Here is a 288,358-nt window from a genome sequence, read left to right on the forward strand (position 1 = left end):
ATTTTCCTTAGTTTTATTGTATGTTAGTCTTTTAAAATATATGTTTGACTTTTATTGCAAATTGGTAAAACAACCAACCAACCTATGGATATTGGGTAATATACTGAAAATAAACAAAAAGGAGGTGCAGCTCAAGTAATGGACTGCAAAGTGTACATATGATAGATGAGGTCAACAGCAATGGAACTATCGCATACGCCAAGGTTGATTATGTTAGATAACTTGGAAAGGGGGCTGCAGGGCTTTAAAAAGGGTTGAAGGAAGAAATACAAATTTGAAGGCTGCGGTGGTACAGTAATTAGAGTTTCCGATCCAGTCTGAAGAACAAATCCCCAAGGCTTGTTCATTTCTTAAATCATACCTCCAATCCAGGAAAGCTAAAATGTCCACAGAATGCCAGTCAGTCTCAGCTAGATAAATGAAGCTATTTTTCACCGTTTTTTTTTTCTCTCCTAGTACGTTTTAGCTCAACATAAATGATAAATAAACAATGAACAATACAGTAACTTATGAACTGCACACATTGACATGGTTTCTATTTTAGGACAGCGGGCAAATATCCAAAAATGCTCCTCTCCCTTTCTCTGGTTTCATCCCTGCTCATTCATGTCTTATCCTCCCAGTACAGGAGGCCTGTTACATGGCAAGCCAAGTTAATAGCTAATGGACTGAAGAATTGTGGCTTGGAAGGGCCAAAGGTGGAAGTTCAGACCCAAATAGCCAGTAAAACGAACCATCAAAGGAAAGGGAGGAGCTGGAAAGAATCTATTCTACTGCTAGGCCACTTTCCAGACAGGAGTGCATTAAAGGAAAGGAAGAGATCAACAACATGAGCAAAGCCAACAAAGCTTCCCAAAGCATCTTGTCCCTTGCTCAAACAGGGCCCAAATCGCCTCCTTGGCCCATAAGTTGCTTACTGGCTTTGCAGGTAAGTAGAGTTACTGGGAGATGGCAGTCCAATGGAGAAGAATCAGAATTCTCTTGTGATGAGTAGTGACAGGCAATAAATAGTTTCTGGTGAGTAGGGGAGTGATTTCAGCATGTTGGTTGTCCAACATTAATCCTGGCATGCATGTGTGTCATGTTAGTAGGGCAAAACCCATGGGGTGCTATTGAACCGATGAGCTACACTTTGATGTGTCACTCTAGGGGTGGGACAGGAGTTAGGGGTCTGATTGAAGATATTGGCCAGCCACTCTGGAAATAGATAGAGAGGCCTTCTAGATATACTCGGCTATCTTCTGAACAAGGATCCAAGCTTTGTAAAGGGTGGGCAAGTGCTCTACTTTAGCTCATTGTTCTTTCTCTCTAGCATCTCCTGGTCCAGGTATCTTTTCTCTGTGTGTTTCATTTTCTCTTCATTGCCATACTGCCCAAGGAGCAACTGAAGGACACGACAGCTTGGGATGGGCTTCTAGCACACAGCCTCTTTGCCTGTGGCATCTCCACAGCCATTCAGTGCAGTCTGGGTACCAGGTAAGTTGGTTTTAATCCCTTCTCCCACATATTCCCACAGTCTTCCCTGGAGTCCATTTGGTTTAGTTATGGATGAAAGCCAAGGTGGTCCAGTGACAATGCTGAACAATGAACGAGGACACTCAAAGTGATGTCTACCCTCAGCCAAGGAATCTCACTGGATGATTTGGGGCTAGTCACTACCCACATTCAGAGGCTGGTTGTTGGAATAAAATTGGAGGAGGGGGGTGTTTTATACTGTCTTAGAGGAAAAGCAGCTTATCCACACCATAGTTACATCCTATCCTATCCTGACTATTGCAATGCCTTCTAACCTTATATACTGCCCTTAAAAATGGTCTGCAAGTTCTAGTTGGTACAAAATGAGCAGCTAGGCTGCTAAATAATATAAGGTTCATATTAAACTTGTACTGAAGGTTCTGCACTGGCTGCCCATTGCTTAATGAGTCCAAGTTTAGGTGTTGTTACTGACCTTTAAAGCCCTAAACAGCTTAGAGCAGGGTTTCTTAACCAGGGTTAAGGCCTGAAAATATTTCAAGAATTCCTCCAGGGTCAAAAAGTTGAGAAAGACTGGCTTAGAGATTATCTAAGGAACTGTCTGGCTGTTACAAGCTGCAGAAGTGCCCTTTTGAAGATCCCCTGTTGTCATAGGCTCAAGATATGGAAGAGGGCCTTCTCCAGTTTTGTCCACAGGCTATGGAACATACTCCCTTTAGAGTTGGGTGTGGCCCCACACTCACTCATTGTTTAGGAAATCTGTAAAGTTGCATAACTTTCTTTCTTTTTTATAAGTCTATTAAAAGTTTTAAAAAAGAAGATAAAAAACTAATACAAACTAATAAATAAACTAAAAAAGAGAATTTTTACAAAATGATGCATGTAAAAATGATATATGTCACCAGAGAAATTGTCTAGAATGTATACAGGCACTTCAAATACAAGTTGGAAATGTGAACAAGAAGAGACATTTTATCATGCTTGGTGGATGTGTAAATTTCAATCCTTTCAACCACATATTTTCCCATTGTTCCATATGTGTATTATAACAACCAATTTTTTTCACCCAAAGATGTATGACTTTCAACAAGTTTAGATGATTTTAGTATTGTATTATATTTTAAAATTTCATCTGTGATTTTAACATTTCCTATTGTATTTTTGTTTTAGATGTGTTAGGTGCCTTAAGTGCTTGCTGGAGCAGAAAAGTGGGGTAGATATCAAACAAATGAACAAATAGCAAATGTTTTTGCTCCCAACTGAAGCCTCTCAGATTACAATTATCAAAACTCAGCAACACAGCTTTTGCCATCATAAAGTAGAAAACATAATGAAGCAAAATTTCTGGAAGAGGTTTAACAGCTTCTGATAGATGAAGGACCCCCCCCCCCCGCCCAAAATCATTGAAAAATCTCAGCCCCATCTATACACTTGACATTCCCAGTCTACCTTCCATCCTTGTCCAACCTACTGTGATCCTTTTGGAATAAAAGATATTAAGTACAGCCCCCAGCTCCCCCAGCTAAGTTGTTTCACCTGGATGTAATCTTATGTTGGCCTAGGCAGAATATAGACGAGGCATTTTGTGTTTTTGGAAAGCTGACTTGGATATGGATAATAGCTCCTCTGTCAAGGTTGCCACCAGTCCTTCCAGCATGTTTTTTGCCTTTGTCACCCCTGCAGATTGCCACTGGTGCAGGCTCCGTCTTTTGAATTCCTTATCCCAGCCATGGTACTGACCCAGCAGATGGCTCCTGCTCATCAATCAAAAGAAAACAGTGAGTTATGGTCTACAGCACCCCACCACTCCTCCAAAAACTTACCACTAGACACGGCGCAGTATAATGACAGGCAAAGCTGTCAGGATTCATAATGCCACTTTCTTTGGATTTAGGAAAGGTTGTCATATACTGTGGAAACCTGGCTGTGATGGTGGATGTCTGGTTTCATATATCCATCCCTTAGCAGAACTAATGTAACCATCTAATATTATGTCAGGACAAAATGCACACCTTGCCTTGTCCAATCAGTAGAAAGGCCGTCTAAACCAGTCTTCTGTCTCCAACTGTGCTCCCTGCACAGGTAAAATGTGGAAGGTAACAGCTGTGTTTTGTCCTTACCTTCTGATGAATAATACACCACCTCTTTCCTTTCTAAATGACAAAGAGCTTTAATCAGAGGATTGTAATTAATATTTTCCACTAGTGCTCGGTTTCAGACCTTGTTCTGTTTTCCCCTACTTTTCCATCCTTTCACTTAGAGTCTTTTCTCCAGTGAATTCTATCAATTTCTTTCACAAGACACAGAATTCTGGAAGTTCTCCCCTTATATTATTTTTGTTTTGACTATTCAGTACAAATGTTCATGTCCTTCTCTTTTGTTCAGGCACTGAGGCTCTTGAAATATGTGCTGGGCCAGGCTGTGAGAACAGAAGAAACCAGGTTCAATTATTCCATGAGGTTGGTAGGTTTTGATCTGACTCTAGGATAAATAACACTCAGATAAGAGCACCAAACAATAGCACATTGGGCTCAAAAGAGAGAGGGAGGTGAATGGGAAAAAAATTCTGTTGCATGAACAGAAGTACACTTCATAAAATTTTCAGGGCTTTTAGTGCTTGGTAGTATCATGCACACATCAGTTGCTCACTTATTTTAACCTAGAACAATTGATGACAAACTACATACTGAAAAAAAAAACAGATGTTAAGCTAACATAAAGAAGTTTATTTCTATAGTTAATATCCAAAGAGCCTGTAAGTTTGGAGAAAAAAATGTAGATGATTAAAGACACCTACTGCTTTCAATAGTGTGTAAACTGTAACTCCTACATTAGTCTTTTGCAACAAAAACAACAGTCTTGTGGCAATATAAAGACTAATAATTTGATATAATGCTGAAGCTAAATCACAGTCCATTTAATGCACTGGGTAGTGCATGACTGTGATCCATGAAAGGTTATGAGATAATACATTGTTTAATTTTTGAGGGATTTCTTTGTTTTTCTACTTTTTTACCCCAACCTGAATCACTGTAGAGAGAATTCTTAAGAATGCTAATAAGCATTGCTCACTTCAGTTTGACATCTAGGAAAATTGCCTGAACCTTTAGGCCAATTCTGCTAGACATCATGCAGACCAGACTCTTAAGTCCCTTTTCGTGTCAGAGAGCAGTTTGGTAATAATGCCAAAGCCATAGCTTCTTGACAGCATAAAAAACCAAACGGTCATCATGTAATGGTTGAATGGTGAAGAAATGGCTAGACTTTTCTCTTGCCTAATTGGTAAGCTCACTGAAACCACCAGCTCCTCTCCCCCACAGGTTAACCTATTTTGTCAGCATGAGAGTAGAAAGATGGAGCAGCAACCATGAGGAGGCATTGCTATTTTTTTCCCCACCCTCACAACTTCCCTGTGAAGTGTGTTAGGCTGAGAGTGACTGGCCAAAGATCATTCAGTGAGGCTCAGAGTTGAGTGGAGATTTGAAGTTAGGTCTTCCTCAGTCCTAAACCAACACCCTAACTCTGCTTCCTCCATTAAGGCATACTCCCAGAATTCACCAGACAGTGTGGTCATTGCTAAGAATTTTGGGAGTTGAAGTTCACACATCTGGACAGTGGTCAAGTTGGGAAGGGGTGCTGTATCACTACATCGCTCTGGCTTGTATACAGTAATAAGTCTTATAGCTTTAACCATGCCTCATCTCTTTTTCCTCAGATCTCTGGCGCAGTAGTCGTCTCTGGTCTAGTACAGATGCTGTTGGGGGTGTCTGGAGCCTGTGGATGGATTGCCCATCATTGTGGCCCCATGGTCCTGGCCCCAAGCCTTTCTGTTATTGGACTTTCCGCTTACAAGCCTGCTGCTCTTCTTTGTTCTAAGAACTGGATAATTGCTGTGCTGTATGTTCTTCAACACTCTTTCTCTAACTCCTTTCAGAAGATCAGCCAGATATTAGATACCCTATTTCAGCCATTATCTGGCAACAAGAGGTTCTCTGAGAGGTGGGATGAGCCCTCCAGTTGATTGGTTTTCTCAGCAGAAGGCTCTAAGAGGCATTGGGCTTCCTAATTCTGAACTGAAATCCAGATGTTCTTGAAACACAATGATTTTCTCATTTTTGAAATCTTCATCTCTGAAATTTTGAATTCCACAAATGTTTTTGTGAGGAAATAGAAGATTTTATAGGTTTAACATCTGAGCTTCCCTTCCACTAATATAAGCGCAACTTGAATATATGCCACTACTCTCCCACTTACTTTCAAATACAAGATGTGCGAAATTCCACATTCTTGACTTTTTTGTGGTTGGCATTTCTCTGTGTGTTGACTCCCATTTTACTAATACCAGGATAGGGATTTCTAAGTATACATGCCTCCTTTCCCAGATTTCCTCCTTGTGAAAAAGGGAAAAAGTTGTGTGAGGATGTTCCTGTTTTCTGTCTTTCACTTCAACCAGAGAGACCAAGGCTTTTGTACGGGTGTATCTTGTAAGACCAGTATTTTACTGAATGCCACCTACCCTACATCTTTTTCAGGCTTATGTTGCTGTGTGTTTTGATATCCCAGCACCTGGCTTCCTGCCGACTGCCTCACTGCCAGTGGAGCCAAACAAAGGGACTTTCTATAACAGCTGGTGGCCCATCCCTGCACATGTTTTCGGTACCAATTCATGAGCTATTAGTTAAAAGTTTAAAACAATAGTCAATACAATAAAGCATAAGAAAAGGAGGTGACAACCTGGAGACCAACATCCCCAATATAATAATACATTTCACTAAGAAGACACATGCTCTCCTAACCCAGGGTGTGGGGAAACAGCTAGGTCTTCATGGTCCATTTAAGGGGCAGCAGGACTGGAACTACTTGAACCCCCAAGGGCATATTATTCCAGGTGCTGTGACAAAGAAGGCACATCCTAGGTCCCATCTGATTATGCTGTTTTAAAGATGGGACCTAGGTCATGTCCACTTTGCCAGATCTCACCAGGTGGGGAGAGACAATTGGAGACAGACATTCCCTCAGCCTCTTCCCTGTGAAGGGTTCTCCTCACCTTTACTCTATATTTTCTGCAGGTTCTGCTGCCATTCTCAAGTATCTGGCTTGTCTGTGGGATTCTTAGACCAGTTGCGATCCCTTGGGACAGTATGCATCCTTCCACACACCATCTTAACCTCAGCAACAGCACCCTGCAGTCCCCGTGGTTCAAAGTACCTTACCCAGGTAAGTGATGACCAAGCCAGACTCTGCTTTTCCCTTGTGCTAATGCTCAGATTTCAATTCCTTTCTCTGTTGCAGGTGACCAGGGCTGGCCAGTCCTTAGCACCCCTGCAGTCGGTATTGGTGCTGCCATGGGTGTTACTGCAAGTGTGAACTCCATAGGCTGCTACCTGCTGTGCAGCAAAGCCCTAAGGAATCTACACCCATCGCAGCATTCATGTAACAGAGGACTCTGTGTTGAGGGTCTGGGCAGTCTCCTGTCAGCTGTGCTGGGGAGCATGTCTGGAACTGCCTCCAGCATGTCAAACGCCTGCGCCAGCACCCTGACCCAGGTACCAGTATGGGCTGGGGTCATGGGATTGCTCAATGCAGATGTAGAGATCTCACATGGGAATCAATAGGTAGCTGTCCTGAAAGAATGGGCACATTAGCCCCAGTTTCAGAAACAGCCTACAACATCCTTCATTAGCATATGGAGGTATATTATAGTGACTACATTCATACAAGCTAAGCCTTCATACAGTTTACCTTTCTTTTGTGGCTTAGCATGTGTTTTATGATTCCACAGATGTGTGGTTTATAGGCCACAGTTCTCTGATAAGTGTTGTGTGAACCCACCCAACTGGAATTTATTTAATAAACCACAGCTTAACATCTTATGTGAACATAGACATTCAGCTAGACAATTTTATCTAGCATACTCTAGTTTACTCTGATAAGCGACAGCTTTCCTTAAGACTCAGCCCTGCTACTCAGGATCCCATTTTTACTAGACATTCCTGTGAAAGCATGAGCATGTGTTCTATTACAGGAATGTACAAATATTCCCTTTTTGTTCCCATGTTTACAGTTTTCTCCTAAGAATAAACATACAACAATTTATTCTTTCTGGCTTACCATGTGAATTGGGCTGTACATCCTGCTTACTTTATTGAATTAATCATATTTGATTAAATTATTATGATGCTCCAGTTATAATTCTTCTTTCCTTTGGGAAGTCAAGTCAACTTATTGTGGAGCCTATCTTCAGTTTTTAACTTCACCGTAACAAATTTGGGGTCCAGCTGAACTAAGAGTGACTCACACTCACCCAGGGAGCTTCACTATTGAGGAGCGATGAATCTGATCTTTCCAGTCTCAGTTCCACACACTAACCACTGTAGCGTACCATACTGGCTCCAGCCAATTGTATACCAAATCCATCTTATTTAATAAGCCATTCAGTCAGATGGAGGCTGCCCCCCTTTACATTTTGTGATGCTACTGTTTTTTTAGGAAGCTAAAGGGGAGCATGAGTTGGCTTGAGTTAGGGTAATCGTGGGATTTTGCACAATTTGAACACCAGGAGGAACATCTAAGCCCATCCAGATATCTGGGGGAATGGGAAATGCTGGAGAAATGCAAACTGGGCAGAGTGAAGCTTCCCACACAGAATAACATGGGCTCAAAAACCTATTTCCAAACTAATGTGATTCTCACGCAGCTGAATGGTTTTTCCTGTTTTCTTCATTTAATGGAGCCCTCTCCCTTACTCTGTGGGGTGTAGAGAGATCTGTGAGGAAATGTCCATGAGACCAACTTAGGAGGAGATGAGCTTTTACCCTGTTTCCCATATTCAGGCTACTTCATTCCGTTCAGTGTGGATTGGTGCATTGGCATGCATAGTGTTGGGCCTCTCTCCCCGGCTCATGGGACTTCTTACCACCATCCCGCTTGGAATTCATGGTAATAAATGCTTCCTGTATAGATTTCCTGTCCATTGGCTGGGATACCTTGGACTGCCACCTGCTTATTCACATCAGAGAGGTGAACTGGTGCCGCCTCTTTTTTAGCCTAAATCAAAATTAAAAGAAAAAGTAGGTAGTTCTGGAATTTTATCTCTACAGACAGGGACTCTGCATGGTCATTTTTAGCAGTGCTGGACTCTCAGAAAATGTCAGGGTGCACTTTGTGGGTGCTTCCTGACAAGGTTTTTTTCACACTGCCTTATTTATGGAATGTTATAGGGACAGGTGTATAAATACTGATTTCCATTTGTAACACCATTTGTAACATCCACTTATTCCATCTTTTTTCTTACCACAAAAAACATCTGTTAAGAAGGAAAAGATGGAAAAACTGCAGAATGCCTGTTGATTGGTGGCACCAGGAGATTGCCATCAAACATTAGTCTTTATTCTACTACCTTTCCTAAGATCAACTGAATTCCATTCTGCTCTTTTTTGGGGGGTGGGTATCTTTCTTTGATCTCCAATGCTATATTCAGGAGGAGTCCTTTGTGTAACATACAGTGTAGCTGTGGGTACCGGTGTCTCCTACTTCCAATACACAGACATTGATTCGGGCAGGAATATCTTCATTGTGGGCTTCACCATGTTCATGGGACTACTGGTTCCAAAGTGGCTGTCTGGTGCACCTGAATTCCTTACCACAGGTACTGGGTGGGGGTTTCTGCATGCTCAGAGCTATAAGACGTATTCTGCAAGGCAAATCAAAAAGCCATGAAGTTTTTACCAGATGTTTTATATTAATGACTACTTTCATCCCCAGCCAGCAAGTCTATTCTAATGTTGGGTGAGAGTAATAAGAATTATAATCAAAATACCTGAAGAGCACATAGAAACTCTGCATATGTGAACACATTCTGAGACTAAACTAGGATTAAGAAATAAAATCACTTTTAGTAACATTTTCACTGAAACATGTTACTTTCCCAAGCTAACATTTTTGTGCATGTGTGAATTGAGTCTTTTAGTTACAAGTAATTCTTTTTGAAGTTAATAATAATGGAAGAATTTAGAATCTTCAAACAATTAAATGTCCCCTGATCCAGACTTCTGAATTAAGCTATATTGAAGTTAAAGGGAAAAAGAAATAATTTTAGATAAATTGTTCAAGGTGTTATCTCTTCCATATAAAGCTTCCTAAGTATTAAGATGTGCAAATAAGACTTTATTCATATATTACTCATTCTGTGGAGATTTGGAACTTCCTGGCTGTGGGATCACTGTTTAGAAATTTTCTTTCTAGTCTGATTGCTAGACAAAACCTCTGTTTGAGCAAAAGTGAGTCAAGAAATATTTTTTTATTTTGCAACTCTTTACTTGCAGATTAAATTATTTAGGTGGCACTTTCTTTTAAATCTAAAGGATGCTTTATTTCCCTGGATTGCTGCAATTAGCAAATACAAGTCAATTTACTGTTATTCATTTCATTTCTCCTCTTATTAAATGGCATTTTAATATGGCAATTATCTTTAAGTGGTAAAAACTAGCCATTACATCATAGAAAATTTGTAAGAAATGTAAATAATAAATCTAGAAGGCCCTATATCTGGTCTTTTTAATACTCAATTAGATTCATCTCCTAAATAAATAAACAACTCTCAGGGATTATGAAGGGAAGGATACTAAATTATTTACTTAAAATATGTAGATCCTACTTCTCTACTTACAGAAACACTCAGTGAGGGTTGAACATTAGTTTAGTAATGTTTTGTAGAAATAACATTTGGACCCTTTGTAGATCCAATGAATTAAACCTTGGGGTTCAGTTGGATCAACTCTGGGAAATGTTGTGTATAAAGCACCAGGATATGACATTGTTAAATTAACAGTGATGCTCTTTCTACAGGCTGTATCCCATTAGACCTCTTTCTCCTTTCTTTGCTGATGGTTCCTTCTTTTATAACTGGATTCCTATCCTTCTTCTTAGAAAACACAGTCTCAGGTGAGGAGGCAGATTTGCTAATTTTGATGAGTTATTGTGACAGGTTTTCTACTGTTAATTATTCATAATTATATCTTATTACCAGAGGACAGTAATTACTACTACAAGAATATTTATATCTGTGGCTATTCTGGTAAGAGGTTTGGATTAGTCACATTGCTGAAAATTCTTTATACATTTCTTGATTTAGTGGCAATAACTGTTAGTTTTAAGTTTCTAATTTGTATTTTGATCATTATTCTGAAGGTTGTTTTCTCAAAGCTTTTTAGAGATGGGACATCATTACGTTGCTTTCTTTCAACAGACGGTTGGTCTTCTCAGTTGAGAAACCGTTTTTTTTAATTCTCTCCTAAAAATGTTAGCTAGGTCTTGTTATTAAATTTTTTAGGGAGCAAGTCAGAACACATTTTTTACCAGATCTCTGATATAGTTGATTCTTAGCTGCTTATGGATTTGTTTTATTTGCTTATTACAGTGCTCTCTGATTTACAGTATACAGTTTTAACACTGTAAACCACCTTGAGGGCCAAAAGATGCAATTTATATTATTTTACAGACAATGAAAAAGATGTGGAGCTATGAGACCAAAAGATGAAGTTTCCTTATAATTACAACTCATATTTATGGATATTTTGAACTGATGTGCCATTTTTTTTCAAGGTACTCTGCAAGAGCGTGGACTACTCAATCATCTGTCATCAGGAAATCTAGAAGCTGGAGGGAATTCACTTCTACACAGAAAGGAGGAGGGTTCTGCACAGAGATGTGAAGGACCTCTAATCCCACAAAGGCGCTTGCCATCATCATGGTGTAAAGGCTTTCCTTTTTGTCTTCTCTGTCCCCTAGAGGAAAACAAACAGGAGACTATGAATCATTATTCCTTGGACAAACTGTGCCATTTGGAAGGAGAAACCACAGATCTATTGGCGAAAAGGGGGACCGTGAAGTTGGAATCAGAAGTAGAGCTGGAGACAGAGGAGTCTAAAATTATGCAAGGGCATTTGGAGAACCATAAGCATGGTAGACCAATGGTTCATGAGATAATTCCTCTCTGTTGATTTAAAAAGAATCCTTTTCCATATAAAAATATTCTGCAAAGACTTTATAAGCTACTTTGAAATTTCAAGCATTTTGTTTTCAGACTACTTTGGAAAGAGAAACAATGTGACAACCTGCATTAAACGATTACTTTAAAATTCTTTCTTTAGCATTTCTTTCCCTGAGATTTTTGTTTGTTTCCCTGACAACTTGCATTAAGAGGTTTTATCTTATTTTTTCTGCTTTGGGGAATACAGTTACTCCACACGAAGGTGGGCAGTGTGCAAACTTAGAGTCCAATTATATTAAAATGCTTGTGTTGGGGGATGAATTTGATGAATCTTTTGTGTACTTCTATTTCATCTTTAAGTATATGAATCTTTAAGTACCAGTGGAAGAATGTGTATATCACTCAGAGATTGCCCTGTACCTACAGCAGGGGTGTCCTCCCAGTGCTGTCGGACTACATTCCAATCATCCTTGCTTGCTGAGGCTGAATGTGTCTCAGAGTCCAACAATTCTGAAGGTCCTACACACTGTTATTATATATATTGGGTTTTACAATAAAAACATAATTAATGATTTATTTTACGTATGTTAAAAGGTATAATATGTAGAAAGCATAACAGCACAAAACACAGCATCATTAACAATAGGACTATCAGATCTGGGCTGCTAAAATCTGAACAACCACTAAATGTCACCTAGAAGTTGTCTGAATTTTCCAGCCAAGAACTGGTAGCACAAGTTAACAGGGAGGAGGAAGGCTTTACAGTAAATTATTGACAGTTTCATTTTCGCGGCATTTTCTAATGGCCTCTAACATTGGGCTTTTCACATCAGGACCATTTTTTCAATCAGTGAGTCACTTATCAAGATTTACCTGGTCAATCACTCAGTTTATGGATTAACTGAGAAAGAATATAATATTTGTATTAGATTTAGATAGTAAAGTTGAAGCAGACAGCGGCTGTCTTTTTTTTTTTTTTTTTGCTATATGTTGCTCTCTTAAACCACTTATATTATAGCAAATTATAGCTTGCAGATAAATGATAGCGTTTTCTACTTTTGTTTCAAGATGAAAGCAGATCCTTGTCTTTTGGAGCGCTGGATTAGCAAAGGCTGCAATCTTCTTTGGATCTGAGCTTTATTATTATTTTACTACAGGCTTTCAGGTGCTATGTTCATGCCTCCTTTTATTGAACAGAGGAATGTATCCACTTTCGGTCGGAAGAGTCAGGGGAGACCGGTAGTAAGCAGCTTCAAGGCGCAACAGGAGCAAGAGGGCTGTTTCCGGCACCTCCTCCTCTCCCCGCTTCCCTCTGAGTAATCTCAGACACGCGACGAGCAGAGGGAGCCTGTATGTTTGCATTATAAGGCAGGACAGCCAGCACAAGCACGAAAATGCCACATTTGAAGCATTTTCCCCTGCCGTCCGCATCCCTAATTCTTTGACACAAAGAAACAAATAGTGCCCGCCTTGACCTGCCTTCACTCACCGGCGCCCCTTTCCACCTGACTACAATTTCCGGCATGCCTTGAGAGATGAGGACGGAATTGTGGGAATGGTAGTTTCTAGTTGCTGAAATCTTTGGTAAGGCTATATCCGGGATGAGTGCAGTATCGCCGTTGGAAAGCGCTGTTTAAAAAACCATCCTCGCGGCTGCAGTTCTTCTGTCTTTGCTGACAAAAAGCTGTGAGAGCAAAGCCGAGAGAGGCTGTTGTTGCTCCGTCTTTGGACCCTCCTTCCGTTACCTGACCGTGCCGGTAGGGTGCCTCCCCTTTCGCTCTCGTTCCAAGCCCGTTTCCCGTTTCATTCCCACTTGAGTTGCCCCTCTTGGCTCTTGCCTTTGAATAAACCTTTTCCCTCTTCGGGAAACATTTGAGAAACTTTAGAGACGAATTCGGTGCGAGTTATTCAGGTTGAGTCCAGCCTGAAACCATCTCAATATCTGCCAGAATATAATCTGGTTGTTCGCGGAATATCTCCAAATTTCCCCTAAAGGCTGTACTGTATCCGAATGCAGACTTCATAGCTAGAATATCTTTTTTCCCTGTCTTTCTCATCTTTTGCTTCCTTCATCTCCTTGTGTGGTGACAAGTTCTGGAGATCCTGAGTATTCTGAGTTGGTTTATAAAGTTACTGAGTTCAGAAGGATTTTGGAATTTTTAAAGGAAAGCAGTTACATAAATCAAATGTTTCTTTCTCTGTTTGCTTCCCGTTTTTAGTCATTAAAATCCAACGTAGCTCAGATTTTTTGTTGCTCATATAGTATTTTTGTTTTTTAGTTGCTGCCCCTTAATTCATTCTTGTAGAGTTATCCCTGGATGTATTCTCAAACTAATTTGATTGCAGATAATATGATTTAATTTGAGCGAACGAAGAACTAGTCAAATCCTCCTACGCTATCAAAATGTGAAATCCTAGGCATGTCATTTCTGAGTCAAATTGTATAGGATCAAGCTACAAATGATTTTATTTTTAAAATGTATGTTGCTGGGTAAGCTATTGCAAACAATGAAGACAGAAATAGCAGCACTCTGTTAGCCTTGCTGTTCTAGAGTCTCAATGTTTCTGCATTTTTGTCTCAAGCTTTAACCCTCCCTTCATTCACCACTTTTTTTTTACCTGCTTGGCAGCCTTTTATAATGTGTTATGCTTTGTTGTACATTTATAACATTATACTAGTAAAGGTAAAGGTTTCCCTTGACGTAAAGTCCAGTCGTGTCCGACTCTAGGGGGCGGTGCTCATCTCCGTTTCAAAGCCTTGGAGCCGGCGTTGTCCATAGGACACTTCTGGGTCATGTGGCCAGCATGACTCACGGAACGCCGTTACCTTCCCGCCGAAGCGGTACCAATTAATCTACTCACATTTGCATGTTTTCGAACTGCTTGGTGTGCAGGAGCTGGGACGAGCAACGGGAGCTCACCCCACCGCGCGGTTTCGAACCGCCGACCTTCCGATCGGCAGCTCAGCGGTTTAACTTGCAGCTTTTCATTAAAAGAATGTCAAAGTGATTTGCAGACAAAACGAATAAAATAAACATAAATACAGTAAAACATAAACACAGAAAACATGAAACAGTAAACACAAAAATGGTTACAGTAAAGCACTAAAATCAACAGTAGTTAGGTCAGATGATTTTAAAAGGTGAGATCTGGGGCAACCCCCGAAATTATTAATTTTCACCAAAAGTTTGTAAAAAGCTTTCATAGAGGGGACCTGCTAAATTTCCACTGGAAGTATGTAGTACCAGACAGTAAGGCATCAACACCAGAATATAACTATTGGGTAGGCTGGGGCCTATAGACTGTCCACTGCCATTTTACCTTAGAAAACAGGAACCTACCTGGAGGCAGTATTAATATTATATCTGGGCATTAGTTTGTGATCTCAATATAGTATCTTTTAATGCTGGGTGGCTTTGCATCTATTTACTCCAAGAACAGGAAAAAAGGCTGCAGGCAGGTCTGGAATAAGTCATGTTATATTTGAACTTACAATAAATTGAAAGCTTTTAATGAAATGTATCAGAATTCAGATTATGGTTTTTTAGAATGAAAACTCAGACTTCCGGCTTCAAATATAAAAAACGGAGAACGTGGCATCAGAATCTGAATTTTTAAAGCTACATTGTCCTATACTTTGGTGGGCTATGATAGGTTTTTGCAGAGCTTTGCAAATATCTTCAGTTTGCTTAGTGCATAGAAGAAAGACCTAAGGTATTTAAAGAAATGAAATTGAATGACATTATTGTTTACAGGATGGAGACTTCAGAGGATCCACAAATTAAACTCCTTCTGCAGCCTTGGGCTTCCGTTTGTTTTTCTGAGTCTATCACATTGATGGCTAAGGCTTGGTTTAGTGATACTAGCTATATCTTGCTCCTCTGTGACCTCGATAACATGTGGTATGAAAGTGCAAATACTGAAGTGATACGACAGAGGTCGAAGGTAAGTGAAAAACTAGAGTTATAAAATGAGCATACAGTGTATTTTATTTTCCCCCAGTTTTGTTCTTCCCAGATGTGTTAGAATATAACTTGAAAAATTCACAGCCAGTATGATGCTGGATAGCGAAATTTGTAATTTAAGACATCCCCGGGGGTGGGGGTAGGGAGCTGGAAAAAACTGATCAATCCACTTCAGCAGATACCCTGTTATCCTCTTTTCAAAGGAACATCTTAAGAAAAAGAATCTGCAGAGAGGGGATTCTGAATTACAAAAAGCAGATGTTGTGTAAACATGTGTTTCTCCAATTCACTAGGAAAAAGTCATCCAGGCCTCCATGTCTGAAATGAAAAATAAAATAAAATAAAAGTGATATTCCTGCAACAATGTAATATTCCTGCACCTTTCATTCAGGAATATGTCCAGTCTGTACAAATATAGTTTTTGAAAAGATTACTCTTAGATTGGGCAGAATAGAATTTTTTTTTAAAGGGAAACAATTGTGAGTTCTTGCAGAGATGTCTTTGGAGCTTCTGGACAGTTCAGGTGCTTTCTTACAGAACTAGGAAATGAGATCATCCTGTCTTCTTTGAAGAATATTATTATTGTTATTTCATCTTACGTAGGAGCTAAATAAACGGTTGACTGCTCCTGCAGCCTCCTTCCTGAACCGCCTGCGCAACCTAGTCTGCCCCCTTCTGGAAGGGAAAGAGAACAGCTCTGTCTCCTTCTCCTGTCAGCTCAGCTCCAGCACGCTGATGCTCGGTGTAAAGAGTGAACTTTCAGGACTGCCCTTCTACTGGGATTTTCACTGTGTGGCAGCACCTCTTGAGATGGTGAGTTGAAGAATGATCTTCTCAGTTGGGAGTAAAAGTCGGAAATTTCTGCAGTTTCTAGGGACATGATGATATTTGGCTGTTAGAAGATTTCTAGCTAAAATCTCCCTGGATTTGGGATTGTTGCATAGGCACAAACTAAACATGAGTGTTTTTAACAAGATGGTTTATAGACATTGGTAGAATATACTGAAGTCTCACTTTTCTATTTATATCTATTGCAGTCCCCCAGCATGCTGGCTGGGGAATTCTGGGGGTTGAAGTCCACACATCTTAAAGTTGCCAAAGTTGAGAAACACTGACCTATTGGTTCAACCCTGCCTATTGGAAGATGCTCTAATTCTGCTGGTAGTAGATGGCTTGTCTCCCTGTGGTTTACTGAATAGCCTACAATTGGCTGACTTCACATAACATGCAAAGTCAAGATAAAAGCAAACCTCGCTCTCTAAATGAGCCATTGTGACATTATAAGTAAGGCTACATTGGTTGTCAATTGTCAAAAGAGTGCTCTTTAGTGTAATACAGAACTTGTATTAAGTGTAAAAATGTGGGGATGTGCAAAACATTCCATGCACTAACTGCTCCATGAGTAAAGCAGCAGTTTCAGGTGCTCTGTAACCAGGCTGAAACATGCATGCTCCTGCAGGAGTGTTTAATATTGTGGGGGTGGCAGGTGGGGGGCAGTATGGAGGGTGGGAAAAGGCCAAGGCCTCAGCAGCAGTGATGGCTAAGGAGCAGTAGGGCAAGGAAAGCAATGGGATGATTGGGAGAGAGACGGCAGACCAGAATTCAAGAGCATCATCTACAGTATGCAGTGGCAGCTAAGGGGAAGTAGGGAAAAAGGGGTGCTGGGAAGATCCGTGGGAGAGCAAAGCAGGCTGGATGCTAAGGGTATTTGTAGTGTGTAGTGACTAAAGAGGACAGAAGGAAGATTCTCTACCAAGGCAACAATTGGATAAAAAAACTTGAGCCCAGGCCAAGAAAGTAGTTTGTAAAAACACCTCAGCCCCTCCCCAAATCCCCCCATTCTCATGAAGGTAAAAGAGAGAGAAAAGGTAGCACATTCAGACTTGCAAAGATTCTGTTACTGCAGCTGTTCTAATAAAAGTAGCTTTAGGTCTGCATGGTGTCTGTTTCGTAGTCTGCTCTCCCTGACAGGGCTGACAAATGACACATGGCTGTTAAGAGAAGGGGATTATACAGGCCATCCTGGGGAGGATGAGAGGGAAAGACAAGGTGGGCCAACCAGGATTTTGTTTCATCCAAAATACAGAACAACCAAAATGTTCTGGGTTTCAGTTCTGCTGAATTGCAGCCTACCCTGAATGATTTGGCTGAACATCCAAAAAACAATGTGTGTAGGGTATTTTTCAGGCTTGAAACAAACCATATTTTCTGTTTTGTACATACCCCTTGTAATGAAGGTTCAGGGCTTTATTTTTTATTCACATAATGCATTTCCAAACTGCCTTTCAAGATGATGTTCTCCAAAGGTGACCTACAACAAAATAAAAAAGTACATGAGCATCTGAATGGCAGTTTGGTAGTATAAGCTGGCTCCTGGCCTGACCAAATATGGATTGCATGGATTGCATATAGACCACAAGCAAGTATATAAATTGCATTTATATACTTGCTCGTGGTCACTCATGCCCTAGTCACTTCCTGGTTGGATTACTGCAATGCACTGTACACAGGGCTGCCCTTGAAGACCATCTGGAAGTTACAACTGGTACAGAATACAGTGGCACCTGCAGTTCGGGGCACCACATGATTCACCCATGTTATATTGCTGCTGTGTGAGCTGCAGTGGCTTCCAGGTTTTTTTCAGGTGCGATTCAAGGTGCTTGGTATCACCCTTAAAGCCCTGAATAGCACAGTCCCAGGTTAGCTGCAGGACCGCCTCTCACTGTGGGTTTCTGCCTGTTCCACTAGGTCTGATAGGGGGAGCCTGCTCCAGAACTTTTTCCTTAAATGTTGCCATCTAGCAGGACCTAGGCAGAGCTCCTCCTCAGTAGATGCCCCTGACCTTTGGAACATCCTCCCCCCTGAGATCTGGGAGGCCCCTACCCTCCTAGCCTTTCCAAAATCCTTGAAGACTTGGCTTTTCCCACAAGCATTGGGGAAGTGTGAGGCTGGAGCCCAGTAAAGTTGTTGGTGGATGCGTTTTTTTCATGTTTTTATTTTTGTTACTGCTTTTATTGTTGCTTGTGAGCTGCCCACGGTTGTGTGGCGTAACATGGGTGGCTATAGGAATCTTTTAAATACAACATACATACATACATACATACAGTACATACATGCAATATTTATTTATTTATTATTTTCTATCCTGCCTTTATTATTTTCATAAATAACTCAAGGTGGGGAACATCCCTCGTACTCCTTCCTCCTCCTATTTTCCCCACAACAGCAACCCTGTGAGGTGAGCTGGGCTGAGAGACTGACTAGCCCAAGGTCATCCAGCCGGCTTTCATGCCTAATGTGGGACTAGAACTCATAGACTCCTGGTTTCTAGCCCAGCACCTTAACCTGTAGACTAAACTGGCTCGATATGCTAACAAGCTAAATAAGTCTCATGATGCACATTTAGCTAAAGGTTGGTCTGAGCTCCTAAAAGAGTTGAAGATTGCTGACATATGAAAGAACCTGTGAACTGCCAGTGTTTCTAGATGGAATCACCACAAGCCATTTTTCCCAACTGCTGAATACCCTCCTCTGGTTTATGTTTTTTCCCCGTTTGCGCAACTCCATCAAGAGTGTGGCAAGCGGGTGATGTTTCAAACCAGCTCTGCTCCAGTAAGTGGATAAATACTGCACAGTCATGTTTGGTTAGAAGTTATAATTTTGCCATGGGTGCACCAGGGGGCACTCCATACTCAGGTAGTGTTCTTTTGCTGGCTCCCAAACATCTGGATGCTTGTGCTCTGAGTTCCACTGTTACATTCGTGTTGAAATAAGAGATATGCCTTCTTTTTAATGGTGAGATGTGGTGGCTTCTGTATAGAACAACTTTTTTTGGTTTTGAGATATAGCAAAACTCTGTGCTAGTGTTATTTTAAAAGAATTCTGGCCATGCTGGTTGGGGATAATAGGAGTTGCAATCTAAACAACTGGAGGGAACCAAATTGGAGGAGGCAGATCTAGGGTATTAAAGAAGGATATGCAACGGCTGGTGGTTTTTGCTTCCTAAGAAAGATACTTTTCCCCCCCTGTCATTCAGGATGAAATAGGACTTTTTGGGGAGAAGATTTATCTTGCCAGCACCACATACCATAATAGTATTTAAAATCTATGAGTGCACAGAGGAGACAGATCCATGGTACCGTCCTATTTTAAATGTGACGATCCCTTTTGATTTTAGCATCTCTCTTTCCTTGAGCTGTAGTGTTGGGTTTGATTAGTGTGCATTCTTTCTTCCTGTGTTCCCTTTTGGATGGTGCTGGAGACAGCAGAGACCGGATCTGAATTGCGACTTTAATTTTTGCAGGGAAAAAATTACTCTTCTCTCGGGGCAGGTAGGCTCTTCGGGAAGACAGCAAGAAAGCAGGAAGCACATGCTCTGGTCTGCAAAGAAGTAATCTTGAAACACTTTCAGACTTGCATGTTGCCTTTGCTGGTTCCTTACAGCAGCCCTGTCTGAAGATGCTGAAATGAAGCCTCAGTTATAAATGGCTGTAGGTGGTGCCTGGCCCTCTGCTATCGCTACTACTGCTTAACCTGTGCCCTTTCTTCTCTTTGGCAGATGTCCCGCCACCTTCTGCGGCCCCTAATGGCAATGAGTTTGGCCTTGCGCTTCCAGGTACAGGAGCTGGCATCTTTGCTGCTCCAGAAGGATGCGGAAATCGAAGACTACCAGGAGAGTGGAGCTACTCTCAGTCGAGGTGAGATGCTGCTTGGTCTCCACTGTGCTTTGCACACCCTTCTTTCTTCATCAGTGCTGGCCTGGAGGGTTCAACTCTTGGTCACTATCCAGCCTAGCCCTGCCCCACCTGCTTTTTTAAATTAAAGCTGCTCCGGGCTATTACCTGATCAGGTGTTTAGGGGACCAAAAGAGCTAGACAGTGACCAGTAGCTGAAGTGCTTAGGGACTACTCAAGGGGGTCTGTTATTTCCTTTGAATGTGCGTCTGCAGACCAAGAGGCTAGATCCAGTGCCTGGCTGTAGAGAAATTTGAATGGGGTCATCTTGTACTTTGACGTGTGAAGGCCTACTAAGAGTTTGGAGCAAATGGAATCTGCTTTTCCTTCATTTTCCCCATCACAAAGTTGTATTCAAGCTCATACATTTTTGCTTGAGATAGCAGCTAGGACAGACACCTCTCCTAACTCTTAGAATCCAGAGAATAGAAAGGTCCATGCCAGTAAGACAAGGATTGGGTTGTGGCTTTGATGGGTTTAGTTCTCTGAGACAGGACAGCCGTTCAAGAGCTCACTGCAACTCTACTCTCGAGCTACACAAATCACAAATTATTTATCAAATGTTCATCAAATGTTCCTACTTGTTCCCCTGCTCCTCCTCACCAAAGTGTGGGTAGATAATGGATGGAATGTGGTCTAAGAATTTTCATTTGGTATTCCATGTTGCTTGCCCACATATCTGACCACATGCCAGCACTGTTTGTTCCCACTGATTTTGGAGATATCACTGGGATTTTGGAAATATCTGCTACCTTTAGGGATCTGCAGTTATTCACAAGTGACTTTTTCCAACCCATCAATCTCTGTCAAAATGGGGGTTGAATTTTAGTCTTTGGGGTTCAGCACTGTGTATTTGTCCATGTATGTGACCTCCCATGTGTTGACATGGCCAGAAGGTTTATGCCAGGTGGGTTATACGTGCCTCTTATTGAGGACTGTGATCTCACGTTCATTGGGCTTGATGCATGATCAAAATGTTGGCTTATCCTTTTACAGAGTTTCAGATGTGGATGTGACAATTTGAGTTGTCTTTTAAATCTGAACTGGAGTGAAGAGCTTGCAGGCCTGGCTAGTCTGGCACTCTCTCACTCTGCTTATTTTGGTATTTCTGTTGCAGAACGTCTAAAGACAGAACCCTTTAAGGAAGAATCTTTCCTGCACACATTTGAGACCAAGGTAGAACTTTCCTTTTATTATTTAGCATTTGTGCAGTGGGGAAAGGCCTCTCCCAAGTTAATGTGACAAATTGCATCACTGGTGACTGTGGACTCTTAACTGGTATGCTGTACTGAACGTCTTGATGCGATACCTATTGGGCATCCTATTTGATCCAGTATTTTGTTTCTGTTCCCGTGCCAGATCATCAGATTGATCTCCCAATAAACATCACATACTGATGAGCATGGGTCTGGTTGGGCTATGGGAGTGGGAGGAGAGGACTTGGTTACGTTAAGGCAATGTGGTTTTAGTACAGGGTGGTTTAATGTTCATCTTTCTGAACTGCTGTGCAGTCGTGCTTTGAAGGCCAGAGTAAATGAGGCATTGTTGCATTATGCTGGGTTAGGGTTCAGTTAGCATGATGTGTGATTATATCATGGAGACTGAATTAGGTTGGAGTTTCAGTGATATATTAATCTTATGGTATAGTGTTGATTTATTAGGTAAATAATAAGGATAATATTTATTATTAATAATAATACATCTTAGGAACTGCCAGTGGTGTGTGAAGGAGCTAGAGATTCCATGAAATTCTCATAATCTGTACGAAGCTACAATTTCCAAGCTTCTTTGAGGGGAAATAATGGTGGTTAAGTTGATATTAAACCAAAACAATTTTGTATTGTATGTTGCTCAGTACAACAAATATTTAAGAAAATATTTCCCCTTATCTATCATTTTTACCATTAAAATTTCAGAGGGGTCCTGTAGAAATTTTCTACATTATCAATCATCTTGATAATGCCGATGTTAAAACCCTCAAGTGGCCGGAGCTGAGAATATTCCTTATTGCTTTTATGGAGCCTATTCTTTGCCAGCTCTGGATTGTTGTTGTTGTTATTATTTACACATCAACATGAAATCACAACTGCCAGTTCTTTAGCTGGTGTTGCTCTTCATTCGCGTCAAGTTCTTCCCAGGAACTGATGATGATGATTTCCTGCTCTTATGTCATTTGCCATTTTCCTTCATGGTAGTTACTCTTCACCTACTCTCCTATCCACACCTTCCTATCTCCATGATATTTCCTACCCGTTTGTTCAAATAACCAGCAAAGTCTATATTAATGTCAGCATATTTAGTGTGCCATGCATTTGCTGGAATCAGAGGACGTGGCCTTTCAATGCTGCTGGATTCTGGCTTTCTTTTCCATGTGGACTGTTGGTGTTTTGAAAGGGTCTGTTTAAACCCAGCCTCCATGTGTTGAAGTTAGGGGCTGCATGGTTATTTTCTTTGGAGCAGGTACATTAACACCCTTTTTAACTTCTCTGTTCTGAGATAAAAATACTGGTTTAAATTTGGGAGAGACTGTATGTAATACACATGATGTGTATGCCAGGGCTGGACGGATTGGTATTCATCCTTAAAAGAGTCCGTGCCTGTAGCCAAGGATCTTCCTGTGGAGATTTCTGGGTGTGAAAACCTGTATCTGAAACTGGGCCACACAAACCAGTTAAGGGTTCCCCTGGGAACTGGCTGTTCTTCTGTTCAGTGGAATTCCTTGAGCTCTTGGAATTGGTCCTGGGGCTAGTGTTGGAATCCCCACCCCTCCCTTTTGTTTGGGGGGGGGACTTCAACATCCATACCCCTGGAGCCAGAAATTCATGGCCCACCAAGTAATCTCAGGTGCAGCCCTTACAGGCAGACACACATTGGATCTTGCTTTCCTTTCAGAGCAGTTGAGCATTAATCTACAGTAGATAAGAAGGAGATTGTCATATTCCTTTGCCATAGACAGATCATTACCTGGTCTAGATGAATAGCCACCTGGTGACCCTGTAGGGCAAACAGACCAATTCAGATGGTCTGGCCCAGGGCCCCAGATGGATTCTAGCAGGTGCCTGGGGAGCTTCTCATTGATTTGCCAGACAGTTCCATCAAGGGCCTGGTTGATTGCCTGCAGCAAGAGCTACTAGGGCCCTTGATGAGATTGCACCCAAGCAGGGTGGCAGAAGAGACTCCTGGAGTATTGGTGGAGGAAAACAAAAGATGAATCTGACCAAGCATGGGTATGTGGCCATGTTTGGGCATACACTATGGCAATAAAGGAGGTGAAGCATCTCCATGTCTCCTGCCTTATTGTGTTGGAAAGCTGTTGCCCAGCAGCCCTATTTAGGATGGCAAACTCTCTTTTAGGGAGGAGCTGACAACAAGATCTCTCCCCCCACCAGCTGCTGTGATTAATTTGTGCAGCATTTTATCAACAGAGCTGTTAAATTTGCCAGTCTTGACTCCTTATGTGATGACATTGGACTCTGAGAAACTACAATTGGCCTAGAATGCAGTGGCCCAGGTTCTGACCAGCACTTGCGATCAGCAACATATCACACCTGTACTTCAGGCTCTACACTGGCTCTTGATTGGTTTCCAGACACAATTTAAGGTGCTGGTTTTAGTCTACAGAGCACTTCATGGCTTGGCTTCTAGGCATCTCCTGGACCACATTCTCCAGCCAGAATTATCCTGACCAACAAGATCATTGAAAGAGAAACTTCTGCTGATACTGCAATTCTGAGAAGTTTCAGGGGCTGTTGCTAGAAGGTGCTGCTTTTCTGTTGCAGCACTAACCCTCTAAAACAGTCTCCCCATTGACATCAGGTTCACCTTCTCCCTGATAACACTCAGGAAACAACTAAAAACGGAGTTGTGGGAATGTTTTAATGCTGTATTTGTTTGTGTCCCGTTACCATGGATGTTTTATTATTCTTGACTGAGGATATTTATGTATCTCCTTGAGTCAATTTGTTGTAATCAGCGGTATACAAGTCCAATACATAAATAAATAACTAAATAAATAAGCAAGCAGTATATATACCTGTCTGGTATGACTGTTAATTCTATCTTGCAGCCCTCAGAATTCTACCCTCTTAGCAATGTTCATGCTTATAACTCATGACTTACGAAGTGACGTGTCATCTCCTTATGCTCCTATCCTTATTGGTTGCAGTGATTTCATGTCTCTTTCTGATGTCATGTGCCATGGCTGAAGGCTGCTTGTTCCTTATAGGAAGAGTTGTAGCAAGTTATAGAGCAAGGGCTGTTAGCTTCCCCTTGAAATAAATTGTTTTGTTGATTTCATGTGTTAAGGTTCAGACTAATGTGGTTTGAACAATGCAGCATACATGTACTTAGGCACAAAGGGATCTTGAGAATGGGTTTAACTTTGGAAAACTGTTTGCGGATTGGGTTATGCCACTGATTATCACAGGATTACAGCTTCTACAGATCGCTCAGTTTCTGATTTGTTTAAAGTTCATACTTGCATATGTAGATTTTTAAATAAATGGACAGAAGGATGCCCATAAGAACATGCAAGCAGCACTGTGGGCTTAAGGATTAACATTCCTATTTCCATAGGGATCACCAGTGATACATGGTACAGCTATTTAGCAGTTGAGGCACCCTGAATTTAGTATATATAAGGGAGCACTAAGGGTATTTAAAAAATTTTTTTTAACTTATTAATTGTTCAAGATATAATTAAGGCACATAATGCAGAATATAAGACCAATAGAATACAAGTCTAAAAAAGAAACAGGAAAAGCTAAAACGGTGCAGGAATAAGCAAAAAGCATATCGGACCAGTGGCTTCTGACCTTTTCCAGCACAGGTATAGAAGTACATAAAAGTTCATCTCTTACTATTAATTAAACAGTTAGTAACATTAAGCCTCACTACCTGGTATGCAAGAACTTGGAGTGATTTTCTGTAATTGCTCTTATCTGGCAAGTTCTAAATAGTCCTTCCTGCTTTTTTTTTTTTTTTTAGGAGTGGCTTTCCAAGGCCAAATAGCTAATTTGCATAATTTTCTTTCAGACAACTGCCATTATACAGCTTGATATCCTTCTAGGACAGTACAATATTATCAACAAATCTGAAAGCAATTAATCAAATATGTGTAGTATGACCCTCCCACCCCCTTAGAAAAGGTAGTATGTAGCTCCTGGATTTACTGTTTGCCTAGTGGGGTTCAATCAACTTGGTGGTTCACAAATTACACAGAAGGTATCAGATTGCTAAGTTTTTTGAAAGTTCTTCTCAATAAGTTGTTCTAGTTGGTGGTAACCGGGTAATTGTTCTTGGTAGTTCAGTAGCTGTAAATCAGTGAAAAATAACATGTGTGTAAAACTTTCCTGTTTAATCACAGGCATCTCCAAGTAGGGCTGCTAAAGATTCCTGTCAGAAACCCTGGAGTGAAACTGCCTATTGATGGCCTGGTTCATGCAACATGCTTAAACTATAAAGTACTTTGTGTGGTTTTGTAATACTGTAGCACCTTGCAGAAGCCAAGTGTTGTGGTTTATAAATTTTTATGGCTTAGCATGTTGTATGAACCAAGCTCTACTGTGGCTTGTTCAAGAAACCATGTTTACAACAGCCATGATGTATAAACCCAGCCAGTGTCATACTCACTTAATGTACTATTTTTGAAAAACAGAAGATTGTAGACCTTTTCTTGACTTGAGCTAAGCTTTTGCCATAATTGCCCCTAGCATTCCAAAAATATATATAGAGTAAGAAGACTAGTTGGAAAACTTTGCTGAGAAAAGGAGGGTTAGTGAGTCAGCGCTAGATTTGTTGGCAGTGACAAGCTTTGAGAAAACTAAAGACAAACTGAAGATGATCTTGAGAACAGAAAAAATTTAGAGGGAACGAAGATCCTGGAGGAACAATCACTTTCAGAAGAGGGATGTGTGGATATGATTATATCTTCATATGTGTGAAATGTTAAATGCTATAGAAAAGAGAGATGGGACATCTGTCCTTTCTGAGCCCAGGTGAGATTCAAGAACATTTTAAAAAGGCCACTTGAGATTTTACTTTAAGAATTCCTGTTCAGTTTTCTAGGAGTAACAAGACAGCGAGAAAATGGCTTAGCGGAAGTGGGATATGTAATATCCAATGTATTTTTAAAAGGGAAGATAAATTTATAATTGTTTTCTTTGTAAGATTTTAACTGAAAGCTTCTAGCTTTTAACGGTTGTATGACCGCCTTCTCCTTCCTGGTGCTTTTAGATGACTATAGTCGTCATCCCCAATCAGCATAGGCCACACATTCTGGGAATTATGGGAATATTTCAGTACATTTAGAGGGCTATTGGGGAAAATTAATCTATGAGATGTCTGTACTAAGCTAGACAGCTGTGTGACTTTACTGAGTTGCTCTACAACTCAGAGATTTTCCGTGGACATTATGTTCTGTAGTGTTTATTAGTGGTCATAAGAATGGCATGAAGAGCTCTTGTGCTCATAAGATCTTGGGCTAAAAACTTAGTTAAGAGACAAAATAGCCACTTATTGCAAGTTGTTTAGAAATAACAGATTTAAATATTGCCTGTCTCCTGAGAAATTTGCCCAGAATATTTTTACCTACCATGGTCCTGACTTTGCTGCACATCTGCCCATCCTTGCACAGTTTTCTTCAGCAAACAGGATGTGGAAAGGTGAAAGGTCAGTCTGGGCTGGACCAGAAGGATGTACCATCAAAATAAACAATGCTGAAGAGGAAGATAAACAAACAGGCGGTTCCCCAATGTGTCTGTCACTCCAATAGCTGGGCAGTCTAAAAGCAAAGAGTGGGCCATCTATGAGAACGTGGGCTATCTACCACTGACGTCAGTAAGTTCTGGGTCAAAGGTACTGTTAGCACAGTTTGAAAGACTGCCTGAGAGGAGGGGGTTCCTTCTGCTTGGCTAGGGCTAGGGAGGTCTAGACAGGGGGTATATTTGCATGCCTTAGTAACTATATAGGGACTGTGGAGCAGGAACTAGAAGAGCTACTTTGGAATGTCCAGGTAGAGAATGTGACATTTTTGGCCTTGCGTCTTGATGGTTGAGAAATTTGGGAACTGTAATCTTAGCACATATGTGCAGGTGCTTGGGGAAAGTTTTTATTCAGGATAGGAATATAGGCTGAAATAAAATTCAGGACCTATCACTCTATTTTACGGAGTGTCACAATATAAACTGACTGAAGAATAAAAGTTCTGTAGACGATACTTTTTTGAAGAGGGACAAGGTTTTTTGAGAATTTATTTTATTTATTTTATAACCAATTATAATTCCAGGATGGTTAACTTGATATAAAATATACTTGAGACAGGCAAGCTTTTTGGTCTTGTGGGTGTATTTCAAAATTTGAAATAGAGAGTCCCTTGTTTGGGTGCTCAAAAAAATAAGTGGATGGTGTGGGAAATGTTTGATTCTTCTGAAAAAAGTTCTTCTGTTGGGCATGGCTCTTCACCAAGATTCTTGTTTTCTAGAGAGCAGTCTGGTGGAGATGTCTTCTATCTCCCTAGCTTCCTTGGTCATTTTGGGGGGCAGGTGAGAACACTTTCAAAGACAAAGACCACAAATACCCATCATTTAAATTTTTTAAGAATGCTAATGAGGCCTGGACGCATTCTTATGAATAGCGGTGATGCTAGAGGGTGATACTTTATTGTGTGGCCTGCCAACTTGTGCATCATGATTTCGATACATCACACATATGGGCATTCCTGCAGTTGCTGAAATATAGTCGGAAAATTTTACTGCCAAAATGAATGCATTTTCTAAACAGGATTTTCAAGGGCTCCATTTGACCCAAGAAAGACACTGAAGGGGAGACAATAAAGTGTGATATAGCAAAATTATCAGTCTTTGTGTTTAGGTGAGGGTCAGCTATTTGATTCTTGCTGCCATTCTAAAGGTTATAATACAGTTGTTCACTGCGGCTTTAGGCCACAACTATTGTTACTTTATTATTGTTTTGTGATGTTATATGATTATGTGTTTTCCTTGTAATGAACTGCCCAGAGTCTTTTTTATTGTAGTGGTTTACAAATACTGAATAATAAATAAAAATAAAATAAATGACTAAGGCAGGATCAATGCCAGGAAAATCTGCTCCCCAAAAGTTTATGTACCAACAGCAAGGTGCACCAGTGTCTAAAAAGAAGCCATTACCATGGTGTTGCCTTCCTGCCAACCTTCCTGCTGGATATGCTCGAATGTTTTTCCATGTTTCTGACAATAGTACTAGTGATAATCCTTGGAAACAACCACAGATTTTCATAAATTCGTTGATTCTGACCCTGCTCAACAGAAGAAGAAGAAATTACATGAGAGAAGGGTTGTAGAATTTAAAGTGAGATGCTCGGCTCTTCTATTACTCTGCTTCTAAGAAGATCCACCTAGCAACTTTGTTTTTTCCTGACATGAGGTCTGCTACTTTCAGAATGATAAAATGATTTGACTCCTCCATTGACTCCAGCTGCTCTGGAGCTTCTTCAGTGGAATCGTCACATTTCTAAGCAGATAGCCAATGTTCAGCTGGGCCATGCTCTGCTCCTTCTGACTACACAGTTTTTTCTGATCAGCGACATGGTCGATATACTATATTGTCTGAAATTACTCATGGGCCTCTTTGTTGTTACATTATAATAGACACTTAATGAAGTCTGCTGCCATCACTGCTACTTTTGATCTCATAAATGGAGGCATCCTTAGCATTCAAGCTGTCTTCACAATAGAGATCCCCTTACCAATTCAAAATGTCTGTCAGGATTCTTGTTCCATCTCAAATCATACCTATGTGCTCAGCCATTCTGCCTTCACCTGTACCTCAAACCTGCTAATGTTCCTTTATGTCATTGCCATCTCATCCTACTTTGGCAGAAGATTGTGATTCAGATTCAGCCTATCTGTTGTCCTTTTGTGGCCTTCATTAGATCATGCTTTTGTTGGTCCTCAATCTAATGCCTTCAGAGAACACTCAACACTGTGTTGAACAGATCTGCACATGACAGGGTTTTTAGGTCTTGATGCCTGATGTCCTGTTCTAGTAGATGATGGTCCTATTTTTCAAACAATGCAAAATACCCTTCTAGTATCTACACCATTGTTGCCTGCATTACTGTGTGTTCCCATAGAATCATGGCATTAGCATGCTTTGAGAGTGCCTATTCTAAGATATTTGGAGAATTGCTGTGGGGTGCATAGGAACAAACTGATCATTCATTCCTAGGTATCCTCATTCCAGTTCCATCATTATTGACTGCTCAAAGTGTTGTGTCACAACAGATCTATTTTGCGTCAGTTGACCAAGAGGACCTTAAGCTCAAGAGGGCTTTAAGCTGAATGGCATAGGATGCAAACTATATTCAAACACTGCCTTATCCTTTTACTATCTGTCTGTCTGTCTATAACCTGCCTTTATTATTTTTTATAAATAACTCAAGGTGGTGAACATACCTACTACTCCTTCCTCCTCCTCTTTTCCCCACAATAACAACCCAGTGAGATGAGATGAGGTGGGCTGAGAGAGAGTGACTGGCCCAAAGTCACCCAGCCGGCTTTCAGGGCTAAGGCAGAACTAGAACTCACGGTCTCCTGGTTTCTCGCCTAGCACCTTAACCACTAGACCAAACTATGCTTATATAGAGCATTTATGTGGAAAAGTTAGCTCTGATGCTTGCCTATCTATTTGATGAGGCAGAATGTGATGTATCCAGTAACATGGCAATAAATCAATATTGGTAAACATAGACAATCATGCATCTAGAATTATGGCACATCAAATAGCCATATTATGGCTAGTTAAACTAGATAGATAGTAAAACTAGCCATATATGTCTAGTTTTAGGGTTCTGGAGCATCAATAACTTTGTCTTTTCACAGTTATGTAAAGATGAGTGATGAGATGGATCATATATGTAAACTATCTATTTCATTCATCATGTGGGTCTTGGCCCATTTTGTCTGACTTACCCAGGATTTCAACATTTGAAGTGTGACACCTGTTTTTGTCAAAGATATTCCTCTAAAAGGCCAATTTAATCAAAAGCAACAGACACAATAACACTGCCCAATACAGTTTTATTCTGTTTCTGCCCATGAACCAGAAGAGGCCTTTCAGTTTTGCAGGAGATCTAGGTGTTTAAGAAAGAAATACTGTAGTTAGCATTGGTGGATTGATGTGCTCCCATTTAGTGTCTCCACTGCACTTTACTTTTCCATGTACAATGATTGTGGTGGCTCCGCTCAGACTTCTCAGATAAGGAATCTGCATCTTTCCTGTCTCAATGGTTGGCTTCTTGTGGCCTATCGCAAGACCAACTTTTATTGGACATAAAGATATAATTACATTTATCTCCTCTTGGTCTTTCTGTGTACCACAAGAAGCTGTATGTTCCTCCAGCTCAGTCTCTTGACTTTCTGAGTAAACAAGATCTTAGATACTGCTTTCTTGAAGGGACGTATAGAATTTCCATTTTTCAGCATTTACAGAGCCTCTTGGGTTACTTGGTTTTACTAAAACATATACTGTATGAGCTCTGCAATTTTGGATCATCTGTCACTTTCCCTCTCAATTGCCAGCCTGTGCTCTCCAGACCCATGTCCCTGGAAGGGTTTTTCTTTGCCTTTGATAGTGGACCTTTCCCAGGAATCTTAGATTGTTTCTTTCTCCACAACCTCTACCTTAATTCCAAACTATTGATGTGTTCTTTTGCAGATGGGGAGCATATTGTCAAAGTGGCCTCTTTTCAGTTATGGCGCACTAGGTTCACATCAATACACTACAGTATAACTTCAGGTAGTATGGAAAAGACTCTACCGTATATCTTCGAAACAGTTGTAGGAGGCAATACAGTTCCATTGCACTGGAGAATGCCATAGTAGGTTTTTTATTTTAATAAGCAAGATGGTACAGAATCTCAGACCTTACATAACTTAATGCTATAATTTTGGGAATGGTATATACTGTAGTCCAGGACATTTCCCTTGTTGCTACTTACTTAGCTAAATAAGAAGATAAATTGGAGGATCACCCTAGCTACATGATTAAAGGCCCATCAACAGCTGACAGCTGAATCTCAAACTACTCACAGCCTCACCTACCAGTAGGATCTTGACAGGAAATAAATTTGGGGGCAGCAAGGTAAGATTGTCTTCCTTTTGGAAAAGATTGTCCAAGACTGCCTGAGGTTGTGGGTGACGTCTTTCTTGGAAAAGGTTTTCTTGAACTGCTTAGCATAGCCTCACTTAACACCTGTCAGATCTTCGTCCACTGACTGTTCTTTCATTTTTTATGGGTCCTAAACAAATGCTCCTTGAGAGAAGTAGCTATTGTTTGACAGACAACAGTCTTTTTTTCTCAAGCAATTGTTCCAACAGTGGCCTGCAATTAGTTGCTGGCTCCATTTTCAGAAGGAGAGAGGGAGAAGTACTGTTCCTGTCATCCCCTTCATTCAGGGGGATGTCTTTGTTACCAACAAGTGATTGCACTTTGCACCTTGGAGAAGCATGAGAGCATGGGTTTCAGGGAAAACATGGCCATTTGAAGGTAAGAGGCAATAGCTGGATCACTTGCAGGCCAAATCACTGCAGAATTTCTCTTGGTTACCTCCTATATCTTTGGCTGAAGATGGAAAAAGTGTTTTCTGTAGGACTCAGGTATCTCAAGGCACTCTACTATGAGGTGAGGTAGTGGTAGTGTAGCCTAATGTTTACTGTGATGCTAAGCAGGCACAGTTTCAAAACTTTGCTCACCCAAGAATCTTGATGGAAAGCTCACTATCTTTCACTATCTAACCTGCTAGAGGGTTGTCATGAGAATAAAAACAGGAAGAACTCAAGGAGACCATATAAGTATGGTTGTCTTAAGTACTTTGGAGGAAGGTAGGATAATAATTGTATACTGTAGCCTGTACTGATTTTAATGGATTACTTGTTGTCCAAAAACTTTTCAGTAACGTAGAAGTTACCTCCTTATTTTCTGTGAAATACTGATGCATGGTCTCCAGTTTGGCTGAGATAAGTAGGATAAACAGTAGCATGCTTAGAACTTATCAAAAAATGGCAGGCCTTGTTCTAGCATAGGCAGTTTAATATCTTGCTTTCTTATGGTGGTTCGTTGCTGGTGATCTCAAGGAACCAACTGGCAGAACAGGATTGCTTATCCTTGACTGTAAATAGGTGGCTTTTTTGTCATTGTGACCTGTGAGAAGATTAAACTTGTTGATCTCCAGTTTCCTTGTTAAACTGGAGACTGGCTCCATCCCTGTTAACTTTTTGCAAGTCCCTCAAAACTTGGCTATGTCATCAGGCCTGGGGGCCCCAAGGGAATGGTGAGTTGTTGGGGAGGCTCCCTGTTGTTAATATCTGTTGCTCTCTCCTTGCCTTTTAATTATTACATTAATATTTTTGATTGTTGACTGTTTTAATATCATTGTTTTTAATTTTTTATTGTACGCCGCCCAGAGTCACATATTGTGAGATGTGCAGCTATATAAATATGATGAATAAGTAAATAAATAAAACTCTTCCAAGCTGTAAACAGAACCCCTATTATAGTAGTGTTGCCTCAGACTAGCTCCTATCTTTCCACCACCCTGCTCCCCCAGCAAAATCTGATGCCATTTTCGCTGGTCAGTCAATATACCACATATCGTGGGGGAAACCTGAAAAGCAGAGGCACTCATTTTCCAGAAAGTCTTGCTTCTTCATGTGGATGCTTTAACTCACATAGAAGAAATAAGTAAATATGTGGTATCGTTCAATCTACATCATACAATTTTGAATGTTTTCTCGATGATTACTTATCTGTATAATTCTCCCCTTTAAAAGTTTCTTCGAATGTGATAAGCATGTACCAAATATAGGGCGCTACTGCATGAGGGAGCATTTCAGTATGCAGCCTCAATTTCAATCAATGGTCATATGTGGCACAATTCAGGAAGAATTTTATTAGAGAAGGCAAAAGGTGCCTCTAACAATGTTGTTGTAACCTGCCTCTCAGATGAGTGTAGTGACAAATGTCCTAAGAGGCAGGTACATCTGCAGGATGCTTTAGAGAGGTCCTAGTCCACCTTCTATCACCAAAACAGCACCAAGATCTTTGGAGAAAGTAGTAGACCAGGACCTCTGTGAAGTGACCTGTTTGTCAGAGAGGCCTGGTTTACTGTTTAGATAGTATCTCATCTGCTTGCTCTCATTCAAGAAGTTAAACCAGGACTTCTCTAAAGTGACCTGCCTGTGAGATTGATCCTGGTCGACCAGTTAGAGAAATACTGGTTTAACAGCTATTGCTAAAGCAGCTTCCAGATTATTAGAGAATGTTGTAGACCAGGACTGTTCTTGCCTGTCAGGCCATCGTTTTTTCCTACGTGGATCTGTCAAGCAAGTTGGACTAAGATTGCTAGAGTGATACTTGTATTTATATGAAGGTTGCCTCAGGTGGCTAAATTGGCTGCACTAGCCATCAAAACGTGTCTTTCCCCAGCCCCAGTGTACATTAGGGGGATAGTTGAATATTTTTCTTGCTGGCATGGTGATCCACCAATAGCTGCCCTTAACGTGGCCTGCAGAAAACTGTTAGGACAGTGCCACTTCCTTGTAGTGTAGACAAAGCAACATATGCCCTCATACTGTGCTGCCTTCTCACGGACTGGAGGTAAACATATTAAACCAGCTGTCATCTGGAAGTGCTCAAAGTTAATAATTTTCTATTTTTATTTTCTTTCTTTTTGTTTTTTAGAACTCATGAAAATAGACCATGAGATACATAAAGTGCTGCTCAATATTGAATAGATGGTTAGTTCTTCCTCAGTATGCAGAGCATGGACTTTCCCATTGAGCTATGGACTAATTTGAAATTATCTGAGCAATGTTTGATGAAGTCTCAAAAAAGAGTTAAATTTATATATTTATAATTTAAGTGATCAGGGAATATGGTCTATTGCCTTGCTTAATTCCTGTCTCTCATCATTTGCACATGCCTAATTTTGCATGATTAATACCGGCTGCAGAATCCAGATTTTTTATTGTAACTTTTATCAGTTTATTTTAAGGGCAACATGCATAATCCTGGTTATAGATTTTCCATGAGAAGTCTTAGAAATCATCAATCTGAAATAGAACCTTACATAAAAGGTACAGGATAGCCCATGAGTGAGAAATGGAGGGAGCAACAATCCTTGTGAATGCACAATCTTGTGCAAAGAGAACTATTTATCTACACCAGCAATTCAGTTCAGGACTGCCCAAACTAATTTTATGTATATGCACTCATGCTCCCACTTGGCCTGCATTTCTGTCCCTCCTACCTACCTGTTTGCTAATGAGGCGTCTGTCAGAGAGTGAACCACTGTATTTATTTATTGATTTAGGCATAATCAGGTGAGGAGGGAGTTAGTTCAATGCAGCAACCACAAGGAGTTTATCCTGGCTTGTGAGTCAGCTGGGACGCATGTTGCTGAAACCATACTGGGCACAACGGTCCCTGAAATAGAGGACAGACCACAGACTTATGAACAAGCTCCAGTGGCCAGAGAAACAAGGCCCTTATTGGCTGTGGTCTTGGGAAACGTTTCTGCCAAACCTGGGTTCCTTTCTATGGGATCCATTCTTAAAAATATGGCATGAGTCACAGGAGTGAGCATCTGAATGGGATACTCTGGTTGTGTTCCTTGTAGGATGGAGCTGGGGCAGTGGTCATTACATCATTTGTGTTTGAGCCCTTCTGGCCCTGCCCCAACCTATGGAAGAGCTGTGCCTCATATTCTCTTTCCAAGGCAGACCACAAATAAAATATAAAATTCAGGCCTCTTTTTCTTAAGGTTCAAGTGTTCCTGATCCCAGACAGAAGATGAATCCTCCACCTTTCCTTTTCCCTTTTCCCTTTTCCCTTTTCCCTTTTCCCTTTTCCCTTTTCCCTTTTCCCTTTTCCCTTTTCCCTTCCCTTTGGAATGACCCCTGTAAAAATAGCAGGTAGATTATATTTAATCCATGTTTATTTTCATGCTTATTTGATTAAGATAGTCTTCCCTCACTTGGTGCCTTCCAGATGTGTTGCAGCTACAACTTGCAGCATCCCCAGCCAGTTTAGGTACTTCTCAGCAACTCTTTTATTGTATTTTATTGTATTAGATCATAAATAACAATTATGTTCTCTTTCTCAAACCAGTTAGAAATTAAGCATGGTTTTTGTGTAGTAATAGCCCGTTTTAAGCTATATATTGTTTCTGGATGAGATGACTTCAAGGCATAGAAGAGATACCTTGACTTTTTTCCTCTCTTGGTGAGGGCTGCTTCAGGTGTTACACAGTGCAACCTTCCTAGGCTCTCTGAGAAAGCCAAGTGTGGTGAAGGGAAAACACCAGCCTCCTTTTGAGTAAACCACAGCAGTAGAGTGTGAGTGTCTGCAGACTCATTGGCTGCCGAGCATAAAGGCTGCTCTGATGAAGGAGCAGGTGGGGAAGGGTTGGGTTGGAAGGTTGAGGGAGATGGTAGAGGTTAATAAAGAGTACCCTACAGAGGAAAGCACCTGCTGGATTACTCTTATCAGGCCTGTACAAACAAATCCCCCCCACACTTCTATGCTGCCTGGCCTTGACTAAACTCATTGCCCAGGCAGAGAAGAGAGCTGGTTCCTTAGCTGGAAAGTCTTCATCAGGAGGAAAGAAAGGGTGCCAGAGGCTACATAAGTAAGGAGCTGCTTATATGTTCACAGCTCTTGCTGGAAGGTGTATTGAGGCTCTTGGTGAAAGAGCAGGAGAGCAGGCTTCAAACTCCTATTGCTAGAACTGTTTACCTCCTACCTTAGGCATTTTATTTGAATGTTACTTTGAATTCATAGTTTAGACTACTTAGGCCCCAAAAAGTCTTGTTTTTTTATTTCAAACCCCATCCCTGAATGCTCAAGGGACTAGGGAGAATAAACTTCAGCAGGTTCTCTACACCTCTGGAGAGTCCATTCTTTGCTTTCTGTCAGCTCCCCACTTCTTGGTCTTCAAGGGTCTCTGCTGCACCATAAAACCATGAACCACTTCCAGCTTTGGAGGATGTTATCCATAATACAGGTATTCCTTGCTTAATGACTGCCCTGTTTAGTGACAAAAGTTAGCTGGTGCTGAAAAAGTAACTTTATGACCAGTCCTTGCATTTATGACTGTTACAGTATCCCCATGGTCACATGATCTAGATTCAGGCACTTCACAACTGGCGGGCATTTATGACCATCACAATGACCTGCGGTCATGTGATGGCCATTTGCGTGCTTCACAGCTGGCTTCTGAAAAGTAGAGTCAATGAGAAGCCAATAGTAAAATTGCAATTTGCGATCATGTGATGTCTTGCTTAAAGGCTGTGCCACTTAGCAATAGAGTTGCCATCCCAATTGTGGTAGTTAAGCGAGGGCTATCTGTACAGATAAAAAAATGATGCAGGGAAATGTACTAAGGCAACAACAACAACGAGAGAGAGAGAGAGATTCAGATTATGCCTCATTCTTTTTGTTGTCTTTTTATCTTCACTTTTAAGTTAAAAAATTACCAAATATCTAAATTTGAGCTCCACTTGAAGCCAGGCCAAATGTCCTCCTTACTTCTCACTGGCCTTGAAACCTACTTTTGCCATATACTCAGTGGGTTGTGTTCAGTCATGTTAGTGCATCCGCATCAAGTCAGGCGCTACCCATTCCAAATCTCTCTGAAGGGTTGGCTTCAGATGATGAAAAGTTTCATAAACAAGGAGAACAAGGGAAACTACTGCATAAATGGTAATTAATATGCTTCATGTTGGACATAATCCAGTGGAGAAGCTTATGCAGTACTTGGGTCCTCAGCTAATGGATTTATCACACTTGCTGCTTTTAGCGGTCTCTTCAATTTGGGAAATCAACTTGCCTTAGGTATCAGAAATGTTCTTGTTTACTTTTTATCAATGTTTTAAACCACTGGATTCTGATGAGCTTGAAAACTATAGGTTTAAATTTTCAAGCTCGTATGTGGTATTCTACTTGCTGGAAGTGTCACCTAAAGGGTGGCATTTTGAGAAAGACTGCCTACTGAAAAGGACTTTGCCAAGACTATGCAAGTAGCTTATCCTCCAAGATCAGACCTGGTGGTTGTCTTCTACCAAATGCTTAACTTTAAGCTCTCCTGATCTGTATTTTACTATAATCATTGGCAACTGGCTGAGAGGTGTCGTCTCTCAGATTGCTGTTTGGGATTGGTTGAGGTACACAGAGATCCAGAATTGGGTGGCCAGAACTTTTGTGGCTTTTCTAACGGGGACAAGTATGACTCAATGTGGGGAGAGCTTCTCCAAGCTCCAATCCCAGACAGGAGCACACTGGGGAAACACTGGCCTCAGACCTCATCCCTCAGAGCCCCTCCTCTCAGCTCCTTTGGCTGGATGAAATGGCCATTATTCTGCCAATCTGCATATGCCTAGACTGTCCCATTCTATGTCTGTACAGCACTCATGGCTAAATATATATATCCTTGTGTGGAAAGTTCAGAGACATGCCCCATCTCTATGGCCTCTTTTCATGGTCTGTGCTAATGAGATTCGCTTCTTCCCCAGCTGATGTTTTGTGGGACCAGGGGCTTTTCAACTGGATGATCTCTGGCATAGTCTTGGCAAATATTTACCAGGAAAAAAAAAAGAGGGGGGGGGGGAGACATGCACCATATAAATTTAGAATCCTGAAAATAGAGATTGAGTGAGTGGGAGAAAAAGAAAGAGCAAACCAGAAAATACAGCCTAGTCTGTTCACAAGCAAGGGAATAAAAATGGAAGATAAAATGAGCAAAACCTCGGCAGTAAAAACAGCATCTTGGTAAATAGTCTATTAAAAACCCTGCTGACCTGCTTTATGGCTTTCTTGGCTGCCATTCAGCAGGCACCGGGGGAAGGTAGCAGGAGCCGGCGGGTGGCTGCTGCGCTCCCCTCTTGGAGTGGGGTGTTAAATTTAGCCACATAATGACGGCCCTGAGGAAGCAGCCTCTTGTCGGCCACACAGTAATTACTACTTCCCTTATGCATTTTATTTTCTTATTACGTTCCTCCTTTTCCCAAATGGTGCAAGAATTGTGCAAGGGCAGTGATCTGATCTTTGCCTCATCAAGGCTGCAGCTTCAGTGAACATTTGGGCAGAATTTGAGGCACTGCAAGAAACCTGTGTGTGTTTGTGTGTGTGTGTGCGTGTGTGTTGGGTGGGGGAGTTAACTTGCACTGCCCTGGCCTGCTGACCCTATAAATTTGTAATCTCCGTGCTGGTTGAGAATGATGGGGATCAGGCTGGCCCAAAAGATTGGAAGACTAGGTAATAGTTTTGGATAAATAATCAGAAATATTTAAGTCTGCTTTGACCTGCAACCCTTATATCAAGAATGTTTGACTCCTGAAGATCTAATAGCAGGGTAGATAGATTTAAAGCATTCTCCAAAAGTCCAATTTAAATAACTGATTTGTCAAGTCTCCTCATTTTCTATTTCATCTAGTTCTTAAACAAATGAGTATGTTGCTATAATTAAAATGGTATTTATTTGCATTAAAATCTTTAAATAACATCATATTTTAAATTTTCATAAACAATGGTTTAGGACAGCATAATGTATGTACCCAGCCACTGTGGCTTGATCATAAAATAGGGCTCCAACCAACTAGCTATAGCTTATTGTGAACCTCACTGTTGCGTTTGATGGAAGGATATCAGTTCAACTTCAGAAGACAGTGTCAACAAGTTTTTAAACAATGAATTTAGATTTAATTTTTTCTCAAACATTTTAAATGGTTGAAGCATTTAAATAATGTTGTATATAGAAGAAATTAATTATCATATTTAAAACATTAATTTTTATCCATGGGTCTTATTTTAGGACTACCAGATCTGGGCTTCAGAAATCCTGATGACCAATAGATGGCAGAAAAGTTCTGTATTTCTTTGTAAGCCATCCAGTGATTGTCTTAACTTTTGCAGCCCAAATACGATGCCCTTATTTTATACCAGGGAAATCATTTCAAAGGAAGGTCAGCTCTCTGGGCACTGGCCTAAGCTATTACTGAAAATCAGGATACATTGTTTTTCCTCTGCTGCGCAACTTTTTCTTTTTCTTTTGAGAGAGAGAGGATCTGCTGTCCATTTACTGCAAGTGAATGTAAAGCTGTGAAGACCTGTAAAATCTGTAGTCTACTGATACAATAAAACAGCCGTCTCTTTTTCTGTTATTGATATTTCTGACTAATCCTTTTTCCAGAGTTATGCCATGGTACAGCTAACAGTAACATAATATAGTCAAAATCTTATGTACTCCCAACAGCAAATCAGTATAAAAACATTACTGATTTAAATACAATGTATGCTAGAGTCACCTAAGGACGCTTTCACAGCATCAAAAGCCCCCTTCTCTAGCCAGGTTCTCTGCAGATGGGTCAGGACCACAAATTTTTGCTGGCTGAGAATTCTGGGAGTTGTTTCACTATATCTGGAGGAAGCCAGGTTGGCCAAGGGTGGACTGAGGCCATCCAGTGTCACTTAGCTGGTTTCTTCTGGTGTGTTTCTCTGTATAGCACTTGATGAGTGGCAATGGTAGATCAACCTACAGTATCACATATGGATCACGAACAGAAGTCACAATCTATCAATTACCAGAACAAACAAAAACCCAGTTCTTCATACTCTGCTGACCAATGCTAGACCCGCCATTCGAAGTAAAGCAAGGCCACCTTTTGTGCTTTACATTGACAGTTTGTGTTAATGTGGTCTAAAAATGGTATTTGCCTCCCCTTACCAGTGTTACCTTACTGAAATATTTTCAAATGCCTGCTTGCAGTCAGCTTTATTAATTGACCTTCTTAGTATTTTTAGACTGGTTCCTTCTTATCAACCTCCTACTGAGTTTTTAATTTTTTCTAATACTAAATTCCTAATATTTTATATGTATGTAAATATAAAATATAATTATTTTATATTTAAATATTCCTAATATTTTTCTAATTTTTTCTAATAAGATGCAGATCTTCAGGAGCACAGGTTGCTTCTGGTTGGCGAATGCCCTACGTACTCTGCAGTGGGATGTTTCTGGTCTGGCGTTCTTTTGGCAGCCCCCTCTTCTTGCTGCTTCTGAATTTAAGAACAGAAATGCTGTGCTCAACACCTTTTTCCTGCTCGTCTCTATGAACCTCCATGTCCGTGTGTAGACATGGGGAAGGGGTTTAGAGGAGAATAGCTTTTTGCTTGTCCTGGTCCATGTGGGGGACCCTTTTGGCAAGGCAACAACATTCCAGGAAAGGTCTCGTTCTTCTGCTTGTTTTCCCAAAACAAAGGAAGTAGGCTTGCATTGCTGGAAGTTGCGTGCTTGGGTTGTACTGCCTTGTTACCATCCGATAACCCGTCGACCCCGTTGTTGCCCTGTTCCTCACCCGGCATCCTCAGGCTAGGGGATGTGAACAGCTTCCGCACACTTGCCCTTGTGCAGATCCTCACCTTCCTCTCGGTGCATGGCACATATACATACACATGGAAGAATAGTATTAAGGAAGGGGTTCCTGCACCTTCTTCTTTTTCCTCACCAGTTGGTAATATTATTAATGTGTTTGGGTGGACAGGCTAAAGTGGAAACAACCCACCCTCTGGATTTGCAATGCTGGGAAAGCCACTGTTGATTTCACCTGCGAATGTTAGGGGAATGCATTCAATATCCAAACACCATCTTGAGACTGAATCTAAGAGACCTCATGGCATATTTTTGAATTCTTGTAACGTCCTGCCTGATGAAGAGTTACAGAGAAATTGAAAGCCTGACACTGTTTCGGGTGAAATATTTTGTGTAATAATTCATTACCCAACTGCAGATTTTGTATATATGTCTTTTTTGCTATCCTGTCTACATGTCCTCTCCCCTATATATTTGTATGGATGGAATAACTCTTACAGCATGCAGGGAGTGCATCCATCCTGGCCCTCCTTGATTTCTCAGTGGCTTCAGCACCACTGTCTCTGGTATCCTTCTGGACTGGCTCAGGAATAAATAAGAGATATCATTATCATTATTATTTTATCTGACATTTTTTATATATAACTCAAGGTGGTGAACATACCTAATTCTCCTGCCTCCATATTTTTTCCCCACAACAACAACCCTGGGAGGTGGGTTAGGCTGAGAGAGAGTGACTTGTTCAAAGTCACCCAGGGGTCTTTCATGCCTAAGGGAAGCCTAGGAATCACAGTCTCCTGGTTTCTAGGTCAGCACTTTCACCACTACATCAAACTGGCTCCCCAGGTGTTGGGCCAAGATGACAGATGAGCCCATCTTTGGGAGGTGAAATGTGCGTTGATGGGCCCCACTTGTATGCTATTGGTGTGTCATTTTTTTATGACTTTTTGTTGATATTATCGGTTTTTCCTTTGGTTTTATTGATGTATGTTGCCCAGAGTTGTGATCATGTGAGCTGGGTAGCTACATAAATCAAATAAACAAACAAACAAACAAATCTGAAAGAATATTGTAAAAATGAAAGTAGTTGCACAACTCAGAATGGTCTAAGCCTCTATTATTTCTTCAGTTAACTGATTTACTTTACCTGGCTGCCCACTCACAAGCAACTCTGGATTGCTAATAACATTAAAAGCAGACAAATACAAATAGTAAAAATCCAGAAAGTAAAAATGGCACAAAAGAACATACACAAACACCTATAGTGCCTGGGTCAAAATTCACTTCACATATACTACCATATATTAATGGTTCACTTGACATCCTATCTGAATGCCTGAGGGAAGAGCCAAGTTTCAGATCTTTGCAGCAACAGCAAAGGTGTGCTTCCTGGGTCCCACCAGATGGCAATGTTTAATGGACAGGACCCAGAGCATGCTGTTTGATCTGAGTGGGTGGACAGAAAGAGATGGACAGCCCCTCAAATATTCTGGCCTTGTGCCATGAAGGGCTTCCTAGCAGTGGCCTTAAACAACTCTGCATAACTGACATCTAATGTGGCCATCTGTCATAATGAGTTGATTTATGTTTTCTCCTGCACTGTGTACTCAGTCATACATTGAGAGGCCATTGATGTCACAATTTCTATGGATTGGAGTATTTAATCATTGATTTAAAGAGTAGTTTCAAAATGTTAGCAGCTAACTTTTCTTATTTCCAAATCTGCAAAATTCTGATCATTGCACTTGGAGAAAGATGTTAAAGATGTTTAAGTTATGTGAAGACTTTATGCACATCTTACATAGTATAGTCTGAATACAAACCATGAATTTTCTTTAACATATGAACCTCTTATTCCAAATAGTACTACTGGTCTTTTAGCCCAGCATTGTCTCCTTTAACTGATAAAAGCAATCAAATATTAGGTCCAGTCCTTTCTACTCCTTTAATTATATAGAAATTATATAATATGTTGAGCCCTACCAATGTTATCTTTGAGCTAGAGTTGGATCAAACTCTTTATTCTTTATATCCATTACTAGGATTTTGATATGAAAGCTATCTTTTTTATGATGTCTTGAAAATAGGTCTCTACAATTTCTCAGGGTGAAGAACCATTTTTAAAATTTATTTAATTACATTAAATATAGATAATCAGCTGCCTGGATTCCTGGGACAGCTAGTCCTTGCAGGGAACTCTTCTACAACTCAGGTTGTACCCAGGCTTGGCTCATCCCCATCAGATTTTAGGGTTTAAGTGGCTGGGAAGTGAATGGTTGTGTTGAGGAGAACAATCAATGATAGGCACAGTTGGACAGATTCAAACGGCGTTTCTCAACCTTGACAACCTGAAGAAGTGTGGACTTCAACTCCCAGAATTCTGGAAGTTGAAGACCACACCTCTTCAAGTTGCCAAGGTTGAGAAACACTGGATTAGAAGGTTGGTGTGACATGCAGAATATTACAAGGTATTTGGGTCAGAATAATGGCAGGCAGCTTCTGTACTCTTGCTAATAAAATGACATGGACATGTCAGGAGTCAAGCTCAGCTTTAGATTTTATCTTTCAGCTATTTAATAGTGTCCCCCTTCCATCAGATTTAATGCTTTGTAACATTAGATACTACATTATGGTAACCATTTTGGGAGATCTCTTAGGCCTTAGGTTTATTACAGGGAGTCTGATGCATACATCATTTGACAAGGTTGCCTTGGAGCACTGGAACAAAAACTCCAGGTTTAGGTGAGATTATTGTAAGGTTTTAAAATTAAAAAAAAATATCTTCAAGGACTGTTGGAAAACACTAACAAAAATGGAAGATGATCTATCCTTGCTGTGCTCTGGAAAAGGAGTCGAACAGTATGTCCTCTCTACCACAAGTTGCATGCATGCCAAAATGAAGGAGGTTTGCAACTGTCTATTTATTTGCTCATCTTTTTCCCTTATTCATTGTGATTTCTTTTCTTCCTCTCTCCTCTGGGTCTCCTCTTTCCACTCCCACAATGTACTAGATCTTAATTTGTTCTATAACTTCCTCCCCCCCGCCCCAATTTCTACTTTTAGCAATGAAAACAAACAGTATTTTTAGCTATTCCCTGCTGAAAAATCGTGCTTGGTGCTTCTTTGCTAGTCATTTAAGCTTCCATCCCACACATGCGCGTGAAGGACAGCTGAGACACATACTGGCATAGTAAATGAGCAAAAAGCCTCTCAAATCTGGCCTTTATTGAAGTCTGGCTTTGTGTGGCATAAGAGGGACGTGCCCTGGAATCAGTCAGCCACTAGCGTGGGCTAGCCTTTTAAGCCAATCTATATTTATTCCTCTTTGCCTTGAAATAGTCTAAGGAGTCTTTCAAAGGACCTTTCCCTGTTTGGGGTCGAGGGGATTGGAAAGCAGCAAAAAAAAATTGGGTGGGTGAGCATTCCAAGGAGAGTGTGTGCGCGTGTGTGCCCGTGTGCTTGCTTCCTTTTAAAGACGTGCTGTTGAGAATCAGCACCTGTCATTGCATGTGGAGGAGGAAATAAGAGGTCTTCTTATCTTAAATCTGCCTTTGGAATGGATCCAGGACCAAAGACCTGTGCAAAGTGCTTTTAGCATTCTGTACTTCAACAAACCCTTCTATTTCTCCAAAAGCTCCCCGTTTAACAGAATATTTGACAGTGCAATGAATCACAGACTTAAACAGGCATTTAAATGTTTGCTTTGCTTTGCTTTAAATGATTGGGACATTTTAGAATCCCTTCTCTGAAGCTTTCTTGGAAAGTCTGGGTAGAGCATATCTTTGCTGCCTTAGGGAAGCAGTTTGGACTAGCTGACCTATGAGGCTTCTTAAACTCTACAATTCCTTAGCATGTCTTTTACTGTTTAGGTCAAAAGCAAGCAACTGTTTTGGTTTATTGCCACATTTATAACTGAGGAAGTACCAGAGTCTCCACCTCAAAATGGCTGGACTGGGACAGGGACATCACAAAGGAATGTAGCCATTCTTCAAAATATGTTTAATGATTGATTCCCCACAAATCTTCCTCCTACCTTTGATTTGATTGAGTATGTGCCAACAAGTCAATGTCAATTTTTAGTGACCACATAGACCATCTCCAGGATGATCTGTCCCCAACCTGGCCCTTTATATCTTCCAATGGTGCATGTTGCTGCTTGTCATTGTCCTTTTCTTCTTTTCCTCCTTTCCCAACATTATAGACTTCCAGGAGAACTAGGTTTTCAAATACTGTGTGAGCCTTCTCCAACACCAAAATTCAAAAGCATCAATACTATTCCTATCCTGCTTCAAAATCCGACTTTCACTTCCATCGAGTGTTACAGGGAAAACCATTGCCTGCATGATTTTGATATTTGTAGGTACAGACATATTATGGCATCTGAGTATCTTTTCCAAGACCTTTATTGCTACCCTATCAAGTGCTAGTCTGCAACATATTTCTTCACTGCTGGGTCATTTATTGTTGATAGTCCTAAAAGGTAAAAGCTTTGCACCAGTATCTTCATTGTCAATTCTAAGGGTGTTTGCTGTACCTGTTGTCATTATTTGAGTTTTCTTTGTATTTAATCTTAGTCCCATTTTTCCTTTGCTCCTTGACTTTCATTACTAGAGCTTCCGGATCATTTGCATTTTCAGCTATCAGAGTGGTGTCATCAACACAGTGCAGGTTGTTTATGTTTTTTCCTCCAGTTTTAAAACTATGCTCATCTTCTTCCAGTCCAGCTTCCCACAATGTATATTCAGCATATGAGTTGAATAAATAAGGAGAGAGTAGAGAGGTTTGTCTCACTCTTTTGCCAACCTGGAGCCAGTCTGTTTTGCCATGTTCCATCTGGGCTGTGAGTTCTTGTTTGTGTATAGGTTTCACATGAGGACAATGAGATGTTCTGGGATTTCCATTTTCCTAAGGACTTTTCCCAGCTGGATGTGGTTGATACAATAAAGGGTCTTTCTGTAGTCAGTGAAGCACATACTGTACTGACTTCCTAGTATTATTTGTATTTCTAAATTATTTATGGGTTGATTATAATCAACAATAATGTCTCTTGTTCTTGGCTTTTTCTAAAGCCATCCCAGGCATCTGGGATCTCCCTTTCCATGTATGGCTGTAACTGTGTTGGATGATCCTAAACATTATTTTAATAGCATGTAAAATTAAGGATATTGTTGATAGTTTGTACACTCTGTTAAGTCTCCTTTCTGTAGTATTTTTTTGTAGACTGATCTCTTCCAGTCTTTTGGCCAATATGTTGTTCTCCAGATTTGCTGGTATAGTTTGGTAAGAGCCTTACCGATTTCTTCTTCTGTTGCTTGCCCTATTTCTATAGATATTTCATCAATTCCTGTAGCCTTCTGATTTGGTATTGGCTGGTATGCTGATCTAACTTCCTCTTTGGTTCTTGCAAATAGGGAATATCTTCTAAGGAGAAGGAAGCCCCTATCCCCAAATACTTCTGTAGTAAGAATTCTTGATGTGGGTGGATTTCATTCCCACCCACAGATTTCAAAGAGAAAAGGATTCCCTTCCTCCAGTGGGCCCCTGGGTGTGTGACAGAACCCATCTCCTTGATGTGTTGATAGTTGTTTGGATAATGCCAGCTGCTGTGTGCTTTATTTTTTATATTCTGTATTTTATATGTTTTATTTTAAGCCGCCTAGAGTCACAAACCCAAAAAAAAAAAAATGCTTGTCACTCTTTTAGTCCAAACTACCTTCACAGGGCTGCACTGTGGTGAAAATATAAGAGAGGAAGTTCCACTTTTTCTTAATCTTAAAAGTAAACAGTTGTGACACACAGCCCATTTTGTCATCAAGTGTGGTATTTGGAAAGATTAAAAAAGATGTTGAAAAGGTGAACTAATCGCCTAAAATTCATCCATATGTTTTATATGACTATCATGGGATATTTTTCATTGTCAGCTCCATCTTTCCTGACCCTATCCATTTCAGAAGATTAACCTCAAATGTTAAGTATTCCCATTGGTTTGTCCTAAAAATCTGTGATAAGACTGCATCAGAACTTTAGGAGAGTCTATACAGCATGCAACTGCATGCCATAGGAAGCTTGCCTGTGGGTTAGATTAGGATGGATCAGACACAGGATGCAAATCATGATTCTTCTGTAAAGTTCATTATGTAATTACAGGGCCAGTGCTAACCTATTTCACAGGGCTGTTTTATGGAAGATAGGGCAATTAATATAATATTAATGTAATTTACAAATATGACCCCATGCTGAATTTGCAGTTATGCTACTTAACTAGTCCCGGTGATAAATTGGAAGGATTGCAGGAGGAGGTTAGCAGTATAAAATAGGTTGTTGCAGTCCATGGAGTGACCAAAAGCTCTGATCTTAATGTAGATACACTGTTGTTTCTGATGAACATCTCATGTATCAAAATAAATGTGTGACAATTTGTAAATGTGATTCTGTTCCCAGACATTGCATTTTAATTTTTACATGGAAGCACTTTGCATAGAACAACAATATACTGAAATGGAGCAATCTTAATTTGAGGACTTTAGATCTTCCTCTGCAAGTAATGGTATCTCCACTATATTTTGAAAGATGTTCCCTGTTGGGTTTTTTTTTTTAATCTTTGCTTGGATTTCAGATCTCCTTGGGTACTAACCTGCAGGTGTTTCATAGGATCCAGCTTGTAGCTATCATTAAGTATGTAATAGAGCCTGTAGATCTACAATTAATCATATTGCTTGTTCTTTGCTATCTCTAATAACTTTGCAGTATCAAAGTCTGTTTGCTGCTTTTTAACTTTCTACCTTTTAAAATCTCTCCCTCCCCACTTTTAAAAAAAATACTTTTGAGTATGCCTTAGTCCTGACTGGTAGTCCATGTATTATTATTCTTTTAAAAACAAATTCCACATAAACTAGCTTTATTAACCCTCACTGAATTGCCCCTTTTCCCCTGAGTGTCTGGAGGCTGGAACACTACTGGCCTGTTTGTCTGGGTGTCTGTAGGTTGAGTGAAAGCAACAATGTGAAAGGCCAAATAATTCCTGGAGATTCTGACGCCGAGGAGGAGTGCAGCTCTGAGCAGCCCATTCACGCCTGGAGTTCTATAAATACTTTTACAGTGTGGCAACCAGGAAAACTTCAAGCCTTTTTATTAGTGTTGCATATAGTATAGTAATTGTGTGTGGCTTAAGTGTGATTCTCAACCCTGGTTTGGAGTTCACATTCCTCTGTGTCCTAAAGTTTGACGGTGATGGGAGATCTTTGAGGGAAGGTGACACCAGGCAGGGGTTTAGAAGTGGGACCTTTGGGATGCTTACAGAATTGGCATTGAGTTTGGGAAGATAATGAGCAGGTTACCTCTTGCCCCATTCCTCTGAGGCCCTTGTCAAAGCAACCTTAACACTTCTAGACAGCTGTTTTCTACTTCCATTTGCTCATTGTTGGAGATTAGGCATCAGCTTGTTGCACTTATGAGCCTATCTGACCACTAGGGCAAAATGGCAGCAGATAGATGCACAGAAGGGTCTTCACTCTCTCTCCCTGTGTCTGCTTCTCACCAGGCCTACTGTTACTGAAATGAATCTCTGTGGTTAAGAGACAAAGGGAACTCCCCCTCTGTGTCTCTCTTGTGTTTCAGATGTTATCATATTCTTCCCAATCTTAGAATAGAATAGCATAGAAGTGAAGTGTTTTCTATCTTCATGTACTCTTAACATATCTAACTTTTATTTCAGATACTGGGCTACATGCATATTATGAATTCAACACAATGATATTCTTTGTGGTTATGAGTATTTTATTAATGGGACATTGGGCTACTTAATTACTCAGGATTCTTTCAGCACTCAGTGTTCAGGAGGACATCTTCTAATGAATTCATTAGGATATCCTCTAATGAATGTTCTCCCCATTGGTTTTCCCTAAATGTTACATTCACATTTCTCTCTGCCCTGTTCTTTGGACAGCCCAGTCATTCCACTACAACTCTCCCCTCTCCATTTTCCCAGCCCTCATTTCCTTTGCATCACCTATTGGCTGACATGGACATTGTTTTCATCTCTTTTAATTGAACAATCTACATTAGTCTTTGAATGGCCCAGATACTCCTGGTCTGGCTTTTGGTTCTGAAGTCTAAATGGAACAGGAGTTTTGTCCCAACAACAAGGCAATAAGTAGTTTCTCCATTCCTTTGCAGACTATAAATTTCATTTTGCTTGTGTCTATGCCATTATCTGTCAGAAGAATAATGGTGAATTTGGAAGTGTATGGTCAAATGATGGTTCAGTGATGTTTTGTCCAAATTGGGTTTCAAGGCCTTGCCCCCCTCCCAATATATTGATTTTAACATCAGTAGAAAATATGGAAACTGTTTCTGAGTAGAAAATACATTGGTACTTATTTAGATGGTACTGGCTTAAGGTGGTCTTTCCCAAGATGATGTCATCCAAATATTATGGACAACAACCTTCATCATCCAAGATAGGGATGGTAACAATTATAGTCCATCCTATGGTGGGGGGCACCAAAAATCCCTAGAAGAGGGATGTTTCCCTGGTAGAGGAAGTTGATTCTAGCCCCATGTATATGGGACAATGTCAAAGTTAGAAAGGCTGAAGTAATTGGTCATTCTGATGCCACCTCATGGACCAGTAAGCAGTGGTATCTTGGGCAAGATAGTTCTTCCTAATGCAGGAAAGGAAAGTGGAGTTAGGACTCCCTAGTTTTGTGCTCCTGACAGTGTTTTGGAGACAATGTTTTTCAGCTTCCCTGAGGTGGACATTGGTCTTATTAGCCAAGAGTAATATTAGACCTCCTTACCATTCTTGCTGAAGTTCCTGCTGCCTCAGTCTCATCCATATTCATAAGTCTACAGAGACCTATCCATATTTATAAGCTTTCCATGTATCTGTGGATTTCTACCCAACTGGGTGGCCATGTGCACCTCCTCACCTGTGAGACACAACCAGACCACAAAGTGAGGCCAAGACCAGGAGCAGGAATTGTTAGGAAGTGGAAAGTACGAAATCTTCCCAAATGCTCCACTGCAGTCTGTGGAAATTTCCTTTTTATGTAGCAGTCCTGGCTGTTGCTCCTTTCCAAATCTTGTGAGCAAACCTTGTTGTTGCTAGAAAATAGGACCAGATAGCATATAACTTCGTAAACACAAATCTTCCTTCCTTTAATCGATTGTCCTGAATAGTTCCTTCTCTTGACTTATTCCTAGAAAGCTCATTTAACCTTTGGACTGTCAGTGGGCTACCCTGGACACATGGAGTACTGACATTCTGTGCTGAAAAGCTGTGAGTATTAAGGGTATTAGACAAGATTGGAGTTAAATTAAAGAAGGCTTTTTTCTACTAAAACATTAAAAAAAAACCCAAGATTTATTTTGTTATGTTCTATATCCCCTTCCTAGAATTTGCAGAATTTTCTCCAGACCTTGTCCCCCGACTCCCCAATCTCTCTCTCTCTGTGTTTCTGTTTCCCCATTCTTCAACTCTGACTGGTGCACTCTGTAGTATTCAATATAGTGGCCAAATTAGCAGCACATTTGTTGTTGATCCTGATAGAGACACACAATTTTTCAACCTAACATTGAAAAGAAGAAACCTCTAATAGTACATCCAGCCATTTTGTGAAATTTGGATAAATTTTCTCCTGGAAAAAAAATGGTGAAAGTCTTCATCTAATTTCTTTGCCTATTACTTCTCCAATTTCTTTGCACACAGCTTAGAAATCACCCTGGTTGACAGCTGAAAAATAGGACAGAAGTTGGATAGCAGTGTGGAAGAAGGCCATGACACAAAGGCAGGGATACTTTTGCAACTTTGTTAGCAAGGTTTCTTCCCAGCTTCTCCCTCAACTCAAGTGTGCTATGTGAGAATGTTTCCTCCTTATGAATCTATGAACTTCAGATGCTCAGGAAGAAAATGACCCTTCTTTGAAATTGAACTTTGGAAATAGTTTAAGCTGCTTCTTTATCCTCCCTTACTGTTAATTTAATCTCCCTTGGCTAGGGGTTCTGGTGAACAGGTATCTTCCTAATGAGTTTGAGGTTTAAGGCCTTCTCTGAGATGTCTCCTCATATAGTAGTGAAACACAGTGTTCCCTGGATGTTTTGTAGTATAATTCACATAGACCTTTGCCATTGGCTATCATAACTCAGGCTGATGAGAGATGAAGTCTAAAGGACCTAGAAGGCACCAGTTTGCCTCATCTGGCAGCATGGCACTTGGCAGGATAGAATGACTGGTACCTATGAGGTGCTTCTATCCTCACAGCAGGAGACTGCTGAAGAAGCAAGACTCTTTTGGAAGACTGATCACTGTACATGTAGATCTTGGTAAAAAAAATGAGAATCATCACTAAGGTTCTGAAACATTTGAACTGTAAACTCTAGGATAAATGGACCATAATTTCACAGTTAAGTGTGGCAGGGATCAGGGAGCACATTTCTCGAGAACAACATATTACCTTCTGACCCAGAAGCAGGCTGTCATTTTCCTTTTCCTCCAGGTCAGCAGAAAGAAAGTTTGAAGTCAGACAAGAATACTGTTTGTTCATCAGCCTTTAAGGAGAGTGGGAACCATAGGCATATAGAAGAGTTTATTACATGTTCTTTAAGAGTTTTGTGCAAAGGTCTTTGGGAAACAAAAAACCCAGTAAAAATAGTTGACCTATTGACTTTGTTAATCAGTCCAGGTAGTATACATGTCACTTCCTATTTTGCATGGGCTGAAAGTGCAGACATTCACTCAGTTTTCTGATCATATGCAGAGATTCAGGTTGGCTACAATCAAGGAAGAATTAACTTTTCTTTGTAACAGACTTCAAGAACCAACAGGTTTAAATGAATACAGGCAATCTTTGATGGCTTCATGGCAGCAAAGATCAGTTTTTCCCATGAAGTATAAGGAAAAGTGACAGACAGATCCCAGGACAGTGATTATTATGAAATGCAAAAGTAGGGCTGGGTGTGTTGGCATCATGACACAGCTGCTATTTCCTCCCCAGTAACAACTAACTGATCATAAATAGCTTAATTTTCGCTGCCCTTCCCTCCCTCCTTTGAATTCGAAAGGTTTATCATACTGGGATGAGCTTGCCGTCCATCAAGCCCAGTCTTTAACTGTCCTGTGAGGATCCTGGCAGGTGCTCTCACAGAATAAGTTTGTCCCTGTTTTAAATATGTATAGTATTTTCTTTCTAATCTTTTGACATTCAGGGTTGAAGCTGAAATGTAACTTAAGGGTTTACATTTAGTTTTAAATGTAAAACTAAAGTTTTACATTTAAAACTCTAGTTTTAAAAATTCTATTGCTAGAGGTTCTTCCTATTTAGTAAGTATGTAATAAAGTCAAGCTGGACTCCTGGTGACTGCATCCATGTAGCTTTCTTGACAATTTACACAAGTTATTTCCCTTTTTTTTTCAGGATGATTTTTCAACTTCCTAGTTTAGCCAAGCTTTCATACATTTATTAATTTTTAGGACTCTATTATTTTTGACGCAGAATTCTAAGGCCACATCCCCATAGCCTCTTTGTCCCAGTGTGAAGATGTCCCAATAAGCATTTCCAAAGGATATGTCCTGATGTCAGTATCTGTATCTTGTCATCAGCTTGCAACTGAGGCAGCCAAAAGATGGCTTTAGGTGTGTGTGATGTTGTGGGGAGTCTGGGAAAAGGAGGAGGAGTAGACATGAGCAACCAAGAGATAGAAGAGAAGTCTGTTGCCAGATTATCTTATATGGCTGGTTATCTTATAAACAACAGTGCAGGTGGCAAGAAATCCGGAACAAAGCGTTTCAAATCATCCCAAGGGACTCTATGTTAGTAGACTCAGTATGAATGAGGGTGGGTAATTCCTCTTAATGGTTTCCAAGATTCTGTATTTACCCCAAGACTGACATTAAAAATACCTTCCTGAAGTCTAGGTAGTTCTTGCTTCTCTGATTTTGTCCAGTTGTGTGGGAGACAAGGTGCTCTATTCAGGAAATGGTATTTCCCTTTTTATTGTGACTCAAGCTCTCCCCTTTGGGCAGTGTTTCTCAACCTTGGCAGCTTGAAGATGTGTGGACTTCAACTCCCAGAATTCCTCAGCCAGCATGCTGGCTGGGGAATTCTGGGAGTTGAAGTCCACACATCTTCAAGCTGCCAAGGTTGAGAAACACTGCCTTTGGGTAATCCATGGTTCACGGAGGAGGAGGTTTGAGTTGACAGAGTTGGGGTGTGATGTGCCTGGCTTCAGGTGGTCCAACAAGTCTGTTGGGGAGTTATTTCTTCTCCCTGGATCCTGGGCTCTACATTACTAGTTTGGCTGCTGGGGAGACTAGAACCCTTGCTTCCAGAGCCATCTTCCCTTTTTTTAAATGGGTTGGTGGCCTATAACAGAGGTTTTCAAACTTTTTCAGCCATTGAACCTGTTTTTTAAAAAATCCTGGAACCTCTGATCAAGAGACAAAGCACTAATGATAGAAAATTGACAATATAATGAAAAGTAAACTGTTTATTGTCAGTACAAAATTAACATTTTCAATGTACCAAAAAACCCCTTGTACTTCACAATTGTTTGGGAAGTTAATGTTTTAACCAAAGAAATCAATGTTCGGTGACTGGGATATAGTTGCTTTTCCTTGGATAAAAGTTGAATATTTTGGAGCAATTCATGTTACTTGTAGGCTGACATCATTTTCTATATTTTGCCTGTTTCTATACCTGTTTCTTGTTGCTGCTGATAAAGAGAAGGTTCTCTCACAAAAGTAAGTTGTTGCGAATGGCATGAAATGTTTCAATGCTCAACTGGCAATTTCCGGATATTCTTTTAAAAGCCCTATCGAAAAGTGTCTGTTCTACATGAGGAAATGTTGTTTCTAATGTGGAATCAGTCAAAATGTTTTATGTCGTGGCTTCTCCTTTAATGGTAATTCAGATGCAGCTCAATGGGACTTACTCCTAAGTAGGTGTTCACAGGATGTCACTTTGATGTTTAAGCAGACCTCTCAGGGATATGCACATCTATACACACAAATACAGTCAGCAATGCAGAAAGTGAAGAGGGAGGGAGGGGGGACTCACTTGTTCTTGCACTGCTAAGTGAGTTAGAAATTCCTGTCGGTTTTTTAATTCTCTCTGCTTTCAAGTCCCTCAACTGCCCTTTAGAAAACTTGGGCTGGGTAGGGAAATGTTTGTTGGAGTTTGGGGGCAGGCAGGAAGCTGGGTTTTGTATGTGCAACATGTGCATGTGAGCAGACTAAAGGCTCCTGCGTGGACTGCTTGTAAACACTAGTGACAACAGCTGGTGACACATGGCCAGTGAGAGAAGAATGGTGTTGAGAGGAGAGCAGAAGAGATGGCTGAGGATGCATTTGAGACCAGTGCATTCAAGTTTTCTTTTTTTCCCCTTAGTCCCTCACGGAACCCATTCAAGTTCTCACAGAACCTTAGGGTTCCACAGAACCTTGTGTGAAAAACTCTGACCTGGAGAGCACGAAGCTCTGAATTGTCAAGCATGTCCCTGGTTGACACTTCTAATTGGAAATATAATTGAAAAGCCTTGTCTCATGTACTTTCATAGCCCTGGTTGCTTAGTTCCTCTGCTCAGGTTACAATCTAAGGTAGTTTACAGCTCCCATACCAACTCCCTCAAAACCACTTTCTCAAATTCAAGCTCTTTATCAACATTTATCCAATGGCAACATTTATCCAATGGCTACATCTCGACTCTACAAATCCGGTTGACCACTAGATAGCAGCCGAGACATACAAGAACTCTTAACTCTTTGCTGCCACCTGATGGTTGACCAGTCCACCAATAGTTGTAAGGAATGAAAATAAAAGTTTGATCAGACATGATATGACAAGAAGGAAAAAAAGGAGGAAAAAAAGCATTGCCCAGAGTAACCAGAGCATTGTGGATGCCATTTGAAGGAAGATTTTCACGTGATAGATGATGTTAGGCAGGGCTGGAATTCCAGCCATGGAAATAAACAAACTTGGCCCATGGAGTAAAGCTAGTTTGGTAGTAGTGTGTGTACAGTAAGGGCAAGCTGGAGAGACTGCAAGACTTAGGGATTTCTGTAGGCTTGAGGAAAGCAGCTGTATGGATGTGGCCAAAAATAATGGGTATCCTTTTGGAAATTGTTTCTAGCGAATGTGGTTGACAATCCTTTTATAAAAGTGGTCATGTTGCTTTTTTGGCTTTTTTTCGATGACCTTGTTTGTACAGAACTTTAGACTGTGCTTGGTAAGACTGAGGCAAGACACTGATAGAGGACTCCTTTTACACAGCTACAGTAAGGATGACTTAAGCCTGTCACTCGTGGGCTGGGGTGAGACAAAGGCAGCCTTATGGCGACACTGTAGAAAAAAGATGTTGGCAAGATGCATTTGTATTGTGGGTAATTGCAAGTGGAGAAAAGTCTTTAGGCAGACCTTATCCCCCTTCCCTTCAAGCAGTTTCTTCCTCTGTTGGTTGAGGAAAGCCCAAAACTATATTGCACTCGATGAATACTGAAATTGGGGTTAGTTATATTTAATGTATGTTTGTTTGTGATGCAAAATGTGAATTTTTAATCAATATCGGTGCTGCTTCGTTTTCTTTACCCCTCCACGTCTCAGACCATCACTGTTCCTCATTTTGTTTAGTTTTTGATAACCAAGTATATTTCTGCTGCCTGAGCAGTAGGGATGGCAGAAGCTCTAGAATCTTTGCCTTCTAAGTTAGTTTTGGAGTCATTTGCTTTTCACAAAAAGTAGCCAGCAGGAGGCTGCACTGGCATATATTTTGCTTAATGCAGGATAGCCTTGCCCCCAGCAATTTCTGAAGGCAGGGTGCTTTCTGAGGAGGAAAATATAAGGTCTTTGAATCAAGGAAAATTGTGGATGTGAAGGCAGCTTGTAAGAAACCAGAGTAATGAATCAGAGTATACAAACGGGAGATAGGTTTTGTTTCTTGAAGTTTAGTGTTAACAGTGCCAGATCAGACACATTATTGCTTTAATAGGGCCTTGAAATTGTGTGAACCCCTGCCTTTTTTGAGGAAAGAACCAGTTTCTAGTAAAAAGCTGCTTGTCTTCCCCCACCCCTCACTGCCCTTCTTAGCAGAGTGAAGGCCCCTGCTTTCTCATTTCCTCCCTCAACATCCATGACAGCCCATTTTCCATCCAAATTATTTACCTGGAGCTGATCCCCAGTGCCAGGATTTGATGATGGTTCCCTGGAGAGCCTGTCCCAGCTTGTCACATCCTACCACATTCTATTCCCTGGGTTGTTTACTGTTCTTTTGTGGGCTGGGGGTTTCCATCATGGTGGAGGGTGCCATAGGAGAAGAGGGGCGGTGCATGGCTGCATGGGGATCAGGAGGGCCAGCAGCACAAGTCTGGTCTTTATAGAAGCCCGTGGGCTGCCCAGTTTATAAAACAACCCTCGGAGAGAGAGGGGGATAAATCACTCAGGTGCTGGCATTGGTGGTTACCCACAGTGAGACATTGGCTTTGCTTTGGACAGGTCCCAGACCATGAGCTGCGAGGGAGCAGAAAGGTTGTACAACCTCAGACAGCCTTTTTCCCCCACTTTCCATTTTGCCTGCCTTGTCTATTGTTTCTCCACCAAATCCAGCCTTGCCCCTCCATTTTGTCTCCCCTGATTTCGATGTTTTGAACTGACCCCTTGATGCAGGGAGAACAAATCAAGAACACGAAAGTGTTACTGTTAGGTTTAATGTCAGCTCCACATGCTGTGGCTGGGAGGTGATGCTCCCTGCTGTTGATGGGAAGCATTTCCAGATGATTTGCTTTGCTTGGGTAACAGCTGGGTTCATGGAATGGCAAATAGATGGTGAGGCAAATTATGTCAAGAAAAGACTTCACAAAGGGACATCTGTGGTGGTGTGCCATCAGGCATGGATGGGATGCATGAAACTGGCATTTTGTTGCAGAAGGGTCTCTGGAATGCACAAGTTGTTAGGCAGAGCACAGGTTTTATTCAGTGGAATGGGTAACTTTGCTCTGATTCAATTTCTATCATGCCTAAAAGAAGCAGTAGTAAGACTTGTTTAACAACAAAAACTAAAACATCCCTCCAAAATCCTTCCGTTTGGAGCATTTCTGACCAATACTCATTCTTGGGCAAAGTGCTGGAGCATGTGATGATGGTTCCAGAGGTTTCCGGATGATATGGGTCACCTTTTTTTGTTTGTTTGTTCATTTGTGTCCGATTCTCAGAGACTGCCTGGACAAGTCCCTGCAGTTTTCTTGGCAAGGTTTTTCGGAAGTGGTTTGCCATTGCCTGCTTCCTAGGGCTGAGAGAGAGCGACTGGCCCAAGGTCACCCAGTGGCTTTGTGCCTAAGGCAGAACTCCCAGTCTCTTGGTCTCTAGCCCAGTGCCTTTACGACTACGCCAGACCAGCTCTCATGGATCATCTAGATACTGTGTATTTTAATTTAATTTCTGGCTTTGCTCTCTTTGGTAGAAACTATATACTGAAAACTGAACAGAGCAAATATGCCTCTTAGTTTTTTTAAGAAACCTTAGGGACTTTTCATTTCATTGGGCATGGTATCCTTGCAGAGCATCTGAAATTTTGGAAACTCGGCTTTGGAACAGTAATTTCAGAATATGAGGTATGCTGATCCATCTGGTCTCCAAAAATGAAACTAGATTATTCACTAGTATTGAGGATTGTCTTTTTTTCTCCATCTATCAAATTTAGTTCTATGTTAGTGCCTGGTTTCAGTTGGGGGGAGGGCAACTGGAAGTTTAGTCTAAATATGATCAGTCTTTTGAAAAGCAAATCTGAGAATAGATATTTAAGCTACTGTTGGAATGGTGCATGCATTTTGAAGACTCAGTTGTGCAGCTTGGGTGTATTCCTGGAGGCATCCTGAGAACCCAGATGCAGAGGTAAATACCAACTGAGTTATAAGAATTGACCACAACAATACATGCCTTACCTGTGTTCTGTCTGCATGAATGTCACATGCTCTGTGTGAGGCTTCCTTTGAAAACTATTTGGAAACAGTAGCTGGTTTAGAATGCTCTGGCCAGGCTATTGACTGGGGCTGAGTATAGAAGCGTGTGACTTCTTCGTTACAACAAACAACAGTGGCTATTAAGTCTGTTCTCCAGCACAATTTTAAGTCCTTGTTATCATGAAAAGTTAAGCATGGTTGGAACTACTTAGTACTTGGATGGGAGACCACCAGGGAATATCAGTTTAGGGTGGAAAGTTGAAAATGTATGCTGGAAGAAAGCAGTGGCAAACCATACCCATATTCTTACCAATAAAACTGCACATTGATGAAGTCACTAAGAGTTGAGCTCAATTTGTAGGAGACTTTACTGGGTTTTAGGACATTTAAAGCCTGCTTAACTTGAGACCACATTCTCCTACATGAGCCTCGCAAGAGATCTTTCTCTCTGCCATGCCACTATTGGAAGCACAAATATAGAGGCCCAGTAGCTGTATCACTATTTTCTTTTTGACACCTGCCAAAGATTTTCATTCCATGGGCATTTGGCATCTAAGTTGCTGAAGTAAGTTTTAATTGGCAGCATGTTCTTATTGTTTTCCTTATTGATGAGTTGCTGTTTGACTAAGCTTTATTTTATCTGTATTTTGGTGTTGCTACCTTGAGTGCCACTTTTTGTGGAAAGATGACATATAAATTTAATCAATTAATATATGATGACATTTTACCTCAAGAGCCCCAGCTTCTGTAACAGGGACACACATGTATACATTTTAAAATACTTTTGGCTTCTGAGAACCCCAAGAGGTTGGTGACACAATGAGATGAGAATGGGCAGGACCAAATGTTTTGTTCCAAAACATTCATGTTTGGGTTGGGTCTGGGACTTTACATACAACAAATATGGGAGGCTCGCAAGGCTGAAAATTGACATGTTTGCTGCCAAATGTTAGTAATGTTAGTAAAGCATGATTTGGGGATCGCAGAGTAGGTCTTGGGGACCATGTGTGGTTTAGCTTAATGACTTCCAAACATCCCACTTAGTGGCTGGAAAGAATGTCTCTCAAACACGCTCTTAGCTGATCATTGCTTGCTTGTCATGCACCCCCAGGCCATATGGCACCTCTGCTGTTATACTGAGGCCACAATAGTCCACAGAGCTACTTACGGAATTTCAGAAGATGTGTGCAAAACTATAAAGCCCTAATGATGCTTCTCTCTCTTCTACTTTGCATATGAGAGTTCTGGAAGTTTGACTGAGAAGGCGGGGGCATTCAGAGCCCTGATGTGGCTGATGGTTGTAGGGCTACCAGGTCCTGCTTACTGTAGAAAGGGTGGGCAAATTCAGAGTAGAAGCTTTTCACAATTTCCATGAACAGAACTGCAGGTGCTGTCCCTGCAGTGCAGCCTTCTCCAATACGATGTGCTGGATTACAGTCCCCCTCATCCACAGCTATTGCAACAATTAGCCTTTCTGAGAGTGGATGATGAGTGCTAGTATCCCACACATTTGTAGGGCACCAGGTTGCAGAAGGCTCCTGTAGTGTATTGGCTGGCTCACTCGCTGCTGTATGCCTTCCTTTTGGCTCTATTATAGCTTCTGGGCTTTACTTTGGGATTAGTCTCTAATTGGAAGCCGATTTTGTTTCCCTTCTCCCCTTCACAAGGCTCACCAGTCCCAGCGGGACAAAGCGATTAAGTTGAGGTTTGGAAGGGATGTATATATATATATATGTGTGTGTGTGTGTGTTTGTGTGTGTGTGTATATTATAGCAGAATTATTTTGGAACGTCCAGGATCTTTACATGATGGATTCACTGAAAAAAAAAATCCTCAAGCTTTGCCTTTCCTACGGGGCCCCTTTTCAAGTGGTTTTGCATAGTACATGTCTCTGGGCAGCGTGAATCTCAAAGAGTTGCTGGTAATTATAGAAGCCTCTTTCCCACACGCCCATTACTCAAAGGATTCTTGTGTGTTTCACAGAGTGTTGCTTCAGCCTGAATAAGACTCTGTTCAGGATTTCCAAGGCCTGGGATAGCAAAGCATCTCCCCTCTCTGGGCTGACTGTATCCCTCTCTATCGTGGGGTTTTGGACAATTCAAAGCCTTGAGGCGCATGTAATAAGAAAAATCCTTCTTAGCTACACATATGCGCCCATGTCTTTAGGCACGTTTTTCACCGTCTTATGTGTGCCTACGCAGGTTCATTCCATTTTGCAGGTTGTATTACTGACAGAAGTTGGGGACCCTTTCTGCATGATGGAAGATGCTTTTTTCCCCCTGTAGAAACCTTGCACAGAAGTTTGCGGGGAGGATGGGGAAAGAGAGAAGAAAAACATCTTTCTGATCACAGAAGTTAATTCTGCAGGCAGAACCAGGATTTTGAGCAGTTCAGAATACCACCTGAGTCTTCCTCTAATCTCTTGTTTCACCTATGGAATACCTCTGCCGGGGATGTGTTTGGCAGTCTAATTTAGTCTATGAGTTTTGGCCATCCTCTTTTCAAATGAGAGTTATGCAGTCATATATACATTTATTTAAAACTGATTTTGGTTGAAACCATTAGAACTTACTCCCTGATGAAAAGATTAGCATTAGAGTATTAAAAAATAATGAACCGAGCTGTGTATTTCGTATCTGTGTGTATGTGCTACGTGCATAGAACATCTTAAAGAACAAGAACCACCTGCTGCTGTTTGAGCTCAAGAAATATATGCCCAAGAAACTACGATGTAGATTTACTCTTTTATGCCTGCATTTATTCTGATTGTTTCTGAATTACAGCAGATGTGCTTCTGCAAGGGGTATGTGTCCTGTCAGATCTATGATAACTGTGCATTTATTTGGTTTTGCTTGTTCTTCTTGTCCCCATTCTAGCTAATGTCAGTCACTGCATGCACTGCAGTCCTATGGCCCAGTTAAGACAGCTGCCAGTACACACAGGCTTATGCCAGTATAAAGTGAGCTGACATTTTGTGCTCCTTTAGGAATAACATCCTAACAGTATTTGCTGGCCCTGCCTTTACATGTTCGTGTTTTAACATGTGTGTGCCTATCTTTTGAAAGGAAGAATATTGGCTTTCTTTCACATGAGTTGCACTGAAGTTTAGTTCTGACTAAGGAGCCTGCATTTTATTGTTCACCCACATTTTTCTATTCCTGAGAAAAAGCCCAGTTGTGTTTTTTAGTCTCTATTCTTTTATAACAGGACAAAGTATTATTTGCTTGAGTGTATTTCCTTTAAATTTTGCATCAACCAAAGTGTATCCCTGTTATGTATGTATGTATGTATGTATGTACGTATTTAGTAAATTTATGTGGCTGCCCATCTCATATATGTGACTCTGGGCAGCTAACAATTAAAAACTAAATAAAAACAGGAGAAAACAACCACATTTTTAACATCAATAGCATAGAATAGCTGCTGAGAACATTCAACATCTCTCATTCAAATCAACCATGAAACGGGCTCACTTATACTGCCAGGGCCCCAGGCTACATGGCAAAGCCAGGTTTTTAATGCCTTGTGAAAGGCCAGTAGGGTCCGGGCAAATCTAATCTCTGGGGGAATAACATTCCATAGGACGGGTACCATGGCAGAAAAGGGTCTCTTCCTAGGTCCCACCACATGGAACCCTCAGACCCAGAGCATGCTTCTCCTGCCAGATCTAACCAGACAGATAGACACCATTGGGGAGAGATGGTCCCATAAGTAACCCAGCCCTGAGCCATGAAGGGCTTTAAAGGCAACCATCAGCATCTTGAATTGCACCTGGAAGCATACTGGTAACCAATGCAGCTCATGGATCAGAGGAGGCACCCATAACTGCCCACATTGCTGCATTTTGCACCAGCTGAAGCTTCCAAATACTCTTTAAGGGCAGCCCCATGTACAGCATGTTACAATAATCCAGTTGGGAGGTGAATGTTTAATGTTAAAAATAAGGATGCAGATTTAAGGGGTGAGTGGATAAAGAATTAGAGATTTCTGTATTGCCAAGACAACTTCTATAGCAAGAGCGTCAGTGGACCTTAAACTACGACTTATACAATAAAAAATAATATTTAGAATTTATTGGACTCCACTACGTTTGTATAAAAAAGGATTGTCAAAAACAGCATTTTGTTGGAGATGTAATAAGGACAATGACTCTTTAAAGCATATGTTTTTACAATGTCCTATACTTACTAAGTTTGGGGAGAAAGTAGTAGGTTATATAAATATGATTGTGTGACAAAAGCTAAAATGTTCAGAGGCTAATATTCTTTTGAACTATATACATAGTATATGATACCTGACAACTGGACGATGTAAATGGATTCTCTGTGCCTATACTATGGCCAAAAGACTGATATTGCAGCATTGGAAGGATAATGTATGGCCCCATTTATTCAATGGATTGAAGACCTGATTGCACTTGCCACTTATGAGCAGATTGCCTATAGACATAGACTTTGTGCGGACAAGTATAATGAAATATGGGACTCATTTATACAAAATACAGTAGGTTAAAAAAATATGGTGGTCATATAAATGTATTAGAAATATATATGCATTTGAATTATATTGCATTAGATAAATATATTTAGATTTGTAACTGTTTACTGTTATTTATTTATTTATTTATTTATTTTGTCCCCGCCCATCTCCTCCCATTGGGGGACTCTGGTCGGTTTACAATAATTAATTAAAACAACAACCATACAACAAATAAAATATACAAATATAAAATTACTCAAATAAATATAAAGAAGAGTAAAGAAGTAAAAAAGTCCAAGTGGCAGGAGAATCTAAAATAGTCCAAGTGTGGGAGGAGTGGTCTATAGCAGCCAACCCCATGTAGAACTACTCCTCTCTCCACCCCAAGCAAGGCAGCAGAGCCAAGTCTTCAGGCTCCTCTGGAAGGCCAGGAGCGATGGGGCTAACCTCACCTCCTGGGGCAGTGTGTTCCACAGGGAAGGAGCTACTGCAGAGAGGCCCTCTTCCTGGACCCCGCCAAATGAAGTTCTCTTACAGATGGGGTCTGTAACATGTCCTCTCTGCATGATCGGGTGGGACAGGCTGATGTAATGGGGAAGAGGCAGTCCCTCAGGTAGCTTGGTCCCATGCCATGTGGGGCTTTAAAGGTGATAACCAACACCTTGAATTGACCTGGAAGCAAACTGGTACCGAATGCAGCTCGCGCAGCAGTGGTGTTACATGTGCCCTTCTAGGGGCACCAAAAACTGCACCTGCATCTTGGACCAGCTGAAGCTTCCAGATACTTTTCAAGGGCAGCCCCATGTAGAACACATTGCAATAGTCTATATGAGAGATATCAAGGGCATGAGTGACTGTTCAAAGGACCTCCTGATCCAGGAAGAGTTGTAACTGGTGCACAGCATGTAGCTGCACAAAGGCTCTCCTGACCACGGCTGCCACCTGCTCTTCGAGCAGGAGCCGTGAGTCCAGGAGACCCCCCAGATTACACACCGGGACTGTCTGGGGCAGTGCAACCCCATCCAGAACCAGAGATGATAATGTCCCAGATACGGAACAGCCATTAACCCACAGCCACTCCATCTTACCAGGGTTCAGCTGAAGCCTGTTGTTCCCCATCCAGACCCCTACAGCCCCCAGACACCATAAGAGGGCAGTTACAGCATCACTTACCTCACCCGGGATAGAGATGTACAATTGAGTATCATCAGCGTATTGATGGATGGTGATGGATGATCTCACCCAGCGGTTTCACGTAGATGTTGAAAAGGAGCGGAGAGTACCGAACCCTGTGGCATCCCACAAAGAAGGGGCCGAGAGTCGGATCTCTCGCTCCCTATCACCACCAATTGGGACCGGCCCTGGAGGAAGGAGGTGAACCAGTGCAAGACCATGCCACCCACCCCCAACTCTCTGAGCCACCCCAAAAGGATACCATGGTCAATGGTATCGAAAGCTGCTGAGAGATCAAGAAGAGCAAGGATGGATGCACTGCCACCATCCTGCTCCTGCAATCATCCATAAGTGTGACCAATGCCATTTCTGTCCCATAACCAGGCCTGAAACCTGACTGAAAGGGGTCTAGATCATCCGTTTCCTCCAGGACCCTCTGGAGCTGCAAAGCCACCACTTTCTCAACCACTTTCCCCAAAAAAGGACGGTGGGAAACTGGACAAAAATTGTCCAGAACAGTAGGGTCCAGTGATGGCTTCTTGAGGAGGGGGTGCACCAACGCCTCTTTAAAGGCAGCCGGGAACACCCCCTCTCCCAAGGATGTATTAACCATCGCCTGGACTTAACCACATGTCACCTCCTGGGCTGCTTTTACCAGCCAGGAGGGCCATGGGTCTAGATGACATGTGGTGGCATTTACTGTCTGTAGGATCCTGTCCACTTCCTCAGGTGCAACAGGATCAAACTGTTCCCAAATAACTGGGTAAGGACATTCCCCTGGTATCTCTCCAGCCCAAGCCTCACACCTAGAGTCTAACTTGGAGCGGATCCGAGCAATTTTGTCCTGCAGATGCTCAGCAAATTCCTCTGCATGGCCCTGTAGGTGGGTCACTGAGCCCACCTTCTCCAGAAGGGATCAAGTGATCTTAAACAGTGCCGTTGGGCGGCATTCTGCAGCTGCAATAAGAGCGGAGAAGTATTGACGCTTCGCCGCTTTTATCGCCACAAGGTAGGCCTTAATAGCGGCTCTAACCAGTGTTCAGTCGAATTCAGTTTTTGTCTTCCTCCAGCGGTGCTTTAGGCATCTCTTAACCCTCTTCAGAACCCTCAGCTCCTCTGTAAACCACGGGGAGTGCCAGGTTCGATGGGACAAGAGAGGCCTCACAGGCGCAATCCTGTCCAAGACTCCGGCTGCCTCCCTATTCCAGGCCTCAGCTAGGGCCTCTGCTGCACTGTTCAGTAGATTCCCGGGTATAACCCCCAGTTCCCTCTGAAACCCTACTGGGTCCATCAGTTGCCGGGGGCAGACCAATTGAATAGGTCCTGCATCCCTGCGGAGGGGGGTGGCATAAGAGAATCTCAGGGCCACCAGGGCAAGATCTGACCATGACAATGGGGACAGCTGTAACTCTCCCCTCAGATCACATTGCCACTGCTCTGACAAGAAAACCAAGTCTGGGGTGAGGCCACTGTCTCGAGTCAGGTGTTGAATTATCTGGGACAGGCCTATGGCTGCCATGGTAGCCATGAACTCCCGAGCCACCTCCGAGGCCTGCCCTAGGGATGGCAGGTTGAAGTCCCCCGGAACCATAAGCCTGGGGGAACTCTACCACCAGCCCCGAGACAGCCTCGAGCAGCTCAGGCAGGGAGGTTGAGATGCAGCAGGGAGGCTGGTACAGTAGCAACACTCCCAACTGTTCTCAGGAACCCAACTTGAAGAACAGGGTCTCACAACCAGCCACTTGTGGAGCAGCAAATTATAATGAGATTAGGCATCAGGCTAGAAACCAGGAGACTTTGAGTTCTAGTCCTGTCTTAGGCAAAAAGCCAGCTGGGTGACCTTGGGCCAGTCCCTCTCTCTCAGCCCTAGGAAGCAGGCAATGGCAAACCACCTCTGAAAAATCTTGCCAAGAAAACTCCAGGCAGTCTCTGAGAATCAGATACAATTGAACAGATTTTTAAAAAAAACTTTATAATGATAGATTATGCCAAGTTTTTTTCCTTTTGTCATATTTTTTACTTTTTTGTAATAGCACTTTTTAATGTTTTATTCCTTGATAGTATATGTATCTTTACTATTAATATTTTTGTGTTTTCTTTTTCTTTTTTGTTATTAATGAAAAAGCAATAAAAATTAAAAATGTTAAAAATAAGGATTTGAGATATATAAAACAGGGACATTTTTAGGAAGTTGGGCAACACATGAAGAATCTCAAACATTGGAAAAAAAATATTAAGCTCCCCCCTTCCCACTTAGTCCATTTTAACATTCCAAATTTGAGTTAAATGTTTTGATGAGTAAGGGACAGATTGTTACCTACTTACAATTGTGTTCTTGTTTCTGCGCGGCAGTAATTTAACTGAGATCTTGTGTAGTCCAATATTAAATAGCCTGATCCATGGAAGTCTACCCCTATTTACAGAAATATCCCTTATCAAACCTCACCCATTTTATGTTTGCATGATGGTCAATATAAAGCTGATATGAAGGAATATCTGTAGACGTATATTTTATTTTTATTTTTGTTTTATTTCAAACATAGGAAAAATGCTTTCAGCCTATTTTATGGTAGCTCCATCTGTTCTTGCTTTAAGAAGTAACAATGACTTGATTGCAACTCATATCAGTGACTTGATTGTAACTCATTACTTGATGAAGCTGTTTTGGGGCCCAAAGAACAGCTATTGGGGGCTTTGAAAGGGCAGATTTCTTGGAGATGGGTCTGAAAACATCACCACCCAAATAGGTTGGAAACAAAAGGTTTAATCAGTGAAATGTGAACAATAATTGGGAGAGTTTACTAGACAACCAGAATTCCACAATTGCAAAATATGGTTGTGCTGTCTCAGAGACTAAATCTGAATTATTGTATTTATGAGGTGCTGTTGCACTGGAGCACATGGGCCACAAGGAGGCTCTGTAAAAATCCACGTCATGACCAGCGACCTTCAAATGCTGTCATTCTCCCCATCACTGAAGTTTAAATTGTGTCTGATGGAATGCAGTACAGAAATGGACAATAGTAATTTTATGCCTATATAATGGTGTTCAAAAGCTGAGTGTGGGTTATGAATGTAACTTCATTCAACCCAGAGTGACTTCTTTTTTTCAGAAATTGGGCTATGACTGGATTATAGTCTTACAGGTACAAAGCAGAGCTTTGTAGAAAGAAGCCCATGACTAAAAGAGGTCCAAGCCATTAGAGAAAATTAATCTCATCTCTGAGATTTCTTGACCTGATTTTTCTATGTATGCGTTACAGACTATAATAATGAGAGACAGTCCTAAAACTTTGCATGATTTACAGGTTAATGTGGCATCACCTGAATTTTCCAGGACATGCTTCGCGTTCTGGCTCAGCCTGTCTCTGGTTTGTACCAAAGTTGCATGATTTTACTTCATGTTTATTGAAAGCTTTGAATCTATTTATTGCCCATAAAAATGTCCCCCAGTCTACTGCAAATAAGGACCCTCTTCCTGCCTCACAGTGACCCACTCTCATTGTATCTTTGTTGCGCTTCAGTCTTGGCCCATCCAATAAACCAAGCATATGAAGAAGATGTGGTCATCCCCATTTATAAAGCTAGTAAATATATTGCAACCAGTTTGTGTCCCCTCCAAAGGTCAATATTTGTGCAAAGTTTAATTTTAACTTAACAAGCAGCTGTTTGCTGAGCTACTCTCTTGTTTTAGTTCCTTGCACACACTATTGTGTGCCCAAAATTTTTGATGCAACCTCTATATAGTGTGAGCATAGGTATTAGGGAATAATGCATTTCATTTTAATCTATATTAGCAATTTAATAAAACATTTGTAAAAGTAGAGTTCTGCTTTAGTTACAAATATGACTTTAACCCCTCTACCTTCAAGAATTACTGTGAACTCTGGAAGTATTAGTACTGAAGTACTTCCACACAAATATTGAATATATATTTCAGTATTAAAATACATAAGAAAAAACGCATTAAATGGGTGTTCTCTGGACAGAGTCATTAATTATCTGTCTACATGTTTAGTCTATCAGTTGATAACACTTGAGGGAACTGTTGCATCTCTCTACTTTCTTTCACATCTTCTTTCCATGAGTTCCTACCTCCATCCATCCTCTCAAGTTCTTGGTGCTGATAGGTTAATGTTCATGAAGATGGATGGTCTGTAATACCATCTAGCTCAAGGAGTTACCAGCAAAAGTTGCATGAGTATTCCTATAACCTCCACGAGTACATTTGTTTTCTTCTTTGGCAATAATTTTTCCTTACTCTCTTCAATCTTAGATGTGTCTATACTTGCACTAGGTGTTAAAATGTGGTGCTTGCAGTAAAGCTGGGTACTGTAATGTTGGTATCAAAGTCAGGTATGTCAAACTATTGGCAGATTACAGGATAGAAATTTACTTTATCTTTGCTGGAGTCTGGGAAGTGACATTTGTTGATTTTGACTTTTTTTTAAACAAAGCTCTGCTATGAACTTTTCTGGACTAATTTGTTCACTAGGTATATATGCCTAGTGACATCTTGTGGGTAAGATTTATTCCTCCTACCACACAGACAGTATATAGCCCATATAGCAAACACTTAATGCTCAGATGCACACAGCACTCTCATACACAAACATTAACACTGCATAAAGACATACTGGAATTTGAGCAGATCAGTCTGGATTTTTAGCAAATTGGTCTTGTGGGAAAATCGTCTGGCTTATTTGACTATTTCTTAGCAGATCTATTCATTCCCTGGCACTCAGAAGGAACAGTTAATTTTGCTGAGAGAAGTCTTGCTTTGCTTCTCTGTAGCTGGAGTACCAAAGTTAACTTCTGTGAAATTTGTTAAGAATGCTTATGATTCCTCCTCCACACCATCACAGAGATTGGTGACGAAAAAGGTCAGTGCCTTCAGCCCAATTCATTTGTTCGGGCCATTGGGGCAAATAGGAAGAGAAGATTTTTGCTGAAATACGTTCTTTTGCTATTTGTGGTACTGCCCTGCCCTCATACACCATCTGCATAAGCAGAAACTTCAGGGCATTGGCTGGGAGGTTGCTGTTGGCAACCAGTAGGACAACGAGAAACCACTGTGGGATCTGCAGACCACAGTGAAAACAACAAAGAGTCTTGTGGCACCTTAAAGACTAACAGATTTATTGTGGCTTAAGTGCTTGTGAACTATAGTCTACTTCCTTATAGGCATGAAATACTCTCTACAGTGGGCAGATGCATAGCTACAGAGAGTAGATGAGTTTTACAGAGTAAGACCAAAGAACCATGAAACTATCAGAGTTTTTGTTGGCCTATTGCATTTCTATACACAGTTTAAATATATAAAACGTCCATTTATTATTTTGTGTATAGATCAATCTATGTGTAATACCAATAGGTTTTTTTTTGGGGGGGGGAGTTCTTCAGATGTCACTTTTATCATGTTATCCAAAGGTTATTGCAATTTCTCTGTGCCAGTCTTAATGAACTCCAGCTCACATCAATCTTATCCAGCATAGTCAGTAATCTAGAGTTATAGGAATTGCAATCAGACAAAAGTGGAAGCACCTCACGTTACTCAATGTAGGGTTCATTGCTCCTGTCACCCTCAGCCAGCAAAGCTAATTAATATGAATTCATAAGATTCCATGCAGGCTGTTTTATCACAATAACAGTTTTTGTATCTGATGATGTGGGCCATAGTCCATGAAAATGTATGCTAACTTTCTCTGACTTTGTGCCTTCAAGAAGTGCTGAGACTACAATTCCCAGAATTTTCAACCTAGCCAATGACTAGGAATTTCTAGAATTGTAATCCTCAGGTAACTGGGGGAGACTCTTGGGAAATTCATGCTTACAACACAATAAGCATATTAGTCTTTGATGAGCCATAACATGTTTTATTGGGTTGATGAGACTCTTCATTTCTTTGCAACCATCTAACACTGTTCCGCCTCTAGAATACCTCAGTGAATATATGCAGGACTTAGGACTGAAGAATCTGTGAAGAAGCTTCCCATTTCAAATAACTAAGCTGAAGCTTTCCTGTATTTAAGTCTCCTTCACGTTGAGCTCAACTTTGGGGGCTTGGTGGACATACCCAGACAGAATGTTTTATTTCCGTTGAAGTTCTTATTTTCATGCCCTAGAGAAGGGTTCTGTGGAATCCGAGGGTTCTGCGAGAGGTCACTAGGGGTTCCCTGGGAGATCATGATTTATTTAAAAAAATATTTCATATTTGGGCAACTTCACGTTAAAGAGGTAAATTTCATTCTTTATTTTTAGTTTAAGAACACTGTTAATGCGTATATGCAGGCCGACACATGAAACAAATAGAATAATTTTGTAACTTCTGGCCTGTATTTGGACCTGAGTGTGCAGGGGCTCCCCAAGGCCTGAAGAATATTTTAAGGGTTCCTCCAGGGTCAAAAGGTTGAGAAAAGTTGCTCTAGAGTATGAATATGCTTTGTCCAGCAGATATAGGCAGAAGCCAAATTTTACCTGACCCTTCTCAGTGATGCCCATAATGTGTGTTGTTTCTTTCATTTGTCGAGAAAAGATAAGAAACAAATGAGGCAGATAGAAGGAAAGTGCATATGTGCCAAGGAGGCTGGGTCCTCTACTTGTGGCTAGTAGTTGTAATTTACCCCTTCCTCCAATGCTCTGAGGTTGACCTGTGGGTGTTGTGGTTTGTGGGTTTGTGTTCAGCTGTAGCATTCTTTGTTGCTTGTTTCCCTCTTGCCAGGTCCTGAACAGCCAGCCACAGTGAAGCTGCTTCGGTCCATGACAACATGCAGGGGGTGGGTGGCTTGGGAGTGTAAACAGAGGCTTCTTGATGGCCAGGGAACTCATCTTGTGACAGCCAGCCTGCGGCTGCTGCAGCAAAAAGCCGTGGTTAGCCATTCCCAGAGGAGCGGCTCTGTTTTCCTGCTATTGATGGTCTGCTTTTGGTGCCCGTCTAACGTATAAACTTTAATGGCTGGTTTAAATGGTTCCTGCCGTGAGCACTTTGGTGCCAGATTTAGTGCTTTAATTTGGAAAGTTTCTCCCTTTGTGGTCATGGGAAGGAAAAGGTCTTGGGCCATTTGGGGCCAGTCATGAGGATCTGTGGGTGCTTCCAGATGCTGATGGCATTGGGCTGGGTTGGCTGGTCTGGAGCAAAGGCAGCTGGGAAATCCTTGGTCATTGGGACTTCTACCCCCCTCTCTTTCTCTACATGCAGAATGTGGCATCCCCATTGTTGTAGAGACATCCATGGGTCGAATCTGTATCCTTCAGAACAGGATAGCTCTATATGGCTCATCTGGATTTCTGAAGCCATGTTGTCTCAGCTGTAAATTTCAAAGTACATACATGCTTTATGATGCATCATCATCTGCTGTAAAGGATCTCCTTTTCTCTACATTATATGGGTTGCATTGTCGCTCATGACAGCTGAGAAAACACTGGCTAACCCCACCCCTATCATGGATAGATAAGATTACAGAACAGGCAATGGAAAGGAGCTGGAAGTCTGATCCAAACTATGTGCATCAAATCAGGATGCTCCATGAGCAAAAATGTATCCATGCCTGATGTGATTTGGCTCACATTATTCAAATTGAATTCTGCTGCATAAATACTCTATAAGTGGACAGAGCAAAGGCTTTTCCATGGAAAGAAATACTTTCAGGAAAATAAACCCAGCTTCCTGTCTCTACTGGAGGCAAATAAACAAATACTGCTGTCAAGACTAGAGGACAGTGAAGTTTTCAATAATAAACCTACACTAGAAAATAGTTCTTCAATTTAATTTGCATATTCACATGCATTTAATATAATTTGACTCTCACACACTATTGCCATTCCTCTGATTACTCTAAAAAGGCTCTGTTTTGGGTTCAGCATAGTTTGCGTGGACTAGTCTTTCTGCCATGCTCATAACTGAAAATTGCTACTATTTTTGGTTTTATTTATTTTATTTTATTTACAAATGAGCTTTCTCAATATGGGTTGCTGTCTGTCCATGAGTTTTGTTTTGTGCTCTTTATACATCAAGAGATTTTCAGACCATTTTCATGAGCCTGGTTTGGTAAAAGCTTGTTTCTCCTCAAATCATATATTGTATACTACTTTCCAGGTTAGCTCAAGGCTTGCCTTAGTGGTTAATCCCAAACACAGGTAGAGGGCAGGATCATCCTTACCTGCATTGTAACTGTAGTTTCTTATAACTATCATTCAGTGAACAAGTTAAAGTGGCCTGGCTCATACAGTAAGCCATAAAACTAAACTATGGTGGCTAGATTCACAGTATGCTAATTCAAAATAAAACAAAACCATATTTTGCTTTAATGCAATGGGTAGATTCAGTCAGTGTCTGGATATGAAGGTGAGAGTAGAATTACAGCATGCAAGTACTAAATTGTAGGTTGCCAAGTAAGTGCAGAATTGGAAGAATAGGTTCTGACAGGATTTGGAATGGACTGCTGCCATGGAACTGTGAAGCAAAACTGTGAAAATTGGGCTTTGTAGCCCAAACTGTCATTTGGAGAGAATGATCTAAACCAGGGATGGGAACCTTTGATCCCTGAGAAGTTTTTAGCTTGCATTGTTTTTTCCACCAGCTACGTGGCTAGAACTGATAGAACTAGAGGTCCACCTAAGTTTGTTGCCCAGCTCTGGGGTTTGACAGGATGCACATAGAACAATGGAGTCAGAACACATCAAATCAGAGAACTGGTAGGAGATTGGCAGGCATTAATGGCATCATGTTCTGAAAGAGCCTCAAGAGGCACAGTCAAACACATGGTCAGGCTAAATCAGGAAGAATCAATGGGCTGACTGGGGCAGGTAGGGCTGTTTCATGTTTCTTGAGACATGGAAATAAAGTACTGTTTCTTCCTTCCTCTACTTTGCAAGTGCTAATGGCACAGAAAGGAAATCAGTGCACAGATCAGTTGGCTACCACTTCCAACCTTTTCATGGCTTTGTTAGAGTACTGTTTCGGTGAAAGATCAGGTGTACATCCAGGTAGGCATTTAGCTTCTGTAGACTGTCCTTCAAGATCTATTTTGAACAAGCTGTCGAAGTGGGTCACTCCCTTTTTAATACCCTAGGCTTGTCCAACAACAGTTGATTATGGTGGGGTAAACTGCCAAGGGGTGGGGGAGATAGTTTGGCAGAAAGCTGTGCCACAATGATCGAAGGAAAACCCAGGGTGGGCACCAGCCTCTCTATTTATAGAGCTCCCATCTTGAGAGGCAGAGGAGTGGCTGTGCTCTCATACCATGTTCCTTTCAAGTGGTTGGTATGTTCCTTCCACATCAACCATTTGTACAGCTGCTTCCCTGGGGGGAGGGGGGGTGGAATGGGTGTGGCTGGGAGGGGAAGTCATTCTGTTCTTAGCCTTTTCAAGGGATGAAGAGACTTGGATGCTGCCTCTGAACTTTCTGCATTTTACTGGCACACAGTAGCACAAGACTGTGTCCTATTGTGGTTTTTACCCTCCCCTCAACATGCATATACTTGGGCAAAGTTAGAAAAACTGGAAATACTTCACTTAATGTTAGGCCACAAAGTACTGTATACAGTAGTGTCGTATGGTGATTCTGATAGGAAGAAAATGTTAGGAAAAAGAATTCGAAGATTGAACTTCATGTTTTGATGGTAACTATTCAAGCTGTAAGTACAGGTAGAAGGAATTCTTCTTGCTTTCTCGGGTTCTCTTTGTTTACCATTGCCCAAATGAAAATAAATATATTTTCACTCAGGCCTTAACAACAACACATTGCAAGCAAGTTCTTCTGGGCACTTGCTTCTTTTCTCATTGAGAGACAATGATGCTTGTCACACATTCATTGCCTGTCAAGATCCTTGTGGCTTAGAACAATTACTTCTTCCATTGATGTTGTCCCAAGTAAGCAAGGAGTTTGAGATATTCTATATAAATGCAAGATGCAAAGCAGAGTGCAGAATATTTTTGAACACAGGAAAAACATTGCATTTTATAGTGGAGTCAAGATACTTAAGGATCTGCATTTGTTGAGCAGTGAAGGCTTTGCTGTTTGGTGTGGTCTTCTCCATTTAGCATCCCACTACATTTTTGGTTGGGAGAATAGATCTTTTTGATGTCCTAAACACATGCCATAGTCCAAGTATGGTTTTGCCTTAAATTAATTTAATAAATAAAAAGCTTCAATAAGTATAGCATTCACAATTAAGAGAAGCAATTCAACAGAGAGTCAGTGGGACATAGTGACTAAAGTATTTATCCACATTTCGAAAACCTGTGGGCTGAACTTTACTTTTTCAGGATTCATTTTATAGCTGATTTAGTACAAAAAATTAATCTGTCCTGATGCTAGGAATAGCGTACAGTTAGGAGGTTCACATGAGAGTGTCTATTTACTATATTTTTATACTCAAACACACAGACTCTTAACCAAAAAGTTTCATGAGGTAGCTCACAATATAAAAAGAAGCTTTCTAGGGTACAGCAGACCTTTTATTCTTTCCAACCCAACGGAGTGTTGGAAAAAAAAATTATGTAAAGTTGCTCAGGAGTCTGCATGTCTGTCCATCAGCAGGATAGCTTTCAACTGAACCAAACTGGACCAGATTTTTGCCATGGGAGGAGCAGCTGACAAAAGAAAAACAACAGTTTGAAACTGGGCCCATTCAGACAAGGGGCTGAAGAGACAAACATTGCAGAAATAAATCCCTCATTGCACCCCAAGGAAGGGAAGGGCAGCTGGGCAGCGGCACAGAAGGTTGCTGACCGTTCCATTCCATTCCACTTCCTCCTCCCTTCTGGTCATGTGACCCACAGAGGAACATATGCAACCTCCCCTTTGCTTCCCACTGCTCACATAGCCACACAGATGCAGCATCAAGAGAGAGCACAAATATGTAGATGCAATGTGTTGCTTCATCATTCCAAAGAAAATACAGACCCCTTCTATGAACATGGAAAAGGAGTTGGAAAGAATTCCAGAAACCATGCTATGCAGCCTTTCCCTAATTTGTTATCTATAGCTCTGACCTGACCCTGGTTGAGTTGTTAATTCTCAGGTGATGTCTTAGTTGTTTACTGTACATGCTATCTCTTTTCTGGCGGGCCTTGCAAGCTTTTTTTTTTTTTAATAATGTTAGAATTTGCAGTATCTAGAAAACCACTGCTCCCTTCATGTCAGCTCTGCTGTTATGAGTTCCATAATATTTTGTACTACTGCTGAATTCTGTATTTGGGCTTTCTATTTTGTCTGCTCCTGAATCAGGTCCTAGAGTCCAAGTCCTGACTTTCCTTGCCAGTCTTGGACTGTTCTCTGCTGTGCTGTCCTGATCTTGACAAATGCTGGTGCCATAGTCTGAACTGTGTGATCCAGAGTTCTTTCATCTTCCTTCTAGACCTACTCTTGATTGCTCTGTCTGAGTTTTGGTGCAACTCCTGAACAGAATTTTGTCTAGTTGTGTTGTATTGCACTTTAAACATATGTTTAGCACTTTAAGTCAAGCCCAGATATGGACCCTGCCAACAGTCCATTGGTGGGTCTTGCCTGTTGTACATCTAGCTACAGATGAAGCCTGATATATTGGGCTGAGCAAACTAAAAATGCTTGCACCAGCAAAATGGTGTCATAATCCACTCCCTGGGATAGAATAGAAATAATTCTGTATATGACTTTTAATAATATAGCTATTTCAGTATTTGTCTTTTATTGAGCTACATAGAGTCTTTATGGAATTAGAGAATCTGAAGACATTCTCTGGAGCATTGAAACCAATCACCATAATTAGGGTATATCTGAAATTTGCCCCACAGCAGGTGGTCTGCTCCAGAATTTTCTTGGAATTTCCACAAAGAAATCCCACAACTTAGTAGACTATCCTATTGCTGAACCCTTTCTAAGATGGGCAATTTCTAATGCTTATTTCGATGTATTTCTTTGCTAATGTATCTGTAGTTGAACGTTATTATTCCTTTTGCTATCTAAATATCGTCAGCAGCATTTATAATAGCCCAAATGTGCCAACCTGTTACGTTCTTTTCAACAATAAACTTAATACAGTTCTTATGATGCCTTCTTTCGTATTGCAAATTGTTGATTCATGCCTGTTTAATCATCCATCATAATTTCTAAATCCTTCCTGGCAATGACTAGCCACTTATTACTGACTGGTAACTATTACTGACTAAATCCTTCCTTACTGACTAGCCACTTATTCACCCAGCTAGGATTTGTGCATTTCATTCTGTACGTGAAGGAGTTTGCTAGTTCAGAAGACTGTTTCTTTCTGCTTCAGGTAAATGGTAACATTCAGCATAGGGGTTATTTGCAAAGCCCAGCCATTACAACTTGAAGACCTTATGGAGTGAAATAATTGCCACTATGTAGGTGGCAATGGAGAGCTGGGGAAGGGTGGAGGGAGGGGACAAATCTCCTTGAAATAAAAATAAAAGTGGTGAAAGCTGCAAAGTACAGATTTTTCCCTTTGCTTATTTTACTATGCAAACATGGTAATCCTCTCTCTGAAGGATTATGGTAATCCTCTCTCTGAGGGAAACATAACTTAAGGAAGTCAAAAATCAGGAGGAGTCTGGGGCACTTTTTCTGATTAATAAATGTTATTAAAAGGCATAAGCTTTCATGACATGCAACTAATTCCATCAGAGGTCTTATCCATTGTGTAGTACCTAGTTTGAAAAAGGGCATCTTTGGATCAGTGATTAAGTTCAGAACACAGTCTTCTGGGGGGTGGGGGCAGGAAGAATATTGTACAATCAGAAGCCAGAACTATTACTGAAAATAGAGCACGAAGGATAATTTAAGCATGTATTTAAGATTTTTGTTTATTTCTACTGTAACCCTTCACCTCAGGGTTCCTTTATAAATAGATACATTTGTTTTCCTAAAATTTATTTCAAAATTATATGGAATCCTTTTCTTTATCTCAAATTTAGGGACAAATTGAATTGTGAATGTTGCTCCTCTGAGACCGTAAAATTAAAAAAACTTCTGGAAAGGGCTGTACAAAACTTTCAAAACAGGTGCTTTGCAAAGCATGTTAACATAATAAAAGACACCCCCCCACACACACCTTGAAGCAGCTTTTCTCAGCTTTTTGACCTTGGAGGAACCCTTGAAATATTTTTCAGGGCCCGGGGCACCCCTGCACATTCAGGTTCAAATATAGGCCTGAAGTTACAAAATTATTATATTTGTTTCATGGGTAGGCCTGCATATATGCATTAACAGTGTTCTTAACTAAAAATAAAGAATGAAACTTACCTCTTTAATGTGAAGTTGCTGGAATTTGAAATATTTTTTTAAATAAATTGTGATCTCCCAGGGAATCCCTAGTGACCTCTCAAGGAATCCTAGGGTACCACAGAACCCAGGTTGAGAAACCCTGACTTAAAGTGTTAAAGCAGGTGCATTCTTTGGAAGGCTTGCATATCTGCTGTAATGCACTGATGCTCAGACAGATGGAGATAGACTTTGAAGCTACACAAGCCTTCCAAAGGAGGTGGCTGCTTTAAAGCTTCAAAGAAAGGTGCTTTAATGCTTCAAGCAGAGGTACTTCACTCTGGTTAGCATGCTTTGTAAACTCCCTCTTTTGAATGCTTTCCACAGTCCTCATGGCAGATCTTCAGGGAGTCAGTCCTTTGAGGATATTTTCTGCTAAAGGAAAGTCAAGGCAAGACTTGTAGCTTCCCAGGAGAAGCTTCTGGACTAGGAAGATTATGCATTAGCAGTTTTGACACATAGCAAAAGATCAGATAAGAACTGTGTGTGTTGTTTTTGGATTCAATTTGGTGTTCAGGAGATCCTTGCACGATATAAGAGGACTTGTGTTTCACTTCGGTCTTCTTAGTATCGGGTCAGCATCTCCATTTGTACAGAATACTTAATCTGCCCTCTGAAGTGTGTGCAGTCTTTCTCTGTTCTGTAGTGTAGTATTTATACCTTGGGTTATGTTCATATACAGACAGTATGACTGGGAACAATTTAAATAGCAGCCTAGTCAATTGAACGATTGGAATGCTGCCTTTAGGAGTGGCCCTATATGCTTTTTCTCTTTTAGTTCATTTCTAGAGAACATATATTCTTCTTTCCTATATTCAAAGGCAATTTTTAAAAATATATTCAGTCTCCTTCAATTTGAATTCAGTGAATTTTTCTGGAATGGGTAATGGAAGCAGTTTGCTACTGCCTTTTTCCAGGGTTGTTTTAAACTTCCCAATAGCTTTACAAAACTAAGTTTTATTGCCTTCATTAAAAAAAAGAGAATAGAATAACATAACACAACGAATAAAACTAAAACAACAAGAAAAAACTAAGAAGAAAAAAGAAAATCAAGTAAAAATATATGAACATAACTTAATTTTTAAGCAGCAGGTTAAACATTGACCACCCAGAATGATATTGGTCAATCTTTGTAATGCAGTGATAATTCATAGGTAAAGAGCGAGCACATGACTTCAACCTAGGATTTTAAATCTAGTAAGTTTCTTGCTGTCAAATATTAAAACTCAGTATCCCAATTCTTTGTTCAAAATTTCTTGCACATTACCAGTATGTGTCTTAGTAGTACGGTGTTCTTCAGTTGCCTATAAAAACAACTGTAACTTTGGGATCATCCAAAACTCTTTTCAATGATAATATTAATTTAGGAAATTCTGACACTGTTAACACATCTTGTCCAAATTGTATACTGTGGTCAAAATATGTTTTAACTGAATTGATTGCCATTCAGCACTTTTAGACAACCCAAATTCCTGCTGTAACACAGCAAATGTTTCAAAAGACTAATGAGGAATAAGATACTCTAGAGTATTAATATGGGGGAGGGGGATTGCCAATGTCCTCCAGGAGAAAAGTTTACAAACAATTTTTAGTCTAGCATAATTTAGGAACACCTGATGGCCTTCCATGGAAGTGGTAACCAGGTTAAACTCAGGTTATTTTTTCTAGATCAGCCAGGGTTAGCTTGGTGCTGTCATATATTAAGTTATTCTTACGTTCAGAGTTTCTTCACTGTCAATCTTTAAGCATTCTGTTACAGAGATTTTTTCCCCCAAAGAATACCTGTAAAGTTACACATGTTTACCATTTTGGGGGACTAGTTTTCTATGAATAGTTAAAGTGAATTGTGGATTATTAGTCAGATATCAGCTTTTCTTCTCCTGAGAAGTTATACAGATGTTTTTCTAAATATAGGACACAGTCTGAAAAACTGTGCCTGTCTAAATGTGACTTTTATCTTGTTAGCATCAATCCCCCGCTTGCTGCATGGTAAATTATTTCAGAAGCTGCAGAGATTTCCAGAGCTGTTTATGACATGATAGGAAAGAACAAGGTTCAAAGAAAAAGAAAAAAGAAAAAATCATGCTAAGTGGGTGCAACCATTTGTGTTTATATAAGAAGCGTATTGGAGTGTGTCCAGAGCCAATTGTTCCTTAGAAGTAATAGGTGTTTAGTTTAGCAGAGCATGTAAAGTAATGTGGAGTATATTGCTGCAGCCAGGGTTTTATTCATTGACCTTTCTCCAAGGAGCCCAGTGCAGCATACATCATACTACACACCAACCTTGTGAAGTGGGTTAGGCAGAACAAATGAGATAGGCTAATGTAACCTTTGTGACTTGTGAATCTCAGATCAAGTCTCTCTGGCCTTTCCCTAGGATTATAACCTCTGCTTCAGTGCCAGCTTTTTGCTTTGTGTGTTATTTTAAATGGAACTGCATTATGCAAGAGGTGATGCTTTTGGAGACATCATCAGGGTTTGAAATGTTTACAGTGGTTTTCGAATATTGTCCAGCAACATGTTGTTAAAAGAGTCATATGCAGAATGATTCCATGCTCAAGAATTGGGGATGAGAGATTTTCTTAGTGATCTTGCTGCAGAAGAAAGCCCTCTGATCCTAGATTCTTTTCCTTTACATGGCAAGCTTTGTTCATGTGAGTACATCATCCTGAAAAGAGGTGATTTGCTGAAGAGAGAAGTTAGGATGGCATTGGAATGATAAAGCACTACACATATGGCTAGATCAGTGATTACAGTCGCATTAATTTCAAATATCTGTTCTGTAGGAATGTGTGCTTATCAATCTTTCAACACACTGCTGCTTTAAATTTGATTTTTTTTCATTCCTGCCTTGTGAATTTATGTAAAAGTCTGAAGGTAAGATACAGATTGGCTTTTGATATCCATACTTCAGTATTCATTTTGCATACAGACTTATAATTGTTTCAGTTGTGACACATGTTTCTTTCCACTGTTCTTTAATAAAGTCTATGCGTCAACCCCCATTTCTGAAAATGAGAAGTTTTCAAAATGCATCCGGTAATGAAAAAGAAATGCTTCTCCAAGGAAGCCTGAAACAGAAATTTAATTTTAAAAATGCCCAACACATTTCAGAAAATGTTCTCATTCCGCAGCAGTGTTTATCTTTCTACCAAAAAGAAGAAAACACTACGTAAGCTTTTTTTTAAATCCTCAGCTTGAAGATGAACACTTAACATCTTTCAGTAAATACTTTTGATATAGGCCTCCTAGGAGATTAATCTCTTCTTCATTATTGTATCCTTCATTACTGCCCTGCTCAACAGTTCAGTTTCATGACAAGCAACTTTATGAATCAGTCAAGCAAAGTACTCACTTTATCCTATCTGAGTGGCTCTCCTGTACCCATGGCAAGTGCTGTGGATAGCACTTTTCCTGCACTTTTGCGGCCTTCGTTATGAGAGAGAGAGAGAGAGAGAGAGAGAGATCATGGTGTAGACACACACTCTGCCTTCAGACTCCAGTTACCAAAGGATCTGCTAGCAGTTGACGGGAGACCTAGGTTTAAAACCTGGGAGAGCTTCTGCCAAACGGAGAAAAGACAAAACTGTGCTAGGTGATCAAACAGATTAAAAGTGCAAAGTAGCTTTCCATTCATCAGAGGATGAAGCCTCAGTTTTGGCCAAGAAGCATCCAATTGCTGAGTCTGATTTTACTGACACAAAGCAACTTGTTTTAGCTTAACATACAACAACAGAAAATGTTATGACAGCCACATATCTTTCATTTAAAATGTAAGACATATTGAATGGTGGTAAAGAAGAGATCTAGCAGAATATATTGAACTCTAGAAGCAGTTCTTTAAAAAAAATCACCCTCGCTAAAGCTGATTTTATGTAATGGAAACATTCTTTAAAACTATTTAGCGCTTTTTTTAGTGCAATTGAAGTGGTAGATTATTCCTCTATATGAGATACTGAAGGTGTGTTTGCCTTTGATGTTAGAGGTATGAAGGACTGTTGGTTGTACAAACAAGCTTCTATACCCAAGTGCATTTTATGACTCTATATTTCCTTGGGAGTATGAATCCTTGATCTTTGCTATGTTTGCATTGTGCCTACCAATAAACAATTGTCAATAATTAAAGAATCCTTAGGGCTAATAATAGTGGCAGCACTGGGCTGTGCAAGTATACTGGGGAATCTCCTGCATCAGTTGATTTGTTTTGGGAGAAGAATTTCCTTGGAGAAGTGGCTGGAGAGGCATGCATTGGCAATAGGGCTTGGTTACAAGCAAGATGTTCAGGGTACTGTCATCACCTTGTTTACTCAGCAAACGCCACTGAGACTGGGAATGGAATGCTAAGAGCAATGCCAAACAGATCTCCAAAGTGTTGGAGCCAGTAGCGACTAAGAATCACCACTGAAGATTGTGAAGTGAATTAATGGTTTATAGTACTTCCCCACCATCACTGGCAGCTTCCTTGGTATACATGCAAATATGTGCACCCCTGTAATTATGTACCTACCTATTCTCCAACATGAAGAAGGCCCTGCATAGGAAATTCTTAACTGTGTTCTCTCTGCATATTTTGTGGATGTATACCTGCCATCTTATAATATCTCTTGCATCTTGCGCATGCCAAAAGACTGCTGTATTTTGTTTTAAGAATCCTAACCATTTGGAAAGTGCTTTTCATTCATAGGTGTGTTTGAGTATGTTAGTTAGGACCAGGCTACATATTCATTCGAATGAATGAATGAATGAATGAATGAATGAATGAATGAATGAATGAGAGCCCCATTGAGAATCAACATGTGTGAACTGGTTTTGGCCTTGGGCTCAGGGAGTTTGAATACAAGTGTCAGCTCAGAAGGTGATAATAGGTAAGTGCTACCTCTCAGCCTCATTTGGCTCATCTATAAAATTAGTTTAATCATGAATGAGCTCACCCGTAGCTATCATGAAACACTTAGCTCTTAGCAAGTAGCACAGAAACGATGATACATTTAAGGAATGCAACTTAAGTGGCTGTTCCTCTGCAACTTAGCTCAGAGGGCTCACACTTAGTTCTACAGATATATATTATAGTCCTAAAACTTGGAGCCGCAATAGTGATATTGCCTAATGTATATACCAGGATATTGTGATATCACAAAATGTAACTGAGGGATTGTTTGATGGTACTTTACAATAGGCAGTATACTCCTTTTGCCCCTCTTTGCTCAACAAAGAATTACTCTTCCTTTGCCCAAGAGTCTGCAAGAGAGTTCCCATGACAATGAGTGTTTTATTAGTAGCAGGTGTTTGAGCATCTTTTGAAACCTGAGCTCTATATGTCCCCTCACCTGGCGATGAACCCAGAGCCAGGGCACCCCTGCCCAGTGCCAGAGATTACTGCTGCCCGTAGTCTTGACAAGATCATCCCACTGCTGGGGACAGGCATGTAATATGCAATTTCACAGTAGCATGGTGCTCTGTTTGTTTGGTGCACTGATCTGTTGTGGCCCTCCCCATCTCACAGTCTTGAGCGCTGTCAGTTTGGGATTATGGCCACGATTTAGTGGCTGCCATAATACCTCTTCAGGGACTGGAACACTGTCTGGCAGGAAGCGAAAGGGAAAACCACCCCAGGAATTTGAGGAAAATTGGCACTGGAGACTGAGAGGCCTTCCCAGTGTAAAATAGGGGCACACTTCCCCAGACCAAGAGTGTGTGCTGAAAGAACAAACTCTATTTTTAGTGCATTTAAGTTCCAGTGACTGATACGAGGGTCAATTCATCTGTTTCATGGGAAGGAAGACAGTGAACTTGGATGTCTTTGGAAAATCCATCTTTGGAGTTGTTGGAGAATCCATCTGTAATCCATTTTTTCATTACAGTCTTTGAAGAATCCATCTGTAGTCAATGGATTAAGAAGAATCCGTATTACAGAGTTGTAAGAGAGGGAGAAGTGATTGGTAGTAACCAAAAGTTTAGGAAGTGGCTGAAGTGGGAGGAAGGCTTCCAGCTGCAGGCCAGAGCTTATGTCTTTTGATGGATTGGGTAGCCCTTGATATTCCTCCCCAGGTTGGAAAGACTCTCAGTCTGATAAGATGCTAGGGTAATAGTAGACAAGAAGGCAGAAATTCTTGAGGGCCTTCTGTTTCACTTTTCACAGAAGAAAACTAGGATTCTTCTGGAGATAAATAAGATCAGAAATGCAGAGCTTGGTATTTTGAAAACTTCCATCGATCAGTTCTAGGCTGCTTAGGGTGTCTGTTTTAAAGTGGTGCTATTTTACAGCTTGGATTTTTTTTAAAAAAATTCAGAATATGTGGCTTAATAAAACTCTACTGGTTGCCCTTTTCTTCTGTGGCCATATCAGATCATGCTGTATCAATATCGTCTGCATGTGTGTGCTCTGAAAATTGTGTGTTTTTCTGCGTAGTGTGAGGGAGAGGGCTCTAGCATCTATTCTTCCAAGCACAACTCAGCTTGGAGCCAGCCCTCCCTCTTCCGCCGCCAGGCTTCTCCTGAAGTGTCACTTCCTCATTGTTTCCCTGGACCCTGCGCTGCTGGCTTTGTTGGCTGAGGCAGTTTTTAGCTCTGACTGGTTGTACAGTGCCCTGGAATGCAGGGCCATGTTGGCCCCCTGCCAAACCAAACATCCCCACCCTGGTGCACAACATGAGGTGATAAGAAGGAGAGCTCGGAGCAGACCAGGATCCCTCATGGAAGGGCAGGTATCTTGTGTCCAGCCCGTGACCTCCCTGCCACATGACCTTAGGGGCCGTAATTAATTGTATGTGTGCGTGCGTGCGTCTGTGTGTTTCTCTTCCTTCAACATCCTTATGAAATGTTCTCAGCGCCTCTGTCAGCCAAACCCACAGTGCCTGCTGCCCAGGACCGACTCCAGACAGACGGCTTTGATGGGTAGGGGCTTGACTATATACAGTATTTGGCATTCCAACTGTGGCACGTGGAAGCTGTGAAAGCCTTTGCTTGACAAATTCAGAGGGCTGTCACATCCCAGCTAACCACCAGGCCATGGATATTTTTAGGCTCTAAATGCCAAGGAGTTTTTCACTTTCTGTTTTTTGTTTTTGTGTTTTCAGTTTGTTGTGTTTCTTTTCCTTTCTGAAGGGAATTTTTAGTGCAGGTGATGAAAGGTGCCCCACATAGGCTTAGTGACTGAATCTTCTTTCTATCACCAAGCAAGTAACATTACCACAGGTCACTCAGCCTATCTGTATGATCCCTGCAAAAACACTTCCCTTGTCTCCTACAGTCATGTCCTTCCCCGAAAGATCTGCATCACAGCTGCCAGAGGCTTTGGGAGATTCAAGTAATTTTATTCGTATCATTGTATCTATCTATCTATCTATCTATCTATCTATCTATCTATCTATCTATCTATCTATCTATCTATCTATCAAATTTTATCACCGCTGATCTTCCCACCAAAGGAGAGACTCTGGGCGGTTTACAAAGTTTAAAATTCAATGTCCTTATAAATACAATAAATAGACAATAAATAGACAATAAAAATATAAAATATGGTAAAATCCAGATGGCTAAAGGTTGTATCTCAGTCGGTGAGTGTAAAGGGCCCTTCTAGGGCGCTAGCCATTTCCCCAAATGACTATTCCCCTTCTTCCTCCAGGCATGATGACAGAACCAGGTTTTTAGTTTTTTACGGAAGTCCAGGAGAAAGGGGGTTTGTCTCACCTCTGGGGGAAGAATGTTCCAGAGGGTGGGAGCTACTGCAGAGAAGGCCTGTTTCCTGGACCCTGCCAGGTGGAATTCTTTCACCAACAGGGTCCGTAACATACCCTCTCTGAATGACTGGGTGGGACGGGCCAATGTGATGGGGATGAGACAGTCCCTCAGGTAACCTGGACCCATGCCATGTAGGGCTCTAAAGGTGATAACCAACACCTTGAATTGGACCCAGAAGCAAACTGGCACTCAGTGCAGCTCGCGTAGCAAAGATGTTACATGTGCTGACCTTGGGGCACCTAAGATTGCCCGCACAGCTGCATTCTGGACCAGTTGTAGCTTCCTTATATTCTTCAAGGGTAGCCCCATGTAGAGCACATTACAGTAGTCTATATGGGAGATGACCAGGGCATGAGTGACTGTTCGAAGGGCCTCTTGACCCAGGAAAGGGCGTAACTGGCACACAACATGAAGTTGAGCAAAGGTCCTCCTGGCCACGACTGCCCCCTGCTCTTCGAGCAGGAGTCATGAGTCCAGGAGGACCCCCAATTACACACCAGGTCTGTCTGGGGCAGTGCAACCCCATCCAGAACCAAAGACAACAATTTCCCAGATACCAGGGAGCCATTAATCCACAGCCACTCCATCTTACCAGGGTTCAGCTGAAGCCTGTTGTTCCCCATCCAGACCCCCACAGCCCCCAGGCACCTGGAGAGGGTGGTAATGGCATCACTTACTTCACCCGGGATGGAGATGTATAACTGAGTATCATCAGCATACTGATGATACCCTCATCGTCAAACTTCTGGTGCTTGATGAGGAGACATGGATGATCTCGCCCAGCGGTTTCATGTAGATGTTAAAAAGGAGAGGGGAGAGTACCGAGCCCTGTGGCACCCCACAAAGAAGGGGCTGCAGGCTGGATCTCTCACTCCCTATCAACATCGATTGGGACTGGCCCCAGAGGAAGGAGGAGAACCAGCGCAGAACTACGCTACCCCCCCCCCCAATTCCCTGAGCCAACCCAAAAGGACACCATGGTCAATGATCATCATGATTTCTCACCAATATGCATTGAATTTAACATTTGGAATTTGAAGAATACTCCAGATATTTGGGACAACTATTTCCTGAAAGCACATACAGACACCCTTTCAAGGCTTGATTTCCCCCATGAGTATGCACACACATCTTAGTTCCCGCTTCATTCTAGGTGATTGATGAGGGTGACTTTTAAACTGCACCAAACATAAAGAGAGCAAACTTTTCTAAATACCCTATGGTAGCTTGATTTGGGCCTCCTGATCAAGGGTGTCTTGTTAATTGTATTAATTGTGGTGGTTCCCACCAGGGGGAGCTAGCCGCCTTCTCTTTGGGAACAAACCTCTGGTGCTTGATGAGGAGACTAGGCTGGGTTGGTGCCACCAGGTCATTGCAATTACTTTTATTTTTTTTAGTTTCATAAAATTAACTTTGTGTTTTTGGGGAAAAGAAGTAGGATTTGAGGAGTGATTCTACTCTGAGGCACCATACCACCACATTTGCAATTTGGCACCTAAATAATTCAGGACATTCTGCAACGTCAAAGTCTATGAGACCAGAAGAGACAGGAGGTCAGTCTTGGAGCAGAGTATAATGGTATCAGCTTCCAAATTCCTAGTTCCTGGCTGCTAAATAACTTCACTGTGGAGCCTGTGCCTTGCTTGTAAGTCTCTTTCCATACAATTGTCCACTTAGCTGGCCCTGCCAGGTATGTTATGCCACCTTATTTTTTGACTGGAGATGCTTGTTCATTTGGAAGCAGGACTGTTCAATGTTGAACAATGTGCTTCCTGGAGATGCATTTCACAACATAGAGACTTCAGTTCTATCCATTTGCACCTGACCTTTTTCTTCTGTAGATTCTCCATGTGTCCCTTCTGTACTTGGGCAGCGTTATCAGCATTGCTTGGTGGCCTTATTCTCGTTACAAAAGTTATTGGGTATAAGCAATACTGAAAAGGTCTTGTAAGAGCATCTTTTCTGATTTGGGACAGTGACTTTGAAGCAGTTGTGCACCTCTTGGTCTACCATTCGCCTATTAATCAAACAAATAAATAAATACCAACATTATAAAGCAAAACCCACTGCTGCTTCTGCCAGCAATATAGTCCTGACTTTTGTATAGAAAGAAGAACTGGGTATGACAATCAGGAAAAAAAAATCTCTGGGAATGTAAAGAAAGGAGCATTTCTTTAAGATAGAATCCTTGTTGGGGAGATTCCCCATAGGAGACAATTTGAAGCATTTGTGCTTGTCAGATACTTGCCCAGGGCACCAGCAGGGAAACCAGCCTCTTTCTCATGTGGTTATTTGGAAACTTTTGTTGGCACCAGAGGGATCTGCTCAATTTACACTTTCATTCAGACTTTTTACATCACCTCTCTTGTACTATGTTATGTATGTTTTAGCCTGGGAAGTGTCACATTGCCAGCTACAAAACGGAAAAGGCTGTACTGGCCAACAGAATCCAGATTAGGGGAGGTGTAGCAGCAGGTGTCCAGGAGCCTGAACTGAATGGAGAGGTGGGGGCAGAGAGGCCTGGGCTAAAATCTGTTGGCTGTGTGGTCTGTGAATGAGACAGTTGTGCACTTCTTGGTCTACCATTTTCCTCTTTATTAATTAATTACCAAAATTATTAATTAAAATTATTAATTCCAAAATATTAAACTAAAATGCAGGAGACCAGACAGGTAGCCAGCTATTGCCTGCATAATGCCTTGCCTCCCCAGCAGCTGGGAATCAAATGCCTCTTCAGTGCCATTCCCCAGGCAGGCAGGCAGGCAGGCAGGCAGGCAGGCAGGCAGGCAGATGAATAGACTGTGCACTCTTCCAAATAGTGGCTGCCAGGTGCTTTGGATAATATTTCTCTTTTAACAGCTCTCCAGGGGCATCCAGTTCAGTGCTGGATGGATGGATGGTTCCTCTAGAAAAATTTGGTGTCCAGATTTCTAGATTAAATGCCTCCTGAGAAGGTACCTTGGAAGCAGTAAATAACGACTCTCTCAAGGAAGTTGCAGCCAGACATCTATTTCTATGATTAAGTCCTGTTCTCCCTCCCTGTTTTTGTGGTGGTGGCTGAGACTCTTGACTCAGTGGCAGACTCATCTGGCATCCACCACTTCCTCAAGATGGGATGCTGTTCCTTCGTGCCTTCTCTTTCCTCTGCTGCTCCTGGGCCTAACCAGCATTGATAAAGGGAGAGTGAGTGCTTTACCTTTACTCAGAACCACAAATCCTTCATCCCACCTACTTGCCTGGCAACTGTGCCCACTTCATTTCCAAATGCACCCAGATTCCTTCATAAGCCTATAATCCAGGTTGATTCTGTTGCAATCCTCTGCATTTTCTGTCTGCATTGTCTTCCTGAACCCTGACAAGAGGTGTACTGGCTGTTGCTTGGCCCATCCTTGTGGCTTCTGGTTGCTGTCGGCTTCTTGGACTTCTGTGCCACCAGTCGAGGCTCATGCTGTGTGGCTCAGAAGAGCACATGATACAACATTACTCCTGTGTTCCTTGTTGACAGGACTTTCGTGGACTTGGGCAGCAAAAGAGAAATTGCAAGAAATACGTGACAGCAGTATATCCTTGTTCATTCACATCTGTTGATTAATTTTTGCAGCCAGTTAAGAAAAATTAAAGAATGTATTTCGAAGGTTATGTTTTGTGGTGGCTTTTGGAGCTGGGAAATTTGAGCAGCCTTTTCTTCAGGTACTCTTCTTTATAGTAAGATATGTAACAGACCAGGTGCAGTCTGTTACCACAGATCAAAATTACAAGTGGGAAGTGCAGAGTTCACTTGAATGCAGAAAAGATCCTTTTTGGGGGATCTTGTGACATTACCTGTAATGGCTCCTGACATACATATTCTATAAGAGGTTTTTGACCTCTATTATTTGTTCTCAATCCTTGTATCACGTATAAGGAGTCTGAAATGTCTTCAGAGTGATAGCTTGTTTGCATATGCAGCTTCCAGGAAAAATCCTAGATGGGGTAGTAGGAAAAACAAATGAGATTAAAGCCATACCCAGTTAAGGTGGGTATAGCTGGCATAGTTCATTAATATCTGATGTCGCATAACTCTGCCTTTGGAAGCAGTGATCAATAACTCTTTACATTCTCTGGCAAGTGTCACTATGGTTGATGGGAATTCCCAGGGCTTGGAGTTGCTAATACTGCCTTTCCTGTGCTGTCCCTGGAGAAGGATGAGAAAGATGCTCTGGTGCTCTTCTTGCTGTGCTGCTGGGAGCTGCCTTTGGCTCCTGTTAACACTGTGTGGTTTGCAAAGTGACTCATGGTGGGCAGCAGGATCAAAGGTGTCTCTCCTGGCTCAGACGGGACAGATTCCACCAACTGCTCTGCAGTGTATTTTCTTTCCACTGCTCCCTCACCAGGCACTTATTTACCTTTTGCTTTCTCTCCTTCTGCAGCATGGAATAACCCACTCTCTGTCTTCCCCACTATGTATGTGCACTCCCCTCCATTTTTAGTGGCTTTGTAGGCTGTGCGTGGCATGGTACTGTGCATGAATGGCTCTTTCTTTACAAAGATTCTAGACTAGGGGTGAAGAGCAAGGCTACAATCCTCCTCTCTGCTATCAGTTTGTTACAAGTAGTGTACATCGTGCCTCTCTCCAGTACTCCGAACTCAGTCTGGCTGCATTAGAACCCAAATGGCATGCATGCGTTTCCATACGAACATAGGAATCTACACTGTGCTGAATCATAGCCAATACAATTCATTGTTTTTGTGATTGGGTCTGCAAGGACATCTTGTTAACTTGAGCTGCCAAATACTGTAGCAGAAACAGTTTTGTAGAATTGTAGAGCAAAAGACATGCTGTACAATTGTGATTTGCTTCCATTTCTTATCTCATGGAGGTGGAAGGACAGGGCAGGTCACTGTCATTTTGAGTAGGAACTAGGAAAACACAAGAATAGGTCCATAAATCTGGAGCCTACCATGAATGTACATCCATGCTGTAAAAGAAGAGTCAAAAGAAGAATTGCCAGCTTCACAGAGTAAGAACTTCAATTAGTTCACTACTTCTCTTCAGTATTACCCCTTAGCTTGGTTCAACAAGGTTTTATTGATAAAAATAGAAGCAACTGAACATATGTTACACCAGTCAAGTTACTTTATTATATATTTTCTACACCAACAAATAGATGCTTTCTAGAGCTACAGGTAGGAATTTTCTCCAACTACCTGGAGATAGTTGGTTTTAACATTTAGTCATTTGTGTACAATATGTGCTCCATTCCTGAACAGAAAACAGAACACCTGAATAGAAAAGATAGGGAGGGCAAGTGAGAAAGGAGGTGCATATACAGCAAGGCAGAAAACAAAATATGATAAAAATAAAAATGTGCTAGCTCATTTGCTTTCAAAAATAAAGTAGTAAAGGTGAGATATCATGATGCTGATATGTGCACATCGTTTTCTGTTGAAAAAAAAGATAATTTCATCTGAGATGTATATGAACTAGAATATTGTCATCTTATTTTAAGCCTCAAATTATGGTTTTGTCCATAAGAAAAAAATCATTAAAAAAAACCTTATATTTTTCTTTTTCTTGGGAAGCCCGTCCAGTCAAAAGGCAGGATTAAAGTAAAGGACAAGTGAAATTATGGTACGTTGTAAATGACAGAAGAAAATCCCTGACAGGAGATAAGCAAGTTTTTTTCTCCCTTACAGCTGAGTTGGATTCCCAGGCAGTTATTAATTAATTGGGGTACTGGGGATATACATGAGAAATTCAGAAGGTATAGAGAGTTCCATGATAAAATCGCCCACCAAATTACCTAAAATTAGGTGGCATATTTCAACATGACATAACTAACAAGGCTGCTGAAATCCTTAAGCCTGGATAAAAAACAAATTTTCTCTGCTTCCCATCTGCCAGAAAATCTGGAGAACAACACAGTGGCCAACAGATTGTAAGGGGTCAGTCTACATACCAAAGCCAAAGAAAGGAGACTAAACAAAGTGTGCAAACAACCACACAATTTCCTTAATTTCACCTGCTGGCAAAATAATGTTTAGGATCGTCCAACGCAGATTAGAGCCCTACATAGAAAGTGCCAGATATTCAAGCAGGTTTTAGAAAAGGCTGAGGAACACATGACATTATTACTGATGCAAGCTAAATAATTCAGAAAGCCAATAATACCAGAAGGAAATCAATGTGTACTTCATTGAAGTCAACACTACTTTGATTGTGTTGACCATGTCAAGCTGGGGAATATCCTTAGGAAAATGGGAATTCCAGAACATGGGATTGTCCTCATGCAAAACCTATGCACAAGACAGGAAACCACAGTCTGAATGGAACATGGCAAAACAGACTGTCTCTAGGTCAGCAAAGGAATGAGACAAGGCTGTATACTCTCTCCTTATTTATTCAAGCTATATACTGAATATATATTGAGAGAGATTGGATTGGAGGAAGAGGGTAGTTTTAAAATTAGAAGAAGAAACATCATAACATGTGCTATGCTGATGGCAGTACTCCATTAGCTGAAAATGCAAATGATCTGCAAGTTCAAATTAAAGTTGAGGAGCACATGGAAAAAAAGGGACTAAGATAAAATATAAAGAAGACCAAACTAATGACAACAGGTACAATAACCAGTCTTAGAAGTAACGTTGAAAATAATGAAATGGTAGGTAGCTTCTGCCTTTTAGGATCAACCAGCAACAGTAAGGATCCAGCAGTCAAAAATATGCTGTAGACTAACACTTGGTAGGGTAACAATGAAGGCCTTCAAAAAGGTATTCAAATGTTGTGACATATCTTTTCCTAGAACAATCAGCATTGTGCAGGTAGTGGTTTTCCTTGTTACACTCTATGGAAGTGAAAGTTGGACTTTGAAGAAGCAAGATAGAAGTATTGATGCTTTTGGTCTGCTGTTGGAGAAAACTCCTGAGAATACCATGGACAGCCAGGAAAACAAACAAATGGATCATAGAACAAATCAGTCCAGTCTGGTGCTTTACAGTCCCTTTCCACAGTGGTTGTCTTGGTCTTAGCTGCTTCAGAAAATACTAGTAATATTGGGCGACTGGAAGAGAGATTGCTTGTATGCGTATTTGGAAGTGACCCCCATTCCAATTTGAAGGCTCTCTTGACTTGGGTCTTATCACTCCAGCACCATAAGCTCCCTTGTTGCTGATGAGATGGACAGATGCTGGGAGGCCTGACACCAGCAGTGTTTCTGACCCCATGCAAATTGCTGTCTGATCTGGCAGTATGCTCATAATCAGCACATTTTCATGAAGGTCTGGTTTCTGGCATCTTATAAGGCAATAAGGAGGTATTGTAGAAAGCTAGTATTCTAATCTAAAGTGTAAAATTAAGAAGGATGGAATGGAAGTCACCCAGTTTTAGGAAAAATTGGCAGAATTGGCAATGACCCCCATTTCTGCCCTTCCAGTAGTGCTATAGAAGAATGGAATATGGCCATTTTCTGAGTTGCAAAGCTGATTATAATTGTCTCAAGGAAATACAAAATACGTAGGTGTCAGAAACAATATGGCTGGCTGCAAAGAGATAGCAGCTTTAAAGTTAAATGATGGTTTCTTTTTTCTTCTTAATAGTGTATGGTATACTCCAATTCTAATTTATTTAAATATTACAAATTTACAAGCAAAGATAGAAAAAAATGGATGTAAAGTTGTGACAATAAGATTGAGAGAAACTGCAAGCTTCTGGACTTTGGATCATTGTTAGTTTTCCAGAGGGAGCATCTTTCATAATTTCTGACATTTTTATACTTAAGCCAAACATGAAAGAAGGGATCACTTTATCATCAGTATTCATTTCAGGTTTTAAAAATACAGTTCCTTGCATTCTTATGAAGGAATAGTCCTAATCCTTGATTGCCTTACACCATAGTTTCACTTAATAGTTTCACAGAACTGTTGTTTAAGCCAGGGGTCCCCAACCCCTGGGCCGTGGACTGGTACCGGTCCGTGGCCTGTTAGGAACTGGGCTGCACAGCAGGAGGTGAGCGGTGGGCGAGCGAGCGAATTTACACCCTGAGTATTTCACCATTGCTCGCATTACCGCCTGAGCTCCGCCTCCTGTCAGAGAAAGCAAGCCCATTGGCTGCTATCTCCAAACAGCGCAAAGAAAAAAGAATAAAAGGTTGGGAAAAAGATGAAGTGCTTGAATCATCCCGAAACCATCCCCCCCTCCCCGGTCCGTGGAAATATTGTCTTCCACGAAACCAGTCCCTGGTGCCAAAAAGGTTGGGAGCTGCTGGTTTAAGCTATCTAAAAAGTGGCAGATTCGAGAACACAGTGAGAACGATTGGCTCTTTGTATTCACAAAAGAATGTTCATTCAGTCTACTGAGCTGAGTCCTTCCATTTTCTTCCTTCCCAAACTGATCTTGTCCATGTTGCACTGACTTGATTCAGACCTAATACTAAACTTAGTTTTGCTTAACAACGGCTTATTGAGTAAGACAAATTTGACTAGATTTATATAGCACATATAAAGCTAATAAACCATAATTTATGAATCACAGTGGCTGGGCTCACACAACACACTAGCCCATAACCAAGCTACAATAATTGTATTTAGGTTTAGCTCAGCGTGGGTATCCGAGTGATAAGAGGACCTTATTTGGGGTAGTAGGAAAGGAGAGGTGTTAATTTAGCCAGTTAGCTGGAATGTACATTTTAGTACAGGATCTGTACACTTACTTCATTTTAATCCCACTCTTTATCCAAGATCTCAGGATGAAATATATGTTGCCTTTGCACTTTTATGTTTATAATTATACTGAATGTTAGGTTGAAAGCTGATGACTAGCCCAAAGTTAGTCTGTGAGCTTCATGGCTGAGTGGGAACTGGACCCTAGGTCTCCTTTTTCCACCCAGCCTTCCTCACCTAATTGTCTTGCAGATGTATTTAGCTGGGAGCAAGGGGAGTTATAATTTAAGACATCTGGAGGGCACCAGATTTGTGAAGGTCCTCTAACCATTATATTAAACTAGCTTCCTCTTGCTATTGTCCTGTTTTCTTGTCTAGTTCGTTGAGTGTATGGGTGGTGGGACTACATTAAACTGTGTCCTGCTCCTTCTTCTACAGTTCTTGATTGTTTCTTCCCAGGGAGATTCATGTATAATCAATAGTCACAATGAGCTCTGAGACCCCCATCCCTTGCTTTCACAGAAGTCCATGAACCCTGGTGGAATTCTGCTGCTGCTAAAGATGATTATAGAAAATGTATTAATTCTGGGCTTATCGATTATTGAAATGCAAATATTGCAAATATTTTGTATAACTTTTGGCTGTGTTGTACCCATCTTGAAGCAGATTTTTCACAAACAACAAGCAACAACAGAACAATGATGCTAACATGAAAACCTGATCCTGCAACAAACTCAGGTATCTATTTTGCCCCCAGATTTATACCAACAGCACCATCACAGGCCCCACAACTTCAGACACAAAATTAGATAGAGTCTCCTTTACATGCTCTTCTTCTAGTGCAATTGGTCTCATCATCTACTAGTGTTGGCCCTCTGGATTCTACATAGAACAAACGGAACAAACTTTGTGTAAAAAAATAAATGGACACAAGTTTGACATCAGGACTGAAAAAAGTATCAGAGCATTTTAACCTCCCAGGGTTACAGATCTTCAAGTAGCTGTTTTGGAACAAAAGAACTTTTACCAGCAAAACTGGGTGATAGACTGCAGAACTTGGCAGTGTTGTATATGTAAAAGGTTTCAGGCCATTTCAGGAGGTCTCCACATACACAATGGGTTTTTAATACGTTACAATTGACAACTGGTAAGGTACTTGTAATCTGTCTCTCGTGTAAACTGTATCTGCACAATCACCTTGTCATCTTCTCCTTCCCCCCTCCATCCCAATTTAAATCCTACATCAGTTTAGCTTCTCCATGCCTCTGCTGAAGTCAGTTATAGTTCACAAAAACATATGCCCCTTAATAAAATGTGTTAGTCTGAAAAAGATGCTATCAGACCCCTCATGATTTGAGGCTACCACAGACTAACATGGCTTTCCTCCTACAATGTCTACAATGAGTTGAACTCTTAAGTGACTCATTAAGGGACAAGCTCTTGTCCCACAAGGCTTAATTTTTGATTGCTATAAGACCAGTGCAAAATGCGTACGTATCATCGACACAAGAAACCTGCAACTGACTTGCCCAAGACAATATAGCAAATGTCACAGCTGTGTCAAAACTTGAACTGGGATGCCCAGCCCAGGCCCCAATAGTTGAATCTATTGCTCTGGAGGAAGTCTGATAGTGGTTTTTTTTAATGCTGCTCTAACTCCCAGAGCTGTTTTTAGAAAGAAAGAAGATGTTCAGTATCAACAAACTGATCACACAGTTCTCAAGGGGAAAACAGGATGATTCTGCTACCTTTGGATGGAGAGCCCTAGGATGATTCTTACATTCTTCTTGGCATGTTCACTAGAAAGGTTGATCAGGCTTCTTGCTGTTTGGTGCCACACCTAGGGTGGCACAGGACTTCTGTGGCAGAATAAGGAACTTAACTTACTAATCTAAGTTTTGGGCCATGGTCCAAAACTACAGGGCTATTCCCTTTTCCTTGGTATCCTTCCTCCGAAGCCCCTGTAACTCCATCACCTTTCCTTTGGCGCTGCTCCAGTAGAATAAAGAACACTTCCACCTCTCTCGCAAACAGGCATAAAGGGCACAAGGGGAAGGGAGGGGGGGTCTGTGGGTGGGGACGATTCCACAAGGGGCTTTCACAATGTCCCCCCCTCCCTTCTTCCTAATGGAGAGCTGTGAGAAAGGATTGTAGCAGAAGCCAGGAAAACAGCAGCAGAAGAGGAAAGAAAAGGTTATTGAGCAGCAGGCAGGGCTGCTGTGGTCTCAGAGTGAGCATAGACTGTCAGTTGTTAGGTGGGTGCCTCAGTGGGGAAAGACTGCCTTGATTATGCATTATGCGGCAGTTACACAGGGACAGCAGCCCTGCATTCCCCGTTCCACAGTGCTGGCCTTTATATGCCTGACATTTACTCTCCAAACTGTGGGGCTATGGGGGGAAAGGAAAACACTGTGTGCAGCACTTGGCCACGCTGGCCTGTCACGCCCCCCACTTCCGCTCGCTGCCTTCTTCCTGCTTGCCCCATTGGCTGCCCTGCTTATGACCCCTCAGTCCCCCCTCAGCCCATTTCTTGACCCTCCTGGGGCTTTCCTCTCTGGTGGGGTCCCTGGGATGACCTGAAAGCCGAGGCCTGCTTTCCTGTTGTTGGGCAAATCCGTAAGACTCAGGATTGGGCAGAAAGCAACTTGGCCAACACTTTCCCCTTCTGATCCCGGGACATGGTGGGAGTGTGGAGCAGGGTGAAGCCAGATCTGCTCCAGATCCCTGAGGCAGGGATCACGTTTACTCTTTTCAAAGATGTTGCTTACACAGTTTGCTACTTCTCCTCCGTACATCCTTCTGTTTTCTTTTTGGCAAGAGGTCCTGCCAGTGCTTCAACTCCAACTTTCTTGAACCCATTTACTAGCTTAGGTTTATCCTTGGCACCTAAGATACGAATACATAGATGGGATGTTTAAGTATTAAAGCTCTCCACTGCTTTGTTATCCAGGAAGGACTGAGGTCCTGGAATTGGACATGCAGAGTTCTGCAATCCCTAGCTTCAACCCAGGCCCACTGCAGGAAGTTGTCTCATGGAGTGGATATTAGCATGGTAAGATGAACAACTTGCCCATACTTCAATTTCCAATGAGGGTATGAGAGCCAGCTTCATGGGATTAATGTCCCTGCTTGCTGACTTCTTCCTCAAGCCCAGGGATGGGAACTTAGAGCCCTCAGAGGGAGCAGAGGGACAGCTTCCTTCAGCCTTCATCTACAGCCAGAGGTAAAACATTATAGCCAGTTTGGTCTAGAGGTTAAGGTGCTGGGCTAGGAACCAGGAGATTGAGAGTTCTAGTCCTGCCTTAGGCATGAAAGCTGGCTGGGTGACCTTGGGCCAGTCCCTCTCTCTCTCAGCCCAACTCACCTCACAGGGTGGTGGTTGTGGGGAAAATAGGAGGAGGAAGGAGTACTAGGTATGTTCCCCACCTTGAGTTATTTATAAAAATAATAAAGGCAGGACATTAAATAGATAGACAGTCCAACAACTTCTGAAGAGCTGCAGTTTTTCTACTTCTGCCCAATGTCTTTCTTATTTAACTGGCAAAAAAAAAAAGGGAGGGGGGATTTCAGCAGGACTTAGTTAAGGTGAAACACTAGGAGAGGAGGAGGAATCCTCTTTGTGGTCCCAGGGCACTTCATTGTCCCAAAACAGTTGAGAAGAAACCAGGAAACCTTTAGGCTGAGTGCCTCTTGTTGTTTCAAAGCCTCAACTGTCCCACAATCCCTCCAGTTCACTCCCTCTGGCTTGGCGTGGATGCTACCAATCCTGCGTCTTGGGTCCCACCCTGCTGAGCCACGAAACAGCATGCGGGACTCTGCTTCCCTTCCTCCCCACCCCCACCCCCGGCACTCTCCTGGCCACAGAGTGATTTATTAAGCAGGCCCTCCCTCAATGGAACATGTGCTGAGGTTGCCCACGGGAATGTGGGCAGATCTGACAGTCGCACCGCCACAGCCCAGGCTGTAATTTCAAAGCCTGCCCTAATCAGTTAAAAATATATTAAAAAATGGGAATGCGGGTTTTGCCAGGGAAAATGTTTGTAACCACTTGGCAGGCTCTGGTGTGATAATGAAAGGGTCTGGCCTGCTCCTGGGGAATGACCGATTTAGAGACTGTGCTCACATAGGGACTTGGTCCCTGGACCCGGCACTTTTTCCCAGTATGCTCCCCTTTCCCACCCCCAAAATGCACACAAGGCCTCCCCACACCACTGTCCTGTGTTGCTGGCTTCCCATTAGATGGAGGGGGGAGGAGGAGGAGGAGGAGATTTTGTCTTGGGCAGTAGTGGTCCTAACCTTGCCCCCTTCTGGGCTGTAGACCATGTGTAGCCATAGCCTTGTTGTATTCAAGTGACTCAGAAAATAGCCAATCACTCTGTCCATAATCTATCACAGAGTTTCTAGAGATATTTGCATGACCATGGTGGGAGATATTGGCTATGCCCTGGTTCACAACTTCCACCTTTTTCCTTAAATGGTTTGTGCTGGCATGCCATGTTGGCCTCTAGTCACAGTGCAGTTTTTTAAGATAGGCTGGGAACTAGATGGGGGAAGGAGGAGATACTACTTAGTATTCCATTCCAGTGAGTTCCATGAGGCTTTCTCTCACACATCTGCGTAGGGCTATGGATAGCCAGATAGGGAGATAGAGACCATGTGAACGAAGTAAGGGAAGTGTGATGAAATTAGATTCTATAAACTAAGTTACTGTTGATCATGGCAAAAGTAACAGATTAGGAACTTGAGGGTAGGGACTGCAGCTAATAGAACATGTGGTTTCCATACAAAAATCCCTGGTATTTCTGTTGTAATAAACAGAAATGGGTCAGGTAGTACCTGATGGTTGTGAGACCATGGACAGCTGCTCCCATAATAATGGGCCATAAATGCACAGATAGTCTGATGTGGCACAAGTATTCCTAACATGCTGTTGCTTTGGGACTTAAAATTGTAATAATCATGGAGACATCATCCTGTCCTTTTAATATCAGTAATGTAACAGCCATTTCTACCTGATGTGGGTTAATAAACCTTAATGGGCTCCATTCGTTTTAGGACAGAGGTCTTCAGATGTAATAGGAGAATTCTGAGTTGAGCAAATTACTGTCTGAGGTTGAACCTTAGTACAACATGCAGTGTAATCTATAAAATTCATTGGGAGTTCCCTCCGGGCAAATGTACATATTAGCCTTCCCAAACACTGATTCCCAGCCAGAATTCTCCATGCTGGCTATAGATCGGGAGAGTTTTACTCCAACAAATCTGGAGGGTACCAAGTTTTGGGAGATGAACATAAATTAACATTTATGAAGATAAACCTACTGTAATATAAAATAAAGATAGGGATTGTTCTGTACTTATGCCCTGATTTCTTTAATCTAGCATTTCTCTTTACTGTCAGCAAACTTCTTCCCAATTAGCTGTCATCCAAGCAGTCCTCGTATCTGGGAGCATGTTCAGGCTATGCCATCAATTCCCATGGGTACAAGCCAGGCCTGTTGAGCCTTGCCAAGGTCCTCAATAACTTTAGCTTGATCTAGAATAGACTGTGTATTTCCCATACAACATATGGCTAAGATTGCAAGCGGTAGTAAAACTGTTTTCTTAAAGACAATTTTCTGTCAGTACTGATCTTAATGAAAAATCATTCAAAAAACTTTTGTTTCCTGGGCCATAGTTGCAAGCTATAGCTCTTATCCAAAGGATACCCATATTTGCTGTCTTCAAAAGCCATGTTTTCCTTTCAGCTGATCAGTGTAGCAGGCCAACTCTTGGTCAACTAAGATGCAAATATAGATATAATTACCTTTCTTTAATCTTGCCTTCTAGTCAACAAAGTGATATCTTTACCTCTAAATATTCCTTCCTGGCCAGATAAATGGCATTAATCTAGATTCTAGCACAATAAGCTAACTTTACTATGTAGGATGTGGTCCCTCCTAGATCATTTCCTGCAAAGTAAATGCATATTATCCGGTAGTCATTGTTAACCTATCTACATGTTCTAATTAAGCCTTGGATTTCAGAGGGAAATGAAGTTTGATGTCCATATGACCCTGTTCATAGTGTGCTCGTTACCTCTAGGCTGAGATCTAGCAGAACATGTTGCTACTGTGTTAACAAGTGCTATTCTTAATTTTTAAAAAAAAATTATTGGCATATAGTTTGCTTGAATGCCAATCAGCATAAACCGTCAAAGAGATGCTGTACTTTACCCAAAATGTAAAAAGCTTTCTTGATACTTGGTATAAATGGAAATTGTGTAGTCTAATAGACTTGATTTTTTCAAGTAATATATTAGTTAAAAGTAAAGTCTCTTTCATGTTGAGCTTGATTCCCGGTCACTTCATGGACACATCCATATAGCTTTCTTGGTAACAGTACAAAATGGTTTGTTTGTTTTTTTTATCCTGTCCTTTGTCATTGCTTAAGCTTGTGCCAAAAAATGTAAGCCCCATCTTTTTGTGGCTCTTCCTTTCCCTGGATGAAATACAATTTGTCTCTCTGCCTCTAAGGAGGGGCAAGGCTTAATCTGAGCCAAGGTTTAGCTTTAGGGACGGTATTTAAATGTTAGGATGAGCACCAGAAGCTTGTGATTAAAGGGGGGCATTTTTCCACACACCCCACCTCCATTTCCAGTGCTTACTTAAGTGCATCTAGGAAGGGTTAGCAGGACATTCAGATGATGCCTCCTGAGGCCTAATCTGTCTCTGTCCAGGAATTGGCCACTGATAATTTTGAATTGAGCAGAAATCCAAAGCTGTGCACTAATTCTTCCTTCTTGCAAGCTGAGATAAGCAATCAAGCTTTTTCCACAGACTTTTTACCTTACAAGATTGTCTGTATTATCTCTCCTTTAGTTTAGTCTCCTTTCTTCTGACCGCATTACATCAAAATCTAGTTTTGTTTTGTTTAGTTTAGTTTTTCTCTTGAAGGAACAGGGAAGCTTTCAGGACCTTTGCTCATCTTTGCCCTGGTGCCCTGAAGACCATTGAGCTCCTGGTTGGCATACTGTAAATCTCCTCTTGCTCCTCCCCACTTCAGACTTGGGCTGTCATCATCCAATACATATTTGGCCTTGTTGTCACGTAGTCATAACATAGGCAGAATATTCACCCCTTAACTTGCATGCTGGCATTGTGCATCCTCCATGTTTGGCTAAGATACAAGTTCTTGGCCTGATTTCATTTAGGGACAACCTCCTCACTTGCAGCAGCTCTGAGCAAAGGAATGGCTTGTGCTCTTACTTGGTGTATTTCCTCAATTTGTGATCCTTTCTGCCCCGCTTGATAGCTGTTTTGCTGTCTCAGTAAAGATTGAACCAGAAATGGTCTCTCCAAAATCTGTTTTTGCAGAGATGCAAGTAGGATTTTGAGGAAAAGCTTGACCACCAAGTTGTATTTCTGATGGGAAACAGAAGATGCAGGGGAAATTAGAAATGCAGTTTGATAACACTAAAGAACTCAAAACTCCATTGATCGTGTCATCTTAACTGTAATTGATAAATGGCACTGGAAACTGGACTGAATGGCATGTAGAGCCATTTTTGGAAGCCATAGACAGACAACTGCCATCAGAGATCTGCTACTGTCCCAGGAAGTAATTGTTACTGTGTTAGTGGAGAGATTACTGAAAGTGTGTAGTTGCAATTTAGAATTCCTTTCTTCCTTCCAAACAAGGAATAGCTATCTTAAGCAGGACTTAGGAATTGGAGAAAAGGGACGTGGTGGCACTGCGGGTTAAACTGCTGAGCTGCTGAGCTTGCCGATCAGAAGGTCGGCGGTTCAAATCCGCATGACGGGGTGAGCTCCCGTTGCTAGTCCCAGCTCCTGCCAACCTAGCAGTTCAAAAACATGCAAATGTGAGTAGATTAATAGGTACTGCTTCGGCGGGCAGGTAACGGCATTCCGTGTAGTCATGCCGGCCACATGACCACGGAAGTGTCTATGGACAAATGCCAGCTCTTCGGCTTTGAAACAGAGATGAGCACCGCCCCCTAGAGTCGGACACGACTGGACTTAATGTCAAGGGAAACCTTTACCTTTACCTAGGAATTGGAGAGATAAAGCAGACATAACTTGTGCATGGGTATGAAAAGGAAAAGGAGGTGTTTTATCTCATTTCCATTTCTCCTGTGGATTAAGATGCACTCTTAGGATGAGTTATACATTGAAGCAATGAATGCACTGATGCTGTGAGTCCCCTATGTTGATGCTAAAACAAAGAGCATTAATGTAGTTTTCCTGATGGGGTAGTACTCTGTCCCTGTTTTGCTGTTTGATTCATAGAGATTGCCTTAATCTGTTACACATCTATTGAAGGTTGGGCCTTGAGATACATATTTTTTGAATAGCTCTGAAGCTGTGTGAACATCAGAGGGCACCAGCATGTCCTCAGGCAAGTTGAATATACTGTGTGTCTTATCCTGGCTGCTTCCAGACGGACCATTTACTGTATGCATGATGTTCATTCGTTTGTTTGTTCGTATCATATGGCATCAGATGAATAAATTAGCAAACCCAGAAGGAATACACATCAGAAAGGCAACCTTGTAAGACATGGATGTTCTGTAACACCTCATTCCTGTAACTTTTTGGTGGGGAATGGCATCATCAGTCATTGTAATTTCCCTTGCTAGCCTTCTGCTATTCCTCTGAACTCAGCCAGTAAATCTAATGGTTTTAAGCATGTGCCTCAGTATATTGTACATAGGAGGTCGCAAAGGTCTGTAAAGCTTGTTTAGGTATGCAAAACAAAGTGCCCTTCTAGCAGGTAACACATACATTGCTCACATGGATACCACTTTCTACACATAACCCTGTCTTTGAAGACTTCAATTCTTTTTCATTGTTACAAATCCAGGAATACTGATATTATGACAGGAGAACTCAGCAGTAGCTTGCAGTTCTGGAATTGTAGTTTAAACCATTGCATAAAGGATGCATGTACAGGTATATGAAACCCTAACGCACCTGTTTACAACTGCCATTGTGTTCAGGGGAGTAAACAAAGGAGCTATTGGAGGGGAGAGAGACTGATACGGGTCAGACAAATATGTAGAAATCCAAGTACATCCTGTTGTGATCCATCTATTGATGTGAATGCTATATGCAGGTTTCTCTATAGTACAAAAAGAAAAAGAAAGAAATTGCTTCTTGCAGTTCCACAAACAGTGAAAGCAATGAAAAATAGACAATGATTAAAAAAATATTCAAGAGTCTCCTAGCATCTTAAAGACAACATATAAAAGGTATAGTTCTGGGAACTTTCTTAGTCCCAGACAAGGCCATGCTTGGCAAAGAGCAAAGAGCACCCCGCTCCCCCGCCAAGCCATTCACATTGAAATACGTTATTTCTCAGCTCAGGGATGTGAAGAATCCTCCTTGCAGAAGAAATGCATAGAATGGCCAAAGCCAATACAGTTCTTGTCCTTTCTGATTATGAAGCCCACTTTCTTAGTGGCCTGAATGGTGCCTGAATCTCTGTTTTGAAATGTAGTTGTGACTATATATAGTATAGAGAGAGAGAGGATTTGAGGAAGCACAAAGAACAGCAACTGGCAGTAGCTTAATGAAAGCATTGGTGGGTTGCCATGATCTGGGATTTCTGCCTAGGCCTTGCCAGTATTCCTGGGGATGGTTGAATGGATGGGAAGGGAAAGAAAGACAGCAGTGACCTGCCACAGTACACGGTTTTTGTTCTGGGCCAGGCCCCTGTGATTTACTTTGCCCTGAGTTATGACTGTGCTTTTGCCTTTGATCTGGCATCTCCAGCTGCCTATTGGCTGTTCTTGCCCTACCTTTGGGGTTCATTCACCTGCCAGTTTATAAGTCATTGCAGCCTGGATGCAATGAGAGAGCTGATCCTCAGTGGCTGTGAGCAGAGCCCTCTGTATTTCTGATGCTTACAGTAGGGTAACCAAGGGTCAAAAGGTTATCACATCCAGGCCCTTGCTCAGCTACTACTACTCTTCCTGCAGAAGAGTCAATAGATTAATCCATTGTGCCTGTGGAGGTACAAATCAGCTTGGCCCATGTCAAGCAAGAGAATCAAGCCACGTGCTTATAGGGAGAAACACTTTGTGGATAAACGGTGGCCTTCATTTACTCATTCTTTGCATTGTGCTCATTTTGTAATTTGCTTCCCCATATAGAGAAGCAGACACAGCTGTTCTAGTTCTGCTGGTTTGTATTATAATCCATGCCATTTAAATGAGGTAGGGCAATGCCCCCTGAAATTGCTGAGGCGCTGAGTTCTATCCCATGGATAAAATTGCAGTGTTGTTTTAAGCATCATTTAGTTATTTTGTGCAACTGATTCCTACAAAAAAGGTGCGTTCCTAATTGACAAGCATTATCTTTGCTAAAGATGTTGCAGTCTTTTCTGAAAGTTGGAAGGAAAAGACCACATCTTACTTTTGATGATTTTTAATTCTAGGCCAGTGTTTTCCATTACATTAACTGAATCTACATTATGTGTGACTAAGTCTAAATCTAAACCAGTGGGAGAAATGGAGCAGCTTTTATTACGTCCAGGCAGATATTTACGTTTTACCTCAGTAGGTGGCATCAACCAGCTGATCTTAGTTGACACCACCCACAAAAAAGTTAAAGTCAGACCTAGTTGTTTTGTTTTGTTTTATATTTGTTTGTTTAGATTGATTTATCTGGCTGCCTTTTTCCCTAATGTGACTCTGGGTGGCTAACAATGATATTTTTAAAATACAATATAAATACAATATAAAATTACTCTCCTGGCTCCCATGCCCAGGAAAACAGCCTTTCCAAAAGGTGAGCAGGTTCAGGGCCAAACCAATGCTTGGATTGGAAGCTACCAGATAATCCCTGTCAAGTAGACTGAGAAGTTGAAAGAAAACTGCGGAAGGAAGTGTGGCAAACCAGTTCCACATTGCTGTTAAGAAAACTAAAGTTCGTTCAACTCTGAGGAATCCTTATTTTAAATATTTTAAAGGCTTTCCTGCACAGTGCCTCCAAAAAAGAAAAAGCAGGAAGGATAGCTTTGTTGAAGAAGACCTTGCTTTAAAGGTCTTCATGGAGTTTACAGTATACCAGAAGTAAGGAATCAAATCAAATCAAATCTAGAGAAATAGATGAATACTTAAAGAAACAAAATCTACTGAGGATTACAGAGGAACAGAAATAGATTATGAATGGACCTATAACAATAAGGGAAGTTTGCAAAGCTATTAAAAAACAGGAAAGCTGCCTGGACCAGATGGATTACCGGGATCTTATTATAAATATTTTGAGGATGAACTTTCACAGCCTTTACAAAATACGATGAACTTTATTTTACAGAGAGGAAAGATGCCAGAGAGCTGGAAAGAGGCTAATATAGCATTAATAACTAAAGAGGGACAACATTTGACTTTAAAAATAAAGTGGGCTGATATCATTATTGAATAATGACTATAAGTTGTTTACAACGATTTTGACTGAGAGGTTGAAAATAATTTTGCAAGGATTTATACATGAGGATCAATGTGGATGTTTACCTAAAAGACGGTTAAAGGACAATATTAGAAATGTGTTGGATGTTTTGGAATATTTGGAGCAACATAATGAAAAACAAGCCGCATTGATTTTCTTAGACACAGAGAAAGCCTTTGACAATTTGAACTGGGCCTTCCTGTTCAAAGTTTTGGAAGATAGGAACTTTGGAGAGAATTTATTAAATGGGTAAGATTGATTTGTACGTCACAGAAAGCACAAATAATTGTTAATGGAGACCTAGCAAAACCTTGTGAGATACAAAAAGGAACAAGACAGGGATGCCTGCTGTCTACTCTCTTGTTTATTTTAGTTCTTGAAATATTGAATAGAGATGTAAGGCAAGATGAGAAAATGTGGGAGTAAAGATTGAAAAACAAACCTATAAGTTAAAGGCATTTGCAGATGACTTGGTGTTGGTTTTGGAGGATCCTTTAAAGGGAATTGAAACATTAATGGGAAAATTAAAAGAATTTAATACAAGATAATTATGTTATGACATGGAATTAAGTTAAAAAAGACATGTTAAGATGGGAGAAATCACAGTTGTCATTGTTGGGGAGAATTTCTGTGATAAAAATGAATGTCTTGCCTAGAATGATGTTTTTGTTTCAGACAATACTGGTTTTGGCAACTGATGTACCATTTAAACAGTGGCAAAAGGATATATCTAAGTTTGTATGGCAAGGGAAAAAAACCACAAATTAAATATAAGGTGTTACAAGATGCAAAGGAAAGAGGAGGATTGGATTTACCTGATTTGAAATTTCATTTTGCAGCTTGCTGTTTGGTTTGGATGAAAATGTGGGTGTTGCTGAGAAATAGAACACTTTTAGAGTTAGAAAGACATGACCTGAGATTTGAGTGTAATCATAATCTTCACTTAACTTTCTTCCTCCCTGGAATACCCTGGGTGTCTTTTCTAGAATTACCTGTGTGAGAGTAGACAAGAAAAAATGTATTTAAAGGAAAAGCCTCCTTTACCCATGGAGGGAAGTGGCCTTGTAGCTGAGAAACAGAGCTCCTGCTTGGCAGTGCAGAAAGTCCCAGGATCAAATCCTGGGCATTTCTAGTTTGAAGGATCCTGGAGAGGACCAGCCAAGGAGAGCTACTACTTAGGAACACTGGAAGCACTTTCAGACATTCAGTCCAGAGAGAAGCTTTAGGCCCAGCTGGTCCCCCCTACAGGCTCTGAGAAGAAGGTAGGAGTCATTATAATGCCAATACATGATTTCACTCTCACCTCCACACCATCCTGCCAGGCTGCCCCCATCCCATTGCCATCCCCTATAGTATTGACAAGGAGCTTTGTGCCCCTTCTGCAGACTGCAGTGGGAGGAGTGGGTGACAGGCAAAGGTTTGGACTCTGGCCTTGAGCGCCTCAGTACTTGGAGAGGAACTGGCCTGTTATCTGTTACACTTTGTTCTCCTGCCTGTTTGGGTGTGGAGCAGCTACAGTGCGCAGAGGTGTTATCTCTGGAAACCTTTGAAACATGGGCAGCCAGCAGGATTCTGGGTTCCTTCTGTCCAGAATGGGGGTGGAGTGAACCTTGTGCCCCGTTGCCTATGCCGGGGTGCAGCAGAGTACCCTTATGTCTTGCTGGGGAAAAACAGTTTCTTAGCATTTCTTGGTGGAGAAGTGTGTGTGTTCAGCACTGGGGAGCTGCTGTTCCCAACACAATGGTCCTCTTTCTGGAAGTGGAGAAGCTAGGCACTTCCCAAGGTAAGCTTTAGTTCCATTTCTGTATTAGAAATGGAAAGCTCTTTGGAGTACAGTGAGTTTGCGTAAAAGTGGAGGACAGCATTCCCAGAGCTCTTTGACAGTGAGAGCCATTACACTGATTACAAGAATAAACAAAAGATGCCACTTTATACTGTACTACTGTTTTTTTTTTATTCTCTGTCCACTGTTTTCTACTTGGGCAGCCTGCTCTTCAAGATTGCAAGCCCCAAAGCCTAATTCCCATCTCTTGCTACCAGAGTTCCTTTTAAGTGAAAATAACAGGGCACCTATTGCGTGTGAAACACAGATGTTCCTTGGGGTTAGGGCCTGTATCTGATCTTGACTCTTAAGTATTGCCAAGTCACCCCTGAGTTGCCTTTCTTGTTATAGAGACTGGTAACACAGCCATGCCAGCAATATTTCAGCAAGCACATTTTTGCCTGCTGTAGGTGAAATGTAGTGCACTTGTTTCCTGTGTTCTATAATCCAGTTTGTAGCCTCCACCCTGTACACTATCTCCTATTTTGTTTTTCAGACTTTGCCCCAAGCCTGCTGCCTGGGAGATGGACACTTGTTCACTTCTAACCTAAAACAGCTCTATGTGGCAGTGACCCAGCAGCAAGCCAGAGCAGCTTGCAAACGGCACCGGGCAGGTGAGTGGATCAAGCTTGGCAGGGGTGTGTCTGCTTTGCTATTATCTCTTTAGAAGATAAGCATACTTTTCTCAAGTGACCACAGAGGCAGAAATAAATTAATTCAGTTGATTTTGCGCTGCCATCTGGCTAACAGAAAGAAAGTCATCTTTCAAGAGAACCAAACAACCTTTGATGCTCCTAGTTTTCTTCTTCTCCCTTACCATTTCTCCACACAATTTCTATCCATCTCTTGTTGGTACATATTCTGGCTCATGGGCAGCTAATCTGACATCTTCCAGATTGTGGTAGGTAGAATCCCGAGAAACTGGACAGCACCAAGTTGCTTGTCCTTGCTTAAACCACTGTGATTACTACTTTGATGACTTCCAACTTAGCCTACCATGAAGCCCTCTCTGGCATGAAAATGTGTTGTTGCTAGGTGTGTATCCAGATCCTTCTTGCTTTTGCTATTTTAAATTTTAGACTTGTGCATGTGACATTCAGCCATGGTTAGGATGCTTAAGGGTTTTGTTCAGTGTGTATTTGGAAGTGACCTGACTTGATTTTCATCACCAGGACCAGTGTATGAATCAGAATGCAAATACCCTAGTAGTCATTCCACATTACTATGAATCCTGCAATGCAGCTTTTGCAATTTTAACTTTAAAAATGCCTCCTTGCAGTCAAGCTCAGTTCCTGGTGATGTCGTGCTCACATCCATGTAATATTCTTAGAAGTAATATTGAATGGTTTGGCACTGCCTTCTTTGGGGATTTCCCAGTCTAGCGTACAGCCCTAGGGTTTGGTGGTGGTCTCCCATCCAAATACAAGCCAGATCTGATCCTATTTCTCTTTTTGGGATCAGTCAAAGTTGGCTATATGTTGCCACCTAGCTGGGCACTTTTATCATTAATTAAGATGTATATGAAAAATATTTATTTTAGGATAAAATCTATATAAAATATATACATTTTTCTGTGATTTAAACACATACAACACACAAACAGGCACTCAGAGATAAAAGCAGAAACAGAATGGAATGGAGTTCTAAAATAATGCATGCAAAACTCTCAGAAGAAAGATACTCTTAGCTGAAGTACTTCTAAACAGGATATGAATGATCTGCCTTCAGAACTGGAAGAAGGATGTATCTCTTGTATGTTCCCTATCCTAAAGAACACTGGAATCTTGTTAAAAGTGTTAAAACCACATTTTGTTCTTTAGCAACTGGTTTTGGCATTAGACATAGATGATGGAGTTAGCCACCTCTTCTCCTTTAGGGGTGGGTCTGTAACTTGTGCCAAAAGGTTCAGGCTCACACAGAATTTTATGGCTTCCATGGCAGCTGCGAGGCTGTCTCTGCCACTGAGTCAATGCGTAGGGTGGAACATACCCTCGTCTTGAAGGAGTGGCCTGGAAATTGGAGAGTTGTGGATAATCCTGCATCAACCCTCTCCAGTCCAATGCACCTCTGTTTTTGTGCTTGTTGAGACGGTGATGTCTGTGCAGCTGCAGACATTTTTAAGGAGACTGATTATTTCAACCCTTTCCAGTCTGGTGATTCTGGGACAGAATCACCATGGCTGTCATGATAGATGACCTACTGCAAGAGAGGCAGGGCACATGGCTCTCTTGATCTTGGTCTTTGATCTCTCAGCAACCTTTGGTATCATTGACCACTGATAGTGCCTGCATGAGGACACTGTGTTTCATACTAGTGTAGATGGTCTGAGAGAGTACAGTAAATGAATCTGCCTCTGCATTTCAGCAACGGTATGTTGCCTCAAGGTGCTATTTTTGTCCCCAGTGTTATTTAACAACTACTATATATGAACCTCACAAGGGCTGGCAACAGGAGTTTTAGGGCCAAATGTTTCCACTATGCCAATTAATCGGCATGTTCATTGTCCAATGTCCAGATCCAGTGATGGAGTGGATGACAACTTAATCTTGGCAAGACAGAGGCCCTTGTGGGTAGTTAGTTCCCAAGTTTGGGAATTGGGCTTTGCCTGTTCGTGGGAGGATTATAGTCTCTCAGAGACAATAGTTACTGTAAGTAATATAGGATGCTTATGGTCACTGGAAGCCCAAGTGGACTTTGTGGCTAGAGCACCTATGACTAGGTTTGGTGGTATTCTGACTGTACCCCTTCCTGAATTGGGCCAACCTAGGCATGGGGGGGTGGGGTGCAGTTTTCACTCTGAAATATGTTTTTTCCTGAAATTTCTGAAGTCCTTGTTAAAGACCTGTCTCTTCACCTAGGACTTTTCTGAAACAAAGCTGTATGTACGGTTTATATTGGTTTTCTTCTTTTCTTTCACTTTTTAAATTGAATGTATCATTTTTATATTTCATACTGCTTTAATCTATAGTTTAGATCTGGAATAAATGAAAAGCTGTATATACATATTTCAAATAAATTAATTCCTTTAAGCTCCAGGAAGCATGGTCAGTGATCTGGGAATATGGCAGGGTACTTCAAGACTTCTGGAAGGCATTAGTTGCCTGCTTCCAAATTGTGAAACTTTAAGGATCACATTCTTCTTTCTGTAATTCCTGATGCTCTGATGCTTTAACCAATTCACTGATCAATATAGCACCACCATTTTTTTCTTCTTCCTATAATAGCATCAGGAGACTGTGGATCCCTTGATCACGCTACTTCTCAAGACCATACAGAAGAGCTGGTAGATTTGCCTGCTGCGGAAGAAAAGACAGAGATCCAGTTGCCATCTACACAGCATGTGGGAGATGCAGTGGTGAGGCCATGTCTACTAGATACATACAGGAAGTGGGTCCTCAAAGTATTAGCTGGTGACTACAGTTTGAGGGAACAAATCATGATGTATATGTGGCTGGAGGACAGGGACTTTGCCAGACATCCCAAAGCTTGTGTGAACTGCTGCTACTCTGGTGCATAGTGGGATGGAGACAGTAAGGGGGTAAGGCAACTTCTGTAATCTGTGTTTTCCATAATTTCTAAGGCATCACACTACACTGGCTGGCATGTGGGAGTTGCAGTCTTGAGAACATGTGGTTGTAGAAAGCTGTGGTTAGGGATGCACAAAAATTGCTAAGTGCTCATATATATCCTGAAACCTCAGAATAGAAAAGTGGGGAGTGTGAGAGACTCATAGGAATATTGGATGCTGGTGTATTTCTCACTGCTTACTAAATACTAGCTGTGCCTGTTGGATTCTTAGTTGCTTGGTGGAACAAAAAGATTTGATAAGGCATCTTTGTTTATTCAAGACAATCTGTGGAGCAGATAAAGCAGAGGAGAGCAATACACTTGCAACGCTGAATGAGACCTGACAGTGTAGCTCTCCAGGTCTCCCATCACCTGCTACTTGATCTTTTTAATGGGTACTATTGGGAATTGAAACCAGGGCCTCCTGCTTGCAAAGAAATCGCTGTGCTGTGGGGCTACATTCCCTTCTCTTAAAAGGGATTTTAAGAGAGCCTCCTTTATTCCTCTGGAGCACACATGGGTTGATATAGAACAAGGACACATAAGTGAAAGGAGAAATTATGGAAATGAAAAATATGGGCTGGTTTGCCTAATCCCTGTGATTCCTGCTTCCCTGTGGATCTATCCCACTATGTTCTAGTGATGTACAAAATAGTAGGATTAGAAGGAAGGCATAGGGTAATGTGGATTTGATTACTTATTTTGCATTTATTTTTATATTTATATGGCTGCCCATCTCACAAGACACGACTCTGGCCAGGGTACAATAAAAAACCATAAAATGACAGTATTAAAAATCATTCTACAATGAAAAAATAAATATTATTATTAAAAGGCTAGGAGAGAGCATGAGATGTTACAAACAAGGTAGCCACCTCATTAAATTGCCATTTCCTTGAGACCACCAAGCTTGTTGACACAGCCAAATGTTGAGAGCTTCCAGAATGTGTTGTTAACCTAACATTTTTCAGAATACTATAAAATGGGACTGGGATTCATGTGTGGTGAGGATGGGGATGAGGCATGTTACGTTGGAAAAGGCACTGGAGAAATAAATACTTTGACAAGGAAATTCCAGATTGTAATGGCAGGGAATTAGTTTCCCAGTGACATTATATCAACTTCTGAGGGTGAGTAGAATGTATTATCCCTTCCCCATAGCAAAGCTCTCTTGAGAAAGACTACCTGTCCTTGCAGCACAGTTAACAGTTACACATGTATAAGTTAGTAAATCTGTCTGTTGGCTATATGCCAGAGCAGCAGTACTGGAATATCAGTATAAAACAAAATCTGAGAGTAGCCCTTGCAGAGGTACACTGTGTACAGATCTAATTTGCTGTGTGAAAAAGTAACTGTCTAGAAAGGCCTTAGAAATTAGTATTCACATAGTTACCAAAGGAACAATGGCCTTGGTTGTGTTGTCTCAATCTAGCCCTTGTATGGGGAATGCATGGCTCTCTTTATGTTGCGCTCCAGCCCTGATCAGCCTCAGCCAGCATAACCAGTAGTAAGAGGTGATCAGAGATGTAATTGAATATTGGAGGACCACAGATCCTCTTTCCCTGTTTAGGTCAGCTCCAACTCTGTTTCTCTATCCTCCTGCAGCATCTTCTTAAAAGGATTAGCTAGTATCTAGGGGAGCAATCTCTTCTGTTGTTTGTGCATGTGAAGTTCAGTGATGGTCAACAGCTCCCTCTAAGTTCTCTAATCCTATGGAGGCATCCTTTGAGACTAAGATATGTGGGTGCCATTTTTACTCTCTAACTAGTCTTACCTGCTACCACTACTTGGTGTTGATTGCTATTCACATTCCAGAGAGAAACTGCACATTCTGTGTCTCAGCTGTGGAAGGCTCAAAGTAAAGATGAAACCCTCTTTGGCTACAGTTGTTTGGTTTTACTCCTACTATTTGGATTGGCTGGTTGACTTACTAACTCTGATCAGTGCCTTCTCTTTCTAGGTTCTATCTTCCCAAGCCCAGAAAGCACAGGTGCCTGTTGTCAAGACCAAAAGGAAGAAGGCTAAAGGGCTCTTTGGCTGATGCAACTGATCCTTTTACAAAGACAGGGATGCTGATGCTGTCCTGAACGTCCCTTTGTCTTCCTGGAACATCTAGAAGAAAGCTGGACTTCATACTGAAGCTCACAGTTGTGTCACTCTACTCACTTTGCCCTGTTAAATAATGATGGTTGGGAATATTCCCATCTGCACCAGAGATATCTACTTTACTGCCCCTGCTTATTCTTTCCTGCTGACCCAGAAGCTTAGAGATGATGGATTATGAAGTAGAAGGAAGTGAGCAGAGCTACGTTCTGTACTTTGCTTTATTAAAGTGTGAATAAAGAGCTTGGCTATAAGTTGATTACTCAGTGCAGTGATTTCCATACATGCACTGTGTAACGCACAGGCTACCCTTAAAAGGTGTCTGAAAATTGTAGTTGGTGAAAAATGTGTTAATTTCTTTATTTCAATCAGTTTTCAGAAAATTACATAATATGTAGCAGCCAGGGTGCTAACTGGCACAAGGTACAGAAATTATATGATGCCTGTTCTGAAAGATCTGCTCTGGCTGCCAATGGCCTATTGGACACAATTTAAATATGGGAGTTGACCTTTAAATGGCTATTTCTATGACTGCCTCTTCTACTATAAACTTGCTCAGTTACTGAGAGAGGCAAAAGAGGTCCTTTTGAAGATATCCCCCCCTTCTAGAATGTGGCTATTTTGTTATGCAGGGTAGGGACTACTCCTGTGTGGCTTCAGGGCTTTGGAAAATTATCTCATGGTGGTGGACTTGACCTCTCATTCTCTCAGTATTTAGGACATGGCAAAAACATCTCTCTTTCACCAAGAGTATTTAGAACTGTTCATTGATTTTAGTTAAATATAGTTTTAATTTTAATTGTATTGACTTTACCGTCGTCTTTTATATCTGTATTTTGGTTTAATTATTATAAGCTGCCTTGAATGCTTATGTATGCACTCTGTCTTACAATAATGCAGAATTTCATGAATAAGAAAAATCAACTGTACCCTACTGTAATCCAAACTTATAGCCTTCCTGGTGGTAGCGAAGAGGTATCAACAGTATATGCCATGGGTAATGCATATCAAAGGGAGCATGTGTTGGGTTCTGCTGTCTGCTCTGCTTTTCACTAGGTCACCTATCTTTCATTGTTTTTAACTGATATTATCCTTTCCTCTCATTCCTGAAGTGGTAACTAGTTATGGGGTCTGTTGCAGCAAAACAGTCTTACGGCAATTTAAGAACTATGGAGTAAGCAACCAAATGGCTATAAACTGCAGGGTATCCTCCAAGCATATTTGGTAGAACCTAGAGCATCCCCAGATCACACCTTCAACATTTGGCAGCAAAACTGTCAATTTCTGTGGTATGATTTTCCATTGCTTGTTTGCATTAAAAAGGTGTACAATTTTATTTATTTATTTAAGAAATATATATGGCTGCCCAACTCACTCATGGTGACTCTGGGTGGCTTACAGAAGTAAATCCCCAAATACAAAACCCGCTACACCCCCACCCCCTGGTGATGACATTCAAACAAACCACTTGATTGGCTCCATATCAATCTGGGATCCCCAGGCCCACTGGCAAAACTCTGTCTTTAGGGCATTTCAGAAGAGTATTAAGGTGGGAGCCAAAACAGGCATACAAAGCCTCAAAAAGAGATTGACTGACTGATTATGTGCCATCAGCCTGTTGTTGACTCTTAGCAACCACATAGGTAAACCTTCTCCAGGATGATCTGTCCCAAACATGCCTCTTCAGGTCTTCCAATGGTGCACTCATCCCCGCTATATTAGGGTCCATCCACTTTACTGTTGGTCATCCTCTTTTTCTTCCACCTTTCCCAGCATTATGGACTTCTCAAGAGAGCTGGCTTTTCGCTTAATGTGTCCCAAAGAACTCTCAAATGAGCACTCTGAATTAATTTGTTCTATGATCCGTTTGTTTGTTTTCCTGACTCTCTATGGTATTCCCAGGAGTCTTCTTCAACAGCAAAGATCAAAAGTGTAAATACTCTTCCTATCCTGCATCTTCAAAGTCCAACTTTTGCTTTCTTAGAGTGTTGCAGAAAAAAACACAGCCTCCACGATAGTGATCTTTCTAGGTATATATCTGTTATGACATCTGTATATCTTTTCCAACGACTTCATTGCTTTTTTTTTTTGCATGAAAAAAGTCCTAGTCTCTGGCATCTCCACGTAGACCAGGAACAGATTCCTCTAAAAACCCTAGGAAGCTACTAGTAGTCAGCAATGCATTTACACATAACAATCAGGTGGGATTCCTGGATTATTCCACCCCAATAAACTATCAGTGTGCTTTTGTCCACTGCCTTGTTCATCCCTTATTTGCTTCTCATGCATCTGGGTAAACCATCCAAATGGGGCAGCTTCATATGGCATCAAAACCTAGAATTATGGCAGAGAAAAACCTCTTTTGTCCCAAGGACCTTGCTTCTGGCCAAGTCCTCTGGGGCCACACCTCAGCACTTCATTGTTTTTGGTATTATGTGCTTGCCTAAATACACCCACACATATGAATCTTAAGTCATCCTAATAATCCTATACCCCAACAGCAGTCACCCACCACACTTACACACATATCCCAATCAGCCCATTCACACATAATGCACATACACAGCATAGAAAGGCAGACAACTGCCCTGGAAAAGAAGAATTTCCATAGCCAACTAATAGTCTTATGCTGGGTAGAGAGAATGAGGCTAATGGGGATAGCATACAACATTTGGAAAGTTTTGGGCCTCAGTCCAAAGGTTCCCCATTCTTAGTTTGTGTGTCCAAACAAGCCAAGGGTGTAAGCTAGCTTTAAACCAAAAGGTGTTTCTGCTTTGTTCAGGTACAACAAAAGACAGGAAAGTCTAGTGGAGTGGGGCAGAATTGAGTGGAGGGGGGGAATCCCCTATTCTCTTCTTTAGGTATTCACAGACTAGGTGCAATAAACCATCAAATTGAGCTAGTTGGTTTGTTCACCTGGCTGCTGGCATGAATGGGAAGAATGAATGGAGAATGGGCTCTGTAACTAGTACACTGTTCTTTGCATTGTGGTTTAATGTGGTTTATTCTTATGTGTGAATGTATCAATCATTGTACTTTGTTCATCCAAGCCAAGTTCCCCCTAGATGTTCTGAATGACCTCACTATGTGTCAAGTGCCAAAAAGACCCACCCTCATACATACACACGTAGAAACACACACAGAGTCTCCAGGGGACAGAGCAGGCCATTATTCTCAGCCTTCTTTTTATCATGATGTGAAGCAAGTAACATCATCCCACCACAATCCTAATTGTTTTTGTAGGAAATGAAATCACTTTTTCATGGCTGGGCCTATCTGGCCCCAAAATCCGAGAAAGAGGAAAATTGCATCATTTTATATTCCCTCTGCTTGGAATGTATAAGGCACAGTAATGTTTGGTGAAGGGGAGACATGGTTATCACTAGGTTCTCTTCTGCTAAGCCAGGATCCATTTCAGAGATGCTCACAGATATTATACCTTGCTTGTCTTTTTGTCCCATGATTCAGCAGCAGCCAACCATTTGAGTTTACTCAGAAATTCAAATATGTTATCATGGCTCATCAGGTCCCTGAGATGAAGTAGATAGGCAGCTGGATGAGTATTTATGTATTTATTTATTTATGAATGGGATTTACTGTAGTTTGGAAGGTGTACCCTGGCTGCATAAATATCTTCTTTGTCTGCCTTAGTATCTTAATGATGTTTCTGATCTGCCATCCTCACTTTCTTCCACACAGCTTTTGATCCTTTGAGGCACATTGTGGTATCCAGTGTGAAGGAAGAACAGACCAGTTAATCTTAGTGTCCAATTGGATAGCCACATAATACATTTCAGCCCTAGTTATGGCAAATTTAAAAAAAGCTTTCTTAAGAGTGAAACCACTCTTAGCGTGAAAGGAAGGAAACCACAACACAGAAAAGCCAATTTCAACATTCAAGCTGCTTTAAATTAGTCTTGCAATGTCACTCCATCAGAAAGATACTTACCTGTTTTGATTCTATATACAAGAACCCCACATTATTCTAACCTTTATATTCAGACTCCCTAACTCTCCAATTTGAGATGAGATTTTAACTATCTTTTTCACTTCCCAAACCAGAAATCTGGGTTTAATTTATGGCATCTGCATGATAGGATTACCTATAATTAACATAATCAATTAACCCAATTATCTGGCTTCACACAACCCTGAATCAAACCACAGAACTGCTTTGCACAATATACTTAGTAGTCAGCTAGTTGATGGTTAAATATGTCATGTGAACATAGCCATTGAAACAAAATGAAGTTCAGGGGGATAATGTAAGTTCTACCTTTACCTACCCATTATGGCGAATGGTGCAGAATGGTCAGTTCTAAGGTTATGATGGGTATGAGCTAATTACTGGCTGACCTTTACCTATCCATTCTTTCTGCATTTGTTCAATCAGTTTCATACAATTTTCCTTTTACAATGCAACTTTCTAAATGGCGTTATTAGCTGTAACATGTAAACAAGATAAACTCTACCAGAGCTGCACTTAAAGTAGGTAAGATAACTTTGCAAGACTTCAGATAAGAATAACCCTTGCCAAGAGAAGGAATCCATAACAAGGTTACTATACAGCCTTGAAATATGCCACAGGGAAGTACATGGGTGTTTTTGCTTTGGATGTATAATTACTAAGAATCTGAATGTATTCAAATACCTGGTCTAATTTTATTAGATTAGTTTGGTCAAGATTTGGACTAATGGAAATAGGGTAAAGGGAATTGGTGCAATGATTCTAGGCCAGAGGAAAGTACTCTCTGGATTACTAGATAATTGCCAGGATTTTATTTGTTTATTATTTACTTTATTAAATAGCATAGCTAAAGAAGCAAACAAAAGGATTCGTTCCTCTTAAATCAGCTTTCCTCAACTTGGTGGCTTCCAGATGTATTAAGTGATTTGGAGTGAAGCGTTTGAAGCTCCTCCTCACTGCACAAACATCAGGGGAGACCTCCAGTCAATCTTGGAAATTTACAAAAATCTGGTCAGGAGGTGACATGTTTGTCCAGACTAATGATCAACCTTCTTGCAACATCTGCTAATGCCTGAGTTTCTGCAATTAAGAAAACCAAATGCATATAAATGCTGGTTGGAGAAATTCATTATGCTCTGTATAAAGGTACTAATATTCTCTGCAGAGACATTCTCCAGCCTGACTCTCCCCAAAGCAGGTATTTATACATTAAAAAAATCTCAATTTTCAGTGGACTTTTCCTGAAGATCCACAGCAAGTTTCAGAGTGGTCACAGAGAACATTTTGTTGTTTATTCGTTCAGTCACTTCTGACTCTTCGTGACTTCATGGACCAGCCCACACCAGAGCTTCCTGTCGGTCATCAACACCCCCAGCTCCCCCAGAGACGAGTCCGTCACCTCTAGAATATCATCCATCCATCTTGCCCTTGGTCGGCCCCTCTTCCTTTTGCCCTCCACTCTCCCTAGCATCAGCATCTTCTCCAGGGTGTCCTGTCTTCTCATTATGTGGCCAAAGTATTTCAGTTTTGCCTTTAATATCATTCCCTCAAGTGAGCAGTCTGGCTTTATTTCCTGGAGGATGGACTGGTTTGATCTTCTTGCAGTCCAAGGCACTCTCAGAATTTTCCTCCAACACCACAGTTCAAAAGCATTGATCTTCCTTCTCTCAGCCTTCCTTATGGTCCAGCTCTCGCAGCCATATGTTACTACGGGGAACACCATTGCTTTAACTATGCGGACCTTTGTTGTCAGTGTGATGTCTCTGCTCTTAACTATTTTATCGAGATTGGTTATTGCTCTTCTCCCAAGGATTAAGCGTCTTCTGATTTCCTGACTGCAGTCAGCATCTGCAGTAATCTTCGCACCTAGAAATACAAAGTCTTTCACTGCTTCTACATTTTCTCCCTCTATTTGCCAGTTATCAATCAAGCTGGTTGCCATAATCTTGGTTTTTTGAGGTTTAGCTGCAAGCCAGCTTTTGCACTTTCTTCTTTCACCTTCATCATAAGGCTCCTCAGTTCCTCTTCGCTTTCAGCCATCAAAGTGGTATCATCTGCATATCTGAGATCGTTAATGTTTCTTCCAGCCATTTTAACTCCAGCCTTGGATTCCTCAAGCCCAGCATGTTGCATGATGTGTTCTGCGTACAAGTTGAATAGGTAGGGTGAGAGTATACAGTCCTGCCGTACTCCTTTCCCAATCTTAAACCAGTCCGTTGTTCCGTGGTCTGTTCTTACTGTTGCTGCTTGGTCATTATACAGATTCTTCAGGAGGCATACAAGATGACTTGGTATCCCCATACCGCTAAGAACTTGCCACAATTTGTTATGGTCCACACAGGCAAAGGCTTTAGAATAGTCAATAAAACAGAAATAGATGTTTTTCTGAAACTCCCTGGCCTTTTCCATTATCCAGCGGATATTGGCAATTTGGTCCCTAGTTCCTCTGCCTTTTCTAAACCCAGCTTGTACATCTGGCAATTCTCGCTCCATGAATTGCTGAAGTCTACCTTGCAGGATCTTGAGCATTACCTTACTGGCATGTGAAATGAGTGCCACTGTTCGATAGTTTGAACATTCTTTAGTGTTTCCCTTTTTTGGTATGGGGATATAAGTGGATTTTTTCCAATCTGATGGCCATTCTTGTGTTTTCCAAATTTGCTGGCATATAGCATGCATTACCTTGACCTCATCATCTCGCAAGATTTTGAACAGTTCAGCTGGGATGCCGTCGTCTCCTGCTGCCTTGTTATTAGCAATGCTTCTTAAGGCCCACTCAACCTCACTCTTCAGGATGTCTGGCTCTAGCTCACTGACCACACCATCAAAGCTATCCCCGATATTGTTATCCTTCCTGTACAGGTCTTCTGTATATTCTTGCCACCTTTTCTTGATCTCTTCTTCTTCTGTTAGGTCCTTGCCATCTTTGTTTTTGATCATACCCATTTTTGCCTGGAATTTACCTCCAATGTTTCTAATTTTCTGGAAGAGGTCTCTTGTCCTTCCTATTCTGTTGTCTTCTTCCACTTCCGTGCATTGCTTATTTAAAAATAATTCCTTATCTCTTCTGGCTAACCTCTGGAATTTTGCATTTAATTGGGCATATCTCCCCCTATCACTGTTGCCTTTTGCTTTCCTTCTTTCTTGGGCTACTTCTAGTGTCTCAGCAGACAGCCATTTTGCCTTCTTGGTTTTCTCTTTCTTTGGGATGTATTTTGTTGCCGCCTCCTGAACAATGCTGCCAACTTCTGTCCATAGTTCTTCCGGGACCCTACCTACTAAGTCCAGTCCCTTAAATCTATTCTTCACCTCCACTGCATATTCCTTAGGAATATTAGTGAGCTCATATCTAGCTGATCTGTGGGTCTTCCCTAATCTCTTTAGTCTGATCCTAAATTGTGCAAGAAGAAGTTCGTGATCGGAACTACAGTCAGCTCCAGGTCTTGTTTTTACCGACTGTATAGATGTCCGCCACCTTTGGCTGCAAAGGATGTAGTCAATCTGATTTCGGTGTTGTCCATCTGGTGAAGTCCATGTATAAAAGAGAACATTTTAGGACTCTTAAAATGCTTAAAATGGGATTAATCCCAGTGAACTGTTTGATTCTGGGAAAGGACTATAGCTTATTTGCTTTCCTGAGGTTCTTTAACTTAATCCCCAATGACTCCAGATGGACCTGGAAACTTCTGTAGTGCCACTTCCAGTAAACGGAGAGCAGGGGTGAGCAGCCAGCATCCACATGCAATTCTTACGCTAATTTCAAAAGTCTATTGAAAACAATCATTTCAGTCCTGACAGCTGATTTATAGCATTACAGTATGATATTTCAGCCAGGCATACGCTTCTAATCTTTAGCACTGATTTTGATTTTCCTGGATGACTTTTGTGTTTGCTCTTTTTATTAATGTATATATACTGATTTTATTCTTATCTTAATTTTATGGTGATCTTGCCAGTTTAGTATTGGCTATGTGATATGGTCCTCATACCAGTTAACTGATACCATTCCCAGATTATATTTATTACTGGTTATAAGGTTGTGTTCATCAATTAGCATTTGGTTACTGGATGGCTGAAAATATGCTGTACAATAATATGGTATAACATCCACTCTTTGCTGCCCATGTTCTGCATTGTTAGAGGCTCTGGATGTAAGTCTTTTTGCACAATGTTCTTTTAGTACAGTGACCACATGTCCTTTATTATAAAGGACAGTCCTCTATTTCAGAAAGCTGTCTTTAGATTGATTGATTGATTTTATTATTTATTTTTCAGAAATTCACTTTTTTCCTTTATTTCAGTCATTTAACTTTTAGCGTACAAATGGTACCACTTAATGCACAGTCCACATTCATGCGAAAAATATGAAAATTGAATTGACTTTTTAAAATAAATTTAGATATACTATTTGATTTTAGATATTTTTATTAGAATATGCATTTTTGTAAAGTTTTTCTTGGTTTTGCTCTTGAATTTTCCTTTGTAAAGCAAAGTTATAAACATAAACAATTAAATTTTTTTATCCTTACGAACCTCTTTCCGATTTGCCTCTTTTTCAGGTTTGTCCTCTATTTTTTCCAAGAAAATATGGTCAGCGTATCTTTTAGTCAATGCTAGGCCCCTTTTCTTATTTGTCAGGAGTTCACATACCACTGCATCCTCGCATCTTAACTCTTAATTGTTTCTACTGCCATCTTTTAGCAAAACCTAAATGAAGCCTTGACCAGCCTGATCTCCAATTGTGTATCCAGTCCCAGCAGTGAAGAGAAAGACAGCACTGCTGATCAAATTAAGCTGTAATTTCAAGGTGAGCAGTTGCCAGTCATGCCAGGCCCTGGGTTGGCAAAGGCAAAGGACAAAAGTCCACCTATTTGCTTCAAATGTTCAAGCACAGGATTCTTGGAAAAGGCGAGGCTTCTTGCATGGATCCACGTTCTTCGGTTACCCTGGGTTCAACAAATTAGAGAGGGCTCTTTTAAAACACTTTCCAACATCCAGTGCATCTTACTTGTTCAAAGGTGTCCATGGACCACTGAGTTTGCCACAAAAAATGAAGCCTTTTTTAAATTGCTTTCAACTCCTTTTAAAGCACTCTTCCATTTCTTAGCACCCTCAGAATGTGCTGGAATATATCTCTCATGAGCCTCTGCCAGGTCAGCCACCAAGTGGCACGATGAGAGTAGTCGGGCACCCTTGAGAACTGGTTGGGCACGTTTGCTTTAAGACAATGTCTGACCCTAGGGCAGCCAGCCACCAGCAGACCAGTGGAGTGGGCGTGTGCTCCATCTGCAAAAGAGCAACTTGGCCCTGTCCAAGTCGTGCTTCCCAGGCGAGCATCTGCTTTTACCATTAAGGGCCCATCATCAGCCAAAGGAAAAACAGAAGTCTGGATCAGAGGGGCTGGCATTCCTACTCAGAGGCTGCTCCTGACTTTCACCCCTGCAGTAGATGTTTCCTGCTAGGAAATCAGGTTACAAGTGATACGGGAAGCTTCCAGAGACAGCAGCCACCACAATCAGGACTTGGTGCTTAATTATGAAGATATTCCTGGAGACAAAACTGAAGATATAAAGGCTGGGGAAGGGGGCAGCTGCAAGCCAAGGGTATTATGCCACATAACAACAGGGAAAAGTTAGCTCCCGTTGTTAATCTGGTTTATACACACACATACAATATACACAGACACACACACACACAGACACACACATACAGTATGTATATACTGTGTGTGTGTATGTGTGTGTATGTATGTATGTGTGTGTATATACATATATATATACATACATACATACACAGTACACACACACACACACACACACACAAACACAGAACGATGGGAACGCAGTAGTTAACTTGCATTGACAGGAATGTGTCCATGTAACTGAATGGGTAACTGAATACTTCTCCTTATTTCTACTTCTATGGTTTGGTTCATGTTGAGCAGTAGTGCTGACAGTAAGTGACCAAGCAGTTCAATTTGACCATCTGGCCAAAAATATCCTGAAACAGCCCAGAGAATATGCAAAATGGCAGCACCTCCCAAGTATTAAAAAGAGAAAGAAGTATGGCAACATGAAACTTCTAACCACTTGCGGAGAGAACAGCAGAAAATCTAGAATGCACTTATTTGCCACTGAACCAGAAACACACAGCTGGGAGAACTGAGATCAGCTGTTTTTCCTGGTTTAAATCAACCATCAGTGCAGCACAGGATTAGCACTTTCTCCAGTGTGCTAGTCCTGTTTGTTAAAGAAATAGGTTTAGTGCTTTTTAAAATAGTGCTAAATTCTTGCAGATAAGGAGCCTGCCTAATGCCTTGCTAATGCTTTTCAAAGCAGGAGTCAGGCGTGATACATCAAATGCCTCTACATAAGCCAGGTTCCCAGTTTCTCCTGCAGCCCAAGCTAAAATGGCCACGGAGGGTAGCCCCCAGCAACCGAAGGGTAGGGAATGCGCCACAGCAGCCTAAAGGGACTAATATGAGGTGGACAGACTCCAGCCACAGATTGTGTCATCAACCACATCATCGACGAAGCCTTGTCTATCATGTCCACAGCCAAAATTCTGTTGGGAGAAGAACAAAAACATTGCTCTAAAATTGGACAGCTAAATACACCTTCAAGCTGCCTCAGCTATAGGCTGGGACTGAGGCAACATGATGAGGTCATGGCACACAAAAGCAGCTGGCAGAGCACCTCCATGCCGTGATTAGGGGATGTGTGGATGAATCCTGGGAGAGCACTGGCTAATTAATCCTGGGAGATCACTGGAGGGCATTTAGATCCAATTGTTTAAAGGCAGCAGCAATAAAATCAGTCCTTCCTTCCACTCATCTCCCCCCTAAATTACACACTGGGAAGCAAGGCAGTTTAAGATAATCAGAAGTGGATTTTTGTAAGGAAGATCCAAGAGCCTTATTCACTTCAAAAACAAATTCCTGGGCTTTGGAATTCTTTCATTCTGGTATAAACATTTTATACCAAACTCTAGTTCAGGACAGTGTCCCTAGTCTTTTGGAGCTGATGTATATATTTTGTGTTTTGAGAATACAGGTAGCTCTCGTTTAGTGACTGCCTCGTTTCGTGACCACAGTTATGATCGTGATGAAAAAGCAACTTTGTGACCAGTCCTCACATTTACAACCTTCACAGGTCTGTAAAGCAAAGGAAAGCTGAAATAAGATTGTAAACACAGTTGCAGTTTCACTTAGCAACTGCTTTGCTTAACAACCGAGTTGCTGATCCCAACTGTGGGTGCTAAACAAGGACTACCTGTATGCAGTGGGGACATAACCACTTAGCTAAAATGCCATCTCCTCTTCCTCAGCAGGATACTCTCTCCTATCCCTGCTCACATTTGCCCTTTTCCTGGGCATGTGGGCAGGCTCCCAAGTAAACCACTGGGCTGCAACCAGCTATCACTTTTACCTTCAGGATGGGGCCATCTGGGGCCCAGAGCCATTCTTGAAAAGAAAGTTGAGGCTGGCATTGTATTTTGCAGCATGACAGCTTCCTCTACTTTTTTTAAAATTACACTGTGCAGTAGGTAGTCTGGCAGGTATCAAAGTAGGTATCTCTGGTTATACCAACTTTATTTTGTGGGTCTCGTTTTTCTACTAAAAGCAAAGTAAGTTTCACAAGGCTACCCAGCATTGTCCTGTAAGGCACTCCAGCATAGCTTCCAATCTGAACTATCATGGTGGTTTATCATGCTTTGCAGCATATATAAATAAAAATTGAGTCTTAGGCTTTCCTCAGTCATATGCCCCTGCCTAAGCACTGTGTCTAATCTCATGCTTTATTTGTTTAAAAAAAATTATGTACCACTTATTTAAAATAAAATCAGAGTGGTTTACAATAAAAACCAACCATTAAAGCAATAGTGTTGGGCTTCAGGGCTTAACAAAAATCTGTTAAATCTGTTGGGCTTCAGGGTTTAACAGAAATCTGTTGCCTAGACCATGGTCATTAAACCCTGAAGCCCAATGCTGTCCAACAGATACTGGCCATGAAAGCCTACAATAATTAAATTAAAACAATAATTTACAATATTAAAACATATAGTAAAGCACTATATAAAATATGCAGAATAAAAAAATAAAATAATAAAATAAAAAAGCAACTGCAAAGAAAAAAACAGCAATAGAAGATTATTAAATGGGAATTACTTCTGCTTTTTTATCAGACTTTCAAGACAGCCTCATCTAATAGTTGCCAATATAGACACATAGGCCAACTTGCACTTTACATCAGCACCAGCACCAGAAACATCTAACATGCCCAGTGTTCCCCTTTGACCATACAATGCAGAACTTACCTCATTCCCAGCCCATATTTTAAACAGCTTTATACCGATTCTTTCTGTTTGGGAAAATAACCAGTTTTTCCTGTTGAATCTAACCTTGAGTCATGGTACATAAACTTTATTGTATTTCCCTCTTTTTCAGGGGGTAAGTTCATGTGACCACGCCAACCTCAATGAGTTACTGGTAGATTTCCTGGGAAGGTGCCTGTTATCTTATGAGGAGCAATGAAAAACACATGCCATTGGCTACTCCTCAGCCAATCAGCATCCTCAAAATATTCTCTGACCATCAGGGATGAAAATCGGCTTTGTTAGCTATCCAGGACAGCAACTGGAGTCAGCATCACTTATCACTGTCCTAGCAAGATATTAGGATGCTACAGCAAAGGCTCAATTAAGCTAATGATGACAGGCTGTCAGCCAGAAACTGGTGTTTCATAATAAACCTGGATAGGCCAAGGCTGAGTTGGTGAAGAAATCACTGGTTACTGATTCCTGGCTGTTTTCAGGCTGCTTAGAAGCTGAAAACCACTTATGCCCCTCCAGCTTTGTCTCATTCTCTTTCACAGGCCTGTTTTTTGTTTTTTTGTTTTTTTTCACTTGGGCTAGATTATGTCTTCCATCATGGCCAGCCAAGAGAGACAAAGGCTCTTCTCATTACCCTGGTGCTCCCCAGATGTTATGGACATCAGTTCCCATAATCCCCAGTCCAACTTTTCTATTGATAAAATGACCACATTGTGCATCACTGTCAGTCATAAGAACCCTCTGTTCTAATAAATTAGAAGGCAACCTGGTGAATTTCAGGAAGCTCTTTTTACCCATTTTTTTTAGGACATTTCCAGAATATTAGATGGTGCCATCTCCTCTCTTTATCATACATTTAAGAGAGTCTGTGGGGTCTGTGTGGAGCTGAGATGCATTCTTGGAAATAATTATGAAATTGTAGCTGATGCTTTATCACACAGAATTATATAAAGCAAGGGCAGGAAGGGACCTCTGGGATCATATAGTTTGGTATTTTTTAAATTGTGTTCTATGGAGGAAAAAAATAAGGTGGGGGGAGAATGGGGGAATAGAAGCCAGGGGCATCTCTAGCTATTTTTTCTAAGGAAAAGCAATCATATCCCAGTCATTGAACATCGATTTGTTTGGTTAAAACATTAACTGCCCAATGAATTGTGAAATCAACTTTTAATTTTTGTACATTGGAAACATTAATTTTACATGTACAATTAAGTTTACTTTTTATACTTACAATAAATGGAGGAACTTTCTGGGACAATGCCGGGTATCCACTTTTGTCAATTTCAGGTTATAGACTAAAGTCATTTGCATTTGTATAAATAAATTATGAGCATAGGTTTCATTTTATGGCCAGTTTTCTAGCAGTAGAACTTTGCCTCTTGATCAGGGATTCCAGGTTTTGGGTTTTTTTAATGAACAGCTTGAAAAAGTGTGAAAACCCCTGATCTAGTCTGACCCACTGCCCTAGGGCAGGAATCTGTTACTACAGTGTCCCAGACAGTTCCCCAACTTCTGTTCTTTTTTACCCCTTCAATAAAAAAGGCTCCACCATCTCCTAAGGAAGTTTATCCCATCGTTGTTGAACTGCTGTTACCACCAGGAAATTTTCCCTGATGTCCAACTGAAATCTCTTTCCTTGCAATTTAAACCTTCTGATTCTTGTCCTGCCTTCTGAAAGACGGCTGAACAATTCCACATTGTGCTTTGCATGCTAGTCCTTCAGATACTTGAAAACAGCAATCGTGCCTCTCTGCAGCCCTCTCTTCCACAGGCTAAATACCCCATCCTTCCCATCATTCTTTGAAAGTTTTCCTTCCAAGCCAGGCAGTAGCACTTAAATGCTCTTCCTTGGTTGATGTCCCAATCCGTTCCCACCAATTCTTCTCCTCGCTCTTCATTCTTGCCAGCTTTGCAGCTTCTGCATCTGCTGACCCTGCCTTGTGCCCACATTCAGGTTGATGAGCCATGTGAATTCCAACAAATCATTTACTAGACTTGGAATTCAGAATGTCGTTCTTTCTCTCTTGTTCTTTACTTTAAGAACTAACACACTTACTTTAGCATAAAGCCAGTTTTCACCACACATCACGTTCTCCAGACTACAACTGCCATCTCCCAGGTCAACGGGATCAGCGGTGATGAGAGTTGTAGACCAAAACATCTGGTGGGCACCCTGTTGAAGAAAGCCACTCTAAACCTGCTTCACTAGGGGTCGCCTAACATCTTAGTGCCCCGGGAAATTGCCCTCTAGGCCAGCCTTCGGGGAAGGCAGCTCAGCCGCCCTGCAAATCTTATTGAGCCACCCCTGTTCAGCAAACTCCGAGCCGCCAAGGTCTGCAAGCGTGCCCACGTGTGAGTTCAGGTCTTGTTTGTTTTCTTATTTATGTAGAAAGTTCAGCTTCCGTGTACATCTGCTTGCAAGGTCTCCAAAGATTTTACAGAGAAGGACCTGATCTGTCTTTTAACTCGTAGCAGGTTTACCCTCCCCCTACATAAGCTCACCCGCGATCCGGGGCGGGGCGGCAAGAAGTAAGCTCTACGAGTAAAGATACCTGCCGGATTTGACGCCCAAGCAGCACGCTGAAGGCGCCGCGGATGCTTACCGCTTGACAACTAGGCTGTCGTGTGCGCGCGCGAGCATTACCAGATAGACCCCGACGGGACCGCGTGGACACCGAGCCTAAAACACGAGGCCGAGCCTCTTCCAAAAGCGACTTTCCCGTCTTCTGTCCGAGAAATTCTGGATTGAAAAATAAGGAAACAGCGCCCCCTGGACTGCATGTTCGCTGCGAAGAGGCCTTCGCAGGCGGCCTTTAGGTGCGCCTGGCCAGGCGTCAGCCCGCACCTTGTCTTGTTGCCAAGCAGGGCCGTTGATTCACGTCAGAACCAGAGAGACCCCCTCCGCCCACAGCCGTAACTCTTGAACCCCCATGTCAGACTTCAAGGAAATAGCAAAGCTCCCCCAAAGGATTGGATTAAGACAGGACCCTGCTTTTTGGGGGGAGACAGTTGGAATTTTGAAAGGATGCGATGGACGCAGCCACTAAAAATTACCATGAACCAGATGGTGATAAAATTATGAATACACCACCACCACCACGGAAAAAAATCCAGAAAGGCCAGAGAGCAGTGGGTACACGGAAACCACTGACAGGTTGGGAATCCAGGATCAGGTTGTGAGAGTACTGTACTATTTTCCTTTATTTTGAATAAACATCTCCTTGGTTTACCTACGCCTGAGGAAATTTGAACTGGGGACAAAACCAGTCAAGGCAGGGCACTTAGAATGGCCAGAAGCATTTTTATATGACTGGGAACAGCCTCTCCATAGCTGGTGCCCTCCAGATCGGTGTCTGGCTGGGAATGATGAGAATGATAGTACAGTACAGTTAGAAGGCACCACAGAGGGAACACCGGCTCACACTGCAGGATCAAAGTGCCTCGGCTGATGATGAGATGTTAGAACAGCAGAGATTTCTTGAGGGCAACCAGTTTACCTGCAGTTCAACTTTCCCCCTCCAAGCCAAGGTCCTCTCAGCTTGTCTTCCAGAATAGCAAATGCAGCAGCTTATGTTCAGGGTCCAGTTCTGGAGAGAAGAGAGGATCCAGGCCCTGTGCCTAGATAGCTAAGGAAAAGAAAGCAGGCTGTTGTGCCACCACTGTCTCCACCGGATGCTAGCAAGGAAAAATCCCAGGGGACTGTTTGCAGATCCTGGACAGAGTTGAAGCTTTTTCTCTGTCCTATCAGTTCCACACATCTCCTGGCTGTTTCCCTTTCCTCTGTCTTTTCGATCTGCAATTGATTGGCTTTTGGGTCCCCAGGGATAAGGACCCCAGGGATAAGGACCCCAGGGTTGGCCTAATCCAGTCACTGCTGCAGAAAGGCGGCTCTCCAGATGGAAATCTTGCAGCCCCAAGGATGAACTGTCTCTTCCCCCTTCTAGTTTTGGTGCCGGATCTCTTGGCTTGACTGGTGAGGTGAACTTCTTTTCCGTGAGCTAGGTTAATGGAGAGGGCACTGAGAAGGGGCTGAATGCCACTGGGGGCGGGGTGCCTTAACAGTAGAAGCTTCCTGCTGGCTGAAGATTGACCCTTAAGAGCACAGCCCTCCAGTGCAGTGAAACCCCAGCTCTACAAGCAACCTTCCTTGTCCGACAGAGACGAAGGGCACTTGGCTACACTTAGGCTTCAAGCTCCAAGGCTCATGAGCTACAAAAAGGGTGGCCCTGCTCTTCCTGCTTGAAAGAGATTTTCTCCCAAACGGCTCTTCATTTCCCCTACCTGAAGCTTTTCAGTTGCATTGGTCACACGCCCCTTGGATGGCTGGTGCTTGCACACGCTGGAGATCCCAAGTTGGAGAAGGTCGATCCTCGAGGGCCTTCCAGAGAGACTCTAGCCGGACCACGGCAGGGCAAAGAAGCAAAGAGGCAGATTGGGAAAAGAGGCAGCTCCCATAAGCTTCCCTTCCTCTGGTTAAGAGCCCAAGGATTTAGTAAAGAGGAAGGAAGGGCAGTATTTAATCTGGTAGAAACCACCGGGGCGTGGAGAGGAAGGGCAGCCTGGCCATTTCTTGAAAAGGGAAGGGCCTTGCATTCTGCCTGGGCTGGGGCTTCTGCCAAACGGAAAATAACTTTGCACATGCTCGGGGCCATTCTCTTCCTTCCTGTGGCTTTGCCCGCGCTCCCGAGCTGAACTCTGGCACCGAAACAGGTCCGGAGTAAAGGCTCGACTCCCACGAAGCCCTCTGGCTCCTCCGCGACTGCGCTCCCGGGCCTTGTGTTGACTTTGCCCGCTGGCAGCTGCGAGGGGAAGCCCGGCCCAGGCGGCATTGTTGTCTCAGCCGGTTAATCAGATCCTACGAGCCGCTGTGGAAATATCGGGCCTCTGGCCGAACAATAGGGCCCCAGGAGGTGGTGGTTAAACTTCAACCAGCTGAGCTTCCCCTCCCTGCCCGCCAGAGCCCAGGGAGCCGGGCACGCGAGCGAGCCAGGGACACCCCAACATACGCACCCGGGTGGGGCAGATCGAGAGACCGGGGTTCGAGGCTGAGAAGTGAGGGTAGCCCAGAGCGGTTGATCAGTGCGGGGCATCTTTCCCCCCTCCCGCCTCCTGGCCTTTTATTATTAGCCCAGGATTATGACCTGGGACTGGAGGGCGCGCTCCCTCAGCCTTCTCTGCAACCGACGGCGCCCGGGGACGGCTTTTGCAGCCCGAGCCAATGCCAGTTTCTTTGGCTGCCCCGCCGACGTCCCTAGCACGAGGCAGCGCTCCTCGGACGACAGCCTCGCTGACCTCTTTTGGCACCTTCTCCCCGGAGCACGTGGAGTCGGGAGCCTGGCGGGAGGGGTGGGGGGAAGGGCGGCACTCCCGCGGTGGAGGCGCGCGTCCGCCTCCCCAATGACAGCAGGTGAGCGAGCCGCGGAGGTGGGTCGGGCGGGCTCCTGCCTCCCCCCCCCCCCGCCCACCTCCCGGTCGGCGGGGCCCTGGCAGCGGCAGGCAGGTTCCGCGAGGAGGAGGAGGAGAGGAGGAGGAGGAGGAGGAAAGGGAGGGAGAGAGGGCCGGCCACGGGCTGGGTGCGGTCCTGGCGGTCCCCGATCCGGATTTCTTCAATTTCCCCTCTCTGTCGCTCACTCGTGCTCTGCGAGCTGAGGCACAGTCGGAAAGAGCAGCAGCTCCGGCGGCAGCGCTGACCGCTAGAGCGCGGCGGCGACGATTTAACCGCGGCAGCCAAAACAAACGGAGCCCTCGCTATTTATTGGCGGCGGCCGGAGCGGGCCGGCTCAGAGCGGCCGACCAGCTCACCTGCCCCCCTCGCCGCATGGCCGCGGCCGCTGCTCCCCTCCCGGGGCAGCCCGGCTGCCGCCGCCGCTCCTGTTGGAGCGAGTCCCGCTGAGCTCCTGTGGGTCGTCAGAGCCATGAAGGCGGCGCGGCTGCTGCTCCTCCTCAGCGGCTGCGCGCTGCTCCTGTTGGCGCCGGAGGTGCGCGGCTGCGGGCCGGGCCGGGTAGTGGGCAGCCGCCGCCGCCCGCCCAGGAAGCTCATCCCCCTCGCCTACAAGCAGTTCAGCCCCAACGTGCCCGAGAAGACGCTGGGCGCCAGCGGCAGGTACGAGGGCAAGATCGCCCGCAACTCCGAGCGCTTCAAGGAGCTCACGCCCAACTACAACCCGGACATCATCTTCAAAGACGAGGAGAACACCGGCGCAGACCGCCTCATGACCCAGGTAGGCGCCGACTCCGTCCACCGTCCGCCGTTCCCTTTCCGCGCCTGTCGCCTGCCCAGCCGGGCTCCTTGCCCAGGAATTAGCGGGAATCCCGGGCTGCGTGCGGATCCCGCGCAGGTGCACCCTGCAGTCTGCTCTGCGCCAGCCGGGCGCACTTCGCGGGAACACCTGCTTGTCCCATCCCGGCTCTGGGCACCTGCCTGGCGCCCTAAATCCAGTCCTTCTGTTGATTCTTGGGTCGTAAAGGAAGCAAAGGGCAGCTATGGGCGCAGTGATGTCGGAGCCTTGGAAAGCTTAGAGGGAATCCTCGGGATCGTTCCCAGGAAGAACCCTTTGCCTTTTCGGTTCCGCTCGCTTCCGCCCCGAGATTCAGGATCTCCTTGTGGGGGTGAGTTTTAAAAGGGATGGCCGCCCCATGGTAACTAACTATCCTCCCCTTTCCCGGTTTATACCAAAGAGCGGTTAGGTCGCCCTTTTTACGCGCCAAGACAATGGATGGTTAGCGAGCAGTTCCGCGCGCGCGGGGTCCCGATTCTGCTGATATACCCCGGATCCAAGACTATTATTTCAGGGCTACGAAGGGATTAGTGGGATGGAAATATTTGGAGATCGATTTCCTGTTCCCAAGAAAAAATGATTTTTTTTTTCATTCCAAAGAGAAGAGCTACAATTTTTGCAGAGGAAAGAAATGCCTTCAGTGACACCCGTCCACATTCAAAAGCTAGAAAATCTTTGCTCTTTATGCTGTGATCTTAGACCCACCTGCCTGGAAATGAATCCTATGGAACTCTAGGATTTGCTTCAGAGTTAGACATGCCAAGGATCACTCAGCCAGCAGAGCCTCTCTGATTATATATATAGACAGAAAGGATAATTAACCAGCTAATCCTTTTAAATTTTATTACCCCTTGCTATCTCCCAAAGAGGGGAAAAAAAACTGTGGTCTATACTGAGTCCTTTCTCTATTTTAGCGTCTCTCAACCAGGCTGTGAAATAGAAGAAGCTGAAAAATAAAACCAAGTTATTCATTGGAAGGGCTTGGATGAGGTTCCTTCACTGAGACCCTGTTTCCAAGCTCAGCAGTTTCTTCAGACCAATGCTTCTTTGATGTCTTGGACTACAATTCCCATAATCTGCTAGGGGCTAATGGAAGTTTTAGAGCAATGCACTTGAACAGGGAAGGCTCCTTATAGGGAAGGCTAACCCAGTGCCCCAGGCCCCAGCTCTCTGTATGGATCCTGAGTAGAAACCCAGTGAAGCATCTTTCTCTCTTATCTTGAGTAGGCAATGCCTTGGGACAAAGCATTTGCCTCTCTGTAGGATTTGCACATACAGTATATGGCTTCACAGGGGAGCAGGAATGGCCATGGGCCCCCCAACCAGCTTTTTACCTGCCCCAGTTTTGCAAAGACTCTTTCCCTAGCACCTAATTCGGGGTCAACAATGCCAACACCAGAAGACTTGAGAATTCTGGAAATTGTAATCATAACACAACTGAAAGGCAACAGTTGAGGACAGTTCATTTAAGTCATGTGAAGCTTCCATCTTCAGAGTCCGCATGTGTCTGTAACCCTACAGTTCAATTCAGTTTGTGTGTCCAAAAATAATTGCTCCTGTGTTCACAGGGTCTTAGCACGGTGTTTTAGGACTCAGTCCTGGTGTGGGAAAGTCTCCTAGTACTCAGACCGGTACACAACATTGGACCTGAAGGGTATGATGTATGCAAGGTGGTACAGTCAGCCCCAGAAATTAGATTTCAGCGTAGGAAACTCTGTATGTGGAAGTCTAATTTGGGATGAAATACTTATTTTGAAGACAATATTTATCATAGTATAATTAAAACAACTACCACCACCACCACCACCACCAAAGAGTTGTAAGAGGAGATTCTAGCAGTGATATAGTTTAGTGACCCAATCTGCAAGAGGCAGGTGATATTATCTTCCAGGGAGAAATGATATTAAAAAAAATATTGCACGTCTCATAAATAAAATTAATCTAATAAATCCAATTTAAATCTTACAAGCCAAATAATTAGAAATTTACTTATTTTCCCAATTTTGAGGAAGTAAATTGCATTTGTACTTAGCATGAACTTCAGGCCTGAAAGGTGAGGTATAAATAGTTAGACAAATATAAACAAAACTTGACTGGATCAGACCAAAGTCCATCTAGTCCAGCAACCTTTACAAGAATCTTTATAGCCAGAAGATGATAGATGAAATCAGAACTTAGCCACTATTAGATTATGGGGTCCACTGGTAGCTGCTGGCCAGGACAGCAGAACCTCTTAATTTTCATTGTTGAGGCTGTTTGTGGCATGACTATCAAATGCTGGGGATGAATATTTCAGCATGTGGATAGTTCAGCATGTTCTGCTTCTGGATCTTATGAAAGTTATCAGTTTGGAGTGGCCAATGTCAGAAGGCAGAGGCTGAGCTGTAGGGACTACTGGCTTAACGCACTGTGGTGTTTCCCAGGTGCTTCTGTGGTTATTACCGTCCGTCTAACTTGTGATAAACCAAAAACTACAGCTTAATGTTAGGTGATATAACAAGCAGCAGAGCCAAAGAGCAGCAGTGATCCAGGTACTTGGGGCCAGGAATGCCTGGAGATATGAACACAGTGCTCTAAAACATGTTCAGCAGGCTCCGGAAAGCTAAACGGGGCACACCATTTAAGCACAAGTTAATGCCCTGTTCTGACAGTCCCCTGGCCAATCTAACTTTGGTTAGGAAAAACAACTTTACAGGCCAAAAATGAAGATTAGTCTGAAACTTTTGTAGCCTAGTCCAAACCTGTGTCTGTAAGAAGCAGGGGTTTTGGAAGACACAGGTCAGTGAGGCCTCTCCCCTGAATTAATTTTCCTTAAATTTTCACTGATGCCAATAGATTTCCCCCCATAAGCTTAATGCTAGATGGGGGGGGGGGGTTACAGCAGGAGTAGGAAAGATTAATCATCCCCTCCATCATGTGCTGCAAACTGCAGAAAATCTGGTCTCCAAATCTGGCAATTTAAGCTGAGGCAGGGAGGGGTGAGGAAGAAACTTTCAGTTAGTGTCAATAGGTGCATTTTCCTAAACTTATGTGAAATGGGTGGGGGGATTTTCAGGCATGCAGAGATAGGGAGGGAAGAGTTAACCCTCTCTTCCCTGTGCCCCATGGATATCATCCTTATCCCACATAAGTTTACGGAGAAAGCTTGAACTGTCATAAGTTCTTCTCTCCAACCTAGTAGGTATCAAGAAGGTGGCTGAGTTCCATTGATTAAAAGGGCTCCTAAATGGGACGTTTGGACAGTCTTGGTTGATGGTGGTAGGGACATAAAGATTTCCATGACTAGGTGGTTCTTGAGGGCAGGGTCTTCACTGAAATCTCATTCTACTGCCCTACCAGGTTAAACAGCTGTATAGGAAGGTGAGACCAAAGCTACTCACATCCTGGCTAATAAAAGTTGATCGTTTATCCTAGATAGATAAACTCCAGCACTTACAACTGGATTCAAAAGGCAGCCAGCAGCAAAACTGAGTCACTCTGTTGTTAGAGCTTTTTATCTGGACAAGGCAGTGGCAGTGGGCACATCTGATTCTGGAAAACAGTGTGAAAGCCAATAGAATGATGGACTGAATTTTCATGGTCAGGGAAGTTCCTACCCACAGAATTGGAGGTAGGCGGGACCCTCACGTGAAAATATATCACCAGCACTGTGAAAACCAAATTGAGATTCCTGCTAGAATCCTGCTTTTGTTACTATTAGGCTACTCAAAGCACTTTCTCCCCAGTCCAAACAAAGTGTTTTTACATCTGATGTCCCAAAATAGATGCCCTGTTGTGCCATTTCTGTGAATGAAGACTATTAATATGTTACAGAAAGTGGGTTATCCCCTTTTAAACTGGATGCACAACCTAGTCCAACCCACCCCAGTGTGATATTCCCCTGGGAGCCTGGCACTCTTGTAATTCCCCAGCCAACATGGCTGGGGGAGGAATTTTAAATTTACATTCTAGATATGGAAAATGAAAAACAAATTGATGAAAGCCTCACCTTTGAAAATGTCCCAAAACAAACACTGCCTACTGAAAGGGAGAGAAATGGAGGGAGGGTGGGAGGAAGGGTGAGGGGAGCAACTTTGGTTAGTTGAGTTGGTTTCCGTCATTAAGAGCCAGGATTCAAATGTTCTTTTTTACTTTTCCAGAAGTGTGCATCCTTTTTATTTTATTTTATTTATGTATGAGTTATGTATGCATAAGGTTCAGGCTGCAAAATGGGAGTGGATGGGAATAAAGCAATAAAACAAAATCTTCTCTCTTCCCTTTCCTGCTTTGCAAAGAGTGGGTTTCAGAAGATTTGGAGCAGGGAGCCCAAGCAGCCATGCCATCAGGGCAGGACTGAAAGAGAAACATTCGGGGCCACACTCAGGAGCAGCCTGAGTTTGGTCAGGAGGGGTGCATCATATTCTGTAACAAGCAAAATGCCTAACACATACATTAATACCTGAAATAGAAGGGTGTGAAGTGTAAAATTACCTAACTACATCACTGAGTGTGAGCCATAGTTCATATCTGGTTATATCTGTGTGTGTGTAGATAGGGTTAAGATTAAATGTGGGGTGGGGGGTGGGGAAGCTATTTTAACAGCATTGGGGGAGAGGGGCAGTAATATAAATCTAATAAATAAAAATAAATAAATAAAATGTGTTATATATAGTTACTTGCAGCACAGTTCTCTAGATCTACTCAAAAGTAAGGCCTACTGATTTCAGATAGACTCCTTCCAGGGAAGTATGCATAGGACTGCAGCCTTAATTAATCATTTATCAAGATTTTCACCCTGTCCTTCAGTTAAATACCTAGGGCAGTTTGCAGAGGAATAGTAAAACATTAAAAACATACTAAAAGCAGCAAAAGCCAGTGAGATTTATTTTAGGGCCTTGCTATGCCCTTATCATGGGGCTAGGAAGAACCTGGAAGGGAGATAGGGATGACCTGGGTTCATTGAATGGGTGTACAGAACAAGCAAAATAGGATGTTTCTGTGGTCTGAAACCATTTCTCCCCCTTCCCTAAATGCAGGGTTGATTCTGAACTAACAAGCTGAGTTTTTCTCTTTTCACCCCTCCCCCATGCCTCAGTTTCCCCCTTCTCCCTGCGGGCCAGGGTTGCTGGGAGTGTATTTGAGCAAGGTGAGTGCTAAGCAGCAGCAGGGCTGTGAAGATGTTGACATAAGCATGACTGAGATGCTTACACAGGGGACGATTCCCTCTTGTAAATTCCACAAGTCTTGCCCCATTGGAGCAGGAAACCAGGGTGGTGACAGCAGGGGGATGGGTGGTGTGGGGCCGAACGTTATGTAGGGCTCTCTGGTATAACAGGGGAAATGCCTGTGGGCCCCAGGAATGCAGATAAGATGCTTTGCACCCTTGGGGGCTTGCCTCTCTGCTTGCCCATCAGGACAATGGTCCAGGGCAGCCCCAGCGATGGAACTGGAGGCCTGCCAAGTTGGTAGTCTCACCTGTCCGTGGGGACATCAGGGTTGCTACTTGGCTGAAGTATGGAGTGCAGGATACAGTAAGTGAAATCAAGACCAATTGCTATGCTTTGAGCATGACAGGCAATGTTGTTTGTTTGTAACACAGCTTAGACTATGTACTTTGAGATGTAAGCAGGGTGGAGGCATCTACCGTGCCCACCCACTGCCCATGCAATCATGTAATATCTCTGAATGGGATTTGGGATTTCTCTAGCCCCCATTCCAGGGATAAACTTCCAGTAATGAGAAAAGAATCACTCAGCAAATCTCATTTCTGTCCCCTTTTACCCCTGAAACCTTAAAGTGGCAGATGATGCTGGGAGCAGCTGTCCACACACATCTCTTCCCAACTGATGCAGTATCTGGTGGTCCTGGATAGTATGTGGTCTTTTCCAGTCTGAAAATTAGGATTAATCCTCTGGCTCTAGTGGAGGCAATAGTATTATTCCCTCAGAATTAGTTTCCATGCTTGTCTTGTGCAATGTATGAAATACTGTATGTCCTTGCGTGATGTTGTTGCTAGCAGGGTTATCTTTTTACCAAACAACAGACACATTAAGGCTGCATATCAGGATGGTGCTCTAACTACAGTAGCTCTCTCCTCCGCCTCCTTGGCATTCCAGAGAGAGGGATGATGTGGCCTGCCTGCCAGATTCTGGGCTGGACCGAGATGGGGTTCAAAGGGACAGCTTTTGAGCAGTCAGGGTGGGGTTCCAGCTCCTGTTCAGCTCCTCCTTGGCTTTCCCCTGCCGATGGAGTTTCGTCAAGTCCAAGGGTGTACATATCCCTGGGCAACAGGGGTCCCACCCACCTGCTCTTATCGCTCCATCTTTTTCAAGAATTTCTGTCTCTGTTTGCTTGTGGTGCCTGAGCTCAGATAAGGCCTAGGCATGGCTGCCTCACCTCTTCCCCACCCCGCATGGCTTCCTTTGCTTGTCAGCTTCCCAAGCCAAGCCCCAGCATCCCTCTGTGTGGCTTGCAAACACTAAAGCCAGGCCAAGCCCTGCCAGTTTTATTCATCTGTCTGTGGTGAGCTGCTTTTAGGGGTCTTTTCTTCCTCCCCTCCAGACTGGATTTAAGCATCCAGAACACAGCCTGGTTCAGCTCCAGGCAGCACCTTCCTGCTTGAATAAAGCAGTGGTTCTTCCAGGTACCTTCCTTGGTCTGTTTGCTAGATCTCTCTTATATCCATCAGTGCTCCTACAAGGATGCAGTCATTTGCCTTCTGAATCCAAGAGAGTGAAGATTTTAGCTAGGAGTAGGGGGACTGGTACCCCCTTTTGCAGCAATTTTTTTTTCCTGGCAGCACAAAGATGTTTGGGATGGAGGACGCCTGCCTGTCCATCTCAGCCTACTTGGAAAATCTCCACTGATGTATCTGAGCAGCAGAAATTGACAGCCCTTATTGCTGCAGATTATACTTTGTATGTATTTAGCGCAGGCAATATGCACATTGCTGCATAAAACAAAAACAAGTGCTATCCACCGTTACTTTTATCTGCTGTCTGCCTTTTTCTTGCTCTATTCTTAAGTATCATTTTCTATTAAAAAAAAATCCTGAGGATCAAAAAGGAGCAAAAAGTGCCATGCATGATTCTTCCCATCCCTTTTTATCTGCACGTGATGCAAAGAGGTTGCTTAGACTGGGTGAGAAAGCTCTCCCTACTGTTACCTAGTGAGTTCCGTAGCTTAAACCCAGATCCTGTCAATCTAGGATCTGCAGCATGCTAGTTCTCACCAAATGCATTTTGCCTGAAGTACACTGCAGACACAGGGTGGGCAGCCCATGGGCCGTAGATGTTTAGCACATCTAGAGCAACCAGAAGGCACACCATTTACATTCAACCACAAACTAATGAACTACGGAGATGGGATTTCCTGCCGATACTTGATGGGAAACAAAAGAAATAAGGTCTCTTCTCTGATAGATTGGGTTAAGGCACTTACATAAGTTATTTAAGACATCTTATTGCCAGTGCAAGATTTGACACAGTAAAAGAAATAAGGAAGAAAGACACTTCCACCCCACCCGTCTCTGGCGAGGGCTCCCACTGCCTCCTCCTCTTGCGTTGGTTGCTTGCGGCAGCTGCCTCTCTCTACCCAACAGCAGGACTCCCCCGCCCCCCCAGGCAAACACTGTGCAAGGGGGGCCTGTTCCTTTTGGTCATTTACGGCCATTTGTTGAGTGGTGAGGAAGGGCAAAAGTGTTTTGCAGTTTTTCAAGCATCTGGCATCCTACAATAGGGAAATCCCACTTGTTTTCTCTTCAAATGCAGGCAGTACACTGCTAAGCTGGGGCAGAATGATGTGAGCTGTGGGGATCTGGAGCAGCTTAGTTGACTTGGCCTGAACCAAAATGGATGTGGTTCAGCAATCCCAGCAAATCCGGCGTGAGGGTTTTTTTCCTCTGTCTGTTCCTCCAACATGGCTGGCTGTCCAGGGGGTTTCAGAGTCTCCGGGATGATACCCTGGGATCCAAAGTTAGAGACCCTCCCTATGTCTACTGGCTTTCTCTTTGCAGCTCCTCATTGACCTCTGCTGGCTGCAGCAGGAACTAACCAAGATACAAATTACAGTAGTTCTGAGCTGGGCGTGTGATTTTCCAGGCAGAAAACTTTTCTCTGAAATCCATCTGGGTAATTCTTCTATGAAGTTCCGCTCTGATCTGGAATAAAAGCATAAACTAGAGGGTTTTATATGTGGTGGTGCTAAGCGCAAAACAGCTGTGAATAGTGCATGTGTATATGTGCACAGCACCTGTTGTCTGTGGCTGCATGGCATGTTGGCTTCTGTCAAAGAGGTGGGTAGAAAGACTTTCAAGGGTTTATATAAAGGGTCTTGTTAAAGAGTTAAGTTGGTGGGTCTTCATACAATGCATTTAATATACTGCATGGGCTGGCTTCATATAGCACTCTACGCCAGACCCAAACAAACACATTATGACTTAACATCCTGTATGAATCTGGGCAGTATCTCAGGAAGGTGTGATTTTTAGCACCTCTAGAGTTAAGGAGCACCATCTCCACCCTTGCTTTGCAGGAAACCCATAAAGCCCAGGGCAGGTGGTTCTACCCAGTGGCCTCTTTGTTTCTACAGTGAGCCAAATTAAGGCAGTTGTTTTGTTACCTGTTCTCTCAGGAGCACCTTATAAGGAACTGTGAGCCAGAAGATGGTTTAGGAACCGAACTTGGAAGCTTCAGTTCACCTGTCCTCCTGCTGGGCATTTAATGAGGATAAGCATTTCTCTTTCGCTTGAATTTTTCTTTCCTTCTATCTCACCTTATCTCTTGAGGCCCAGAATAAACAACAGAGTATGGTTGTAGAAACTGGAACAGCCCTTTGTGCCTCTCCTGCCCTGCTCTTCTGGGGACAAAGGCCAGCCCTGACAATACGACCTTTCCTCTGAATGTGGGGAGAATTCAGCTGTGATACGCTTCCCCCTTTTCTCAAGGCTGATGCACAAGTGACCTTCGGAGTGGGAGGCCCACGTCTTTTGCCCTTGCAGACAGTTTGGCCACATTCCAAGGTCAGATGTGGGCGTCCTGCTGTCTTACTGTCCTTTGTGATCATGTTGGGATCTCCTTCCTACCTTCTCTTTTTATACCCACACACATGGGAGCTGCTTCCACATAGTGCTATCTCAGAATTCGGGGAAACATGAATACTGCAGTAACGTATGAGTGTCTGATGACTTACTGGCATATCCTAGTGGGAGCTGAACAAGAGCCCCTGAGTAACCCGGATAAAGAATCCCAATTTTAAGACATGTTGTTGCTCCATTCATAAGAAACATATTTCATAATCCTTCACTTGTTTCTAGTGAGATTCAGGAAATAGGATAAAGCAGAGGTTCTTTAGTGTGTTTTGTTACCCACTGGTGGGGGGGAGGTGTCACAAGAAAATTTGAGGGCCATCACAGATATTTGGGGGCTTGCACAGAGATATCGCCTGGTGTTTGGGAGGTCTGACACAATGTTCTCAGCATCATGACAGCATGATGCAAGCTCTGATTCTTTTTATGTGAATTATGACATCACACATATCTACAAAAGGGGAGGCGCTTACATCACAATGACACAAACGCTGCTCTCATCATTTTGACAAAAGTGCTGGATCTTGCTGACACCTCTGCATATGTACATACAAAGCAGTATCACTGCCAGGACTCGCTCCCACTCTTCCCAGACAAGCCAGACTTTAACCAGTGTATGCAAAGCAGACAGGAAAGCCTGGAGCACAATGTGTTAGGACCCCAGCTTTGCCTAAGCAAGCTTGATGTCTTGCACATACAAAGCTTGATCACTGCCAGAACTCATCCTGCTTGGCCTGGCAAGCCAGCAGCAAAGTCAGGATTTTCTACAGTTGCTGCTATAAAGAGCAAATATTGATTTAAAATAAAGATGGAATGAGAAATGAGGGTGGCTATCTCATAAAATAAAAGCTGTATTTCAGGAAATGTGTAAAACTAAGCAAGCTCATCCTTTCAAGTATGGTTTTAAATTAGATTATTTTATTGTATATTTCCAAAGAAAAAAGTTTTACCTTATAAAGTTACTTGCTTTTATCACTGTTGTATTGAGATACAGATTAAAGTTTGATTATTCGCAGAATGGTATAATATAATGGTATAATTATTTCTTGTCCAATCCTAACCCTAATGAAATCACTAATTCATTCGTTTCCATAGAAATTCATTTATCATTTTAGGGTACTGTAGTGCTTGAAAACCCTTGGGTTAATGCAAAGAAGTGAGACAGTACGTAAGGGAGGTTAAGGGTTTGTGGTCTGGGCAGAAATAAGGAAGCATGATATAAAAACTTACTTATACAGGTTATATGTATACTTCTAATTCTTGATATCAGAACAGGATTCCTGAGATTCTGAAGAAATGATGCAGGCTGGTATGCAAAGTATACTCAGCTCTGCAAAACAAAACAAAATGAAAAGAGACAGTGTCTTTAACAAACATGTGCCTGTGTATAACTGTGCATTACATTTTCAAAAGCGAACAGTGAACCTATTTGTACAGGACACTGGCCTAAGCCCAGACTTTGTGGCACCCAAGAAAAAAAAATCTGAATGACCACAACAGCTTGGTGAAGAAAAAAACAATAAATACAACACTGCCCTTTAATGGAGCTTCAAATCTGTCGCAAAACTCTTCTGAGAAATAGACCGAGCTCTTAAAGAAACAGGAATAATCCCCCCCACAAACTCAGCCCCACTGCAGCTCTGAAAGCATATAAAAAGCCATTAAAGCAATTAGAGGAACCTGCAAGAACAGTTGAGGTGAGCTGCAGGGAACAGGTCCTCCTGCAATCTGGCGGTCCCAGGATCTTGCCGAAGCAACAGCTATACTTTTCCAGAATTCTTTCAACCTAAAGCAAGCGTGCGTAGAAATGATCTACCGGAAGGTCAACAGTGATTTGCAATAGATCAGGAAGAATTTTTGACTCCCAGTGATAGTTTAGCAATGACATCAAGTTCATTTTAATGAAACAACAACAAACCCTTTTCTGCCCTAACTGGCTTTGTAATCACTTTTCTTGTTCAGGTGTCAGCCATCTGTGAAATAGAAATATCAAGTGCCTTTGCCCAAGTCATTATGTAACTCAGCAACTCTCAGACTGAGTCTTGTGCTACAGGTATAGATCTGAGCAGTAGTACCCAGCTCCAGTGTGTGGCTCATGGGGTGCAAAGAGTAACTGACCACGTAGCATCCCGTTGTTTTGCAAGTAACTATGAAGAGGGGGCTTCCAGATTCTAGTAAAAAAGTAGATCCCACAAGCAGGAACTTGTAAAGTCTTGGTCTAAAAGAGCCTGTAAACACTTGGGGAAACTGTGACCCACCTGGGTGGTTAAACTGCAACTTTGATTATCCCTTACCACTGGCTAAGCTGATTGGGGCTATGGTGATTGTAGTCTAGCAGCACTTGATGATTGTAAGGTGCCCACCTCTACTGTCTGATAAGAGATAAGGCCAGAGGGGGAAAAAAGAAGCCCTGTTCTACAGTCTTTTCCTTCATTTCCCATATGCTCTTTGGTAGAGTTTTCACCATTCCAAATTTATAAACAAGGAACAAGGAAAGGAATGCAATCTAGGTTTGCTAACACCATTAGCTAAGATGGGTGTCCAACCTGGTGACAGTGGTTTTGCATTTTGCCCAGAAGATAGACCATAAAATTCTGCAGTTGCTTTTTAAAATGTGGATTAAATCCAGTTAACTTCTTTTCTGTTGTCCCTCAGCCAGTAGGAAAGATTCTCTGGACTGTATTTGGGCCCATTTGATGTGTCAGTTCTCATCTTTTCTTTTTTTACTATAGTTTTCCTGATGTTGGTTTTAGAATGAAACTGGGAACAGTCTTAACTAAAGGCTCATGTGATCAGCTATGTTTAAACTGAAGCAACATCTACAATGCTTTAGATATCGACATATGTATTTAAGTAACTGTTGCTTCTTCACTCCATCTCTTTCTCCTTCCACTCAGTCTTGGCTGAGAGCACTGTTGGAACCAGTCCCTGCTGCTTACTGGCTGTGCTGGGGGAAAGTGGGGAGAGTTTTATACCAAACCAATCATAGAACTTGAAACCCTTGGAGGAAACAACAGTCTAACTTATAACAAAACCAGGGTGTTTTTTCTGAGATTAAGACAAATTCTCAGAACGTGGCTGTTGTTTCAAGCTTGATTCAGGACAGGCTTTTGATCTTGAAATATTTTAAACTCAGTGTTTTACACAACCCTGTGAGAGGGCAGGATTAGAGATGCTTGAGGAATCTTTGTGCATGGGACAAATAGGAACTTGGTTTTCTATTTGCTTTTGCAACCCCCAAATATATTGGTGCATTAATTTGTAGCTCACCCCCCCAAAAAAACCTCCACCAAATAAATTTTGAAGTTTATATGGGAATAATATAAAATATACTTAGAAATATGTATAAGTTAATCAGAAAATTCTGTTCTATCATCTATGGCTTGAACAGGAGTTACACATGTTTAACATGTATGTTAATTGGTTTTTGTAAGAACGAGGACTGGTTTGTTACTTGTCACAGTAATTATGTTGCAAATACATAATTATCACTGTCACATATTTTTTCTTCCTGGCCTTGCTCCTCTCTGTTATGCACTCCCACCAATAAAACTTGTGTGCTTTGTCTGCTAATTTAGGATTACATATTAGGCATCTGATGAATGTAATTCCAGAATGTAATTCTAATCTTAACTGTGCTAGTCTTCCAGGTGCAACAGGCCTCTTTGCTACAGCAAATTAATTCTGTCATTCTGTTCATTTGGAAGTACACATTTTGACAAAGTGTTGATAAAGTATTATTTAATGGTGAATTTTCAAGTAGATTAAAAAGAGTGAAAATGAGCTAATGACTATACACATGCAGGTAGTACACAGATAACTAATTGTGAGCCCTATGAAGTAGACCAGACAAGAAACCAATGCCATATGGGTCTAAAACTACTTTTATTGGAACAGCCATAGTAACAGAATCTTGCAAGTCTGAATGTGCTCCCCTGTCCCCCCCTCCACTCCCTTTATCTTTGGGTGAACTAGGGAGAGGCCTGTTTGAGACATCACATTACTTTCTTGGCCCTGGGGCTCAGGCCCCTTTCATCTGACTATTGCCATGGCAATGGCTCTTCCTCCTGTCCTTCAAGGCCATTCCCTCTGCTCTCTGCACAAATGGAGAATTACCCCATAGCAAGTGGCTGCACCTAATGGGCCTTGGCTCATCTGGAAAGAAATAAGTGGGGTGGGAGTTGGACTTGATTAATACTTTCCCAGGGAGAGTCCTGGGAAATCCCAGGGCTGTGAGCTACACCAGGAAGGTAAAAGAAAAGCAGCATCCTGGAAGGAGGCAATAGCATTTCTGTATTGCTCCCAAAAATCCTATATGGACCTACTGTATTTGTGTGGTTTACCAGGAGTTGACTCAAATGGAAGAAATCTTTACCTTATTTTAAACTAGAGCAGTCACTCTAAGCTGTATATGGTTTTAGAAATGAATCTGTAGGACTTCAAATAGTCTTTAATATTCTTCTGTCATGAAATGTTAGATAGCATAAATCATGTTGTGATTCGGTGTTCTGCAATGTAAGTTTCTCAAGATACTCCCACACAGAAATTGTGATTTTTCCACTGCAAATTGAAAGGAGTCCTCAGCTTTTGCTTGGGGGAGGAGGCAAGTGGCAAAATGTTCCTTACAACCTCAGGCAAAAGCTGAATTACATATGCACATCAGACTGTCAAGTTGCAAGTACAAAGGGTGGAGCTTGTGTCATGACCCCACCTTGTGTATGTTGTCATTCTGATGCAGTCTTGGGCTGTTGCGAACAACTATGAAGGGAGGGGTCCATTTTGATAGAAAGACAATTGGATTTGCAGTAGATATTTGCAGCTGGAACACTTAACACAGTTGTCATCTGGGTGAAATGATGTCAGCATTTTAGGTTACATTAAAGCCAGTAAAGGGCAGTTTAACTTACTGCTGAACTACAAACTAATTCCATGTGAGTAAGGCCTAGTTTAGATATGGGATAGAATGAGATGGAAGCACTCTGCAGGCTGATAGAAGAGACTGTACTAGTTTCAGTTGTGAATGAGAATGTCACATTCTGACTGGTGTATCATTTTAGTTTGTGGACAAGGAATCGTATTTTTTCTTATTGCTTCATTATGTGTTTTTTTTTAAGTATTGGAAGTAAAAGCTGAAAAAGATGGATTGCACCTTTTTCTCCCTAATATTCAAGGAGTTTGGATTTTAAAAGCAAGCTTTCCTGAAGGGAACTCTCCTTAGTGATTGGAAGTGGTAGAGTCCACTTTGCTTCCTTAGGGTTTTTCACATGCACTGACCAGGATGTGACACTGGAGCTCAAGTGGAGAACAGAGGACTTGGACTGTAACTATGGAATGTTACTTCTTCCAGACTGTGAGACCTGTGCTGCTGCTAATCTCTTTCTCTTTCGCTGTTCTTCCCCTGCAGCGCTGTAAGGACCGCCTAAACTCCCTAGCAATTTCAGTAATGAACCAATGGCCAGGGGTAAAGCTCCGTGTGACAGAAGGCTGGGATGAAGATGGACACCACTCGGAGGAGTCCCTGCACTATGAAGGCCGTGCTGTTGACATCACCACCTCTGACCGGGACCGCAACAAGTATGGGATGCTGGCACGACTGGCTGTGGAGGCTGGTTTTGACTGGGTCTACTATGAGTCCAAGGCTCACATTCACTGTTCTGTTAAATCAGGTAAGGCACTATTTTGAGATGAGGTTAAAAGACAGTAGTGGAGAGAGTGGGGCCTGTGAGGATGGAGGAGACACAAAGATAAGAAAGATAGAAGAAATTGATGCATGTGTTGAGTTTCAGGCTGAAGGAATGGATGGTGCCTTGCCACATTTTTTAATCTTTTTTACTTTTGTTGCTGCATCAGCAGCATCAGTGTCATCCTACACATCTGCTGTGTAGTTTCCAAGGACTCTGTCCTCATAGCTAATGACATTGAGGCTGCTGATGGAACTGATGGGGAGGAATTCCTTGATTCTGGACCAAGGACTTTTTCTTTCCCAGAGCAATGTGACAGGTGAGGTGGGATAATTATTTATTTATGTATTAAATTTATATTACCGCCCACCTCCCCCGATGGGGGACTCTGGGCGGTTTACAATAAAAACAATAATAAAAACATCTGAGCTTCAGTCACACTTTAAAAATATAAATAAGAAGACATAAATTAACAAGAAATGACACCCCATTTCTGTTTATGGAAAGGCAACACTGGATGTAAGTCATTGTTTCATATGAGGGTTTAGACAATCTTTGTTTGGCATAGTTCCCCCTCAGTGTCTCCTTCATTGGCCAGAGTAAGAACACTTATTTTCAGATGCATGTGCTAATGCTGCAGGAAAGGTTGTTTTACAGAAGGTACCTCTCTTGTCTCACCTACACTCCACCAATCCGCTAATTTTTTTGTGTGATATAAGATTATTGCCAGAAGTATAGATTCTGTCCAGCAGAAGGCATCACTGAACCATGGCCCAATCTTAGGGCCTATGTTGTCTGTTGGGATTACATGCTGTGGGGTTCCCCCTGGTGGCCAGAGTACCACGCTTTGACTGTGGCCTCTTGTTCCTATCCTTTGACCATTAGCATGACCTGCGGGTGTCCCGGCCCTTTCCAGACCCACAGGCTCTCTCGCTGATGGGAACGAAGTGCCTTTGCCCAGACTTGACCTTACAGTGCTTGGCCCAGCAGCCGAATCTCCATCAGTTGACTGCAGCATATCCGGAGTGAACGGCGCTGGAGAAAGAGACTGGCCCAGCCAGAGTGGAGCACAGCCCCTCCCTTCTGGTATTAGGATGGACAATACTGCCTTGTAGACCACTGGATGGAGCTTTGCCAGCCAAGTGACAAGAGACTTTGTCTAACAGCTTCTGCGCCCTTGGACTTTGGGTATCCAAAGCCTTGGTATCAGCAAAACTACAGTGGATATATTCATAACTGAATTATTGCACTGGGTACTGTGGCCTGTCTGCTGCCAAGCTGGGATCCTGGACTGCCAGGAGATCACTGCCAGGTGATCTCCTAGATCATACATTTAAAACACTTCCTCTAAGCTCTGCTGGCAAGAATAGGAAAGCAGTATTTTTTAATCTTATTAATGCCGCACACACTTTTGGGATACCTTTTCTGCTTCTGGATGCTCTCATTTCTAAATGGATGTTCAAACATTACAGATTATCCAAAGACAGGAAAATTGCCATGATGGTGGACAACTTGAGGAGCACAGTCTTGCAGGGGGAAAGAGCTGGGTGCTAAAGAGAGAAAATCCAGGTTCTGCTGGTAGTGGGAACTGGCACTTGAGAACAGACAATCCTAAAGGAGGTGTTCATCCAGGATTTCAGGCAGATGGAGACATGAAGACATAGTGTGCAGTACACTTGGACACCTTAGCCCTGAGCTGTTTAGGAGGGATGGTATAGAAATTATAGTGATAATGAATGGGCCGAGTGGCAACTGGGTTTTGTGTTTAATCAGAGAACTTTTACATAACTGGTAATGGTGTGTACCCTGGATGTCTGGCCTGATACAACTGCTAAACATCTGTATCAGATCTGTGATCTGGCCTAATTGTCTCTCCATCTCTTCTCTTGCTTGGATTCTGTAAACATTGGTGCAATATTTAAAAGCAAAACTAAACAGCTTAAATATTTTAATATTCTTTCCAGCACCAATTTGTGCTTGGTTCTGGTTACCAAACATGTTTCCATAGTACAATGAAGTTGTAGAACAAGCTTGGAAAATTTTCATTTAGAAGAGTTATTGCCAATTTAAGCTTAAATCAATCTACTTTCAAATGAAAGTTAATTTGTTACAAGTAAAAATATATATTTGATTTCTCATTCATGGGTTATTGTTATGAATAGCATTCATCAACTGGTAGTGTGCAGCTTGCTGTCACATCCCACATGGAGACCATTGGAAGAGGATTACTTAATTACACATCTAGGTATCCTTCTCATTTGCCCATAGATAGAACAGACACAATCAAGTAATTGCAGAACAGCCTCTTTCCGGTAGCATCTATGAGCAGAGTCCCAATGAGATACACCGAGCCTTGAGGTCTAAAGATGGCTGATTGGTCTTGGCACATAGGAAATACAATCACGTTTAAGCTTGAACAACAAAGTTATACAGAAAAATTACGATCAAATGATACCTGCTACGTGTTGTCCTTTTAGGGATCTTTTTATGACTATCATATATTTCTGTGCAATGACACAAGCAGGGAAAATCAAGGCATAGTCTCTCCAACCTCTTCCCTGGGAATGGAGAGGTGCTTGCAGAGAAAGAGGAATACCCAAGAATATTTCATATAATGAGGAGCTTTTCCTTTTACTTCAGGATTTCAAGAGCTATGCCTGGGGTCCAATTGTTGCCAGCTAGGAAACACAGACCATTGCTTGCTATCCAGTTTGCTTTTCTCTTACTCTCCCTCCCACAGCATAAGAGACCCTTAAGGGGCAAAGGCAAACAGTGGTGTGTCCAAGGTATCTGGAGAAGTTTATCCACCTTCTGAGTAGGGGATGGATTTCCTTATCTTCTCACTGGGTCCTATGGGCCAGATAAGTGGTTCTTACTTACATCACTCCCCATGTTTTTCTCCAGGAAAAAAAAAATTAGCAGTTTGGGTATATCTGCACAACAATCAGTTTGGAAAAGGGCACATGCAGAAGAATCTGGACTCAGAATTTCAGTGATGTACCTTGTCACGCAAGTTGTACTTGCTGAAATGCTTTTCCTGACAGCTGTTAAGAGAGGAGTCTTGTTCCATTTTGAACCTGCTCCTTCCATAAGAACGTTTTTCCCAGGAAACTAATTGGGAGGAGTAAGAATAAAAGTTGCCTTCTAGTACTATGACCAAAGGACATGTTCTAAAATTCTTTGGGAAGTTTGGGAGCAATTAACCTATTTTGTTTTCTTTAAAAACAATTAACATAGATCATTGCTGTACCCACTAGCAGCGTAGAAGTTAGGGTGGCTGAACAGAATTGCACTCCTTTAAGTGTGCAAAAGAAGGACCTTCCCTCTGTTGCACAACTGTTAACCAATTCTCCTTCATGTCGGGCCATCCAGGTGGAACTTTGGATGTGTCGGTTATTCCAGATTGAGGAAGAAAGCCAATCTTCATGTGTTGCTTCATAACCCCTCCCACCCCACTGCATCTCCCATGAATTCTTTACGCCTGCCTTTGAGTTCCCCTCTTTCTAGTAACCAGACTGCACTCTTTCTCTCTTTTTGTTCAGAGCATTCAGCAGCAGCAAAGACGGGAGGCTGTTTCCCAGCCCAGGCCCTGGCAACTCTAGAAAGTGGGACCAAGATTCCATTGTGGGCACTGAGGCCTGGGCAGCGGGTCCAAGCCATGGATGTGCAAGGCCACCTCGTATACAGTGAGTTCCTGGCATTTCTGGATAAGGCACTCTCGGCACGAACTGCTTTCCACGTCATTGAGACACAAGACCCACCCCGCCGCTTGGCCCTCACAGCAGCACACCTCCTTTTTGTGGGGGAGAATGCAACTGCACCCATGAAGGCTATTTTTGCCAGCCTGGTCCAGCCAGGCCAATACGTGCTGGTAACCGAGGGGGGTCAGCTGCAGCCGGCCAGGGTAGCGGCCGTTTCCTTACAGGTGGATGTTGGCGCCTACGCTCCCCTCACCAGCCACGGGACTCTGGTGGTGGATGAAGTGGTGGCCTCTTGTTTCGCTCTGGTGCAGGACCACCGCTTGGCCCAGTTGGCTTTCTGGCCCCTGCGACTGTATCACCACTGGGCAGGGCATGAGTGGACCCAGCCAGAAGGTGTGCACTGGTACTCTCTCCTGCTTTACCGTCTGGGCCAAACGTTCCTAGCTTCAGATAGCTTCCACCAGTTGGCCACAGTGCAGTTTGAGAGCTGAGTTAATGTTTTCCACTGCCGCTGAAACAGGGAGAAACCCAGTGGCCTATGGTGGCTCTTGGGAGGGACTGCTTGGCAGCCAGAACCCTGATGGTGGGGGGAAGGTGGGACTGCTGGCTTCCCATCCCCTACACCAAGCACAAGGGTGGAAGGAAGGTTTTGACTTTTGCTTCCAAGGGGCCTTCTTTGTGCTTTTGGCTACAGAAAGGAGTGCCCAGTAACAGGGCCAAATGCTGCTAGTTTGGTTCCAGAGCCTCTGATGCAACAAGGAGAGGCAGACAGATGGAGGCCCTGAAACCTAGAATGAATGAATGAATGAATGAATGAATGAATGAATGAATGAATGCATGAATGAGGTGGCTAGAAAATTCTGCAGCTCTGTCTGCAGATTGAGGAAGCACCGCGTGAGTGTATCTGCGAGGAGGCTCCAGGGAGAGGCTGAGGGGGTGTTGTGAGAGAGGCTCCAAAAAAGCCTCCTTTTAGGAACTGTACCTCTCCTGGTATTGCTCCTTGGTGGCCGAAGTAGCTATACAGGAGACACTCCTGGGATTCTTGCCCTTGTCAGAACAATGAGGACGGAAATGCTTATTTATTTCCAGCTGAAAGTCCATCTGAATCTGGGAGCAAATAAGCACAGGAAAGAAGAAGGGCACATCAGTTATGGTGAGGGAATGGGCAACAGAGGAAAGGTTTATAGGAAATCATGCCATCTTCTCTAGATCAGTAGACTATTGGCCTGCAGTGATGGAACCCTCTGTTTGTCTTCTGCATTCACTAATGCAAATTAAAAGAATCACTCCACCTTCAAACATGCACTGAAAGAAGGAAGAGTACAGGGTGATATGGGGGAGAAAAAAGTATCCATTATCAGCCCACTTTAAGTAGCCAACCCTAGCTGGATTCACAAAAGGGTGGTTATTGTAATAATACTATTTAACCATTTCACCATGTTGACTGGGCTTGAAAAATCACCAAGAGGAACAAAATTAGAAAACAGAACTGAGAATTCTCTGCTTGTGGAAGGACAGATTGGGAGGTGGGGAGTAGACATGGATTGTTTGCTTTTCCAAAGTCTTTCATTGCTTTTGAAGGTACAGGAGGGCAGGTGTTTTCCAGGAGCCTAACTTTTTGTTCTCTTGGCATTCCAGTGATGGGTACAGGGCAGAGGATCTGATGTTTGTGCTTAGGTAAGAAAAAGGAACAGACACAAGGCCATTGGCAGAGAATAACTTATTGTTCGCTCTGCCAATCCTATCTTCTTTGTGTTAGCTTGATAAATATGGATCTTTCTTTGCCAAGGCGGTGTGGAATGCCACCTCTAGGACAATTTTATGCATTATGTATCAATTGTGCTTCTGCAGAGTATACCCGAGATGAACTCAACTCTGTTTATCATTTACAAAACTATTTTTCTATATGCACATATGCATTTAAAAAAACTAGTGAAGTGCTATGTTTACATGCAGAAAAATAAAACTGGTTGCTCGTCCCATCTAATGCAACTCCCTAGAAAATGGCTTTCAGCTACACTGAAAATCTTCTATCCTGGAAAAGTGTTAGTTTCTCAATTTCTCTCTTTCTCTCTCTCTCTCTCTCTCTGGGTCAAAAACATCAAATAGGTTTCTGGTTGACTAATAACTGATTTTTCTGAGGAGTGGTAAGTTTTCAAGTATACCCAGCATTTCCCACATGTAAGTGAAATATGTGTTGGAAATTGTCACATGTAAAAAACCAGCTCCTGGATCTCCCAGTTTAAGCCTCTCCTTGAGGATATTATGCTGCAATGACATCTTTGCACCAGCAGTTGGCCATCCTCCACCTTCAATTCTGACAACTAATATTTTGCTTCTATGTAGCTACCAGGGCAGCCCATTAACCAGCCACCAAGAATGTGTGTGTTCTTGCCCACAGGGAACTCCTCGGGCTTCTCCACCATCACCCCCAAATCTGACCCCATGAGTGGAAGTAAATGAAAAGGCCTCTTTGCTTTTCACATTGAATTTATTTATTTCCTTGCCCTTTGCAGAATGCTCAGAATTCCCTGGTTAGTAAAACTTTCTGCTAACTGAGACCAAAGGGGGTGGGGTCGGGGGATTTGTTGGGATAATTGTTTCGAATAAAAGTATTTAAGGATTATTTCAGAAAAGCAGAGTTTTTATGTGATCTTAAGCAGGGTGTGAGGGAAGTGTAAGCATTTGTCTCTTCACTGGATGTAAATTTCCCTAATGGATGAGAAGTCCAATAAATCTCTTGACCCACACTGGATGTCTTGTGAGTGTCTGTGACTAAAAAGACAGCATGGCCCTTGGCAAACATACATATCCAGCACAAAAGATAGGATCCAAATGTGCTGTGGGATTGAAAGGGAAGAAGCAAAGCCATGTCTTAAACCAATTCATGCAGTAATTAAATTGTGGCACCTACTTCTGATTTGCTGCTTCTGGAATCCTGTAGGATCTTTACCTGAGATTGCAGAGGTTTTGTGTCTATATCTATACATCAAAGGGCTGAGTAGCCTGTTAACTCCACTCCTTTCTAGAAGGAAAGATCGTAACAACTACCAGGGGAATATATACTAATGTAGTATGCGCTGGGAGAAATGCTCCATGGCTTGGTCAAGAGGGCATGTTAAGAACCAGTACAACACATCACACTGCCATGGTTTGAACCATGGTTCATAGAATAAATCACAATGGTTAGATTCAAATATGCTAAATCATAAACTATGGTTTACAAACCAGAATGGATGGGTTTGCATAAAAACTAATTCATGGTTTAGCATAATGTAGTAACCTGCCTTTAGGGTATTTTCAGGTGAGACTTTTATTGTATAATTTATGGATTTTTGTGGGGTGGGGGAGGGGGAGAGCAAATATCACCTAATATCTGTAGCACAGCTGTGATTTCATACGACTTCTTTCTGTTATTTTCTTGTTGCCACAAGACATCCATTAGGGAGAAAATGACCAAATAGCTATTCAATCTCTTTTGATTGATATATTAAGGAGCCTTCACTCTGGAAACATCCTTAACTGGATTAGGTTCTCTTGGTCAGTTTAATACTCTCAGAAACTGGGAATCAGCCATTAGTTGGATTCATACATTGCACTAAACCAAAACCAAATAACATTTGGGCTCAGCAGTCCCTGTGCATCTCTTTGCTACACTATCTTTTCATGCATAATAGTATCTAGAACAACCAAAAATCCTGCTAAGTCATCCTGATCAATGTTAACTTTATAGCTTTAGTATGAAACTCCCACCCTTTTTTTTTGTCATTACAGTAACATTCAGCCTGATGAAGAGCTTTGGGAATCTTACAGAATTGCCCTTTATTTTCTGGCTCTTTGGTTGACCCTAATAAAGAAGTTGCCTTTGTGTGAATTTCTGCAGTTTTCTTTATGGCCCTTTTCAACTGCCTTGCTTTTTACACAATCACGTTGTTTTTGTATCCACCCAAGCTTACCTTGTGATCTCATATGGACTTAAAATGTCTCCCATTCAGCAAATGAAAAGGAGTCTACTTTAGCAAGGAAGCAGCAGATTTGTTTCCAGAGCTATATATGTGTGCCCATGGGGGTGATGGAAACTAATCATCTAACACATCTGGAGGGCCAGTGAAGGCTGGCAGCGTTGTTGTTGTTAGGCTGCTGTTGCTGGCATTGCCATAGCAGGAAGTCCAGTGTTGGAAATCCAAGGATACCACCTGATGGCTAAGAAAGGAAACTGTCCAGAGGTGTTCCTGGGGTGCATTTGCATTGATTTTATCCAACGTTGCCAATTTATTCCAACAGCTACTTGTTCAGAAAAGCGTTTCACTCTTGTACTACCTACACCAACATCTTAGGGGAGAGTATATGCCAGTGTGTCCAAATGGCATACTTGACTGCTGGAGTAAAAAGTGGGGTTTGGTTTGCTTGCTTTGCAAGAAGAATGGTGTCTTCAGAATCTCATGCATTTGTAGTTTGGCCAAGGTCCATAGACATGTTAGTGAAGTGAGTTGCAAGTTGGACAGGCTCTATTCCTTCTGATACTAAATGTTTAAATGCGGAATCAATGTGATCTTTAGTGAATGTCTTGTTTATTCCCTGCCAATGCAATATTTATGTACAAGGGTTCCTTAAAGAGAAGAGAAAAGCAATTAATTTCTCAGATGTATGGATTATTTAGATAAATAGGACTATTGGGAATGGAGACAAGGAGTGACCTCATCATAAAAAGCTTCAGTATTCCAAATCCATAATGTATCAATCAGCAGAAGTTACAGGCTGTCTAATATGACTTATCTAATTGTGTGGCAATCCAGAAAGCTGCCTTATGCCAAGTCCAACTACTTGGGCAAAGATTTTTGCCAGTAGTTGCTAAAGAAATAAGGTATTTTGCTGATTCTGGGATTTTCTGCAGGCTGTTTTTGCAGTGTTACTGATTCCTCCTCATAAGGAATCCTCTCTTCCCTACTTAAGATAAATAAAACCCAGTAGAGAGATCTCCTTTGTCACTAGCTGGAGACAACAAAATAGACAATCTTGTCAAATATTTGGTACACCATATATATGGTTCATAGCCAGCATCTTCATCTGATCTGGTGGATGATCATTTGTGCAGGACAACATTATAATTTTCACTTCACATCTCCAGTTCTGAATGTAGAGGAAAAAAAATACCTTACTACACCCATAAACATACAGACTTTCACTCATTAGAAAACAAAAGAACTTTACAGTGATTTATTTTCAGCAATGATCAAAAATAACAAGCTCAGCACTTTTCCTTTTCACTGTAGAGAGCAGAAAGCAATCACAATTTGTCTTCTTTTGTGGCAAGAAGAGATTTCTCCATTTCTAGAATCAGGGGAAAGACAACAAGCAACTTGGAGGCTAAAGCCTAGGAAGAGGTTGGATATATTTGGCCTGGAGAAGAAATAATAATGACAGACATCTTCAAATATTTGAAAGGCTTCAAAGAAATGATGAGCAAATTAGTTTTCTGCTCTTCCAAAAGACAGGAATTGGACCAATGGGTTAACATTAAAATGAAGTTTTCCTGCCAAATAATAGGGGAAAGGAATATCTTTGAAACTGGCATTCTTACCTTCACCAACTTTTTTCAATAGAGATGCTGACTGCTACCTCTCAGAGATGCTGTAAGGCTTAGTTCTGCATTAGCAAAATATGAAACTAGGCTACATTTATGATCATCTCCAAACTCTATAGTTTTACAAAAATTTAAGATATTAAATATTGACTATTATTGTCATGTAAGCCTGAGAAAGAGGTAGCCCAGCTTAAAATAGTTAGCAGTTGCTTCCTCACACTCCCTTAACTTTATATTTTATTAATATTTCCATTATCTTTTTGGTTTTTTGAAACAAATTTGAAAGTTCCAGTTTCATTCAATACTTCAAAATATTAAATTTTGGTAAATTGAGAGTTTCTAGAGATAGTGTTCACTTGTGAATTAGTATATGGTCTACTTCCGGTTAGTTTCATTGATGAATGATGACTTAAGAAGGCTTTTATTGACAGAATGTTTTTATTAATTATTTTTACTGCACATATATGTTTTAAAAACTCCTTAAGCCATACACTGAATAAGCGATTCAATAAGGAGACTGAGAGGTAACAAGAAGGAACTTAGTGCAATGATGGACTGGGGGAAAAAACAGTTTCATTAGAGGGTATCATGAGCATGTCTAGATTGAACTGGTGTATCTAAATGAATAGCAAAACTCTTCTAAATACAGAAGCCAAAGTATTGCCTCTTATCTTCTGGCAGGGACTGCCAATTAATTTCCTTATCCTGGAAATATTCCATAAAGGGTCAGCAGAGGGTGCTACATATCAGCAGCTATTTCCAAGGAAAATGACTTTAATTATACTGCCAGATGATGTGCCCTCTTCCCACACAGTTGGCTAAAGCAAATGTCCCGTTTTAGGATTATGCATTCCCTGCCTAGAAATCATGCATTTGGAACTGGTTTGAAAGTCGTCTCAATCCAGTGAACTAGCATGTGCAAGAGTGATGCCTCAACATGGAGTGATTTTGCTTATGCAATTAAGGCAGATTATCATGAGCAATATTCAAAAATCCTAACCTAACAAGTTAGTTAGAGTGCAATTATTAGGGCAGTGCTATCTGCCCCATGCTCCCTGTTGCTAACTGTTAGCCACAAAGATGCTGCTGGGAAAGGAGGATTCACAGCTAAGGAGAATGGCATTCAGAGACATGATGGTGCACTATTAAGTTTGCATTTAACAAGCCTGTTCCTCCTCTCCTAGCAATTCTTCTGCGAGTAAACTTCAAGGAAGCAAATGATCATGGATTAATTGTTCAGCTTGAAACCTGGATTTCCTCCCAGCTCAGATAAACAGCTTATTTATATTATTCCACTACAGTGAAATCCTAAGCAATGAGGGGAGCCACCAAGTACAGACATGGGTGGGCATGGATTAGCTGTGACAGAGGTATGATAGCTCATCAGCACTTTTCAAAACCAAACAACTGATCATTGCAAGAATGGGGCATATGTTCTGGAATTAAATTTAGTGTGTTTGGCATTACTGTAGGAAAAGAGGCAGCCTTTGCAAGTGTCCCACAGTTCTTCCTTTTCCACCCTGCCTCCCCATGCTCAAACATTGCACAAAGGCTTCCTATAGCACCACAATGCCATAGCAGTCTGTTTCTGAAAGATCCATTTGTGTTCTGCAAGGCTCTGCATGACTGAACAGGAGACAAAAATTGAATTCATGGCTTTTTTAGAAAAGTTCTTGAAACTGTCCATCAAGGAGAAAGAAAGGCAATCTCCTTAAACTGGGCCCCTTCAGGTATGTTTGACTTCAACTCCCATCATCTGCAATCTGGACGGGGATGGTGGGGGTTAGAAGTCCAAAACTCTTAGATGGCACTAAGCTGGGAAAGGCTGCTTTAGTCCCTTACAGAGTACATATAACTTGATACATGCCCAAAGTACCAAATGTATGTAATTAGCCACTCTCTGTTAAGTGATTTTAAATAATTGCAATAGCAAGTAACCTTTGCTCTCCCTATTGCTAAGAATTGGCTGCCTTTCTTTCTCCTTGATGGACAGTTTCAAGAAGTTCTAGGCTTGCAACGTCTCTTTTTTAACATCAGCACCAAAAGAATATAGCTTGGACTATTTTGTACATCCTGGGGAACTTAGAATAGGTTGTGGGTATGGGCAGAACTGCATTTGTAATTGGCTGTTGTTTATTTGTTTAGTCACTTCTGACTCCTCATGACTTCATGGATCAGCCCACACCAGAGCTTCTTGTCGGTCATCACCACCCTGAGCTCCCCCAAGGATGAGTCCATCACCTCTAGAAAATCATCCATCCATCTTGCCCTTGGTCAACCCCTCTTCCTTTGGCCTTCCACTTTCTCTAGCATCAGCACCTTCTCCAGGGTGTCCTGTCTTCTCATTATGTGGCCAAAGTATTGCATTTTGCCTTTAATATCATTCCCTCAAGTGAGTAGCCTGGCTTTATTTCCTGGAGGATGGACTGGTTTGATCTTCTTGCAGTCCAAGGCACTCTCAGCATTTTCCTCCAACACCACAGTTCAAAAGCATCGATCTTCCTTCTCTCAGCCTTCCTTATGGTCCAGCTCTCGCAGCCATATGTTACTACTGGGAACACCATTGCTTAACTATGCAGACCTTTGTTGTCAGCGTGATGTCTCTGCTCTTAACTATTTTATCGAGATTGGTCATTGCTCTTCTCCCAAGGATTAAGCGTCTTCTGATTTCCTGACTGCAGTCAGCATCCGCAGTCATCTTTGCACCTAGAAATACAAAGTCTGTCACTGCCTCTATGTTTTCTCCCTCTATTTGCCAGTTATCAATCAAGCTGCTTGCCATAATCTTGGTTTTTTTGAGGTTTAGGTGCAACCCAGCTTTTGCACTTTTGTAATTGGCTAGCAAGGGCAAAAGATCTGCAGCCAGGGTGCAAGTTAATACCTATTTGAACATGATCAACAACATTTACAGTATATTCTCACTGCCCTGTCATGACTAGATTTAGATCTCTCTAAACATTGGGCTGTATGCTGCTGGGAACTTTCTCTGTTCTGGTAACAGCTTGGCATATGACTTTGCAATGTAAAATGCTCATCTCTAATCATTTAGGGTGCAGTAGAGATGTTTGCGTAATTTAATAAACATCTCATTGTGAAAAGGCAAGAATTGGATCTCAGGGCTGCACTGTCAAAATGCTATGAATGGAGGAGGAATCTGCTTTAATTCAGCCTGTTCTTGACCTGACACGGTAGAATGCAGAAGTAGTCTAAGTGGGACATTGGGGATGTTGGGAATTTTAATTACATCTTTAAAACAAGTCCTAAATAATAGATACAAAAACAGAATGTCTGTAAATATAACATTGTTTTTGTCAGGAACAAACATGAGCTTTTTGTTTCAGTCATGGTTGGATGCAAGTTGTTGGCCAAAGTGTAGCTGACTGGTGTGGAATAGAGCCAACTACTAGTTTGGAAGGTGGATGCTGTGCTTGTGTGAAACCCACGCCTACATTAGCTTCTGGATGAGTCACATCACACAGCAGGATACTGTTCAGTTTGTAATTGACCAACATTCCTAGATTGGTTTTGGTTTTTTGTCTTTTTCTAAAGGGAGTAGCTTTTGATAGTGGTATGCCTACTTACCATTTTAAAGAGAAGATACACAATTATAGTGGATAAATAAGTGCTAGATGCAGCCCTCTTGCCTGTTAAAGGGCTGCAGTTGTGTCCCTTCTTTCTATGCAAAAGGACCCTGTTCCAAAATAGCTTTTGAGCTGTGCTGATGGGAAAGCACCTTTGAAAATTGGGTCAGAAGAAATGGTATGATCTCTATGAAGAAACTTTAGGTTTGATTCCAAACATCACCAATTAAAATGAATTCAGGGACCAGATTGGGAGGAAATGGTCTCTTTCGCTCCCTGCAGAGATGTGCCATCAGAATAAACACTATTTATGAACGTTCCATATGAAATGTATAGGTTGCCCCATTCGATCACAACTCTGGGCAGCTTACAAAATCAGACAATAAAAACAAGAATGTACATAATGTAAAAAAGAAAAAAGTCCAGAGAAATAAATACTATCTAACAGACCTAAACGCCAGACAAGGGGTCTGTCACCCTCTCTAACCCAAGCTAGAGTTGAGCTAGACAGACAAAAGGTTTGCTTTCATACCACGCAACTCTGCATTTATTGTAGTTTTTATTTGGGTCATCAGACTGACTTTTCTCCATCATCAAGTTTCTCTTAATCAGCTTGCAATCCTTCTGCTGACAGGATTCAATCCCAGGGGAGAGGTTCTGTTTTTAAAGAAAACAATTCTCTTGCTTCCTTTTGACTTGCATGACTAACTCAGCAGGCAGTGATGACTTTGGGGTTAAAAAGAAGGGTCATAGAACACCTGATGAAACAGAAAGGCTGACATGACAACTGAACAGGAAGGAAGAGAACACTCCTACCCTTGTTAACAACTCAGAGCTAATGAAGCTTTCCTAATTGTTTAAATGGGTATAAGCACACAGGAATGGACTGCAGGGAATTGGGGGGGAAGGTGGAGAAAGCTGGTAAAAAGAAATGGGGCGGGGGGGCACTGAGCAGGAGGAGCCAAAGCCCATCAAACCCCAGTGAGAGGGAGGGGTGATTAACCAGATGGGACCCGCAGGCCTTATTTCCCCAGCTGCCCATTCTTAGCCATGCCATTGACATGGAAATGAGGACAAATTGATGGTGATATTTCTATTGTAGTCGGTCCGGTCCGTGGCACACCAGCCCACCCATTCTGCCACCCACTGCCAGCCCCATCCCTCATGCTCATAACTAAGAGAAATGTTTGCCACAGATCACAGCTCCAGGCCCTCACTAATAGGATTAAACATGCTATAAATAGCCCTTAATAGAGTGAAACAGCTCCCATACTCCTATCCTGCTTTTTTTGTTTTCTGTTTTTAAGTGCCTGTGCTGAGGCCTGTCCCCTCCAGTTTTTAAAAAATACTTGTGGCCAATCTAACATAATTCATTTATCTATCTATCATCTATCTATCTATCTATCTATCTATCTATCTATCTATCTATCTATCTATCTATCATCTATCTATCTACAGTATCTATCTGTATCTACCTACCTTCCTACCTACTGTGTTTCAGTCTGTCTAACTTTGTATTGGTATGGAATTTGCAATGTTTTTGTGAAGGCTGAATCTGGATATTGCAAGGAAATGGATTTGGGCTAACAGGGATAATGTTTCAGTGCAGTATGATGGCTAGGAGTTCAGGGAGTTATAATCCAAGTACAGCTAGAGAGAAATGGACTGGGGAAAGCTACCAACAGTGGAATAATCTCTGAAGGTGACAGTGCTCCTCTTGAAGGAAATATTTAAGCAGGGGCTAAACCACTAGTTATGGGGAATGATGTGCACTCTACTTTACAGCTGCTCTACTGATCAGGGAATTGGACTAATGTCTTTTAAAACTTCATGATTCTATTAAATTGCAAACAATAACAAAATGAAGAAGCTTCAAATAATATTTCATCTACCCTGATCAAAAGGGTTTTTATGAATCTTGAAAAAATATAGGATTGTGTTTTGATGCATTTCTTCAGAGAGTTGTGGCCCCTAAAAATACTTGGTTTGGGGCTTTTAACTAAACCATATCTGGACTATAGCCTTGTTTGCAAGTCTTAATGGGTACAAATATTTTGCAGGAGAAACTATTCTTGAAACTTAAAGGATAGTAGCTAGCTAATGAGTGAAGTCAGAACACAACTGGTGTAACATATTATAAGCCTATCTATAGTTTTGGGTCAGATGACGATTTCAAGATTTCAGACATGAATTCTAGTTGGTCCTGGACAAGTCTGGAAAGCTTCTTGTTCATTTTCTGTTCAAGTATGACCCACAATGGACAGTGAAACTTAGATAAGTTGAGCCTTAATGAGGATTACACAACAGTGCAGCCTGAAAGCCTGATTGTAGTCAAGCTAGCCATATACTGAAGCCCCATCAGGTGCTCAGTAACTTTCCTGCACTGGAGACTCATCTCTGACTTCTGGTGTCTTTATTAGCAGGGTGAGAGAACCTCTGAATCTAGATCAGTGTTTCGCAGCCTTGGCAACTTCCAGATGTGTGGACTTCAACTCCCAGAATTCTGGGAGTAGAATTCCACACATCTGGAAGTTGCCAAGGTTGAAACACTGATCTAGAGGGTAGGCAAGTGCAAAAGCATCCAAACAATTGTAGAAAGTGTTGAAGGCAGAACTCCAGGACCTTAAGTCAATTAAGTCATTTCTTCCCGCTATGGGAAAGTTGCATTCTACTATCTTTACACCAATTGAGCTTCTGCCATCACCCTCCCATATTTTGCCTTTTCATATTAACATTTAAGCAACCCAGCATTTGCTGCTGAAAACTGCTGTGTTTGTGAATTAATGAAAACTCAGAATATGGCCCTCCCAGGGGATGACCTGCACCCTCAGGGTTTGGGGTGGTGGTCTTATTATTATGCATAGAAGACAATTGAATATAATGACTGTTTTCATCTGCTACCTAACTGAAACTGTATTTGGAATTTAGGCTTTTTAGTATTTTACTAAAGTAAATACTACTTCACATTCTAAAGTCTTTTTCAGTATTAAGATGCAGCTCATTTCCATCATGATATTGAGCCTTGTCTGTATTTATAAATCTCTCCTGGCCTACAATTCTTTAACCTGAACCCTAACAATTGTCCCTCCTCTTCCTCATTATTTTCTTTTTCATTGTTCTGTCAGAAGAATTGACCTAGCAGAAACCAATCCCCTCCTGGGAGGACATGATCCTTTGAAAATGAGGAAGTAGAGATTGGCTTTGGTTCTAAACACTGGCTTTGGGATTATGCAGTGTGTATGGTCAAAAGAGTAAAAATGATTTTGCCAGTTTTAAACACCCTGAGACCAAATCATTCTCAACTCCACTAGATACATTTGGCCTTATGGGAGAAGGATCCATTGTTATCCTGATTGCCTACTGCATACAAATTATACAAATATGCAATAATTATATATACTCTACCTTTGGCAAGGGATAGTTACACTTCTTGCTTCGTTGCACTTGCCATCTTTTATCTTTATCTTTTATCCATTTTATTGTAATTTGTTTGATTGTTGTGAGCCACCCAAAGTCATTGAGAGTCAGGGGACATGTTGTTGTTAGTTGCTGTTGAGTCATTTACGACTCATGGCGACCTTATGTATAACAGAACGAAATGCTGTTTGGTCTTGCACCATATGCCTGACTGTTCCAATGTTTGCATCCATTGTTGTGGTAATTGTATCAATCCATTGCATTGAAGGTCTTCCTCTTTTCCACTGGCCCTCGACTTTACCAAACATGACATCCTTTTCAAGCAATCGGTCTTTCCTGATGATGTGCCCGAAGTATGAGAGTCTAAGCCTGGTTATCTTTGCCTCTAGGGAACATTCAGGTTGTATTTCTTCTAAAACTGATTTGTTTGTTCTTCTGGCAGTCCATGGTATTATCAGTAATCTTCACCAATACCACAATTTGAATGCATCAGTTCTTCAATCTTCCTTTTTTAATGTCCAACTTTCACAGGCATATGTGGCAATTGAGAAGACCATGGCATTAGTCAGATGCACCTTTGTTTTAAACTGGCATCTTTACTTCTGAAAACTTTAGATAGATCTTTGATGGCAGATTTTCCCAGTGCGATACGTTATTTGATTTCTTGATTACTACTTCCCTTGGCACGGATCGTTGATCTGAGTAGACTGAAATTGTTGACAACTTCAATTTCTTCTCCATTGTGACATTGTTTATTGATCCATTTGTGAGTATCTTCGTCTTCTTCACATTCAGGTGTAGTCTGTATTGCTGACTACAACCTTTGATCTTCATCAGCAAGTACTTCAAGTCTTCTTCACTTCTAGCAAGCAAAGTAGTATCATCTGCATATTGCAGGTTGTTAATGAGTCTTCCACCAATTCTGATACCCCATTCTTCTTTGTACTTATTTATTTATCAAATTGTCACCCCCCATCTCCTCTGACCAGAGGGACTCTTTCCTGCTTCTCAAATTATTTGTTAAGCGTACACATTGAATAAGTAGGGTGAAAGTATACAACCTTGCCGCACACTTTTTCCAATTTTGAACCACTTGGTATCACTGTTTTCTGTTCTAATGACTGCCTCTTGATCTGTGTACAGGTTCTGCATGAGTACAATTAAGTGCTCTGGAATTCCCATTCTTTGTAATATTAACCATAACTTGTTATGATCCACACAGTGGATTGTGTAATCAATGAAACAGAGGTAAACATCTTTCCGGTATTCTTTACATTCAGCCAAGATCCATCTGACATCAACAATGATATCTCTCGTACTGCATCCTCTTCTAAATCCAGCTTGGACTTCTGGTAGTTCTCTGTTGATGTAAGGCTGCAAACATTGTTGAATTATTTTCAGCAAAATTTTGCTAGCATGTGAAATTAAAGAAACTGTTCAATAATTTCCACATTCTGTTTGAACTCCTTTCTTTGGAATGGGTATGAATACGGATCTCCTCCAGTCAGTTGTCCAGGTTGTTGTCTTCCAAACTTCTTGACATAGAAGACCAAGTGCTTACACTGCTGCATCTGATTGTTGAAATATCTCAGTTGGTAATCCATCAGTTCCTGGAGCCCTGTTTTTCACCAATGCCTTCAGTGCAGCTTGAACTTCTTCCTTCAGTACCGATGGTTCTTGATCACACTCTACCTCCTTAATTAGCTGAACATCTACTAATTCTTTTTTATACAGTGATTCTGTATATTCCTTCCATCTTCTCTTAATACTACCTGCATCATTTAAGGTATTGCCCATAGAATCTTTAAGGATGGCAACTTGGGGCTTGAATTTTCTCTTCAGTTCTTTCAGCTTGAGAAATGCTGGTCGTGTTCTTCCTCTTTGATTTTCTAGCTCTAGGTCTTTGCATATTTCATCATACTATTTTTCCTTATCTATTCGAGCTGCCCTTTGAAATTTTCTATTTAGCTCTCTTACTTCATTCTTTTTTCCAGTAGCTTTAGCTACTCGGTGTTTAAAAGCAAGTTCCAGAGTCTCATCTGACATCCATTTGGATCCTTTCTTTCTTTCCTGCCTTTTTAATGATCTTTCACTTTCTTTGCATATTATGTTCTTAATGTCTTCCCACAACTCTTCTGGTCTTCGGTCATCAGTGTTTAGTGTATCGAATCTGTTTTTGAGTTGATCTCTAAATTCAGGTGGGATGTTTTCTAGATCATACTTTGGCACTCTTGGACTTGCTTTAATTTTCTTCAGCTTGAGCTTGAACTTGCACATGAGCAATTGATGATCTGTCCCACAGTCAGCTCCTGGCTTTGTCTTAACTGATAATATTGAGCTTCTCCATTGTCTCCTTCCACAAATGTAATCAATCTGATTTCTGTGTAATCCATCTGGCGAGGTCCATGTATATAGTCATCAACTGTGTTGTTGGAAAAAAGTGTTGCAAATAAATAAATCATTGGTCTTACAGAATTCTATCATGCGATCTCCAGTGTCGTTTCTGTCACCAAGGCTATATTTTTCCAACTACTCATCCTTCTTCTTTATTTCCAACTTTTGTGTTCCAGTCACCAATAATTAACAGAGCATCTTGATTGCATGTTCAATCAATTTCAGATCACAGCATTTTGTAAGTTTTCACTTTCTTCATCTTCAGCATTCGTGGCTGGTGCATAAATTTGAATAATAGTAGTATTAACTGGTCTTCCTTGTAGGTGTATAGATATTAGCCTATCACTGGTGGCACTGTATTTTAGAATTATCTTGAAATATTCTTCTTAATTATGAATGCCACACCGTTCCTCTTCAACTTTTCATTCCCAGCATAGTATACCATATGACTGCTAGGATCAAAGTGACAAATGCCGGTCCACATCAGCTCACTAATGCCTAAGATGTCAATCTTTAGGCGTTCCATTTCATTCTTGACAACTTCCAATTTTCCTTGATTCATACTTCATACATTCCATGTCCCAATTATTAATGGATGTTTGTAGCTGTTGCTTCTCATTTTGAGTCTTGCCACATCAGCAAATGAAGGTCCCGGAGGCCTTACTCCATCCATGTCATTAAGGTCGGCTCTACTTTGAGAAGGCAGCTCTTCCCCAGTAGCATATGGAGTGCCTTCTGACCTGAGGGGCTCATCTTCCAGCACTATATTGCAAAACATTCTGTTGTAATCCATAGGGTTTTAATTGGCATGTTTTTGGGAGTAGATTGCCAGACCTTGCTCCCTGGTCTGTTCTTTGTCTGGAAGCTCTGCTGAAACCTGTCCACCAGGGTGACCCTTTTGGTAGTAGAACTACTGGTGGCAGAGCTTCCAGCATCATAGCAACACACAAGTCACCAGAGTATGACGAACTGACAGACGGGTGGTGGCAGGTGGCGTAAAGTTTAATAAATTATCATTATTCTGAAGTGCACATCAGCTGGACACCTCTCAAGTCACCTAATATTACAGAATAGACTTGGTTCTAGGTGACTGCCTGAACTAGTCCCTGCTGTTTTCTTGGCAAGGTTTTCAGAAGTGGTATGCCATTGCTTCCTTCCTAGGGCTGAGAGTGAGTGACTGGTCCAAGGTTACCCAGCTGGCTTTACGCTTAAGGCAGAACTAAAACTCCTGGTCTCCCCGTTTCTACCCTGATGCCTTAACCACTACATCACATTGGCTTCCCTTCATGGGACACATTTTACTGCCTGTCCACCTACCAACCTGACAGCCCTCACCCCTCACTAGCTTACTTTGGTTTCTTCATTGTCAGGCTTATTAATAATCCAGTATCTTTTTATATGTTCACCTATAATTCTCACTCATTCTTCAGAGAACTGCTGGTCATAGAAGCTGATACATTCCTCCCTCCCACTGCCCAAATCAGTGGCCACATTCTCCCAGAGGTAATTTCCTGGGAGGTGTATAAGGGGAGCAGAAAGATCAAAAGTGGTTGGAGGGACTCCCTCTCTTCCTTCCTCCAATAACAGATGAGAAACAGGTAGCAATTATCAGAATGGTTAACAGATCTTCTGTAAAGGACCATTAAAATTAGGCCAAAGGCTTGCATGGGACAGGCCTTATCTGGACTATCATTATTTTGATGTGGGCCTCCATATTTTGGAGTTCCCTTTGATTTCAATGAAAACACAACCAAGTGAATTCCAATAACATTGAGCTACATACAATTGACAACAGAGAAAGATAGTGGCTTATTTTGATACATTAAATTTATAATTTGCTTTTCAGATTTATTAAAATGAGTGGAATGCAGAGTGAAACAACAGGAGCTGTCTGAAAATCTATGAGAAGCAATGGGTGTTGAAACAACTTTTGATGGAGTGGACTTCTAATATATCTTTTTTAGAATACTGTATATCCTCTCAAGTGAAATGTATCTGATCCATCTTGCTCCATTATCAATTTTCCAATACTTCCAGTGTCCTTCTCTCTTCCTCAAGAAATTGAGTCTTGGGGGGCATCAGAATTTAAATTCATATCCCCACAAGGCTGATATTGCTTACTAATTGATTACAATGTTTTTGACTGGAGAGATTGTTCATGAATTATGAAGGGAATCATCTCTACTAGATGTTCAAAGACTATTTTGAGAGTGAAACTGCATATACATTTCACTTCCTTGTTAAGGCAGATCTCCTTCAAATAAGGAATTGAGAAACTAAGGATTAATAACCAGCTTCAGTCTCATTTATCCCTTATCTGTCTCAAAACTAATTTTTATGGCTTAATGTAGCATGTATTTTCCTCATTTCTGGTGTTTTCAGCACCATAGACAGCCTCCTATAACTACAGTAGGGCAGTCTATCCTTCTCCCCAATGAATACTTTTTCAATTGCCTTCCTAGTATAATGCTGAAATTGGTTCCCAGTTCCTCATCTACACATAACTTTAAAGGAGCTCAGTCAATAAAGTAAACTGAGACAAGGTTTATTAAATGCTGAATGTAAAACTAAGCAGAAAACTATTCCGTATCATACGCCTTTGCAAACAGGATAGTTCACCTTAAAAATAAATAGTTCCAGCAAAATTAACACTACTGTATATATTCATAATAGAAGCCTAACAAAATTCAAGCAGGAATGGCTCCCTTATATACTACCCATTATGTAGCAAGGCAAATACCAATATTTGGAATATTGTTTTTAGGAAAAAGTTAAGAGGCCAATTAAAAACAGTAGATGAAATGATTTAAGTAGATATTAGCAATAACTTCCAATGTTTAATCTTCAAAGTATAGAACAAATATTTAGGAAGTGGTTAACAATTGGGGAAACAAATGGAAGGAGAGAATGTATTACCAAAAGTCATTTTTTCATAATGTTTTCACTTATGTTTTAATTAGAGGTTACTCCTACTTTGCTTTGTGCATCTTTTTGTTCTTGTGTGATTTTTGTTTGAAAAATCTTTCAAAGCTTATACAAAATAAGCGAAAAGTTCACAATGATAAAAAAATGGCACAAAAATATAATTGATAATATGACATAACAATTGAAAATTGAATCTGAAGTGTTCCATCCCCAGATTGGCTTTTGGCTACAGCAAACCATACACCCACACTAGGAAAACAGTCTTGGATGTATCAGACCAGAATTTGTCTTGGTCTCAGGATTTTTGTATGGTCTTTTGGTCTTTTCAGCCATAGTACAACATGGTCATCTTGACCAAACTCAAGTGGAAACAAGTAAGAAATGTGATCTCCATGCTTGAAATAGCTTTGAGTTCCCCAAAGTTACATATGCAAAGAACAGGCATTGATACAACATCAGTGTTGTGTTCTTGAAATAAACATCCTTCCATAACATTACATTCATAACCACAGATTCTTCTCGTCCATAGCATCTAGAAATTAGTAAGGGCCCAGACTTCCAGGGCTTTGTCATACATGGCAAAGTCACAATATGTGTATGGCTCATCCTGGGATTTTCTGCATTATCTTCTTTCTGTCTCTGATATTTAAACTGCTAATTTTTCAACAGAACAGTGTTCATTTTTCTTCTATTGCTCCATCAATTTTCAGCCATCAAAGACAGGGACAGCCTCACAGATCACAAAACAGGGGAACTTTTTATTTCTTTGAAGGCTTCTCCCTCTTGGTGCTACAGGTCTGGAACTGCATGCTAAGGATGAAGAGACTTCTGCTCCCAGTTCAGGTCTTTGAAATGATAAATCTCCCCACCCTGCAAATACTTGAGAGATCCCTGATATAGAAAAATACAGAAAACTTAGTAAGTTCAACAAAAGTTAAACCATTCATTAAGAACTTACATTAACTCTCATCAGCTCTCTAGGTTTTGAATTCTTCTGTTAAAATCGTTTTCTGTCTTAGCAGAAGACAGTAGGGATTAATCCTGGGACAGGATGTGTTCATACAGTTCTGTATATATGTAGAAAGCCTTCATTCTCAGATGGACTTATTTCTGAGAAAACCTTCACTCTTCTAAATTTGCCATCAAGCACATGACAAACGGGGCCTACACCTTTGACCACCAAGCAAGTTTTCATTTCTCTTATTTCTTAACCCCCAAATGAGGATCAGAAATGTAGGGTTTCCCCCCCCCCCCATTCTACCAGCCCTTAAGATTCCTTTGAGCGTGCTGGCATTTTCTCCTCTTGTTTTTCAGTGGCTTCATTTTGGGAACAATATTAACAATATTTATCAAGAAATGGGTGTTGATGTGATTCCAGTGATCACAGTGATGGTAAAAAAGTTAATGGATTGCTATGCTTAGATATTGTACGACTCAATATATTAATAGAGGAGGAACAAAACTCCAGTGTGTAATTGTTGTGTTCACAGAAACAAATGGCTGTCTTATATACAAAAGAGGCCTTTCTATATCCCAAATATCTCCATACATTCAGATATCCCAGTATGTTTTTTACAGCAGAACAAAAATACAGCAAAAACCAAGATATATGCATATACACAAATATTTGTGATTTTAATATGCATATTAATAGTTACATGCAGAATTGATGATGATCTGTTAGGGAATATTTTGCTGATTTTACAGTTGCAAAATCTTGAATAAAACAGTCTTTGGATAAAAGATCTTCAAGATACTTTGCACCATCTGAAAAACTAATATAATTTGCTATTTTTCAAATGTTTTCAATACCATTGATCAAAAGAAAGACATACTTTAAATTTTCCTATTTTTGTCATTATGAGTGTGACAGCTAACGGAAAAAAAGGGTGTTGATCTTGATATATCAGAAGCAATGGAACAACTGGCAAAACAAAGTTGTACCTGCAGTCTTCTCAGTCAGGTGAGGGACCTGAAAATTTTCTAGAAGGGTGCAGGGAAGCTGGCAGAGAAACCACACCAAAGCCACTTCCCCACCCATTCAAGAATACAGGTTTTACCAAAAAGGCAGACTTTTCTATTATACAGAAAAGAATGGGATGTCCCATAAAAAACCCCAAACAAAAATGGAACTGCACTAGTTTGTGCAATAAAGTCAGCTGAAGAACATTTCTTGCAGCTCCAGTAATACAGCAGTTTATTTATTTATGTGTTAGATTTATAACCTGCCTTTCCTTCAGGAGTTATTTATTTATTTATTTAATTTTTATCCCGCCTTTATTATTTTTATAAATAATTCAAGGCGGGGAACATACCTAATACTCCTTCCTCCTCCTCTTTTCCGCACAACCACCACCCTGTCAATCCTGCAGTGAGAGGGGACAAAAGTCCAAAAAATGTGTAAAGGATCTGTCTGAGCAGTCAAATCTAAGCACGAAGTGCTCAGGTAAATTTGAAGCAAGGAAGGAGCTCTCAGGCATATGCCAGCCGCCCCTCCCAGTTCAACCACAGAAAAAGCCGAAGGCCAAGAGGCAGAGCTAGCCCACCGCATGCGGGGGCGGGCGCATGCAAACATCCAGTCGCTCTCGCTCTCCCTCCGCCGCCTTAAGAAATAAACCGGCGCAGCAAAGCGAACAGCAGAACGCCCCCGTTCGTTACCCCGCTTTACCGACTAAGAGACCCATCGACGGAACCAGCCAGCTGCCCCCATTGCAAAACAAGGCGTCCGAAGAGCAGCCGCTACCGCTGCCTTCCGAGCCCAGCCCAGGCGCAACTCAGCGACTGCCTTACAGTACGCGGCTCGGCGCCGCTGACTTTTCTCTTCTACGACTGGTTTCTCCTTCTTTTCCAGCGGCTCTCAGCCTCGGGGAAGGAAGCGCGTCAAATTTCTTAAGGGGACAGAGGGCAGGACCTTTGCGCGCGCGAGGGGATGCGAGGGGGAGAAGCGGCGCGTTGTTTTTTGCTCACCTTAAAGACATTGCCTCTAAAAAGCTCCTGCTGGTGCAAGGGAAGGACTGGCACACAAACTACGGCCTATTTGGGAGGGGCGCATTGTGAGCCACTCCAAAATACTGCACCCATTAAAGATGTTCTTTTAAGGCAGCGAAGGAGGCTGGGAGAAAGATGCCCACATTCCCAGTGGCGTTAAAGTGGTGTCCAAAGCTAAATAATATTTTGTTCTGGGGAGTACGCGGTAAATTTACAAAACAGTCTGGAGATGGGCGATCTGTTGGGGGAAGAGATAGAAAGGAGAGGCACAACTTCCGATGCTCCTTACCGTGAGCACGAAGGAAGCATCCAGCAAGTGCAGCGAAGTTGCTGAAAAAACTTCAGAGGAGCTAGGAGCTCTCTCGCGCGCGCTTTCCCCCTCCGCTCCTCTCTCGGCAGAGGCGGGTGGGGAGCCACCCCATTCCTTCAAATAAAAGGGCACGTTTTTCTCCTGCCCTGAATCCAAAAGTTTTCAAAACACTCTGGATTAATTTCAGCTGTTTTAAAATGGATTCAAAATGGCTGGGAGATTTAATCCACTTAAACGCAGGAAGCGAAACTCTGTATGGCAATTGCTTCTGTGAAGATTTGGTGGAGCAGCGGTGATTGTCGTTTTTCCTCTTGCTTCTGCCCCATCACACTGTCCTTCATCCCTTTACCATAAGAGAGGAACATAGAGTACATGCAAACATCTAGCTACTTGTGGGCTGTTCTTTTCTTTTACTCCTTGTTCTAGAAATCCTAGGTAACCATGCTCTTTCCAACGAGGCAAATAGAAAGAAGTGTGGAGTACCTGGTGCTCTCCGAGCTTGGTTGTTTGCTTGCAGACATTTCATTACCTGACTAGGTAACATCATCAGTGCTGGTGAGTGCGGGGTTTGCTCCCTGTCTATATATAGTTGCTTGCCCTGCCAGTGTACAGTAGGCAAGCTGCTGTATATAAACAGGGAGCAAACCCCACACTCACCAGCACCCACAATATCACATTTGTTCAAGACAAAAATAAGGTACTTCTAGGACTTCTTGTTTTTAGGTAGGCCTACACTGGTGGGGAATCAGTCCACATTGGATTTCTAGCATCCAGCACTTGTACAGTGATGCCTGATGAATCATTCACCTTATAAAAAGATCTTGAGTATTTCTTTGTGTAGCTTTCCTCTTGCACTCCCACCTTTATTCCAGTATCTTCTGTCACCAGATCACAGTCTTTATCTTGGCTATACATGCTGTCTTCAGCTATAGGACTTACCACCTCTTTCTATGTTTGGTGGGCAAAGGAGGTGTCCTGAATATAATTCCAATGATTAGATGTGAGTACTGGAAACTTTACTTATTTGTTGGGTGGGCTCTTTGCACAAAAAAAGGTGATATCAAACAGAATGTTTTAATGACCATGGCCTCTGAATTAATGAGTCAGTGGCACTACAATACTATCTACATACACCTGCTCTCCAAAAAAATGTGCAGAAGCTGCAAGTGAATTTCAGTGAATATGTAAATGAAGATACAGCAATGCCTATAAACAATAATATTCAGTTTTGCATATTGTCATTTCTGAAACATCTTCAAATTTTTTCTCACTTCAGTCTTCTTTGTAAAACTGCAGAACTTATCACTTCATTGTAGTACCCAGATATAAGTTCATTAGATTATTTGGTGTTTCATTCTTAAGGAGGGGCACGAGTCACCCATTTACACTATGTTTGTCCTTATGCTGTTCCCTCTCATATTTTTTTACTTTATAGTCATGTATAACCAAATACATATCTTCAATTTACATTTTGCTTTCTCATTCAAAATTTAAGCATTCATTTGTTTTATGTTCTTAAATGTCATAGTTGACAGTGCCCTGTACACGTTGAAAATTTTGGGTCAGATTTAATCCCATTCCTTCTCCATATTAAGGCCTGTCTCCAGGGCATTACATAATCTGGTTTAGCTGGTACATTTTGGCAGATATAGAGACTCAGTTCTTTGTTTTTCTCTACCTATTTTGACCAGAATATACCTGTTGCACCATGACTGACTATATCAGGGATGTATACATGGAACAATGAGACTCATTTAGGTTCCATGTCATACAGGACCTTCTCCTGTGCATGTGGATGTATACCTTCAGGTGCCACAAAGATAATTGTGGGAAGCAGAGGCTAAGTTCCTTATTTTTTTATTAGCCTGTCACACTGCAGTTGGCAATGCATAATATAATATAATATAATATAATATAATATAATATAATATAATATAATATAATATAATATAATATAATATAATATAATATAATATAATATAATATAATATAATATATAATATAATAAACTTTGGGCCAAACAAGATCCAATTCTGAAATATCATGGACAAACTTCTGTACCTGTGAGATTATATTTATTAAAGAAAAAAATTGTTTATGAAGGCCAGATTATCATGATATGTGGAATAGCTCTATAGTTAGGTTTAATCAACATTATACAAATTTTATGCATATGTTTACTTTGCTGATTGAGTTATCTTTCAAAGTTCCATGCAAATAAAGAATTGGGGAATTAATATCCAACTTCAGCTTTCCCTTCTTGACACAACACAAATCAAACCGAGTTAGCTTGTGTAACTTAGAAAACCTCTCCTTTGACTTTGGTCCTTATGGAACCAACTTCTGCTTGCCAGTCTTTTTATTTCAACTATAAATATGTTAGGTCTAGTAAACATTTTAAATCTAGTCAGGTCTAAGAATGCAGGAGAATTCCTAAAAGCTTGGCATTCTGACAAGTTAGCCATTGGCAGGATATAGAAATAAACCCCATGTATAAACCATTCAAAAAGAATAAAGAAAAGGCAAAGGGGGGGGGGGGCAAACAGCCCTGGGCATATCCTCCTTTATCATACGTCCATTAACCAACCCCTAGATAAGCAGGAACCAGCATTAGATAAACAGGAACAAAGAAGGAGCAATACTGCAGTTCCACACAGGTTAGTAGGACAAGCAAGTATATATAAACAATGAAAAACCTTACCGCCCCACTCAAAGCACTGATGGCCTTACCTCATTTGGTAATGAAACATCTGTAAGAAGAAAATCAAGCCCAGAGAACACCAAACATCCAATTTTTTCTCAGTTTTTAAATGTTTATAATAAGTAACAGGTTCTAGGGAAGGAAGCCAGAAATAGTCACCTTCTGCTCAGGAAAGTCAACCTGAATGAGTTGGGTGAGCAAAATTACCTTCCTTGTTAAAACACAAAATTTATGATAATTTTCTAAGCTTTTGGATTCCTGATTTGAGGCCTGCCTGGCTGAATCAACAAGTTGCCCCTTCTGTCCATGCCTCACATGCAGTAAGCACACTACAGTTGTGGGGTGTTGACACCAACCATTTGCTGGTGACCTTTTGGAAGATGACTCCTTTGGGAGCAGTGTGTCTGTGTGAGGAGGGGGGATACACTTGAAACTGTCTTGACAGCCTACACAGTGGAGTTGGGGGGAGCAGTCAAATCTAATCAGTGCCCTTTCCCTTAATAAATCGTTTGTCTTAATCAAATGCCCACCCTCCCCACATAATAATTCATGGCATCAGGGACCTGACTGTAGCAACAATGCAGCTAATGGAACAATATATTTTCCTAATGGTGCTGGGCTTGCTGTGAGTGGGAGAAGGGGCAAGCAGGCAAATAGGCCTGCCTGGGTTTGGGAGTGAGGGGGAGCAAGACTTTCTCATTAGTGAATGAAATTTGATGTAAGTCTACAGCGAGATGGATTTCCTGTCTGACAAGAGGCTTTTCAGTGCAAAGCACCTGTCAAGAGACAGAAATTAGATTATTTCTAATTCCTCAATAACCTCGTGGGAGTCACTCTTCCACTGGGGAAGGTGGAACTAGTATTTTAAATAAACAGGCAATTGAAGAACTGAACAGGAATGCACTGACATTTGGTGGTGGGAGGGACAGTGGTCAGACATGTACATTAAAATATGTATTTTTTCTTGAGCTGGTGCTAAAAATAAGGACAAGACCTAGGACAGGGACTTCAGTATGAGGCTAAATATATCCAGGGTGGGATGAAGCAAAAGTGTGCATGCATCCAGGAGATATGTTTAAATGCAGTGGCTTAATTTGCCTATCTTTTTCCTTGAGTGTTACACTTTTTTTCTTCCCCTAGCGCTCATTTATATTCTCTCTCTCTCTCTCACACACACACACTTCGTCAAAAACTGGAAAAGAAGCAGGCAAGAATGGAGAGAATATGCTAACTGGGAAATGTTAGGGAATGCTGGCAGCATAGCTGTGGGAAAAAGCAGGAAGGGCAGAAAGGTCCAGTGTGCCATGAAGGTTCCCTTTGAGAGCAGCCTGTTCACAGTCTCAGCTTACATGATACCCACAGAGTATCCCAATTCATGCTAGCTGGGAATTATGAGAGTTGAAATGCTCTGCCCACCTCACCTCACCTATCACTTCAGACTCTGTAATCTTGCCTGCCTGACATAGATTCCCTCAAGTATAGTAACAAGTGTAACCAGTCCACATTAAGGCTACTTAAAGCCTAAATTCTTCTAGTGCTTAGCCATGTTGAGATGCAGACTGATCTATAGAGGACCCAGAATGATCTGCTTGCATCTGACATTCTGGGATTCTCCATTATTAAGAGGTGATCACAAAGATCAACAGCTGCATCAACTACACATTCTCTTTAATCTCATCATTCTGTACATTTCTTGCACATCATTTCCTCATCTCTCACTCTCTCTGCAACCAGCAAAGGCTTCAAACTGACAGGATCTTCATCTGCATTTACACCGCACTCATAAGTTGGATGCTTTCAGTTTGTGTTTGTGATAAACAATAAGCTAAATATGGACTGTAGAAAAACACTAGGATGATATGAATTAATCCTGTCTGAATAGAGAGATTCCAGATTTCAGAATATGAAGTTTATTACAGCTGAAGAATACCAGATACCTGATCAAGGAGGGCTACTTTGGAACCAATTAAAGGTAAAAACTAATTCCTCACATTCTAGATTGGGGGTTATCAGTGCACCTGTTAATGCTTTAATCATGCAATTCATCTGCATTTCTGTGGCGTTTGAAATCCAATGTTCCAGGTCCACCACTGCTTCAAAACAAAGTCCCCAGGTCACCTTTTGCTTTTGCACTCCTATTCTTATAACCAACAATACTTTTGATGCACTTTTCTTCCAGGAAATCCAGAGAAACAGGTCATTTCTCATGTTAGCATTTCATGTCATTTTTCACACCGACCTTTTGAAGCAGATTAGGCTGAAATGTAATATCTTCCTTAAAGAACATCTAAAAATGTTCATGTCTGAATGCTATCTGAGCCCAGATCTCTACAACAGAAGACTTCAACCCAGACAGCAAATTGTAATTTGTTCCTTCCTGAAACAGAGTAAATTTGGTCAGTATTACTTTTACTCCCCTAATGAACTTTAGATTAGCCCTTGATACTGATAGGCAAGTCTTGGAGCTGCAGCACTGAACACTTTGGGGTGGCTAATTTAGATCAAGCAGAGGTTGTGATGGATTAATCACAGCTTGGAACTGCTTTCTTCAGCTTGAGCAATGCCAATCAGCAAACATGACACAGCTGGAGTGTATACATATCTGGGGTGCAAATCGGAGAACTCCCCCCCCCCCATTTTTTAAAGATCCTCCACTGACAATCCCCTCTTCATCTCCACTGCAGAAAACATCCTGAAAAGCGAGGAACTGTCCAGCAATGAAACATCCTGAATTTGGAAGTATTGATTCTTAACTGGACTACAGTAGTTCTATCGCCAAGCAGAAATCCAAATGAACTTCCTTTCCCAATTTACCTTCTTTAGGAAGTGGAAACAGATTTCAGTGATTGGTCAACGAACAGTGGCTGATCAATAGAGATCAAAAGAATCCTGTTTCCTCATTATCCAATAGACAAAGTGATGTTTGCTTCTTTCTCTTAAGATTCTTCTTTGAACCATAAGTGAGCAGATTGACCCTGACTCAATCAATACACAAAGCATTGGAATCTTGGACAATTGGTCTTTTTTTTTTTAATCTTCCTTCAATGGCTGGAAGAGACTTTTATTTTACAAAACAAGAAAGATTGCCCCCCTAAAGGAATTGTAAGTTATAAATGCCTATTTCAGAAACTAATATCTTACTGTGAAAAGTGAAAGTGAAAGTGAAAGGTCCCCTGTGCAAGCACTGAGTAATGTCTGACCCTTTGGGGTGATGCCGCGGGGTAGTTTGCCATTGCCTTCCCCAGTTGTCACCTTCCCCAGCAAGCTGGGTACTCATTTTACCAACCTCAACCTCAGAAGAATGGAAGGCTGAGTCGACCTGAGCTGGCTACCTGAGAATCCAGCTTCCACTGGGATCAAACTCAGGTCGTGGGGAGAGTTTTGGTTGTAATACTGCCACCTACCACTCTGTGCCACATGAGGCTCTTAATATCTTACTACTAAAACATTCTATTTTAACTATCTATTTTCTTAGGTTTTTTATCTACACTATACTTTAAAGTCCAGTTTCACTGTATCTTCATATCTCTCTATTCTATATCTCTAATATATTTGTTTATTGCTGACCTTTATTTTTCTGCTGCCTTAAACCCTACATCCCTATTGTCACTCCCTATAAAGCTATACTCCTTTTTTTGCAGAGTTTGACCTGTCCTTTATCTTTTTAAGTTTCTGTTTTCTATTTCTGTTTGTCAAAGTCTTGACTTTTTCTTCACCTTTTCTGCTTGTTTGTTCCTGGCTGGGCTTCTTGATTCTTCTCCTCTTCCAAATCTTTGCTCCAGCTGAGGGAAACAGCTAGAAGAACTTTTACCTCATGCCAGGTCTGAGGGAAGAAAAAACAAATCTCTCTCTTCCCAATTTTCTCAGCTGTTGCTGCCTTTCTCACTGCCTCTTTCTCAGCAGGCTTTGGCTCTGCTGTCTATTCTTTAGTTTTACTCTTTACTTTTAGTCCTGGGTTTTGGGCTGTGTTTATTCTACTAGTGGTGAGGCCTGTGGCTGCAGAACCCCAGTCAGCCATCTTGTCTTCCCTCCTCCCCCCCCCACCTGCCCAACACTGCTGTTTGATTGGCAGCTGGGTCGTCCTCATGATGTGGGAGGGCCCAGAAGGGAGGGGAGGAAGGAACACAGGTGCTTATAATCTGCTCAGGCAGTCTGTCTTTCCCCAGTTCTATTAAGCCATGGCTCTGTTGGGTAGCTGGACTCCCTCCTGCTGCATGTCATGCTGACCCACAAGTGGGAGTAGTATCCTCCTCCAGTTTTACTTAATCCCCTCCCACTATTCAGCACCCAGCTGTATTTTACCTTTTGTCTCATGGCATCTCTAATATAAGCTTCAGATTTTTTAAAAGATTTTTTAATCCCACCTTTATTATTTTTATAAGTAACTCAAGGTGGGGAACATTTATTTATTTTTATCCCACCTTTATTATTTTTATAAATAACTCAAGGCAGGGAACATACCTAGTACTCCTTCCTCCTCCTATTTTCCCCGCAACAGCCCTGTGAAGTGAGTTGGGCTGAGAGAGAGGGACTGGCCCAAGGTCACCCAGCTGGCTTTTATGCCTAAGGTGGGACTAGAACTCACAGTCTCCTGGTTTCTAGCCCAGTGCCTTAACCACTAGACCAAACTGGCTCTCTGCCTAAGGTACCTAATACTCCTTCCTACTCCTGTTTGCTGGGAGAGAGTGACTGGCCCAAAGTAAAAAATTATTCCATCTCTGCCCAGTGTAAGCACCCTGACATAACCTGTCCTATGTGGAGGAGTACAGAGAGAGCCTTGAAGGAGGAATGCATAAAAAACAAACAAAACTATGAAGTAAAAATCAACCCAGCCTTGGGAAAGAAGAAGGGATGAGAAAGAAACTCAAGATAATCCTGACTTGATATAAGAGGGGGAAGAGGGAAACTCTGACAGGCTTTCAAGATTCTGTCTTATTATCATACCCTATAACAGTAGAGTAGAGATCCAGTAGTCCTTCCATTGTTTGTTCCCTCACTTGGCCTACCTCAAAGGGCTGACATCCTTATTAAGACATATTTACAAGTTACTACTTAAATATGATACAAATTAAAAAACTATGATAAAATGGATGCAGAATTTCAAAGAAGCAATAATAATGGGAGGGCTTATGGAAAAAAATCAACAGCATTTGCACCAAGCTACAATCTGTGGGAAAACTGATACTAAATGTTCTGGCTCTATAGAACTCCATCAACAATTGCCAAGATGGATAAATCATATAGCAATAAATATTGGAAATGCCACAACAAAGAAGGACTGTTTTATCATATGTAGTGGTTATGTAAAAAAAAAAACACCCAGAAGTACTGGAAAGAAATACATTAAACCATCCAGAAAATTCTGTAAATAAAATTTGAATTAAAACCATAAATATTTTTATGAGCTATGATCCCAGAGTACATAAATGAAAGGTACCATAATTTATTAAGATATATGCTGACAATGGCAGGAATCAATCTGGCACAACATTGAAAAAGAGAAACCTTGGATGACTGGAATGAATCATGGCTTCACTTTATTGATATCTGTATGTCTGTAAATACACATCTTGTACATTACTTTTGTCTGTGGGGTAACCTTTTCCCGTTTTTATAGATTTGTGTATTCTTTTTCTTAGGTTTTTTTTTTTGCATTTAATTTAGAAATGGGGAAAAAAGGGCTAACATCCTGCTAAATTGCTTATGGCCTGACTTTCAGAAGGACTTCCTGTCCCAGGTTCCTTAAATCAGTGGGTGAAGACTTCCTGAAGAGGCACCCACTGCCAGCAGCTTGATTATCAGGTGTTTTGGAAATGGCCTTCTCTGTATTGTCCCCCTTCCCTTCTCCCAGTATTTAGGAAAGTAGGCAGAAAATACTTTTCTTTGCCAAATGCTTTTCATTTGATGTTAATTGATTTTTATGGCACCAGATTTAATTTTGATTGTACTGATTTTACTACTACTTTATTTTCCATATTGTTTTATTGTAACCATATGACTGCTCCTATAGGCAGACATGTGAGGTATAAATTTAATAGTACATTTGTAAAAACATACATTTCTTCATTCAATATCACACACATGCACAAATGTTCTTGGCCTGGAGTCCACTGAGGCATTTCAGACCATCCTACCTGGATTGCATAGGACTCTCTCTACCTAGTACCATGTGTTGGAATACAACACCCTCCATGGTTGGGGGTGGTAGGGGTTGTGGCCCGATGCATGGGGTTCCGGGCAGCAGATCAGGGTGACAAGTTGGCGTGCCTATGTGAACTCATCAGCCCCTTTGTGTTCATTTTTAATTGTTTCTCCTCCCCAGTATGAATTGAAGGAATGAAACAAAATTCTCTCTCCCCTCCCCCTTTGCTGCCCACAGCTGCCCCTGATCTGAGGATCTCTATTATATCCACCGTATTTTTAACGAAATTTCCTACCAACACCACTGTCCACCTGATACCTTGCATGTCTCTCCTCAGTAACATTTCTCTTTCAGTTTATTGCATGTCATCTCCTTTCAAAGGGATGAGAAAAAAAGGCCTTCTTTGTGTAAAGCTGTTGCCCCGAGTTCCCGAGACTGGGCGGTTCCCCGCGATAACCTTCCCTGTCACACATAAAAGTGTTGTCCTCTCTGAGGATGATGGGATGGGGAATGATTGCCCGGCTATTTAGCAGCCCGCACAGGTAGTAGAAGGCATCCCGGACCTTGTTTACACACTCGACAGCTGCTCGATCTGGTCAGAATCCACCGGCGATCTTCACACACGCGCGCGCTACTGTGACCGCGCATCAAGGCACGACGGCGGAGCAGAGGCCACCGAAAACCCTCGCCGTTCCCAACAAGCCGAGGTCTTTTCTTTTCCCCAAGCGAGGGCGACCGTGCGGGCCCGCTTCTGACGAATCCTTGCCTGCGGCGCAAGCGAGAGCCGAGCCAGAAGGAGCTCCGTGGCCTCCCGCCTCCCCCGCCAGCTCTCCTCCCGGCCGCGAAGCGCCCGAGAAATTTAATCTGTTTAATCTATTCCCCGGGCAAGCAGTCAATAACCCAGCGGAGCACCTCGGAGGTGTCAGCGGGCCGAGGTGAAGTCCTCAGCCTGATTGATCCGCCACCGCTCCGGCTAATAGGGCCGCGCTGAGCGGAGTGATTGATATAATGGGCTCATTAGCCTTAAAGGCTGCGGGGAGAGGCGAGCTGGCGCTTTTCGTCGGGCGCCTGAGTCGCTGGGGAAGGTCGTTTGAGGGTCTCGCTCTCCGAAGGAAAGGAGGGAAAAGGCCGACCCTCCCCTCTCGAGTGAAATCCGCCCTAAACACCGTCCACCCCACAGAGATGCGCGCTTCTCCCCCGGCAGAACCGGCTTTGAAAGGCCCTGAAATAGATGTGTATTTTTTACCTTCTTCTTTTCTTCCTGATCTATTTTACTCCTTGGCTGTGCTGTTTTGGAGCCTTTATAGCAGTAGATCCCAACCTGGGAACCTCTAGATATGTTGGACTACAGCTCCAGTAAAAGTACCTAAGTATTTGCAACCAGGCCAAATAGCAGTTAAGAGGATGGATCTGAACAGGAGAAGGATGCTAAGGAAGGATGACAACTACCCACCTGTTATGTTTGTTCAGGCAACAAACAGAAATATTAAACAAGCCAAAGCCAATACACAGGTAGGGCTGACTGGTAGCTTGCAGAGAGCTGTTCCTATGCACACTTTTGGCTCCTTTTATCCACGCATTATATTCTCTTCCAAGTAACGTAATGCAAAACGTTACAGCTTGTAACTCAGCTCCGTGCTGGCACTTGGCTAGATATGAAGCTTCTAGCTTTGGGGGGGGGGACCCCCTCCCATACGCATGGCAATTGACTGCATACTTTTGTGATAAAGGCCCCAACTTCTCTTTTTTAAAAAAGTGTTGTTTTTGTCAGTCAGATTTGTCTAATCATGTTTCCCAACCTTGGCAACTGTCAGATGTGTGAACTTAAATTCCCCAAATTTTCAACAATGGGCATGTTGGATGAGGAGTTCAGGGAGTTCAGAACTGGAAGTTGCCAAAGTTGTAACACACTGATCTAATACGTAGATCCTGGAGGGCTGCATGCTCTCCTACATACTCTTTCTCACAATAAAAGATACAAAGATTTCTGATTCATTTGGTCACCCTACAGTCCAAGACCTTTGTGGGAAGAGAGCATGGTAAAATACTGTGGTACATTAGAAATGTTTTGTTTTGTATTCCCTTTCTCCCTTTCTTTTTAACAGAGAAAGCTACCCAAGTCAGGGCTCTTCATTTTGTGTAAGAAGTCATGCTATTGCCTGCTGCTCAAAAGTATACAGTGCAATTGTTTTAAAGAAGACTCAGGTTCTTAAATAGTGCCAGATACTGGAGACTGGTCCATCCCTGGTCCTTTTACTGGCTTTTTTTGTTTTTTTTGATGCAAGGGGTGGATATCGTGAATTGGTGACAGAAGTAGGCAGCACATGTATTTTTTGGCACATTTGGAAAATCATTTCTGATATTTGTCACAACCCTAGCCTAAACTGAAACCAAGCAATCTCTTTGCTTACCTGATGTGGCCATTTAATATTCCTTTTCTTACTGGTTTTCTGGGTTTTCTTGCTTTGTTTTAATGTTTAAAGGTATCATATATTATGTAGTGTTGCTTTGGTGACTGAGGTACATTTTACATTAAACCAACCAACAAGGATTCCTTAATTTAAAGGGGAGGGGAGTAGCCATTCTAAGGGAGGGGGGTGCCCCCACCAAAAAGGTCAAAAGCAAGTCTCCTTCAATGTGTGCTCAGCTCCTAATAAAAACATGCACTCTTCTTGGCAACAGTATAAAAGTGGTTTGCTATTTCTTCCAGGATGTTCTTTCAACTTCCCAGTCTAATCTATAGCCCTAGGATTTCCTAGTTGAGGCACTACTCAGGTCCAACCCTACTTAACTTTAATAAAAAGAATAAGAAAGAGGAAAGTCAATCAAGGTTGGCTAAGTATTAAATTCTACTCCAACTCTCAAAATGTCATAAATTATTTATCACAGAGTAAGGGTTTAGGTGGAGGGACGCGGTGGCGCTGCGGGTTAAACCGCTGAGCTGCTGAGCTTGCCGATCGGAAGGTCAGCGGTTCGAATCCACGTGATGGGGTGAGCTCCCGTTGCTAGTCCCAGCTCCTGCCAACCTAGCAGTTCAAAAACATGCAAATGTGAGTAGATTAATAGGTACCACTTCGATGGGCAGGTTGCTAGTCCCAGCTCCTGCCAACCTAGCAGTTCAAAAACATGCAAATGTGAGTAGATTAATAGGTACCACTTCGATGGGCAGGTAACGGCGTTCCGTTCAGTCATTCCGGCCACATGACCACAGAAGTGTCTACAGACAAACGCCGGCACTTCGGCTTTGAAATGATGAGCACCGACCCCTAGAGTCAGACACGACTAGACTTAATGTCAAGGGAAACCTTTACCTTTACTAAGGGTTTAGGTAGCACTGTGTCCACAGTTGGTCTTCCCATCATTCATCAACATCATCCTCTTGCTGCTGCTGTCCTCGTGTCTTTTGAGCTGTCTACAGAGCAAGCAACCTTTGCTCACCATGAATTTCCATGTAAGATTGTCATTTGTGGAACTTCATCCCATCAGTCACAGAACCCTAAGGCTTCCACAGCTGATCTGCAAATGTCCAGGTGACTGCTAGATGGCAGCAAAGAGATATGGACAACTTTAACCCCTTGTTTTCATGCAGTAGTCTGGATTTTTATAACCAAGAGCTAGTAGCTTTATACTTCCTTACTGCAAAACCTGATTTCTCCACTAGCTGACTCTTTATTTTTCTGCTACCAGATTTCCCACCCTTTCCAAAAGCAATCAGCCTTACCCATTTCCATTTTAACCTTGCTGTGAAGGAGAAATGGCAGCACTGATATGGTTAATCAACAGCCAGAGAGATAATAATAAAGAGCTACTATCTCCTTAATGATCTGACATTAATTAACACCCAAGGCCCTGGGAAAATGGGCTGATTTATCCAGCTCCTCTTGATGATGCTGGAATGTCTACCCAATGAAAATATCATGAAGATGGAATGAGGAAAGAAAGAGGGCATGTTATCAAATAGACTGGTGGGAATAAAGCAACTTCTCCAGACTGGTGCCTTCCATATGTGTCATTACATCATTCCCAGAGAGCACTGATACTGAACAGGCTGATCTGGGATGATGTTTAGCACATCTGGGAAAAGAGGTTTACTCGAAGTAGAATCCAATTGTCCTCCATCCTGATAGTGTGTAGTTCTGCCCTTTCCCATCTTGGACAATCTGATGATAATCTAAGACAATAATCTCCATTTCCACAGGAAGGCTTGGTCTAGTGGTTTGGTCTATTGGTTAAAGCACCAGGCTAGAAACCAGGAGATTGTGAGTTCTCGTCCCACCTTAGGCACAAAACCAGCTGGGTCACTTTGGGCCAGTCAGTCTCTCTCAGCCCAACTCACTTCACAGGGTTGTTGTTGTGGGGAAAATAGGAGGAGGAAGGAGTATTACGTATATTGCCCACCTTGAGTTATTTATACAAGTAATAAAGGTGGGATAAAAAATAATTCAAAAAGGCTGAGCTTAGCTCCCCTGGCTGCCTCTCCCTCTCCCTCTCCCCCTCCCTCTCCCCCTCCCTCACCCACACAGTGATTAAGTGGAGATATTGCCACTTGTTTTAGGGAAATGTGGTCTGCTTGCAACCTCAACATTTGAAGGAAGTTGGCTCTCCAAAGTTGCTAGTTTACAGTTCTTCATTCTGTATGAATTGTTTTTCTTCTAATGTGGGGTGAAAGAGGAGGCAAATAAGGCCTTGTTTCTACTTCTGCCATGCAGATTGTTTACCTTACCTCATAAACAAGGTAAGAAAGGGGAGGAACATTAGAAGACCCAGATCTTCCTTAAAAGAAAGATTCTGGTCATGCAGAACCACATTAAAAAGTTGTGTGTTAAAAAAAGTCACAACAGACATAAAAAAGGAGTGGGGGGCTTCAAACCCAGCCATTTTCTTGACTTGTTTTGACAACACCTTCCATAACCTTTGTGAAAAGGGCACCCTCTGTAATCTCCAAATGTGACGAAAGATTAATAAGAGAAAAATCCCATCATCCCTACTTGCAATTGATAACAGCAAAAGGCCATGGAACATGTTCTGTGAAAAGTGTGCATTTTTACATGTAGAGGGAGAATGCTCCCAGGCTTGTAGCATTGTGCTCACTTGATTTTGCCCTCCTAACAATGGAAGGGTGGCAGGATAGCAGCAGGAACAAACTTGAGGGTGGGATTAAGCAGAGATATGGGGGAGTTAAGAATCTGCTTGGAAGAGAGCCAAGAACTGGAACAGGAAGGGAAGCTATGTTGCCAAAGCTGGTTATGAAATTGCTAAGGAAAGGACTTCCTTGGGGAAAGTCAACAAGGTAAATTTCCTCTCAACCTGTTACCTCTTCAAAGTTGCAGTTTATTTAATAAAGCTGCTCTTCAAACAGCCCCTACTGAGTTTAGTGAGCTGCTAGGTCAAGTGGAAAAGTGTGTTAATGAATTGCTTCTTCCCAAGAAGGTATGGGTGGTTGGCTGGGGTGGGGACTCATTGCACTGATACTGCCAACAGGAGTTTTGAGTCTGCTCCCCTTCCACTGAAGAGGCTGGCTCAAAATGCCAGCACCAAGTGCCTTCAGAGCAAGAACAGAAAACCTGCAGCTCTCCTGCTATTGTTGAATTACAACTTCCAGCAACCCCAGCTGGCATGGCAAGTGAGGGATGCTGGAGATGTAGTTCAGACTTCCTGGCACCTGCTCTAAAAACACCCAACAGTTTTTTCAGTGGTCCAGTCCCTCTCTTCAACCCACTTTTCTCCATTCTCTCTTCATTTCCATAAAATCCTTTATATCCATTTTTAAACATATGGTTTAAGCCATGTGTTTTAATTCATGGAGGATTTGGAGATACAAATTGTATGATTTCAAATTTCCATGACCCTTCAGTTTCCTTTCAATCTTTCTTTCATGTTTACACACACTCTGTCACCTCTGTTCTGAGTCTTCCCAAATTTGTCAATTATTCCACCCTGCTGCTGCTGCCCAGTGCCACCCAACTGTAGGTGAATCCTCTTCTGGTCCTTTTTCTTCTTTCTGGCAGGGAGGCAATAACCACATTTACCATCTCTGATCTCCTATTACCTCCATACTGCTGGTCAAGTGAGCTGTCAGCTCAGTTGTGATGGATGGGAATGGACTTCCCCCTTCCTTCAGTGGGAAATGAAGCTAATCAGAGCCTGGACACCTTAATCTGACTTGGACCTGATTGATGACCTGCAGCTCTGAACTCATCAACACTGCTGGCATCTATCACTCTCTGATGTCCGCCCCTTCCAGCCAGCGTGTCTATTTAGTCCCAAGTCCTTCCCTTGTTCTCCTTGGCCCTTGCTTGGACTTTTTCTCCTAGTCTTACCTCTGCTCTTCCTCAGTTACTCACTTAAAGACCAAAAGTCTCAAGAGGAAGATTTCATCTTTCCAGGACACTTTGCACCAGTTCGGATTCTCTGCATTTGGATGAAATGGTAGTATTAAATTGTATTGACTAACCTAGTCATTGGGCACTAAGCCACATTTAATTGTTGGCCAATGCTGTCAAATCCATTGCCAGACTCTAAAGACTGGCTAGTTCCACATATTGTGCTAAACCGTGGGCTGTTTAGCCATGATTGGTGACATGAGCTACAGTTGTTGAATCCACAGAAGCCCATGCTAAGCCCAAACCAAACAAATCATATTATGGCTTAGCATAAGCCTTTGCAATGATTTGTTAGATGTAGTTTTCTGAAATGATCTCTCCTTGGTAGGTTGCACATGCTTCAAAAATGGTTCAGAAGCACTTCAAACCTCATGTAACCCCAGCACCTCTCTACTGAATAAAACTGGAAAAAAAGGTGAAGCTTCCTTAACAATTGCATTAACTTTAAACCAGCTGCATCTTTGATGTTTATTTAAATGAACTTGGCTTTTATCATGTAGGATAAAGCTTCCTCTATCTTCTTCCTTTGTCCTGGATCTTGAAGTGCAGTTGCTGGGTTTACAAAGTACACTAGGCCAGAACCAAAGAAACCACATTATGGTTTAGTGCATTATATAAATGCAGTCCGTTTGTTATTCAGGTGAAGAAACATTTAAGGCAGGCAGCTCCTGGAATCATTTGTTGGGCTCATGATGTTTTAAGCCAGCCTCCTCAACTGAATCTCTTCCAAATATGTCAGAATGCTGGCCTGGGATTCTGGGGAGTTGTTGATGGTAGACCAGCACATCTGTACAGCTCCAAATTGAGACAATTGTGTCAAGGATTCTTTAAACTCCTTTCAGTTTAGGTCAGGAACTTTCCCCAGTTCATAATGGCTGGCAGGGACACTGTAGCTTGCTTCTGTTGGCTGTTGGTGCTCATGGCAAAAGATTGTGAATTCTTCTGACAGAAGAGCAAAATGGACAGAGTAGAATCTATTTTAGAAAAGATTCTTCATGGAAAGACCCAGTAAGAGCCAGAAGAAAATCTGTTGGGTCTGGGGGGAATGGAATAATATACAAAATATTCCAGAAATGAATATAATTTTGAATAGGTACTCAGTACATGCATCAAGACAGTCAACAAATTGAGTAGGCCTAGCAGATATTTTCAGTCTCCAGCTTAAGGCTGATTAATTTTGCTACATTTTACATGTTTGGTGCCCATCTTTTTTCCCCTTCTCTCCAGGTTTCCCAGCAAAACATAAAGACCTTTACTTGCTGTTTAGAAAGATTCCTCATGCAGAGCAAATTGTTGACTTTAGATTGACGTGTGGACTCTTTAACCTTTGATCCATACACTTCTCTCCCTTGGAAGAGAGAGAGGGCATAGAAAATGCTAAATTACCACCAGAAGAGATAAGGACAAAATTAATTGTTTGGCTGATTATGACAAGCTTATTTCCCTCAAATGTTTATGGCCTTGGTGGAAAGGGAAAGAGATGCTGGGTAATGCTATCTCTGCTTCTTCATTGGCAGGATCCATACTGGCACAACCCAGGTGTTGTGTGTGTTTGTGTGTGTGTGTGTGTTTTAACTACTTCTTTAGATACGATAAAAAAAAGATACATACACACAGACACACATGCATAGACAGACAACTCTATCAAGGAAGGAAAGGTAGAATAGCCGCATGGTACTTTTGATAGTTTGTTATTTTGATTAACCTTCCAATTTTAAACAATTATGAACTCATTCATAGTTGTGGCTTGCCCTAGGATCCATCATCTTGAATAAACATAGTTAACTAAGATGAGTGACAATTTCTTCCTTCTTGCTCCCAGTGGTACCATTTCGCACATGCATTTTTCCCCCTCAGGGGAATACACCAAGCACTTATTTGTTTCTAAAAAAGGGTATACATGTGAGCATTTGTATGTGCCCACAGAGATTGCTCAAGAGCCAAAATAGTTTAGGAGAAAGAAAGAAAGAAAGAAAGAAAGAAAGAAAGAAAGAAAGAAGGAAGGAAGGAAGGAAGGAAGGAAGGAAGGAAGGAAGGAAGGAAGGAAGGAAGGAAAAGGCTACTGAGCTTGAGAGAGACTTATCTTTTAGTATCTAACTTATTCGTAGTACATTATGGGGAAAGTCTGCTCTAGACAATCAGTGGTATCTTAAGACTGAAGCAGCATTTGAAGAAATATGTTACTTATGGTAAAACATGTCCACATCCTAGATTTAGTAAAAGTGGAAAGATTTGATTTTAAGAGAAACAAGGCAAAAGATGAGTTATGTGGTAAGATCTATGGGCAAAGCAAAAACTTATACAACTGAAATATGGAAGCAAAGAGATTATTTGTTGCTTTCTTTTTATTTGAGAGAAAATTGCATTACATCTATATCTACCTAGTAGAGAAGACTCAGCAGTTTTAATGAAAACAGACAATTTGTGGATGATTTGAAATGTGCTATCTACTTGTCTAATATGGTGGTCTTATAGCAACAAGTTACCAAAGGAAAAAATAGTAAAATTTGTAATCCCTGAAAAAGTTGGTACAAAATTCATTAGTCTTAATCATTTCATAATAGTCATAATCATTTAATATAGAATACCAATTCAGTACTAATAACAGTCTTACTTGATAGCAATAAGTAGCAACATTTGCAATGTGAAATACTGAAGATGTCTGACTATGCCATCTTTCCTGGAAACAGAAAAGGAAATATACCAGTGATGTCATTATGGTAAAATTAACAAGAACCACAACAAGGCAAAAAAAGGGCAAGCAAGCATGCATCAAATGGTTAGAAGATTATTCTGAACCACTATAGACCTGAGCAGGGGAGGCAGATGACAAAACACGTGTCACTACATTACAGCAAACTCCACAAGTCCAAAAGACTGGGGGTTGCATCCTGATGTCACGGTCCACATTTTCTGATGTTTGCATCCTTGCAGTTTGCCCTGATGCCTAGGCTAAGCCCAGATATGTTCAGGTACGATGTGAACAGTGCAATTCTCTCCAGGTCTATTCAGAGGTAGGTCTCACCTTCCGGAGAAAGGATTTGCAGGTTCAATTATTAGAGATATTGTAGGAATGGCCAAAATGTGAATGGCCGCAGTGGCTTCAAATGTTGCTTATCTCCAGCTACCAACAGTGCATTTGCCTGTCAAGGAGAATGAGAAATGGAGTCCTGTAAAGTCTAAGGGCTATCCGTTGCTGTATAACACCGTAATATGTTGTTTTATTGTCTTTAGGAAATGTAATCTTGGAACCAAAGGAGCAAAATTCTATATATTGGATTGCATTTGTCGAATTATTAAATATTAAAAAAAGAACAAAAGGCTGATGGAATGTTATAAAGTCATGCATAATGCAGGAAGAAAGCATCTCTTTGCTTCAATCATATTACTAAAAGTGGAGTTCAGTTCAGGTAATAAAACTGAGTGATGAGACATTCAGCATAGACTTATCTAGGTTTTTTATTTAAAAAATAACAATTCTATTAATTTTATTAAAACTACAAGCAAGAAAGATACCCCCCCAAAGTCTGAATATAATTCAAACAAAACTATATTAAAAAAAACCTAAATAGAACAAGCTAACCTAGTGCAATATTAACTTGTGGAATTCACTGTCACAAGATGCATCAGTGGCAAATTGTTTAGATATCTGTAAAAAAACAGAATTAGAAAAGAATGCTGAAGGTTGGATTACAAATAGATATTAGCCATAATAGCATTTCCCCCCCAGGATCATCTCCATATTCCTGCATGATCATCCTTGCAGGTGTAGGAAAATCAAGCCTTGAGAACTTTTGGCCAGAACCTCCTGGAGTCTCTTCCAGCTGAGTAATTCCACCAGAATTCTCCAAACAGGAATAAGATACTCCCACTGGTAACCTGCCATGCCTCTCAAGATCATGGCAAGTGTTCAGCCCTCACATTAAGCTCAGTATGACAGCTATCCCAGACAGCAGTAGTTTTGTATTACGGAAAAAGGTAACATTTGATGTTATTTTTACAATCCATTGTGAATCTCAGGGGATTTACTGCAGGTTCCACCCAAGGAAATCCACATCCTGAGCAGCACCGGCATTATACTTTTATTCAGAAAGGGAGCGGGAAAAATCACCCCCTCCGACTCTTATCACCAGAGACTGGTGGGGAGCACACAGTAATTTAAGCTTACATTTTATCTCTGTTTTCCCACACTTGGGGGGCACTACTCTCCCTCCCCACATATCCCACACTTTTACAGCCTTCTGACTCCCCCCCTCCCAAGCAGTCAGGTCCTATGACTAATTACCCAAAAAGATTCGTTTAATTAAAAGGGGTGGCTTCAGGATAGGATGGAGAGGAAAAGGGAAAAAACCGACCCATTTAAATTCCATATTTGATTCTGCAAAAGGCACATTGCTGCTTTTGCACATATCTATTTGTTGGGACTTGTGCTCCCTAGAGAGCCCACACTTTGGTCCCGTGAGGGCTAGGAACCTGAAAAATTTAACATAATGAAGAAATGAGGGTGCCAGTGGGTGCACAGGTAGCAGGAAAAAGCAGCATTTTCAAGAGGCTGACAAATGAGAATGGCGAAGCCCAAAGCCATCGGCAACACTGGTTCCATAGAGAGGAGCAGAGAATGGATTGGGGGAAAGAAAGGGATGTACCAGGGTGCTAAGGCTTCCTGCGGTTTTCATCTGGCTATGGCTTAGCATGTTGTGTGGACTCAGAGAGTGTGGCTTGTAAATCCTTGCTTATGGTTTAGCAGGATAGAGGGATTCAGCTCCTGTAGCAGATTCTGTGGGCATGGTCTGCTTAAACTGGACAGCAAATGTTTTAATCTACTCTCAACTCTAAACGGCCCAAGAGTCCTTGAATGTAAGAGTGACAGAATCCCTTGCATTGCGAGAGTCAGAACGCGAGGCTTCCTCCTAATGAAGAAAGAGGCGTCTCCAATACACGTGTTCTTGGTGTAACATGAGATGGACCCGAGTTCCCGTCTGTCCTATCACGTTTCCCGAGAAAACAAAAAAATTATTTTATCTCCAATCTGCAGAGACCTCTTGACTGAGTGGGGCAGAAGTATTCCAGCTCCCACCAACACTGGCATCTCTCCAGCAAGTTTCAGTGCTGTTGAAAAGCCGGCTTTTCAGCCTTATGCGGGTGCATCTTCCTGAGCCCTCCGTGCCCATTTTTGATAAAGGCACCGGGGAATATGGGCTGGCCCTCTGTGCTTCTGACGTCAGTAAAGTGCCCCTTGATATGAACCTAGAGTGCATTGCGAGGCACATTCTCAAGCTACACAAACCCTCTTCTTCAGAAATCATTTGAGAACGCGCAGCCTCTCGTTGAGGGTCACTGCCCTGAAAAAGGCGCCGAGTTGGTCCTTTCCTTTTAGAGAGGTGGCTCAAAGAAGAATGGGCGTTCTCCAGTTTATGCCAAAAGTGCTCCGCAGGCAGCGCAAAAGCTCCCTTATTTCCAAGCTAACTAAAACCAAACCAAACCAGGCCCAATAAAATCTCTTCTGTTTTAATTCCTTGAAAGTGGTGGCTGCCACCCTAGACCGCGAATGAAAGATCTCTGCAGCACCTTAAGGTAGGCTAGGCGTGGGGTGGGAACTTAATTTAAGTTCCAGTGCCGACCCTCTTAATCAAGATTGGGGCCCGTCCTCCGAAACGCGTCAGTCGGGCCACAGCTCTTGTGTGGGGGTCTCAGCAGTGGGGGCAAGGGGCTGGGAGCGAATGGACAGGTGGGGAGGGGATTTGGAAGACTCGCCTCGCCTGTCAGCCCAGAGGGGAGGGGGGGGAGGAGGAGCTACCCCGCGGCAGCGGCTGCAGAAGAGGGGGGCAGGGGCGCGCCCAGGCAATCGGCAGGTGAGCGCCGAGGAAGGGGCTGGAGCAGCGCTGCCCGCCCAGCGACGTCGCACCGGGAAGGTAGCGCAGTGCGGGGGCGCAGAGGAGGGCCGAAACGACAGCAAGGCTCCAACGAGCCGGCATGCAGAAGCCCATGGAGAAGTCCCAGAACTTCCGCATCGACGCCCTGCTGGCCGAGGACTCGGGCCGGCCGGTCCCCAGCGTCTCCCCGGAGAGCTCCGCCGGGAGTCCCGGCGCCTGCCTGCGGACCGAGACGCCCTCTCCCTGCGCGCCGCCGGGCATGGCTCCTCTGCCCACCGTCGCCTTCATCCCGAAGCCCGGCTTGCTGAACCTGCCCCCGCCGGCACTCGGCGGTTTGCCAGCCATCTACCCGCCCCCGCTGTACCCCGTCCCGGCTCTGGCCGGCCAGCACCCCGCCTTCGCCTACCCCGCCGCCTTCCCCCCGCTGTCGCAGCCGGGAGCCGAGCATCTGAAGGCGGCCGCGGGGGTCGGTTCCTTCCCGCTGGAGCACTGGATTCGAGCCGGGATCATGGCGCCCCGCTTCCCGGATTTCCACGGTAAGAGGCCAGCGTAGCCGTCCTGAAGGGAGCCAAAGGACGCGAGGCCAGGGAGGGTTTGGCACCGTAGAGTCCGAAGGGAGCGCCTTCTCAGCCGGCGTCGGGCAAAGCTCGGCTTCTCGGGGTTGTTCTGCTGAGCGCTCGGCTCCCTCCCTCGCAGGCTGCAACACGCCGTCCGTTTCTGCTCCTGGGGTTAAAAGCATCCCCGCAGAGCCGAGAGGACCAGGAAAGCCGGGCCGAGGAGGGCAGCGGCGGCGGCTGACGCCTCAGAGCCAAGTGAAGGGGTGACGAGGGCCAGCAGGCTTTGAAAGCGGTGGGAAGTAGCTTTGACCCGCCTGGCTCAGCCTTGAGCGCCCAAGGCCCGTGAACGCGGTCCGCTCTTCTCAGCTCGCTGAGAAGGGGAGGAAAGGGGAGGGAGGTGGCCCCTGCGGGAAATCGGGAGGCTTCGAAGTTCGAACTTCCGAACTCCTCGCAGGAATTCTCCGAGTCCTTCAGTCCTCGAGGGGCCTCCGCGTGTTTCCACTTGAAGGGATGTGTTGGGGAGACCGGGTGGGAGGAATGGATGCTCGGCTTCTGCTTGATTTGCTTTCTATGTAAAACGGGTTTGATGCGGTTGAACCCAGGGATCCGTGACAAACTGGCCGGGAGGCACTGCTCAACCGATCCCCTTCTTTCACCTCTCCCCACCCCCAGGGCTCTCTCAGCATCTCGCTGGTGAGCCCTAAATGTTTCTGTCAGGATCTTCCAGCTGGTTGGACTGTAACTTCCGTCATCTGCTCATGAATTGTAGCCCAACAAATCTGGAGGTGCCGCCAATTTGGATTAAGTTGACTGATGTCATCCGCCCACCGCATTTCGTTCTGGACCCAGTTGTCTGATGCGAAGGTTTTCCCTCGTGGGAAAGGCCGCCATTTGAAAGGGGAGGGGAGATCTAACCAATGGTACCTAGACATCGAAACACACAAACCCAGGAGTTGCCTCGCATCTTGAGCTCAATGTGCCATTGAGCTGGACTCTTTGGGCTACAGAATAACGCCTGTTAAATATGTATGTCTGACGTAGCTAACGAGGAGAAACTTCGTCGCGGGCTTTAAAAAAAGCCGCTTCCCCATTGACCCCTTTGGTTGCTGCCTCCAGCGTGTGCGCTGGCCGGGAGGGGGCGACTCTCTCTCCCTGCAAGTCTTGGAGCAGAATTGGAGAGCAGTTTGTGGGCGAGATCAGCCCTGGGTTTTCTGCCTCGAGAGGGATTTGGACTGGGGTGGACTTCCAGCCACCTTCCCGCGCCCTGGTGCTGGGAAAGGCCGGAGCTTATGAATGGCTGGTCCTCAGAAGCAGCTCCAGCTTTACAGTATAATTAATTCCCCATAGAAAGCAAAGCTCCCAGGAGGGATTTCAGCTCAGCCTGTAGTATTTACTGTCATTATGTAGAACGGAGTACGAAAAGGGAAAGGTTCCCTGGTGACAGTCTTTCTGGGAGCTCCGGTACGCTCTTATCCAGACCAGATGGGAGGATATCTTTACATCTATTGTTCGTGAGAACCAGGCCATCGCCGATCTGGAATGTTAACACGTCCATAAGAGTGAATGGGTGAAGCGGGTTATTCCTTCCTGGCTCTAAGAATTTTATGTGGAAGGAAAGGCGCGCCAGATCCTGGTAGTGCAATAGATATATACGACCAGTCAATATTCCTAGGTAAACGTATAGACCGAGAGCCCGTCTGGTGCAGTGGTTAAGGCACCAGGCTAGAAACCGGGGGACGGTGAGTTCTAGTTCCGCCTTAGGCACGAAGCCAGCTGGGTGACCTTGGGCCAGTCACTCTTTCTCAGCCCTAGGAAGCAGGCAATGGCAAACCACTTCTGAAAAACCTTGCCAAGAAAACTGCAGGGATTTGTAACCAGCCTGTCTAACCCTCCAGAGGGCTGGACTACAGCTCCCCTAATTCCCAACCGGCGTGGCCAACTGATCTAGAATACACCAGCTTGGAGGAGGCTAGGCAAAGGTGGACCTGGGAGTCGAGCAGTCAGACCTTTGTGGGAAGCAGGGCAGAATGGAGGATGGCGAACTCGGCGAGGTTTAAGGCTACGTTTCGCCAGGCGATCGGCCTCCCGAGAGCTTCCTACACCTCCCCCCCCCCCCCCCCGCCCAGCAGAAAGGAGTGGGCAGCCGTGGTCAGACAGGGGCAAAAGCTCCAGGCTGCTTTGGGGGACTCAATTCGCTTGTTTCCAAGCACAGCTCCCGAGCCTGGTTCAATCACGTCCCGTTAAATAGTCGCGGGCTTTGCTCTCGCTTAGAATAGTCGGGTGGCTTAGAGGCAAGTGTGAACCCACCACAATGGCTTATTCAACAAATGGCGGTTTAATGAAAGACTGGTTTAATGTGAAGTAGAGACTGTGCCACGATAGTTTATTCAGTATTTCTTCATAATCCTGGTTCAGCATGATATGGGAGGCCGGCAGAGACGACCTGATTGAGGCTCGCCTAGTCATCTCGCCGGCAGCGGAGCGAGAGCCGAGCCAGACGCCACCCCTCTCCCCACCCGCTGTCCCGAAGGCGGCTTTTCCCACATCAATCACCCGACCCGAGGCAGGGGAAGTTGTAAAGGTTTTGAACTTTAATCCGCCAAGGCCTCCCGGTGTTTGGGCCGAAGCGGGCGGGGGTGGTGCAGTTAATTTGTTACCAGTCTGAGCTAGGAGAAGGGAGGTCTCGATCTTCTGGCCAGCTGGAGGCATCCCGGAAGACCGCGGCACAAACCCGAGCAGAGACGCCTTTGGAGGCTCCTGCGCACCTTTCTTTCCCACTCCTGCAACTCCTCGGCTCCTTCGAGGCAGCTGGTCCCAAAAGTGAGTTGCACTGGGGTGGGGGTGGAGGGAGGCAGTGCTGAAACAACTAAATGAAAAGTGGGGAAAATCTGAATTTAGGCACCGAAACCTTACGCTGCCGTTTGCTAAAACAATGGGTGGCCCTCTCCTGCTGAAAATAGTAGACCTCCTCTCTGCTGAATTCCGCAGGGCGGGCGGCAGGTTAAGGGGCAGAACTTGGGGTCATCTGTGGTAGATGGAGCGCCAAGCATCTCTGAGTCCGAATTATTCCACCATTGGGCATCCAACCTCCCCGCCCATCCCGCCTCAATAACATCGCAGTGGAAAGGCTGGAGTGGGCGCTGCCTTCGGCTCCGTCGCCCAATTTCTTGTGGTCGGAATGCGCGCGTTCTCTCCGTGTTTGTTCTACAGCGAACCCTAGTGAATAGACCATGATATATATTTTTTTATTAAAACAGACGCACGCACGAATAGAAGCAAACGGTGGAATTGGAACGTTTTCCAGTCTGCTCGCTTTTGCTAGCGGAGGTTTGACTTAGCTTTCCTCCGGCACTGATTAAAAGAATCCCATTTTATGCAGTGTATTGGTTGGGGGGAAGGTGCTGAGAATCGTATCTGCAACCTAAGCAAATCTAGACCCGATCGCAACCTAGGCCCGATTGCAAGCTCGATAATGTGGATAAAGTGCCCATTGCAAAAATGTAATAAAATGTGTCACTTGCTGTCCTATCTATCTATCTATCTATCTATCTATCTATCTATCTATCTATCTATCTATCTATCTATCTATCTATCTGCTTGGCAATAAGAGTCCAAATTAAACAATCATGGGGGTTTATTTAAAAAAAACACTAAAGCATGTTTTTTCCCCCAAACATTCCCCTAGCTGGAATAAGCATTAAGCTTTTTTCATTCTCAGATTGTTGTTGTTGTTTATTCGTTTGGTCACTTCCGACTCTTCGTGACTTCATGGACCAGCCCACACCAGAGCTTCCTGTCGGTCGTCAACACCCCCAGCTCCCCCAGGGACGAGTCCGTCACCTCTAGAATATCATCCATCCACCTTGCCCTTGGTCGGCCCCTCTTCCTTTTGCCCTCCACTCTCCCTAGCATCAGCATCTTCTCCAGGGTGTCCTGTCTTCTCATTATGTGGCCAAAGTATTTCAGTTTTGCCTTTAATACCATTCCCTCAAGTGAGCAGTCTGGCTTTATTTCCTGGAGGATGGACTGGTTTGATCTTCTTGCAGTCCAAGGCACTCTCAGCATTTTCCTCCAACACCACAGTTCAAAAGCATCGATCTTCCTTCTCTCAGCCTTCCTTATGGTCCAGCTCTCGCAGCCATATGTTACTACGGGGAACACCATTGCTTTAACTATGCGGACCTTTGTTGTCAGTGTGATGTCTCTGCTCTTAATTATTTTATCGAGATTTGTCATTGCTCTTCTCCCAAGGATTAAGCGTCTTCTGATTTCCTGACTGCAGTCAGCATCTGCAGTAATCTTCGCACCCAGAAATACAAAGTCTTTCACTGCCTCTACATTTCCTCCCTCTATTTGCCAGTTATCAATCAAGCTGCTTGCCATAATCTTGGTTTTTTTGAGGTTTAGCTGCAAGCCAGCTCTTGCACTTTCTTCTTTCACCTTCATCATAAGGCTCCTCAGTTCCTCTTCGCTTTCAGCCATCAAAGTGGTATCATCTGCGTACCTGAGATTGTTAATGTTTCCTCCAGTGATTTTAACCCCAGCCTTGGATTCCTCAAGCCCAGCATGTCACATGATGTGTTCTGCGCACAAGTTGAATAGGTAGGGTGAGAGTATACAGCCCTGCCATACTCCTTTCCCAATCTTAAATCAGTCCGTTGTTCTGTGGTCTGTTCTTACTGTTGCTACTTGGTCGTTATACAGATTCTTCAGGAGGCAGACAAGATGACTTGGTATCCCCATACCACTAAGAACTTGCCACAATTTGTTATGGTCCACACAGTCAAAGGCTTTAGCATAGTCAATAAAACAGAAATAGATGTTTTTCTGAAACTCCCTGTCTTTTTCCATTATCCAGCGGATATTGGCAATTTGGTCCCTAGTTCCTCTGCCTTTTCTAAACCCAGCTTGTACATCTGGCAATTCTCGCTCCATGAATTGCTGAAGTCTACCTTGCAGGATCTTGAGCATTACCTTACTGGCATGTGAAATGAGTGCCACTGTTCAATAGTTTGAGCATTCTTTAGTGTTCCCCTTTTTTGGTATGGGGATATAAGTTGATTTTTTCCAGTCTGATGGCCATTCTTGTGTTTTCCAAATTTGCTGGCATATGGCATGCATTACCTTGACAGCATCATCTTGCAAGATTTTGAACAGTTCAGCTGGGATGCCGTTGTCTCCTGCTGCCTTGTTATTAGCAATGCTTCTTAAGGCCCATTCAACCTCACTGTTTAGGATGTCTGGCTCTAGCTCACTGACCACACCGTCAAAGCTGTCCCCAATATTCTTATCCTTCCTATACAGGTCTTCCGTATATTCTTGCCACCTTTTCTTGATCTCTTCTTCTTGTTAGGTCCTTGCCATCTTTGTTTTTGATCATACCCATTTTGGCCTGGAATTTACCTCCGATGTTTCTAATTTTCTGGAAGAGGTCTCTTGTCCTTCCTATTCTATTGTCTTCTTCCATTTCCACACATTGCTTGTTTAAAAATAATTCCTTATCTCTTCTGGCTAACCTCTGGAATTTTGCATTTAATTGGGCATATCTCCCCCTATCGCTGTTGCCTTTTGCTTTCCTTCTTTCTTGGGCTACTTCTAGTGTCTCAGCAAACAGCCATTTTGCCTTCTTGGTTTTCTCTTTCTTTGGGATGTATTTTGTTGCTGCCTCCTGAACAATGTTGCGAACTTCTGTCCATAGTTCTTCCGGGACCCTATCTACTAAGTCCAGTCCCTTAAATCTATTCTTCACCTCCACTGCATATTCCTTAGGAATATTAGTGAGCTCATATCTAGCTGATCTGTGGGTCTTCCCTAATCTCTTTAGTCTGATCCTAAATTGTGCAAGAAGAAGTTTGTGATCGGAACTACAGTCAGCTCCAGGTCTTGTTTTTACCGACTGTATAGATGTCTGCCACCTTTGGCTGCAAAGGATGTAGTCAATCTGATTTTGGTGTTGTCCATCTGGTGAAGTCCATGTATAAAGCCGTCTCTTAGGTTGTTGGAAGAGAGTGTTTGTTATGCAGAGTGAGTTGTCTTGGCAAAATTCTATCAGCCTATGTCCTGCTTCGGTTTGTTCTCCCAGGCCATGCTTACCTGTAATTCCAGGTGTCATTTGACTGCCCACCTTAGCATTCCAGTCTCCCGTGATGAAAACAACATCTCTTTTAGGCGTGCTGTCCAGTAGGTGCTGCAGATCCTCATAGGACTGCTCTACTTCAGCTTCTTCAGCATCTGTGGTTGGGGTGTATATTTGGATCACTGTGATGTTAGATGGCTTGCCCTGAATTCGAATTGAGATCATTCTGTCGTTTTTTGCATTGTATCCAAGCACTGCTTTAGCCACTTTACTATTAATTATGAAGGCTACTCCATTTCTTCTGTGGTCCTCTTGTCCACAGTAGTAGATCTGGTGGTCATTTGATGTGAAGTGGCCCATTCCAGTCCATTTCAGTTCACTGATGCCCAAAATGTCTATCTTTAATCTTGACATCTCACCAATAACCACATCCAATTTGCCCTGGCTCATAGATCTTACATTCCAGGTTCCAATGGTGTCTTGATCCTTAGAACATCGGATTCACCGTTCACCAGTAGCACCGTCGGCCGCTAGCCGTCCTTTGGGCTTTGAGCTAGCTGCGTCATCACGTCTGGGGCTAGTTGAACTCATGCTCTGTTCCTCCCCAGTAGCATTTTGACCATCTTCCGACCTGGGGTCTCATCTTCCGATGGTATACTGACATATCTGTGTTTGTACTGATCCATTGAGTTTTCACGGCAAGAATACTGGGGTGGGTTGCCATTACCTTCCCCAGGGATCGCATTTAGTCTGACCTCTCTGTCATGACCTTCCCGTCTTGGGTGGCCCTTCACGGTTTAGCTCATGGCATCACTGAGGTGCTCCAGCTCCAGCACCACGACAAGGTAACGATCCTTTGCTGAAGTCATTCTCAGATACTTGAATTTAATCAGTTTAATCAGTTTAAAAGTTCGCCAGCAATCCCATTTTTTATGGTTACAATGCCGCATTCTGAAGTCATTTAAAAGAACTAAGCAGTTTCTGCCACTTACGGTAAAAAGAAATAGAAACGCTTTAAATTCCGGAACGGGGCTATGTTGATGTTCTGCCACCGCCAACTTAGCCCACCGCCAGACCCCTCAGGGCAGCCATCCCCAGTCTAGACTGCCACGTCCTCCTCTCCATTCAGCAGAAGCTGTAGTCCAACATACCCGGAAGTAGGAAGCTGAGGCAAGTTACTCCGTGTTGCAATTTTAAAATATAATAATTTGGGCGAGTAATGCGTTCAGTGCAGGAATTGACCTGAGGTTTCTATCTGCAGCTAACTTTTGTGCCCTCGTTTTTTGTCCCTTTCTTTACATTGGCTGGGCTGTTTTCTCCTTTTATTTCTGTAAAGTTTCTGAGAAAACCTAACGAACCATCACCTCCCCTCCCCCCCCCCACCATTTTCGTAACGGAGAAGGTGCAAGTGGACAGAGATTCCCTGGAGAGACTCTCCTCCTTCTGCAACCCGAGCATGCGACCGAATTAAAGAATGAGCAAAAAAGTCGCCTCCTTTCTCCAGCAACCGGGCGGATTTCCTCTAAGTTCCCCGTAGTCACGTGCACTCAGGAGCCCGAGCTGGAGGTGGGCGGGAGAGCAGTATGTAGGGCAACCCTATTCCTGGCTCTTCAAAAGTCTAACTGCAGTCCACGCTCTCTAGGGAAAAAAGCTATCTCTGATTTCATGGGACCTGTTTTTGAATAATGCTCCAGAGCCCGGCTAGCTTTTCGTGGTCACAAAATGTTAAAACTAAAAGCGGGAAGGAGGGGTACATGGTCACACAGTTATTGTTGTTTATTCATTTAGTCGCCTCCAACTCTTCGTGACTTCATGGGCCAGCCCACGCCAGAGCTTCCTGTCGGTCGTCAACACCCCCAGCTCCCCCAGGGACGAGTCCGTCACCTCTAGAATATCATCCATCCACCTTGCCCTTGGTCGGACCCTCTTCCTTTTGCCCTCCACTCCCCCTAGCATCAGCATCTTCCCCAGGGTGTCCTGTCTTCTCATTATGTGGCCAAAGTACTTCGGTTTTGCCTTTAATATCATTCCCTCAAGTGAACAGTCTGGCTTCATTTCCTGGAGGATGGACTGGTTTGATCTTCTTGCAGTCCAAGGCACTCTCAGCATTTTCCTCCAGCACACACAGTTATAAGATGCTCTTATAAAGAACCAGGAATGTCCGGAGGAAGAGCAATTCTGAGTTCAGTCTCAGGAATCAGCTTTGTTATCTAGCCATACTGTCCTGAAATGGCACGGGAACATTAAGATGCTGAAAAGGGCCATTCCGTTTGCTTTTGGGTTAGCCTTATCGCTGTTGGTTTCCTTTTCCTTTTCCTTTTCCTCTCTTTCTTTAACACGAAGAGGGGTGTCCTTGCCCGGAGCGGTGCCTGAAATCGAAAGAGCGGCTAAATTCGCATCGCACTACGCCGGGGTCGGTCCAACCACTTTGGGCTGCGTAGGTCACAATTGGCTGGAACGCCTCGCCTGCTTAGGCAGAAGACTAAATCACAACGTGATTTAAAATCAAACAACCACGTGGTAGCAGGGCCGCAACTAGGGCCTGTGTCACCCGGGGCAAACATGGATTCCGCGCCCATTTTGGTGCCCCCCCAGCGCTCATTTTGGCACCCCACCAGCGTGGCGGCCGGGACACATGCCCCGGTTGCCCCTCCTCGTTGCGGCCCTGCGTGGTGGCTTAGCCACCTGCAACTCGGCCATAGTTTTCTAATTGCGCAGCGTTGTGTGGTTCACAATAGGAAACGGATAATCCAGATTTGGTTTCCTGTTGTGATGTCGATAGCAACCTGGAGTCTAGACTGTGCAAACCGAACTTGGAATTGGATGAATGGATTTTCCCGATTAATGTCTTGTTAATATCTATGCCCAGTTCAGAAGTCTGGACCTTATGATTAGGTTTGTTCAATAAACGACTTTTTTTTACTCGCGGAAGCTCGTCTTCCTTAAAACTGGCACATCGAGATCACCTAATTCAGCCAGTTTATAATTCTGTATTCATCCCTTGGGCTGCAACATCGCACGACCGAACTGAAATTGTCAAGGTTTTCCTGATGGCTGATATCAAACCTTGTTTTTCAGCGGACGCCGTTTACACATTCACTGTGAACTTCAGGAACGCACTTGTCATCTCGGTGTGAACCCGGCCGTCCATTAAACCTCTTTACTGGCCGGGTGAGTGGGGGTAAATGCGCATCTGCGTGCCTATTGTCACTACTACAGTCGTATTTGTAGGTAGAATTTCTTATCACTAGCTTATAAGGTCCAGAACCTTTTAGTTCGACAACCGCGGATCGGGAGGCCTAGCAGTTAAGTGTCTCCGGAAACGTGGGGTACCAACATCGGCAACAGCCCGAAATCAACGCGCGGTTTGTTCTAGCCATTTCCCAAGGCCCCCTTGGATTGTGAGCGGGGTGGTGGAAGGTCCCAGAGCTGGGCTGGAGGCAGGGAAGCGCACAGGCGGACGGCAGGAGGAGGGCTGCAGGGTCCACAGCCCCCCGTTGCGGTAAGTGCAGAGAGGAAATCGTTCTCAGTGTAAATCCGTTGTAATGCTTCCGCTCCAGCGCGCAGGGACAAGACTGGATCTCACGCCTCATTAGCTGGTCAATGAAGCTGGGCGCCTGGCCGTGCTGGAGGCGGGCTGACCAGGCTGATGCCATTCAAGAAACAAGAGCGTGACAGAAGGCGACAAAGGGGAGGAGGAGGGAGAGACAGACAGACAGCTGTGGCCACCTCGGCTTCAGCAGTTGCGGGACAGGGTGGGAGTCCTGATCCTGTCTGCTGGAATGCTTTGCCTGGGTTTTAATTTCCGATATTTCTCCCCTCCGAATGTATGTGCTCTCTGTCTCTGGCGCACACGCATGTTCAAATGCGCCTTGTAACAAAATTTCTGCACTATTTCCCCGGCCTCTCCTTTTAAGATCATGTTCCCCCTCCCACCCCGTGCAGGTGGTAAGAGTTGAAAGTCGGGCTTGCTCGCTTAGACTAAGTGCTAAGAAAGAGCTGATATCACCACCACCACCCTTTTTCAGAAAAGAGCGCTTGGTCACCAGGCTGCTTCTGCAGAAGAATTCCTCAAGCGGCTGGTTTTCAGCGCATTGCCCTTTAGAGTGAGCCTGTGAAATCACTGCCGTAGCTAAGGGAGTGCCCAGGAGAGAAGGAATGGCCTGGCAATTATGCCCAGGGAGACAGTTATTCTTCTGGCCTCCCTGGGCATCCCGGAAGAATAACTGCTTGTCCCCAAAGATACTGGGACTCCAAGTGAGGGTGCTACTTTGAGAAACTAGGCCTGACCTGCCCCAGAGGACCGTCCCTCCTCCTCTAGGTGAAAGGCCTTTCTCTGCAAAGGAAGGAAGGGGTGGTTTTGTTGGACAGTCAGCTTATTTCCAGCTTTGGGGGCAAGGGGCTCCTTTACGTTAAAGCTGGCTAGGCAGGGTTTAATCGGTTCATCGGAGTCTGTGGATTGGGGCAGGCTAAGAAAACGACCAATGCATAAACAAATAATTCACTTAGAACAATGGGATGGCATCCAGGCCTGCCGCATCTGCGAGGCAACTGACGGGCGCTATAAACAAAGTAACGTTTTCTTTGGATGAAACTCGACTTCTGGTGACTTCGGGGGCACGATCGCCAAGTTTTTTTTAACAGTGACACAGAAGTGGTCTGCCTCTGATTTTCTCCGAGTTCTATCCTGCAACCTCCTGGGATTCACCAAACCCGATCTTGCTGCTTGATTTTTCGAGATCAACCAAGGGTTTTTGAATAAATCACGGATTGCTTCCCCCCACTCCCCGGCCCAGCAATTTTAATTATCACATACACACGACAGAGGAATTAAAAGAGCACCGGTGTTGCTGGTGAATCAGAAGGCACAGGCGCGCGCGAGCACAACACACACACTTCTTTCGCTCTGCTTGTGACTGGACCACAGAGTGGAGAAAAGAGTCTGGTCTCACGCTCTGATTCTCAATATATCCAGTCGAGCGAAAGCGCTATTTTGGCAGGGCAAGATGTTAAAAGATATCCAGAGGATCAGGGCAATCACGAGATTGGGGTTTAGACGGCGGTTCACATTCAGACCGCCAATTTAAAGGGGGTGGCGTAATTAAATGAAAGACCTCCCCCGCGGAGCGTCTCATTGGAAGAATGAGGTAATCCTGGGACAGTCCTGGCAGGGGAAAACGCGCTGGACGGCGCAAGAGGTACGCTGATATTACGTCGCAGAAGCTTTCGTAGGGCGTGGGTCCCAAGGGAGGAAGGTGATGCTGGAGGAAGAGGAAGAGGAGGACAAACAAGGGGAACGATCTCAAGCAATCGGCATTCTTTCCCCGCTTTCCTTTGAACCGGCGCGGCCAGAAAGCTCCCGCCCAAATCCGACGGGATCCCAATTCCAGCGCCAGGACAGAGCGGCAGGAAACTCGGGAAAACGGTGGGAAGCCGCTTTGGGGTCTGGAACATGGGTACCTGGCGTGTCCGTAAGGGGGGGTGTCAAAAAAGACAACAAGGCGGCCACAACCATGCGATCGAGACCCCGCCGTTTTTTACAAGCGTGGCCACCCTTCTCTGCAAATACCCCTGCACCCAGGCCGCCCTTCCTCATTTCTATGCCCTCTAGATGTGCGGGAATTAGAAGAGCGGAATTCCAATATCTGGCGGGCACCTGGTTGGGGAAGGGTGCAGATTTAAGCAATAAGCAGTCATTTTAGAGAAAGAAAAAAAAGTTTTAAAAAATTTCATCTCTCCCTTTTAAAAAAATTCAGTCTGTTTGTCATTTAAAAATATTTTCATCTTTAATTCCTTGCTGTGGTCCAGCCCTCTCTAGCCTGATGAACTTCCATTTCTATCCTTATTCAAAAAAAGCTGATACTTGCCTTCACGTTTCTGCCTTTGAGTTACACAGCGGTCCCAGGCTGCACAGGGATTTTTCTCCCCAAAATGTTGTTACTTACACTTCATTTTACTAAGGGACTCCCGAAGCTAGTATCTGGAAAGCAGGTGTGCAGTTAAATTATGAATAATAAATATAGGCATCTCTCTGTTTCAACATCCGTTACAAGTATTGCAAATTGTTTAACTTTATATTACTTATTTATCTTGACTGCTTCTGGGAAATCCTGGGATAGGAACAGCAATTAAAAAACAGACAAACAAACCAAACTGGTAATTTCCTGATGCAGCCCATATTAGCAGGATTTGTTCCTATCAAATTAGGAAATTTGGGCATATGTTTCTCCTTGACTTCAGCTCAAATGTGTTGAATCCATTCCCCCTGAAGAGGTTGGATTACAACTCCCAGAAAACCCCCTGGGTGGGACTATAAAAATAGAAGAAATGCCTCACACATCCCCTGAAGCAGCAAATTAGCTTAATGAATCTAATTCCTCCGCTCTCTTTCCCAGAGAAAACAAGATTTATTTTCTCTCAGGACACTGACCCATTGTAATTTATCCAAAGACTGACAAAGCCAGAGTTTCTCAACCTTGGCAACTTTAAGATGTGTGGACTTCAGCTCCCAGAATTCCTCAACCAGCATGCTGACTGGGGAATTCTGGGAGTTGAAGTCCACACATCTTAAAAGTTGCCAAGATTGAGAAACTGTGGACTAAGCAATTGGCCTTGGCAGCAGGGATCATAGTCCCGGCCCCCTTAGGAACTTCCTCTAGCTAGGCAGCCTGAAGGCATTGTTATTGGACAGGAATAAAAGAAGGAAGGAAGGAAAATGAACAAACTCATGGAATATAATGTCTTCTCTGAGAGCAGCAGCAAGGACCCTGTTCCCAGGACTGGGATCTGAAGAAAGTTCCTCAGGTTCCAGAATGACAAGGGCCCAGAAGAGACAGCAGCACAGCCAGATTTCAGCAGCTGGAGTTGCTTCCTTCACTCCTCCTGGATGACCTGGATGATCATTCATAACTCAGGGTTACTGGGTAAAAAATAACGGTTTAATCATTTTACCCCAATAGATAAATAGGACATGAAAATATTGTGGGCTTTTTTTTAAGCTGGGGGAATAGTCCCCTTTTCGGGAGAGATGGGCAGTGATAGAAATTTGAAAAATAAATAAAATAAATAAATAACAGTTCGTTTCATCATTGGTTCATTCCATTTTTAGCCCACCTCACTGCTTTAAAAGGGTTCTGCCCTCAATGTGGAAAGATTATATAAATCAACAGGCAAACAAAAAATAACTGTATAAATATTTCACTAATTTTCCATGTATCTCTTCCAAGAATGAATGAGTCTGGATTCCGCCTGTTCCAATAGCATGAATCGTGCTGAGATGAGCTGGATCAGCGCTGAAAACATTTATTTAGGAAAATGGATGTAAAAGTGTAGCATTGCTAATCCTCACTTTTTTAGTTGCACTTTTCGTTCTCAATTGCACTCTGGAAATAGTGCTGAATATAAGTTTCATTCATTAGCTGCATTGTAGATTTGATAATCAACAACACTTACCAATTGCTGATATACTGTATCACAGTATTTGGGAGATGACAATCCGTTCATTTTTTACTAGTTTATAGTTTTTTTACAGTTAATATGCAGTTTTATTTAGTATTTGGTAGTCTCTGTTAGCATTCTGTGTTAGCATTCAATAGTTAGCAGCTTATGAGTTTTCATGCATGATACAAATAAAAAGAAGTTAAATGAATCCAAATTTTGAGGTATCAGTTTCATGATCAGAGTCCACACCACCAACATTTACACTTTGAATTCTGAATCTTTATGAACCTTCACTTCCACTTTAGCATAAGTCATCTTGGCCACAGAAGCTTAATGAGTTAAATTTAATGAGTTAAACTTTTCCCCATCCTTGGCTCCTTTCTAACTTCAAGACTGCATTAATTCTTTTTTTGTTGCAGTTGCAACCTAAAACATGTTGCAAACTACATAACCCATTGTGCTGCAATTTACAATGGGTTGCATTCTATGTACTGATCTGGGAACAAACCCCATTCATCTAAATGATGCTTGAGCAGGCACGTGCAGGATTGCACTGTTAATCTTTCTGATTTTTCTATCCTGCAGTACATGTATACTGTATGTATTTTCTTTCTAACGTGTAATTATTCCTGGGAATCTACGTTTTATCTGTATCCATGCAGCGTAACCCCGGCACACATTTGTACCTCTGAGAGACTAATAGAGTATTGGACTTTCTCAGACCACTGCCTTTGAATAGGTCCAGCAACAATAATCCGACATACTAGTGACACTTGTTGAGGCTTATTGTGCCATCAAATATGAACACCGCTTCTCTTTTACTTTTAGCTTAATTATACATACAGTGCACACAGGCTTGCTTTTATCTAAAAGTTGTCTGAAATATTTTCTGTAGCTTTTCCTGAAATCAGTGGGCTTAGTTAGACTTTTGCATAGGATCAACTGCCACTCATAAGACATGTTGGCCAGATTAGACCTGTTTAAATTAAATGTTTGTTTTAAAATTTTCATTTAGTGAAATGTTTTGTTGTTGAAAAAATGCCCAGCAGACTAGTTCTACCAACTAGGGAAGAGGGAGAGCATCCGTGGCCCTCATAATGTTGCTGGATAACAACTACCCTCAGTCACAGCCAGCATGGCTAATGGTGAAGAGGTCCACCAAGTTTCTCCAACCTATTGCTCCAGCAAGACTTTCAAGAAATGACTTCACAAACTCATAGACTTACAGAACTGGCTGGAGCCATTCAGGCTATGGAGTCCAGCTCCCTGCTCAATGCAGGGAGCCAAATGAAAGCATCCCAGACAGCTTCCACATGAACACATCCAAAGAAGGTGAGTCTATCACTGTGGCTAATTGGTTCCACTGTCAACTGCTTTTATTATCAGGAAAGGTGTTTTTCTTCTTCTACTATTCAATGGGAATCTTCTTTCCTGTGACTTAAATCAATTATTCTGTTTTCTGAACTTTGGAGCAAGGGAGGTGAGGTCCTGACCTTCTGTGTGACATCCTTTCACATACTGAAGAGTTGTGCCATCCTGCCCATTCTTTTCTCAAGGGTAAATGTATCCAGCTCCTTCAATCTCTCTTCACATGACTTAGCTTCTAGTCCCTTGATCATTCCCTTGCTTTTTGTACATGCTGCAGTTTCTATACATTCTTCTTATAGTGCAAGATCCAGAATGGTACACAATACTCAAGGTGGGACAGAATCAAAAATTATTTCTTGTGATTTGAAAGCAGTGCTTCTGTTGATGCCATCTAAAATTGCATTTACCTTTTTATATATATAGCATATGACTGGCTTATCTGCATTTTTCCATCAAGTCCCATTCCAAGATATTTTTCAAAAGTCAGGTGTGTCCCATCCTATACCTGCGCACTTGATGTCTTTTTCCTAAGCATAGAAATATTTGTCTCTGTTAAATTTATTTCTGTTATTTTCAGCCCAAAGTCAAATTCAAGATTATTTAATTTTTTTCCCATTGCATCTAAGGTAAAAATTGTGCCACCATATTTTATATCATCTGCAAATTCCTTCACATCTTACAAGCCATTAATTAAAACACTGAATACTTCATCTGAATAACTATTTCAATATACCTGTTTATCTACCTTCCTTCTTTCCTTCCTGATGCAGGAGTCAGAACAGCAAAAGCCTCAACAGCCATGATATAAAGTTCGGATTTTGAAATTCAAGGCAGTTAAGATAACTAAGGACTAAAGGAAACTCTTTTGTCAGTTTCCTCTAGACCTGGGAGCCTTCAGTGGATTAGTTCACTTCGGGTGTAGAAGGAGATAATTTAATCTAAAGGTGCCCTCAGCAAAAACTAAAACCATGCCATTTTCTTGGAAGTGATTTATACTTGTTTTCTCCCAGGATACTTTTTTTCCAATTTTCCAGTCTAGCCTTAGCTCTAAGATTTCCATTAATACAGAGACCAGACCCTGCTTAACTTTTGTGTGCAGACAAGGTTTGCCAGGTGCTAACAACTGTTGAAACAATCTAACTTAGCCACTTTCATTTAAGGCAATATCCAAAACAGTCAGCACTTTTGTGGGAGGGACACTTTGGGTGGCTGAGGGCCACAGTTTTAGGACAGTGAGGTCTATAGTGGGTGGGTGATGATGCAAAATAAACAGGGCCTTCTCATGCACACTGGCAGGAGATTTTTGGACCTTTCCTAGATTATTTGGAGGGTGATTTGGGTATGTCTTTTTAAAAATGTTGTTCACTGGATCAGGAAGAGTTGAAAGCAACTGAAGGACCACCCCAAAATGTATGCCAAGGCTGACATTACAATTTTTGAATATTTCTTATCCCCCAACACAGAATGCTAATTTCTGGAAGCTTCAGGGGCAGCTCCAAAATCTAAGAGAATGAAGTTTGGGGATATGTGAAGTCTTGTGGCATCTGCCTGCCCCCTCCCCCTGCAGCATGGGACCTCTCTCAGATGTCTGATTATTTACCTCTCCAGACTCACATGTTTTGTTTAAACACATGCAGTGATCCAAGTGGGTTGTGTGTTTGCTTAGAACTCTCATCATGTTTCTCCGATCCTCTGTACCTCCTTGTTCCAGCCCACTTTCACCACTGAATGTCTGTTCTCTGTTTAGTCAAGGGCCATAAAAGCTAATCCAGGAGACAGACCATAAAATAGGTGATGGTGGGAGTACCAAGCACACCCTTCCTGTTCTGCCCATGTGGGGCAAGCTGCAGCCTTCCCTCAAAGCTTCTTTTGTTCCGCCTCCCCCTGATTCAGCAACTTGCTCTGATAACAGCTCATTAGCCAGCTAGGTGCTCCTAAGCCTCTGTGGAGGCAGGCTGCCTTTATCACTGCCCGGGACAGCTGGAGGTAATTAAATACACTTTATGCTAATAAAGGAGGTTTAATTTCAACAACAGAATTTATTGCAATTGCCAAAGCAAGTGCTGATAGCTTATCAGATAGGTTAATATCAGCCAGGCCATAAAATCATTACCTGAAGGAAAAGAAGCAGGCTCAACATGTCAAGCTTATTTCTCTTCATACAGTCTGCCAGGCCTCATAAACTTAATCAAATGCCACAGGTAGTAAGGAAATACTACCATAGATATTCATGTTCTATTGTTTGTGAGTTTCCAGAGGGGAGTAAATGAAAGGACGAGCCAGTTCTGCGGAGGGGAGTTTGAGAAGACTTTTACTCCCTGAAAGAAGCACCGCTCTGTGTGTTTCTGTGTGTGTGTGTGAGAGAGAGAGAGAGAGAGAGAAACAAACAAACAAACAAACAGAAAGAGACAGATATGAAGACCTACCCATTCAGAATATATGCAATGATTCCTGTTCTCATACTGAACTGGTCATGTGGTATCATCAGTAATAAAATTGGACTCTTTATGTGAAAGTGACATGGTAACATAACATTCCAGATGACTGCTATATGAAAACAAAGAGTGAGAGATTTTTTTTGTATCTCTTTGGTGCGTGTAGTGGACATCTGGCGTTTTTCAAGCCAAATGTCGTAGTTCTAACATTAGGATACCTAATGTTACCTAAAACTCCTGAAATCATGTTCCCAGGAAGCAAATATATTTATATACGTATTACCTTTGTATGCCACTTTTCCTCTAGGGAGCTTTGCCCTATTTGCCAGAAGGCAGGATATAAATCATAACAGAAATAAACATAAATTATTACTATGAGTCTCCTTTTATTTTATTACCATTTCAACTCTATACGATAATAGGCTGAGAAATAAGAGAGCTTCCAAGGCTGGATAGAGCTCAATCTTCTGGTTCTCGGTGATAAAGAAAATACCAATGAAGCAGCAAACAGCAGTTGAACAAAAATGAATGAAATACTTAAGGGAATTATTTACTAGTTATAAAAGACTAGTTTTGTTGCAAAAATCTTCACTATTTATTTGTTTGTTTGATTTCTACAGCTGTCCATCTCATCAAGTGATTCTGGGTGGTGTACAATCCCAAAAACATATATATAGTCACCATGTACCTGTAAAACTATTTCTATAGATGTTAATATAGCCAAGAAATAGGGCCCTTAACACTTTCAGATAAAATCAGTAAGTGAAGCTTTTCCTGGGATAAAAGATATCATGGGGAGATTATTAGTTGTTTAATGTTTGCATGGTAGATTTCTGTTAAAGACCCATGAGCAAAACCAAGGGAAGAGCAGAAAAAAAGAAATCAGCTGTCCCAACTGCACGTCCATCTATTAAATATAGCATTTTATTTGACAGTTGCTAAACAAGCAACTGGTTGCATATATTTGGTTGTAGATACACCTTTTATAACCAATAGTAGTATCCAAGTGCCTTTAAATATGGCGGCAACAGTCTCTGAAATAATAACCACAGCATCAGCAGCAATATAGTGGTTCTTTAAGCCTAAAGACCAACTGGAGATAGCAGTATATTTGGCTCATAATTGTGAGAGAAGGAAGTTTCAGAAGTATCCCTCTCTATCAACAGGAAGAAAACAAAATCAGAGAAGTCAGCTTCTGCTGTTGTGTGACTGCCTGGGGCAACTACATGCACTTTGACTTACAGCAATAACATATTCTGCATTAACAAATATAGACAGTTTAAGTTTTAGGTTGTTAAACTATGAGAAGGACAGCATAGAGACCCCTGATGGTGCTTAGTAAGAATAGTTAACCACAACTTTTCCAAAATACCTGTGTGAGACAGGCCCTGCTTCTGAATGTATTGATGCCCCCTGCAAACATCTGCATAGCAGAAACCTAAGCAGTGATATATACAGTACTTGTTTCAGGCAGTGGTGAAGTTTTGAAAAGGTTGCATACATACCATTTGGCGCTTGCTGCGTGGGTACTCCCAATCCTTTCATTTTGGACCACATCCTGATTTAATTTTTTCCTTTCAGGTTCCCCACCATCCAATCTGATGGGCAAATGCCGTCGACCTCGAACAGCTTTTACCAGCCAGCAGCTTCTTGAGCTGGAGAACCAGTTTAAGATCAACAAATATCTCTCACGGCCCAAACGTTTCGAGGTGGCCACGTCGCTGATGCTAACCGAGACACAGGTATCACCCAGTAAAGAGAACCGTGATCTCAATGACTGTCAGCATGTCAAGGGAGTTAGCGGCAGGTACAAAATGTATGAAAGGTGGATAATCTGCCTTGATATCTTTTTTACTTTGCAAAGTCTCCCTTGAGTCAAGGGCAACTCCTGGTGACTTCATGGACACCTCCGTGTGGCTTTCTGGTAACAGTAAGGAAGTGGGTTGCCACTGCTTTCTTTTTGGTTTTTTTTTTTTTTAATCTTCCCAGTTCAGCTGCAGCCTTGGGATTTCCTGATGACATCTCTAACCAGAACTGATGATCTGCTTTGTGGGAAGAACCAAGGTCTGCTAGGTGCTGCCATCTGCTGATAGTCATGGGTAGAATAATAATAATAATAAAAAAGGAACAGATACTCTTGTGGAGCAATGAATAATAGCACTGAGAAGTAAAGGGGCAGAATGGATTTTTGCCTTAAGGACTTTACCACCAACAGTTGCCTGGTTAGTACATAGATCTAGGAGCCACAGATTGAAAACACTGGTATATAATAAGCAAAAAAAAAAAAAAGAGGGCATATACATAGAGTTACTAATGTACTCCCCACAGTCCATACTCCTCTTATCTTTTTCATGCACAATCAACTCAGGAGCATGTGCATTTAGGAGATCAGGGAGAAGATGAAGTTTAAATAATCTCTGTGATTGTCTTCCCACCCCCATTTCCCACTGTTCATCTTGAGTGTTATGAGGATGGCACAGCCAGATAGTTAGGTGAGATGTGGGGTCTCATCAGGTTTGCAGTCTATAGCTGTCCACCCTTGAATTAGAGCATGGAGTAAATAAGTTAGTCCTCTACATTTTATAAGCAATGCTGAAATTGTTTCCTATCATCAGAAAGTAGGTATTTCAGTCATTCAATTTTTCTCATCCTCCTTTCCTCATAAGAGTGTTTCATATACTGATAAATGGAATAGCAGTTATTAAAACAGTTAAGAAATGCAGATTGCCCTACTTAAAAAAAGAGACATATCTCCTTCTCTGTGCATCAAAAGAGTGCAAGAAATTCTTGTGTTGTACATCAGCCTTCATTTAATTCTTGTGTTGTACATTAGCCTTCATTTAATAAATACTATTAATCAGAGCTTTTGGATTCTTGTTCCTGGGATTAACTGCAACATGCTGTGATTTGGACAAAAGCAGCAGGAGCCTACGGATGTTCATGCAAGGGGGGAAGTCCCCCAGTCTGGCATTTTCCAGATATACAAAAGCAACAACATTTATTGATTTATTTGGCAGGCTCACTCTCTGCCTTTCTGAAGCCTTCCTAGCACTTGAATAACTTCAAAGCTGGGTGGAATTTGCCTCAGAGAGCCACAGAAGAATCTTGCTGAAGTGACAGTATAGTCATTCTGTAACTTTCTACATTCTTTGACAGAAACTGCAGGCAGTCCTGCAGAGAGATTTTTATGGGCTGCAGAAACTAACCCAAGTAACTGTTTTACAAGTAATGAAAATAAGTACTTTTTTATTCATTGGTCACTGTATGGGAATGGTTAATGTATTGGACTAATACATTATACTGGGGAGACCCAGGCTGAAGCCTGTTCTAAGCTATGAAAGTTAATTGGGTGACTTTGAGCCAATCATTGTCTCTCAGTCCCACTTACTTTAAAGGATTGTTGTCATTGGGGAAAACCTGGAGAAGAGAGTGCTGTGTATGACACCTTGAACTCACAATAACTAACAATAGACAAAGAGGGTTTCAAGTCATTGGCGGTTAAGGTGCAGAGAGGGCAGTTTTCCACCTCTGCTCTGAGCTTCATAAGAATAGCATAGAAGCTGGGAGGGTGCTGAAGGGTCACTGAAGTTTGGTCATCCTCTGTTGATCTCTCCCAGGTGAAAATCTGGTTTCAGAACCGCAGGATGAAGTGGAAGCGAAGTCGGAAGGCCAAGGAGCAGGTAACCCAAGCTGAAGTGGAGAAGCAGAGAGTGGTGAGCAAGGCCCCAGAAAAACTGCTCCCTGGAGAGGGGCGAGGAGAAGAGGAAGAAGAGAAGAGCTGTGGGGGTGAATGTAAGAAACACAGGGCCAGTGTGCAATTCCTGAACCACAATGCCGACACCTTCAGCTTCAGCTCGGACCCTTCGGGCTCAGAAGAGGAAGAGGAAGTGCAGAACCCCGCTCACAGGGAGAGGAACGTCCTGCTATGAGCAGTTCTTGTTGAGCCCCAAAAGAAAGACAGTGAGAGCATCCAGGAATGGACCATCAAAAATAGTTTTGTGCTCTTCTCCTGCTCATAGACTTTTAGAAAAGAAGAACTCTGCCTGGGCTAGTGCCCTGGTTAAACTGTGCTGCTTAATTTATGTGTGTTTGGAATATATTTATCGTGTAATTGTTCTGTAAGTGTATTGGGGGGTGGGATTAGAGGCAGTTCTTGCCTTGGTATTCCCTTTGTCTGGCTATAAAGATTATGACTGCAACAGATCACCAGGCTGGGATTTGCTTTGCTAATAATGATTTCAAGGCATTATCCATACAAGCAACTGATTAATATTTATGGCTGAGATGGGACCAAGTTCCATTTCAATTTTAGGAGTCTCTAGCTTGTGATATCAAAACAGATTTCTACCCTTACATGATGAGGGCCCAATTAAAGATTTGAGATAGTGTCTTGTCAATACTGGTTGCGAGGACAAAACAAAAGTCTCTGTCTACTTGGTAACTTCTAACTAATTGCAGAAGAGAGAAACAGAACACGTGGAGACCTAGATGATAGGAAGCTGATCTGAGAATGAAGGAATGAATACATTAAGTACTCTGGGCCATCTACAACACAGTGCTCAGAAAAGGCTCAGCATAAGGTTATGAAGTCTGTGGCAATAATAACCCAGCCAGTAGGAATTCTCTCTATGACTAAATACATTTTTTGATGTGAATTAGTGAATTTAATTCACTAATTGTATTGCCAGGAGAACAATAAGCAAATCAAAGTGAATATAGCAAAGTCTGCTCTGGAATACAGTAATGTAATTTGAGATTAATCATGGCCTAGCATTGCATCCTGGTGGGCTGGCTCAGTGGTTGCTCAAAAACCATTCAGATTAACGCAAGGGATTTCAGTGACACATTTGAAGTTTACCTAGGCTAGGCAACACATTGTGGTAACCACAATGTTTATTATGCTCCCAAATTATAAGCGTTCCTCAGGTGTGGTCTCTCTGTTCCACAAGGGAAAACCTTCTGTACAGATAGTCAACTATTCTGCTGAACACTTGCCAATTTGTCCAGTCAGGAGTTACCCATCCAAGTTATCAATCAAGCCTTCAGTAATCCATATGCTCAGTTCCTAAGCATCCAGACATGCTATCCAGTGGATATATATTTTTAAAAGTTTTATTTATATATAAAACCTAGAGCCCTTCCTCTTTTTAGATCCACATGTTCTAAAGCATTCCTCCAAGTGCCCATCAGTCATGTATCAAGGTGAGGGGAGCAAGGTACAAATTTTTTTTTAAAAGGAGCACTCACAAAGTAGCATAGACAAAGCTTTGCCCCATTTGATTTCTACATTATATGAAAAGAATAGTGACATTACTTTCAGAAAAAGAATTCGAAAGGTGATAAGCAATACATTGCAAATAGTGAGTCAAGTACAGTAAATTATGGCAGTCTAGGACATAAGTGCAGAAAAAAGAGAAGTCACATCTGCTAAATGCTAATAATAATAATGATGATGATGAGATACATGTCATTAAAGCAGAGGTGGAAACAAGTTGGTTATTACAGACTCTTGAGCAAATCACCCAGGGTAGGGTTAGGCAGTGTGTCACTTCCCAAATGTTCAACAATTCTTACTAGCTCTACTCAGTGTGGCCAGTGGTGATGGAATTGCAATTGAACAGCATAATTGCTTACAATTATCCTGATGCTTGATGGTCACTGGGATTCTTACAAAGAATGCTGGGCTGAGCAGATCCCTATTTGATCCAATGACATATCTTATGGCTCAAACTAGCCATGGAAACATGATATTCTGTGAATGAATTAATGTGCATATTTTTTTTTAGGTAAAATAACAGCCAATCAGCAGCTGAAGTGGCATGTTGGAGGAACTGGAGAATGTAGCCTTTCCTTCTCTATCAAATAATAGTTTGACTGTAAAGTAATAGAGCCACTCAAGTTGAGTTGATACACAGACTGCACTGTTTTCTTGGCAACAGTTCAGAAGTAGTTTGTCATTGGCTTCGGCTAGGATGGTTTTTCCAACTGTCCAGTCTGGTCTATAGCCCAAGATTTCCAGCTGATCTAACAGATCCAATTCTATTTTTAGATTAGGCAATTTGGCTAGATGTTATAACCTGCTGTGATAATGCCTTAATAACCCACATCTAGTTTGGCCCAAATATCATGCAACAGAGGGAACTGTGTTTGGAAGGATCCTACTGAATTAGAATATTTCACACAGAAGGAAGTGAAGCTGAAGCTGCCATTTTTTAAAAGAACTCAGCTTATGAAATTTGAGAATATATCTTCAAAGCTATAAGATGATTTCAAGAAAAGGGAAACCTAGCACTGAAACATAAAATAGATGGGAAGAAAATACAGATTCCAGATTCCAGAACAAGGGACTTAAGGGACATGTCCATAACTCAGCTCACAATCTCCCTCCTAGAACAACAGGCATGCTGGCTGATGATGATGAGAATGGTAGCCCAGCACATCCAGAAAACATCAGATTAAGAAAGGCTGATATAGTATAAGTTTGCATTCCAATACTTTTAAACTATATGGACATCTTGTTGCCACAACAACAAAATACGTGGAGATTAGACAAAAAAAATGTGCAGTGTAAGGACAACTTGAAGACCTAAGTTGTACTTCCCTTTAGGAAAGCATTTACATAAACTTTTAACTTCGTAAGCATGGCAACCTAAAGATGTGTACCACAAAAGGTAACTGGTTTGCCCACTCTTCCAGGTCACAACACACTGAAGCTCCAGGGCAGTTTTTCAAACTGTGTTTAGCAGAACTCTGACTTGATGAGGTTCTTTGTGAGACTAAAGGAAAAAGAAAAAGTTCATTCACAAGCACAGCCAATCTCCTGTCACCAGAGCTTTGTCTTTTGATCAGGGGTTCTGAAAATCTCTCTCTCTCTCTCTCTCTCTCTCTCTATCTATCTATCTATCTATCTATCATCTGTCTGTCATCTATCTATCTAATTCTGTGATCTGAAGTGTTTGAAAATCCTGGCTCTGTGGAGCAATGCTGACACCAGAGGGTGCAGTGAATAATTGCAGCAAAGACTCAGCTGTCCCACTGGTCTGAGTTTTAGGAACAACTAACTTGAATGATATCAAGAATTACATAAAACAACTCTGCAGTTTCCCCTTGGCCCTTCTTATTTTCTGAATTTTTGCTGCCTGATTTTGGATAAATTTAACAAAAAGAGAAGGAAAAGGAAAAGGAAAAGATCTTTCACTGACATCTTAAATTCAGTCTCTTTCAATCCATTGCTTTAGATATTTGAGCAAAAGTTCTCCAATGTTGTTTGTTTTTTGTTAAGCTCTCCCTTTGCTGTGTTACATGAGTCTTAGCAACTGGGTGCCTTCCCAATGTGCTGGATATTCGCATTGTCCCCAGCCAGCATGGATCCCACTGTGAAAGGAATCTTTCTACGAGCAAAAGGTGGATGCTTATCTTTCTATCGAAAGTTTTTTTTAAAGTATCAGTCTATTAGCCTAGTGTGCTACTGCCACAACCCACTAAAGGGTAAAAGTAGTTGCACCCAGTTGAAATATTTTCAAACATAGCACAGGCAGAATAACAGCCAGTATGCAGAGCTTCATGTACATCTAGATAAGGGACAAGAGGATTAAGGGTTTTGCAAGGTGATGAGAGCCAGTTTGGTGCAGTGGCTAAGGGGCTGGCCTAGAAACTGGGAGACTGTGACTTCTAATCCTCCTTTGGGCATGAAAGCCGGCAGGGTGACTTTTGGGCCAGTCACTCTCTCAGCCCAACTCACCTCACAGGGTGGTTGTTGTTTGGATGGATAATAATGGATAGATCTTCAACTGGGTGCAGATATGCTCCTGAAAGTGATGGTCTCGTTTTCAGCATTCCTCCTTCTCCCACCCCAACTATTTTCTATATAGTTCAGATTCTTCCAGCTAAACCCAGAAGTCCTGCCTCTTCAACCCAGGCATGGGTATTACTATCTCAACTTTGGCAGAAATAAAATAATACTTTGGCATAGCAAATGATTCCCCAAATTTGTAAAATTGAGCTTCCCTTTCCTGTGTTTAGTAAATTTTGTTTCCCTAGTTTAGGAAAGACTGCCTCAGCTAGATTTCCACTAGCTAAAGGATCTCTGTATTTCACATAAGATGGAAGCTATTTGAATGTAAAGATGAAGGCTCCCCCAAATCTAGCTCAAGCTCCTGCATATTTGGGGCTAGGGGGACAAAATTGACTTCATCCACAATGATTTGACTTCCTTTTCTGCTTTAGAGCCTTGGGATTTCCTGGTGGCCTCTCATCTGAATACTAAACAGGTCTGACCCTCTTTAGCCTTTTTCAAGATCAACCAATGTTGGCTAGATGCTGCCACCAGTTGTGAAAGTTTTTAAAAATGGGACAAAAAAGATTCACTTGACCATCTAACATTCAATTTGCATGTGCCTGAAGGCTCTCACTCTATACTAAATTATAATCTTGATGGCATGGATTGAAAAATTAGCCATGTTTTTTCTCCTGCCTTTTTCCTGGTTTATAACCATTCTGCTTGATAAAATGTTCTAAGAAAAGATTGCAATGATCGTAAAACTAGTTGCCTAATAAAAGTATTGTCTCTATGGATTTTTTAAGTTTTTCATAAAGCAGGACTAGGATTGCTTATTATCTTTCCCTAGAGTCATGCTTATAACCTTCTGATAGCAAATGACAGGCCTCTTAAGAACAGCTTTGTTGGAATCTGATGGAAGACTCAGGACCACTCACATCCTTAGAACCAACCTCATGGCCTGACTTCGGAGCTCCTGAGTATCAAAGGCCATGGGTTAAGTGGAAGCACACAGGGAAGGTGGCATGAAACAAAGAAAGACATGCAAGAAATGCGCATATCAGAATGTCACAGGCTGAAGCATTCCCCTTGATGGGCCGTGACAGGTTTAATTTCCAGAGTACACCCATTAAAGTGATAGATAGTGGCATTCAGCTCATGCTGAGTCTGTTTGTGGGTCCCTGATGCTGCACAAAGCATGTTATTTAATGGCTCTAATTTATGAGACTGTTTCTGCTATATCTGGGCTCCTGTCCAATTTGAGGGGAGCAATGGTACTAGAGAGAAAGAATGGGGTTGATTTAATGTCATACAGCAGCATGACTCAGAAGGTAAACAGAAATACCATATTAAAGAAACATCTTTTGCATTCTATCTCAAAACCAAGGGCACTTGCAAGGGTGTTTCTAGAGTCCAGAAATCTCTTTCTAGGACCTGGAATTTGGGCATGTGAACACAGTTTCTAATTCAGCCAATATAAAACTGTATTTCCAGGACTGGCTTGTCTAAGACCATCTGATTCTTGAGGAAGGATAGCAGAGTCTGCTCACTCCATAGGTTGAGCTGTACAGAATATAGCAATACCTCTCCTTAAGACTAGAAATGCAGTGACTATACTAATAATTAGTAGAGTAACTGATAATGAGTAACTAATTATTAATATAACGATTAATTAGTATTAGTAACTAATAATTCGCATCTACCTGACCATTCTGCATAATGACCCTATAAGAATATATCTGGGAGAAGATGCTAGATACTTTTATAAGTCTATTCTCCCTTTTCCAGGGGCAACCTATGGTTGTTCTTTCAAGTTCATTTTTTATCTTTTGTCGTAACAGAAAACATTTAGAACTGAGGGAAAGCCAAGATCACAGCTGAAACAGGTTTTATTAAAGGTGTGCAGAACTGATCACACTTGAAATGTTTCAAGCTCAAAATACTGTTGTTTGAATTAGAAATGTTACATTCTGAGTTCAGAACAACCGTTTTGACCTTACTGGAAATATTCCAGTGCTGTTTCAATCATCATGGAAATGTTCTGAGCTTGAAATGGCCCTGATCTGAGCTTGAAACAATTTTGGAAGAGAGAGAACAAGACTAAAATACTTGCAATAAGGTCAAAATATGTTGAACTCAAAACATCTTACATTTGACATGTTTTGGACACCCCTGCTTTTTATTATGATGATTAGAAACATTTTGATGTTTTTACTAAAGAAAATGTTATAGGATAAATCCAGTTTAAAAATAACAGGTAACTATGTCTTCTGCATAAACTGGGGCTGTCATCATATTATTTTGGATCAATTCAATTTTGGATTTGTTTTTAAAACTTTTGCAGAATTAAAATGAAATTGACTTACCTCACCTCAGAGTGTTTTTTTAAACAGTTTATTTAACTCAAGCATTTGTTATTTGGCCCATATGCTATTGCTGCTTCTGAAGTTCCACAGTGGTTGGAGTTTTTGGAGAAATTATCTGTGGCTCCTAGGCTATTTTTTTTTAATGTGTTAAAAATGTGTTAAAGGAAATTAAAGGAGGTTGATAATACTGACATTAGATATACATGCAGTTACTGAAATAAAGGGCTTGAATGTTCTATTCTGGTTAAACAGTAAAGGAAGATTTTAAATAATGTGGAATTAATTTCCTATTAATGTGGAATTAATTTCCCATAAACTTAAAATGTTGCTTGTGAGCTGGTTAGAGTCAAAGTAATTGAAGTGGCATAAAATCATTCATAGTAAGTAATAAATAAATATCTCTTTTTGCTTTGTGTATGGTTGCAATTGCCTTGTTATTGATGCAATTAAGAAGTTGGTATATTAACTCATGGGATCCACATTTGTCCTACAGTATTATTGCCTCTGTTGGAGCTGAAATAAAAAGACTTTTAATGTGACTCTGAATTAACTGCTGTGTGCTAAACCACTCTGCTGCCATCCAGATATTTGTAGTCCAGATATGGCAATATCACTAGTATTTGCAATATTTCAAGACATCAGAAATGGTGGGCTTTTCAGGCATGGGGACTGACTGAAAGAATTATACATCACTGGAAGGAAACATCTATACAGTACCTGATTTGCGGTAACAAATTGTTGGTATGTGTTATTGGTCAACATCTGAATTCATTTCTTTGGCAAAGGGGCAAAGGATAAGACTTTTAGCAATATAGTCAATTTTGAGGAATTGTTCTATTTCTAAACATAATTTTCCATGCTGTTCCCTCTTTATGTATTTATTATGATTACTATTGTGGTTATTAATGCTGTGATTATTGTACACTGTAAATCTAAATCTAGCAGTTTCCAGATATGATGTACTGTACTACAATTCTCTTTATTCCCCAGGAGAGGGTTTTTATAGTTCAAACCAGCAAACGGATTTTTTTAGGTTTTGTTCTTAGTTTTGTTTTTATGGTTTGAACTGTAGTTTTATTATTGCTATGAGCTGCCCAGAGTTGTGTTTTAAGATGGGCAGCCATACAAATCTTAAATAAATAAAAAATCTTAAATGAACAAGTAAGAAGGGAGAGAGGGACGGAGGGAGGGATGGAAGGAAGGAAGGCTGCTCCTAAACAGACATGTTGCGATTAAGATATGACGAATATTAAAAAAAAAGAAGAAATGCAGGGATGGGGGAAGAGCTGCAGCCAACTTAATAGGCAATCATTTAAAGCAGCAGTGTCAGACTAATAGAAGAACATTTGAAAAAGGAGATTATGTACAGTAAATTCGCTTCTTTGCTCAGACTTTTGCTCCTTTCTCTTCAGCTCAGAGAAAGAAAAGGTTGCAATTAGGAAAATGCCCAGACTCCATTCGGCTCTTCGGTACCACCAGCTGAATTAGAATCAGGAGAAAAGCAGCGCGTTTTCGCCTCGGCTGGTGGCGTAGTTTGAAGCGTCCCTTCAGAGACCATGGGAAAGCATCTTTTATTTTTACGTCTCGGATTTAGGCGGTCGCCCCCTTTCCAAAGACTCCCTTCCCGTGCAGCCCCGTCCCGTCTCTTTCCCTCCAAAGTCTGGTCAGTTTCCGCTCGCTCGTATTAAGAAAGACGACGAGGAGTAATGTTCATCTTCGGCTGCCGTACTTGGTTGCTTGGGAAACGCGAGGTAACTTCCGTGTGTTGTTTCCGTAGCAACTCCGGCGTTTCGTGTTCTTCTGCTTTGATTTTGTTTTTCTGTTCTGAAGTATTATTTTCCTGAGCTGGGCGAAGGTGGAGCTCCGGTAGGATCCTCCAGCACCCACCACCAGCGCCTCTTAAAGGTTTACGGGGGTATGGTAGATGCGATGTTGGGTGTCCTACCCTTTCCCCTTAACGCAACCCGTGTGCATAAGTCCGTGCATGCATAAACTGTATCCATAACGCAAGGGCATGAATGCAAGTGTATATGTATAAGGCCAATGTGGTATTAGCCAATGGATAGGAACTGAGTGAGGGGGCCTTGCAAATTGCCCTAGCTAGAATTACTATAGCTGGGCTGCAAACATCAGCACGAACACTAGATGGCAGCAATGAATTTGCTGCCCTCCAGTAGACTCTGGATTCTTGCAGCCCGGATTTGGTAGCCTAAGTGGTCCCTGCCCAGGCGCTGTTTATACATCTCTTCCTGACCTTCATATTCCAGCTGCTACATTTTGTGCAGGGGCCTTATCAAATGGCCAGTGCAGGATGGTCTTTCAGCCTATCTTAATGGTACACTCTAATCCTTAACCCACCAACAACCTTCTGCTCTCCACTCTACTTAATAATAGCTGACAATTCATATGATAGTATTCCACCCTTTACAATCATTCTGGATCTCTCATGCAAAGGCAGGACTGATGGTGAACTTCAGCAAGAACACCCACTGGTACTTTCCTCTTTTGGTTTGTGTAAAGTTGGGAGTGGAAATGGGGTGGTTCATCAAGTTAGAAAGGATTTGGAGATGGATAACAGTGGCCTTGAATATTTTGTATATGCCTACTGGATCATAAATTTAACTGAGTTTAATGGGGGTAACTTTCAAGTAAACAAGTATAAGATTGCAGCTATATTATGATTTAATCAAATGCCTTTTTAACACTTTACTCAGTATTTTTGAATTGAGAGGTTACATTACAAAATTATCAAAGGCTCCTGTTTTTTGCAACTTGTTTGAGAATATGAACTTTGAATTCATAAACATACTTCTGCATAAGAATAAGTTTTGAACTTACTAGGATTTACTTCCTTCAGCAAAGGATCATTACCTTGTCGTGGTGCTGGAGCTTGAGCACCTCAATGATGCCATGAGCTAAACCGTGAAGGGCCACCCAAGACGGGAAGGTCATGACAGAGAGGTCAGACTAAATGCAATCCCTGGGGAAGGTAATGGCAACCCACCCCAGTATTCTTGCCATGAAAACTCAATGGATCAGTACAACCAGAGATATGTCAGTATACCATCGGAAGATGAGACCCCCAGGTCGGAAGATGGTCAAAACGCTACTGGGGAGGAACAGAGGATGAGTTCAAATAGCCCCAGACATGATGACGCAGCTAGCTCAAAGCCCAAAGGACGGCTAGCGGCTGACGGTGCTGCTGGTGAACGGCGAATCCGATGTTCTAAGGATCAACACCATTGGAACCTGGAATGTAAGATCTATGAGCCAGGGCAAATTGGATGTGGTTATTGGTGAGACCACAGAAGAAATGGAGTAGCCTTCATAATTAATAGTAAAGTGGCTAAAGCAGTGCTTGGATACAATCCAAAAAACGATAGAATGATCTCAATTTGAATTCAGGGCAAGCCATCTAACATCACAGTGATCCAAATATACGTCCCAACCACAGATGCTGAAGAAGCTGAAGTAGAGCAGTCCTATGAGGATCTGCAGCACCTACTGGACAGCACGCCTAAAAGAGATGTTATTTTCATCACGGGAGACTGGAATGCTAAGGTGGGCAGTCAAATGACACCTGGAATTACAGGTAAGCATGGCCTGGGAGAACAAAACGAAGCAGGACATAGGCTGATAGAATTTTGCCAAGACGACTCACTCTGCATAACAAACACTCTCTTCCAACAACCTAAGAGACGGCTTTATACATGGACTTCACCAGATGGACAACAGCGAAATCAGATTGACTACATCCTTTGCAGCCAAAGGTGGCGGACATCTATACAGTCGGTAAAAACAAGACCTGGAGCTGACTGTAGTTCCGATCATGAACTTCTTCTTGCACAATTTAGGATCAGACTAAAGAGATTAGGGAAGACCCACAGATCAGCTAGATATGAGCTCACTAATATTCATAAGGAAGATGCAGTGGAGGTGAAGAATAGATTTAAGGGACTGGACTTAGTAGATAGGGTCCCGGAAGAACTATGGACAGAGGTTCGCAACATTGTTCAGGAGGCGGCAACAAAATACATCCCAAAGAAAGAGAAAACCAAGAAGGCAAAATGGCTGTTTGCTGAGATGCTAGAAGTAGCCCAAGAAAGAAGGAAAGCAAAAGGCAACAGTGATAGGGAGAGATATGCTCAATTAAGTGCAAAATTCCAGAGGCTAGCCAGAAGAGATAAGGAATTATTTTTAAACAAGCAATGTGTGGAAGTGGAAGAAGATAATAGAATAGGAAGGACAAGAGACCTCTTCCAGAAAATTAGAAACATCGGAGGTAAATTCCAGGCAAAAATGGGTATGATCAAAAACAAAGATGGCAAGGACCTAACAGAAGAAGAAGAGATCAAGAAAAGGTGGCAAGAATATATGGAAGACCTGTATAGGAAGGATAAGAATATCGGGGATAGCTTTGACGGTGTGGTCAGTGAGCTAGAGCCAGACATCCTGAAGAGTGAGGTTGAGTGGGCCTTAAGAAGCATTGCTAATAACAAGGCAGCAGGAGACGATGGCATCCCAGCTGAACTGTTCAAAATCTTGCAAGATGATGCTGTCAAGGTAATGCATGCCATATGCCAGCAAATTTGGAAAACACAAGAATGGCCATCAGACTGGAAAAAATCAACTTATATCCCCATGCCAAAAAAGGAAAACACTAAAGAATGTTCAAACTATCAAACAGTGGCACTCATTTCATATGCCAGTAAGGTAATGCTCAAGATCCTGCAAGGTAGACTTCAGCAATTCATTGAATGAGAATTGCCAGATGTACAAGCTGGGTTTAGAAAAGGCAGAGGAACTAGGGACCAAATTGCCAATATCCGCTGGATAATGGAAAAAGACAGGGAGTTTCAGAAAAACATCTATTTCTGTTTTATTGACTATGCTAAAGCCTTTGACTGTGTGGACCATAAAAAATTGTGGCAAGTTCTTAGTGGTATGGGGATACCAAATCATCTTGTTTGCCTCCTGAAGAATCTGTATAACGACCAAGTAGCAACAGTAAGAACAGACCACGGAACAACGGACTGGTTTAAGATTGGGAAAGGAGTACGGCAGGGTTGTATATTCTCACCCTACCTATTCAACTTGTATGCAGAACACATCATGCGACGTGCTGGGCTTGAGGAATCCAAAGCTGAAGTTAAAATCGCTGGAAGAAACATTAACAATCTCAGATATGCAGATGATACCACTTTGATGGCTGAAAGCGAAGAGGAACTGAGGAGCCTTACGATGAAGGTGAAAGAAGAAAGTGCAAGAGCTGGCTTGCAGCTAAACCTCAAAAAAACCAAGATTATGGCAACCAGCTTGATTGATAACTGGCAAATAGAGGGAGAAAATGTAGAGGCAGTGAAAGACTTTGTATTTCTAGGTGCGAAGATGACTGCAGATGCTGACTGCAGTCAGGAAATCAGAAGACGCTTAATCCTTGGGAGAAGAGCAATGACAAACCTCGATCAAATAGTTAAGAGCAGAGACATCACACTGACAACAAAGGTCCGCATAGTTAAAGCAATGGTGTTCCCCGTAGTAACATATGGCTGCGAGAGCTGGACCATAAGGAAGGCTGAGAGAAGGAAGATCGATGCTTTGGAACTGTGGTGTTGGAGGAAAATTCTGAGAGTGCCTTGGACTGCAAGAAGATCAAACCAGTCCATCCTCCAGGAAATAAAGCTAGACTGCTCACTTGAGGGAATGATATTCAAGGCAAAACTGAAATACTTTGGCCACATAATGAGAAGACAGGACACCCTGGAGAAGATGCTGATGCTAGGGAGAGTGGAGGGCAAAAGGAAGAGGGGCCGACCAAGGGCAAGGTGGATGGATGATATTCTAGAGGTGACGGACTCGTCCCTGGGGGAGCTGGGGGTGTTGACGACCGACAGGAAGCTCTGGTGTGGGCTGGTCCATGAAGTCACGAAGAGTCGGAAGCAATTAAACGAATAAACAACAACAAGGATTTACTTCTGAGTAAAGCAGAGGATTTCTGTGGTTTTTAAAAATGTTTTCTGAAAAGAAACAATCAGTTCCATAGTTTCAGTAAGATCATACTGTTACCTACTGTATTTAACCATAAAGAAAGTAGCCGTGAATTTAAAACAATCCATCTACAAGGCAGTATAGATAGAAGAAACCAGTCTGCCTCCATTTCTACATTCTTTGCTAATCTAAGATACCAACCCCTCCCCAATTGTAAATTACATTAGTGAGTGTGTTAAGAACTTGGCCTTCTTTCCCCTTTCTTTTAGGTAAATATAGTAGATGGCCTCTTGTCACCAGCATGTTTAATACTCTGTAATGTTCTATAATTTGATATTGTTTTTGATTTCCCAGATGCAGAAATGCTCACTCATCTGCATGGATATACAGCCAAAAAAGACTCCCTTCAAAGACTCCATCTCAATGGTACCAAGCAGGTGTGTAGATTTTGTAATTTAGTTGGTAAGAGTATTCTAATTGCCATTATGTTTGCAATTTGTTTTCACTCATATTGTCTTAGCTATCCCAGGTTAGCTGATGGGAAACATGGGGAGAGGTATAGTTTCTTGTGTAAATTGTTTGAATAAAATTGGTTATCAGCCTCCTGATGAGATAATAAGCTAAGATATAACTTGGTTTTTCTATTTCTTCAGAAGCTAATGGGGGCTGCCCAAACAACTACAGATGTCTCTGTGGGAAAACCCAAGAAGAATATTTTCTGGGGTATTGAAATAGCTGAGACTCTCAACTGGCAAGGATGGTGTCTAGGAAGAGAATTCACTAAACACCTAACATTAAGAAATGTGTGTCTGAAACCCCAGAAGCTGAAGTTCAGGTTTGTAGACCGTGTAATAGTAAGAGGAGCTCTCATTTGCCTATTCTATAGCTTTTTCTACATTTTACCATTTGTATTCTTTTGGCCTTTCCCCACTTAACCCAAATTATATTTAGGAAAACACTGTTGAAATAAGATATTCTCTTGAAACTCAGCAGCTATTTTAAATGTCATAAATTTGAGTTTCTGTTTTGTGCAAAACCACAATACAGCTTTCTTGGTTTTGGCTTTGCTTGCTTTCTGGACATTGAGTTTATAGAATATGTTTTATGGTTTTATACAAGGCTCCAGGCAACTGGTGATTATTCAACAAATCAGGATTAAACAATGAGTATGCTAGCACAGTGCAGTATGTAAACCCAGACAATTTGTCATATTGCTTAGTCCAGATCTTGCTGTTTAACTATTGCGCAGTCTGATCCCATGCATAGTTCCTTGGAAGTAATTCCCTGAGATGTCAATTGGATCTCTCCTAAGAATTAAGCCTAGAATTATCACCTTCTCCATCTAGAACAAGCCTGGCAAGTTGAGGCTCATCTGCCTGTCTTGCATGTCACAGCATGAGGATAGCCCATTAACTGGTTCTTGAGGACAGGAACTCATGATCTCACTCTTAACCTATCCCAGCCCACTGCCACAGCAACTTCTGCCCATATTTTCTTGCTCCATATCAAATGTAGCATTTTCTGGGCTTCTGGTAGGAATGGCGGACTGAACGGCTGTGCCCACCGTTTCAGCAGGCAGAGCTGACAATACGGTAACTTTTTTTGGGCTCAGGCAGATTTTCCTGAAGCCCAGAAACATTCTCTGGATAAAGGAGAATACCTGGAATCATCCTATCTGTCCTCCGGATGTGTCCTGGCTTAAGCAAAGACCACGCTGAGACAAGGAGAAAGTCTCTAGTGTTTTATTTAACTGCTATAGTAGACAGAAAATCCTACCAAACTGAAGGAGCATGGGAAAACCCAGACAGATAAACCCCAAAACTCAAGGCGGGTCTGTTCTGGGTTTCTTAGAATTACAGCTCAAAGTGTCTAAACTACACATGCCTTTTCCCCCCTGGATAGGGGCCCCCTCCTGCTTACCATCCATACTCATGACAGGATGGCTGCTTGCAGCCAGAAGATGGCAAACAGCATTAGGAGTTCGACTGGTAAGAGCCAGCTGGGAGGCGGGGGCTTCCTCACTTTCCAAACCATGCTGTAGCCTTCAAGGGACACTAAGACTGGCCACCCCATTTCTAAATCACCAATTTGTATTTTTTTTAAGTATATGTACCCCAGAGAGGCTTTCTACAGCGAGGAGAAGCTGGTTCTCTTGGTGCTTAATGTTGTTTTTGGGATTACTTTTTAATTTTTTTTTAAGTTTTGGACTTTGTTTACCTTCCAAATATAAAGGAGGATTGAGAGTAAACAATTGTCTTCCTGTTAATATTTTTGTATTAAATTTGAAGATATTAGCATTTTCCTACATGTTGAATTGGCTGATTTGAACCTTCAGCTTTCTGTTTTCACTTTCCCTTGAGAACTGTCTGCTATCTCACTTTCACTGTATGTAAACACACTTCGGAACTCTTCCATATCTTCAACTTTCACTGACTAAGTTCTTAGGTGGCACCATAATCTACTGTGTGAGACATGGAGGATTTCAAACAGATTCTTTCTGACTTCCACCAAGATTTTAAACAGATTTCTTCTGACTTCTATCAAGCTTTTATGCAAGATATCCAGGACATTGTGGAAAATATGAGATCTAAAATGTGGCATCAGGTTGGGGATGTGGTGGATGAAATTGAGGAATTTAAGAGCGATAGAAACATCTTTTTTAAGCGTGAGATTGGGATTTTTATTGAGATGCTGGACGAAGATTGGATCATGGAGTTGGAGAAATCTAAGGGAGAGAGTGATCTGCAAGCCATAAGGAAAATTGATCTTCTGGTGGAATGCCATGAAAAAAACCTGGAATCTTTGAGGGGGGCAGTTGGGTTGTTTGATTCTTTCGAGAGAAATGCTCTGTGCACATTGTGGGGTTACGTAACTGCTCTGGTTTATTTTGAAGTGGGATAAGGGTTGAAGAATGTTCATCAGGTTTGCTTTAAGGATTTGATTGATGCTATTTGCTTTTAAAGATTTGGATTTACTGTTCTGAATTGTCTTTGTTTTTTGGGTTTATTAAGATTAAAATTATTAAAACTGTTGTATTTGGGTTAAAGAATGTTTATCTGGTTTGCCTTAAGGATTTGATTGTTGTTATTCACTTTTAAAGATATGGAATTACTGTTTTGAATTGTCTTTGTGTTTTGGGTTTATTAAGATTGGGATTATTAAAATTATTTTATTATTAAGTATAATGGCAGACAACTTATGTGCTTTTTAATTTGATTCTTATTATACAGTAGTAGACAGAAACGTATAGAAACGTGGTAGGAAGGGAATAATAAAATATGTGTTATCTTTTGGAGGGGAGAAAGATGTTTAGGAGGTTTATATGAACTTTTTCCCCTTTATTTTAATATAAGGAGGAGGAGTAACTGTACTTAATGATTTTTATTATGTGTTAAAGTGGTGTTTTGGTTTAATATAGAGTAAGAGATTGATTATGGAAATTTTTGTATATCCTTGCTCTTGAAAGTTGGAAGCCATATCTTTTTGTAAATTTGAAAAAAAATTATTTTGTGTTTCCACACCTTTTTAGTTTTTTTCTTTCTTTGTAGTTTTTTGTTTTTCTGTAGTTTTTATTCTTCTCTTGAAACTTAATAAAATTTACTATTAAAAAGTAGCATTTTCTGATTTCTGTTGGTGCAAGTAGTGCTATATGGTCTGTCTGCTGTGTTTCATTTCGATGTAGAAAAATGCCTCCACTCCAATTTGCTGCTTGCACAGTGATGGTAACATCCCCTCCCCTCTGGTCATTGCCCTCCATGGCTTTCATGGTGGGCTGGTGGAACACTTGACATTTTTTTTTCCTTAAGAAGTTCACCAGTGGAATAATGAAAGGCTTAAAAAAAAACCAAGTGAAATTGATAAGAGTTCTGACAAATTCCACTTCTAGCCCAAGTGACAGAAAGAAGGTAAAACTGGTGTTCCAGCTTCACAGATCACTGACAGAGGTGCTGAACTGGAAAATGTTACGAATGAGAAAGAGTCAATGGAGGGGGTTTATACAAAAGGTCTATCAGTGGAAACCACATGTCCTCAGAGAACCATCCATTGTGGAAAGGAAAATGATTAGTTCATGCTTTCTTGGGAAGGGTGCATGGGAAAGAAGCATGGACTCCACCAACTGGGGGCTGTGATAACTGCCACCAGATGAAACACCTGGCCAGCATTATTGCCAAAGCTGAAGAAGGACAGCAGCTTCTTAAGCCAGCTTCATTTCCAGCTGGTTTCTGCCCAGGAGATAAGCAACTTAAAGCAGCCATGCAGAAGAGCCCTTTGGGGTAAATTGCTGACTGGGCATGAGGGTGGTTCAAAGCTAATGGGGCTGTGAGGCCAGTGATGGGGAAACACATATTCTCCAAACCCACCCATGCAGAGGAAACCAGTTAGTATTTGCCTTCCTAGCACTGGTGGGAAGGGTGCATAGGCAGGGCAATCCACCAAAGAGGCCCCACTGTTGTCTGGAACACATGGACAGCATCATTGCTATAATGGAGGAACAGACTGAAATCCAGAATAGAATTTCTTAAGCTGGCTTCATTTCCAGCTGGGCCCAGCCAGGACACTCACAGCTTAAAGTTGGCATGCAGAATTGCTCTTTTTTTATTTGCTACTATCCTTTGACTGTTTTACTGTAATTTTTCAGCTCGTGTTAATTAGAGTTTCCAGTTTAACAGTTTTGGAAATACTATCTTTATCTTTCTGACTCTGACAGTGAAATATTTCAATTTCTTAAAATTTTGCATGTTTGTTTTTATATGTTCCATATGATGTTATAATCTTATTTATCCCATAATTTATGCTTTGTTTCACACAGAGTCTCTTTAGCATATCTTCATTTATGCCTTTTGTGCTTCTTTTGTTCCAGACCTCCCACTACACGTTTCTTCATCACCATTTTCCCACAGCCAATTATTCTGAGTCCTGGAATGTCCTTAACTTTGCCTATTATCTTCCGCCCTTTGGAAAAGGTAAACCAGGTTTATACTTACATCAGAGTCATAATTATTTAATATAACAGCCTCTTACCTTTTTCACCAACTTGGCAGACAAAGGTATGTTGGGCACTGAATCAAATAGTCTGCATCAGGATCATCTACTGGCCTTGTATTACCCAACAGTGTTTTCCAAAACTTCCTAATTGGTAGTCACAAATGCACAAAGGAATCCCCACTTGGAAAAAAAAAACAGGGAAGAACTGCTTGGGCATTTAGAATATTGATATATTTGTAGTAATGCAGTGTATTGTGTTCCTGATATAAAGAAAAATAATAAAGGAACTTTTCATTCATCTATACCTCCTTAGGAAAAAATATAATACAGTTATCGAACTGCAAATATACTAGAACTTTAAAGTTCTGATAATAATATTTCAATTGGCAGGCAGAAGGTAGATCAAGATTTCTGAATAAATCTTTGTTGATTTGTAGTAGACCTCCAATGTTACTGCATTCTAATAGTTTAGCAAGTACAAGTAAAAGAAATTATTCTCTGCTATTGCTGACCTTGTATTAATTTTTAAGCTGCCCTGATAGGCAGTTACTTGATAGAATTTAAGTCATCTCGGGCTGATTGGCTAGATTGCAGTAGCTATGGCTTGTTTTAACCATGGTCTGGTGAAATGACAAAAGTTCATTTTGCAAATAAAATAATAATGGCTTGTTACAACAATTCCTGGTTTGGTTCCTCTCTTTTTAAAATGGTTCTTGCCATGAACTGGGGATTTGGATTGGGATGGGATACAAGAGCCGACCAGGTCGAGGAGTGTACATAACTGCCTGCATCGAACAACAAAACAAAGAAAAAAGCAGACCAGGAATAAGCCAGGAAATCACAATCAAATCTTACATCCTTGTGGGCACACTATAGTGAGCCAGAACTGCAGAAATAATGCCATTAGAAAATACCTTTTCGTTCTTTGGTTTACTGCTGTAAAGGAAGCTATGGCTTATTCACTGATTCTATTTACACATTATACTAAACCAAAAAGAAGCAAGCCTCATTTTAGTTTTGCACAAACTGTGAACCCAGCCAGTATGTTTTTAACTTGTAAAGTATGAATATTAGTTAGTTGCCTTTGACTGAGCCTTTGTGCAGCTCTGTCCAATCTTAGAATGTTATAGTAAAATACCTAATAATTAGTAAATCGGATGCAGATTTGTACTGTACATGCAGGTTTGGAAGAGGGTTGCAATAGGTCATTATTTTGAGTCCCTGAATCATTATTTTTCATCTGGTTTGCTTGTCCATAGGTCTAATGAGGTCATGTACTAAGGACATGACCATCTTGTCATATTTCTCCCATGAAGTCTGATGGGCCCTCTTCCCATTTTTAGATAATAGTTGAAGGTTATATTTAAATATAGAAGTTTTAATACAGAATCTGCTTATTATTTGTTAGTTTGGCTGGTTTTATAATGTTTCATTATGCTTTTAATTTTAATGTTATTTCTACATAGCAATGTTGCTATATAAGCATTTCAAATCTTATATAAAAAGCAGTGCAGAAATAATTTGCTCTGGCACTCATTAGATCCTTTTATCTGAAATGGGACACATATTTGGACTGATTATCCCCTTTTCTTCTTATTCAGAGGGAATATGAAGACAGCATCCTCTTTGAAAAGCCAGAAGGAGAATTCTCTGTTGCTCTGCTAGCTACACTACCACGCCTTGAACTGCTTTTCCCACATACCATCCAGCTTCCTGCTTGTGCTGTCTATCACTTTGTGGAGTCCTCCTTTATCTTGTACAATAATGGGTAGGTGTGCTTTTTTATAGCCTTCAAAGTTGCTTACTTTTTGGGTTGCTGCTCATTTCTGATCTGAATACTGTAAAACAGCCTTCCTCAGCATGCTACCCATCAGATGTTTTAGAGTAAAATTCTCACCTGCCTTGTGGAGAATGGGAAGAGGAGGCACCAAACTGGGAAAGGCTGCTGGAGGGAATTGTGAACATCCTGTCAAAAACAGCAGTTTTGAGAGCTATCAGAATCCACAGTAGGAACCAACAGGCAAATGGAACTCTTTAGTTGACGATACAGTATCCATAGTACTTCGGTTCCCAGACTTATGAAGCTGGAAGAAATATTCAGAGTTTTGAGAGCATGACGTAGGAAGAGCTGACATTGGATTGCAAAATGGCTATTTTTTACTGGAAGGAAAATTGATGAGATTACTTCTCACCAAGCAATCTAGCCTCTACCCACAGTGTTCTGTATCACCCCAGTTTGTCTTTTTTTCTGAGCAGCTGGGCACTGTTTCAAACAAAATACTGAACTACTGCCATCTGCTGTATTTTTTTCTAATAATTCCTATCGGGCTCAGGAGGGGTCCAGCAGCAGCCATATTCTTTGAAATAAAGATTATGTTAGAAATTGATACTTTGGATTTTTCAATATGAAGCTTGTTAGGAGACAAGACTTCATATTGATTATAAGATTTTTATAATCTTATCTATATATATAACATAGCTGCTACATAGTTTTCATGTTTTATATTTTATATCTAATATATTCTTAAAATTTTACACACTTATTAAATAGTTAAAATAGTTTTACACACTTAGTTAAAATAGGTCACACATTAGATTTTATATATAGAGTTAGATAGATAATTAGTGTATTTTACCTGAATTTAATATATATCTTTTACTGTATATTTTTAATACTTTAAGCGTGACTATGTTTATCTTATGGAATAATACTATTGTATTGGTCTATGACTGTAATAAAGCGTGAACTGAATATGAAGGCTTGTTAGGAGACAAAAGAAGATTTGGATTAGCTACTATTATATGGCTCTTCCACCCCTATTTCTGGGTATCCTTCAGATAGCTATGCAATGGAAGAGTATGAAAGCTGCAAAGTAGTATAGTATTATTGTTTTCTTAACACCATGTCACTCGCTTGGTAAAGAACTCTGCGTTTTTTTCAAACTATCATATGTGCACCAAAGATAGAAGATTTGTCAGGGATTATTGCAAGATATAAGCAAGCACAGAAGAACTAAAAGAATATACCAGAATGGAATGGAAGAAAAATGGAAGCAGAATGGAAGAAAAATCTGAATGGAATAGTTTCCATTAGAATAGAACAGAATGTTCCAGAGTTAGAAAGGATGAAGGGAAAACAGCAAAAATTGCTGCATCGGATGCTGAAAGTAATAGGAGAAATGCAGTATCCCCTACAAGCAAATGATTGCCAGGTATTTGAATTATATGAAAGAGCCTGCAAACTAATATAAAGTATGCAAACTCAGAACCAACAAATTTTCTTTATTTCTATAGCTAGGTTTATATAATTATTTGGGGATCACACCATTTAGTTTAACTTGTTTATTCGTTCAGTTGCTTCCAACTTCATGACTTCATGGACCAGCCCACGCCAGAGCTTCCTGTCGGTCGTCAACACCCCCAGCTCCCCCAGGGACGAGTCCATCACCTCTAGAATATCATCCATCCACCTTGTCCTTGGTTGGCCCCTCTTCCTTTTGCCCTCCACTCTCCCTAGCATCAGCATCTTCTCCAGGGTGTCCTGTCTTCTCATTATGTGGCCAAAGTATTTCAGTTTGGCCTTTAATACCATTCCCTCAAGTGAGCAGTCTGGCTTAATTTCCTGGAGGATGGACTGGTTTGATCTTCTGGCAGTCCAAGGCACTCTCAGCATTTTCCTCCAACACCACAGTTCCAAAGCATCGATCTTCCTTCTCTCAGCCTTCCTTATGGTCCAGCTCTCGCAGCCATATGTTACTACGGGGAACACCATTGCTTTAACTATGCGGACCTTTGTTGTCAGTGTGATGTCTCTGCTCTTAACTATTTGATCGAGGTTTGTCATTGCTCTTCTCCCAAGGATTAAGCGTCTTCTGATTTCCTGACTGCAGTCAGCATCTGCAGTAATCTTCGCACCCAGAAATACAAAGTCTTTCACTGCCTCTACATTTCCTCCCTCTATTTGCCAGTTATCGATCAAGCTGGTTGCCATAATCTTGGTTTTTTTGAGGTTTAGCTGCAAGCCAGCTCTTGCACTTTCTTCTTTCACCTTCATCATAAGGCTCCTCGGTTCCTCTTCACTTTCAGCCATCAAAGTGGTATCATCTGCATATCTGAGATTGTTAATGTTTCTTCCAGCGATTTTAACTCCAGCCTTGGATTCCTCAAGCCCAGCATGTCTCATGATGTGTTCTGCGCACAAGTTGAATAGGTAGGGTGAGAGTATACAGCCCTGCCATACTCCTTTCCCAATCTTAAACCAGTCCGTTGTTCCGTGGTCTGTTCTTACTGTTGCTACTTGGTCGTTATACAGATTCTTCAGGAGGCAGACAAGATGACTTGGTATCCCCGTACCGCTAAGAACTTGCCACAATTTGTTATGGTCCACACAGTCAAAGGCTTTAGAATAAATAAAACAGAAATAGATGTTTTTCTGAAACTCCCTGGCTTTTTCCATTATCCAGCGGATATTGGCAATTTGGTCCCTAGTTCCTCTGCCTTTTCTAAACCCAGCTTGTACATCTGGCAATTCTCGCTCCATGAATTGCTGAAGTCTACCTTGCAGGATCTTGAGCATTACCTTACTGGCATGTGAAATGAGTGCCACTGTTCGATAGTTTGAACATTCTTTAGTGTTTCCCTTTTTTGGTATGGGGATATAAGTTGATTTTTTCCAGTCTGATGGCCATTCTTGTGTTTTCCAAATTTGCTGGCATATAGCATGCATTACCTTGACCGCATCATCTTGCAAGATTTTGAACAGTTCAGCTGGGATGCCGTCGTCTCCTGCTGCCTTGTTATTAGCAATGCTTCTTAAGGCCCATTCAACCTCACTCTTCAGGAGGTTGGCTCACTCTTCTGGCTCTAGCTCACTGACCACACCGTCAAAGCTATCCCCGATATTGTTATCCTTCCTATACAGGTCTTCCGTATATTCTTGCCACCTTTTCTAGATCTCTTCTTCTTGTTAGGTCCTTGCCATCTTTGTTTTTGATCATACCCATTTTGGCCTGGAATTTACCTCTGATGTTTCTAATTTTCTGGAAGAGGTCTCTTGTCCTTCCTATTCTATTGTCTTCTTCCACTTCCGCACATTGCTTGTTTAAAAATAATTCCTTATCTCTTTTGGCTGACCTCTGGAATTTTGCATTTAATTGGGCATATCTCCCACTATCACTGTTGCCTTTTGCTTTCCTTCTTTCTTGGGCTACTTCTAGTGTCTCAGCAGACAGCCATTTTGCCTTCTTGGTTTTCTCTTTCTTTGGGATGTATTTTGTTGCCGCCTCCTGAACAATGTTGCAAACTTTTGTCCATAGTTCTTCCGGGACCCTATCTACTAAGTCCAGTCCCTTAAATCTATTCTTCACCTCCACTGCATATTTCTTATGAATATTAGTGAGCTCATATCTAGCTGATCTGTAGGTCTTCCCTAATCTCTTTAGTCTGATCCTAAATTGTGCAAGAAGAAGTTTGTGATCGGAACTACAGTCAGCTCCAGGTCTTGTTTTTACCGACTATATAGATGTCCGCCACCTTTGGCTGCAAAGGATGTAGTCAATCTGATTTCGGTGTTGTCCATCTGGTGAAGTCCATGTATAAAGCCGTCTCTTAGGTTGTTGGAAGAGAGTGTTTGTTATGCAGAGTGAGTTGTCTTGGCAAAATTCTATCAGCCTATGTCCTGCTTCGTTTTGTTCTCCCAGGCCATGCTTACCTGTAATTCCAGGTGTCATTTGACTGCCCACCTTAGCATTCCAGTCTCCTGTGATGAAAATAACATCTCTTTTAGGCGTGCTGTCCAGTAGGTGCTGCAGATCCTCATAGGACTGCTCTACTTCAGCTTCTTCAGCATCTGTGGTTGGGGCGTATATTTGGATCACTGTGATGTTAGATGGCTTGCCCTGAATTCGAATTGAGATCATTCTATCATTTTTTGGATTGTATCCAAGCACTGCTTTAGCCACTTTACTATTAATTATGAAGGCTACTCCATTTCTTCTGTGGTCTCACCAATAACCACATCCAATTTGCCCTGGCTCATAGATCTTAGATTCCAGGTTCCAATGGAGTGTTGATCCTTAGAACATCGGATTCGCCGTTCACCACCAGCACTGTCGGCCACTAGCCGTCCTTTGGGCTTTGAGCTAGCTGCGTCATCACGTCTGGGGCTAGTTGAACTCATCCTCTGTTCCTCCCCAGTAGCATTTTGACCATCTTCCGACCTGGGGGTCTCATCTTCCGATGGTATACCGACATATCTGTGTTTGTACTGATCCATTGAGTTTTCACGGCAAGAATACTGGGGTGGGTTGCCATTACCTTCCCCAGGGATCACATTTAGTCTGACCTCTCTGTCATGACCTTCCCGTCTTGGGTGGCCCTTCACGGTTTAGCTCATGGCATCATTGAGGTGCTCAAGCTCCAGCACCACAACAAGGTAATGATCCTTTGCTGAAGTTAGTTTAACAACTGAGACCAAATTGATTAATGATTTTTACTTCAGTATATGAGCAGCTATTTGAGGGCATGGAAGAATTCTATGTCTTTTGCATTGTTTACTTGGTGGGAAGCATGATTCTACTGGATTTATCATGTTCTGCAGCTTTGCTTTAATATTGTATAAAAATTCATCAATTTTAATTGGGGACAGGAGGGCAGACCTGGCATGTACCACTGAGATACATGGGCTGTATAAGGATGTGAAGGGAGTCCTCATATGAAAATATGCCCTGGGTTTCAGGTATTGGAGCAAGTATGACTTGGAAGGGGAGTGGCAATGTCCTGATGCCCTCTTCTTTAGATAACTGGGAGTGACCTTGTGTGTTAAGATGGACAATAGGGAAGAGCTAGGGGTGCTATTGCTATTTAGTTTGCTGCCCAGAAACTTCCAGTTCTAAACTCAGGCTGGTTTTTGAACTGAAATCGATTGTCCAGGTCTATGGACCTTGGGAATTTCAACCTCCATGCACTGGGATTGAGTCAGGAATGTCAAGATTTCCCGGCCACCATGGCAACCATGGACTTGTCCCATGGAATCACTAGACCAACAGATATGCCACATTTTGTCATCCTGAAGTTTGCTGAATGCAGGGAGGGCCAATTAGGAAGGTCCACCTTAGGTGCCTTATGGATCCTGGGCTTTTCCAGAGTGCATTTGGGGAATCTCCCAGTGACCAAGTAGGCAGTTTGACCTTTCCTCTCACTAGGCTCTGGGATATGAAGTTGGCAAGGGTATTGGATGAAATTGCTCCCAAACAGCCTCTCCCTGTATGCAGTGATTCACAGAGGACCCCAAGGGAATGAAGCAACAAAGAAATGCATAGAGTGCCCGAGATGTAAAATGAAGAGTAAACATGATCAGACACAACCAAAATTGATTAAGAACTCAATTTCAGACCTCCACCATAGTGGTAAGGGTGACAAAGCATTGCTACTCTGCTGTTATTGCTCCTGTGGAGTATCATCTAGTGATGTTTTAAGGGTTACCTGCACCTTCTTGGGAACGATGGATGAGAAGATCTGCTTTGTGGCTACTCTGACTTGTTTGCAAAGCACTGAGGACAAAATCATTCTTTTCAAGCTGGACTAATTGTTGACAGGATCCATTGCGATGACTGTGGCAGCAGCTTGCATTCCTTGAAACATGTGGAGTCTGAGGAAGTGGGCAGGATCCTCTATAGTAGACCCCTGCCTCTCCTGGTTCAATTGAGTTGGCACAGAGAGGGCAGGTCCCTGGATGTGGGGAATGCTTAACTCTTTTTGAGGGAAGGATTGCAGTTATCTTCTTGAAGGAAGAAATGGTGTATCCCTTCTTGAAGAAGCCCAATCTCAATCCAGAGTTTTTGGGCAACTTCCACCCAGTCTCCAATTTATGGTCCAAGATCTGGGGGTTTGCCTTGATTCATGGTTTCTGCTAGAATAGCAGATGGAAGCTGTGATCAGAAGAACCTTCACCTGCCTGCAGCTGGTGCATCAGATACAGCCATATTTGGAACAGGATGCTCTAGGTGATTGTAACTCATGCCTCCATCTCATAGTTGAGTGAAATGGACTGACTGCTGATAGGTCAGACCCAGTCTAACAAAACCATAACCACTTTGTGGGAGCTGCATTGGTTTGGGGGTATGATTCATAATACTAGTTATGGCCTATGAGGATGTTTATGGATCAGGTCCACAACTTTTATGGGATCTCATTTTCCAAGTAGAATCTTCCTATTCTGTATGTTTGACTCAGGAAGGTATGCTTGCTTTTCCCTCTCCCCAGATATCAGCATGGGGGCAGGTTTTCTCCATAACTGCTCTGACTCTATGGAATTCTGTTCCTGAATTTATAATGGCTCCTTTCTTCCATCTGTGAAGATCATTCTCTTTTGTTGGATCTTTGGAGGATGGGTTGATAGAAATGCTGACAGCTAGATAGTTCCTGGTGGTTATAGCTGATGCCTAGTAGTAAGTAGTGATTTATGGTTAATTATGTTTTTAATTATTTTAATGTGGTTTTTTATGATGTTTTACTATTGTGAGATGCCCAGAGTCTTTCAAAGTAGGTAGTGTGCAACTATTGTAAAATAAATGCATATGTACATTATACAGTATTTTGAGAAACACTGCTCTGTCTTGATAAAGAACCTTTGGTTTTATGGACTGTTTTTTGTAGAGATCTACTGACATGCTTTAGCTGGGAAGTGCCAGAACCTTTTTCTCTTACTCCTTCTCGTGGTATGTTGGATCCTGGTGAAGAATGCACAATGAAGGTGACCTTTCAACCTGAGGTGGCTTTAGTGTATGATGTTTCAGCAACATGCACTTTTGGAGACAATCAGGAGCAGAAGACTCTTAAACTGAAAGCTACTGGTGAGAACGTTTATACTCTAAAAGTATCATAGGCAACCTTTGATATGTGTGATCTTCAGCAATCCTTTCTGCAGCTTCCTGGGAGCTCCACTCATCTTTCCTACTTCCCAGCTGACTAACCTTCAGCTAGATATGCTGAATAGCTTAGTTTGTCCATCTTCCCCACCTCATTCCTCATCAAAATTGCTGCTTTAGTAGATAGCAATTTTCCCCTACATCCCTGCAGGGGAGAAGGATGAAATTATACCTTCCCTTCCATTCTAAACCTATATGCATATAGTGTGTGTTTGCAGTGTTGTACCTCCACCTACCAGGCTTACCTACTTCTCTTCTAAAAACAAGGGCGAACAACACATTAGGGGTTCCATGTATAATGGGTTGTTGCCTATACGTTTATCTGCAGTATTAAAATCCCATTAGCTTGGGAAGAGATGTAGTCCTGTCCTATTTTGCAGAATAGCTCTCAGAAGTTAAAAAAAAATCTAATTTCAGCTTTGTTTTTTTAATTCATTCCTTTGTTTCTTGTTTCCATTGCAATATCTCTAATGATAGCTAGTAATCATTGTACTGCCTGCTGAACTTTTAAATATCTTAACATATTTATTCAGGAAACAGCCAAATTCTTAAGAAATGTGTTATTTTCCTGATTGTCATGTACTGCAACAATCTGATGAAACTGACAAGTCTTTCCCATGCCTAGTCACTTTCTTGCAAAAAAAGAATGACAGCCCTCTTATTATTTTATCATTTTCTTTTAATAGGAAGTTTGGTGTCTCTCATTTCCATGTTTTGTAGTCAATTGCCCATAATTTAGAAGTCTCCTGACCCTCACTGTAAAACTCATGTAAGGAGAGTTTAGAAGGGAAGTTGCTGTTCCCAGAATATTTTTCTTGCAACATGTATCAGGTCAAAGCAGGAATAGTGGCATACCATTGGCACCATGACACAAATGTCAAAATTGACATACATTCAGACCACAGCCATCTCCATCATTAAATACAATATTTATTTTTTTCTAGGTAAATATCCCCACCTGCTGGTCAATGTGCCGGAAGACATACATGAAGACACCAAGTGTATAAACTTCCGGGATGTGCTTTCCTTTGGCTCAGTTGCTGTTGACAGCACTGTGGAAAAACAAATGGAGATACTAAACGTATCTGTGGTATGGAAAGGTGTTCTTTGAATGTGAAGAAGAGATTGTTCTATCCAACTGTAGCTTGTTCTTTTCACATAGACATCTTGTCCTCTCCCTCCACTTCCAAGGAAGATGATTTTATTCCTAGGGGCCACGCCTTTTGGTGGGGGAAAGGGTGTCTGCAAGGGCTAAATAAGGCATGCCAGTGATGCAGTGGCAGCATTAGAGAGGAACAGGCTGACATGTTTGACTTCTTCTGGGGCTTTTGTGGGATCAGGTTTTTAAATTTTTTTTAAATAGGTGTAATAAAGTCAGTGGAAGCTTAACAGACCTATTTACTTATAATTTTAGGAGGGAAAACCCCAAATACACTGCTTAATGTTGGCAATATAATCTGGGAGGGGGTTCTGGATGCTTGAGAAAAGAGGCTTGAAGTTGTCCATCTATGTTATAAGGGGAGAAACCTGGATGAAATACTTTCTCCAACCATCAACCTTCTTGGGCCATCTCTGCTGTATGTATGTATGCTGTATGTATGTAGACAATTCACATGAACATAATGGAACATTTTCACAATTTTCTCAAGTGTAAGAAACTGGCCAGGCATTACCTTCGTACAGTTTGCCAATGAAGATGCCTCCTTCCGTCTCTTTTCCAGTGAGGAGTTTAGGTAGAAAAACTACACTTTCAAGTTAGAGAAGACAAGCTAGTGAGAAAATCTGTTTCAGGCTTTCTTGGCACACGCTGCAAAATGTAGAGCAAATTTCTTTGCTTGGTGAGGGAGAGTTAACTGTCTGTCTCTTGGCAGGTCAGCGCTCCATTCAGGATTGACAGAACAAAGGAGCCGATGCTTCGTGATCGTGTATTTTCCTGTGATGTCACCCAAGCCATTGTTAAAGCTGGTGGCATATCAGTCATCCCTGTTAGGTTTAGCCCACACACTGTGGGTATGAAAAGTGTGGATTACTTCACTGTGGTGCCTTTGGGAAATAGCGCACATTCTGTGTTGAAGGTGACAGGATCATGCAAAGGTAGGAGCCTCTTTACTTCTTTATACTGTAGTGAAGCATGTGTCCTGGCATATCAGTAGGGACTGGAGAGGAATTAGTTCACATTTCAGTGCAAATTCAGCTGATGTGCACTTCTCAGACCAGTGTGCAAACCAAAGTGTATTTTGGAATCCTCACTGCTCCAGATTTTGCAAGGCAGTTCTCCCATCAAAAAACTCAAACAAGGCATATATTGGAGGAAATGTACGTGGTTTCATACAAACACTTTAAATTAAAACAAATTGCTGCCTATAGCTATGCATATTAGGAAATATGTACACAGAAATGCAGGCAGGCACAGAAATGGAATTAAATGGCCTTAATATTTTAAAAAAGAGAAACTGAGCAAAAAAGAATTTCACCTATTCCTATGTCTCAGTTCTGATCTCAGTGAATATTGATACAGAATCTTGCCTGATACTGGATTCTAATCATATTACATACAACATTTTTCTGAAGTTGATTGGGAATATATTTGTAGCCAACAGAAACTGATTTGTTTAGATTTCTGTTATTTTCAATCCTAAAAAATTGCTGCCCTGTGAACTATTTTCTGTTATCTCAGATACAACTATTCATTATCTGTTAGAAATATCTGAAATGATCCTTTTCTGTAGAAAACTGAACTCTGCTCACCAAACAGAAAGAAACTGATCCTGTCTATGTCTGTTCCACATATGAGTGAGAATGGATCTGTATATATTTGGGAGCCTTGAAGAATAGGTGACCAGGATAATTATTTTATAGAAAACATGCATGACATCCATTCTTCAGAGTAAAACAAATGATTGGGAGCTTTTATTGCACAAAAATCCCCTTCCTTGGTGGTAGTGGAAGTAGCAGTATGAAAGTTGGTCTTGTTTATCATTCTAGGTCCTGCGGTAACTTTTCAGCACCCCTTTGTTTACTTCAGCTGTATTAACCTTGGTGAATACTTAATTCAGCCATTAGACATCACCAACACCTCCGATGTTCCAGCTTACTATCAGTTCGACATTGATTGCACACAGAGTGTTTTTTCCTTTGACCGTCCTTATGGGGTCTTGAATGGAATGTCCACAATCACACTGAAGGTGACTTTCCAGCCTACACATCCAATTATATGTTACCGGCGTGTGGTATGCCTTGTGCATCATCAGGTAAGAGGGTTAGGATACATCTTGCTCTGAAATTGGCATCTGAATTGTGCCCCCCTAGTCAACTACATGGTGGTTGAGTACCATTTCACTGAGCGGATAGAATAATTTATTCTGTCCAGGGCTATGCCTTATCAAACAACTCTGGTTATCCTGTATCACATGTTCCTTCTGTCTCAGGCCAGTAGCTCCTATTTCACTTCTTGGATAACATTTCTATGTTAAATCAAAGTACTGGCTTCGATTTGGGTGCCGGTAGATTGGGCCTAAATTTCAGGCTCTGATATGTTTTATTTTTTTCCTCTGTCATGGAAAATTCAGAAGTTCCAGGCACAACACTGAGGAGGAGAGCTGTTTATGGCAACAAACGTTGGGTGCCTGCTTTATATGAAAGAGGGACCCTGAACAATGGGAAAGCAAAGATTTTTATAGAAGTTGAAGACTACAAGGCAGAAAATCCTAGGGATCTGATTTGCTGGCAACTTTTGGGGAAGTTAGGCAGGTCCTTGTCCAGGTACCTGGCAGGAAACTGGGGAAGTCCATTGTTAAGGAGATGAAATGTTGAGGTCACCAGGCTGATTGAGAATGGATCTCTCATCTTGTTACTGTGTTGCAACTCCCTTATTAGGGCTGCCCTTGGGCTGTACTGTGAGCTAGTTGGGGAGGCTTCTATTCTTTGGTTTAATTTGGCTTTGTCTGGGAGAAAATTTGGGTCTGATAGGATTAGGCAAAGAGAGGAGTGGAGTTTGACCCTGGTCACGTCCAATAGACAGGGAGGAAAAAAATACAACCTCCATTTTGTTTGTTATGTTTATTTTCTCCTCTACACTATGCTAGATGTTGTGAGTTTTGTAAGCAGAGAACTGGAATTTCACTCATTGTCCTGTGCCAAATTGTATAGATGACACTTCTAGGTGGAACTCAGAATGAAGGGTAGAACAAAGTGCTTCTTTGCAGTTAAACCACTACTCACATTTCAGAGGAACAGATAAAAATGAAGAGTGCCAGGAATATGCTTTAAAAAATCCTGCATTTTCCTCTTCTATTGAATTATATTCAAAGCAGAAGACAACTGTTCAAAATAGGCAACACTGATGAAGTGTAATGGCCTCTATTAGCTATGAGACCCAGTCCAAGTGTAGCTGTATGAATTGTGGGATGGAAACAATTTACAGAAAAGTGCATCCCAGTGCAGACTGGATAACATTAAAGGTTTTCTGCTGAGGAAAAATGGCAGAGCTCTAATCCGGGGGAAAAACCACCCACAGGTGAAATAGACTGTTTTCTTTCTTGTGCTGGTCAGGAGCCATTGTTCCTAGATTTGGTTGGGACCTGCCACACAGAAACAACAAGCCCAAACCCACTGAAACTGAAGGACCTGAGCAGGTACAGGACACATATGGCCAGAGGACTGACCTTTTTCCCCCCAGACATCCTGGGCACCATGCTGAAGGAAGGCAAGCTGCTGGTAGATGAAAATGGAGCTCTTACACTCCCACCAGAGGTAAAGTATATATTATGAGAGGCAGGCTTATACAGCCCTACTTCCCTTGAAAAGGAAGCCTGGCACATGAATTGGTTACCGCTGCTTCTGCTGTTGTATAATCATAGTTGCCAGGATATACTATGAGCATGGATATCCACTGTAAATTCAAAATACTAAATTTTGTAGGCTTTCACCCTGTCTGTCATAATTCCTAGATACTCCTGGCTTGTTGAATAACCTGAGCTTTCCCATGGACATGGATATATAATTCTGCCCTTACTTTCAGTGAGGAAGAATGAGCAGTTTCTCCTTTGTTTAAATGCTAAATCTCTTCTGTTTTTAAGATCCTGCAGGACAAACCCCCTGAGGAATACCCTGTCATTGAGCCCATGGTTGAATACTTCCACGATGGTATAAGCAGTGACCTCACTATATATCCTCCCCATGTCAGCCTTAGCATCAAGGAGTTTGATTTTGGCTGTTGTGCAAGTCTTCAGGACATAGAGCCACTTCCTTTCTGTGTGACCAATCATACAAAGGGGAAAGTCACTGTTATATGGACAAGAAAGCCAGAGAGTCCTTTCCAGGTGATCCCAGAGAGTTGTGACATCCCATCTCTGAAGAATATGGCTTTCTTCATCACTTTCCGGCCTCCTCAGGTCAATTCCTTATATGCAGCAGAACTGGAAGGCTTTGCTTTCTACAAGGTGGGTAGAAATCAGTGTTAAAAGTGCTGACCTTTAGCATATGCACCTTCTCAGCCCATTAGAGTTTGTAACAATTTCCCCTATCACATTGGTGTGGTTGACTGGTGTGAAATATGTTGGTAATATGTTGGCCTTCTCTTCAACTGCCATGTCCTTACAAAGGAGGGTGGGAGGGAACTGGTTTAAACATGTAGTAAATCTCATCAGCAGGAAATTTGTTGAAGGGCATGTTCTATCATCATTCTGGTGTAAAATTCTGACTTGGAACCCCTTTGTTTAACACCACTCTGAAGTACATATTAATAGGCTTCCCTTGCTCTGTTTCTTTTCACTGGCAGGTACTGAGACACTACAACAATGTTGAGGAGCCCATCACTATGTGCCCATCCTGGAGTTTGACCATCCACTTGCATGGACATACTTTTCAACCTGGGCGACAGCACTTCATCCCACAGTACACCTTGGACTGTCACAAGGTGGAGAATGCTTGTCATCCACAGTAGATAGACTGTGGAGTAGAAGAAGTTTTCTCATTGATAGTCACTTACTTGTGAGCACAGTACTTTACACCCATTATTCAGAGTGTCTACAACCTCAAGAGATCCAGTTCTGTTGTTTCCATTTTGAAATGTTGCATTTTGTCCAGAACATTTTGTGAGATCCTGAATGTAATGAATTCATTTAATTCACTGGATCAAACTGAATTTTTTCTGAGTTTTGCACAATTACAAATCTAGGCAAAAATTTGCATTGTATACCCCCTGATGAAGTGAGAAATGGGGCCAAGGAGCAGAGGGGGTGGGCAGAGTGTTCTTGTTCCCTCTCAGCATGAACCAATCAGAGCTTCTAAGATAGCATTTCCTGGCTGGTGCTTTAACCATATCCGAAACAGATTAGACACTACTTGCATTTCCATGGTGTTAGAAATGCCAAGTTGTTGTTTCTTTTTTGAAGCTGAATGGGCTGAGCCCAGTGATGATGTGCTGATTTATAAGGCAGCCAAGCAACTCTCTGCTTTCTTGGAGTAGTTTAGGAGCACGAAAACATGTTTTAAAAGAATGTAAAATTGAAATAAAGCATTGAGCACTTGCTTGGTTAGCTAAATGTGAAATATGTCTGAAAAATGAAACATCCATTCACGGAGTAGGCAATCTGCCTAAAATGAAGAGGAAGAGACAGAGATGGAGTTGGAGGCTGGTACATATCCTCATACCTGGTGTCAGAAGGACAAATGCAGGCCACAACATGGTAACTTAGCATGCAGTGTTCTGAAGGCGAATCTGGCTGGAGCCTTAAACTAGCTTCCAAATCAGTGACTTCTCCCGCAATCAATTAATAATTAATTAATTTCTATGCAAGTGGTAGTTCGCAATGACCGAATGGTTGGGCATGTTTGGGATCTGTATTATGGGGATTTGCTGGTCGATATGCGGGGCTCACCTTGCAAGTTGAGCTAGATTCGATAAATTGCATGTGGTCACTATGACTTTCCACGTCCCTTTTTAATAGAAGTTCCTTTAAAGTGCAGAAGCTAAGGAGGAAAGCCACAGAGGGACTGTTCCTCCAATCCAAACATCTTCCTGTCTCCTAGGTCTTTCCTCCGGTGTGTCGGAATGTCACCACATACCGCAGCATGCTACTCTGCAACGTGGGCACAACGGCTATAAGTTTTAACATGGGCCGAGAAAAAGGCCCTTCTGTCTTGGTCAAGCCCAGCTGTGGATATATTGTTCCAGGGGCCCACCAGATCTTCTTCCTTTCAACTTGCCCCACAGAGGCAGCCATACAACAGCATACCTTGCTCTTGCATCTCAATTTCTGTTCCTCTTTCACACAGGTAGGCAAGGAGACAGCGACCTTTCTTTCTATTCTTTGCCCTATTTTATCATGCTGTCATGCCCCTTTCATCCTCTTGGCACCCTTTCCCTAGTACTTTTATTTCAGCTTTGGCAAAGTTTCTAAAGCTGAAGAAACTCTTCTGTTCCATATCAGTGTAGGAGCCATTATGTAGTTTAATAAGCACCAACAATTTAGGTATCTCCTTCGCTCAGGGCAATGTGTTATTTTGTAAGCCCCCCCCCCCTTTTTCTCAAGAAAAAGAGAAGACGGCTGAATCTTAGGAATGTCTGCAAATATAATTTCCTATTATATTTACTAACTAAATGGAAGAAGGAAGGAAATGGGCTTATCCACCCTCATGTCATCCAGAACATAGAGCAGAATTTAATTGGGGGTGGGGTGGGGGCGAATGGTTGCTATTTAGAATCCTTTGGCAGTGTAGCTTCTGGACTTTTTGCTTTTAGCTCAGCCTCTATCTATCTATCTATCTATCTATCTATCTATCTATCTATCTATCTATCTATCTATCTATCTATCTTCTATCTATCTATCTATCTATCTATCTATCTATCTATCTATCTATCTATCTATCATATTTATAGGCCTCCCATCTCACAGAAAGGTGATTCTGGGGATCGTACGATAAAGCCTTAAAACTAATTACAAAAATACTGTACACTTAAAACATTAATATTATTATTATGAAAAAACAAAAGGGCTAGAGAGAGCATTAGATGTTACACGCAGCGTAGCCACTCATTAAATCCCCATTTCCATGAGCCCCCAAGCCTGTTGACATAACCAGGTTTTGAGGAACTTATGGAAGGACATCAAGGATGAGGCCAGTCTCACCTCAGGATGGGATGATGTTCCACAGGGTGGGTGCCACGGCAAAAAAGGCCCATCTCCCGGATCCCGCTAGACGTTCCTTAGCAGATGGGACCCGTAGCATACCTCTTCTGCCAGACCTGACCTGGGACAGGCAGAAGTAATTGGGAAGAGGCAGTCCTTCAGATAACCTTGCCCATGCCATGAAGGGCTTTAAAGGTCAAAAACAGCACCTTGAATTGGACCCGGAAGTGAACTGGCAACCAATGCAGCTCGTGGAGCAGAGGTGTAATGTGTGCTGTTCTAGGGACACACATAACTGCCTGCACCACTGCACTTTGCACCAGCTGAAGCTTCCAGATACTCTTCAAGGGCAGCCCCATGTAGAGTGCATTACAGTAGTCTACCTGGGAGGTGACCAGGGCATGAATGACTTTGAACAGGGCCTCCCGATCCAGGAACAGGTGCAACTGGCACATGACATGAAGCTGTGCAAAGGCCCTCCTAGCCACAACTTCCACTTGCAAGCAGGAGTTGCAAGTCCAGGAAGACCCCCAAGTTGCACACTGGGTCTGTCTGGGGCAGTGCAACCCCATCCAGTAACAGAGATGGGTCGTCTCAGAACCGGCAAGCCCAAAACCCCAGAGCCACTCAGTCTTACCAAGGTTCAGTTGAAGCCTGTTGTTCCTCATCCAGAATCCCACAGACTCCAGGACATCAACAGCATCACTTAATTTGCCAGCAGCAAAGATGTATAATTGGGAATTATCTTTCCCCCTCACCCCGACCCTGGATCTCCCATTGGCTTCTCTCAATGTCTAGCGTTTTGTCATTTGTCAGTCCAAATCCATGAATGTGTTTTGGAGATGGCAGTTGCGTATGTTTAAGGACACTTTGAGAACTTTGTAGTATTAGAACTGCTTTGGCTAAATTGCCTAGGTATTTCCTTCTTGTATAGTTCCAGTTTTTTCAAGCTTGCTCATGCCAGCTTAGGACTCAATTGAACCTTCATGGATAGTTTTCAGTATTGGCTCATCATATCTACTGATCTTTGCTTCATCAGGAGATTCTCCTTCAGAGCAATGCTGAGCCTCTGGCACTACTCTTGGAAGGTGATGGCAACCTGTACTTCAAACCCACATGCGTGGGCACCTGCTCTTCACGTACCTTCACCATCAAGAACTGTACCCGGCTACCTATGCTTTTCAGATGGAAAATCCAGCAGTCTGACCAAAAGCTTCTGTCTGTCCAGCCTGCTGAAGGGACACTACTACCCAATGAAGCTTTGGTAAATAGGACAGTTACATGGACATTTAGCAGTCTTCCTTGAGCCAAATATGATAATAAGTACTAAAGTGCCTTGCTAAATAATGCATCCACACCGTCATGGTTCTGCACGTAAAAGTAGTAAGATACTAGCAGTGAAAAAAGAGAAAAGGAAGCTTGCTTTGGGTTCCTCTATGACTCTAACAACTTGTTGATCCATTCCAGAAAAGAGTAATCTCAGTGTCCCTTAGCCGCCTCTTGTGCATGTGATTTCAGGCTCAGACATGGACCTTCACTCCTGGTGAACAAATCAAATATCTCCTGCGGACCTGGGTGATAGTGTGGAGAGACCAAGAAATGCTGGATGACAAGACTCCAAAGAGCATTCGCTACGTTCTGCGAATTATTGGGGAGGGATCGTTTGGCACCATAACAGTAAGTGACATCTACACTATGAAGAGTTAATATAACCACATTAAAGAAGGTGGCTGCCATTTGAAGCACACCCACATGACATTCAGCCGTCTACGGAGCTATGGAGTGTAATAAGTGGGTATACCTGCTATATAGTGCCGTGTAGCCTAATGGAGGACGCCTACCGGGTATGTCAGGTTGAATTGAATATATGTCCTAATGAAAACACTGACTTAACCTTTTTCTTTTAGTATCGTTAATCCCATAACTTATTTGCACAGACAATCTATAATGGATATATTTTAATATCTTTCTCTGTTGTTTGGCTTGTAGGCAGAAGAGAAACAGATAGATGTTGGCAACATCCTGGTTGGTAGCACACAGTCATGTAACCTTGTTTTATTTAACAATGGGACCTGCTGCTTAAAATATGTCCTTAATGTAGAACAAACAATCACTGGACCATGTGATCCTGAGGAAGTTGCCAGTGACCCCTTAGGTATTTAATGAGAATGTGAAGCAATGGTGCTTTGTACCACTGGAAGTCTAGCCTTAGTAATTCCATTGCTTCCTTTCTTCTTCTCCTACTCCCCATTCACAGCAATAGATCTTGATCACTACAAAGGGACAGTTTCTGCTCGGGGAAAGATCTTCTTGCAAGCAACTCTAAAACCAGCTCACCAGTTACGCTACACCTGGACAATCCATTGTGCCATTTCTACTCCAAAAGGTAAGAGTCTGGGAGCAGCTAGTGACATCAGAGCAGCCCTAGCAACTAAGCAATGTGTATGTGTGATGGGAAGTAGGCAAATCCACAGCAGATTTAAAAAAGGCTCCCCTTACTTTGACACATGGTGGTCTTATAGAAAATTTGTGCGGGACACAATTCAGTAGTAACTTAATGGATGTCTGACCTGAACTGTAAAGTTGGAAAGCAGAGAGAACTTGTTATTTGTCTTCCCCGTATCTGTTCTGCCACATTCTAATCAACTCTGGTGAAATTTTGGTCCTGGGGTTTAGGGTCAAGAGCTCTTCTTAATCATCAGGTATTCCTTATGTGGGAGATTGGATGGAGAAGAGAATAATCCTGCCATTTTACTCTTAAAAGATAAACTGGCTTTTGTGCTCCAAAACTAGAATGGCGGCCAGGAATTAGGAGAAGCCACAAGAAGAGCTAGGGATTCCCTTCAGTATGAAAATTGGTTTTTGGATTTTGCTATCTTATGGTTTTGCCCATTGAATTTCAAAAGGGGTGTTATCTCAGGGACCTGCTGAAGGTCCCAGTTTCAGTTCCTAGCATCATTATGAGAGAGTCGAGGATGGAAAGGACTTTTGGCTCATTGCTTGGAGAGTCAGTCAGAGTGGAGACAATACTAAACCAGATATACCCACGGTCTGATTTGATATTAAGGGAGCATTATATATACACTTGATTTAGGGACACAGCAAATGGCCCAGAGTCCTTCCCCAACCTAAGAAATGTGCCTTTCAGTTGCCACAGTTGGTGTAGTACTGAGGTAATGGTATCAGTGGAGGGGTGGGACTGATTTTTCAGCTAATTTTATGGTGAATTTGAGTTTGGAGGCATTTAAAGCGAAAGAGTTTAAAGTGTGTGTAATCCAGTGAAGGCTAAAAATAAGGGCTAAAACAGGAAATCCTTTAGCCCTTATTTTTATGGGTGAAACCCCACTTAGCCTAAAAGTTAATGATCTCAAGGTGTCATTGTGGATTTTATGCAACCAAAGGAGAAGCATTTAAGAAGCACCAGAAACAAAAGGGGGCACTGACACACCTAGGGGACTCCAAGGTTTGTGGAAATTTCAAGATAGTGGAAAGATAGCATAAGGGTTTAACGAAAGACAGGTGTGGGGTAGGAAAGGAGGTAAGAGTAAACGGGAAGAATATATAGTTCTTCAGATATTTGAAGGACATCAGTGATGCTTCTGAGCCAGTTTGGTGTAGTGGTTAAGGCATCAGGCTAGAAACTGGGAGACCATGAGTTCTAGTCCTGCCTTAGGCACAAAGCCAGCTGGGTGACCTTGGGCCAGACACTTTCTCTCAGCCCTAGGAGGGACGCAATGGCAAACCACTTCTAAAAAACCTTGCCAAGAAAACTGCAGGGACTTGTCAAGGCAATCTCCAAGAATTGGGCACAATTGAACAGATTAAAAAAAAAAGGATGCTTCCAGTGAGGCTTTTATTTGCAGTCATCCTGCCTCAAACATTCTGTAATGGGAGATAAAAGATCATGGGCTTCACCAAGTGCCTTCGCCACCAACAGATTATTTTGCATTTATTTTATAATATAAGACCTCTTTTCTTCCCATTCAGTCCAGTAGTTATCCCTTCCATTCCATTTTGGAAGCCTATGATTTCTGATGTTTGATGATTTTAGAGGTTGTCTGTTATTCCTGTTGTTTGCTGAAGTGTACATTTAATCCAGTGATTAATTTACTTTAAAAGTTGTGTGATATATGGGGAATGGAGAAAAAAATAGAACAAATTCCACTTTTTCCCCACTTGTGCCTGGTGGTGGAAGACTGTGAAGGACTTATCAAGGGAAGCAGAGTTACTGTTTGCTACCACTTTGGTCTACATCAGCAGAAATTGATGTAGGCCAGATCTGGACAGAGAGGAGACATAAGACCGTAACTCATTTAATTACAAGCAGCAACTGAAAGCAAAGTCCCTTTCTTACCATTTCCTGCATCCCAAATGCCATATGTTTGTACTTCTGATAGTAAGGGTGTTGTACTGATTGTTTTCTTGCTTCATATGCAAGCTGCAAACCCTTTGGGGGAAAAGCAGTTAGTTTGCTGTGTAATAGCAACTGGCATCTACCCTTCCATCTGCATCATTGACGCCTGTGGGACAGGCAGTGCCTGTGGCATCAGCAAGCTGCACCTCTGGCGGCTCTTTTCCTTGGAGACTCTGAACCAGTATCTGGAGCGAGAGCCCACACCACAGGAGCTCACTTTCCGAGTGCCCACCAGGCACAGGTAAGAATCCTTTATTCTCTTACCAGCTCTTAGCCTTCAGTTCCTCCATACAGGAACACTCTTCATTACATCACAGTCTGCAACAATATTTTCTTTTCCTTTTCTTTTGCTGTCAAACAAGATATAAGAAAATATGTCAGCAAGCCAGATTCTGGGGCTGGGGAACAAAGGAACGATTCCTCCACTGTTCTTCTCACATTCTATTTCTCTTCATCCTGCAGCACTCAACGAATCCCCCCAGTTTACACTCCTGTCATGGTGAATTTCAATTTTGGAGCAGCTCCAGTCGGATGCGAACCCTCTGTGATTGTGCTGACGGTACAGAACAGTGGAATGATACCTGTGAACTGGTGTGTAATCCTCAATCACTGAATTCCTAACCAGGAATAGCTTCTCTCTAGAATTCAGAATTTTTGCACTAAGGACTATCTTCCTCCTGCACTTGGTAGTTCAGGACATGTCAGATGGTATGGATGATGAAATTTTGGGGGAAATTTCTCTGCAGTTAAGCACAAGTGTTACCCCTTATGCTTGCTTTGTTTAACAGGCCACAGTAGTCCGATTTATAAATAATATTGAGCCATAATTCATGAATATGCAGGTAAAGAAAGCTTCTATTTGAACTACATCTTCAGTGGTGCTTGATTTATTCTGTCTGGAGGGTTCAGAGAATGGCTGTGAATGTAAGATTTGACAATGGAACCAGTTACCTGGGGAGATGGAAATGGGCTCTTCATCACTGACAGAGGTTTGCTAGCCAGGATACTGTAGCGATGTCTTTCTTGCATTGAGAAGAAGACTAGATGGCTACCATCTACGATTCTGTAGAGCACTGTATAGAGAACTTACATTGTAAGGTTCCTGGATCTGGTTAATCATAAATTGGATACTGGATAAGATAAGAATGGGCCATTGATAGCCATCAACTGAAGGCAGAAGAATCAGAGCCTGCTCAGCATTGAGGATATTTGTCAGTTGGATAGTCTCCTGGCATTTGAATGTAATTCTGTCTTCTGAAGATTAGATCTATGCATTTTCCTCCTCTTTTTCTGGACATTAACTGCTTTTGTAGGGATTTTCTGTTTCCTTCTGACCAGAAGATTGACATGGAATATTGGGCAGAAAATGCTGAGTTTGATCCCAGTGAGCTGCATCAGATGCGGGTCCAGGATAATCAGCTTTTCACCATCTCTCCCAAGACAGGAAAGCTTCTTCCAGGGCAAGAGCAAGCTATACACCTATCTTACAGGTAATCATACACCATGGTTCCTTCCTCATGTGGGAACTGATCTTACCCAGATGTCAACATCCCCTCCTATGCTAGCTAGGGCATATCAACTTAACCCACAGTCTGGGACCCTGTTATGATCACCCGAGGTATGAAATCTCCACAAAGTTCTCTCAGCACCATTCCCGAGGCAGAGGACTGCATGATTCTACCTTCTCCAGGGTCTTGAATTTGTTCAGAACTTAAGGCAGCTCTATGTTAACTTTATACTGTTCTTTCTTGTCCAGTGCTATCCTTGTGCCCAGGAGGCTCTTTATGCAACAGTGCAGCTCTGCAACAGGGAAAGAATTGTTCCTGATCTCTTATTTGAGATCAGATTCTTCAGTTAAGAGCTTGGAATGGCTTCATTTTTGCATTTTTCTAATACTTATGTTTGTTTTTCCTCTGCCAGACACGATTTCATTGGCACTGACCGACTTCCAGTCCTACTAAAAGTCTCACATGGTCGAGAAATTCTGGTATGATATTAGGTGGAGAGGTTCAGAAACTCCCCAGCAGGAGGTCATATTAGCCTTTCCTAAGGCCACACCAACTTCTTTGGCTGTTATAGCAATAGGAGGCAGTGCACTGGTGGAATGGCCTTGTCTTGGATATGGAGTGTGCTTGTTATCATTCACATACTCACCGTAACATATCTGAGACCTATGGTTTTTTGTCTGTAAGCATCCTTATTGTTACTACTCCAGGCACAATGGGGTTGAGTTGTACTCATGGCAGAATTTTCTCTTTAGCAGTCACTGTTTGGAAAAAGTGTTGTCTTGTGATTTGATTCACCTTCTCTCTGGTTTGGTGGCAATCAAGTTAGAATGTGATTTTCTCTGTGTCATTTGTGGATGGGGGCAAAGGAGACCTTATCCCAACTTGGTATCCTTCCTGAGAAAAATGGAAATCACAGTGCTTATTTTTATTTGATATTATTTCATTTTACACTACTGGTGGTTTCTTCATTTCCTTGGTCTCCAAGTCTTTCTCAACTTGCCTTTCCTGCTTCCCCCCTTCCCTAACTTTTCAGTTAAAATCCAACTCCCCTTATTCCCCAGTGGATTCCTCCCTCATGCTTTACTGATCTTCTGCTAGATGTCCATTACACGCTCAGGATTTCTTCTGGAAGTACTGTATTCCCTTTTGTTTGTATTTTTTTTCCCTTCCATGAATTGTTGTCAGCTGAAAAGCCAGAGTTTTGCATGTTGAAAAAGATAGGCTTAATTGTGCCTGTGTGCAAAGTCTTTGGGTGGGCTCCCTTGGCTCAGGCCATTTGGCCTAGGCCTTATCAGTTGCCCAACCAGGGTCCTGGCTGGAGGGCCTGTATCCTACTTAGATCATAGCCAAACATGGGAGTGGAGCATTGTAGAGGTATCCTTGGTGTGAGGTTTAATGAGGAGAATCCCTGAGAATGCTGCTGGGCTGTTCCCTAGAACTGCTTTAACTTTTTCAAGAATGAGGGTGGTGGAAGGCACTGTTTGCAGTTGGTATGAATGCAGCCTGTATGGTACAAGTAACAACCTATTATTTTACCTCTTTTCTTTTTATTCTGCATCTGCAGCTGAATTTCATTGGTGTGACCCTGAAGCTGGGATGCCACTATATTCACTTCACTTCAGCTAAACATGTGTTTGCACCCATTGCTATTGGCACACACAATTCTCCTAAACAAGTGAGTCATCAAAAGACAGCCTTGTTTCTCTGGTTGCTTTTGGCTTGCTCGTGCTGCACAACCCCCACACCCCACTTGCAGGAAGGTAGGACCTATGCCATCATTCTGCAACTAATGGACCTGGATAGTTTCAGAGGGAGCTTGGGGTTTTCCTGGGAATCTGGTGGGCAGTTCCACCAAGGTCTTAATCCCTTCCTGGAATGGGTGTGTGATGAGGGCCTTGGGTCAGATTGTGCCTCTGCAGACTCTCTCTGCATTGATCCTCTGGTACTTCTTGATGTTCCAAGGAGCAAGAGATGAAACAACATCTCAATGCCTACAGCACTGCTGAAGAAAGGCAAAGAGTAAACCCGGGTGAGCATGTGTAAGAGCTCATATTAGAGATTACATTGTAGTGATGAGAGTGGCAAAATGCTCTTATTACATCTGCAGATAGTTGGCTGGTTGCCCTATTTAAAGTGACCCATTCCCTGCTACAGGGACTTTTTCTGCCAGATGCCAAGAATGTTCCTCATATTCTAGGCATCTATGAGGAATATTCTAGGCATCTGGCAGAAAAAGTATCTCAGATCCACTCTGAGTTAGACTCCAACTAGGCAGATTTTGTTGAGTTATCAAAGGGGTGGTCTTGTATTGTTACCTGAGAGGTGTTTGACCCTGTGATGCCAGAGGAAGTGGGCAAGATCCTTAGGTCTGTTAGTATGGCCACCTGTGTTTTAGATCAAAGTCCCTCCTGGTTGGTTAAGGCCTCCCAGGATGTGACATATGGTTAGGTCCATACAGTGGTAAATTCATTTTGGAGAGGAGGTAGTTCTGCTTGTCTTGAAAGAAGCAGAGGTGCACCCCTCCTCAAGAAACCATTGGTGAACCTCATGGTTCTGGACAATTTTCATTAAGTCTCCAATCTTTCCTAGATTCAAAGCTCCTGACTGAGCAGGTGGCAGCTGTGGCCAGGAGGGCCTTTGTACAGATTCACCTGGTGCACTGATTGCACCCTTTCCTGGACTGTGAGTCCTTTTTCAGTCACTCACACCTTGGTCACCTCACATGTGAGCTATTGCAGTGTGCTCTATATGAGGCTGCCCTTGAAGATATTTTGGAAGCTAAAGCTGGTCCAGAAGGCAGCGACACAAGTAGTTATGGATGCATCTTGGTACACCCATGTAATGTCTATGCTGTGCAAGTGCACTGGTTACCAGTGAGCTTCTAAGTGCAGTTCAAAGTGCTGGTTACAAATCCCTTCGTGGCATACGGCCTGGCTATCTGAAGGGCAACCTCTCTCCCATTATTTCTGCCTGCCCAAGCAGGGCGGGCATGCGTCATGTCCCATTCTTTAAGCAATGTCATCTGATGGGACCTAGGAAGTGCACCTTCTCTGTTGTGGCACATGCCCTTTGGAATGTTATCTCTCTGGAGCTTTGGACCACCCTGACCATGCAAACTTTTAGGCAATCTTTAAAAATATGGTCATTTCCCCAAGCTCTACACCCATTTGACGTATATTGTTTGGTCGGTTATGTGTTTCCCCTGTTGTGTGATGATCTTTGTTTATTTTGTTTGCTTTTGTAGGTTTTGGCACCGGATAGATATATATGCATACATATATAAATCCAAAGTAATATTATTGACAAATAGCTTGGGAATCCTGCTAAGGAATATTTTTCATTCATTCAGCTTACGTTCTTATAATTAATATAAGCATATATTTTAAATTTTAAGATTGCTTCATAATATTAATATTAAATTAATTAATATTAAACTATTAATATCTGCCAAATTAATTTTCCTCTGTGGTTATACAACAGAGGAGTAAGAGGATGGATTTATACAAAATGGAGATATTTGTGGTACCTATGGACATCTTAGCAGAAAATATTTAATATTCTTTGCCAATAGAATAAATGGAACTGGTCTCTCCTTCCTGCAGATCTATGAATTGTATAATGGAGGTTCTACCAGTGCAGTCTATGAAATTCAGGTGGATGCACTGATGAAGTTACAGACAGAGAATCACCAACATGCAGTTTTTACCTGCCTGAACCCAAGAGGAAAGATTGGCCCTGGATTAACAGCCCACACTGAATGGGTTTTTTGCCCACTGGAAGCCAAAATGTACTCGGTAAGGCAGTTATCCTTAAGACTAAGCACTTTCCTTTAGGAAATTATATTCCTTGCCATTCTTGATGCCATCCAGCTAGCCAGTTGAAACATATTAGGCCATCATGAATTACACGAAATCTGATTCAAATTGTTTATCTGATTTGGAAAATCAGTCCAGTTTGGATTTCTGAGTGAAACTAGATTGTTCCAGATTTCCAAATCGATTAGGAAAAAGCTGTTTCTGCACACGCACAGGAACATCTAAATCATCTGAACTGCCAAATCCAATTTTGTACAGCTTTAGAACTTAGATTCTGTTGACTCCTTTATTCAATTAAATTCTGATATTTTGTTCACTGCAGCAAAACTGCTTTGTGTCTGTTTCTGTTATGAGCTGTTTCTTAGTCCTTCCAACTTTTAAGCTGTTACAGCTATTACTAATTTCACCTTCTGAATCCCAGTTCTTGACCTTGGTTTGAACAATCCTATTTTGCTTCCCCTCCACCCCCCGCCCCAACACCCCATGCTCTGCTACACACATCATTTCCCCAGGGTAAATTGACAGAAGGATTAATTTTAATCACTCTTTTACTATGGTCATTGCTCTTCTAGCTGCAGGTTTTTTTTTCTTTTTTTCTTTGCATAGGTGGATGTCCCCATCCATATCCTTGATGGAGATTCTGCTTTAATTACCTTCCAAGGAGTAGGCTTCGATCCACAAGTTATGGGAGAAACAGCACAATTTGACAAAGTCGTGTCTGCTGCAACAACACCAGTCTCTGCCAAATTAACAGTACCTGGTCTGGTAAATCTGGGAGTTTACTTGTTCCAGTATCACACGAGAGAGTTTGTAACAGAGATTTCAGATTGCCGGTAGGAGTAAGTGAGCCACTGGCACTGGGAAAGCCATTCTTATATGATGCTGTTTTATCTCAAGTAATGTCTTTTTCCTCTTTATAATAAAATATTAATGGGTTCTTGTTTATCTGATGAGCATCTGGCAAGGCACAGAAAGGACACAGTTTTCATGCTGTGTCCGTTGCTAAAGCTGTGTATTGTGCAGGCTATTTATGTTCTGAGAAGTTCCAGTATGAGCTCTCCAGTGATGATCCAGGCATGCTACGACATGCAGTCTGACTGAATAGAAGACGGGGATACTGCTGCTGGTATTGTTCTGTTGCCCTTTGCAGGATGCCAGGAAAAGTACCAGCAGGGATTTGTCCCACTCGTTGGATAACATGTCTGTTGTGACTCTCAGCCTGATTTAAGTGACTCCTAGTTTCATATTGGCAGCTCCCAACAGCTGGGAAAACAAACTTGCCGTACTCTCATTATTTGTTGATCTGTTACGCAGAATTATTGTGTATCCATATATAGGCACAAAGTGGTATAGGTTTGTAAAACTGAGTTTGGTGATCTCTTCAGTCAGATAACTTTGTTGCAAGCTCAGGATGTTACATTACTGATAAAGCTCCTGAATGAGCTGAGAGCTATGGGAGATTTCAAACATAAATATTGTGTGATGGCTATTAAAATTAAAACAGTATCAAGTTGCTTGCCCTTTGAGGAATCCATGCTATGGCCATAATGTTTGTGAATTGGATTAAATGGTTCTTATAGCAGAGCCAGTAGCAACATGCTGTCCAATCAGTCCCTGCAGTACTGCTTCTACTAGTTATGGTTGAGATTAGAAACTTCAACCCATGGAAGCATTTACCAGTGGCAATCCTGGTGCATTTGAAGCACGTAATGTCTGACTGGGTACTAAGAAAACCATTATGAATTACATAAAGTAGAATGTCTAGTTGTGTTACACTTTCTTTTGAAGCTCAGAGATTCTTCTGCTTCCTCCAGAAATATCATGGATAGAGTAACAATAGAGTGGCAAGTTCAGAAAACAGCAGTGATAGAGTGTGTATTACCCCCATAGTATTCTTCCTTCATACATACATATACAGGCATGCATGTGAACATTTTGGTTAAGCAATATTATACAAAGCACAAACGAAGAGCAGCGCAAAGGAATTAAGGCATGAGATAAGAAAAGGAAATACAGTTATTTCTATTTTACAGGAACCATTCCCTCTCCTTATTTTTCTGTTCTTCAAAACCATCCTTGCTTCCACAACATCCATACATTGCTTCATACATTGCCTTTTCTTCCTTAAACTTCTCGCTTTTCTTATTTTGAGGATCTCTTCAACTCCACGCAACTGTGACTTTTTGTGTTCCCCTTCTACTCAACCTATTTCCCCTTCTTTCATAACATTTGTTTTACTATTTGATTCTCGTTAATTCTCGCTCTATGACCAAACCATCTCCAAATACTTCATTTGCACTGGTCACTCACTTTGTATTCTATTCACAACCATTCAGCACCAATTCATTCTTAACTCTAAGTATCCCATACCCACTGCATTCAGTTTACTTCCATGTTTCTCCTGACATAACCATTCCACTTCCTTATGTGGAATGTGGGCAGAAGCACATTCTTATGCACAACCACTTTCTATTCTTCTACCCAACATACATTCCTCACAAAACCCCACATATTAGTCCAGCATTTTTACTTCTTAAAAACTCTCCATCCATTTTCCCATCATTAGTAGACATTCTACCAAAGTATACAAATTCATCTAATTCTGTGACTTTTATGTATAACTTGCAATCATTCACTCAATTTCCTTGTTAACTGCAACCACCTTGGTCTTTGGAACACAAATTTTCAAATACATACACCTTTGTTGCATTGGCAATCTATCTGACTCAAACTTTTCTTTTTGCTCTGTTCCAAGCAGCTTTCACATCCTCTTTCTATTCTGTTGGAAGATTGATCTATCTTCTAATACTTTTTCATAATGACTCATACTTTCTCATCTTGTAGTCATTCTACTTTCTCTCGTCTTTGTTTTCATTCCATGCTCATTTTTTCGAAATCTAACCTTAAATAATAGTGAAATAATAGTTTGTTCCACATTCAGAACATTGTCATATTCTAGTATCCTTCACTAATTTTCTAAGTCTTTCATCACAAACAATCAAATCAATCATGCTTTTTGATTCAGTCCTTTCCATGTATACATATGAGTGGACTTATGCTTAAATGACATATATGAAAAAAGCATTCATTTTTCTATGTAAATATGCCCCCAGGCACAATTCTCATTTTTCTTCAGCATCTGATTGCCTAATATTTTTTTCTGTACTCTCATGACTAATTTCTATCCATCCATTTATGGTGCCTAACAGAATTAATATTTTCCCCTGGATCCCATTCATTCATTTGTAGTAGTGTTTCATGTATGGAATGCCCCATAAATGTCTGCCATTAGCTACTGGCACTAGGTCCCACTGTGGATCACCTAGTTTCCTTCCACTAGCTACGTTAAGAAACTAAGGGATCCTTACTTGTTAGGCTAGCAGTTCATTCTGTTTATTTTCTTTCCAGGCAGCATATTTATCTCAGCCACGGATCTGTCTTGGCAATATTCCAGTTTACAGCAAATGTAGCCGCCTCTTTTTTCTCAACAATGCTTCTGAGGATGAGGTCATCGTTTTTACCTGGCACATAGGGATCTCCCCTGCCATGGCGGTGAGTTCCATCTACATGATTGTTTTGGGTCTCCCTTGGCTTTCTCCTAGCTCTTCTGCTCCTTTCAAGCTTCCTCAACTTTCATCTGGCAATGTCAGAACGGTTGGTCTCTTGGCTTCAATTTTATCAGCTCAAACGTCTGAACCAGCTTGCACCGCAAATGGAAACATCTCCAAAAGTCAACGTAAATGCTTGCTAAAGAGAATGGCCTGGCCCAATTGCAGTGTTGTAGTCATGACTCCAAAGTAAGCTTTCTGCATGAATATTCTGCTGTTGTGGCTATATTCTGCTATTCTAACTCTTTTTCAATTATAGGAGGAAAGAGTCTATTTCCAGAGTGAAAAGTAAAGATATTTAATGTGGGTGTACTATCTTGCATGCTTTATTTATTTGATTGATTGATTGATTTATTTATATGGCTTCCCAATTCAGAAGGGTGATCCTGAGTGACTTACAGTTTGAAGAAACATGAAACATGGAATTAAAAATAACATAACATAACATAACACAACAACCTTTGGTACATAAAAAAACAGAATAATGGAATAACAGTAATAATTATAATAACAGAAGCAACTGAGGCCAACCCAACACATATCTCATTCAAGGTTCTTACATTCTCTATGGGTTGATGCCACAGTCTTTAGGACCTTGCAGAAGGACAGAAGGATCAGGGCTGTCTGAACCTCAATATATCATTATATACTAATCCATTGTTTTGTTTCAAGGCATTGAAGATCATACCTCAGAATGGAATTGTGCAGGCTGGAGAGAGCACTCATTGTGTTCTTACACTGCATGCTGGTGAAAATCCATGTTTCTACAATGTGGATTTGATCTGTGAGGTGAGACTTAGTGGATGCCTGAGATCAGAGTTGGGTTGCTTATATTCAGTATAGGAGGTGTGGGTGTCAAACAGAAAGGCTGCAGTTCTAAGGAGTATTGGGCTGCAAGGAGACCTGTCAGTGATTACTTCACTAATATTCATCAGTAATAACAAATGTGGTATTTATGTAATAGAGTAATTAAAGCTGAATGGCTTTTGTCAATGGCACATCTGCATAGAAGCCTCAAGGAAGGTGGAAACAATGTACGCTTACCACAAAAACAAATTATATTTTTCCATGATGCATGTGCCAATTAGAATGCTCTTGAACATACATGATTTCATTTTTGTCCTCTTTCCTGTAATCCAGGCATGTTGGCTTAACTGTTTTGCATATACTACCTTGTTTCCTCTTTGATGAGATAAATGGTTGTTTTCAGTAATGTCTATAAAGTCACAACGTAAAACTAAAGCGCTGCCAGAAATTAGGTTTCAGAAGGCATGTAAGGGGTGACATACTCTCACACAATACAGAAGAAGAAAAGTAGCAGAAATCCCAGTTGTATAATACTCAGTTAACCTTGGGCATTTTCCCTGTAGATTTTTACTCAAGACTCGTTAGATCAGTATGAGAAAGAGCTGCATGAATGGGAAACCGAAAAAGCCCGCCAAGCTGTGGAGTTTACCATCACTGAGAAAGATCTGGATATGAAGAAGGACCTAAAAGAACCTTTCAAGGTAAAAACTAGCTTACTATGAAGGGGCATCTAGGGTATATTTTGATTAGGATGTATTTCTCAAAGTTTTTGTCATCACATGATCTTACTTACATTTTGTGACCATGTGTAGGAAAGCAGCTAAAAAATGACTGGAGATGTTTTCAGCTTGGAGGATGGTCTGATGTATGACATGGCCACATCATTGAGATGCCAGGATTGTTTAGACCTTCAGAATTAGCAACCAGTTATTCAAACATTATATAGATTTGTACTTGCATGTTTTCCTGCATATGTTTTCTAAATGTACCAGGGAAAGATATAGTCAAAATTAGGTTTTAGCTACATATTTTTTCTTAAGGCCAACGAAGTCATTTGAGCTGCTGAAGTGGAAAATCTAAGCGGCATCTTCCTCTTACTAATTTATATGTTGGTGATTGTCTAGGAAGCTCCCTGTGGAAGCCTCGTTGGCTCTCACTCAATTCAGTGAGGCATATATAATTGTATGTATTATTATCTTAGCTCCTTTTGTATTGCTTTATTCTTATTTGTATATCACTGAAAGCTGCAGAGTACAGTGATATATAAATAAATCATTTGTTTTATTTGTTAAATGTATATGCCACTAACTCCATATAAATGCATGGCAACTTACAATAAAATTAAAACATCCACAGTGTGACATACACTAATATATAAGTAATAAAATATACACAATACATTTAAAATATTAGTAATAAACATACACAATACATTTGAAACATCAGCATTACAAATTTAAAATGTCCATGGTAAGAACCCAGCCCCATGACACTGAAACAGAATTAAATTATAAGGGTAGTGATGTTAAATAAGTACATTTATTTATTGAATTGCAGTGTTTTGGATTTCTATTGGCACATCTTTTTGCAGGGGGTTGGGAATTACCAGCTGTATGCAATGGTAAATGAAAGACAAGAAACTTACCAAAACCCCCCTAATATAACATGTCAATGATATTACTAAACCCCAGGAACTTTGACAGTAAACCCACTAAAGGGCTTGATGCTGAGGGGGAAACCAGCAGGAGCAGAAGAGTTTGCTTGACTTTTCCTCTGAAGTCAATTTTGTGCTTAGAAACCATTACTGATTTTCCCCAGCCTCATCTAGACAACCACAAGGAGAAAAGCAGCTTGGAGAGAGCCCACTTCGAGCAGAAGCTGACTGTCAGAGAGAAGGTTAAGGTCCTCCTTTACTCAGAGTTGCAGCCTTCTTAAAAAAAAAAAAGAATCAGGGCTACACCCTACAATTTTGTGCATATGGACTAACTTGCTTCATTCAGTTGTATATGACTTCTGTTCAGCCTCTGTCACTTTTTGCTATTGTTATCTCTTCTTCTTCTTTAGGGAGCTCCAAACGCCCCAGGATTACCAAAGCTTTTTAAAGAGCTTACAGAGATCAGAAAATACAAGGTAATTAGTTACATGCCTTTGTATAGATATAGTGAGATCCCTCGTGGAGCAATTGATAGAATGGATAGCTAATAGGGCTTTTATTTCAGAGCTGGGATAGTTAATTGAGAACTTGACCTCTATATTACAGACTGGAATAACTGTAACACAAAGATAAGTGCGTGCAATGTATTTCCATGATATTTGACACTGCTGCTAGAGCAGGTGAAGGTGAGTAAGAATCTAATATGGTTTTACCCAAGTGAATATGAATATTGGCATAGGAAAAAAAAATAGAATACCCTGATAGGATGAGCCAATTTTCCCTCTGCCTTCACAGTATAATTAACTCTCTATGTCTAACCCTGACTTAGCTGTCAAACTTGTTTCCTTATCTATTTTTCAGACGGGCTATCTGCCTTAAAATATGTTTTAGTACCAGTGGAATATGTACACAATTCAGAGCCTATTTCATATGTTAAGAGTGTACATGGATAGCTTTAAATACATACTAATTTAAATTCATACTAATTGTATGAATCACTAAAGCCATCAGGATGCAAGGAACATCCATTCATTCTGGGAAAAATCACTTATAAGGGATAAGGGTGAAAATGTTTGTAATTGTTCAGAGGGTGACAGTGTAGGTATAATGGATATAATTAATCAAGAAAGGCATAAGGTCACAAGGTTAAAGGTTCATGCCATGAAAAATCAAAGGATGAGATGTATATAGGTGCTTATATGCAAATGCTAAGAATGGGGGAGATTTTGATGTGAGGAAGAAAACAGCACACATTACAGAAATTTGATATAAACAGTGGGATACAGTTACCTTTGCAATGTAACTTCTGTAGAAAAGAAAGGGAAGGACATAATGGGAGCAGTGCTGCTTTGTATGCAGACTGACATAAAGTAGAAGCCACAAAATGGAGCAGAATCCAATGGACTGATGTCCATTGTTGTTGTTGTTCAGTCGTTAAGTCATGTCCAACTCTTCATGACCCCATGGACCATAGCATGCCAGGCCTTTTTGTCCTCCATTGTCTCCCGGAGGTTACTCAAATTCATGTTCATTGCATCGGTGATGCTATCTAACCATCTCATCCTCTGCCCTCCCCTTCTCCTTTTGCCTTCAGTCTTTCCTAGCATCAGGGTCTTTTCAAGTGAGTCTTCTCTTCGCATTAGGTGGCCAAAGTATTTGAGCTTCAGCTTCAGTATCTGTCCTTCCAATGAGCAGTCAGGGTTGATGTCCTGTAAGATTGACTGATCTGACCTCCTTGCAGTCCAAGGGACTCTTAAGAGTCTCCTCCAGCACCACAGTTTGAAAGCATCAATTCTTCGGTGCTCAGCCTTCCTTATGGTCCAGCTCTCACAGCCATATATTACTACGGGGAAAACCATAGCTTTGATTATATGAACCTTTGTCGGCAAGGTGTCTCTGCTTTTTAGTATGCTGTCTAGGTTTGCCATAGCTTTCCTCCCAAGGAGCAAGTGTCTTTTAATTTCATGGCTGCAATCACCGTCTGCGGTGATCTTGGAGCCCAAGAAAATAAAATCTGTCACTGCTTCCATTTTTTCCCCTTCTATTTGCCAGGAAGTGATGGAACCAGATGCCATGATCTTAGTTTTTTTAATGTTGAGTTTCAAGCCAGCTTTTGCACTCTCCTCTTTCACCCTCATCAAGAGGCTCTTTAGTTCCTCTTCACTTTCTGCCATTAGGGTGGTATCGTCCGCAAATCTGAGGTTGTTGATATTTCTCCCGGCAATCTTAATTCCGGCTTGTGATTCATCCAGCCCGGCATTTCTCATGATGTACTCTGCATATAAGTTAAATAAGCAGGGTGACAAAATACAGCCTTGTCGTATTCATTTCCCAATTTTGAACCAATCAGTTGTTCCATGTCCGGTTCTAACTGTTGCTTCCTGACCCGCATACAGGCTTCTCAGGAGACAGGTAAGGTGGTCCAGTACTCCCATCTCTTTAAGAATTTGCCAGTTTGTTGTGATCCACACAATCAAAGGCTTTAGCGTAGTCAATGAAGCAGAAGTAGATGTTTTTCGGGAACTCTCTTGCTTTCTCCATGATCCAGCAAATGTTGGCAATTTGATCTCTAGTTCCTCTACCTCTTTGAAACCCAGCTTGTACTTCTGATATTTCTTGGTTCATATATTGCTGAAGCCTAGCTTGTAGGATTTTGAGCATAACCTTGCTAGCATGTGAAATGAGTGCAATTGTGCGGTAGTTTGAACATTATTTGGCATTGGCCTTTTTTGGAATTGGAACGTAAACTGACCTTTTCCAGTCCTGTGGCCACTGTTGAGTTTTCCAAATTTTTTGGCATAATGAGTGCTCAGCTGGAATACTGTCATCTCTGCTAGCTTTGTTGTTAGTAATGCTTCCTAAGGCCCACTTGACTTCACTCTCTAGGATGTCCAGCTCAAGGTCAGTGACCACACCATCGTAGTTATCAGGGACATTAAGATCTTTCTTGTATAGTTCTTCTGTATATTCTTGCCACCTTTTCTTAATCTCTTCTGCTTCTGTTAGGTCCCTGCCTTTTTTGTCCTTTATCATGCCCATCTTTGCACAAAACGTTCCCTTGATATCTCCAATTTTCTTGAAGAGATCTCTAGTCTTCCCCAGTCTATTGTTTTCCTTGATTTCTTTGCACTGTTCATCTAAGAAGGCCTTCTTATCTCTCCTTGCTGTTCTCTGGAAATCTGCATTCGGTTATATCTTCCCCTTCTCTCTTGCTTTTCGCTTTCCTTCTTTCCTCAGCTATTCGTAAAGCCTCATCAGACAACCACTTTGCTTTCTTGCATTTCTTTTTCTTTGGGATGGTTTTAGTTGCTGCCTCCTGTCCATAGTTCTTCAGGCACTCTGTCTACCAGATCTAGTCCCTTAAATCTATTCATCACCTCCACCTCCACTGGAGGTGATGAATAGGGATACGATTTAGGTCATACCTGAATGGTCTAGTGGTTTTCCCTACGTTCTTCAATTTAAGCATAAATTTTGCAATAAGAAGCTCATGATCTGAGCCACAGTCAGCTCCAGGTCTTGTTTTTACTGACTCTATAGAGCTTCTCCATCTTTGGCTGCAAAGTACATAATCAATCTGATTTTGGTATTGACCATCTGGTGATGTCCATGTGTAGTCGTATCTTGTGTTGTTGGGAAAGAGTGTTTGCTATGACCAGCATATTCTCTTGACAAAACTCTATTAGCCTTTGCCCTGCTTCATTTTGTACTCCAAGGCTGAACTTGCCTGTTGTTCTGGTTATTTCTTGACTTCCTACTTTAACATTCCAATCCCCTATGATGAAAAGGACATCTTTTTTGGAGTTAGTTCTAGAAGGTGTTGCAGGTCTTCATAGAACCAGTCAACTTCAGCTTCTTCAGCATCAGTGGTTGGGGCATAGACTTGGATTACTGTGATGTTGAATGGTTTGCCTTGGATTCGAACTGAGATTATTCTGTCATTTCTGAGGTTGTACCCCAGTACTGCTTTTCCCACTCTTTTATTGACTGTGAGGGCTACTCCATTTCTTCTAAGGGATTCTTGCCCACAGTAGTAGATATAATGGTCACCTGAATTAAATTCACCCATTCTCGGCCATTGTAGTTCGCTGATTCCCAAAATGTCAATGTTCAAGCTTGCCATCTCATATTTGACCACATCCAGCTTGCCTTGATTCATAGATCTTACATTCCAGGTTCCTATGCAATTTTGTTCTTTACAGCATTGAACTTTCCTTTCACTTCCACTTCCAGACGCAAAGGACACTGAGCGTCCTTTCGGCTTTGGCCCAGCCACTTCCCTCTTTCTGGAGCTACTCGTAATTGCCCTCCGCTCTTCCCGAGTAGCATATTGGACACCTTCTGACCTGAGGGGCTCATCTTCTGGCATCTTATCTTTTAGCCTTTTGATATTGTCCATGGGGTTTTCTTGGCAAGGATACTGGAGTAGGTTGCCATTTCCTTCTCCAGTGGACCACATTTTGTCCGTATCAATCCTCAAAAGCAAGTTGGTACTCAGGACATGCTATTCCCCACCACCACCACCAAGAGGCTAAAGGTGACCCATAGATAGAAAATGAAATTAGAGAAAAAGAAACAGTAATCATAATCACCTCCATGTAAACATGAAAAAAAAGGTGAAAGGTTCCCTGTGCAAGCACCAAGTCATGTCTGACCCTTTGGGGGGATGCCGCTTTTCGCGACGTTTTCTTGGCAGACTATAGCGGGGTGGTTTGCCATTGGCTTCCCCAGTTGTCACCTTCCCCAGCAAGCTGGGTACTCATGTAAACATAGGTTGGGAAAATGTATATTCTGCACAGGACTAAGAGACCAAATTTCTAGATATTCTAAATAGTTATGCACTCAAAATCAAAGAGCCAACAAGAGAGGAGACAATGCTGACCTTAATGCTAAACACAGTCCAGAATTTTTCCCAAGAGATGTATTGAACCAATTGGGAATCATAACACGATTACCTTCAGATGTATCTAAGTGAATGCTTGGCAACAAAGTCCAACTCAGTCAAGTGTGACTTCAGAAGAACAAGCTTTAAAAAAATAAATAGATTGGTGAAAAGAAAATTGAAAGCAAGAGTCAAGAAAGTCAGTGGTCTTCAAATGTTTGGCAATTATTCAAACCAAGAATAACAGAATCTCAGCTGGAATGTATAAGTTCAGAAAGCCCAAGAGGATACCAGAGTGTCTAACAAGCAGGATCAGAGATGCAGTTAAAGGCAAAAGGCTTTCTTCAAAAAGTGGAAATCTTTCCCAAATGAGAACAAAAAGGAACATTTGAAAAATGTTGAGCAAAAAAAGTGCAAGGAGTCAATAAAATATGCAAAAATACTTCACAGAGCACAAGACAAAGAACGTTAACAGCAAAACAAAAAAATCTTCAAAGATTTTTGAGTAGGAAGCCAATCAGGCCATTGGACAACATAAGCATTAAAGGAGTGCTCAAGCTGGATAGGAAGATAGCAGAGAATTTGAATGAATTCTCTGCTTTGGTCTTCACTGCTAAGAAAGTATGACAGATGCCTGTGCCCAAGTTGACTTTTTCAGCAGGAAGATTGAATCAAGTGAAACAAATAACAATAAGAGATTAAATTATAAGCCAAACTGACAACTAAAACTAAATATATCTCTAGTCTAAATGATATTCACTCAGAATTCTTAAAGACCTGAAATATGAAATATGCAACTTCTTTTTAATATTGATATCTGTTCCCAAGGACTTGAAAATAACTGATGCAATCAATTTAAAAAGGGACTGAGGGGGGATAAAGGAAACTATAGGCCAGCTAGCTTTATATCGGTTCTGTAGAAAATTGTTGACAGTATTATTAAAGGGAAAAACAAGCACATAGATTAATTAGTCTTGCTGAAACAGAACATAGCTTCCATAAAAGTAAGTTCTGCCTCCCTATTTGAGGGAGTCAGCAAGCCTGAAGACAAGAGTGACTCAATAGATACTGTATATTCTTACAGAGTCCCTCACTGAAAGTTCCTGAATTATCTCATCTGCCATAGGATTAGAGAATAGGTGCTCTTGTGGATAGGTAACTGGTTTAAAAAAGTAAATAAAGAGCAGGAATAAATGAGCAAAAATCAAGCTGTCAGGATGTGCAGTGTGGAGCCCCCTAGGGATTACTGTTGGAGTAAGTGCTTTTTGGCTTGAATATAAATGATCTGGAGCTAGAGCTGAGGCAATGAAGGGGCCATGTTTGCTGATGACACCAAACTATTCAGGGTAATAAAATCAAAGCGGGATTGTGTTGAACTCCAGATGTATCTCTCAAATTGGATGAATGGCCTTTAAAATGCCAGATGAAGTTCAGCGTAAACAAGTGTCAAGTAATGTATGTTGGCAAAAAAATCCATACTTCACCCATGAATTAATGGGATTTGAGCTGGCATCTCAAGAATCTTGGTGGACAGCTCAATGAAGATGTAACCCAGTATATAGCTGCAAGTATGCAAATTCTGTATTTGGAATCATTAAGAAGGGAACTGAAAATAGAACTGCTCATATAATCCCTCTTACAAATCAAAATGGGATTCAGTATTGCTTATAGTTCTGGTCATCACCATACAAGAATATTACTGTATAGAGCTAGAAAAGGCAACTGAATTTATTAGAAGGCAGAAGCAGAACCCCTGTGCAGAAAGACTGGTGGATAGCATTTGGGGCTGTTTAGTTTGGAACAAAGGATGGTAAAGGAGGATATGATGCATACTGAGATAAAAAAAGAAAGAAAAGGTTTCCTTCCTCTCTCACAATGTTAGAACTTGTGGATATTCACAGTTGTGTGCAGGGAGATTTAGGACCAACAAAAATAAGTCCTTTTTTACAAGGTGCATAGTCAAATTGGGAGAGGTTGTTCCCCTTCAGTCTGGGTTTATTTGCTTCCCAAATGCATCCAGTTCACCACCATGACACTAAACTCTGGCCTAGGTGAACCTATGGCCTGATCCTTCAGGGCTCTCCTTAAGTTAATTTTCAAGACTGTTCTGGACACAGATGGGCTTGTAGCATCAAATCATTGTGGTAGAAGGCTGGCTTCTTTTCTCAACCTGCAGAATCAGTTTTTCTTAGGCCTAGTTATATCTAAGCACAATGCAGCAAATATATTTTGTGAATGCAGCAAATCCTCTTTTTCAGTGTGTCAGTGAATACTAGCTGATGATGTTCCTAACGAGCCTGTCATGAATCTTACAAATAAACTCCGAGGAAGATTCTGCCATGGACTATCCAAGTTTCTCTGTGTATTAAGGAATTTTGTTGAACCCCAGGAATCCTGTGCTGCAGGCTCTGCAGCATTTGATTTATATCCCACCTTGTCCCCAGGGGTTGGAAAAGAATTGGGGTGGGAAATAAGGAGCCAGCAAGTGAGACAAGGCTACACATACTGTACATAATGTAATTCCTGGGCAGATCAAGGGATAGGCTGCAGATAGGAAATATATATGAAATAAAATGAAAGTTAACTCCCAGTTACACATTCCTTCTGTTGTCTTCTCACATTTAATTATTTAGCAAGATGCTTGTATGTTATGAGTTAAATTGGTTAGACAGTCCCATTCACTAAACAATTGCTTTTAATTTCTTCCCAACAGACTCTTCCTCCTATTAGGAACATCCATGGGCCAAATGCTCCTGCTAGCCGCAACCAGAGGAGGCAAATAAGGAACAAGGAGGCCAGCAGGTTTTGGCCCAAGCCCGAATTACCTAAGCCCTTCCTCATGCACCTTGGCTTTACAGCCAGGTCGCACTCAATTGACGATTTCTTGTCCAACTTCTCAAATGATTTGCCCCAGCACTTCCTTTACCGGTAAGACAAATGATTTGCCTTGCCTTCCCCACTTGTCACCTGTCCAGATAGAGATGCTGGACCTCTACCAATCCACCACTTAGTTCTGGGATGCTCTTTGCAATTAATATACAACAATGGCTGGATGCACACATTATACTAAGCCATAGTTTATTTTAGAATTGTTGAATATACCACAGTGGCTAGATTTCTGTGTTGTGCAAAGCCATAAGTTTACAAATCACAAAGGTGAGCTCACCAGATGTGCTGATTTGGTTTAGCATGTTTTATGATGTGTGAAACCACACAGTGTTTGCCTTAGTCTTGCTCAAATCATATTCTTATGAATAAAAACTGTTTTACACATTGCTTCTCTTAATGTGGGAATATTGGAATTGGGGAAAAAAATCTTCCAACCCACCCCTGTGGTAGAAGAATATTTACCAACGGAGCTGGAGGACAAATCCTATCTCCTTGTTTCCAGGCATCTCATGACTGTGGAAACACTTAACATAATTTGTAAACGAGTTTTAATATTCACTTTCTGTTTTTATAGCCAGTTGAAGAAGAAAACAGCAAGAAAAGATTCTGTACATAAGACATCTCTGTTCTCACGTGTGAGCAAAACTAGAAGAGGATCTATAAAGGATTCCATCTGGATGGAGCAAGGAAACTGCACAGAACAAGAAGCCCAACTACTGACAGACATGCTGTCTACGGTGATCAAGTAGGTGGCTTGTCTATTAGAAGTCCTGAAATATTTAGATGGTATATGCGCTGTCTTACTGTGTATCAGCTGTGGTGTTTTATAAATATATAGACCAGTGTTTCTCAACCTTGGCAACTATGCTGGGTGAGGAATTCTGGAAGTTCAAGTCCACACATCTTAAAATTGCCACGGTTGAGAAACCCTGATATAGACTGCAGGATCAGGATATTTATCATATGTGTGTTCTGCTCTTTCACCAAGATGTTGAAGGTAATGTATTTTGAATTATTCCTGTACACTTTCACAATAATTCCATAAAGTAGGTTAAATTAAAAGCAATTAATTAATGCAAGGCCTGAAAGGAGATTGGTTTCCCTAGTCCAAGTCCAGTGTATCACACTGACATGAACCATCCAGTTTGGCCTAGTGGTTAAGGCACCAGGCTAGGAACCAGGAGACTGAGAGTTCTAGTCCCGCCTTAGGTATGAAAGCTGGCTGGGTGACCTTGGGCCAGTCACCCTCTCTCAGCCCAGCTCACCTCACAGGGTAGTTGTTGTGGGGAAAATAGGAGGAGGAGGAAGGAGCATTAGATATGTTTGCTGCCTTGAGTTACTTATAAAAATAATAAAGGCAGGATAGTAAGTAAGTAAGTAAATAAATAAGTAAGTAAGTAAGTAAGTAAGTAAGTAAGTTCACCTCCATCCTCCGCCCATAAAATTCACTGGGGACTTTGGGCCAGTCACTATCACTCAGTTCAACCATTGTAGGGCTGCATCCCTGGCAGAGTTTTTTGTCTTCTTTTATCCCTGTCCATACGTGAATAATCTTAAGCATGTATTAGCTTTTACATGGCCAGGTTTTCAGGTGCAGTGGGCAATGATGCAACAAATCTGATTGATCCTTAAACTGAATTGTAATAAATGTCCTTTTTGATATTCCAGGGGCTTGTTAGAGGAGACACAGTTCCAAGAAGCAGTGATCAGGAGCCTTGCAGAACCCATACCCTACTTCTACCAATTCTGGTGTGAGAAGTCAGCAAAACAGAAGAAGAGTCCAACTGGCACCTCCCCAACAACTCCTTCCCCAGAGTTCAGCACTAAGAGTAGGGCAGATGATGAAGATTCAGGAAGAGAAACAGTATCTTCTGGAGGCACTTCAGTTGTTACAGAGAACCTAAGCGTTATCATTCGCAAGGAACAGTTCCGGGAAGAGAAAGAATCCATTGTCAGGTAAGACAGAGTCTCAATTTGACAGGCCATCCCTAAACCAAAAGTGCAGGCAAAATAGCCGTGTTCCAGGCCAATATTCTTGTAATGCAAAAGTGTATCAGATTTATTTATTTATTCTATTTATAAGGCTGCCCCAAATCAAAACTTTCCTACAGAAAAATATTGAGCAGGAAAGTTAATGATAAGGAGGCCATATTTTTCCTGGAGCTTCTAGAACATTGTATCAATATATGCAATTTGAGTCACAAATATATGAACTTTAGTACTGTGTTTGGTCTACTGAGAAGCTTCCTCTCATAGGTGAAGGAAAAGGTCTGGCAAATATGGTGGCAGTGTCTTTTCAAAGCTTAGGCCCTCAAAATGGCCTTGGGCATGGAGCTTCAGTGTCTTAACTATCCTCTTTTCCTGCCCATGCCTCCTGGAGGTCTGTTTCATGTAGCTTAGTCAACACCAGGCATGTCAAGTTCCAGCAAAGGAATATGAGAGTATGAATCTAAGGGCCCAGAGGCAGGTATGTAATCAGAACCAAACAGATGCTCAAATTTCCAGACAACAATACAGAAGGACCAGAAGGAGGAACATAGTCAAAGTCAGGCAGAGATTAGGATTCAAAGTAGCAGTCCTGGGCTGGAGTAACCAGAAGCAGAGTGATGGCTAAATCCAGCCAAGGTTGCAGTCTGGTTATAATATTTGGTCTGAGAAGCTTTCTATACCTGCATTTAATGTTCTGGTACTGGTGCTGAAGCTTGAATGAAAGCTTAAGTCTGCCAGGCTTGTTGAGAAAGTAGCACTGTCTCCTTACGATGCTAACCCTTGTTGAAGTTTTCCAAATCTTTCAAATATAGAATATTGCAAACAAATTACAGATATTAACTAGTCTTATGCACTGCCAAAGTGTCTCTCACTAGCAGGAGATAGTTGTTTTCCCCTGTCAATTGAGTTTCTCAATATAAATTGACGGATCCATATTTTCTACATACCTGACTTTTAAGTACACCAAGATGAGGGTTTTTTGCACCATAAAATACTATCTTGGGTGATGCATGCTTGACTGGTTAAACCTGGGCATGCGTTTCCAGCATTGACTGTGGCATTATAAAGTGGGGGGGCAGGGTGGGGCTGTGGGTTCAGTCCTGTGAAAGCAAAATGGGAAGCACCAGTATCAGTGAACATGAAGATCTGAAGTGTGCTTTCTGTTAAGGATGCCGGCATTTGCAAATCTGGCTGAAATGGTGCTGGATAACACTATCCAGAATATTCTGGTGGAGGCCAGTCGTGGGGAAGTAGTGCTGACAGCACGGCCTAGAATCATTGCACACTCTCCTGTTTTCTCCCAAAAGTGAGTAGATCAGCAGGGAGGGGACAAAGGTTCCTAGCATGAAAGAATTGGTTCTAAATTAAAATTTAATCTAGTATGCTAGAGCTGATCGATGGAGATGACTGTTTGAGTGAGTTTAGAAATGGCTGAAATGTGTCTCTGCCCAGTTTCTCTTTTGTAGTCCATGGGTTTCTTCTTTGGCTGCCTTCTGCTCTTTATTGGCCTGTTCAGTGTCCAGAGGAATACCAGGGAGCCCTGGGAAAAGGGTGTGCAGAGGAAAGGAAGCTAACTGGGAAGAAGGCTTAGATGGGGACCATGGATTCAATGGGAAGAGACGTGGGAAATAACAGGAAGGAATCAAGACATTCCTTAAGCTAAGGGAAAATCCTGAGCAACCCCTCTGTGAAGGAAAATTGCTCATCTGCCAGAACAGAAGGTTTTTCTTGCAGAAATTTGCAGCCAAAAGACAATTAGAAGATACAGCATGTGAAATCATTACATCCTAATAATCGTTAATCCTAATAGGTAGTACTTCCTAGGGTTTCTGGAAAAGGACTTGCCCAGCCTTGTTCCTTAACAGCCAGGGACTATATAAAAGTAATTTACAATGGTTGTGAAGTTGTGAATATTCAAAGGGGCCTTTCTCTTTCAGAGGTGTCAGTCCCATGGGTTCGATACACAGATCATCTGCAGTACCTGTGACCAATGTTACCAGTGAAATCAAGAATGGTGAAGGGCAACGGCACATCATCCTGGCCCCATAGCAGCTCACAGAAAACTTTGGGACTGCTGGGGATATTACTGGTGGGAAGATAGCCCTGTGTGACTAATACCCCTGCTGGCAGATGCCTTGACAGAATGGGGTCCAAGGAGAAATGACATTTGCAACAGAATCTTAAGTGACTCTGCTCTATGCAATAATAGCAGAGGATTTTATCCTGGCGTTGACATTCAAAATAAAATTTCCATTTTTATCAAAGGAAAAGTGATTCTAATTGTGTCGTATGAAAGAGATTGAGCTTTTACATTTTGCATAAACTTAACGCAATTCTGCTTTCACATTTGTGTGGTAAGTGTTCAGTTTCCCTCCAGCAGGGGGCAGCTCAGCCTTCTGGCCTGGTTTGTCAATAGCAGGTTTCAGGAGACGCTAATGCAGAGTATACTTTCCTTGGCTGCTATGATCTCTGGGTGACGACGAAATTTAGCAACTGCACATGAATACAAAACTATAGTGACCATAAGAAATAGTATAGGCTAGGAAGGAAGTTGGCTTCCTGGAGCTGGTTAAGAAACAAGTCATTTATAGCAAGACTCCTTTGTTCCTTTTCAGTTTTAATATGGTACTTCACCATTTCATTTCCATTCTCTCCATGGACCTTGCTTCACCCTATAATCAAATGTTTTGGAGTATAGGTGGATTTACTCAGCATTTATTAAGAAAAACGGTAGTTTCCTTCAAATCGTGTTGAAATACTGATAAAGTCATGGACACATCTATATGATTTTCTTGCCAATACTAAATAAATGATTGAGATGGAAGGGTGGAAGGATCTTGGATCAAAGCATCTAGTAGGATTCTTTCAGGATCATTTTTTTAAAGAAGCAAAGAACATTCTGTGTGGTTCCGTCATCAAACTGGCTTGTGCTGGACATCACTTAATGCTTCGAGGCATGGAGTAGTCACACCTTTAGAGCACATGATTGGTGGCAGAGAGCCACCTCAGCTCAAATGGGATCAGATGGAATTGCATGAGCACTGGAAACAATGGCTGCATTCAACCTTTTCAGAGAATTTGCCTTCCACTGTAAACACTTCTGTACTCTCCATACTGCTAGCACTTTCTCATGTAATTTACTTTAGCTGTAGAGTTTGGCTGTCACAGGAGAATGACTTAACATCCCAAGCCCATAATCCTATTAAAATAAATTAACTTAAACTGAGGCTAATTTATTTCAGTAAAACTACACTGGCTTTAATATAAGTACTTTTGATTTTGTAGGGTGTCTGTATATGAGTCTCATTACTCACATGCAAATTAAGCAATAGCTGTCAGCCTTTTTTTATACTGCTGTACTTTGGCAACAAAAACAGGAAGTTTCTCAGGTCTAAGTAGAAGACAATTTCTTATTCAGAGAATTTATCTCTCCCTCCCTTCATTTGAGAGCCAGTTCAGTGTAGTGGTTAAGGCACCAGGCTAGAAACTGGGAGACTCTGAGTTCTAGTCCTGCCTTAGACACGAAGCCAACTGGGTGACCTTGGGCCAGTTACTCAGCCCTGGGAAGGAGGCAATGGCAAACCACTTCTGAAAAACCTTGCCAAGAAAAGTGCAAGGGCTTGTCCAGGCAGTTGCCAGGAGTCAACACTGACTCAAAGAAGTGCGCACGCACAACCCCTTCATTTACAGAAGATATCATTTAAGTGTTGTGCAGTATTGTATTAAGTAGGGAACTATTGAATTTGGTAGACATGTTCCATTTTAGTATTTTCAGGGTGACAACTTTAAAAAGTGATTCTAAAGCAGAAACTAGAAATGGGGAAATATATCTGAAACTAAAGTACAGCCTAAAATGATTAAACCCTGAGAAACCTGAAAAGGCCACTGGTATTATTACACCAAGCCCCTTTATTTCATTTGTTTACTGCCTCGCTTTTCATACATACAGTATAAGGTGATTTAGCCTATCTGGGATAGAGAGAATTCAATCTAAAAAGGAAGCCCAGGACCAAGTCATCTCACAATTTTCCCTTGCTACACTAAGCCACCTGATAATTTGTGACCATTCAAAATAATATAAGCAAGGAACTTGTATGCTTGGGAGCTTTGAGGTCAAGCTATTGATTGATTATGTGCCATCAAGTCATTGTCAACTCTTAGCAACCACACAGATAGATTTTCTCCATGACAATCTGTCCCTAACTTGGTCTTTCAGGTCTTCCAATGGTGCACTCATCGCCACTGGACGTTAATTGTATGAATGCAGTTAAGATGCATTGCCTTGGACAGGGGAAAGACATGTGTCATCTCCAGACATTTTAAGCCCCCTCCTCCCCCAAAATCTGCTTTCTAGTGTTGCTATTTGGACATTGAAAGGATAGTTCATTGGCACCAAAGCACTAAACTCTGCTTTTCCATCTTCACCCCTCCCAGTAATGAGGCTGTTTTCTGCAACAAAGAATAAGCAATTATCATTGCCTCAGTTTTGGCCTTCAGGCTTAGCTCTGTGACTACTTCAGGTTATGTCCCTTTCAGGGTCATTAAGTAAATTCAATGAATGTTTGGGAATTTAACTATCTCTTAATAGCATAATACTATGAAGAAAAAAAAAAATAAATGCTCTTTACAGTCAAGACTTACTTCTTTGCTTTAGAACCAGCTTTCCTTTCTGAAAGCCACCTGGAACAAACCCGTTTGTTGTGAAACAGGTTCTGTTTCTTCCCAAGAGATTTTCTTGGAGGAAATTCCATTTAGTCCTCCTCTAATACTGTGCCTTTAAGAGTAGCTAAGTAGTACATTTCATTAAACAAAAAGTATCATCTTTCTTGCTGGGTTCATATATCCTGAGCCAGATAGTACTCTGGTTTTGGCATATTGTATTGTGTGAACCCAAATGTATCCCTTGAAAAGCTTCTAAAATGGATGTCTGTAAGTCAAAAAGTTGTTGAGGTTGTATTGCAAAAGTTGTATGTATTTCTATTGAGTCAGCTGGCAACCATACACGCCGTGACATAACTGTAGTAGGCAATTCTGTAACAATCTATTTTTCCCTCCAAAATACACACTTCTTCATCTTCCCTGTTATGTTCTTCCACATAGAGTATAGCTTTGCCTTTCATCCGCCATTAATTGCACGGTAGTCCCTGGTTTCCCAGGCTGCTTTAATGTCTTCTTAATGCTGCTCTCAGCAGTTAGGACTGTCAATCGCTGCTTCTCTGATGGGCTCCCCTAGCTTTAACCAACATGCAGTAGCAAGAAATTAAATAATTGAATGTTTTCTGTCGCAGCCATGCTATCTGGTATCTGCTGAACCTTTGCATGTTGTAGTTTAGGTAAGAGCCAGAAGCCCTGCCAGAGCAAAGGTAGCTATCATACGGCTATAGGCCTGCCCATATTTAGAATCCTGGAAGATAAAAGTATCTGTTTCCCAAATGAAATACTATAAATACAGAAGCAGCTCCTTTCATTTTTACTGCCCTGTCCTATGAATGTAGTAAGTTGCATTGGTAGTTCTTCAATATTAAATAATTGTGACAACACTCAAAGTGTAAAAGTACGGGATCATAAATATATCTCTGTGTACTGAAAGAGGAAATAGTTTAACCCTATGAATAAAAAGACTAGGTAAATACAGACAGTTTAACTGCTTAATCTTTCAAGGTTCATCAGTATACAATACTGTAAACTCTTAAATATATAATTTTTTATTCTACAGACATTAATACAGAGTGGAAGGATGAGATTTTACATGTAGTGACTATATATTTTTAAATTAGAAGATAAAGGATACAATAGTTAGTCTAAGATCCTGGGGGGCTAGCTGTTACAAAAGAAGAGAGTCACCTTTTGCATCGATTGTAGAAACTGGTTTAAATTTGATGTTCGAATACTATGACCAGGATAATGTCAATAGCCAAGTGATCATTAGGCCATGCGGTTTCCAGTTGCTGCCAAACAATCTTGGAGGAAATGTTGAAGCTTTCCCATGATCACAACAGATGAAAATGTGTTAAAAACATTAACATATATATTATATGTGATGGAGTTTTTAAAGGTTAATAAAAGAACTCAAAGCAGCTAACAGCAATCTTGCAGAGTAGAAGCATGAACCAAAAGAGAACGTGCACATTAAGCTTAATTACATTCAGAAATAAATTCAGTCTTCACACTGTAGTTAGATGAAGAAAAATAGAGATAGCTTACTTTTATTCAGTAGATCTGGATAAAGGTAGGTTCATAGTAGAAAGCACTTAACCACCACTGGTTCTTTGTAGATACTTTCTATGTGGAATAGAAAGTCTGCATGCAGGCAAGATGGTAGGGGGAGGAGCTACATGCAGCAGCACCTCCTGCTTACATGTCTGCCAGAAGGGTAATGGAGATTGTTAATCCCCAATCCCAAGAAGAAGGAGGAAGTAGAAATCTGGTGACCCATGTGACATCCCACAAGCACAATAGAGATGTGTTTGCTAGAGAGACCCCTTATGCTTATGAGACAATGCTGAGTTGACCCCTGATAATTCCAACAATATGGACTGTTCTTTATCATATCTCTGTGTTTAAAGCTTAAACTATGCTGCAAAAAAAGTCAAGTAACATTAAGCAAATAAGATGCTTAGAAGCACTCTGCTGGAAAAGGATTTCCTTGTTTTTGTAATTTTTGCCATATATTATCCATTTCCTCTTGCATAACCACCTAGCAAGACTTTGTCGTTTAATAATTTGCAGCTTAGAAAATCCTTCTCTCATACCTACTTTTATTGAACAAGTCTCTTTTCCAACATTGCTGTTTCTTCTTCAAGGGGATGTGAGCAGATATCCAGGTTTACTATCAAATCAGGACGCCCCAGGAACGTTGCAATTGTGGGATATGAGTGTCCTTCCTTTAAGGCCTTTGCTGGTGGGAAAACTGGTTTTACTCAGACTATGACTCATGGCTGTTAGCAACTCTCTTCCCACTCACTCCATCAGTTATACTTTTATCAGTTTATTGTTGCATATTTGTCATGGGTACATCTTGAACAATATCTATAACATCACTTACAATAAGAGAACAACTTCCTCTCTTTTCACATAATGTTAATAAAGATTTCTTAGGGAGCGTCTCTTCTGTATAGCACTCAAATAGTTGTTTAGAAAGCATTTTCCAAATTCCTAATTTCAAAGAGTTGACAACAGACCAAAAGTTTTCACTTCAAATACTATTTGAATTTTCACACATACACCCCAGATTTGTCCTAGTTATTGTGAGGACAATAATAATTCAATTTCTAAAGTCTGACAATGCAATTCAGGTTACTTTATTTATAAATTAAATATTATAGTTAAATATGTGGAGCTTTGATCTAAATTATAACTAAAGTGATCCCACTGTCATTTTTGATGCAAGTGACATATTTAAGATGATTTTCACAACAAAGGCAATTGTCTTAGTACTGTAATCTAAAGTGTTCTATTTTGACAATCCTATTATTGCATAATATAACATGTCTGAAAATACAATATTTATTTTGATTCAAAAACTTGCTTTTAAGAAGACTTAGGGAGAGAATACATACAACATGAGTGTTTGTCTAGGACAGGGTTCCCCAAACTCCTCAGCTCATCAACCCCTCCATGAAGTTTCAGATTGTTCATTGACCCCCTCAAACATTTATTATATGAAAATAATTTAATAAACACTGCTTTAACTAATCATACTATGAATAATAATAACAACAATAACATTGACCCCTTGGATAGTCCCTTTGACCCTTGCGGGTTGATACTGACCAATTTTGGGGAACCCTGGGCTAGGATAGTCTCTTCTTTAACAAATGTGCCTTTAGATGTTACTCCAGTAAACAGAATAAACAAACATTCCATACTGCCAGTTACGTTACAGTATGGGTCTTATTATACCTCAGATATAGTAACAGGGAAGCAGGCTGTAGCAGGTGACAGTCTGCTTTGGCTGATATTAAAACCTCAGCAGTGTCAGCTTTGGTTAATATTTGGCTGGAGACCACCACCCAGTTAGTCCAGGGCAATTATAGACTAGACAGTCTTTTTTGTTTTTTTGACTGAGAAGTAATCCCTTTTACATCATCCCAAGATAGCTCTTCCTTTTCAAAGGAAAACAAAAACAGGGAAGTCAAGTCTGATGCCCTTAATTAAATTCTGGCATCACACAATGTGCTGAGCATGGTTGGTTGAATCATGATTTGTTGAATAAGCCACAATGGCTGAAATCAAACAGCATGCTAAGTCAAGAAACAAACCATGAAATGGCTTAGGGTAATGTGTGAAGTCAACCTAAGAAGCTTGTAGTCCAGAAATAGCTTTTCCTTATTAGCTTTACTGTCTCTTTATCATTCAACCTCTAAACCTATTTTCTTTTATCATCCAAACTTAAAGCAAAATCATCTGGAAGGGGCAGGCAGTCATTATTGTTCCAGATCATTTAACTGGACCATGAAGAATATGTTTAAGGTTTCAGTACATCGTATCTAAATCAGTTACTCAATTGGCTACCTAGTGTTGTATATGGAGTTTCCCTGTGCTCCAACCCAAACATTCATTTGCAGGGAGACCTTCAACTAGGACGGCTTCTCAGGAAATGGCCCTGTCCCTCACCTCCCAGGGTAAGAGGAGAGCCCACTCCTGTGGCTTACCATCTGACAGCCATAAAGGGAGAGGGGGGTCTATGCACCAGGTGTGATCCTGAGGCCTGTTAAACATTTAACACCTGCTGAATCCCTCCATTGTCAGGCTGGAAAAAAACGAGCAAAGGAACAAAAGCAGCACATGGGATCACCTGGTGGAAAGCTGCTGTGCACAGGCTGATGAAGCTGGTTTCCCTTCAGCAACGGGGAGGAGAAGTGAGTGCCACTGTAGGTTGGTTCCCCGCCTCGAGTTATTTATAAAAATAATAAAGGTGGGATAAAACATCTAAAAAATAAAATAAATATCCACGTCCACTTTAGGATACCTTTCTAAGGCTTTCTTGCTCCGAAAAATGTATGAGCTGCGTCTGAGATCATATACACCTTTCTATATTCTTGAATTTTTAAACAGGTGGGGAGGGAGAACTGCTAGCCTGCTACGAAGATGTCCCAGTCTTCTTCCTCAAAATGATTTCAACCTAATTTTCCTATAATGGATAAAAGGAAAAACATTAGGAGTTGTCATTGTTTCATAGTAATATTTTGTACTGAAAGCTTGGATCCTTTTATATTTTTTGTAACGTATTTTTAAAAACTACATGTATTTTTCAAAAAGAACGAACGAGAGCATTCCCGAGATCCGGGTAAAGCTGCTATCATTGTTGCACACAGAATTTCACATATTAAATATTGTTCTCTCAGCCATAAAGTTAACATAACCCTAAACTATTTTTTCAATTAGAGAATACGAGGGCTAAGCATCACCTTGGAAATAATTTGGAAAAGATGCTTTGAAGCAGCTGCCGTAAGATGCTAGGAAAAGATATGGATACTTTAAACAGCTGCAGCCAGGTGCTAGGTTTGTGCCTCCCCACACTCTGAAGCGTATTTTTGGAACTGATTCTGAAGTGTTGACATCCCTAGAAAATACAGTCCACTGTATTTTCCCCTGAAAGGTTTTGAGGACCATCACATACTTCAAGTGATAGCAACATGGAGCATCTGTGGGCACCATGGGACATGCATCCCCCCCTGTTGATCCTTGGGTCCTCTAAAATACACACACACACCTGAGAACTCGTGTGGTTCCCAAATGACATGAGATTTGAGTGCTCCCACTTGATGATCAGAGGATAGAAACTAGATCCTGAGATGTGGGGTTGAAAGAACTAGGAATAGTTAGCTTTGAAAAGAGAATAAATAGAATAGTACCCTTTAAATACCCAAGAGGATCTCTCACTGAGAGCTGGGTCCTCTTCTCCATCATTTCAGGGTACAGGACACAGAATAATAGTTTCGGGTTATAAAAAGGCAGTTTCTCATTAGCTGTTAGAAAAAAAATCCTAGATGTGAGAGCAGTTTGAACATGGATCCAATTACACAGAGTTGGTGGGTTCCCCATTCTCAATTTATTCAAGTACTTTAATGTAAGTTTAAGCACTGAGCAAGCGGCTGGACCTGGTAGCTGAATGTCTTCTTCCAACTCTAATATTACACAAAACGCTGTGAGATTTGAAGGAGGAAGACCAGCATCTTGTGAGATTTTAAACACAAGAATCTCTCCTTGTTTCTTTTCCTATATTGTGGATCAATTAGAAGTGGGCTGTATTATATAATGTTGTTGTTGTTGTTTTGGTGCCTTCAAGTCAGTGTTGACTCCTAGCCACTGCCTGGACCAGTCCCTGCAGTTTTCTTGGCAAGATTTTTCAGAGGTGGTTTGCCCTTGCCTGCTTCCCAGGGCTGAGAGAGAGTGACTGGTCCACGGTCACCCAGCTGGCTTCGTGCCTAAGGCGGGACTAGAATTCCCAGCCTCCTGGTTTCTAACCTGGTGCCTTAACCACTACCCCAATTACATGATTCACCTAAATCTCTTAAACCTAAACATGATTTGTTGAACCAAAGTTTATCGGATAAGTGAGAATTATCTAGGTTCATATATAATGAAGCTAAAAACATGGTTTATAAGCCACAACACCTGGGTTCACGTAACATAGTAAAACCACGGTATGTGTTACTGAGAAAAAGGAGATTCAAGACAAAGGCAACAGCTCTATTTTTTGACGATCCTGTTCTCCTGGAAAGGCCACTGACTGCGTCGGTTCTCTGCTTTTAGAGGTTTGCAGGATGCCCGGAAGACAGAACACCACTATTTTTCAGTTTCAGCCTTACGACGTTTTTGTTTTGTGTTTTAAAGGAAAAAGCCTGCTTTGATAAATCACATTCTTCATTAATTCGATTTAGAAATTTTCCTTCGCTGCATAGAATGAGAATCACACAATAAATTCACACATCATCTGAAGCTCCTGTTTGATTTTGTCATAGTATTATGTATAATCCAGCCATTAAGGCTCAGTGAACAAATCATGGTTAAATTAAACCACACCTTAACATATGTGAAAAACAGCTTTACCTATTTTGCAGAACTGTTCTATATATTTACTCAAGAATAAGAATCACTGGATTCAGTGGACCATGCTGCAAGCAAACTCTTTTTAACCAGAAACTAAAAGGGAGTGTGTGATACCTCTAGATCTAGGCACAATTCTTAGTGCCTGGCTTTCATAGTTAATAGGCATTTCATTCTCATTGCCATTTTGGTGTCCACACAGCTTATGTTCTTTTTTAGAGCCTGTGGCACCAGCACAATGCCAAAAAAGAGGGAGAATCCAAGGATGGTTAGTTGGCAGGAGCAGAAGCCAAAGTTAATTGGTCCAGGAGCCCCTTCCTTCCCTTTCCCCCTGGCCACTATTTAATTTACCACAACTTTATCAAGCCAGCTTTTCAGTTTTACAGAAACCCAAAGCAAGGGAGAGGTTATTTGGGGCAGATTCTTACAGATGTGCACCTGGAGTTTAAATCATCTCTCGGTATGGTATTCACTGAGGGAATCCTCAAGGAAAAGCACGTTCCTCTCAGCCTCAGGGCTCCATCTGCACAATGGGAAGATTGTATAGCGGCTGACTGAGGTGAATGGTGAAAATCATTCAGGAGGATAAGAAAACAGCTAACATGAAGAGTGGCCCCTGTTTTCCATTGGGAGGCTCAAGTAGACCAGCGCAACCACTTCCCATATGTCTTGTAAAGTTTTCCTAGCAGTGTGTATTTATTTGCACTGGGATGTTACCTTGCTGGGTTCCAGCCAGCCTATGACACTCGCTAATCCCTCCAGCCCATCCCAAGGGTGGTGAGCAAAACCACCAGGGCACTGTTCCTCCTTCAGCAGGATTTGAGCACCTCAGCCTCTCCCTGCATGAAGGAGCAGCCAGCCCACCCACCTGCCTTCCTGGCCCCACAGCCTGCGGCCCTGCTCTTCTTCCAGGTGTGCAAGGCCAGCCAATGGTTTGGCAAAGGGATCTCTCCTCTTCTGATCTTTCCCCCAAACCTGAGCCCGCTTCCTCCCAGCACCTGCCAGTCCTCCCCTGCACCCCCACAACCAGGATGCGGACGTTTTCCCCTTCCCTCCCTCCCTCCCTCCCTCCGCCCTGCCCCTGCCTGCCCCTGGCCATCCCCTCCTTCCCCATTCCCCACAGCACCCTACAGCTGCCCTGGCCTCCGCTCCCTCGCCACTCTGCCAGCCCCCGGGGCAGCAAGCGAGAGAGGCAGGTGGGTGGAAGGCGACAGCTGGTGTTGTTCCAGGGAAGGTTTAATGAGCATCTCCTTCCTTCCCTCCCCCTCTGCTCTTTGTGGAGCGAGTTGCCGGGGCTGCTGGCTCTAATCAACCCCATTAGCGAAGGCTCTGGTGCTACTCCGGGGGGCTCCCGATGCCCCCTCCCCACAGCATGCCCGGCTTGCCTTCCTGCCCTGCTGTGTCAATATTTGCCCTGAGTAAATGCAGAGCCCATGACAGGTGTGCAGGGGAGACGGCACTCTCGGTGACAACACAGCCCTCCGGCTTGTCCTCCGTGCAGCCCCCAACGCCCCAGCCCCCCCTTGCTGCCTGCCAAGCCAGAGCTATTTTTATCAGACCTATAAAAGGCACGGCCAGGCCAGCATCACCCTCATTTTCCACTCGCTTGGCTGGGAAGGTGAGTCGCTCACCTGGAGCTGCCGACGTGTCACTGGAGCCAGGTGAGATGTTCCCAGCCTGAGGCTCAGCGAAGGGGGGAAGGGGGCTGGGAGGAGCTCGGCACAGGCTGCCCCAATGGGCACTGCGCACCCCAAGTGATGGGGGCTCGCTTCAGTTACGAAGCCAGGTTGGGGAGGGGGCGGCTGAGCGGGAGACCGACCGAGAGGGGAGCCGCAGGGGTCGACTGCCTTGGCGCTGTGCTCCTCGGCTTCTAGCGGCTTTTGGAGAGAGAATCTAAGTCAATAAAACTTCTGCCAGCGTGGTGGGAGTAATTATGCTTGCCAAAATCCTCCCTTCTGACATTATATTATTCAACCTACAGCAACTTAGAAATCAACTATTTGGGTGAAATTGAAACTGAGTTTCAATCATCTGTCCTACTTTCTAGAGTAAAGCTAAAACTGCTGGATCCTGCTCTGAAACTGAAACTTAAGTGTTGCTTGCCTTCCATTTTGGGCGATTTCTCCCGTTTCTCTTTAAATGTTCCTTTCTTCTCTCTTTCTCATTAATTTCACCATGTCTTCTCTTCCCCCCTTCCCCACTTTATCTATGTATGTTTTGTCCTTCACAGATGGCACCTTCCAGGGGAAGCTCTGACCAAGAGCCATGCGACCGCAGGGGGAACACGCGGTGGCTGGAGGGCCTGGCAGGAACAGGCCCCCTTCCTCATCCTGGGCACTAGCTGGGCTTGCCTCGCGTCGAGCCCCACGCACAAGACCTGATGTGAACGTTTTGTTCGTTCGGCTCGCGTTAGGCAGGTCCAGCCTGTCTGCAAACACATGGCATGCATGGGGCAACTCTTACATGGCATGCATGTGTGATGAAAACATGTGGCATGCATGTAGCATCCATGTCTATGTCCATGATGCAGAATGAGAAGTGTATATAGAATCATACACTTATCTCCCTACCCAGCAGCCTATGCCTCAAGAAATTTGCATTTGGCATTGCACCCTACTCAGGAAAGCAGAATAAAATTGCCTGGTAAAATTGTTTGCTTGGCCAATACAAGTCCATCTGCAGTGGAATATTTTGAGATTTGTTGTCCCTTTTTTCATAGCAGCCAGGCTTAGACAAAGACTTTCTGGAGGCTACAAGCCCCTTAAGGATCCGCTTTCAAAAGCCAGCACAACTTTACAAAGGATATCCGTTTCTGTGCTGCTGATTTTGTTCTCCATCTGTGATGTCTACTAACTTGACAATTCTGAATTCTGTCCCTGTCACCAATTTCTCTGAATTCCCATCAAGTCCAAGGGCTTTTGGGTTCATTTCAAAGAAGGAAACTGAATACATTTTTCCCGCAAATCCACAAGTCCTTCCGTGCAGTCTTATCTCTAGTTATGAGCCGTTGCAGTTTAGCCTTCTTGGCTGATACATTGACAAAAATTCAGATTTTTTTCTCCTACTTGGCTGCTTCTTTAGACAGAAAGAGTGACCTTCCTTGTGGGGCTGAGACAAGAGATAGATGTTTCTTTCTTTCCCTCCAAATGGATTGCCTGCTACAAGATGCCACTGACAGACAGGCTGTGTTTGAGAGGTTCAAAAAAGGGTCACCAGTCCCTTCTGCTCAGACACAAAATTAGATTAGGAATCAAGGGATGTCGATGGGAGTCTAGTGGGAATGGAATTTCTGTAACAGGATGTTATGGAAAGGCTGGATATGGGAGCCTGAGGCCCCCTGCCTCCCAACCCCATTGGACCAGCATTCTAGGAAGTTACTAGAGTCCTTCAGGTGGGGGAAGAAGGCCCAGGGACCTTCTCTTTCACATAAGGTCCCGGCTATCTCTGAGAGAAAAAGGAGGAATTATTTTCATCTGGGAAGGCCAGCATAGCCAGCTCCGGTTTGCATAAAAATTACCTGACTGTGAGCTATTTTGGGAATAGCCAGAGCGCAGTGATAGACTTACTAACATGTGCAAGAAAATACACCCAAAAAGGGTGACAATTCAATGTCAGTGAAATTCTTTGCACAGAGTAACGGTCGCTACTGCTACGGTTAGGAAGAAAAGGTAGTGACTCCCCTCAGCACAACTAGATACAAAATTTTAGGGTTTAGATATATTATGTGGGCCTTATTAAACTAAGCTATCTGGTTATCAAACTAATTCCTTATGTATATCTACTTGGTACCATTGTTTTAGGTACATATTCATATGACCTCAGTTTAAAGATGCCAGTCCTTTGTATACTTCCTTGAGACTGAGTTTTTTCAATGAATGATATGCACAGAGCTCTCTTGAACCCTAATGCGTATGTCAATAATTCCATACAATATTTGTTAGTTGTAGTTAGTTCTTTCTTATCACAAAGAAATTGGCAGTTTCTCTTTTACTGTAGACATTACAGGCTTCCATATCAAGTTTTAGTTATATTCACCTACAAATAAATTAAACACTTGGGGCAAATTGTGTACATAAAGTATCTATCAGATGGCATCTAATGTTTGGCACATGGTCATATATACATTATTGTGTTTACAAAAGCTCAAGTAACCCAAAACCCTGTATTTTCAGAAGACATACAGTATAGTTTCAAATTCATTATTTGTACATACCATGTGATGGCCCAACTTAATATGAATTTCTTATTTTTGTTAGAGCTCATTAGGGCTGCTACTAGCCCTTCCTGGCAGGATTTTTCTACTTTTAAACATTTGACAAACCGATGTTTAATAATATGATGATCTTTCAAGCATGGGAGGGGGAAATAATTATCCAAAACAATTAATGAATGCCACCCCTCTTCCCGAAACCTTGGTCCAACTCTCATGAAAACAGAAGAAAGCTTCCTAATCATTCAGATGCAGTTAAATGAGGCTTCTGCACAACACCTAGTAAAGATTCCTACTTTTCAAGCAGCCCCTGGCTTCAAGAGTGTGGTATGCAGATATTAGCAGCTGATCTCCATGTTGTAAAAATTTTTATCTGCTGATGTCTTGCAT

General features: G+C 41.9%; 5 protein-coding genes across 5 annotated transcripts; all 5 read left to right on the forward strand.

Annotated features, from left to right (window-relative positions):
- The first annotated feature begins 724 nt into the window (after nt 1-724).
- Nucleotides 725-11,593, forward strand: SLC23A3 (solute carrier family 23 member 3). Its single transcript, XM_063288903.1, has 12 exons — nt 725-928; nt 1,313-1,476; nt 3,157-3,251; nt 3,859-3,932; nt 5,189-5,370; nt 6,006-6,129; nt 6,543-6,690; nt 6,766-7,019; nt 8,307-8,412; nt 8,954-9,121; nt 10,321-10,416; nt 11,077-11,593. The coding sequence occupies exons 1-12, from the start codon at nt 830-832 to the stop codon at nt 11,472-11,474; spliced, it is 1,908 nt and encodes a 635-aa protein (XP_063144973.1). The 5' UTR covers nt 725-829; the 3' UTR covers nt 11,475-11,593.
- Nucleotides 11,594-13,056: 1,463 nt separating this feature from the next.
- On the forward strand, nt 13,057-113,100 carry NHEJ1 (non-homologous end joining factor 1). The gene is made up of 8 exons (XM_063288904.1): nt 13,057-13,221; nt 15,220-15,409; nt 16,033-16,242; nt 19,988-20,126; nt 21,280-21,338; nt 106,595-106,712; nt 109,323-109,453; nt 111,626-113,100. Exons 2-8 carry the CDS (start codon nt 15,221-15,223, stop codon nt 111,704-111,706), a joined length of 927 nt encoding a protein of 308 aa, XP_063144974.1. The 5' UTR covers nt 13,057-13,221; nt 15,220; the 3' UTR covers nt 111,707-113,100.
- A 16,486-nt stretch (nt 113,101-129,586) lies between these two features.
- Nucleotides 129,587-151,540, forward strand: IHH (Indian hedgehog signaling molecule). Its single transcript, XM_063288918.1, has 3 exons — nt 129,587-130,287; nt 144,813-145,074; nt 148,632-151,540. Exons 1-3 carry the CDS (start codon nt 129,982-129,984, stop codon nt 149,279-149,281), a joined length of 1,218 nt encoding a protein of 405 aa, XP_063144988.1. The 5' UTR covers nt 129,587-129,981; the 3' UTR covers nt 149,282-151,540.
- Nucleotides 151,541-191,050: 39,510 nt separating this feature from the next.
- Nucleotides 191,051-214,187, forward strand: LOC134487234 (motor neuron and pancreas homeobox 1-like). Its single transcript, XM_063288905.1, has 3 exons — nt 191,051-191,624; nt 210,546-210,706; nt 212,582-214,187. The coding sequence occupies exons 1-3, from the start codon at nt 191,189-191,191 to the stop codon at nt 212,891-212,893; spliced, it is 909 nt and encodes a 302-aa protein (XP_063144975.1). The 5' UTR covers nt 191,051-191,188; the 3' UTR covers nt 212,894-214,187.
- A 15,769-nt stretch (nt 214,188-229,956) lies between these two features.
- On the forward strand, nt 229,957-274,976 carry CFAP65 (cilia and flagella associated protein 65). Its single transcript, XM_063288906.1, has 30 exons — nt 229,957-230,059; nt 231,683-231,849; nt 238,737-238,933; nt 239,953-240,098; nt 240,880-241,102; nt 241,994-242,259; nt 243,560-243,760; nt 244,087-244,449; nt 244,788-244,925; nt 246,041-246,286; nt 248,180-248,404; nt 248,659-248,817; nt 249,130-249,295; nt 249,398-249,526; nt 251,579-251,795; nt 252,017-252,145; nt 252,868-253,044; nt 253,475-253,541; nt 254,627-254,737; nt 256,665-256,856; nt 257,484-257,642; nt 260,286-260,429; nt 261,158-261,274; nt 261,856-261,993; nt 263,357-263,422; nt 270,542-270,756; nt 271,292-271,462; nt 272,386-272,673; nt 273,875-274,012; nt 274,644-274,976. Exons 1-30 carry the CDS (start codon nt 230,018-230,020, stop codon nt 274,753-274,755), a joined length of 5,109 nt encoding a protein of 1,702 aa, XP_063144976.1. The 5' UTR covers nt 229,957-230,017; the 3' UTR covers nt 274,756-274,976.
- The last annotated feature ends 13,382 nt before the right edge of the window (nt 274,977-288,358 follow it).

The sequence above is a fragment of the Candoia aspera genome, chromosome 1 (assembly GCF_035149785.1).
Source record: "Candoia aspera isolate rCanAsp1 chromosome 1, rCanAsp1.hap2, whole genome shotgun sequence".
NCBI lineage: Eukaryota > Metazoa > Chordata > Lepidosauria > Squamata > Boidae > Candoia > Candoia aspera.

Coding starts and splice junctions, on each gene's coding strand:
- IHH (XM_063288918.1), top strand. CDS start 129,982: ATGAAGGCGGCGCGGCTGCTGCTCCTCCTCAGCGGCTGCGCGCTGCTC. Junction 130,288..144,812: donor CAGACCGCCTCATGACCCAG/GTAGGCGCCGAC, acceptor CTTCCCCTGCAG/CGCTGTAAGGACCGCCTAAA. Junction 145,075..148,631: donor TCACTGTTCTGTTAAATCAG/GTAAGGCACTAT, acceptor CTTTTTGTTCAG/AGCATTCAGCAGCAGCAAAG.
- CFAP65 (XM_063288906.1), top strand. CDS start 230,018: ATGTCCTTAACTTTGCCTATTATCTTCCGCCCTTTGGAAAAG. Junction 238,934..239,952: donor TCTTAAACTGAAAGCTACTG/GTGAGAACGTTT, acceptor ATTTTTTTCTAG/GTAAATATCCCCACCTGCTG. Junction 271,463..272,385: donor ATGCTGTCTACGGTGATCAA/GTAGGTGGCTTG, acceptor TTGATATTCCAG/GGGCTTGTTAGAGGAGACAC.
- NHEJ1 (XM_063288904.1), top strand. CDS start 15,221: ATGGAGACTTCAGAGGATCCACAAATTAAACTCCTTCTGCAGCCTTGG. Junction 15,410..16,032: donor TGATACGACAGAGGTCGAAG/GTAAGTGAAAAA, acceptor CATCTTACGTAG/GAGCTAAATAAACGGTTGAC. Junction 21,339..106,594: donor TGCACACATTTGAGACCAAG/GTAGAACTTTCC, acceptor TTTGTTTTTCAG/ACTTTGCCCCAAGCCTGCTG.
- LOC134487234 (XM_063288905.1), top strand. CDS start 191,189: ATGCAGAAGCCCATGGAGAAGTCCCAGAACTTCCGCATCGACGCCCTG. Junction 191,625..210,545: donor CCGCTTCCCGGATTTCCACG/GTAAGAGGCCAG, acceptor TTTTCCTTTCAG/GTTCCCCACCATCCAATCTG. Junction 210,707..212,581: donor TGATGCTAACCGAGACACAG/GTATCACCCAGT, acceptor GATCTCTCCCAG/GTGAAAATCTGGTTTCAGAA.
- SLC23A3 (XM_063288903.1), top strand. CDS start 830: ATGAGCAAAGCCAACAAAGCTTCCCAAAGCATCTTGTCCCTTGCTCAA. Junction 5,371..6,005: donor AACTGGATAATTGCTGTGCT/GTATGTTCTTCA, acceptor CATCTTTTTCAG/GCTTATGTTGCTGTGTGTTT. Junction 10,417..11,076: donor CTTAGAAAACACAGTCTCAG/GTGAGGAGGCAG, acceptor TTTTTTTTCAAG/GTACTCTGCAAGAGCGTGGA.